General features: G+C 40.2%; 2 protein-coding genes and 1 long non-coding RNA gene across 5 annotated transcripts; 1 reads left to right on the top strand and 2 right to left on the bottom strand.

Annotated features, from left to right (window-relative positions):
- Positions 1 to 77,989: 77,989 nt before the first annotated feature.
- On the top strand, positions 77,990 to 112,768 carry SERPINE3 (serpin family E member 3). Of its 2 annotated transcripts, none has more exons than XM_043578183.1 (9): positions 77,990 to 78,276; positions 79,958 to 80,230; positions 85,180 to 85,413; positions 87,197 to 87,394; positions 88,966 to 89,164; positions 97,466 to 97,566; positions 108,509 to 108,595; positions 109,101 to 109,184; positions 111,620 to 112,768. In XM_043578183.1, exons 2-9 carry the CDS (start codon positions 79,975 to 79,977, stop codon positions 111,661 to 111,663), a joined length of 1,203 nt encoding a protein of 400 aa, XP_043434118.1. In that variant the 5' UTR covers positions 77,990 to 78,276; positions 79,958 to 79,974; the 3' UTR covers positions 111,664 to 112,768. The 2 variants fall into 2 exon arrangements, with proteins under 2 accessions (XP_043434118.1, XP_043434108.1); XM_043578173.1 differs by having other exon boundaries at positions 77,990 to 78,280.
- LOC122481919 lies at positions 96,408 to 108,115 on the bottom strand. Its single transcript, XR_006296956.1, has 4 exons — positions 107,836 to 108,115; positions 107,112 to 107,191; positions 106,421 to 106,515; positions 96,408 to 96,871 (listed from the first exon to the last, which is right to left on the bottom strand). It is a non-coding gene; the product is annotated as an uncharacterized LOC122481919 (long non-coding RNA).
- On the bottom strand, positions 110,008 to 201,542 carry INTS6 (integrator complex subunit 6). 2 transcript variants are annotated; one of them, XM_043578162.1, is made up of 19 exons: positions 201,524 to 201,542; positions 200,369 to 200,454; positions 199,901 to 199,978; positions 198,915 to 199,064; positions 178,973 to 179,062; positions 144,010 to 144,193; positions 138,012 to 138,137; positions 136,454 to 136,608; positions 131,115 to 131,267; positions 130,843 to 130,975; positions 129,617 to 129,711; positions 127,356 to 127,466; positions 126,137 to 126,352; positions 122,356 to 122,482; positions 121,148 to 121,290; positions 120,713 to 120,944; positions 116,296 to 116,667; positions 115,176 to 115,269; positions 110,008 to 113,278 (listed from the first exon to the last, which is right to left on the bottom strand). In XM_043578162.1, exons 2-19 carry the CDS (start codon positions 200,438 to 200,440, stop codon positions 113,185 to 113,187), a joined length of 2,625 nt encoding a protein of 874 aa, XP_043434097.1. In that variant the 5' UTR covers positions 200,441 to 200,454; positions 201,524 to 201,542; the 3' UTR covers positions 110,008 to 113,184. The 2 variants fall into 2 exon arrangements, with proteins under 2 accessions (XP_043434097.1, XP_043434091.1); XM_043578156.1 differs by lacking the exon at positions 201,524 to 201,542 and having other exon boundaries at positions 200,369 to 201,079.
- Between the last annotated feature and the right edge of the window lie 4,864 nt (positions 201,543 to 206,406).

Genomic DNA, 206,406 nt, shown 5'->3' with positions numbered 1-206,406 from the left:
TTCCAATTCTGACCATCACCCACTGTGTGAGCTGAGGGCAAGTTATTTCATTCTCCTGGGCCTCAGTTTCACCATCTGTAAGATACGGACAACAATACCTACCTTGGGGGATAATTAGGAGACTTAAATTGCGTAATTTGCATGAAAGCCCTGCGATGCCTACAACACAGCCATACTGAGTGAAGGCTGAGGTTCTTTCCTCCGACACTGGGGCTGCAGGATGGCACGTGTTCTGACCCCGGGGCTCCAGGCTCCTCACATTCCCTAGTGCAGGGAGCACGGCGAGGGCTGGCTTCCCAGCGCTTTTTACAACACAAGTTCCGCTGTCCCCTCGCCACCGTCTCTCTGGACGATTCCCCCCCACAGGAAAGTGCCTGTCCGTCATCACATCCTCAGCTTCCCGGCTTCTGTCTCTCCTCCATCTCAAGCGGCTGCCGGCAAAGCCAGACCTTGTGCTTGTGCCCACCTGCCGCCGCTGCTGCTCCCAGATCTCCGGCTGAGCTTCCCTTCACCAACCCCCAATGCCTCAAGCCTGTGCAACCCGTTGTGCCTTCCCGCCTCTTCTCTCCTTCGGGCGCTGCGGGCCGTGTGGCACCTGCAACGCTCCCCTCTGTCCTGCCCCTGCACGCACTGGCCCGGCCTCACTGCCCGGACTCCCCAGGGTGGGGGGCTCACCCGTCCACCCCACCTTCATCGCTGCTTGGCCAACTTCCACGCGACTCACAGGCTCCAACCGTCCACACCTGCTCCGACTTGCCAACCGCCCCTCAACTGTCTGGGTTTGCACTGCCCTCAGCAGCGAGCCTGCCTCCCATCCGGCCACGACCAGAACTGCCCACCGTCCCCTCGGCCTCCCTCCTCATCACCTGCCGTGTGTCTGACTCTCATCAGAGAGGACACAACACTAATGGGTAGAACGGATTGACCGCCAGGTCCTCTGCCCTTGGACGTGGTTTAAAGACCAGAAATGCAGCCCAGCTCAACAGAGGAAGCCGATCTGTTGAGCAAGGAGAGTCCTGGTCCTATTTCCACTCCAACAGTTATGTTCCACTTCCTGCAAAATGAGCCTCCTGTGCCCTATACAAGTAAATCACCCCATGCCAGCAGCTCTGAAATTCTCCTTAGCCATAAAGCTCAGTGGCAGTCTGGGTCTATGACCTGAGCTGGCTGTGCGGACCCACAGGGACCCCTTTGCTTCTTTGGTCAGTGTCCGAGCTCACGGCCCTGCCCCGTACTTCCCAGGAGTGATTCCCTGTCCAGCTTCGCCTTTGTGCCTTTGCTGGATCCAGGGAACCGGTGGCAGCTGTGGAGGCAGGCTCAGGATCGTGACCCAACCACATGTGACCAGCTTCCTGCCACATGGACACATCCGGTTCCCAAATCAGTGTGACCCACACCCAACTAGCACCACACTCACATACCAGGCAAGACCAGCTCCTTCCGCCGTATGAGTCCTCAGTTCTGTTCATGGTTTCTTCTCTCTTCAGCATTCACATCCAAAAAACCAGATTTGAATGTCATCACTGAGACATACTGGCCGTGTGACCCGAATCAAAATACTTCATTTCTCGGGGCACTGGGGTGGCTCAGGTGGTTGAGTGTCCAACTCTTGATTTCAGCTCAAGTCATGATCTCAGGGTCGTGGGATCAAGCCCCGCGTCGGGCTCTGGGCTGAGCGTGGGGCCTGCTTAAGAGTCTCTCTCTTCCTCTCCCCTGATCACTCTCTCTAAAAAAATTTTAAAAAGAGACAAAAACAAGCCACCTTCATTTCTCACCTTTGGTTTCTTCATTTATAAAGTGGAGGAAATCAGAGCTGGGCGTAGGGCACTCGCCTCAGGAGCAAACTGAGGCAGCAAGGTTAATAATATTTTAAGAAACGAGGCCTTCTTCATAGGGTCATTCTAAGGAACAAACGAGATCAAGTGGCCAAGTCCGGCACAGCAAGAGGTCGTTTTCACTTTTCAAGTTAGCAAAGGTTCTCAATACTCAATTTATGTTTCTACATGGCTCTTAGCAGTAATTGGTGCAACCTTTTTGGAGAGAAGCGTGGCAATAGATCTCAGTAGCCTTACAAATGCTCATGCCTTGTAACTCAATTTCTAGGCCTCTACCCCTGGATGGATAAAGAAATTATCCAAGACGGAAGTAAAGCCTTATGCATCTGTTGGTCATAGTACAATTTGTAATAGCAAACCACTAGGAAACAACCTGAACACGTGTGTATAGATTGCCCTTGACCATGTAGAACAGTGCAGAGAAACACAGACTGCAAAGGAGTATGTCAAAGCAGAAGAGCTTTTGCTTCCGGATAGTATCATCATGGGGGGTATTTTTTCTGTTTCATTTTCTTTTTTGCACTTGACACATTTTCCATGATAACCATTTATTAATTTTATAATGAATAAATAAGGGTTGTAAAACTAGAGACACCCAGCCACTTTGAGGGTTCTCAATTTGCACATCACGTCTGTCCCCATTCCTGCTTCTTTGCCCTCTCCAGGTTTTACGTGCCTTCTGTTCCTTCCCCCCAACCCTAGCCACACAGGTGTTGTAGACTAGTGATTAGAGCAAGGGTCTTCTAATCCTGGCTCCTTCCTTACTAGCTGTGAAGCCCTGGACAAGTTCTGTAACCTTCCATGACTCCATTTCCTCATCTGTCAAGTGAGGGCGGTCAGATACTTCGCCTCTCAAGAAATTTGTCTACACCATACAGACACCGGCTTCAAGAACGCCTCTGGGGCTGAACGGCAAGGATGACAAGGTTGTCAGTAAGACCACAAGAGACCAGAGACCCTTCCCCAGTTCACCTACCATTAATCCTCCTGGACTCCTGTATGTCCCCATTCGGGGGAGGGCAGCACTCAATTGTAACGACAGTGGAACTTCCCTACGACGCACAGGATGATGGCTCCACGTCCGAATCAGTTTGGTTTACAAAAGTATTTCTGCACCCCTGATGTTGCTGCCTGAGAGCCACGCCCACTATCCAGTGTCTTTATAAACCGTGTTACCACTGCCCTCGTCTACGGCCACAGACTCCCAACTAGTTTCATGGCCCCCACATCTCCCCACTCCTGCCAATTTTTTTGAGAAGTGCTTTGCACACCCTCCTGCCATGGCCCCTTCTTGCCAACCAAGCAAAAGTACCCGCTCCCCAGATACACCCTCAAGGTTCTCACCACCTGGCCCCCGTCACCTTGTACATCCTAGCACTAACTATTCTATGCTCTGGCCAAACAGGCTCTTAACTCTCCACTAAATATACCCTGTGCTTCCCCGCCCGCATGCCAAAGCTCAGCTTATTCCTCCAACTCTCCGCCCATGCAACACCCAAACCCTACCTTCCACCAAGGCCAGTGCGAACAGCGCCTCCCTCAGGAAGTCTGACCGGTTCTTGCTGCCAGAGCACTTTCTGGTGCCATTCTGTGTAAGCACTCGGTCGCCCGTAACTCAGGACAAATCACAGGCAGTCTTGCTGTTGTTTAGGTACAAGGCTGATCTACCCAGGCAAATTATAAACTAGTCCTTGGTCCAAAGCAGTACCTGAATAAGTAAGATTCAAATGAGCACATGAGGGAGGCATTCACGTTTGTCACAGCTCTTCAGCGGCCTCGCTGGTGTGCCATTCAGGATTAATCCCCATTTTCACATTCCCAAGTCGAGGCCCCTGACCCGCCTCAGGCTGTTCACTTCATGGTTATTCAACCCAAATGTCCTGCAGGGGGGGCCGGAGAGGAAGGAATTGTAGGCAAGGAGGAAGACTCACGGGGCCATGCTGAGCAAGTCTGGATGTACACAGAACCTCCGCCATGTTTAACTTTGTTTTCTGTTTTCAATCCCATCTGCCTTTATGCTTCCAGACTGAAAAAGCCTGACTTTTCTGATCTGTTTGTATGGAATTTTCTCTGTTCCTCCCTCCTCACCTCTGTTTAAATTTCAGTTATTATTTCTGGGCCCTTCGTTCTCCCCATTACGTATTTCTGAGTCACTCTATCCACACCCACATTTGGATCCAGACACACCCTGGTTTGGACCAAGAGTAACACAGACTTGTTACTCTGACCTCTAAAATGTTTCTTGTCTTTACAAACATTCGGGGCTAAACGTTGAGGGCACTTGCTCACGGAACCTTTTTCCAGCCTAGAATTTGCCCATATTTCCCTACAGACATCCTATGTGTACATAGCTATTTTTAAACTCTACACCCACAAAACTCTTGGCAAAAACACCAACTGAATGGATTTCAAACCCAGCTGGCTTAAATCCACATGTTTGAAGAACACTGAAATGGCATAAACGCACTTACTTGCTCTCTTTAATGTTCCTCAGGTTAGAATCCCAGCCTTTCAAGGAAGATCTGAGGGCTCAGGTATTTGACCTGTTTCTTAGCCTCAGACTGAAAATCATTTCCATCATCACCTTCCAAGATTTCCCTCAGGGTAGACCAACCCAAGCCCTTGGAGATTTTGTACCCTCCAATGCCACACGTGTAACACAAAACAGCCCGGGGTCCCCTCGGATGGGGCTGTGCATGGAGAATCTCATTCAGAGCCACAGCCGCGCCCTGGAGCTGCGGGTCCCATTTTCACCATGCCCGTGCACTTACCATGCAATTATTCATATACTTTAAAAAATCTAACAGATGGGGCGTCTGGGTAGCTCAGTCGGTTAAGCATCCAACGTCAGCTCAGGTCATAATCTCACAGTTCATGAGTTTGTGCCCCATGTCGGGTTCTGTGCTAACAGCTTGGAGCCTGGAGCCTGCTTCAGATTCTGTGTCTCCCTCTCTCTCTGCCCCTCCCCTGCTCGCTCATTCTCTCTCTCTCTCTCTCTCTCTCTCTCTCTCTCTTCCCCCCACCCACCCAAAAATAAATAAAACAGTAAAAAAAAATCCAACAGCTAGCAGACTCAACACTAGGGTACTAGGAAATGTGGTGCAATAACCCAGCAGTGTGAGGCAAACAATGATGGAGGAGGAGGGAGGCCACCTGTCTGTTTCAAGGGCATTTCTCAGAGCCCTGGCCTCCCTCTTAGTGCACCAGCAGCTTTGAGGCCACCTTCCTCAGATTGGTCAGACCTCAGGAGGGCCAGCGTGTCCCTCTCTACCCTGGGAGAAGAGGCAGCACCAGATCGCCTGGGAACGTGCAGGTAAGAACCTCCCTGCATAAGACACCGCAGGAGCTGGTGAGGCATTCACAGCCCAGTAGAAAAAGAGGAGAAGGTGATGGAATCTGTGTGCTGGGTCACGTCACTGTCCCGTTTCAAGTCCTTCCGTGGCTTCTCATTGCCTTTGGACTAAAATTCCATTTGCCTGTCCCCGAGCCACAGAGGCCTACATGACCTGGTCCCTCATCTCTCTCAACCTCCCTCCCAACCCCCCTCTCTGCCTGCCTCACTCTCTGCTGATGCAACATACTTCTTACAGGTCACCCGACACTCCATACAATCTACACATGCAGTCCCTCCACCCGCGATGCTCTTCTGCCTCTGCTTTGCGCCTCGATTGCCTTATTCTTTTGGACTCCAAGCAAATGCCATCTCTTCTGAAAGGACTTCCTTGATGGACCACTTGTCTGTGTCTTCTTGCCACCTAACTATCTACACACACATGCATCCCCTTCCCTGCATTCCTTTTCTTCTCCAGGCAGCCTCTGGCCTTTCTTCCAGATACAGATCACAATTTTTAAAGTGTCTTCTCCGTATATTGCATTATTTTTTATTTGGCACCCTGACTAAAGTACCCTCCTGACAGCAAGGCCCTCCTCTAACTCACATACCGTTGTCCTTACATTTGACAGGTGCTCAACAAATATTTGTTGAAAGGATGAGTAAATGAATATCCACACAAATGAGGAGCACTTATTAGGTATTGAATGACATTCATCCACATCTCTAGGGTACATGATCTATTGGATTCCTTTGTTTCCATAGATCAAATGTAATCTACTGAAGCACTGACCTGCCATCCCCATGTCCCCATAGGAAATTTATCCTGGCCTTCACTGGGGCTCCCACACCCTCTCCAGGAATCACATAATAATGTGGGCTTACTTGGTGCTGGGAAATCAGGAGAGGGGTTGGGGCTGGGTCCATGGTCGTAGCCATCATGGCCATTGGAGTAGCACTCTGGTCCCAAGTATAACAGGCACTTTGCCCCAAGGAGGCTCAAAGAAGACTTCAGAGATGGTCTTCTCACTGTCCCCAAGCCCTTCTGTTACAGTGTTAGAGACATAAACAAATCCACACTTTTTAGTGGCTCATAGTCTACCAATAGACACAAACCTTTAAACCTTGCCCTACGGTAAAATAATGGCAGTGACCCAAGTAAGAACCATATGTGTTGCCCAGAATGAGGACAAATAACTCTTCCTGGGGAATAAGGAAAGCTTCCTGGGGGAGGTGAATGTTTGAGTTTGGTTGGGGAAGATGAGTGAAAGCCACGATGCCAGAGAAAAGGGATACAGAATGGCTTTGGGGTAATTAGGGAAGGTAGAGAACATGAAGAGAAAACATGCTGGATACAGCTTTTTGAAAAAAGAATCTCTGGTGAAAAAACTGCCCCCACCTCATTGTCCAGAGATATTAGCCAAACCTACTTGATTGTTGACTTGAGGGTCATAGATTGCAAAGGTCTCTGCTTGCTATGGGAAATGAATGGAGAGAGAAATAAGGCATTAATTCAACCTTCCTTGTAGAGTCCTTTTCAAAGAGCAGACTACTAAAGATACCACCAAAGGCACACTGGATCACAGGGAGACCAACGCGATATGCACTCACTTGATAACGGACAAGATTATCTTGGCTATAGATCAAATTTATGATGAGGCTGAGTTGTATTTTTACGCGGTGAATGTATGCTTAAGAGTACATTGGGCCCTTCTGGAAACCTGCCCATTATTGTATAGAGAACTTGAAGCATCATTTTACCAGTTGAAATGACTCTAGCTTTATTGCTGTTACTTTGCTTTTATGAGATACTGTGATCATATCTATCCTTCATTTACCACTAAGCCCTTGGTCAGCAAAGAAACCACCTCACCTCCAGGAAGCCACTGAAAAACTGCATTCCTTGTCAATGATGATAAAACAAACAGCTGACATTTATTGAGAATGCAATGTGCCATGCCTTGTGCTATTTTATACACATGATCTCATTTAATCTTAGACGTATAAAGTTGTAGTTTTCACCATTTTACTCACGAGGAAACAAGCACAGAGTCGATAGGAAATTGTCCTAGATCACATAGCTAGGAAATAATGCATTATTATCATTCATTCATTCATTCATTCTGTTAAATAAATACACTCAGAATTTCTAAATGACATCAAAACATACAAAGTTCTATGTAACTTGAACTTCCCCCCCGGGAATTTGCGGTATAGCAGGTGAAATGAAACAACACAGACAACCTAGGAGGAAGAGTGAGGTGGCTGGCAAGTGATAGGAGCATTCTGTTCTTGTAAAGAAGTGAGGAATCACTCCTGTGAAAGCAAGTAACAACTGTGCTGCGTTGTGAAGAAGGCTGAAATTTTAAGAATAAAATGTGAGAAAGTTTTTCTAGGCAGAAACACTTCTTAAGTTGAGATTTCCCAAAACAGGAGTAATTAAACCAGCAACATCCAGCATAGCATGCATCATTTTCTCATTCTTTTGTTAGCAAAATATCAATGCATTTTATTTACTTGTTCACAAATTTAATTGTAAGCAGAATTCACAGGATGGTTCTTCTCAGACACGACACCTGATGGGGATAGCCCAGGAGGAGCAGCACACAGTTGTCCAGGGCTAAATTCAGGTTTCAGGAGTTATGAGCAGATTCTATTAGAATTCTATCCCTGTGACTTAATTATGGTCATTAACAAGACTAACTAGAGAGAAACCCATCTCCTTTTAAATAGGAAGGCCCTGCTTGCATCAGATGCAAGTGGGGTGTGCCAACTTACAAGTCTGACCCTGCCTTTGGAAGGTCATCAGGAATATCCAGGTATAACACATGAAAGATCTGGTTCTAGGAGAGTCAAATACACAAAATTCCAGGCCCATCCATAGTCGGCACACTGAGGACCACATAGTTGCATTTCAACGGTCTTGGTCACATTTGTGCTTTGACTGGGAGACCAGCTGTTCTCTCTGCAACCACAGAGCCTGGGAAGGGGGAAGAGTCTCTGCCTTCCTTCCACCTTCAACCAAAAACCAAATTCTTCCCACCATTTTGATGCTTGAAGCAGAAGAGAGGAAGACATGGAAATAACTAGGGGGTAAGAGGAGCGAGGACGGAAGAAATGAAAGCAGAGCTCCACACTGAGCTCCTCACTGCTGTGGTTTTGAGGGTCAAGAGACATGGGGAGGCCTTAGCAGGGTACCTGGGTGTTCCTAGGAGGCCCTGACTCAACCCTGTACATCAACACCAGTAAAGCACTCTTCACACTCTTTACTTCAAAGTGGGATGGAGAATTTGCATCTCTACAGTGCCTTTTGGTGGCCATGGAGGGCAGGTATTTTAAAACGCTGATCATTGGGTCACCTGAGTGGCTCGATCCGTTAAGCAACCAACTCTTGATTTCAGCTCAGGCCATGATCTCACGGTTTGTGGGTTCGAGCCCCACATCTGGCTCCACGCTGAAGATGCGGAGCCTGCTTGGGATTCTGTCTCCCTCTCTCTCTACCCCTCCCCTACTCACTCACTCTCTCTCTCTCCCTCTCTCAAAATAAATAAATATAAAAAACATTAAAACACTGATCACAAATTAGCACAATCAGGCATTGAAAAGGCATCATAATGTGTGCACGATCACATAGTTTACAAAAATCAGATCTGTGACATTTTCAATTAGGTCAATAGAGGTCACAAAATTTTCAAAACAAAATTCATTTTCATTTGCTCTCTTTGGAAAGTTATAATGTCTACCTCTGGAATCAGGAGTGGAGTAGAGGTCTGGGAGCATGCAGTTGAGCCCAGGGGTCATCAGAACAAATGAAGCAACGAGATGAGGCATCTGGAACGTGCAGGCAAACGAGTCCCACGGTCCCACACATGGATTTCACTCCTGAATGAGGGCCATTTGCACAAAGCCTGTCACAGAGTTCCCTCGGACCATCAGAGTTCATCCAGCCTTTCCCCAGCTAAGCACAATCAATTTGGGAATGGGAGTATTTGATTTTCCTATCACAAATAGAGGGTCCTCAAAGCAACCATCCTGCCTGTCTGGATTTTTGTCTGCTCATTTAATGACACTGTCTAAAATTCCTGCAGCGGAAACATAGCACTGTAGTTAAGGCCGTTCTGCTGAATTGCAAATGTCTTCCATTGCATTTGGCAGCTTCCTCCCCTACCACATATCTTTAGCAAGGCACCATAAATCAGCATGTTCTAAACGGCTGAACCAGAAATAACCGAAGAGGATGTTTGGACCAAATGGAGAGGGAGACCAGGAGGAAAGATTTAAACACGAAGGAAAAATGCATGATGAAGGAACAAAGAGATATGAATTAAGCAGAAGCTGTTTTTATAATGTGGAATAAAATATCTTTGCAAAAGGCTCGAGGAAGTCATGACTGATACCATTTTTTTTGTTCTTCCCCCTCTGTCCCGTCCAAATTACTACTTTCAGGGTCACTGTAGCATTAGCCTAATCAGAGCCAGTGATAAAACCAACGTCTAGTGTAGAAAGACCTGACCACATTCTAGAGAGACAGTACCTGACCCCATTACTGGCTTCTGGAGAATTCCAAACGCCCTCTGAAACATGACAGGTGGAAAAATATCTATAGGGGACAGAAGGAGGAGCTTTTACTTCCAGCCACTTCTAACCTTTTGCTTTTCATCTTTATGACTGGAAAAAAAAATGTTTTTAAATAATCTAGTAGGTTAAAAGAGAAAATATACGTATGGTTCACTGGAAAAGTTACCCTTTCATTTGCTGAGTATCAACTATGTGCCAGGCACCATGCTAAAAGCTTTATAATCATTCTATTTTTAATCCTCAGAACAACCCAGTGTGATAGCTTTGATTTGATCTATGAGAGAACAGAGATTCGGTGGGATTTCGTAAGCTGTCCAATGGCATACAGCTAGTTAATGGCTGGGTCAAGTTTCAGACCCAGATCTGTCTGATTCCAAAGACCAGGCTCTTAATCACTACACTGTACTTCCTCCCCACTGCTTGGTTTGAAGTCGTTCTCAGCCACAAGCAACAGAATCCAGTCTCTTACTTGAATCTGGAAAGAGATTTCTTAAAGGATGCCAGGCAGAGTCTCTGGAAGAGGCAGAGACCCAGGCTTGACTGCCACACAGCCAGGAATAATGCAGCCAGGAGCGATGCCAAACTGCTCTGTGGCATTCTTCCGGCAGAAACACCGCTGCTGCTCTGACCCGTGACCGGCGCAGATTATGCCCAGGACCGGACATCAGATTCTCCACTAAAACTGCCCCAGAAGAGCCAGAGGCCTCTGCCGCCATGCTTGCCAAGAGATCAGTCTCCCTGTGTCGCCTGCCATTGCTGATTTTCCATTCAGATCTTCTGTGAGTGCTTCTAATTAGGGGACTTTGAATCACGTGTCCACCCGTAGGTAGAAAGGGAGGCTGGGAGATGTATCCTAGGGACATTTTTCTTGGGAAGGTGAGACTCACGATATGGAAACTATGAAAATAAGGAGAGAGTGAGTGAAAAGATTTAGGTCTACTAAAAAGGGCATTTAATAAGCAGTTACTGAGAGCCTACTACGTGCAGAACAGCACACTAGACTCAAGGCTTTCAAGTATGAAGAAACATGGTCTGAGATCTGGTCCCTGGAGGAATGGAATCTGAATGGATAATGTGACCAATCACCCAAGGCAGCCACCCCATGGAAAAGCCAGATAAGCAGAGCTGTGTGCGATTCCTATAAGCTGGGGCTTTAAGATGTAATGGATGAAAAGATCTCTCCAGAGGGTTTTCACTTGAAAGGCACAGATGTCATCCACAAAGAGAGAAGAGAAATGGATAGAGATGCTGGCCCTCTTCTCCATGCTAGCCTCCACGTGTGTGGGGCAGGGAAGAATGACCACACCCCCTCTACAGAGGAGGGGGATCTAGGATCTAAATTTAGCCAGACAATAGAGGGTCCAAGAGTGAAGGAACTTCACTGTAGTATTTAAGGGATCGCTAAGCAGGCCCGTGAGGAGAGAAGGAGGCCACCGATGGAGAGAGAAAGCACAGAGCATGGTGATCATGCAAGCGTGGAAGAGGATAAAGGTCCAAAGCGTCTTGCATTTTGGATAGTGGCCTAAGGATGGCAGGTTGTAAGGCTGTGCCAGGCAGGGTTAGGAATTCCAAACAACAGTACCCACTCTAGCTTGTTTCAATAGCCAGAACTTGTGAATGACATTAGTTTGCTCACCAAACCTCTGGGAGGGCCAACGGGTCAGGTTAGAGGTTATGCAGCCGGGAACCACACCCAGACTCCAACCTGGGACAATTTCAGCAAAGACCCTCTGCTGCTGCCGCTAAGAGACCAACTCACAGCCCCCTCAAAGCTTACAGTTCTTTCCCCAGAGCCAGCCCGCCATTCTTTCCAGGAATAGATCCCACAAGCACGAGCTTGCTCACATGCTCTGATCCAGGAGCAGCTCTCTGTGGGTGCCTTTTCACAAGCCTGTGCCCTCAACTGCCAGGTGGGGGAAGTGAGTTCTGCCTTCTCCCTTTGGGAAGCAGACAAATATCATAAGAATATCGTTCAAGGATGTGGGAGGCCACGTTCGTAACAAATGTCCATGGCAAAGGCACAGTGCGAGCTGGCCTCTTGTATCAGCTCAGGGCACAGTACCGCTGGACTTGGCTTTGCATCTTCTGGCCAGGAGGCAGTATCCCCTACAGCCACAGACGCAAGGGCCCCAGACTCCAAGTGGGGTGCTTCTGGACACCTACGCCTTGAGGAAAACTAAGAATCTGTACGCAGTTACTCATTCTGAAATGTGACTGACAAAGAATGCTTAGATGCTACCTTCCCAGGGATTCTGCTCTCTCACAGAAAACAGTACTTTAAGTAAAAAGGACAATAGGCCAATTGGCTACTTTTTTGGTAGCAGGCAGCCAACGGGACAAATATTTTCGAGTTGGCAAGAAGGGAGGCTGTGGCAAACACTTCCATCAGGCAAAAGGCATTGGATTGTGTATCCAGTATCCATTCTCTCATTGTTTTGCAATTTGGGTGGGTTTGCAGTTTGGGTGGGAGAAGACGGCAATGTACTTTTTAAAAATTGTCACCACTACGGGCGCCTGGGTGGCTCAGCCAGTTGAGCATCTGACCCTGGATTTCGGCTCAGATCGTGATCCCAGGGTTGTGAGGTCAAGTTCTGCGTCAGGCTCTGTGCCAAGCATGGAACTTACTTGGGATTCTCTCTCTCCCTCTCTTTTGTGTGTGTGTGTGTGTGTGTGTGTGTGTGTGTGTGTGTGTCTCTTGTCTCTCTCTGTCCCTCTTCTGCTCACACTCTGTCAAAATAAATATTTTTTAAATGAGCAAAAGACCTGAAAAGACATTTTTCCAAAGAAGATATTCAAATGTCCAACATGTACATGAAAAGGTGTTCCATACCCCTAATCACACCTCATACCTATTAGAAGGACTATTATCAAAAAGATAATAAATAACAAATACTGGCAGGGATACAGAAAAAGGAACCCTTGTGCACTATTGAGGGGAATGTAAATCAGTCCAACCACTATGGAAAACAGTATGGAGGTTCCTCAAAAATCAAAAATGAAACTACCATATAATCCAGCGATTCCACTTCTGGGTATATCCAAAAGAAATGAAACCACTATGCCAAAGAGATATCTGCATCCCCATGTTTATGTAGCCAAGACATGGAAACAACTGAAGTATCCATCAACTGATGAATGAATAAAGAAAAAGTGAATCTATACAAACAGAATACTACTGAGCCATAGAAAAGAAAGTCTGCTCTCTGCCACAGCAGGGATGGACCTCAAGGGCATGATGCTAAGTGAAATGAGTGAGAGAAAGAAATACTGCAGGATTTCACTTACATGTGAAACCTTAAAAACAAAAACAATAGAAACTCATAGAATCAGATGCCAGATTTGTGGTTACCAAGGCAGGAGGATTAGGGGTGGGGGAATTGGATGAAGGTGATCCAAAGGTACAAACTTCCAGTTACAAGATAAATAAGTACTGGGGGGGGAGGGGCGCCTGGGTGGCTCAGTCGGTTGGGTGTCCAACTGCAGCTCAGGTCACGATCTCACGGTTTGTGGGTTCGAGCCCCGCATGGGTCTCTGGGCTGACAGCTCAGAGCCTGGAGCCTGCTTGGGATTCTGTGTCTCCCCCCTCTCTCTGCCCCTTCCCCACTTGCGCTCTCCCTCTCCGTCTCTGTCTCTCTCTGTCTTTCAAAAATAAATGTAAAACAAATTTTTTTAAGATAAGTAAGTACTGGGAATAGAATATACAACATCATGAACATAATTAGTACCGCTGTGTGGCATACCTGAAAGTTGCTAAGGGTGTAAAGTCTCATTACTGGGGAAAAAAAAATTTGTAACCATAGGAGATGGATATTAGCTAAACTAATGGGGTAATCATTTATAACACACATATTAATTATTATGCAGTACACCTTAAACATGCCGGGCTGTTTGTTGATTATGTCTCAATAAACCTGGAAGGGGGCAAAAAGGACAACAATCAATTATAAAATAGTCACTCAGCCTGGGATGGTCATGTGACCCAGTTTGGGCTAATGAGATACAAACAGAAGTCTACTGGATAGGATTTCTGGAGAAGTTACTATTTTATTGATGAAAAGGGATAGACTCAATCGGCCCATTACTTTTTTTTTTAAGTAGATTTTTTTTTTAAGTGTATTTATTTTGAGGCAGAGAGAGTGCACAAGTAGGGGAGGGGCAGACAGAGAGGGAGAGGGAGAGAGAATCCCAAGCAGATTCCACGCTGTCAGCACAGAGCCCCGTGCGAGGCTCAGTCCCACAAACTGTGCGATCATGACCTGAGGCGAAACCAAGAGTCGGACACATAACCAACTGACCCGCCCGATTTTATTTTTAGAGCCATTTTAGGTACACAGCATGTTGAGCACCAAGTCCAGAGTTCCTGTATACCAGCTGCCCTCACACATGAACGCTTGCCCCAGAGTGGTACATTTGTTCCAACTGATGAACCTCATGAAACCATCGTTCGCATCTGAAGTCTAGTTTGCAGTAGGCTCATTCCTCCCAGTGTATATACTCTATGGATTTTGGCAAATGTATGATGACATGTATTCACCACCAGAGCTTCACACAGAAGTTTCACTGCCCTAGAATTCCTGTGTTCTTTCTATTCGTCCTTCTCTCCCCGACATCCCCTAGCAACCACTGACTTCGCTGTCTCCGCAGTTTTGCCTCTTCCAGAATGTCAGGTATCGGAAGCACACAGTACACACAGCCTTCTCAGATTGGCATCTTTCACTTGGCAACGTGGGTTGAAAGTCCCTCCGTGTCTTTTCGCGGCTTCGTAGCTCACTTCTTTTGAGCACTGAACAATATTCCTTCACCTGGATGTACCAATTTGTTTATCCATTCACCTGCTGCAGGGCATACTGGTTGCTTCCAGTGGCAATTATGAATAAAGCTGCCAGAAAAATCTGGGTGCAGGTTTTTGTATGAATAGCAGTTTTTAACTAACTTGGGTAGATAGCGAGAAGCAAAAACCCTGGCTCAGGACCCATCGCTTTTGGACTCCGCTGGTTGCCCTTCTTCCCGTCTGCACCTGGGGAGCAATACCGAGAGGAAGGGAGGTCAGCCTGCCACACTCCAAGTACAGGGGGTCCATACTAAAGAAGGAGCTGGAAGCTAGACGGGACCTAGGCCCACAGTAGCTTTGTCGAGGAGCTACATCAGCCCTGGGCTGTCCACGCCGTACGTTTCGTTGTGTGTAAAGATAGATCCCGTTTGGTTATGCTGCTGTGTCAGCTGAGCTCAGCCCTAACCAGACAGAAGCCTTCCCAGTGTTTCTGAAATCACCTGGAATCGGCAGCTTATGGACAACAGGCTTGGTTCCTAAAATATTGTCAGCCTGGAAACAACTATGTAGTTTCCTTCTCTACCCTACCCGCCCCCCCCACCCCACCCCCCACCGAATTTAAATTCCATCTGAATCTTGAATCTTTTACCTTTGTTTAAAATAGATTTTTCTCCTTCTCAGAGTGAATCTCAAAGAACAGAAGTACATTCGCCAGTGTTAGTGGCAGGGAGAGAGGAGGAAGGCTAGACCCTTTTCCCTCTTCATTAAATACCCAGTTGGGAATGTGAAAACACCATCTGCAATTCAGTACCTGCTGGGCAGAAGATGTGCATTCTGAGCAGAGAATCCATTTGCTTTTATGAGAGAGGTTTTTTCTTCTCCTGTGAAAGTCCTATTATAAAAACAATTAGTCTCGTTAAAGGATTCTGTTCTGCAAAAGAACTAATTCTCTGCACAGCTGCTCATCCTTAGAAATGGCCTAGCCCAAGTACCAGAGGGAGGGTGATCCTGATCCTGCTGTAGAATCCGCTTCTGGAGCCAGAAGCAGCTTAGCCAAGCAGGAGTCTGCCTCGGGCTGGAGGCCAGGCAAGGCCTCTAACCCCTCGGGGCTGCTTTGTGGTCAAGGGGCCACAGCGGCTAAATCTAAGGGGAGAAAAAAGGCTTGAGGCCAACTAGATCATGTTAGGGAACAATTCCTTAAGACCTTGACACTTTACCGTGTTCAGCAGCTCTTGATTTAAATGGGCCCTTTTTAGTATCTACTGTTGTGTTGAGAGGAGATATACAATTTGATTGTGGATCTTCAATTTATGAAATATAGTCATAAGACGGATTATTTTTCGAATGTACCATCATTCGTTACCAAACTCTACTCTTCTATGGGGTAAGGACATTTTAGTCCTATTAACAGCTTTCAATCACTTTCTATTATTAACATAGTTTCATTTTGGTTACTCAGCCCTGTCCATTTTTAAATCACGATTCATATTTGACTTACATTCTTCCCCGCCACCACATGCTACGTTCCTGGGCCCAGGGACTTGGAGTCAGTGATGTGCTGCTGGACGTTAGACACCCTAACACCCATCTCAACTTGGAAGAAAGGGGAGAAGCACTGACCTCTAGCTTTTGCTGTTCTTGTGGTATAAATAGTCCCACCAGGCAGATTTGAAGCTGCCAAGGTGATGTCCCTGAACTTGGAGTTGTGGCAAGCTGAGCAACACTTTGTGCAGTTAACAGAGGGATTTGTGTGGCCTGAATTCCCATCCCCTTTCCTGCGCCTGTTCTCCAGGTATTGGACTAGGAAAGAGGGTAAGAAGGCCAAAAGACAATTCCATCCGTAGCAATTGCATGGTGGTGGAACTGAGGTCACTCTCCACCTTTTATTGGTCATTATCACCGATCTGATTTGTGGTCCCCAAGCTTTGCTGGCAGAGGACACGTCCCCAGGCATCTCCCTCCTACTATTGACAGTGGCGTGACCCTGTGGCCTGGCTGTCCCTAGCTGGTGACTTCACACCATCGGGTGAGCCGCTTCGCCCCACTCCGCAGCCTGGCAAACCTACAGACCCCAGTTTTGTCTGGCCCCCTGGGTCAGAGCACCCGGGCAGGTTATGTCTTCTATGTGGCTGGAATAGGGACCTCAGGGGTAAGAGTGGCTCCCCCTCCAAGCCTCTTCCTTCTGTTCGCATAGACCAGACTTAGTCAGCAAACACCATGGAAAAGCAGATACCCAGGCAGAAGACAAGGGGATACCCTCTCCCATCACCTTCCCCACCTGCTCCAACCACACTCGACACACCCAGAAAAAGTGACCTCTCACTCCCTTCCTCCAACCTTCTTTTATCTTGAGGGTTGTTGGGGGTGGTTCTTAGCAAGCCCAGTGGGGGAGCTGACTTGCCTGATAGTGGGTGGCTTTCAAGACTTAGAACATGAAGTACTTAGTGCTTTTTTCCTTGTGGGTTGTAGCCACAATTTTGGAATAACAAACCATGCAACAGATTATGATTAATGTTACTTGTAACACTCTTATAGCACACAAAAGGCTTTCGTGTGCACTGTCCCATTTGATCCTTACAGTCAGTGGTCTTTAAACTGGGGTACATGTATCACTGGGGTCTCCAAACATTTTCCAAGAGGCACACTGAGCACGGATGGTTTTAAGAGAATCGATTTTCAGCTCTCAACTTTCTCTGCCCTCTTCCCTCTGCTGATTACTGATCTATCAACCTTTGGTGGAGGTCTTAGGAGGGTCTCCTTTCCACCTGCCTTTCTCCTGAATGCCTCGCACCCACCTGGAACTTTGAATCTGATTTTTATTATAGATCACCTGGTGGATTTTAGCACAGACCTCAGAAGGGTCCAAAGAACCACCTGAACTTGCAGTTATAAAATGCCTTCCATTTCCATCAACTTCTTTTAGTGAGCTAAGCTACTCAAAACCAAATTCCACAACATAAAAATCAGAATTCAGTTGAAGCTAAACTCTATCCCATTCCAGAAATAAATAATACTCTTCTGTTATATGTGTTCTAAGAGCATTAAGAAATACATTGCCAATAAAATCAAATTTATTTGTTTTATCTCATTATCAAAATTTGTACTATAGGTTGTTTTGGTAAGTTGTGTTCTGGCCAATAAATCATAACAATTCAAAAGAAATGTTTGCAACCAGCCTTATGTCACAGGAAATAAATTTTTTTACATTTCACCTTACAGTCATATTTTTGCTTCAGGAAAGTACGTGAGGCTCTTGGAGTAAACATTCAACTGCCTGCCCTACAGTCATGGCGGCTCCCCTTATGCATCAGAAATAGAGTTTCTCTTCCAAAATAGATTCTCACTTTCCCAGGCAACTTGCCACTAAGCATTGGCATATGATTCAGTCTGGCCAAAGAGGTCTGAGCAAGTCTGCCAGGGGGTTCTAGGAAAGATTTTCCTCCCTGGTAAAAAAAAAAAAAAAAAAAAAAATTAGAGCCCCTTTCCCTTCTTACATTCAGATAGGTTGGAGAATACGAAGCTTCTCTCATTGCAGCCGTCTTGTAACTAAAAGAAAAAAGGCAAGAGAACAAAAGCAAAGGCAGCCAGAGTCCAGCCATCAGGAAACACCTTCCTTTAGATTCCCTGTTATGAGACAAGACCAAAACCTGATTTTTTTTTAATTTTTAAAAATTCTATTAAATTATTTTTAGTCAGGAATTCTATTTTCAGCCCAAACAAACACTGACGGAGTATGTATCCCATGCTAAGGATTCGGGACTTCAGGTGTCTGGGAGCTGGCACAAGATTTTAAGATTTGAAACAGTAGAGTGGCCTCTCGTTGACAGCCATTTGCAGAAAGGATTGGTCAAAAGAGAGAATGAAGGCAAGGGACCAGTTACAATCACCAGTCATTATAACTTCTACCTTCTAGAGAGCTCTCACTGAAATTCAGTGTATTCCGTCCTAAGAGTGCTCATTGCTATTGAAGAACAGCCCAATCTGCTGTACTCAACAAACACTACCATCCACTGGTGAATGATCTGGGGAAAATGGAATGGGGCTTATAGCAGCTCCACTGCCCTTGGCACATGGCTTACAAGGTCGCTCCTGTCTTTACAGGTGGTGGGAAGGGAAAAGAGAAGCCAGAGTAAACATGTTTAAGTAGAAACTCAGAAGTCGCATACATTATCCCACTCATATCCCACTGACTCACACTCAGTCTCATGGCCACACGTAGCTGCACAGGATGCAGAGAACTGCAGTTTAAGGCTGGAGGCCACCTAGTGGAGAGCAGAGGCTAAAAATCACCTGGCTCCGTTACTAAAGGAAGGCAGCAAAAATGGACGTCAAAGAAACTTTAAGATTATTCACAAGTGTAGCGTAAGGTGTTTCTTGAGATCCAGCATCAGATTTCCTTAAAGTTAGTCAACCTTTTAAGAAGAATAGAGCAGATGACGTAGGCTGTAAGTATGGACAGCCTTACAAGTAAAGAGTTATTTCAATAATTCTCACTTTGTTGAATAATTACTATCATCACTGATCCAGTGACGTGCAGATTGAATTGGCCTCTGAATGTAGAGCAGGGGTCAACAAATAGAAAGAGAGTCTGGGTCAGGGTTGGCACCCAAAATAAGCAGCAGAGGGGGACAAGAAATGTGAGCAGACTCAGCACCTGATGGTACTTTCAATCTCTATTGAACCACGATGACAAAAAAAAGAAACGTCAGAAAAAGATGTACCTTACCACTAAGGGAAATGAAGCTCTGAAAATACACTGGAATTCAGAAACGACGCCCATGGATGTACAATACCCTATGGCAGGCACATCCGTCCACCAGGCATCTGACTCACCACACACTCACTTGTATCTGAAGTGAACGGCCACTTACCTGAGGCTTAAAAATGGAAACAGAGCAAGAGATTTAGGCAGGAAATCCCAAAGGCAGACTAATGACAGCTTGCAAAAGAGCTACTGCTTTAAGCTCTATCCTTCTGGCTGCAAGAAATCATGAGCATATCAAAGGAAAACTCTGAAAGAGTTGATGAGTTGCCTTATATTAGCAAAATAATGCTGTCCTTCCTGGCACAAATCAGTGGTCCTCAGTGAAGCTACAAGACTGCTGGGGTCCAAGTTTGAAGTAAAGAGTCTAATTTAACAGAGGAAGCAATCCTGGTGCTCTTAAGCCCAATTTAATATTTATTTATACCCAAGGGAACAGGAGCACTAAGTAGCTTCCTCTCCTTGAGAGGATATATTTGTAAGAGTGTTTTGTAAATTATAAATCATTCAAATACTATAGAGATGTATGCACACATACCACATACATATTAATGTGTATTAATACTCCCCAGGAGCACTGAGTAGTTTCCTCTATTTGAAGAGTCTCTAGGAGATATTACATATAATGGCTCTTTGTAAATGCTAAAGTCCAACACACGTGTAACAAACTGGGAGTATTCTATTTGACTTTTTTTTTTTCAATCAAGAAAGGCAGTACATCCTACATTGGGCCTCTGCACCGAGACCTGCCTGTCAGAGGCACCGTGCAAGAAAGGGACAGAGAGATATGCACCAGTGAAAGCCAATGTCCACACAGCAAGGACTCTGAGGTCCTGATGAAAACCAGGATCTTTTGCTACTTTGATAAATAAGGCTCTTAAATACAGCCTGAGAAGCTATCATGTGTTCCTTTTTGTGCTATGACAGGCACAAGGAATGGATAATAAGGCTTTCTTTGCCTGTTTAATGAGGTATTAGATTTACCCCCAAATTTAAGTGATTAATTGATTAATAAAGCATTTAGCATCTTGTTGACTCCTGGAGATCAAAGGCAAATTAAACAATCCAAGATATTCACCCTTGACCACAAACTATTATTGTTTCTAAGTCCAGGGGCCCCCTCCCCTCTACCAAAGCTGTGAAATAAAAAAGGAAAAAAGTCCAGGCGACACATGATGAAGCACTTAAAGCACACTGTCACCAGACTGTCTCAGAAGTGACAGAGGTATTGAGATGAAAAAGAAGTATAGGTTCAAAGCATCATCGTAAACAGTCTTTTGCAGAAAAACAATTACAACGAAAATTTCCAAGGAGCAAAAAAGATCAGCCCCAGCCAGCAGTCCATTCATGTCGAGCAATATTAAATGCAGTCTAGTTCAGGTGCAACCAAGATTGCAAACCATCCCTTGGAGTTTGCTATGAAAGCCCTTGGCCCTGAACTGTATCACACTTCACTGTGGCACACTTTATTTGTAAGGCTCCACAAAGGCAGCTCCCATGGGAAGCTCGCTGAAGCCAGCTTGGCCCTTCACGTATGTGACCCCATGTGGCCAAGTCATCAAACAAAGGGTCTGGCTCTTCAGCCCTCCCCCTGGGATCACTTAGACCCTGCCAGGCCCTCAACTTCGATACATTTGAATTTTATCCAAGTCAAATCCGTTCGTACTACAGAGACTCCTAAACCCACTTCCCAGGCCTGATTCGGCCTTTGAGTCCCAAGCCACTGGCAGTTGGCTGGTACCGGCAGTTCCAAGCCACAACAATTCAAACCAGCCAAATGTCACCTCGGCATAACAGATTGGATAATTATTTGACATGTTATTGCATTCTGCCTTTATCTGATATAAAGCAAAGGAAAGTAAGAATCTAAACGTTGGTATGAGTGCCATAGAAATTATCTTCACCGATACTGATGTTGGGCACTTTTTCTCCAGCACTACTGTCTCTGCTCCCCCTAGTCATTAAGGATCCTATCTTCTGTTTCAGGGTCCTGAAAGTACCTTGGGTCATTGGAAAAAGGGGTGGCCACATACAGAAGCCAAAATTGAATCTGATCAAGGCCAGAGCAGGCATCACATCCACTTCACCCCAAATATTGGTGACAAGGACAACCATCACCTCTCCCTCAGCACAGGGGACATGTAGGGCTCCCTCAAAGTCAGTAGAGACTGTACATGTATGGGGATGTGGATTAGATGTGAACTCTTTGTATTTTCTGCCAACTTTGCTATAAATGTAAGATGGTCCAAAGAAATAAAGTTTATTAATTTTTGTTAAAAGTCAGTGGAGGGTCTATAGGCATTGGCTTGGCTCATATGGCTTCCTGGTTTGCACAGTGTACCAGAACTGGGTCATCCCTCAACGCTAGCCACCTTCTCCCCTTTTCATGTAGTTCCCTTAGTTTTGGTCGCCTCCATTCAGAGTCCACAGACCCTCTCTAAATGTATGCCACCGATGGTAGGCAGAAAAATGATCCCCAAAGATGTCCTCATCTCTGGACCTGCTGAGTGTGTTGGGTTACATGCAAAGGGGAATTAAGGTTGCGGCTGGAGTTAAGGTTGGAAACTAAATGAACTTAATACTGGGGTGGGCCCCAGTATTGGGGTATATGGGCCCCAATATAGTCACAATGGGCCTTGAAAGTGGAAGGAAGAGGCAGACGAAGAGAATCAGAGAAAAAGTTGATTGTAGAAGCATGATCAGGGATATGCCATGTTGCTGGCTTTGAAGATGAAGAAGTGGACCCATGAGTCAAAAAATGGAGACAACATGTAGAAGCTGGAAAGAAAACAGATTCTCTCCTGAACCTCCATGGAGGAACACGGCCCTGGCAACACCTTGACTTTAGCCCAGTGGGATCCATTTCAGACTTCTGAATAGTAGAACTATAAGAAAGTAAGATTGAGTTGTTTTAAGCTGCTAAATTTGCGCTTGTTACAGCAGCAATTGGACACTAATACACCAACATTCAATCATTCCTTCGCTCCTTTGCAACCATTTCTTTCCTTTGATAACAATACTTCTGAGCAGTGTTCGTGCTTCTCACCACTGGTTGGGAGAGGCAGGTGGGGCACAGTGAGTAATACATAAAGAGATTCTCTTGGTTCTCTAGTGACACAAAGTAGAGGCCTCATAGTTTTATATACCTGGAAGATTTGCCGTGCCATGACTGGTAAAGGAAGATTCATTTCAAATCAGATGTCTCAATCAAATGCTTATTCACTCTACTACACAGCCAGGCTGTGTATTTCATCACTGCTTATTATTGATATAAAACCTTCATTAAAGAAATAGATGTACACTTCTTTAAGATAACAAAATAACCCCTTCTCCTTCTGCCTCCTCTCCCTCCCTCCCTCCCTCCCTCAGCCCAAAAGTCAGCTTAATTAGGACATAGTAGAAGAATTCTCAGTAAAGGTCAGAAACAAGACAAGATCATCCACTATAACCTCAATTATTTAGCAGTGTTCTGGGGCACCAGCCAATACAATCAACCAGTAGGGGAAAAATGGAGGTATAAAAATTGGAACAGAGGAGATAAAATAACTATTTGCAGATTATAACATTGTTCACATGGAAAAACTGAAAGAACCCAAACTATTATAAACAAAAATTCAGAGGTTCCCCTCCAAGATGGCAATATAGACAGTTCTTGAACTCACCTCCTCCATGAACATACCGAATCTATAACTACACATTGAATAATTCCATCTGAAAGAAATCCAGAAACTAGATGAGTGATTCTTACACATTCAGTGAATTAGAAAACCCCACACTGACCCAAGTAGGAAACATTAAGACACACTCTCACCATAAGCCCCACTCCTGGCACAACATAATCGGGAGTGAACCCACAATTCCCAGTTCTCATTGAGTGAAGGTTTAGGACCCACAGTTAGTCTCTTAGCTTTTAAGATTTCCACTGTAGGGATGGGACCCCAAAACATTTACGTCTGAAAGCCAACACAATTTGTATCCACAAGACCGAAGCAAACAGTTAATAGGCTTGCAAGACTTCACCAAGCTTATCCCACACCCTAGGGCTCAGTGCAGAGCCAGACAGATATGCCTAGCTCTCAGCCTTTCCTGGAAATAAGTCTACTTGCTTACTTTAAAATTTGCTGCCTGAGGGTCAGGCATATATCCAGCGACAGTCTGCAATACTCCCTAGAGATTGGGAAGGCTGGCAGACACCATCTTCCTACTCTCCCCTGTCCAGTTCTACAACACTGGTGTCATCCTGAAGAGAACTTGTAAACACATGTGTGGCCCTTTTGTGGTTGCTGCCCAAGGGGTACACCCATTTATAGTAGGACTCTGGTGGCCACTAAGATCTGAGTTCCAGATCCAACAGAATAGTAGAAAAGAAATACTTTTTAACCTGCTACTCCCCAATGCTCAGTAGAGAGGGAAAAGACAGATATACCCAACCTGCCTTTCCCTAAAAGAGGTCTATTTGCCTACTTTAAAAGTTGCTGCCTGAAGGTCTGGCTTCTAATCATCCTGTATCTAAGTGTGGACAAGAATTTAGAACAACAATCATAAGACTACTAACTGGGCTTGAAAAAAAAGCATAGAAGACACTAGAGAAACCCTTGCTGCAGAGATCAAAGACCTAAAAACTAGTCAGGCTAAAATAAAATTACTAAACTAAGATGCAAAACTAACCAAATATAGTCACAACAAAGATTGAGGCAAGAATAGGTGATATAGCAGATAAAATTATGGAAAATAATGCAGCTGAAAGAAGGAAAGGAAATTATTAGATCATGAGGGGATACTTAGAAAACTTAGTGATTCCATAAAACAAAACAATATCTATATGAGTCCCAGAAGAAGAAAAGTGGGAAAAGGGGGGCATAATGTTTATTTGAACAAATTATAGCTGAGAACTTCCCTAATCTGTGGAAGGAAACAGGCATTCAAGTCCCAGAGGCACAGAGAACTCCCCTCAAAATCAACAAAAACAGGTCAACACCATGACATAACATAGTGAATCTTGCAAAATACAAAGATAGAGAATTCTGAAAGCAGGTAGGGACAAAAGGTCCTTAACTGAGTAGAGTAGACCAATAAGGCTAGCAGCAGGCCTGTCCACTGAAAATTTGGCAAGCCAGAAGGTAGTGGCAGGAAATATTCAATGTGCTAAATGGGAAAAATATGCAGCCAAGAATTCTTTATCCAGCAAAGCTGTCATTCAGAACAGAAGGAGAGATAGTTTCCCAGACAAACAAAAACTAATGGAGTCTGTGACCACTAAACCAGCCCTGCAAGAAATGTTAGGGTCGGGGGTGAGGGTGCTCTTTGAGTAGAGAAAAAAAAAGAAGACCAAAGCAACAAAGAATACCCACGACCAGAGAACATCACCAGAAACACCAACTCTACAGACAACACAATGGCACTAAATTCGTATCTTTCAATAATCACTCTGAATATATATAGACTAAATGCTCCAATCAAAAGACATAGGATATTAGAATGGATAAAAACCTGAGATCCATCTATATGCTGCTTGCAAGAGACTAACTTTAGACCTAAAGATACCTGCAGATTGTAAGTGAAGGGATACAAAACCACTGATCATGCTAATGGAGGTCAAAAGAAACCCAGAATAGCCATACTTATATAAGACAAACTAGATTTTAAAACAAGGCTGCAACAAGGATGAAGAGAGGTATTGTATCATAATTAAGGGATCTATCCATCAAGAAGATCCAACAATTGTAAATATTTATGCCCCCAACTTGCAACACCCAAATATATAAATCAATTAATAAGAAACATAAAGAAATGCATTTATAATAATACCATAATAGCAGGGGACTTTAATACCCCACATACAACAATTGACAGATCATCTAGGCAGAAAATCAACAAGGAAACAATGGCTTTGAAAGACACACTGGACCGGATGGACTTAACAGATATATTCAGAACATTTCATCCTAAAGCAGCAGAATACACATTCTTCCCAAGTGCACATGGAACATTCTCCAGAACGGATCACATACTAGGTCACATATCAGCCCTCAATAGTTACAAAAAGATCGAGATCATACCATGCATATTTTCAGATCACAGCACTATGAAACTTGAAATCGAGCACAAGAAAAAATATGGAAAGCCCTCAAATACATGGCGGTTAAAGAACATTCTACTAAAAAATGAATGGGTGAAATAAGAAATTAAAAAATACATGGAAGCAAATGAAAATGAAAATATGACAGTCCAAATCCTTTGGAATGCAGCAAAGACAGTCCTAAGAGGAAAGTACATTGTAATTCAGGCCTATCTCAAGAAGCCAGAAAGGTCCCAAATTTACAAAGTAACCTTATACCTAAAGGAGATCTCAAAGGAGCAGCAAATAAAGCCTAAAGCCAGCAGAATAAGGGAAATAATAAAGACTGGAACAGAAATAAATGATACAGAAACAACAACAACAAAAAGCAGTACAACAGATCAGTGAAGAAAAAATATACAAAATTAATAAACCCCTAGCCAAACTTATCAAGGACACAAATAGATAAAATCACAAATGAAAGAGGAGAGATCACAACCAACATCACAGAAATACAAGCGATTACAAGAGAACACTATAAAAAATTACATACCAACAAACTGGGCAATCTGGAAGAAATGCGCAAATTTCTAGACACTCACATACTACCCAAAACTCAAACAGCAAGAAATAGAAAATTTGAACAGACCTAAAACCAGCACAGAAATTGAATCAGTTATCAAAAATCTACCAACAAACAAGAGTCCTGGACCAGATGGCTTCCCAAGGGAACTCTACCAGACATTTCAAGAAGAATAAATACCTATTCTTCTCAAACTATTCCAAAAAATAAAATAAATAAAATGGAAATAAAGCGTCCAAACTCCTTCTATGAAGCCAGCGTTACCTTGATTCCAAAACCAGACAAAAACCCACTAAAAGGGAGAATTACAGGCCAATATCCCTGATGAACCTGGATGCAAAAATTCTCAAGATACTAGCAAATCGAATTCAATAGTACATTAAAATAATTATTCACCATGATCAAGTGGGGTTTATTCCTGGGCTGCAGGGCTGGTTCAATATCCACAAATCAATCAACATGATACACCACATTAATAAAAGGATTAAGAACCACACGATCCTGTCAATAGATGCAGAAAAAGCATCTGACAAAATACAGCATCTTTTTTTTTTAATGTTTATTTATTTTTGAGAGAGACAGAGTATGAGCAGGGGAGGGACAGAGAGAGAGGGAGACACAGAATCCAAAGCAGGCTCCAGGCTCTGAGCCGTCAGCACAGAGCCCAACGCAGAGCCCGAACTTACGAACCATGAGATCCTGAGCTGAGCTGAAGTCAGATGCCCAACTGACTGAGCCATCTATGTGCCCCAAAATACAGCATGTTTCTTAATAAAAACCCTCAGAAAGTCAGGATAGAAGGAACATACCTTAACATCATAAAAGCCATATATGAAAGGCCCACAGCTAATATCATCCTCAATGGGGAAAAACTGAGAGCTTTCCCCCCAAGATCAGGAACACAGCAGAGATGTCCACTCTCACCACTGTTTAACATAGTGTTGGAGATCCTAGCCTCAGCAATCAGACAACAAAATGAAATAAAAGGCATCCGAATTGGCAAAGAAGTCAAACTTTCACTTTTCGCAAATGACATGATACTCTACATGGAAAACCTGAAAGACTCCACCAAAAAACTGCCAGAGCTGATCCTAGAATTCAGTAAAGTCACGGGATATAAAAATCAATGTACAGAAATCTGTTGCATTTCTATACACCAATAATGGAGCAACATAAAGAGATATCGGGGAATTAATCCCATTTACAATTTCAGCAAAAACCATAAAATCCCTAGGAATAAACCTAATCAAAGAGGTAAAGGATCTGTATGCTGAAAACTATAGAAAGCTTACGAAAGAAATTGAAGACAACACAAAGAAATGGAAAAACATTCCATGCTCATGGACTGGAAGAACAAATATTGTTAATTTTTTTTTTAACAAATCTACATATTCAATGCAATACCCATCAAAACACCAGCATTCTTCACAGAACAAACAATTCTAAAATTTGTGTGGAACCGCAAAAGACCCCGAATAACCAAAGTAATGTTGAAAAAGAAAACCAAAGCTGGAGGCATTACAATCCCAGACTTTAACCCATATTACAAAGCTGTAATCATCAAGACAGTATGGTATCAGCACAAAAGCAGGCAGATAGATCAATGGAACAGAATAGAGAACCCAGAAGTGGGCTCACAAATATATGGCCAGCTAAACTTCAACAAAGCAGGAAAGAATATCCAATAGAAAAAAAGGCAGTCTCTTTAGCAAATGGTGCTGGGAGAACTGGACAGCAACATAAAGTAGAACCTGGACTGGGGCACCTGGATGGCTCAGTCGGTTAAGTGTCTGCCTTCCGCTTGGGTCATGATCTCACGGTTTGTGAGTTCAAGCCCCGCATCGGGCTCTGTGCTGACAGCTCATAGACTGGAGCCTGTTCGGATTCTATGTCTCCATCTGTCTCTGCCCCTCCCCCGCTTGCTCATGTGTGTTCTGTCTCTCTCTCTCTCTCTCAAAAGTAAACAAATATTAAAAAAAAAAAAAAAAGAATGAACCTGGACCACTTTCTTACACCATACACAACAATAAATTCAAAATGGATGAAAGATCTAAATATAAGACAGGAAACCATCAAAATCCTACAGGAGAAAACAGGAAGCAACCTCTTTAACCTGGGTTGCAGCAACTTCTTACTTGATAGGTCTCTGAAGGCAAGAGAAATAAAAGTAAAAATGAGCTACTGGGACCTCATCAAGGTAAAAAGCTTCCATGGGTTCAAGCCCCAAGTTGGGCTCTGTGCTAAAAGCAGAGCCAGGAGTCTGCTTCAGCTTCTGTGTCCCCGCTCTCTCTGCCTCTCCCCAGCTCGCACTCTCTCTCTCAAAAATAACCAAACATTAAAAAAAAAAAAAAAACATTGTTTAGGATAACAAAACCTCTGCACAGTAAAGAAAATAACAAAACTAAAAGGCAACCAACAGAATGGGAGAAGATATTTGCAAATGATCTATCCAATAAAGGGTTAGTGTCAAAAATCTATAAAGAACTTACCAAACTCAACACCCTAAAAACAAATAATCCAGTGAAGAAATAGGCAAAATACACGAATAGACACTTTTCCAAAGAAGACATCCAGATGGCCAACAGACACATGAAAAGATGATCAACATCACTCATCATCAGGGAAATACAAAACAAAACTACGTTGAGACATCACCTCACACCAGTCAGAGTGGCTAAAACTAACAAGTCAGGGAACAACAGATGCTGGTAAGGATGCAGAGAAAGGGGAATCCTCTTGCACTGCTGGTGGGAATGCAAACTGGTGCAGCCACTCTGGAAAACAGTGTGGAAGTTCCTCAAATAATTAAAAATAGAATTACCTTATGACGGAGCAATGACACTACTAGGAATTTATCCAAAGGATACAGGGGTGCTGATTTAAAGGGGCACAGGCACCCCAATGTTTATAGAAATGCTATCAACAATAGCCAAATTATGGAGAGAGCCCAAGTGTCCATCAACTGATGAATGAATTAAGATGTGCATATATGCAATGGAATGTGTATATTCCAAGAAGATGTGTATATATATATATGCAATGGAATACCACTCAGCGAAGAAAAGGAATGAAATCTTGCCATTTGCAACACCATGGATGGAACTGGAAGGCATTATGGTAAGCAAAACAAGTCAGAGAAAGACATATCACATGATTTCATGCATATGTGGAATTTGAGAAACTTAACAGATGATTATAGGGGAAGGGAAGGAAAAATAAGATAAAAACAAAGAGGGAGGCAAACCCTAAGAGACTTTAAATACAGAGAGCAAACAGAGTTGATGGGGGTGGGGAAAATATGTGATGTTTCTACTCCTGAAGCCAAGACTACACGGTATGTTAACTTGCGAATAAATTTTTAAAAAATTAAGTAAATGTACCCTGGAGGGAAAAAAATAGAACTATCCTACAACCCAGCAATTTCACTACTAGGTATTTATCCAAAGGGTACAAAAATGCTGAGTTGAAGGGACACATGCTCCCCAATATTTATAGCAGCACTATCAATAATATTCCAATTATGGAAAGAGCCCAAATGTTTATCAGCTGATGAATGTATAAAGAAGATATGGTATAGGTCTTTGGGTGGCTCAGTCATTTAACATTTGACTTCAGCTCAGGTCAGGATCTCACAGTTTGGGAGCTCAAGGCCCACTTCTCTCTCCCTTTCCCTCTGCCTCTCCTGGGACTCTCTTTCTCTGCCCCTCTCTCACTTGCACACACTCCCTCTCCCTCCCTCCCTCTGAAAAAAGAGATGTGGGGTGTGTGTGTGTGTGTGTGTGTGTGTGTGCGCGCACACACACACACACACACAATGGAATATTACTTGGTGATCAAAAAGAATGAAATCTTGCCATTTGCAACAATGTGGATGGAACTAGAGTGTATCTTGCTAAGAGAAATGAGTCAGTTGGAGGAAGAAATGATTTGATTTCACCTATATGTGGAATTTAAGAAACAAAACAAATGCACATAGGGGAACGGAAGGAAAAAGAAGATAAAAATGGAGAGGGAGGCAAACCATAGGAGACTCTTAAATTCAGAGAACTGAGGGTTGCTGGAGGGGAGGTGGGGGTGGGGGGAGGCACTAAATGGATGATGGGCATTAAGGAGGGTACTTGTTGGGATGAGCACTGGGTATTATACGTAAGTGATGAATCACTGGGTTCTACTCCTGTAACCAATACTACACAGTGTATTAACTAACTTGAATTTAACTTTTAAAAAGAGAGAGAGAGACAAAAGTCACTATATACTGATAAATCTGTCAAAGCAACAAGAGTGTAACATCCATAAATACTTAACACCCAAAAGAACACCTAAATATATAAAGCAAATAGTAACTGATCAGGAGGGAGAAATAAACAGCTGTGCAATAATAGAGGACTTTCAATACCCCACTTCCAACAATGGATAAATTATCCAGACAAAAAAATTAATGAGGAAACATAGGATTGAAACTCTACTTTAGACCAGATGGACCTCACAGATGTTTACAAAACATTCTATCCAACAGCAGCAAAATATACATTCTTCTCAAGTGCTCATGAAATATTCTCTAGGATAGATCATATGTTAGACCACAAAACAAGTCTCAGTAAATTTAAGACTGAAATCATATCAAGCATCTTTCCCAACCACAATGGTAGAAAACTAGAAATCAATTACTAGAAGATTGAAAAATTCACAGATTAGTGGAGATTAAACAGCATGCTAATGAACAACCCATAAATCAAAGTATTCAAACAGATAATTCTAAAAAAATACCTGGAGACAAGTGAAAACGGAAATACAGCATACCAAAATTATGGGAGACTGCAAAAGCAGTTCTAAGAGGAAAGTTCATAGTAATAAACACAAAACTCAAATAAAAACCTAACTTCACACCTCAAGGAACTAGAAAAACAAGGACAAACTAGCACAAAGTTAGAATGAAAGAAATAATAAAGGCCAGAGAATAAATTAGATACAGACAAAAATAGAAAAAAAAGTCAATGAAACCAGGAGCTTGTTTTATAAAGATTTAAAAAAAATGAAACATCTTTAGCTAGACTTAAAAAAGAGAAGACTCAAACTCAAATTAAAGCGGAAACATTACAATGGATACACAGATAGAAAGGATACAAAGATACCTAAGAGACCAGGAAAAATTATATACCAACAAATTGGACAACCGACAAGAAATGGGTAAATTCCTAGAAATGTGAAACCTACCAAGATTGTACTAGAAAGAAGTAGAAAATGTAAACAGACTGGGTTATTAGTAAAGAGATCATATCAACAAACAAAAGTCCAGGACCATATGGTTCCATTGATGAATTCTTCCAAGCATTTAAAGAAAAAATTTAAACTAATCTTTCTAAAAAACTCTTCTAAAAACAAACAAAAAAACAAAAAAAAAAAAACAGAAGAGGAGAAAATATTCCCAAACTCATTTTAAGAGGCTAGCATTACCCTGATCTCAAAACCAGAGAAGGACACTACAAAAAAGAAAAATTTAGGTTAACATTTCTGATGAGCATTGATGCAAATATCCTCAACAAATATTAGCAAACCAAATAAATACATTAAAAGGATCAGACATCATGATCAAGTGGGATTTACACTAGGAATTCAAATATGACTCAACATCCACAAAATCAATGTTATACATTAATAGATCATATGATTTTTATCTTTCACTTTAATAGACGTAGAAAAGGCATTAGGCAAAATTCAACACTCATGATAAAAAAGGAGAAAAAAACTCTCAACAAACTAAGTATAAGGGAATATACCTCAACACAATAAAGGCCATATATGGCAAGCTCACAGCTAACATAAGCAATGGTAAAAAACTGAAAACTTTTCCTCTAAGATAAGGAATAAGACAAGAATGCCTATTCTTGCCACTTTTATTTAACATAATACTGAAAGTCTTAGCTGGAGCAATCAGGAAAAGAAAAGAAATAAAGGCATCAGAATTGGAAAGAAAGAAAACTGTCACTGTTGCAGATAACATTATTTTATATATAGAAAATCCTAAATACGCTACCAAAACAACTGTTAGAGCTAATCAATGAATTCAGTAAAGTTTCAGGAACAAAATTCACATATAAAAATCAATAGCATTTCTATATACTAACAACAAATTATCTGAAAAAGAAAAAAATGATCTCATTTACAATAAAATCAAAAACAATTAAACATTTAGGAAGAAATTTAACCAAGGAGGTAAAAGATCGCTATATTTAAAAGTACAAAACATTGATGAAATAAACTGAAGACACAAAGAAATGGAAATGTATCCCATGCTCATGGACTGGAAGAATTTTGTTAAAACATCAATACTACCAACAGCCATCTATAGATTTGATGAAATCTCTAATTAGGTATACAATGGCAATTTTTCCAGAAGTAGAAAATCATAAAATTTTCACGGAACCACAAAATACCCCAAATAGCCAAACGATAATCTTGAGAAACAAGAACAAAACTGGAGGCATCACCCTTCTTCATTTTGAAGAAAGTATAAAACAATAGTAATCAAAACAGTAGGATACTGGCAACACACACACACACACACACACACCAATAGAAAAGAGAGAACCCAGAAATTAACCCAAGCATATACAGTCAACTAATATTTGACAAGGAAGCTAAGAATACTCTATGAATGAAGGACAATAAATTGTGCCAGGAAAATTTGGATATCCACACGTAAAAGAATGAAACTAGACTCCTATCTTACACAATTCAAAAAAATGATTCAAATTGGATTAAATTAGATAACTTACATAATAAGACCTAAAGTCATAAAACTCTTTGAAGAAAACAAGGAAAAAAAGCTACTTGACATGTGTGTTGGCTTTGATTTTTTTGGATATGAAAAATAAACTACAAGCAACAGAAGCAAAATAAACAAACTAAAAAGCTCTTCAGAGCTAAAGAAATGATCAACAAAAATAAAAAGACAACCTATGAAATGGAAAAAAAATATTTGCAAGTCACTTATCTGACAAGGGGCTAATATCCAAAATATACAGAAAACTCACAGAATTCAACAGCAAAAAAAAAAAAAAAGACAAAAACAAACTCAAATAATGTTACTTTAAAATGGGGAAAGGACCCAAATAGACGTTAGTCCAAAAATGATATGCGAATGGCCAATGGATACATGAAAAGATGCTCAAGATCGCCAATCATCGTATAAATGTAAATCAAAACCACAATGAGACATCATCTTACACCTGTCAGTAGGGCCATCATCAAAAACACAAACTATAACAAATCCTGGTGTGGATATGGAGTAAAGAGAGTACTTGTGCATCATTAGTGGGATTTCACATTTGTATAGGCACTGTGGAAAACCATAGTGAGTTTCTCAAAAATTTAAAAAAAGGAAACCACCATATGATCCAGCAATCCCATTTCTGAGAATATATTCAAAGGAAATGAAAACACTGTATCAGAGATATCTGTACCCCCATGCTCATGGCAGTATTATTTACAATAGCAAGTCATGGAAACAAACTAAGTGGATGAATAGATAAAGATAGAGAAATACATAGGAAATAGATAAAATAGATAAAGAAGTTGTGGTATATATTAATATATACACACAATGCAGTATTATTCCACAATTTTAACAAAAGGAAATTCTGCCTTTGTGACAACATGGATGAATCCTGAGGGCATTACATTTAGTGAAATAAGCCATACAGAGAAGACAAATGCTGTATGATCTCACTTATATATGGAATCTGAATTGAAAATAAAACAAAACTCATAGATATCAGATTTTTCGTTACCAGAGGCAGAGGGTGTGGGGAGGGGAAAGTGGGTGAAGGTGATCAAAATTTGCAAACTTTCAGCTGTAAGTGCTAGGAATATATATCATATGCAACATGATGGCTTATAGTTAACACCGTCTATGGTGTGTGTATACATATATATATATACGTGAAAGTTAAAAGAGTAGATCATAAGAGCTCTCATGACAATTTCTTTTTCTTCAATTATCGATACAAGATGACAGATGTGAACCAAACTTATTGTGATAATCATTTTATGATATATGTAAATCAAACCGTTATGGTGTATACCTTAAATTTCTGCTGTATGTCAATGATATCTCATTCCAACCAAGGGGAAAACCACAGTGAGATATTACCTTATACCTGTTAGAATAACTATTATCAGAAAGACCACAGATAACAAGTACTATCCAGGATATGGAGAAAAGGGAACACTTGTGCACTATTGGTGGGAATATAAATTGATGTTCCTCCTATGAAAACAATTTGATGCTTCTTCAAAAATAAAAATGGGCTCTGGTTCAACAGAGTGAGGTAGGAAGACCTCAAACTCACTACCTCCAAGAACACACCAAATCTACACTTATTTACAAACCAATTCCTTCTGAAGAACTGAAGGCCGACTGAATAGCTTCTACACACCAAAAGATAGACTACATAGCAGCCAGAGAGTCAGAGGCACAGTAAGGAAGGGAAACTCCACCCCAGTGCTGTGTGTTGAGGGACCATGAACAGGTGCATCTGCCATGGGACACAGAAAAAAAGCCACAGTTTGAAAGAGCAATTAGAATATAAAATATCCGGGGCGCCTGGGTGGCACAGTTGGTTAAGCGTCCGACTTCAGCCAGGTCACGATCTCGCGGTCCGGGAGTTCGAGCCCCGTGTCAGGCTCTGGGCTGATGGCTCAGAGCCTGGAGCCTGTTTCCGATTCTGTGTCTCCCTCTCTCTGTGCCCCTCCCCCGTTCATGCTCTGTCTCTCTCTGTCCCAAAAATAAATAAACGTTGAAAAAAAAATTTTTTTTTAAAAAGAATATAAAATATCCAGCCCTAGAACTCAGCCAAATGGTGGGGGAGCTGTGTGTATTCTCCCCAGATCTGAGGGGCTGGTGAGTGCCACAATTTATGTTCTCTCTCTACCTTGATAGCATGCATAGGAGCAGAGTCTGGGGCCCCTAGTGGCCTACCACCTTAGTAAGCCCCAGGCCCATAGCCCACACCTGTCCCAGCCATCCCACCCAGGTGGCCCCAGTGTAGTGCACACCAGGATACCCCTGATCAGTGCTCACTACAGCTGCAGCCAGCTTGCCAACACAACACAGGCGCAAAGCAGCCTGGAAAACTCCAGGACCACACCGTTTCAGCTCTACAGGACTTTCTATGGCACCTCCAGGGCCGACTGCCCCAGGACCTTCTGGCCAGCATCCACCTTGGCCTCTGTTGCCCTACCAAGGTGCCCCCTGCATGGGGTGCCCTGGGACCTCCCAGACTGCACTCACTCCGGCATCAGCTGTCCAGCCAGGGTGTCCTCTGAGTGGAGAGCCACAGGACATCCCCAACCCACAGCCGCTTCAGCTTCAGCAGCCCTACTAGCCCACCCTCTGCATAGAGCGCCTGAGGTTTCCCTGGCTTGCACCCACTTCAGCTTTAGTTATCCTTCCAGGGTGCCCTCTGTGCAGAGAGCCCTGGGACTAGCCCATCCCACACCCACATCAGCTCCAGCCATCCCACCAGGGCAGCCCAGCATGGAGTGCTCCAAGACCCCCAGCCCACACCAGACATACCTCCAGCTCCCCGGCCAAAGTAACCAGACACACAGTTTACACAGGGGGTGATTATACTCAAGACCGATCCTTCAAGTTTAGGAGAAGTAGTTGTCCTGCCTAATTCATAGGCACAAACACAAAGTCAAATAAAATGAGACAGAAGAATATACTCCAAAGAAAGAAAAAAAAACAAAACCTCAACAAAAGAACTAAATGAAACAGATAAGCAATATGTCTGATAAAGAAATTCAAAGTAATGGTCATAAAGATGCTTACCAGGCTTTAGAGAACAGCAGATGAACTCAATGAGAGTTTCAATAGTGAGAACATATAAAAAGGAACCAAACAGAGCTTAAGATTATAATAACTGAAATGAAAAATACACTAGAGGGAATCATAGTAGATGAGAAGATGCAGAAGAACAGATTAGCAATTTCTAAGATAGGAAAATGAAAAACACCCAATCGGAACAATAAAAATAAAGACTTTAAAAAATTAGGAATTAGGATATGTCAAGGGATCTCTTGAACATCAGGTGAACAAACATTCATGTTATAGGAGGTCTCAAAAGGAGAAGAGATAAAGAGGCAGAAAACTTAGGTGAAGAAATACCTGAAAACATCCCTAACCTAGGAAAATAACCAGACATCTAGGTTCAAGAAACAAAGAGTTCCGGGATGCCTCAGTGGCTGAGTTGGTTAAGCCTCCAACTCTTGGTTTTGGCTCCAGTTTTGATCTCACCTTTGGTGAGATCAAGCCCCATTTTAGGCTCTGTGCTGACAGGACAGATTCTGCTTGGGATTCTCTCTCTGCGCCTCTCTCTCTGTCTCTCTCTCTCTCTCTCTCAAAAATAAAATATAATAAGAAATTTCCAAACAAAATAAACCCAAGGAGGTGCACACTAGAACACTTAATCATTAAAATACCAAGAATTAAAGTTAAGAATTTTAAAAACAGGAAGAGAAGCAGCTAGTTACATACAAAGGAAAACCCATAAGGCTATCAGCTGAGTTCAACAGAAAACTTCCAAGCCAGAAGGGACTGGCATGATATACTCAAAGTGCTGAGAGGAAAAAACCTAGAACCACGAATACCCAGCAAGAGTACCGTTCAGATTTGAAGGAGAGATAGTTTCCCAGATAAACAAAAGGTAAAGAACCACTTAACCGGCCTTACAAAAAATGTTAAAAGGACTCTTAAGTGGAAAAGAAAGGTCCATACTTAGAAGAAAATTATGAAAAGGAAAATTCATGTGAGTAAAAGCAAATATAAAGGTAGTAGAGAAATCACTTAAAAGCTAGTGTGAAAGTTAAAGACCAAAGTAGTAAAATCAATTATATAAAAAAAAAAAATGAGTTAAGGGACTCACAAAATACAAGATATAAAATATGATGACATATACATAAAACCTGGAGTGGGGAGTAAAATGAAATGGTTTCAGAATGTGTTAGAACTTAAGTGACTATCCACATAATATAGACTACTATATACTTGGGATGTTATGTATAAATCTCATAACCACACATACACACAAGCACATCTATTATACATACATATAGCTAGATACATACATACATAAAAATAAAGAGAAAGTCAAGCATAACACTAGAGAAAGTCAATTACACAAGGAAAGAGATCAAGAGGAAAAAAAACAGAAGAACTGTAAAAACAGCCAAAAAAGTTAGCAAAATAGCCATAAGTACATACCCATCAATAATCACTTTAAATGTACGTGGTCTAAATGTTCTAATCAAAAGACACAAGGTGACAGAATGAATTTAAAAAAACAAGACCTAATATTGCCTATGACAAACTCACTTCAGACCTAAAGGCACATAGAGACAAAGTAAAAGAATGGAAAAAGATATTCCATGATTATGGAAGTGGGGGAAAAAGCCAATATTTGTATCAGACAAGATAGAGTTTAAAACAAAGACTGTAATAAGAGACAAAGAAGGGCACTACATAATGATAAAGGGACCAATCCAACAAGGGATATAACAATTGTAAATATCTATGCACCTAAAATGGAAGCATCCAAATACATAATGCAAATATTAACAGACATTTAGGGAGAAATTGATAGTAACAGATGAATAGTAAGGGATTTTAACACCCCACTTACATCAATGAATAGATCATCCAGGCAGAAAATCAGCAACAAAACAGTGTCTTTGAATGACACATTAGATCAGGTGGACTTAACAGATACAAACGAAACATTCCATCCCCAAACAACAGAATACACATTCTTCTCAAGTGCACATGAAACATTCTCCAGGATAGATCGCACATTAGGCTACAAAACAAGTCCCAATAAATTTAAGAAGACTGAAATCATATCAAGCATCTTTTTCAACCACAACAGAATTAAACTGGAAATCAATTACAAGGAAAAAACTGGAAAAAAAACACAAACATGTGGAGGCTAAAGCACATGCTACTCAACAGCCTATAGGTCAACAAAGAAATAAAAGGTAATTTTTTTTAAAATACACAGTGATAAATGAAAATGAAAACACAATGGTACAAAATATTTGGGACACAGCAAAAGCAGTTCCAAGAGGGAAATTAGAGCAATACAGGCCTATCTCGAGGAAAAAAAAAAAAAAAACAATCCAATTTTACACCTAAATCAACTAGAAAAAGAACAAACAAAGCCCAAAGTTAGAAAGAAATAAGATGAGAGCAGAAACAAAATAGAGACTTATATAGAAAAGACTGGGGTGCCTGGTGGCTCAGTCGGTTAGGCGTCCAACTTCAGCTCAGGTCATGATCTCATGGTTGGTGGGTTCCAGCCCCGCATCAGACTCTGTGCTGACAGCTCAGATCCTGGAGCCTACTTCAGATTCTATGTCTCCCTCTCTCTGTCCCTCCACCTCTCTCTCCCTCCCTCCCTCCCTCTCTCTCTCTCTCAAAAATAAATAAACATTAAAAAAAATAGAAAAAATCAAAGTATGCAAGAGCTGGTTCTTTGAAAAGATAAAATTGATAAACCTTTACCATCCTCATAAAAACAGAGAAAAGACTCAAATAAATAATATCAGAAATGAAAGGAGAACAAACACCACAGAAATACAAAGCATATATACTATAAAAAGTTATATGCCAACAAACTGGACAACTCAGAGGAAATGGATACATTCCTAGAGACATAGAACCTTCCAAAACTGAATCAGGAAGAAATAGAAAACCTGAACAGTCCAATAAGTAACAAAATTGAATCTGTAATCAAAAAGCTCAACAAACAAAAATCCAGGACAGATTCTACCAAACATTTAAAGAAAAGTTAATACCTGTCTTCTCAAACTATTCCAAAAAAAAGAAGAGGGAGAAAAGCCTCCAAATATATTCTACAAGGCCAGCATTACCCTGATACCAACACCACACAAAGACTACAAAGAAGAAAACAAAAGGCCAGTATCCTTTGTGAACATAGACACAGACATCCTCAACAAAGTATCAGCGAACTGCATTCAACAATATATTAAAAGGATCATTCACCATGATCAAGTGGGATGTATTCCAGGGATGCAAGGATGGGTCCATATCCACAGCTCAATCGACATGATACACCACATTAACAAAACCAAGGATAAAACTCTTGATCATCTCAACAGATGCAGAAAAGGCATCTGACAAAGAACAACATCCATTAAAGACAAAAACTCTTAACACAGTGGGTTTAGAGAGAATATACCTCAACATAACAAAGGCCATTTATGACAGATCCACAGCTAACATCATCCTCAATGGTGAAGAACTGTAAGCTTTCCCTCAGACATCAGGAACAAGACAAGGATGTCCACTCTCACCACTTTCATTCAACATAGTACTGGAAGTCCTAGCCATAGCAATCAGATGAAAAAAGAAAAAATGTATCCAAGGAGGTAAGGAAGAGTTAAACTGTCTCTATTTATAGATGACTTGATGCTATGCATAGAAAACCCTAAAAACTTCACCAGAACTATTCGAATAAATGAATTCAGTCAATTTTCAGAATACAAAATTAATATACAGAAGTTGGTTGTGTTTCTGTATACTAATAAGAAAATAGCAGAAAGAGAAATGAAGATAAAAATTGTACCAAAAGGGATAAAATATCCAGGAAGAAACTTAACTAAGGAGGTAAAAGACCTTTACTCTGAAAACTATAAAACGTTGATGAAAGAAATTGACGAGGACACAAAACAAATGGATCAGTCTGGGTGGCTCAGTCGGTAAGCGTCCGACTTCGGCTCAGGTCATGATCTCTCAGTCCGTGAGTTCGAGCCCCGCATCGGGCTCTGTGCAGACAGCTCAGAGCCTAGAGCCTGTTTCAGATTCTGTGTCTCCCTCTCTCTCTGCTCCTCCCCCACTCACACTCTGTCTCTCTCTCAAAAATAAATAAACATAAAAAAAAAAAGAATTTCTAAAATGTCCATACTACCCACAGCAATCTATAGATTCAGTGCAATCCCTATCAAAATGACAATAGTGTTTTTCACAGAACTAGAACAAATAATACTAAGATTTGTATGGAATCACAAAACCCTGAATAGCCAAAGCAATCTTAAAGAACAACAAAGCTGGAGCTATCACAATTCCAGAGTTCAAGGTGTGTTACAAAGCTGTGGTAATCAAAACAGCATGGACCGGCACAAAAACAGACACATAGCTCAGTGGAACAGAATAGAGAATCCAGAAATAAACCCATGCTTATAGAGTCAATTAATCTGACATAGCAAACAAGAATATACGATGGGGAAAAGAAGTGTTTTCAACAAATGGTGTTGGGAAAACTAAGCAGCTACGTGCAAAAGAATGAAACCGGACCACATCTTACATCATACACAAAAATTAACTCAAAATGGGTTAAGAATCTAAATGTGAGACCTGAAACTATAAAACTCCTAGAAGAAAATATAGGCAGTAATCTCCTGGACGTGGGCCTCAGCAACATTTTTCCAGATATGTCTCCTCAGGCAAGGGAAACCTAAGCAGAAATAAACTATTAGGACTACACCAGAATAAAAAGCTTTTGCACAGCAAAGGAAATCAACAAAATGAAAAGGCAACCTACCGAACGGGAGAAGATATTTGCAAATGATAGATTCAATAAGGGGTTAATAACCACAATATGTAAAAAGAACTTATACGACTGAACACCAAAACAAAAGCCCCAAATAATCCGTTTAAAAAATATGGGTAGAAGACATGAATAGATCTCTTTCCAAAGAAGACCTACAGATGGCCAACAGACACATGAAAAGGTGTTCAACATCACTAATCATCAGGGAAATGCAAGTCAAAACCATAGGAAATATCACCTTACACCTATCAGAATGTCTAGTATCAAAAAGATAAGAAATGACAAGAATGTTAGCAAGAACGTGGAGGAAAATGAATCCTTACTCACTGTTGGTAGGAATGTAAATTGGTGCAGCCACTGTGGAAAATAGTATTGGACTGCCTCAAAAAATTAAAAATAGAAATACCCTATGATCTAGTACTTGTCCTACTGGATATTTACCCAAAGAAAATAAAAACACTAATTCACAAAGATATATGAACCTCTAGATTTATTGCAGCATTACTTATAATAGCCAAGAAATGAAAGCAACCTGAGTGTTCATCCAAAGATGAATGGATAGGGGCATCTGGGTGGTTCAGTTGGTTGAGCATCCAATTTCAGCTCAAGTCATGTTCTCACAGTTTGTGAGTTCAAGACCCACATCGGGCTCTCTGCTGTCAGTGCAGAGTCCACTTCTGATCCTCTGTCTCCCCCCTCTCTTCCTGCCCCTCACACTCTCTCTCATAAACATTAAAAAAAAGATGAATGGATAAAGGTCTCTCTCTCTCTCTCTCTCTCTCATACAATGAATAAGCCACAGAGATAAAAAGTACAATATAGGGAATATAGTCAATGGTATTATAGTAGCATTGTATGGTGACCGAGGGTAGCTACACCTATGGGGAACACAATGTAGACAGATGTCGAATCACGATGCTATATACCTGAAACTAATATAACACTGTCAACTATACTTCAATTAAAAAAATTAAGAATTGGGGTGCCTGGGTGGCTCAGTCGGTTAAGCATCTGACTTCAGCTCAGGTAGTGATCTCATGGTTTGTGGGTTCGAGCCCAGTCAGTTAAGCCCAACTCTTAATCTCTGCTCAGGTCATGATCTCGCAGTTCATGGAATCGGGCCCTGCTTCAGGCCCTGTGCAGTGCAGAGCCTTCCTGGGCTTCTTTCTTTCTCCTTCTCTATTCCTGTGTATAGGAATTTCTATATATGATGTATATAGAGAAATATTTTTATATAGAAATCAGCAATATTTGTAGAGATAATTAGAAGGTAAAATGGAAGAAAAATCCTATTTCCAATAGCAACAATAAAATATCCCCTAGAAATAAGCTTAACTAAACATATAAGATGTGAAGAAAACTTTAAATCACAGAAAAGACTTGAACAGATGGAAAAACTTAATATGTTCTTGGATAGGAAATCTCTATATCATAAAGATATCATCAGTTCTCCTGGTATTAGTCCATAAATTTTAACATGATTCCAATTAAATAAGCGATAGTATTTTTTAAATGGACAAATTCTAAAGTTCATATGGGAAAATGGACAAATAAGAATAACCAGGAAAATAATGAGGGGGAATCATCTCTATCAGATATTTAAACATGAGGCTACTAAACAGTGTGATCCTAGTACATAAATAACCAGACAGATCAGGACGCTGAACTGAAACTAATCCAAATACATAAAATTATTATATAGCAACAAAAATGAATTTCAAATCAACACGGAAAAGGTAATGGTAAATTAGCTGGGTGGTCATCGGAGGGGGGGGGGTGGGGGGGGAAAGTTGGAGTTATTTATTATACATTACATCAAAACACATTCCAGGTGGCAAAAACATTTAAGTTTAAAAATAAAATAGTATCATAAAAGCAGAAGAAGTCACAGGAGAATTCTTTAGTTAACCTCAGAGCAAGGAAGGCCCAAGTATGGGCGGGGCGGGGGTGGGGGGGAGTCCCAGAGCCAAAAGAAAAAGCAGATATATTCTATTACATAAAATTTAAGATTTTTCAAGCTAAGAATCATCATAACCAAAGGCAAATAACAAGCTACGGGAAGAGCAAGAACTCATCTGCAATTCCTGCCTCAAAGGGCTATTTTCCTTAATACACAAAGAACTAAGCATCAGTAACAAATATCACCAGGGCAAAAGAATACAAAGAAACCTATGAGGAGCCCAAATTACAATGGAATTAATGTTGCTTCTGGCTGACCTTAAAATTGAGGTGGACCAGGGACACCTGGGTGACTCAGTCATAAGCATCTGATTTCCAGTCAGGTCATGATCTCATGGTTCATGAATTCGAGCCCCGCATCCGGCTCTCTGTGAGAGCCCGCTTCAGATCCTGTCTCCTCTCTCTTCCCCTCTCCCATCCTCTGTCTCTTTTTCTCTAAAACTAAATAAACATGAAAAAATTATTTAAAAAAAATTGGGGGTGAACCCAACTAATCAGAAGGATTTTTAAGGTGGAAGGAGGCCGAAGAGAGAGAAAGATGTGACAACAGAAACAGGGTCAAAAGGGTACATTCATATTAAAAAAAAAAAAAAAAAAGCTGAATTCATAATAAAAGAAATGTACACGAAAAACCACATTCCAATACTATTTTTTTAATCTGTCAGATCGATCAAGATCAAAAAATTTTAAGACAAACTTTGCTGGCAAGGATGTGAAGAAAGAGGCATCTCCGTATACAGCAGGCAAGGGGGTACCAGTACTTCTGTGGACGACAGTTTGTGATAGTTAATCAAAGCCACATGTATTGAATGCTACTATGTAGCAATTCTAATTCAAAGAATTTATCCTCTAGGCATTCTTGCATATATGAGAAATCATGTATGCAAGGAAACATTGCTTATAATAGAACAAAAAAAAAAATCACAAATGAACCAAGTGTCCTTTAGTAAGGTAATAGTTAAATGCATTCTGACAGTTTAATATTATGCAGCTGTAATAAAGGAATAAGAAAGACCTTTAGGGATATGGAACAATTTGTGAGTTGTACAGTCTTAAATATAAAAGCATGGAGGGTAGTGCCTATGGTATGCTTGCATTTATTTCTTTAAAAGGGGGGGAAAAGACCATGATATGCATACACCTATCGTAAAAAGTTTAAATAGAAACAAATGTGATTGTGTGTATGTATATATATATATACATATATATATGTATATATATATACACATAATTGTTGGCATGAATAAAACAGAAACACAAGAGACCAGTACTCTCCGGCCTCAGAAAATGTGTGCCTCAGGTTATCTCAGCATGGCAGACCTGGGTGTTGGGGACACAGGAATGAGACCGTATTTTGCATTTATTCTCTTTTTTGCCTCTTTAATTTTGCAACCTTGTACTACCTTTTCTAAAACTCTTTAACTCTTTTCTAAAAGAGTTAAACTGAGGATCCATTTCGTTCGGGTCTAGTGGGATATATTTATGTGTTGTTGTGAAGTCCCTCCCATGTATAATTAAGTCGTGCTGTCACAGTGGTTAAGATAGACTCTCTGGAAGGCCCCGATCAGCCCACAAGGCCAGGGGTCACATCGACATGGTGATGGGTCTTCTTTGGCACCTGACACCACCGACTCTTGTGGGGTAGGGAAGAAACACGGTTTGAAAAGGTCCAAGCTAGGAGCTTGTGTGGAGAAAATCCTTCCAACCCCCAGACATATAAATATAAGCCGGGAATTCAGTTTTCAGATGCTTCACCAAAAGAGAAGTTCTCTCTTATAAGGAATATACTCAATAATATAATTATAAATATACCACATTTTTCTTTCCTATGGCAATTCTATGAAATAGAATTCCTGAGTTCATAACACACAAACCTATAGCAATAACGCAAACACTTTGTACTTCGGGATGTGAGGTCATATGTTTTATACGTCCCGTCAATTAAAATTTCATTTTATAGGTCAACATCAATAAAACTGGGGAAAAAACTTTTTGATGAAGCATACTACAGGAGGTCTAAATTTTTTTTTTTAGTTTATTTTTGAGAGAGAGAGAGAGAGAGAGAGAGAGAGAGAGAGAGAATCCCAAGCAGGCTCTGTATTGTCAGAGCAAAGCCCTAGCAAACCCCCCAACTGTGAGATCATGACCCCAGCTGAAATGAAGAGTCAGACGCTTAACTGAACCAGCCACCCCACGTCCCCCTAAGTTACCTTATTTATAAAAGAGAACACGATTTTGTATATCTTACAAAATCACTGTTACAGGAGGAGGTGGACAAAAGCATACAACCAAAAAATACAGGATAAAGTATTATAGACAAAAATGTAGGATAAAGTATTATAGAGGCACCTCAGGTCCTTTGTTCATTAAAACATTAGGTTATTTTTCTGGATTTTGTGATTGGTGCTATTTGTCAGATATTCACATTTTGTGATTTGCTGATTTCTTTCTTCATTCTAAGTATCCATCTGCTTACCTAATTTTAAGTATTTTCTATCCTTTGTCTAAAAAGGGTTCCCACAAATGATGTAAGCTTCAGGCCCCAGAAAACTTGGACTCACACCTGGAATCCACAGTCAATCTAAAATTTAAATTTGCCAATCTGCCGTGGGAAAGTCAGAAGTATGGAAGAGCTTACCCCCCCCCCCTTTTTTTTTTTTTTACACCAGACTGACATCCAGATCAGCCAAGTAACTTGAATCTGCGAAAACCCTGGAAACAAAGCCCAGGTCATTACATCCCCCATTAGCTCCCTTCTCCGCCTTTGTCTCTTTGGGGCATACAGAACAAAATAGGTTCCCCCTCCCCCCCAAATCTGCATCCGCCTCCTTCTGCAGATCGAGTGCTAGCACTCTCCCAACATGCTTGAGGCCTCTGTGCACTTCTCATTTCATATCTTAAAAGCCGAGAATTAATTAGAAGACTTAATTCTCTCAGTGATAGAACTTCCGCTGAGTGATACACTTTGTGGTCTCATCTGTAGGATCTGACATTAACCCAGCTTCTGCCAGGCAGCCTCGAATTCCCAGGCTGCTGTGCGGCTTTAAATGTTCTCACTGGAGAGGCTTTTTCTACCTACGGGCTATTATTATGCAAAATCTAATCATTCCTAGCAGGACTTGCCACGTTTGTTCTGTTCAGCTACTGAAGGTTTGGTTTTAGCTGTAACCTAAAATCTGTGAGAAACCCTCAACAGTTTTTCCCTGCGCATTTGGGGGGCGGGGGGGGGGGGGAAGGAATTCTCTAAATGGCCGACAATGATGGGGATGCACCATTCAATTCTCCCTTCCAGGGAGCTGCGGCTGCAGGCAACGTAGCTGGCGGTCAGCTGCTTCACCCTCTGGATGCAGAGCGGTTCCCAAGAAGCAAATGCCGGGCCTCCCTCCCCATCGCAGGATCCTCTGTGGGGCACTCACTGCTCTGGGGTTCCCTTGTTGCCTGGCCAAGAACTTCTCAGAGGTGCAGCAAACTCTCAAGGTCTCTCTCCTCCCTTTGTCTTCTGGGGGTCCAGATCAGCATCACAGTCCAAGGAAGGCTCTCTGACCTCCTGCTCGCACGCACTCTCTCTCTGTCTCTCTCCCCACTTTCCCCATGAATCTCCTGCAAATCCAATCTCATATTAGCATCTGCTTCTCAGGGATGGATACACAACACTGGAACGTTTAAATCATGTGAGTAAGGGGGAAAAATGAATGCCATTTTGCTTTTGCAAAGAAAGAAGGAAAATGATATTTATGGGGCCTCTACTGTCAGATGTTGCTAGGTATTTTTAAATACACTGTCTCAATTTATAAAGGTAAGCATCATTATTCTCAGGCCTTAAAAAAAAAATCTAAGTGAAAGTCTGGTTGGTAAAGTGACTGCTGATACCCTCAGTGCTTACAGAGCTGTCAGCTCTACTCAGGTTTCTAGAGAATTCTAGACTTGGAATATAGATATAGTTCACATACAGTTTTCATTAGCCTGGGGTAAAGGATAGTAAATGCCTTATGTCAAAGGTTGAATGGAACGATCAGTATTAACTACAGTGTTCTCCTATCTTTCTATTATCTCTGCCCCTATCAGATATCTGCCAGTTGGCCTTTCCCTTATTGATATGCCCACCACTCTTGCTCTTAGAATTCTTTATCAAAGTTCAGACTGAATCTGAATCCACATGAGGTAGCTTCAATCTTCAGTTCAGGCAGCAGAAGTCCTACCAAATGGTGACCATAGAAGATCATTAATGATTTTTGTAATTGTTAAAACTCCCTAGACTTTTCATTTAAAGAGAATATATAAAAAAAGGTAAAAAAAAAAAAAAAAAAAAAAAAAGAAAAGAAAAGAAAAGAAAAGAAAAAGAAAAGAAAAACTCTGAAAGACGATTAGAAGGAACATACCTCAGCATAATAAAGACCAAATATAACAAGCCCACAGCTGACATCACACTCCGGGATGAAAAGCTGAGAGCTTTTCCTCTAAGATCCAAAACAAGTCAGGAATTCCCACTATCGCCACTTTGATTCAACACAGTACTGGAAGTCCTAGCCAGAGCAATTAAGCAAGAAATAAATAAATAAATAGAAGTCACCACATTTGAAAGGAATAAGTAAAATTGTCACTATTTAGAGATGACATATTATATATAGAAACCTTATTAGAATGAATTCAATAAACATGCAGGATACAAAGTGTGCAAAAATCTGTTGCATTTCTCTACACCAATAATGAACGATCAGAGAGAAATTAAGAAAACAATCTCATTTATAATTGCATCAGAAAGAATGAAGTATCTAGGAATAAACTTAACCAAGGAGGTGAAAGACATATTGAAATCTATAAAACATTAGGGAAAGAAATTGAGGAAGACACGAATAAATGGAAGATACTCTGTGCTCATGGATTAGAAAAATTTTGTTAAAATGTCCATATCACTCAAGCCAATCTACAGATTCAATGCAATTCATCAAAATCCCCATGGCATTTTTAACAGAAATAGAACTCACAATCCTAAAATTTGTATGGAACCATAGAAGACCCTGAATAGCCATAGAAATCTTGAAAGAACAACAAAGCCGATGACCACATGCTCCCTGCTTTCAAATTGTATTACAAAGCTCTAGTGATTAAAACAGTACAGTATTATCATAAAAACACACATATACATCAATGGCACAGAATAGAGAGCCCAGAAATAAACCCACATATATGTGGTCAATTTACAACAGTGGAGCCAAGAATGTTCAATGGGGAAAATATGGTCTCTTTAATAAATTGTGTTGGGAGACAAACAAACCAAGAAACAGACTCTTAACTATAGAGAACAAAATGATGGTTTCCAGAGGGGAGGTGGGTGGGATGGGTGAAACAGGTGATGGGGATTAAAAGTACACTTATGGGGCACCTGGTGGCTCAGTCGGTTAAGCGTCCGACTTCGGCTTGGGTTATCATCTCGCGGTCCGTGAGTTCGAGCCCCGCGTCGGGCTCTGTGCTGACAGCTCAGAGCCTGGAACCTGTTTCAGATTCTGTGTCTCCCTCTCTCTGACCCTCCCCCGTTCATGCTGTGTCTCTCTCTGTCTCAAAACTAAAAATAAAACTTTAAAAAAAAAGTACACTTATGAAGAGCACTGAGTAATGTATAGAATTGTCGAATCATTATACTGTATACCTGAAACTAATATAATACTGTATGGTAACTGGAATTTAAATTTTAAAACTTAACAAAGTAATTGTGCTGGGAAAATTGGATAGCCACACGCAAAAGAATGAAACTAGACCACTATCTTTACCAAACACAAAGATAAACTCAAAATGGACCAAAGACATGAACATAAGACATGCAACCTTAAAACTCCTAGGAGAAAACACAGACAGGACGCCTGGGTGTTTCAGTTGGTTGAGTGCCCAACTCCTGATTTCGGCTCAGGTCATGATCCAAGGATCATGGGACCAAGCCCCACGTCAGGCTCCATGCTAGCATGGATTGTCTCCCTCCCCCCCTCCTCCCTCTGCCCCTCTCTCCCACTTGCATGCATTCTGTAAAATAAAAGAAAAAGAAAAGAAAAGAAAAGAAAAGAAAAGACAGTAAACTTCTTGATATAGGTCTAGGCAATGATTTTTTTTTTAATCTGATGCCAAAGCAAAAGCAACAAAAGCAAAAATAAGCGGGACTATGTCAAACTAAAAAGCTTCTGCCCAGCAAAAGAAACTGATGAAATAAAAGAAGCAACCTACTAAGTGGGAGAAAATATTTGCAAATCATATCTGATAAGGGGCTAATATCCAACATACATAAAGAACTCCTAAAACTCCATCACACACACACACAAATCCAATTAAAATGGGCAGATCTGAAGAGACATTTTTCCAATGAATACATACAGATGGCCAACAGGTACACGAAAAGAGGCTCTGCATCATTAATCAAGGAAATGCACATCAAAACCACAGTGATATCACCTCACACCTGTTAGAATGGTTATTATCAAAAAGGCTAGAAATAACAAGAGTTGATGAGGAAGTGGAGAAAAGGTTGGTAGGAATATAAATCAGTGCAGCCATTATGGAAAACAGTATGGAGGTTCCTCAAAAATTGAAAAATGGAACTACCATATGATCTAGCAATTCCACTCCTAGGTATTTATCTTAAAAACCCCACAAAACTCAAAAATACATATGCAACCCCATGTTTATTGAAGTATTATTCACAGTAGCCAAGATATGGAAACAACCTACGTGTCCACCAATGAATGAATGAATAGATGGATGTGTGTAGTAAGTGTATCCGTGTGTATATGTATCTAAACACACATTCGTGTACACACATGTACACACACATACACACACAATGGAATATTATTCAGCCATAATCTTGCCATTTGTGACATGTATGGACCTCATTATGCTAAGTAAAGCAAGTCAAACAGATAGACAAATACTGTATGATCTCCCTAATATGTGAAATTGAAATCAGTAGCCAAACACATTGATACAGAGAACAGATTGGAGGTTGTCAGAGGCAAGGGGTGGGAGGTAGGAGAAATGGGTAAATTTTTTTTTATACGGGAAGGGGTTAGTTTAAGAATTTTTTTTTAAAGAACATGTAATCAAAATGTTAAAAAAAAATACACCCCAAAAGGCTTGGATAACTGTATAAATTATGATAACACCAATTGCTGGAATCATGATACCTCACTGGCTTAACCCAATAGAAACGGTGTCTGGCTTATACAAAGCCCCACGGCAAGGGTGGCAAGGTGGGTGGAAGGGGCATTGGCCTCACGTAGTCAGTCACTAACCAGGTCAACAGTGGCTCTGCCGTCTTCAATATGTGACATTTCCAAGGTTGCCCTGGGTGTCAACATCCAGGGAATATAGAAGAAGGTGGAGGAGCACTTGTTTCCACATCACCTGTGCTCACATTACAGCCGTTGAGGAGAAGCAGTCAAGGGGCTGCCCCTGAATGCAAGGGAGGCTGGGGATATGTCCCTGGCTGGGCAAAAATGTGACACTATGAGAGGAAAATGGGAACGTTTGGGGGCAAGCTGGCCATCTCTGCCCCAGCAAGCATTGCTACCTAGGGTGACTACCATCTGTTTTCCAGGACTCTCCCAGTGTTAGCATGAAAAGTCCCACGGCCTGGGAAAAACGCTCACTCCCAGACAATCTGGGATAGCTATCACCCTATTAAAAATTGACCAACTGTTTAAAACAATATCCACTTAGAAAATGGGAAAAAAGGCTTTGATGTCCATTCAAGAGTTCTACAGATGCTATGAAAACCTGAGCAGGTGATCAGAAGCAGTTTTTAATTTTTTTTTTCCAGATGGAGAATTCCCTAACAGCAAAAATACAGTATTTTAAGAATTCGTGAAAACGGTGACTAGCAATTAAGAGTCACAATTGCCTGGCATTGTACTAGAAATAAGACATTATAAAAACAATAAAATCTGGAGCACCTGGGGGCTCAGTCGGTTAAGCATCCAACTCTTGGTTTTGGCTCAGGTCCTGATCTCAGTTTCATGGGATCAAGCCCTAGGTCAGGTTCTGTGCTGATGGGCAGAGGCTGCTTGGGATTCTTTCTCTCCCCCTCTCTGTCTGCTCCCTGCCCCCCAACGCATGCCATCTCGGTCTCTCTCAAGATTAATAAATTTTTTTAAGTAATAAAAACAAAATCCAAAACTATTCAAAATGGTCAACATTCTAATAGGGCAGTGCTTAATAACCCATGAAATATTGCTCACTGCCCCTGTGGCAAAATAAAATTGACATCTGAAAGGGAAAAGGGCAAATTCATTTTTGCTAATTCACCATTTTGCCCAATGTGTAATTTTACACAAGTTTCGGCCATTGTTCCCAGGTGTGGGTCTCACACCACATCATGATTCTCTGCAGAGAAGCCCTCTCACACCAGCCCACCACAGGCGTTCCGTGCCTTTGCCCCTCCCCAGCTCCTTTTTGTTCTAGCAGCTCACTAGGTTTTGCTCTAGCCTGCATTACCATTTCCCTCCAGTTCAGATGCAAAGGGTTCTTCCGCTCTACTCACCTCTCCTGTCCTCCATCACCTCTCGATCCACAAGGCAACTCAAAGCAATGGAAGAAATAGAGTCTGAGAAGACCAAGGAAATGATGCTTCATTCATCACCTCCCCAGACAGATCAGAGTTAATCGGTCCCTCCCACACACTTGTGTCATATTTCATTCAGCTGCTCCTGGGAGTGCTTCTCACTGGCCGGGGCCGCTGGGAACCCGCAACTTCTCCTTCGATACCCTGTGACTTCCTCAAGGAATTCCTTAGGAATTTCACACTACATCTTCCTTCTCTTAGGAGCACAAAGAGTGCATCGCGTTGATGTTTAATTTGAAAATACTACACAAAGATTAGACCCGCAAAGTTAGTCTCTTGGTAAGATGGAATTCTCCAGTGAGACTGGAACACAATAGCGTTCCCATTTAAGCAATTTTGAATAGAAATTTCCGTGAGAAATTGGAGCTCTGGAGGGGCTAGACATACAAATCAATAGATTCTGGCTTTCAGCTTTGGCTTCTGAGAACCATCAACGTTTCAATTTTGTCCAGTGCCTTTCAGCTTTCAGAGCACTGTCTCCAGCTAAATTTCCTGGGCATTGAGGTTAGTTTGTTTAGGTCATTGCTGATTTACAGAAAGGGAGTGGGACTGAACCAGCTTTTCACAGCTGTGACTCACAGCTGTGAATCCCCAGGGCGCTGAAATAACAGCACTGCGTGCTAATCCAATCTGCACTTTTCCCAGGGTCTGTCATTACCGCAAAATGAGGGGAACTTGGTGGGTGAAAGGCTCCAAGACGGCTCCAAGGCTGTGGAGTTAGCAGTGATGCAAAAAATCGCATCTAGGGCATAATGAGGGGTTGTGATCCTAGAAGAGGGTAACCACAGGGACCCAGCGGCCATACTAATAGAGCCACTGTATATACTACCAATGTGTCACTTGAGCTGGGGCTCAAATATACACCCAGTGCGCACACACGCGCGCGCACACACACACACACACACTATAGCTACTATATGTACTACATACATGTACTCTAAAGGTGTATACATATGTGTGCGTATATACACACACAACCATGGCCACTATAGGTACCACTACAGCTACTCACTGCTCTACTGCCCTCTGTCCCATGCTCAGCAACCCTACCCCCACCACACTGGCCTCTTTAGGCACCGTGGGTAGGTCATGGGTCACCCACTGCACGGCCTTAGTACATGCCCTTCCCACTTCCGAATCACTCTTCCCCAAACATCCCTAACTCATGCCAATCTTAGGGCCCCAGTTCAAATGTCACTTCCTTGGAGAAGACGGTCCTCTCAAATTGGATCACATCCCCCATCATAAGCTAGTCTTTCAGATTTCACTGTTGATTATGTGTTGGGCTATTGCTTTGAAATAATACGTCCTCCTCAATAAACTGAGTTCCGTGAGGAAATGGACCTTTGCATCTCTGGAGCCTACAATAATAGCTAGCCATAGCAGAGGCTTGATATTGGTTGCATGGATGGATTTGGGTCTGATAAGCCCAGTAAGACACAGCGTAGCTGGAGGAAAAGAGCAGACACCTGCAAGGCAGACTTCCTCCAGGTGCCATGGATGTGCCTTTTGGCCTCGAACAGTTCTCAAACGTGAGCCTGCAATAGAATCACCTGGAGAACTTGTTAAAATGCAGATTGCTGGGTGTCAGCCCTAGAGTTTCAGCTTCAGCAGATCTGGACTGGAAATTTCCATTTCCAACAGGTTTCCAGCTGATGCTGAGGCTCCTGGTCCTGGGACCCCATTTTAAGAACCACTGTTGTAAGACATGGGGCAGTTGGCATACACACAGCCTGCTGGAAGCAGCCCAACCACTCCCATGCGCTTCTGGAAGGTGTTCCTGGAATAACCACCACACCAAGCTCCTGGCAGTCTCACTCTTATTAGATCAGAGGATCTCTGCCTTTAGTGGGCTGCAGAATTATCTGTGGAGATCCCCAAGGCTCAAACCAGAGGTAAAGTTTCCATTGGTTTGTGTGGAAGCCCAACATCTAGAGTTATACCCCTTGCTCAGGTGGTTTTAAAGTACAGCCAGGACTGAGAACCACTGATTGGGACGACGGCTGGTAAATTCCATGAAAAATTGCAATGATTACAAATGTCTAATGTGTAATCACTAAGGTTTTCCCAAGAACTATACTGTGCCCCCTCACTAGCCTAAAGCCTAATACCAGTCAGCATAATTATGGGCAAAACAGAAGCCTCTTACTCAAAAACAAAACAACAGTTAAAGGAAACTGTGCTTGGGGTCAGACTGGAGACCAGAGCAGAGGAGATCATTCATTCCTTCAGTTCTTTACTGGGGGAGGATTATTCCAGGTAATGTATTAGGTGCCTGGGGCAAAATGATGGATGGAACTTACTGTTTCAGGCTAAGTTGCTGGAAAATTCCTAGGGAAGGGCCCAGAAGACAGAGGCTGGGGACTATGAACATCAGAAGGACCTAGAAATGAAGAACAAGACCCCATTTGGTCCTGAGAAGCAGTCAGAACTGAGAGCACCCACCTGGTGTTCTCCAGGGCCTGGGGTATCCACTGTGGTCCCAGTAAAGCGGAGATGCGGAACACGGGTACGGATACATCGGAGGCCTGTATGCAAACCTGAGAAAGCAAAAAATGCTTGATCGAGTGTGCCTCAGTAGGCCAGTCTTGGAAGACTGACATACTGTGTGTCAAGGGTTAGAAGTGAAGTTTTGACTGATTACCATTGGATTGCACCTTGGTGGAGAATCAGCTGTGCCCTGGGATCCCACCTCGACTAGGGAATTCTGCCCATTAGAGGAAGTGCACATATGGGCACGAACATCATGCTAGCAAAATTGGAACCAAAATGTCATTAATGAGTGGGCAAATCCCCATACCTTTGAAAGGCAGGGCCCTCCAGAAGCAGCTGGTTGAAGCATTCAAGGCCAAATTAGAGCTTCCTGCTCCCTTCTCAAGTTCTTCTACAGCTACCTTTGGGCAGCTCTAGACCCTGGACACTCAGAGGTCCGAGAGCTGGCCATAGTCCCCGGAAGCTCGGTAGAACACTGCTGGATGGGAATCTGCTGTCCAAGAAGCACCCCAGGGGATTCTCAAGCTGTTAAAGTTTGAGGAGCCTGATCTCTGCCACTGCTTCTGAAGTTGGCCTCTTCTGAGAATCACCAGAGGAATTGTGTTCACCTCTAGGGAAGTTCAGGCCCCACCCCAGACCACTTAATCCAAAGCTGGCAGGGTGGAGCCAGATATTGGTATTCTAAGCCTGCAGGCCTGTGAGATGAGCTCACTCTGCAGAAAAAGTTAAAACAAAACAAATAAAATAAACCTCTTTTGGGGCCATTTTCCCAGGCCAGTGCTTCACTCCCTGGGCGAGGAGTGCAGGAGGGTCAGCCCTTTCTACCGTCCTAGAAGGCAGGCAGATATCCTTCCCTCTAGGAGATGTAGGTCTTGGCTCTTAAAATCAACTGACGCATTCCTACTCCCACGGAGTGAAGAAAGACAAGACAGAAGCGTTCGATCCCCCACCCTGGCCTTGGAATAGACAAAGTGTCCCCTCCAACCCCTGGCTTCTCTCTGGTAAACGTTGCCCCTTCATTTACTTAGCAAACATTTGTGGAGGAAGAAGAACTCTAGTATTTACTGAACACTTGCCCGGGTCGGGCAGTGTTCTGGGGCTGAGACAGCAAGGAACAAGTAGGTGTGCTCACAGGAAACTTATTCTAGAGCTGAGAAACAGACACAAATACAAACGAATAAATGCACACCATTTCAGAGAAGTGACACAAGACCTAGTGACTGGAGTCATTCGAAGGGGAGGGTTTCTGTGGCTTGGGTGGTCGGTAAGGCCCGTTTTCTGACCATATGACTTTTGAAGAGAAACCTGAATTAGAAGAAACTGGCCATTCTGAGGCAGAGAGTCCCAGGCAGAGGGAGTAGCAAGACACTAACAAGACTCAAAGACACCAGGGTGGAAAGAGCTCGTATCCATGGAGCACAAAGAGGGTAAGGTCGGGGAGAAGGTGGGGGCCAAATCATCCACCTGTGACAGGAAGCCAGGGAAGAATAGACGTGATAGGATTTGCAACTTTTAAAGAACATCCTGGCTGCTGTGCCAAGAGTGAAATGCCAAGGAGCAAGGGAGGAAGTGCCTGCTCCATTGTCCGGTCCAGGGGTAGCAGGCGAGCGGCCAGCACGTGTGCTATCGATAGCACAGGCTGCTGTGTATGCCCAGTGAGGCCTTCATCGGCTGCCTCCATGCAGAGATGTGGGGTGTTGTTCCCGGCTCTGTGCCCACAGCCTGCTTCTCCGGCCCTCCGAGAGCTTTTGCAAGCCACCAACATCCTTGATATAAATTCTATTTCTGCTCGAAGCAGCCCAGAATTGGTTTCTGTTGCTTGCAACCAAGAAACCCAATACAACTCAGTGTATCTTGAGGTCAGTAATAAACAAATCACAAGTTCTTGTGTGTTAAGCACCAGGGATACACTGACCTAACTCAATGTAGGATTTTCGAGAGCAGAAAACCACGGTGACATGATTTCTTAGTAAGGCCAATTACTCCAGTTTGCCAGACAACACTGGTCTGTATTTGTTGACAATAAAAAAATTATTAAGTCCTCTTTTCAGTCTCAAAAGCTGTGATTTGGAAGATAAGAATCCTCTTACTTATTAAGTCCTGGGGCATAACTTGGATTCTAGGCTCCCTCGTCAAAGGTTATTGAGCACACTTGGTCTTAGATCCTGCCCAGGGGAAACAAGCTTCTTTTGCAGGACCAAAGGTCATGGCCACCGCTGGGGAGTCATCCATGATAAGCCCCTTTTTGGTATCCATACCAATGATTTCACTGTTGTGGGCTGAATTGTGTCCTCCAAAATGCACATCCCGAATCCCTAACCTCAGTACTTTTGAACTTGACTGTAGTTGGCCAAGAGGTCTTTGAAGAGGTAATGAAGTTAAAATGAGGTCATTAGGCTACACCCTAATCCCCCCTGACTGGTGTCCTCATTAGAAGACGTGGTTAGACACACGCCAACACATACAGAGGAAAGACCATTTGAAGACACAGGAGGACAGCCATCTGTGAGCCAAGAGAAAGGCCTCAGGAGAAACTAACCAACACCTTGATCTCAGACTTCCGGCCTCCACAACTGCGAGGAAGAATAAAGGTCTGTTGTTTAAACCACCCGGTCTGTAGTGGGTTTGTCGCAGCAGCCCAAACAAACACACTGGTGTCACGCAACGTAGGACAGGAGCCTCTCAAGACCTCTCCCTTGCACAGGACTTCCCATTGCCCTGACCTACGGTTAGCTCCACTCAGCTGAGGGACACTCAGCTGCTCCAATTTGGGCCAGCTAATCTGCCCAGGCAGATAATCCAGACCAGTTAATCTTCAGGACCTGGCAGCCCCTTCTGCACAATGACCAAGTAGGAAGAGTTAGGGGTTAACTGGGCTCCTTTAATCCATGCTGAGTGCCTGTCTCTGTGTGCACAAGGCATGGAAGGTTAAAAAGTATTAAGAACCTTAACCATGAACTTGACTCATGCTGGCTGTTACTGGAAAAGCAGGTTTCCAGGGTTACAGACTTGATGCCCAATCCTGTCTTCAAACATAATACTTGCTTTCATCTCTGGGTCCTGGAGCCAACTCGTGGATATGAAGTTTCTCAAAGAGAAAGGCTTGTCATGAGACTGGTCAGCTGTCTGATATCAAGGTCTTTCATGGGGATCAATCAACAGTATTTATCAGTTACTCCTGGCACTGGGGGAATTTCAAAGAAATATTACTTGTTTCCTTGCCCTCAAAACAGCGACTGTATACTTGGGGCTTATGTGGTTGAAGAACTTCAAAAGTTAAATAAAAATCAAAGAGCCGAGTTACTAAGCAGAGATCAGAACACATTCCTGATTCTGTCCCCAGTTAGCCGCAGGACCGAAGCAAATTCTTCAACCTGAGTCTCAGGGGCCTCCTTTGGCAGATGGGAGCAGGAGTCCCTTCCTCGCAGGGTCCTTGGAGGATGAGTGAGCAGTGTATGTGAAAAGCATCCAACCCAGTACCCAGCACCTAGGAGGTGTTAAGAAGGAGAAAGAAACCAGCGTCGGCCACACTTGCAACAGCAGCGAGCAACAGGTTGCTCACAGGAAGCTAGGGTGACAGGTCTTTGCTCTTACATTTGTCCAGCATTTACTGAGCACCTGGTAGGTGCCAGAACCCAGCTAGATGCTGGGAACACAAGACCAGGTCACAGGATGCTCCCGCTCAGCTGAACGGGCCATCACCAGACACCTGCGGGACAGAATGTGGGAGGGTGAGTTCACCTAGCTCACTGAGGCTATCCAGCATGGCACGTGTCATTTACACACACACACACACACACACACACACACACACACACGGGTTTTATCGAAGTGCTCACCTCATTTTGAAATTCACTATTTTGCCTGTAACGGCACCAAGAGAGCCATGTGGATTTAGATCCATTTTTCAGTTTCTGTAATGAGATGGGTTTTTGCTTTCTCCCTCCTCCTCTACAGAGAATGAAAAGATGAAGGTCTAACAGGGTTCAAAATAGAAAACAGTTATACTTGTGTAGTCTGTTGTTTCCCAAAGTCCTGATGTTGGTTACATGCCAGTGTCCCGAGGTAGGCAGTTTGCTCACACTGTCTGTTGAGGCCTCAGGCAGCTGACCCGGGGAGGAGGAAGGTAGGTCTGAACAAGAGCAGACTGGAGTCTGAGCAGACACCTCCCGCCCCAAGTGGGAGAGAACTGGGCCCCATCTCCACTGTCGTGCTTTGGGCAGCCCCACCTGGACCAGAGAAGTACCTAAAGTCCGATGAGGGGGTGACACTGTACCCTCTATGGTCCGCCTGAGTTCAGGGAGGGCCCCAGGCAGATATGGGGTGCAAGGTCAGCACTCAGACCAGGCAGTGGCAAGATTCAGACATAGCATTGGCTTCAGAGGGGCCTGGGCCAGAAGTTGTAGGCACGGGGGGGGCACATAACAGAAAGAAGCGAGATGCTAAAGGTAACAGTAGCCACCATTAGTCCAGGACTTATTCTGTGCCAACCGCCTTCTGCATAGCATCTTGGGTGAGCCTCAACACAACCTCAAGGGGTAGTTCTTCCTCACCTTTGTTTTGTAGATGAGAAATGAGAGGCTTGGAGAGAGAGAGCAGCAGCCCAAGATCCCAGTCAGCAGGCGGAAACCAGCAAAGGCACCCAGGTTCCTGTCTTCAGCTCTACGTCCCACTGCCCTCAGTAAATGAGGGTTCAGGCTAGCAACACGGCCAAGCTCCCAGTAGCGAGACAAACTCGAGACCACACCCTCTTGGGGAGGGAGAGGAATCTTCCTATTTATTGGCCCGGCCAACACTGGCTTCAGAACCAGGTGGGGCCAGGTCCACAGGTGCCTCACCTCAGTTACTCCAGCTGACGGGGGTTGGGGGAGGCAGGCGTGAAGCGCTAATGGCAAAATCAGGTAAGAAGTGAAAACTCCAGAGCCTACATTGCTTCTATCCCCAACATATAAAACAAACAGATCGATGGCAAACTGAGTTTTCTACTGTCTACCTGGATGTTTTGGCAAACAGATCACAGATGATCTCAGTTTTGCGGGACAGTGTCTGTGAGGGATGCCACCTGGTTTAGAATGCGATTCCAAAAGCAGCTCCCGGCAGGGCTGGGCCCCTCCAAACAGAGGGTGAGGTTCCTGTGTCTTCGATTCCTGCCACCGCCATAACAAAGTACCACAACTGGGTGAATTGGAATCACAGAAATATGTTGTCTCACGGTCATGGAGGCCAGGAGGCTGAGATCAAGCTATAGGCAAGGCGGCTTCCTTCACAGAGCTGGGAGGAGGTATTCGCACCCTGCCTCTCTCTCAGCTCCTGGGGTTTGCCTGCAACCCTCACATTCCGTGGCTGGTGGAAGCATCACCCTGATCTCTGCCTTCATCTCCACATCGTGTTCTCCCCGTGTGTGCCGTCCCTAACCTCTCCCCTTGTAGTAAGGACACCAGTCAGATTAGATTAAGGACCACCATACTGACCTTCTCTTTACTTCACTACTTCTGCCAAGACCCTAGCTCCAGATAAGGTCACGTGCTGAGACACCGGGGTGTAGGACTCCAACATATCTTTTGGGGAGGGACACAGCTCAACCCATGACACCACTTTTTACCAGGACTTTGAGAAGCCAATGCTCCTTGGACTCAGCTGCCCATTAGGTATTTACAAACACCAACAACTGGACCCCACCCCCAGAGATTCTGATTCATGTGGGCTGGCCGGGGGCCCAGGCGTCTACTTTCTACGAGGACAGGTGATTCAAAAGTACGGCCAGGTTAGGGCACTTCTGTCCTGGGAGTAAGACAAAGCAAAGAGCCTGAGACACAAGGGCCCTCCTGTGCCTGGGTGAGCCCCATGGCAGTCTCTCTGGTGGGAGCGGCGTGCCCACTGCTCCCAAGCTAGGGAGTGGCTGAGCAGCCCCAGGGGAGCACTGGATTGAGAGCATCAGCTCTTTGGAACAGTCTTAAATGATGGCCCCCGTGTCTTAGGTTGAGGGAGTCTGGGTTTTCATGCTTCTCAACAACCAAATAAAAAAGGCATAATCAATCTTTCTTTTCGTGAAGACACATTTGCCTCCGCCTACCCTCAGGAGAGTCCTGATGATTTTTAGAGCTCGCGATTGCCCAGCAGGCCAAAGAGTCAAGGGTTTTCAGTGAAACTCAATATGATAGGGAAAACTGAGGCCGACTCCCCTTCCTGCAAAGTAAAACAGGAGACCACAGCCACATCTCCCTCCCAGGAAAGAGAAAAGCAATGAAGTCTAGACTAATGTGACAAGCCCCTTAAACACCTACAGGCCTGATTGTATGCTAGTCAAAATAATTTTGCTCTATTTTTAAACACTGTTGAAATCAAAACTAAATTAATATGGACTCAGATTTGAAGGGGGATAAAAGGCACCCACGTCCATAATGAACTGACAAGCTAATTAATGTATCTGAACAGAGGAAGGAAACCATAGAAACAGATTGGAAATCGTGTGGATTTCATTCATATGAGGGAGAAGGCAATGAAATATTCCCAGGCAAATTAATTAAATTTATAATGCACCCAGAATGTTCCCGTTCCAGCTTCTTGCTGTGTTCTATGGTAGAGGCTTATATTGCCTCCTGACCAATAAGAACTTCTAAAATGCATTCAGAAAATGTGTCTTAGAAGCAGGGCAGGAGAGACAAGCATGCAGCCGGATCTTTGTCACTGGGCCTGAGTACACAAGACCTTCAAATTCTGGTCCTGGCAGGGTCTAGGTCACACTCGCTGAGAGATGGTCACCCTGATGGGGATGAGGCCTACCCAGCCTGCTTCTTTCTCCTGTATGCCTTCTACCCAACCACTGGCTGGGCAGGCTCAGACCAGACTCTGGGGGTAACCAGGCCCCGCTGATGCTGACGCCAGGATGCATGGCCCCTGGCAGAGCAGGTGGTTGGCACAGGCCTCTTAGCCCCTGGTCCATCGTGTCTCAAGGCAGCTGCCAGCCTGGCCCATCCTGAAAGCCAGCCCATGTCCAAGCCAGCCCATGTCCAAGAACTGCAAATTTTAGAAGGGCAGGAATGTAGACATAATTTGGCTAATTCAACTTGCAGACAAAGGTGTCCGAAATTGGCTTTGAAAAGTATATTACTTTTGCTTTGCAAATTCACCTTGGCCAGTGAGTACTAGCTAATGTTATGTTGGTTGTACATAACAAAAACCCACTTTAGGGGGAAAGAAAGGAACATTTTGGAAGGCTAATCCCAGAGAATTCTAAGGAGAGTTGAATAACTAGGGCTCCGAAAGGAGAACCCTGAGGGCTCAGGTGCATAGCTGGAGATTCAGAATCTTCCCTTTGATGTTCCGCCCCATGTGGGGCTCAGCTCCCACCTCCCACCGTTGAGTCTCTCCGTCTTAATCACAGCGAGAGAAAGCAGCAGGCCTGTGTGCGTCAGGTGTGCGCCCTTGGCCGTCACGTGGTCCGAACCCAGCTTCCAGGGTACCGTCCTCATGGAGCTAGCCAGGCCGTGGAGGGGGCTCTGCGATTACCCTGGTAGAGGTCTCCTGGCCGGCAGGGCTTCCGGAAGTCAAAGCAGAGCGCACCGTGTGCGCTTACGCCGGCAGTCACGTGACTTCCCCTCCGCCTGGTATATGCGCGCCCACACCCCCGAACGCCACCCTTCCCGGCAGCTCCTGGGGGAAGGCTGGCGCCCCACGTTCAAGGCAGAACCCATCATTCCTCCTGCTGGCTCCCACGGGGCCTCGCTCCTGCCCCTGCAGCCCCTGGATTAGCCTTCTGGGTGGTCACCTGTAGACTCTCCCGTCCCAAGTCCATCCTCCACACAGCTCTCACCCTATCCAGCTCACATGCAGGTCTGACCAAGGGACTCTGCTGCTCAGATGCTCTGGGGATGGAATGTGCTTTTGCTGGAAGGAAGCAGGACCCCTGTCCAAACAGCACCCAGCCTTATCCAACACCGCATCCCCTCCCGAATCCTGCCTGATGCTCGGCCAGCCCTCGCTGTGCTCCCGCGGCCCCAGGCCCAGCTCTGTCAGTGCACCCACCAGAAGTTGGAAACTTAACGTTCCCGCTGCCTCCTCCACCCTCAGACTCCACGGGACACACCACATCTTGATGTTTCTTTTTCTCTCCAGCACCTAGCCTGGTGCCTTAGTCCCAAATCGATGCTCAAAAGATAATATCTAGGGGTTTATTAATAGGTGAATGAGTGAATTTTGGTTAGCGTGAACTAATTCCCGGTCTCTCTTTTCCACTAGAAGGCTGGGATTCTGAGATAAGAGAATTTTCCTGGTCAGTTTGTTTTCAGCTTACAGATGTGAAGAAGCATGGTGTGCAACCCTGGAGTGCTCAGGACTTGCTAGGAGACAGGACACACTCTGTGACAGTGGTGCAGACGTGGCTGTGTCCTTGAGGATGCGTCTCTGGAGCCCCTGGGCTAAGGCCAGCTAAATGCAACCCACACTCCAGTATTAAAATCTTTCTCTATTCAGCTGGGCATTTCCCTAAAGTCACAGTCCTGGGTCCAGGAGATCGTGACCCCTGCAAGTACCTGGTCACAACTTACCCAGGGAGTGCTTCAATGTCCCCTTCCTCACCGCATATCGGGCAAGACCCAAAACTAGAGAGTCAGGCAACAGGGGCCTTGACCTTTGCCAGCTGGGTGACCTTGGTCAACACTCCATACTGGGTGAGAACTCCCAGGTAATGCTCTCATTGTGCCTTTTACTCTTCCTACCATGATAGTAATTATGTTGCTTTTGATGCTGTGTCCTGACTATGTCCCCTCTGTGCTGTAAATCTCTCTGCAGACAAGGACTGTGTTTCCCTACTGACTCCCAGCGCAAGGCACAGTGCTTAGCATATGGGAGGTGCTCAGTAAATATTTGTTTAATGGAAGAAATACAAAAGGAAGGAAAAAAAGAAAAGAGCATGGGGGGAGGGCAGGGAGAGGAGAGACAGGGACAGAGAGAGAGCAGGTTAGGCAGGAGGAAGGGAGAAAGAGAGGGAATTTCTCTAACCTCAGTTTCCACATCTATAATAACAACGGGCCCATAATTCCTATCTCCTGAGGTTGATGTGATATTTTTAAATAAGTCTTTGCTCCTTTATGTGTCTTCCCATTGCTTTTGAACACAGCACTATTCTCGAACTTAACATGAGCATTTATTTGCACGTCTGCCTCCCCTTAAACCACATTTTTCTCTAGGGCACGGGCCTGTTTTTTCAGTGTGTGATCCTCGCACCAGGCCTGCTGGCATCTGGCACACGGGGGGCATTTCCAACCTGCCCACGCACATCCCAACCCTCTCGGGCACGCAGAGGCCTTGCACGCTTACCAGAAAGGGACCCTGGCAGAGGAGGCAGCCCAGATGTCCACTCCCCTCACCACCCAGTTCCGCAGCCACTTCTGGGCAGCCCCAGCTGCCTCCCTGGACAAGACTGAATGAAGCTCTGCTCGAGCCTATAGCGGGGAGCACGCCGGGAGAAACAGAACGGGAGAGACCAGTGAGGAATCAGAACACTGTTGCTCTTGTGGTAGGAAAAAAAATCCCAGGACTCACGGGCCCACCTGCTAGTTTGCATAAATTTGCATCCCAGACTGAGCTGCTCCTTCCCCTTGAGTGCATTGCCTGGTGCAAGCTCTCCTATTCGGTGGGCTTAGCTGGCCTTACTCTCCTCCAGGCATTTCAGAAGATAGAGTCCTGGCCACCACCTCTGGAACTCAGCTCACTCAGTCCAGACTCCCAGAGCTGTGGACACAGCTGTCCGTATAGGGTGGAGGGGTTACCTGCACTGGGTAGACTCACTTCCCTGGTGATGGCAGGTGTTGCCCTTGTCCAAACTAGTTTACTTCCCCAGCCTTTACAATAATTAACAGCAGGGTCTATTGGCCCCCCAAACCACACAGGCATGGGGAAAAGATCTGGAGGGTTCAGAAATTGAGATCTGTTGTCATTTCCTGCTATGATGTTAATTTTGTGTATCAACTTGACTGGGCCATGGGGTACCCAGATATTTGGTCAGACTTTCTCAGTGTGTCTGTGAAGGTGTGTTGGGGTGAGATTAGCACTTGAATGGACAGACTAAGGCCATTTGCCCTCCCCGGTGGGGGTGGGCCTCATCCAATCAGTTGAAGGCCTGAATAGAAGAAAAAAGCTGAGTGAGAGGGACCTCCTCCTGCCTCACTGCTTGAGGTGGTCTTTCCCGGCCTTGGACTAACACTGAACCATCAGCAGTTTTGGGGTCTCGAGCCTGCCAGCCTTCAGGCTGGAACTTACACTATCAGCTCTCCTTGTACCCAGGCCTTCAGACTCAGACTGCAACCACACATTGGCTCTCCCGGCTCTCTGGCTTGCCAACCGCAGATCTGACGACTTGCCAGCCTCCACAATTGTGTGAGCCAATTTCCTATAATGATTTTATATATATACACACTCACACATCCTATCGGTTCTGTTACTCTGGGAACACTGGCTAATGCACCTGCCTAGGACAACATAGTGTAGATTGTGGGCAACAGACTCAAGCCCTCCATCCCACCTTCCTGCAAAAAGGCCTCCACTTCTGGGACTCCCTGCACCTTCCTGAGTCCCAGTGTGCACATCCCCATGCTTCTCCCCTCCCCCCCACACCTGCTTTCTGGAGAGGGCCTGGTGCTGTCCACTTTTCCTGCCTCTTCTCATTCCATCCTCTGCCACGCTGGCCACCCTGCCAGGAATTCCCTTTTCTGTTCCCCTGGGTCCTGCAGGAGTGATCTTTTGCAGGCCGCCCTTCACTCCCCGGGCAGAGTATGTTTCTCCTGTGGGGACCTTCGGCCTTTCTGGTCTCCCAGCTCCCTGCAAGGGCCAGGCGGTATCACAGTATTTAAATCTGATTCTTCACCTGTCTCTCTGCCCCCAGGCCTACCTGCTTGAGGCCAGGGATTGTGCCTTATTTAACTCGGGATCCCAAGACCCATCCCGGTGTCTCGCACAGAGTAGGACCTCAGAATTCACTTGTTGAATCAATGACTGAACTCCTCATTGACTCATTCATTCAGTCAATCAATGACTCCTCATTGAGTCAATCCATGAACTCCTCATTCAGTCAATCAATGACTGAACTACTGAAGTGAAAACCACAGATAAGACAGTGTATACCCTTTCTACCTGGAACATTTCAATCTTGACTAAAGACATGGCAGTTCAGCAAAAGAAATGAACTCACCTAACTCCTGGGGTTTGCGTAATGAAGTCTTAGAAAATAATGGCAAAAAAAAAAAAAAAAAAAGAATAAACTGAAAAGTGCAGATTCTCTAAGCATGAGGTACATGGGTGTTGTGGCTGGAACTGTGTACCCCAAAAAGATATGTTGAAATCCTAACCCCAGTACCTGTGAATGTGACCTTGTTTGGAAATAGGGTCTTGGCAGATGTATTCAAATTAAAATGAGCTTATACTCAACTAGGGTGAGCCCTAAATCCAATATGACTGGCGTCTTTACAAGAAGACCATGTGACAACAGAGGCAGAAAGCTCAGAGATGTGTCTATAAGCAAAGGAATGCCAGAGATTACCACCAACCACCAGAATCGAGGAGAGACATTTGGAGCAGATTCTCCCTCAGAGCCTTTAGAAGGAATCAAACCTGCTAACTGCTTGATTTCCAACTTCCAGCCTCCAGAACTGTGAGACAATCAATTTCTGTTATTCTAAGCCCCTGAATGTGTGGTGTTTTGTTAACACCAGCCCTAGGAAACGAATACAGTGTGGGTGGTGGTTTTTTGAGTGTGTACATGGAGGGAGGGTAGGTTGATGATTTTTCCACATCTCAAAACAATAGCTATTATTAGTTTTAGTGTTAGTATTACAAACGAAGCCTTATAACCACCTTCTGTGTGTTAAGCACTAGATGTACATGACCTCGTATAATCCTTCATTTATTCTTCCTACCCATCTCGGAGGTAGGCAATATTATCTCCATTCTATAGACTGAGGAAACTAAGGCTTTAACAAGGTGAGTAATTTGCTCAAGATTGGAGTTGGGCACTTTTTTGAGTCCACCATCCCTAACCCACACCCCCTCTCCCAATTTTCCAAAACATCCACGCCGTTGTTGACTGCCGTCCCCAGCAGCCAGCCCTGGAAGGCATCCTGTGGGACTGTCTGTGTTTTGGCCGGAATGACGTGGAAGAAAGCCACAGAGGTCGCTGGCCACCACTGGCCACATTACTAGGGACCCGAGCCTGTGGTGGAGTTCATTTAGCGCTGAAAGAAGCTGACTTCTAGAATTCGCCCCCTTTGGACAAAAGTACCTGACACCACACAACTCAACAAATGGCAGTGCCTGACAAATGAGCAAATCTACATTATTTATCATTTGTGTGTTCAGGTGCCTCTAACTGGCTGCCCGGGAAACAGCAATCTACCAACCGTGTCAGAGACATCTCTTTCCTTTTGCCTGCCGATAAGCCCCTCCAGACCGAGACCCCTCTTGAAGAGAAGAAATCCCAGCAGACTGGTGGCAAAAGCAGGTTTCAACGGGCCGCACTCTTCTTGGGAGTTAGAAGGGCTTAACGGGCCAGGAAGCTAGTCCATTTAGGTTTACTTCTGGGCACGGATGGCTCCTAGAAGTGCCCTGGGGCCAATAACCTCTCTCTGTCTCCAACTCTGAGCTACAAAATGGGAACCATAGCTCACATCTGACTTCTAGGCATCGTAAAGATTAATGAGATACAGGCAAGGCTCTTACTCCATGCCTGGAACATGGTAAGAGCTAAAAATGGGGACTGCTTTTCTGCCCTGACCCTTTTCCTGTTTTGATGGCCTGAGCCTGGCTGACCTCCGAGGAGATGGCGTGACGGCCACTAGCCACCCCACCTCAACTGCCGCTAGAGTCAGCGGCCAGCGTGCAGACCTGGGCGCAGGCCTCGCACATACACACACCTTTCCCGAGCCCTTCTTCCTGACCTGACCAGCATCGGCATTCCAGAGGAAGGGAGGAACATTGAAGTAACCAACTAACAATATCACTGGGTCAGTGGAATCACAGGTATTTTTTGTTTTCTTTACGTTGTCCTATTTTATTAAAACATTTCTGCCATGACCAAGAGGGGCATTTCCCTGACAAGATGCTTATAATGATTAAATGAGATAATGCTTGTAAAAGGCTCAGCACAGCAACTGTCGATAAAAGTTGGCTCTCCTAAAAAAAAAATCTAACTAAAAGCAATAATATACCTGTATAGGATTTCATGATTTGCAGACTACTTTCATTTACTTTATTTCGTTTACACACTCACAACTCACTTGAGGTGGGTTTATTACTCCTGCCTTACAGATTAGGAAACTGAGGCTCAACGACATTAGAAAGACTAGACCCCAGTGACTTAGTGAGCAGCAGCGTGGCAGAACCAGCATTAAGCTGTGGGACCTATGACAGTTATTCTGCTCATGGCCTCAGTATGAGGGGCCATAGGGCAAAACTCTGCTCACAGGGTCGTGGCTCCTGTCCCTTTGGTGGCACTGTGGCTCACAGATAGCTTCCTGTGTCTTTCAGAGAAAGAAGTCCAGCATTGTCTGGCCCCTTATTTCTGACTCTGGGCTCCCTGTTCATACCTGAGTCTATAAACCAGACATCAGCACCTCCCACCCCCGACCCCAACAAGCCAACAAGCCCCTCCCCCTCTACAGAATCAGGACAAGCCACAGGCCTGACAGATACAGGAGGGAGACTGGTTTGCCCCACGTGATGGGCAGAATGCAGAGCCCTTCGGCTGGTGTGGGACGAGAGCTTCCCTTCCTGGCTGTGTGGGCCAGCCCCCTGAGCCTGGGATAAGGAGCCAGGAGATCCCACGTTACCACGGATCCACCTAAAAAAACCAAAGGCAAAGTTTTTGAAGGATTTTTTTTCTTATTTGTGTAATGGCTAACACACCTGTTCTTCTTATCACATAAGAAACAGGTTTTTGAGTAAAAGGTAAGGCTTATGTAGTATTTTGAATTCCCTGGCAGTGGGGGGTGTGGGTGGACAAGATGTCTGTTAAAAGAATCATTCTCCCAGGGTGACTGGGTGACTCAGTCGGCTGAGCATCAGACTTCGGCTCAGGTCATGATCTCACGGTTCCTGAGTTCGAGCTCTGCGTCAGGCTCTATAATGACAGCTCAGAGCCTGGAGCCCGCCTTGGATTCTGTGTGTGTCTCTTTCTCTTTGCCCCTCTCTCGCTCAAGCTCTGTCTCTCTCTCTCTCTCTCTCTCTCTCTCTCAAAAATAAATAAAACATTAAAAAATTTTTTCAAAAAAGAATCATTCTCCCATTCATTCATTCATTCATTCAACAAATATGTATGGAGCACCTTCCATGTGCCAGATGCTGTTGTTGGAATCGGGAATATAGTTGTCCATGAAAAAGAACTTCCCACATTCCCACAGAGTACAGTGTCCAGAAAGCCCAAACCCAAACTATTAGTACCCAATACGATCAGATCACCATTACTCTCCTAAGTATTCTTGGTAACAGTTTGTTCAATGACATGTTCTCGAACCAAAGTAGCACGACGCTGTTTCCAGAATGAAAAACCGGCTGTACCGGAAAATGCAACTGCAGCGAAATACGTATTGAGGCGAACAATGGGTGGTGAGGGTAACCCACTGTCCAGTCCAGGATACGTGAAATGAATTTTCGTGAAGGATGTCTCATCCTCTATTTTAACAGGTATAAACAAAAACCTGTTCGCTGCGCTTACAACTGATAAACAAGCTTTTCCACCAAAAACATTCCTTTGCTGGTAAACATGTTTTTCTCCAAAGGAGTTAGAGTTATAAACATCCTTCCTCCATTACCAATAAGCCTACGGCTACCGCCTTCCAAGGAGATAAACATCTGCTGTACCCCCAAGTCATAAACATGCTTTGGGTAGTACAGAAAAATTATGGAATATATTGGTAAGTTGAGTCAATTTGCAAAGCATGTACACAGCCAATGATGTCATGGCTTATGCAGTTTGGGGTACGACCAACATGGCCGATGTAACTGTGAACCAATAGACCGTGAGGCGAGCTCAGTGTGCCCAGCCTCCCCATTTGGCATATAGTCCCCGATGCCAAGCCATGCGAGTGCTGACAACTCCCTAAATCTCCTTGGCATGATCTGAGACGGTGGACTACAGGGGACCATAAGGGACTCCTGCCTCAGGGGAAGACGAAGACCAAAATCTCTGCCAGCTGAGACCGCTGGATGTGCTGGCTGAGACTGAGTGGCGGCCAAAGCAGGAAGTAAGATGGGCCAGCCCAGGACATGCCTTCCACCCCCACCTCTCTGGTTGGCTGCAGGGGCCCCTGAGCTTATGGAAGGAAAGAAATGCCTGAGCCCTGTTTAGGCTAATTGATGTTCGTACGTGAGGCCTCCGAGTCCTTGACGGTCTGAACCTAGGTTCTTGTTTTCACTTGAGGTGTATCACCAGTCCCATTATTATATACATTGTCAAACCCAACAAAGAGGTTCTAGGGAGACTGCCACGTACGGAATTCCCCACTTCTCCATGAACAACCCAGTTTAAGCGTGATTGGACTGAGGATATTCTCAGAGACAATGCACCGGGCCTTTAAGGGGCTACGTTTTCCCCAAGACGTGTAACCTCGTGATAGACCTGACTTGCCCCCTGAAGCCCCCACCCCTCGCACCCCCAGCTAAGGGGCCAGCAGGACTGACAGGTCCTCATCCTCCAAAAGACCGGCCCCCCGGCCTCCCGCAGAGGCTTCCCCAGGGTCTGCCTTGTGTCTGCCACCAAGCACCCCCAGCCCCCAGCCCACAGCCCACAGCCCGACACGATGACCATGAAGGCACTGCTGCGTCACTTGCTGGGCTCAGAGCATTGGCTGAATCTGTGCTTTTCTGTCATCGCTCTTCCTAAAACATTGTGTCTCTGGCTTGTGCATCCAGAGACGTTCCAGAATGGTACCAGCATTTGAGGTCTCTCTGCTCTGCCCCCTCTCTGGCACTCGCAGGCTCTCGCGTCCTCCACCCCTCTGCCAACCGAACCACATCGCTGTTACCGCCATGGGCGCCCTTGTGCTGGAACCAGAAATGATAATGCTGTAAACTCTCACTCCCACACCCCCCACCTCCTCTCACCTCCTGCTCTCCCGAAGGGGCGAATTTCCCGGATGTGCGTGCTGGGAATTCCGCCTCCGCTTTTAAGACACCCCCTCACGTTGCCTCTTCAGGGCCTCCACCCCATCTCAGCGGCAAAGCTTCGAGAAGGAGGTCGGCCTCCCTGGTACGCACAGTGGGGGCCTCTCTGAGCCAGGCCCCCCCAGTGTAGGACACAAACCCCACACACCACCGTGCCAAGGGCGGCTTTTGATGGTAGAGCTCTCACAGAAGGCTTCAAAGCTGAAGCACTGAGTGGTTGAGTGCTTGCTCTCTTCACCCCTCACCCTACCTCTTCTCCCTTCTCCCTCCACTGCCCCCCCCCAAAACGGTGATAATTTGCTTTACTGGGCCATTTGAACATAAAATAATCATTGTGTTGATGTATCCGTGTGGCATCCTGCTCCCTGCCTCTTCCCTGGAGTCCTCAGGGTCTGCTCAGGGACCCCACAGCCCTGTGCCCCAGCCCCAACCCCTCCTTCAGGCAGAATTTGTCTAAAGCCACAGCTTCAAGACTTGCCACATTCCCCGCCTCCCTCCCCCACCCCCGCCTGGCCATTCTCACCCCAACTCACACACCCCTGCACAGCTTCTCAAGTGGCTCGTGATTTTTGCTCAGATCATGGCCCCAGTGTGAGCAGCAGCGGACATTTCTGATATGGTTGGCTCAGGCCACATGGATAACGCGCAGGTAAAGAAGAGATCACAGCGGCACAGCCTCCACAGGAATCCCGGCCACGGCAGTGGCCTGCCACAGCCCGGTGTCGTTGTCTGGGAGCTCCCTCTCCAGACCTCAGGGTTCAGGGCCACCTAAGTGTGTCTGCAATCTGTCAGTGTCTCCTCGGCGTAGAGTAATCGTACTGAAGCAGCTTGGCCACACGCCTGTCCGGCCATGTCATCCAGTGGCCAGCAGAGTCCTGAGCTTGGTGGGTAGGTTGACAGGAGGTCACTGGGGTTTTCAGAGCCAACCCAAGTCTCCTTTTGTGACCCTTCAGGGGTGACAAGTACATTTCTTCCCATAGTCTACCATGGACTGAATGTTTATCCCCCTCACATTCATATACTGAAGCCTAGATTCCCACTCTGATGGCATTTGGAGGCCTTTGGGAGGTAATGAGGTCACAAGAGGGGAGCCTCACCCGACACCGGATCTGGTGGTGCCTTGATCTTGAACTTCCTAGGCTCCAGAACTGTGGGAAATAAATGTCTGTAGTTTAAGCCACTCAGGCTATGGTATTCTGTCATAGCAGCCCATGCTAAGCTGTGGACCAGCTATGATAAATTAGAAGTAGGTCCATCAAGTCCTATTCTCTTTTTTTAATTTATTTAGATAGAGAGAGAGAGAGAGCAAGTAGGGGAAGAGCAGAAAGAGAGGGAGAAAGAGAATCCCAAGCAGGCTCTGCACTGTCAGAGTGGAGCCTGACATGGGGCTCGATCTCACAACCATGAGATAATGGCCTGGACCAAAACCAAGAATCAGATGCTTAGCCAACTGAGCCACCCAGGCGCCCTCATCAAGTCCTATTCTGAGAAGCATTGTAGGTCAAGGGCAAGTGCATGGAAGGCTGTTGTAATAAGTCAGTGATGCCCATGGCTCCGTGGGGGAAACAGGTGAGGCATATGCCCTGGACTTACAGCTTCTGGGTTGATTTTTCCTACTGACTCCACCTACCAATTCCTGAATAGTCATGTTGGCTCAGTGGGGAACAGCCTCACCTGTCTAGTTATCATAGCCTGAGTGCGAGAGAGGAAAACATGGACTGATCCCAACTCTATTTTTTTTTTCCTATTTTCTAATTCCATCTATACAAGAAATTGCCGAGATTCTAATTATACAAAAATGTATGAGAAAGTAACACTGAAAGCAAGATATAAAGAACCAGAACATCCAAACACAGTTTGATGCATTTTTTTATATTTTTGACCTGAGCTACTCCCTGCTTAATTTGCTCTGTTTTTAGGATTTTTCTCCAAACTAAGTAATAATTGCATTTAGCTTATCCCAAAGCCTTATTTGTAACTGGTTTTTGAAACAGAATTGCTATTCACACTGGTTCTGGTACCAGACTGAACTACAGAGCTGTTGGGCTGGGCATTAGAGCTCCTCAGTATGAACAAACCCACAACAGGCCCTGAGAATATGGCCCCAGCATTGGTAATGTTCCCAAACCCCTCCCATCCCTTTGTCTTATCACTTAGTCTCTTACTTCTAGTACACAGCACATGGCTTCTCAGACCATATCTACACTTTAAACTTCTTATAACCACAAACGTCACCCTTTCCAATCAGAACCAAAGCATGGCAATAAAACCAAACCTCACTGTGAATCCCCCTATCGTGTGCCCAATACTGCCTCTAATTCAGGGACATCCATCCTCTATTACAACCTTAGAGACCATGTCAACCATGCACTGATCACATCATCTACTTCTTTTTGACCCTTGAACACATTTACCATTTTCCATTCTACAGATTTCTCATAGAGACAAAGAATTAAGAGTTGAAAAGACAAGCCACAAACTGGGAGAAAATATTTGAAAAAACGTATCTGATTTAAGGACTTGTGCCCAAGATATACAAAGAATCCTTAACACTAATAAGAAAATAAACAGACACACTGACAGTGCCAAATACTGGCAAAGATGTGAAGCAACCAGAACTCTCATTCACTGCTGGTGAGAATCCGTAATGGTACAGCCACTTTGGAAGAGTTTGGTGGTTTCTTACGAAACGAAACATATTCTTACCACACAGTCCAGCATTCATGCTCCCAAGCATTTACTTAGTTGAGCTGAAACTTATGTCCACACAAACACCCACATACAAATGTTTGTAGCAACTTTCACACAACTGCCAAAAATTGGGAGCAATCAAGACATAAGGGACTGGATATGTAAACTGTGGTACATCCATACAGTGGGATATTATTCATCAATGAAAAGAAAAGAGTTATGAAGCCTCAAAAAGACATGGAGAAGTCTTTTTTTTTAATATAACGTGTTGTCAGGTTAGCTAACACACAGTGTATACAGTGTGCTCTTGGTTTTGGGGGTAGATTCCCGTGATTCATCGCTTACGTACAACACCCAGTGCTCATCCCAAGTGCCCTCCTCAATGCCCACCACCCATTTTCCCCTCTCCCCCACTCCCCATTCACCCTCAATTTGTTCTCTGTATTTAAGAGTCTCTTATGGTTTGCCTCCCTCCCTCTCTGTTTGTAATTTTTTCCCCTTCCCCTTCCCCTCCCCCACAGTCTTCTGTTAAGTTTCTCAAGTTCCACATATGAGTGAAAACATATGATATCTGTTTTTCTCTGACTGAGTTATTTCACTCAGCATAATACCGTCCAGTTCCATCCACGTTGCTACAAATGGCAGGATTTCATTCTTTCTCATTGCCAAGTAGTATTCCATCGTATATATAAACCACAGTTTCTTTATCCATTCATCAGTTGATGGACATTTGGGCTCTTTCCATGATCTGGCTATTGTTGAAAGCACTGCTATAAACATTGGGGTACAAGTGCCCCTATGAATCAGCACTCTTGTATCCCTTGGGTAAATTCCTAGTAGTGCTATTGCTGGGTCGCAAGGTAGTTCTATTTTTAATTTTTTGAGGAACCTCCACACTGTTTTCCAGAGTGGCCGCACCATTTTGCATTCCCACCAACAGTGCAAGAGGGTTCCCATTTCCCCACATCCTGGCCAACATCTATTGTTTCCTGAGTTGTTAATTTTGGGCACAGTGGCCCCGTGTGCTGGGTGCCCTCGTGTTGCTCCCTGGTATCTCAATGTAGTTTTGATTTGTATTTCCCTGATGAGTGATGTTGAGCATCTTTTCATATGCTGTTGGCCATCTGGATGTCTTCTTTGGAAAAGTGTCTATTCATGTCTTCTGCCCATTTCTTGACTGGATAATTTGTTTTTCAGTTGTTGAGTTTGGTATTCTTTATAGATACTAACCTTAAGTATCTTTTGGATACTAACCCTTAATCCAATAAGGACATGGGGGAATCTTAAATGCATATTGCTAAGTGAAAAAAGTCAGTCTGAAAGGGCATGTACTATATGATTCCACCTCCATGACATTCTGGAAAAGGCAAAACAATAGAGACGGTAAAAAGATCAGTGGCTGTTAGGGGTTGGAGGTGGGAGATGGGAAGGAACAAGTAGGCAGAGCGCAGAGGACTCCCAGGGCAATGAAACTGTTCTGGGGGCGCCTGGCTGGCTCAGTCGGTAAAGCATGCAACTCTTGATCTCGGGATTGTGAACTGGAGCCCCACACTAGGCGTAGAGTTTACTTAAAGAAAGAAAGAAAGAAGAAAGAAAGAAAAAGAAACTATTCTGCATGTTACTACATTGATGGACACACAACATAATACATTTGATAAAATCATAGAACTACACAACACTAAGAGGAACCTTGAAGTAAATCATGGACTTTAGTTAATAACAGTGTATCAGTTGTAACAAATGTATCACACCTATGCAGCAAATTAGTAAGTAGAGAACTGGGGCAGGGGGCAGAAGACAGGAGGGTGGTGTGGAGTGAGAGAAATTGTTTGATGAAGGGCTTGATGGGAACCCTGTACTTTCCACTCAATTTTTCTGGAAACCTAAACTTTCTTTTAAAAATAGTCTTTTGGGATCCCTGAGTGGTTCCTTCAGTTAAGGGTTGGACTCTTGATTTCAGTTCAGGTCATGATCTCTTGATCATGGGATCGAGCCCCATGCCCAGCCTCTGTGCTAACAGCACAGAGCCTGCTTGGGATTCTCTCTCCCTCTCTCTCTCTGCCCTTTCCCCACATCTGCACAAGTGAACACACAGGTTCCCTCTCTCTCATGAGCACATTCCTGAAAGGAAACAAAATAACAAAAGGGAAACCTTGCATGCACCAGTGTGATGATAGGGCATGAAATAAAACCCTCCACTTCCGAGGTCACAACACTGAATGACTTACTTCTTACAGGTTAGATAGAAATGAGCTCAGAATTTACATCCATTGTTCCTTGTTAAAGTTTCCAACCTTTATCCTACAAACCATCCAAAAAGATTCTTTGCCATCGATTCACATCCTGGTCAATTACATGGTGATTCTCAAAGCCCCTTTCTGTGCCAGCATGAATGTGACCTCAGTGGTCCTTTCTTTAGATGAGACTAGAGTTGGGTGCATTATCCAAAGAACCTGATTTTTTTTTTTTTTTTGCGTATCAGGGACCATGCAGGGGGCTTTACAGAAGCTGTCTCATTTAATGTGCAGAGTGAGAGGTGGGTATTATGATGCCATTTTGCAGAATCAATAACTAAAGCTCAGAGGAATTCAGTTATGTGCTGAAGGTATATAGTTAGTACGGAAGCAATTCCTTTTTTTTTTTTTAAGTAGGCTCCACACCCAGTGCAGTGCTTGAACTTACAACCTCGAGGTCAAGAGTCACAGGCTATACCCACTGAGCCAGCCAGGCACCCCAGGAAGCACTGACTTGCAGCCAGGCCTTTGTGCTGTCCACACCACGCCGTACTGAAAGGCGTTAGAAGCTGAGAAGGTGCAGTGGTTCATTTTGAGTCCGTGCACTGGGTACCTGTGAAGAACTGGAAGGCTGGGTGTCAGGCATCACCTGTGACAGAGGGAAACCCACTCTGTCTCTTTCCTGGAGGGACAGGCGGGGCCACCTGCCCTGTTTCCCTGGAAGGACTTGCTGGTTTTGTCCCCATCTGTGGCCCCGTGTGCTGGGTTCCCTCGTGTCGCTCCCTGGCTTACTCTAGCAGTGCCCGGGACTCCTCTGTTGTGCCCCCACAACAATTTGGTCACAGTGCCCTCTTTCCACGGCAAACTTCTCAAGGGCAGAGAAAAAATGGGGACTGTCCCTGTACAACCCCAGACAAGCAGCCCACACCACAAAGAGGAGATGTCCCTCTACTAATTACGTACTAACAGAACTCAAATGCGCCGCTTCTCTCCATCATGTAGTCGGTAGACCTCTGGGTTCGAAGGCAATTTGTTTATACCGGTAAGAAGTCAGGCTGGGAAAAATTAAAAATGATAATTAAAGGCACTGCACGTCACAGCAGTCTCTCTACATGTGATTCACCATAGCATTCCTGGTGAATGTGGGAGGACTGCACACACGTGATGAGCCAACAGTCTGGGCTGGGCACTAAACGTCCTCGAACCCCACAGCCAAGGGGGATTTCAAGCATCCCGGGGTGCCAGACAGACACCAAGACGGTGGCAAAGAGCGTGAGCCTTGGAGTCAAGTGTTCCTGCTTCAAACCCAGCTTGGCCTCTAACTGTGGGATCTTAGGCAACCACCTTAAGCTCTTTCAGCCTTACTGTTGTTATCTGCCAAATGGGGCTAACAATACATTCCTCGTAGGATCGCTGTGAGGACTCAGTGTAACTGTAAATGCAAAGTATATAACAGAGTATCTGGAATGCGATCTCAACAGTGTCGGCTATTTTTGTTGTTATAATAGTGTATAGATATCTCCAAGGACGGAGGCCTCCTTAGCAGTAACACCAACGTCCCTACAAGGTAGAAACGAGCGTGATTACCACAGAAATGGGCAGGAAACACAGTGGCTTACCCAGGGTCGCGGCTGAGTACACAAAAGAAAAATCGGTTGAAGTTCATCTTTCGTTCGTGTTGAAATGTTTAACCCATACAGGAAATACTTCTTGTGTGCTGAATTACCCTAGCATTTTTCCTTGAGAGCGTTTTTATTTTTATGATTTTTGTTTTTTTAATGTTTAGTTTTGAGAGAGAGAGAGAGAGAGAAGAGGAGAGGCAGAGAGAGAGGCAGAAAACAGAATCTGAAGCAGGCTCCGGGCTCTGAGCTGTCAGCACAGAGCCTGATGCGGGGCTTGAACCCACAGACCGCAAGATCATGACCTGAGCTGAAGTTGAATGCTCAACCGACTAAGCCAACAGGCCCCTCTTGAAAGCGTTTTTAAAAAGCAATTTAGAATAATATATTCTTAGACTTAGGAGGGCAATGTTGATAGAAGTCATGTAGCCCGACCTTTTTCCAATTTGGGAAATCTTTTTATAAGCATCCCCCTAACCCCACCATTGGCAAAGAGTGAATCAGCTTATGCTCAGATAACAGCCCTGGGGAACTCACAGCGTTGGGAGACAGCCCTTGTTAAGTTACCACCATTGTCCTTATGATCAGCTTTCTTCTGAACACTGTCAGCGTCGACATCAAAAGCCTGCACTCAGTGGGACAAGCCTCTGGGTCTCGTGAGAGCTGAGCCCAGGTTGCTGGTTCTGTTCTTTATCCACAGGACCTAGCACAGGGCCTTGGAACCTAGCAGGCAAGCGAGAGGTTATTTGTTGGATGGATGGGTGGATGGATGGGTGGATGGATGGATGGATGGAAGAAAGGAAGGAATGCCCTCTCTGGGTGCTATAGAATGAGATATATATACTTATTCCATTATCGTGCTATGGCTTAGAATCCAAAACATGCAACAATGCACTTTATCTAAATTCAGGATCTGGGGAGATGTGAAGTAAAACAATTATAGAACTGTAACTATTCTAAAACCGAAAAACTATCCCAGGCCCCAGGGTCAGAAACAAACCCTGCTTTAAAGCAAATTGCCCACTGATAATGGCGGTATGAGTAGCAGTCAGACCAAAAAAAAAAAAAAAATTTAACAAGCCTCATTCCATTTCAAACATTAACACTAACACATGCCTAAGAGATAATTACTAAGAATTGCATTCATTTCGAAATGTCACTTTCTTTGCTTTAACTTGTAACAACCTATAGCCTATCCTCTATTTTGAACTTAATACAATGCCTAAGACCTTAATAGAAATGTATGGAATTCTGAATTGGTCACAAGGACAGACTTTTGACAGAATCTGCTTATACTTGCTGCAAACGTGCACTTGCTCATGGACAACATAGTCTCTTTCTCAAATTAAGTCGTCGGATTTATTAAGTATTGCATGTAAGAAGAACAAGACTGTTAACAGTGCCCGTATTACGCATTTATTAACAATAAATAAGACAAGTTTCAATTTTATGAGGCCATATCTTGCATCGTTTCTTTTCTCTTCTGCAGAATTTCATTTGCTACACGTGTCCAGTGCCCAATGACTGATTTATTGTTTTCTCCACAGGAGGAGGGGAGAAGCATTAGGTACCTGGCACCCAGCAAACCCCGGGACCGCAGAGTTATCAGTGGAATTCCTCAAAGTGACAAAGGGCTAGATGAGGGGTTCCTTGCTGGTACAACCAGGTCACAAGCCTAAGAAGGCTTGACGGGTGTGGCTGGCTCCCTCCCCAGGGCCTGCTCTGTTTCCGATCTGGGCTTTGCTGGCCGGGGCAGTGCTTCTCCTGGCTCTCTGCAGGACCTCAGGCTCCAGGAATTTGGACCGAGTGGTAGAGACATCGCCGGCAGAGACGGCAGTTGCCAGCTTCCTCCCTGCGCTGTCTTGTGATTCAAAGCAGACTCTGCTCCACTTTTTAAAAAGGGGAGCACGTTAATGCTGGAGACCCACAAGAACAGGATCAAGCAAGGAGACACAACAGTCTGATGCAAGAGTCCGTGAGTAAGCATGGTGAACCATGGCGGGCAGGGATGTGGTCATGGGGAGCCCAGGAGCACAAGGGGTTGACTGCAGAGTGTCCTTGTGGGAGGTTATAGGAGCTGCAAGAACACTGGCACTGGGTCATTTCACAAATGACCCTGGGCTGGGACCTGCCACCTCCCAACACATACACAGAAAGACACCCCACACACACACATCCCACCCCTATGGTACTAAGCCATCCAAACACTATATGTGGGCTTGGCTGCAGGAAAAGTTAGTGAAGACAGGATGTTTTTCCACGTTGAACCTTTATCTGAAGTAAACACCATTGAGCCCAATGGCCTTATTTGCAAACGTATAGGAAGTGACTCCGGACGAGGCTTCTGTTGCACCAATCCTGTCTGATACCAAAGTTAGACAACTTAGCAAAACCTGTTGCAGGCTGTACATATGGCATAGTCATTGAAAACACCTTGAACTTTCTCTTCTTTGCATTAATTTCCAGCTAATGCTCTGCTCCTTGGAGAGGTGCCTTTCCTTGGTAGGAGTGATATTGGTATAACTCCGCTCTCCATGAAAGTGCTCTTATTTTATGAGAATAGTTCACATCACAAGCATGTGATATTATAGGTATAATTACCTCGTGTATCAATATCTTCATGTGCATTTCTAGCCTTAGTGTTTTATATACCACTCATGGAAGACCAGGGCTTGAGTCATGTGCTTTCCCCACGTGTTTTCTTTTCCTTTTCTTTTTTTTTTAATATAGTGAATCAACAACTCCATCACAAGTGCACTCCTTAATCCCCATCTCCGATTTAACCCATGCCCCCACCCATCTCCCCTCTGGTAACCCTCAGTTCTCTATAGTTAAGATGCTGTTTCTTGGTTTGCCTCTCTCTCTCTCTCTCTCTCTGTTTTCCTTTGTTTGTTTGTTTGTTTCATAAATTCCACAAAGGAGTGAAATCATATCGTATTTGTCTTTCTCTGGCTTATTTCACATAGCATAATACTTTCTAGCTCCATCCACGTCACTGCAAATGGCAAGATTGCATTCTTTTTGATGGCTGAATCACATTCCATTGTGTGGTATTTATGTGTACGTGTGTGTGTGTTTGTATCTGCCACATCTTCTTTATCCATTCATCAATTGATGGACACTTGCCCAGGTGTTTTCTTCAATGGTTCCCTGAGTGCCCTAAACCTCGTCCTCTCTGTATTTGAAAGACAGTGACAGCCACCTTGGAAAACTGTTGTCATGATTGAGAAAACACAAAGTCCTTTGTAGCATACTGTATATTTTTTTATTTTTGTTGATGATCATTATACATAATAGATATGGCACAGCTACAAGCTGGCTAAATGCCACGAAATATGAGTCAAGTGTACTTCTTACATGTCTTCTCCAACTCAATGGTTTGCTTCTGACCAGACCAGGACCTTGCCCAAGGTCATATATTTAGTAAGTGACGACAAAGCCTCAGCTCACAGTGTAGCCTCCCGGCCCCTATTTCTAATGCGGACACAACAGGATGCAGTAGAGGAGCGGGGGCGGGTGGGCCGGGGCGGGTAGGCAGGGAGGAAGGTGATACTGCGGGCACACCTCCCTCGGCCATGGCCAGTCCTGAACACAGACCAGTTCTCTGCGGGGTGGGACTTTCTGCCTCACCCTGGTCTCTTCCGTCTACACTGCAGGAAGATTCCCTGCCTCCATGCAGCCGGCCCTGTTCACGCTCTTCCTGCTTCACACCTGGCTCCGTGGAGGACAGGGCGACCTCCGTGAGGACCTGACCTTGCTGAAGACCGAGCTTGCGCTTCGCCTCTACCAGGGTGCAGCGGCCCCTAGAAATGAAACCAACGTTGTCATTTCTCCTGCTGGCGTGTCCCTTGCTCTGGAAATCCTGCAGTTTGGAGCCCAAGGGAACACCGGCCGGCAGCTGGCCGAGGCCCTGGGTTACACCGTCCATGGTAAGAGGGATGCTCGTGCCCCTGTTTGCTCTACTGCTCCCACTCAGGCTGCCTCAGGAGGTGGGATGTTCCCGAATCCAGTGGCTGGTGCTGGATGACCACCAGTGGAGAAGGGTGACCGCCTGGCAAGAATGCAGCAGACGGCATTCGGACTTCGCACTGTAGTCCCCATGATGATCTTTGAGTTTCTCTTCTAAACTTAGGTTCCATGCCAATTTTTCTTATATATTTTTTAATGTTTTTATTTATTTTTGAGAGAGAGACAGACAGAGCGCAAGTGGGGGGAGGGGCAGAGAGAGGGAGACATAGAATCCGAAGCAGGCTCCAGGCTCTGAGCCCAACACAGGGCTCAAACTCATGGAGCGTAAGATCATGATCTGAACCACGGTTGGACGTTTAACCGACTGAGCCATCCAGGGGCCCCTCCATGGCAGTTTTTCCAATTTCATGTCACAAGCCCTTCTGCAGTGCCTACCAGGTGCCAGGAAATGTCCGAAGCACCTTCCAAGTAGTAATTTAATTGTTATGACAACAAAATTGCCATTATGTCTTCTGATGCTCAGAGAAACCACATACAATTGCTAGCCCTGGATATGTGATGGAATTATATCATCATCCCTATTTTATTTTTTTAAGTTTATTTATTTTGACAGAGAGACATAGAGAGCAAGCAGGGGAGGGGCAGAGAGAGAGGGAGAGAGAATCTCAAGCAGGCTCCACACTGTCAGCGAGGAGCCCGACACGGGACTCAAACCCACAAACTGTGAAATCATGACCTGAGCTGAAACCAAGAGTCAGACGCTTAACCAACTGAACCACCCAGGCTCTCCCATCCCTATTTTATAGATGAGCCAATAGGCACAGAGAGTTTACACGACTTGCCCAAGGTCACATAGCTAGTAAGTTGCAGATTTGGGACTCAAGCTCAGGTTGAGGTCAGCCAGGTTGAGGTCAACCTAGCTTGCACTCAGGGCCTCCGGCTCAAAACCTGGCCTCGGAACCAACCTACCAACTCCATGCGAACACACATACACACATCGCTTTTCCTTCTCTATCTTAGAATAAGATACCAATAAAAAAGGATGGGCATTAGCCTTGTATAAATCAATATGTTTTAGGAAATCCAAGAACGAATACCAACACAGTGCTGGTGAGAGCTTCCTTTGAGCTAGAAGCTCGGGGTGGCAGGTAAAGGTTAATGCTGAAGACGCCAGGTCACAAGGCACCAATCATGTGTCCAGTTCCCCACGCCCCATCCACATCCTGTCCCCTGCCCAAACAACTCTCGTGACCCTGCTGGCCGGCTTGATTTTTCTCAGCAAGAATATCACAGAAATGCATATATCCCTGGTCTTCTTCAGCCACATGAGATCGGCTGCAGTGCTGATTCAAGAACTCAGTTCTTGAATGATGCGGTTCAAGAACTCAGCATCCAGACAGATAAGGAAAGCTCTGCACGCGAGCAGGTCAGTGTCACAGGAAAGATGCACACAGAAAGACACCCTCGTGCAGTGCAGCAAGTGTATTTATGTGACATAAATTAGCACAGGGCAGGGAATGATTTATTCCACTGGCTGAACAGAAAGACGCCCGGAAGACATGCCATCTGAGCCGGGTCATGAAGAATAGGCGTGTGAAAGAGAGACAGGCGTTTCTGCCTTAAAAGAGAGACTCACAAAAGTCACAGCTGGGGGGAAAGTGAGAAATGCAAGTGTGGCTATCCTCCAGAGAAAGGGAACTGATTCCAGTTGATTCTTTGTTGTCAGGTATAGTCAGGGTCCCTGGCTAACCGAATATGATGATTAACAGGGTTTCCATAGACCCCATTCGAGAATTACCAAATGTGAGGAATGCTTAGCAGTCAAACTCTGTGGAACATGATCCCACCATTTTGCTTACTCATAAACTGCTTTGTTATCTTATAGAACCGTGGCTCAATATTATGAACAGGGATGTGCAACTTCCAGAGCTCCAGTTAAGAGAGTACCCCCGTAGTCTGGTTTGACCCAACATAGCTCAGAGAATCATGTGCACTGTTTAAAACAACCCAGCAGTGCCCGCTACCTGCCTAGGTCCAGCCTTCCTTTCAAAAGTCAATACAGACCAGTAAAATGTATTAAAAGCAGGATCCAAAGCAACGCCAGGGTCTTGAGGCCTCTTTCCAGTTTAATCAACAGGAAGACCTATCCACATCTGCAGTGGGACACATCAGCACTGTCTTGTTCTCCCTGTGTTTCCAGCCAATACGTGACAACCAGGAGCTTTGCTAGGGTTCCCACCTGCGGGTCAGACAGGCACAGCATGAGACTCAGAACAGACCCCAGGGGTATCTACAAGGATCATCTTTGCTTTCACCGCACAAGACACAATTTCCTGATGTTCCAACTTCTAAGGAGTTCTGGTGCTTTCCTAGGTAAATTGATGAGAACACTTTAAGCTTTCTAGCTTTCTATTAAGCATAAGAATAATGCTAGGAACAGAGGCCTCAGAAATGAAGGTAGCCTGGTTCTTGGGAAAGAGTTCTGTTTGATGATAATATGAATTTCACTTTTACGGTTATTATGGCATTTGATCCTCACAGAAACCACATACATTAATTAATAACCCCAATTTTACAAATGAGACAAGAGGCTAACAGTTTGGCAAGACTCTGCAGGTGGAAGAGGCAGGAGTCAGGTCCCAGATTCTCTGACCCCAAATCTCATGTTCTTTCCAAAATTCCTTCATCCTACTCTAAGTCACTGAGCAGAAGCATAAAGGTATAAGGACATTGTCTTTTCTATTTTTCATCAGAGATATCCTCATTGTTCCCACAGCTCAACCAAATCCTCTGATATCATCCTCAACTTAGGCCTCTTGTAATTCTCAGGCAAGTAAAACATTAGCATCGCTGTTTGTAGTTTGAGAATTTTATATTCATGAACTTTACAAAGTCAGATTCAGTGTCACGTTCAGGAAGCTCAGTTCAACACATTGATTCAAAAGGAAGGCGCTCTCCACACTGGGCTCACAAATGAGTTAGAAGGCTCAGCCGCAGCAAGAGAAATTCATGAGAAAACATCATGTCTTCTTCTAGCACTTTCCTCCCACTCTGTGCGCATCCCAGGGACCTTCTCCTCAACCTTCCACACAGCCCTCATCACAGTGCTGATGGAGTGCAGCACCCAAGGGTTTTCTTCTTTCTGCTTCCTTTCTTCCCAGACCCTTGTAAGATCTACCTGACCAGCCCTCCAGCAAGAAAGACGCTCTCTGGCGGGCAGGGAGAGGAATTAAGCCAGCGGTGACAGGTTCCTCTTTCCAAGGCTGCTGGGGAGGAACAGTCTGTAGCCTGTCATCCCTCAAAGAACAGCTGGTCCCCTGGCCCAGATTGGGTGAGAGGGCAGAAGGGAGGTCACGCTACACTATGGACCGGTGAAACGTCTCACTTCGTTCCTGCAAGATGGTCAACATTTTACAGGGACATGATTCTATAAATACATATGACCTTCCTCAGTAGAGGAAAACCTGACAAGAAGTATTATTTTCATCCATTTCTTTGCTCATTAAAATAAAAGCAAAGGAGTCAGGCTGCAAATCATGAGATATACAACCCGAGTCTGTTTTTTACAGTCATGGATTCTAACAAGCAGCTTTGGTGGTGAAAGTTTTCTGGGCAAGTGAAATCTGTCCACAGCTGTGGGCTGCAGCCCGGTGGTTGGGCACCCCGGCCAGGGTGTATTGGGGGCATCTGTGCCCCTTCAGAGAAGTTTTGCCAGGCAACTTGGGGCTCTGCTGCTGTCCCCTGAGCAGGCCTCTGAGACATGAAGGGTGTTGGAGTGGATGGGCCCCAAGCCAGGTCAGAGATCCATTCCAACAGGTGCCCTGGGCGAGGGACAGGGCAGTGCAGGAAGAAGGGACAAAGTGTGGGGGTAGATTTGTGGATAACCACAGAGCAGTGCTTAAGAGGAAGGAGAGGCAAGGAGGAGCAGGGAAGGGCCATGTTCCAGAGGCAGCCTGCACAGGAAGGGGACCTGACTGCTGGAAATGCCCAGCTTCCATGTGTCAGGAGAGAGAAGCTTGGGATGCTCAGCTGTGCCCTGACTCACCAGTGGGCGAGAGGACCTGCTCCAGCTCCAGATTTCCTCCTAGGGGAGAATAAAAGCCACAGATTGTAAATACTATCTTGAAAAAGAAATTCACTATTGATTATGGAGAGAAGGAAGATATCTCCTGTGTAAGTAGTAAATATAAGTCCAGCCAACCCCCGCCCCAAGAAGGTGGAAACTATTGACTCTCTCAGATGCTTATTATTTCCTCAACATTCTTCTAGGTTCTTGGTGACATTAATAGCACAAGCTGTCTGCTGGGTCTTAGGGAGCAGGGGGATGGGAGGCGCTCTTACCTTTCCTCTGTGTTCCTCGAATCGATAGCATAGTTCTGAAAGAGGCCACATCTGAATGTCCCTCAGGCTTATGACATGCAGTTGTGGGAACGGATCTAAGGCCCTGAACAAGATACAGTGACAATTGGTCTGTCATTGTTATTTATGACATTCCCCATAAATCGATTGACTTCTTAAATATTTGAAGCCCCCTCACCCTGCACACCAGACCCGCAGTTTTGCCAGCTGTCTGTGTTCTAGTGTCCTCAACATGTCTGTCTCAAGAAGTTAAGAAGGAATGGCCTCTGGGATATTGGTGGTATTTTTCTATTTGACTTCATCACAGCCTGATTTCTTTCTGATCTTGCATGGCTTCCCCCCACCTCTCAGCTCTTAATCTATGATTCAGGATAATTCCTGAGCAATTGAGTTCTGATTTATCCAAATTGGCTGTAACTGGTAGATGAGCCTTGTGAAACAAGAGTGGTACCTGCCGGGGCCCCATTTCAGTGCATTGTGCAAAGAGAGACAGGGCAAACTCCTTACTTACGCTCACCGCTGTCAATTTACCCCAACACCTTTTTCACAGACCAGAGGGTGAAACAGTTCTTACACACTGTTTACGCCACCCTGCCCAACTCCGGACGAGGCACCAAAATGGAGCTGGCCTGCACTCTTTTCGTGCAAGCAGGAACGCCCCTCTCCCCCTGCTTTGTGGAACAGATCTCCCAGTGGGCCAACAGCAGCCTGGAGCCAGCCAACCTCAGGGAACCCAACAGCACCAGCATCGGGGTCAACGAATGGGCCTCCAGGCAGATGGCAGGTAAAAGAAACCATCCAGTTTAGTGAGGCTGATTTCAGAGCGCTATAAACACAGATACCAAGCATTGCTGGTCAGAAGCCACATGGGTGGAGACTCAGGCCACCCTCGATTGCAACAGAAGTCTGTCCTCTTGGGAGACCCTACCCTTAAGTGGGGTGCTCTATGAAGCAAGCAAAGCTGACCTTTGGCCCCCTCTGCCCATCCCCCACCCACCCACACAGCAGGGGGCTCTTCAGAGCCTCTCACCTCCAGGGGAGCCCTGCAGGTTTTGTTCTGTGCACCTGTTCCCCTCAGGGGAATCCCCCCCACCGAGCTCTGCTGTCACCTACAATTAACACCCTGCGATAGCAAAATGCAGTGGGAGCCAGAAAACTTCTTGGAATTTAGCTTCAGGAAATGATTCAAGGGAAGAAAAAGTTATATATAATAAGATGCTTAGCCCAGGGTTAGGGTTACCGAAGAAAAAGACTTAGAAATAACCCCCCAGCCATTAGGAATGATCCCATTAATTACAGCTCCCGCATATCATGTAGTTGTAATTATTAAAGGTGGTGAAAATCTATTACACTCACTGGGGTTCCATTTATTGACTTATAGCGCTTTTCCTAAGTGCTCTGTGTTCATTATGTCTGTTCACCCTCACAGTTGTCCTGGGAGATAGGTGCTGTTACTAGTGACGGGTTCACAGATAGAGGAACTGAGGCACGGAGAGCTATGCCTGCTGCCCGGGGCCCAGGATCCCTTAGAGCCAGGATCCTAAGTCAGCCGGTCTGCCTCTGGCATCCCTGAACATTACAAAGGCTACACAGAAACAGGGAGAATGTTCAAGACCCAGTGTTGTTTAAAACACAGAATAGAAGGTGATGTGTACTTTATGACTGAACTGAGAACAACACGTGGGTGGCCAAGGAGCACAGAGCTGCAGCGCAAATACGAAGATGTTCATTGATAGCTCAGTTGTCTCCAGTGTTTCATAATGTCTTCCCAGTTTACTTAAAAAGTGTTTAATTCCCTGTCTCAGCTCATTGTGCTGCTGGGGTAGGGGCGTGGGGAGAGGGGGCGGTTAGGCAAAGCCACACAGTTAGCTGCCGTCAACCCTCTGGGGTGAGTGTCCTTCACAGAAGAGGGGCAGCCAGGAAGAGCCTGAAGCTCTGGGGCCAGGCCGCTTGGGTTCAAACCCAAGGTTTCTGTCTTGAGCAGCCGGGCGGATGGTGGCTTTGCCACTCACAAGTGTGTGACCTGGAAGTGACCACACTTCTCCAAGCCTCGGTGCCCCCATCTGTAAAATTAGGAATAACAACAGAACTGGTCAGAGGAGTCAGTGAGGGTTTGTTCAAGCATTTAGAACAGAGCCTGGCACAATGTGTGTTTTTATTAATAACGGGCTGGGGCAGTAGTCAGCCTGCCCTCTTCTCTCTGGTAATGCGTGGAATCTCAAGAGCATGCCCTGGATGTTGCTGTCTAAGCAAAGGCTCTGTCAGGGATGAGGCCCAGCAGCTGGGGTAGCGGGATTTGCGGGAAGGATGGGAGGGACACAGCGCAGTGGCCCCCACCACAGCGCCCTGTGCCTCCCAGGAGTCCACCTGAGCAGTGCGTGTCTAACAGCCCTAGGAAATAGCCACTTCAGACAACCTGCTCGGAAAAGGATAAAAGCACAGTCTTCAACAACAGCTAGTTATAGACACCACGGTTCTGCAGGTGCAAACCCAACCTCGGGGATGCCCCAGCACCCTCCAGGGCCGGTGCACGGGTCTCAGCCGCACAATGGCTCTCCTGCTTGCAGGTGACAACCCGGGCGGCCCGACATGGGAGCACGGTGGCGGTGCATTTCCCCAGCTGGCACTTGTGAGCACCATGTCCTTTCAGAGCACTTGGCGGCAGAGATTCTCCTCCAGGGACACTCAGCTCCTGCCTTTCACCTGTGCCCCGGGCCTCGTCCTCCAAGTCCCCATGATGTACCAAATGGCCGAGGTCAACTACGGTGAGCTCCTTCCCACCTGTGGGCCCTCTTAAGTGACGGGAACAAGGGAACAACGTGGGCGGAGAGAGGGGGGCCACGTCTGCTCTAGAAGGACCCGCGGAGTGTCTCAGCCTTCCCTCTGCAGTGAGATGTGTGTGCAGTAAGGAGAGCCCCAGGGGCCCGAGGACCCAGAGAGGAGGGTGAGGAAGCAGAGGGGGAAGAGAAATCCAATCTCACGCTTGACATTTCCCTCTGCACCTAGTAAGAGGTGTTAGTGTAAAACCAAAACTGTTTGAATGGAACCACCCCACCCTCGGCAGGCAACCGCATAAAATGAATGGCCACTTGGTGCTAAGAAAGGGCAAAAGATGGAGAGTTCAGTTTAGATGGCTCTCGAGAGGGCGCCCACGCGGGGTTGACATTGTCCTTCTGCCTTGCGTGGATGGTTGCTCATCCCGGCCCCTTGAGGGTGCAGGTGCCCTGAGTGCGGGCCAGCGAGCACCAGGGGAGAGGGGGCCCAGCCCCGAAGGCTGGCTCCAGGTGTGGACACCGCCATGGGGCCCCCACAAGGCAAGGGGAGAAGGGACCCAGCCACCTGTCCCCACACACCTCTCTCACAGCCCTTGTTTGCAGGCTCAGCCTTTCCAGCTGTGGGATTAATTCTGTTCTTATGCAGGGAAAAGTCGCTGAGACTTAAAACAGTGTTTCGGGAACTCTGGCACTTAGAAAACTCACTACCTTCCTGCTTCAATTTCATGCAGGACACGTTGTGAGTGCTTTTATTCGTTTGTTTATCCTGCCAGTAACTATTAACTGAGGTCAAGTAAGGGGAGCATAGAGGAAGGTCAATTGGATATGTAAATATATATTTATGACTATTATAGTTCTTGTGCCTAATGTTTTCCCGTCGCTACTATGACTCATGCTGGTTGATCTGTCAGCTGCGTAACACTTCCCAATTTTATATGATATCTGGGTTCAGAGCTTTTGTTGAAAGAAAGATCTGGCTCAAAGAGCCTGGGTCCCCACATGGTCACAAAAGGCCAGGATTGGAATGGCTTCCCCTTTAAGACAGTAGATGGCTCTCCCACGTGCCATCATCCCCACTGTGTCCAGCCGATGCAAGCCCTGTGAAGGTATCATTAGAAATTCTAGGTCCTGGGGCGCCTGGGTGGCTCAGTCCGTTAAGCGGCCGACTTCGGCTCAGGTCATGATCTCGCAGTCCGTGAGTTCGAGCCCCGCGTCAGGCTCTGTGCTGACAGCTCAGAGCCCGGAGCCTGTTTCAGATTCTGTGTCTCCCTCTCTCTCTGCCCCTCCCCCGTTCATGCTCTGTCTCTCTCTGTCTCAAAAAGAAATAAACGTTAAAAAAAAAAAAAAAAGTTAAAAAAAAAAAAGAAATTCTAGGTCCTAAGATCAGAAAAGGTGACTAACAGTCTTTGGCCTCAAACTGCTTCCTGAAGGTGAGGTCGACAGCTTGTTAATAAAACGTACGGTTCCCAGTTCTGTGAGCTGGCCCTTCCCAGGGTCTGGCACTGTTTAGTTCCCTGTCTCCTGGGACAGAACTAATAATGCCGCATCCACTGAACCCCCAGGCCAGTTCCAGGACCCTGCAGGCCATCAGGTGGGGGTGCTGGAGCTGCCTTACCTGGGAAACACAGTGAGTCTGCTCTTGGTTCTGCCACGTGACAAAGACACCCCGCTGAGCCACGTTGAGCCACACCTCACAGCCAGCATCATCCACATCTGGACCTCCAGCCTCAGGCGAGCCAGAATGGACGTGTTCCTGCCCAGGTAAGTGGCTGTGTCATCCTTCTGGGGTGCTCTGCAACCTAATCCTGTTGGCCAGGCCTGGGTCAGAGAACCCAGGTGGTTGGACTCTGGGGTCTGTCCTTAACCACTGGGCCAACTTGTCTAATGTGCCCTGAGAGGTTAAGCCAAGGGGGAGTTACCCTAGAGTGTGGGTCCAGGTCAGAGTCTCTGCGGACTAGTTCATGATGCAGATGGAACAGAGTTAATTTCCTGGGTCTTCTCAAGAGAAGATATTCTGTGTTCACTGGGCCAGACTGCAGGCTCCAGGCCTCATGCCACAACCAGCTCTCTGAACAGGGAAAGAAAAGCCATGAAGTTACCTTGGAGGAATGTGCCCCAAATCTTATCACATCCTAAGAGTATACAACTGTCATTTTTCCAAAACCAAAGAGGCAAGGTAGTTTATGTAATTGAGCAAATAACCAAGATAATTCTGACTGGAAGACAAATTAAAGCATAAAAATTCAAGACTTTTAGTCTCTATGCTGAAGGTTCTCATTCTTTGTAAATAGAGGTGAGCCATTCTTTGAGAAAATCCAATAGGTGCAAATGCAAATTGTCAAAAAGTTAAATGATGGTTCTAGATTTTGCTTTTCCAAAGCAAAACCTACTTGCAAAACTCATTACTTTACAAAGAATTCCTTTTTGAACTTCTTTAAGTGACAAGCTTCTCTGGCACATTTGAAACCAGAGTAAACCTGTAATTAATTTGTAGACCAGCATTAAGTGAGGAATGTTATCCCAGGGCTCAGTATGTGGATTCTTCATGCTCCTTCCTGCTGGCTGCCACCACCTGCTCTGTTGACCAGGCCCTCAGCAGCACTGAGCCAGAGGCCTTGGCAGAGCTCTTTTGAGCAGTTAAAAATAAGTCCAGACACTGAAATAAAAACACACAAGGAGAGACCCAGTGAGTTAAGGGCCAAGGTCTAGAGTGGGATCTGGCATAACCAGAAGGTGAACGTAACTCTATGATAAAGTTTATGTCTCTCCAAACCAAATGCTTGGACCTCAAATGAAGGCACAAAGACAAGAAATTTCAACAGATCTCTCTGGCACGGAAAAGAAGCAACCTTCATCTTTCTGTCATATTTGAGAGAAGCTCAGCAAAGGAAGAGAAGCTTTCAATGTTAAAAGTAGAGAGACAGTGCGACCTGGTGCAGGAAATTTGTCGGAATCTTTTCAGAATTAGGAGACAGATGGCTGGCCTCATCCTGGAGCAGCTGCTGTAAGGAAGAGTCCCCAGGAAAGTGCCCAGCTCGTTTGCAAGTCCTCCGCTGTCTCTGATGCCACCTGTAGAGCTCGCAGCGTTGAGGAATGATGCTGAAAGACCCTGAAGATGGGGACGGGATGGGAAGGCAAAGATCATAGTAACACAGCATCAGTTAACACTTGTTAAAAAAATGTTTGGTTACCATAATTTATCTCCCTAATGCTATCAAAGCCTGACATCCAAGAAGGATAGAAGGTATTAGGAAAATGAGGCTGTTTCACAAAGCCAAACTCGCCAAGCAAAGAAACCAGCTTCAAAATCCTTTAAGGAATAAATAGAGAAAGAATTTCAATTATCTTAGGTCTAAATCTGGGTACAAAACTTTGGACCGTGGTCGACCAGGTCAACTTTTGGGCAAGAATTTACCTCTAGTTCTGCAAATCATTCATACCTCATTTAATGTGATCTGCTTTATAGTTACCCTGCATTTTTCATTTAGCAAAAGCAAACACTTTTGCACACTGTGGGTAGCGGTGCAAATATCGTGTGGCGGTGAGGTGAGCCTTAGGATTAAGCTTCACCAACGGTGTATCCATAGATTCTGGATGAATTATGATATCTAGCTTCTGAGGTAATATTTTATTTATGAAGAAGTGAAATAAAATGTATGGGGACAATTAGTCTTCATTAAGGACCTTAGCATACCAAAAGAATAATCAAGAAAGCCAACAATGAGTGTTAACAAGGGTCATTTATATCCATAATAATGTAATGCCTCACAAGAAAGATTAATAATGTCAAATATATATTTGTTTAATGAATAAAACACTTGGTTATTAGATCAACATAGTAGGATGCTAAGCATGAGCATTTTTTTCTCATAATAGAAGTGATGTATTTTTTATTGAAGTATAACTAATCTATAGTGTTATATTAGTTTCGGGTGTACAGTATAACAAATCAGCAATTCTCTACATTTACTCAGTGCTCATTGTAAGTGTACTTTTAATCCCCTTTATCTATTTCACCCATCCCCCCCCCCCACTTCCCCTCTGGCAACTGCCAGCGTGTTCTCTGTATTTCAGAGTCTGGTTTTTGTGCGTGTCTCTTTTTCTCCTTGTTTGTTTGTTTATCAGTATTTTAAAAATCCATCAGATCTCATACATTCAGAAGTTTTGGGCTTCCTTTCCAAGAGCTACTGATCATCGTCATGTGTGGATTGTGCTTTTCTATGGGTATTTTCTTTTTTTTTTTTTTTTTTTAATGAAGGTACAATTCACATAACCATAAAATTCTTTTAAAGTGTACAGTTCAGAGGTTTTTAGTATATTGGCAAAGTTGTGCAACCATCACGACTATCAAATTCCAGAACATTTTCATCACCTCAAAAAGAAACTCCATACCCATTACCAGTCACTCCACATTCCTTCTCCTCACTACTCCTAGGCAACCGCTAATCTACTTTCTCTCAGTGGATTTGTCTATACTACTCTACCTTTCACATAAATGAAATCATGCCACATGTAGCCCTTCTGTATCTAGCTGTTCTCACTTAGCACGATGTCATCAAGGTCCGTCCTTATCAGAGTATGTATCAATACTTCATTCTTTTTTATGGCTGAATAATTTTCCATTGTATGAATATACTACATTCTACTTATCCATTAATCAGTTTATAGACATTTAAGAGCCTGGAAACTTTTTGCTTGTTTTCACTTTTTGGGTCCTATAAAACTTTCATGTGCACACTTTTTTATGATATATATTTTCAATGATCTTGGTTATATACCTAGGAATGAAAATCCTGGGTCATGTGTTAACGCTACACTTTACATTTTGAGGACCTACCAGACAGTTTTCCAAGGGGCTGCACCATTTTACATTCCCACCAGCAATCCAAGAGGTTCCAGTTTCTCCATACCCTTGTCAACACTTGTTATTGTCCATCTTTTTTCGTAAGTCCCCATTCATGGTTAATGGTACAGACTTTCAGTTTGATGTGATGAAAAAGTTCCAGAGTGGTGGAAAGATAACAGTGGTGGTTGGACAGCAATGTGGATATTCTTAAGGCCATTGAATTATGCACTTAAAATGGTTATGTTGTGTATATTTTACTACAATCTTGTTTTGAATTGTGGAGGGAAGGAAGGTGGGGAGAAGACAAAGACTGTCTTCCCAAATTTGGGTTAAAAAGTAGGGTTGTTATAAAGCTTACATTTAGGAAGTATATAGTTATTCTTAGTTACATTACCTGGGAAGACATCGCCTCCTCTGCCCTCCAGCAACGCCATCCTCTGTGTTTTGGCTTCTCGGTCAGGCTGGAGGCAAGATGGATGCAACCTGTCTGACCCCACAACAGTAGCAACAACTACAGGAGAAGAAAACCCCCATCTTTTTTATTGTAGCCATCCTAGTTGGTGTGAGGTGGTTTCTCATTGTGACTTCCATTTGCATTTCTCTAATGACCGATGACATCAAGCATATTGTCATGTGCTTGTTGAACATTTACATATCTCTTTTGAAGAAATATCTATTTGAATCTTTTCTCCATTTTTAAATAGGTTGTCTTTTTATTGTTGAGTTGTCATGGTGCTTTATATATTCTGGTTATTAGTCCTTTATCAGATATATAATTTGCAAATATTTTCTCCCATTTCATGGGTCGTCTTTTTACTTTATTGAGGATGTCCTTTGTTTTTTTTTCAATATATGAAGTTTATTGTCAAATTGGTTTCCATACAACACCCAGTACTTATCCCAAAAGGTGCCCTCCTCAAGACCTATCACCCACCCTCCCCTCCCTCCCACCCCCCATCAACCCTCAGTTTGTTCTCAGTTTTTAAGAGTCTCTTATGCTTTGGCTCTCTTCCACTCTAACCATTGAGGATGTCCTTTGAAGTACAAAAGCTTTTAACTTTAATGAAGTTCAGTTAATTTATTTTTTCTTTTGTTTCTTATGCTTCTTTTAATGTCGTATCTAAGAAACCATTGTTTAACCAAGATCACAAAGATCTATGTCTGTGTTTTTTTCTAGCAATTTTATAGTCTTAGCTCTTATATTTAGGTCTCTGACTCATTTTGAATTAATTTTTGTATGTATAATGAGGCAGAGGTCCAATTTCTTTCTTTGCATGTGGTTATCCAGTTGTCCCAGCATGATTTTTTTTCTTCCAAGATTTTATTTAAATTCAAGTTAGTTAACGTGTAGTGTAGTATTGGTTTCAGGAGGAGAATTTAGTGATTCATCACTTACATATAATACCCAATGTTCATCCCAACAAGTGCTCTCCTTATTGTGTATCACCCCATTTAGCCCATCCCCCCACCCACCTCCCCTCCAGGAACCCTGACTTTGTTCTCTAAGAGTCTCTTATAGTTTGTCTCTCTCTCTGTTTTTATCTTATTTTTCCTTCCCTTCCCCTAATGTCATGTTTTGTTTTTTAAATTCCACATATGAGTGAAATCATATGGTATTTGCCTTTCTTTGACTGACTTATTTCACTTAGTGTAATACACTCTAGTTCCACCCCCATCATTGCAAATGGCAAGATTTCATTCTTTTTGATGGCTGAGTAATATTCCAGTGTGTGTGTGTATGTGTGTGTGTGTGTGTGTGTGTGTGTATGGGTATAAACCATAATATTCTTTATCCATTCATCAGTTGATGGACATTTGGGCTCTCTCCATAGTTTGGCTGTTGTTGATAATGCTGCTATAAACATCAGGGGGCATATACCCCTTTGAATCTGTATTATTGTATCCTTTGGGTAAATACCTAGAAGGGCAATTGCTGTGTCCCAGCACCATTTATTGAAACGACTATTTGTTTTTCCATTGAATTCTCTTGGTACCTTTCTTGAAATTCATTGACCATAAATGAATGGGTTTATTTTTAGACTTTCAATTCTATTCTATAGGCATAAATGTCTACAATTTACTCAGTATTATTCAGTCTCGATTACTATAATGTTTAGAAATCAGGATATGTTAGTGCTTCAACTTTGTTCTTCTTTTTTCAAGAATTATTTGGCTATTCTGGGTTCCATACATTTTCATAGGAATTTTAGGATCAGGTTATCAGTTTTGGCCAAAAAGGCAGCTGAACTTTTGATGATTATTATATTTACTCTGTAGATCAGTTTGGGAATATTGCTTTCTAACAATATTAGCTGTTGCAATCTGTACACGGGATGTTTTTCACTTTATTGATGTTTTCTTCAGTTTCTTTCAATTATGTTTTTTAGCTTTTAGTTTTCAGTATACAAGTTTTGCATTTCTTTTGTTAGAACCCTAAGTATTTTATTCCTTTTGATGCTGTTATCAATGGGATTTTATTTTCAGACTGTTCATTGCTAATATAAAAAAAGCCATTGACTTTTTGTACCTTGATCTCACATCCTGTCACCTTGGCAAAATCATTTATTAGTTCTAGTAGTTTTTCCTCTGTGTGTATATATTCCTTAAGATTTTCTATATACAAGACCAAGTCATCTGTGAATAGAGATAGGTTTACTTCTTCCTTTCTAATCTGGACGCATTTTATTTCTTTTTCTGGCATAATTGCCCTGCACACCTATCATTACGATGTTAAATAAAAGTGGTGAACATCCTGGTCTGATTCCTGATCTTAGGAGGAAAGCATTCAGTCTTTTACCATTACCATTCAGTATGATGCAAGCTGTGGGTTTTCTGTGGAGACCCTTTTTAAGGTTGAAAAAGTTCTCTTATATCCCAAGTTTACTGAGTGATTTTTGTTTTCATGACAGAGGGTTGGCTTTTTTTACACGCTTTTCTGCATTTATTGAGATGATCATGTGACCTTTGTCCTTTATTCTGTTAATACGGTGTTTGACATTGATTTTCATATGTTAAACCCACCTTGCATTCCTGGGATAAATCTCACTTGGTCATGATGGGATTTATATATTGCTGGATTCAATTTGCTAGTATTTGTTGAGGATTTTGCATCTTTATTCATAAGGGATATTTGTCTAGTTTTCTTTTCTCATGATATCATTGTCTGGTTTTGGTAAAGGGCAATTTTTCCACTCAAGATATTTTTGAAACATTTCTTCTGGGCTGGCCTTCATAGCCATATAAAAAAAAAATTGGGTGCCTGGGTGACTCATTTGGTTGGGCGTCTGACTCTTGATTTTGGCTCAGGTCGTGATCTCACGGTTCATGAGTTCAAGCCCCATGTTGGGCTCTGAGCTGACAGCACGGATAATGCTTGGGATTCTCTCTCTCCCTGTCTCTCTGCCCCTCCGACTTGCGCAGTCTCTCTCTCTCTGTCTCTCTTCAAAATAAATAAATAAACTTAAAAAAAATTACTCTCGCCTTTTAGGGTCATACCTCACTATTACCTTTAGTTACTAAAAATGATATTACCTAGTTTTATCAACTACCATAATCACCATATTTGGCTTCCAATATCCCTTAGCTTTTTCTTAATATTCCTGAGAAACACTAAAACCACAATGGTAGCATTGAAGTGTATGAGCTGTACTGGGCATTGTTCTAAGCACTTTATAAGAATTATTTCGCTTAATTTTCACAAAGCTAAGAACTAAGCACTACTATTATGCTCATTTCACAAATGAGGAAACTGAGGCAAAGAGAGGTAAAGTAACTTACCCCAGGTCACTCAGCTAGTAAGAGGCTGAGCTGGGATTCAAACCCTGGCAATGAACTCCCAAGTTCATGCTCTTAACCACTGTGTTTCAGTATTAAGAGTTTTCAAAAAGAATGTGTTTTAAGCATTTATGAAAATTTCAGAAGAGGTAATGCAAAATTGTTTTGAGAATGTCAGCATAGTTGGAGAAAGCATATGTATCTTTTTGGGAAACCGTTCTAAAGATCCAAAACATATATTTATGGGAAAATCTGATACTTCTGTTTAAAATATTGGGCACATTGTCTTGTATGGCAATGAAAACCTTTGATAGTAAATGGTCTTTTCCAGTATTTTTACTCTTGTACAAGTTCTGGAGAGTTTATACAAAAAGACCGTCTAAATGCCATTTCAAACTTTTTTATTTTCAAAGAAAAATAATGTGAGCAATCCTTTTAAAGCCTCCTTGAACAGTAAAATTGCAAATGCCTGGCCCTTGGAGAAATATTACAAAGTTGGTGTGTTGATTCTTCCTGCTCTCAGGACTTATTAGGAAAACCAAAACTTTAACTTGCATTCCTTCCCTCCTGTGCATCAAAGACACACACTGCACGCAGAAAACAGAAAAATATGTCTTATCAAATATAAATATGTTAATTGAGACACTCTATTAGTTGTTGATTAGTCAACAACTTCTTTTCTGCACCTACTATGTGAGATGCCTCAGGAGACAGGAGGTAGCAAAGTGTAGATGTCAAGGGCACGGGCTTTGCACTCAAACAGCCTTGCTTTGAGTTGAGCTCCACCACGTACTCTTTATGTCATCTCGGGCAAGTGTCTTAATCTCTTTAGGCGTCAGTTTTTTCACCTGTAAAATGAGGATAATAATAACATAATTATGTGAAGATGAAATTAGATAATCCACATAAAGCACATAGGTAATCCACATAAAAAAACTAGTGCCTAGCACATGGTGAGCACCCATTAAATATTAGTTACTATTAGGAAATTAAAAAAAAACTGGGATAGCGTCTCAAGTCATTTACAATATCATAGATAACAGTAATAGGAAGCAGAATGTTCTATACATCCAAAGAGCAGAACAGAAAAAGTGTTAATGGGGCTTTAAAGACCAAATGCCACAAAACAGCTGGAGAGGGGAGGAGGGGATCACAATTGCATTGGACTTGGAGGAAAGAGTATTAACTCAAAGGCAATCAAAGGACATGGAAAAGACCTGGAAAGAACAGCAGAAGCAAAGATACAGAGGTGGGAGAGAGCCCTGTGTGGTCAGACTAGTCAGTGCGTAGGGTTTATGAGAAGGAGCTATGAAATACAAAGCTAGAAATGAGGCTGGAGATCCCTGACTTCCAAGTTAGGGAGTTTGGCAGTCGTGGTGTGTATGAAAATATTTTGAATGAGATTTTTAAATGAAAGTTGATGGTTTGCTTTTGTTTTTTAGATTCAGGATCCAAAATCATTTCAATTTAAAAAGCATTTTAAATTCTTGGGGAGTCACCGATCTTTTTGATCCACTCAAAGCTAACTTGAAAGGAATTTCAGGTAACACTTCTTCTTTCAAGCTTTTTGGCATTGTGCTTGGGGGCAGCTTTGTCATACTTTGATTAAGGGATTTTCATCTACAGAGGTTTCAATGGTACAGTCAGAGTTAACATTTTTAAAAGGATAAAGAAAGAGCTTTGCTTTATATAAAAATATGTTGCTTCAGGTAACAGTCAAATTTGAGTTGGACTTTGTGGGGGAGGAGTGTTTCTTGAAACCTTTAAGCACCGTTTTGGGAGACAACCTTCAGGGCGAGGCCAATGGCCATAGAACACAATACAACTCACCCTCCCTCTGCCTATCATGACTAGGAACCTGCCAGAGACAGTGGTTCAACAACAGAGGTCTTCATTCTGACCTCCCACTGTCATGCCAGCCTCACAGTCGCCCTTTGTTCCTACCTCCTCCCTCTCCCTCCCTCCTTGTATCACCTCTGGCTTCTAATAAGCTAACCTTGAAACTTTCCCTCAACCACCCAACTTCCTTTCTTCAAGTTACTCACGTACCTGTAACCTTGCCCTAAAATGTTCTCCTTCCCAAAGTCCATATTAAATTTATTTGCCCCTAGTGGACATGCTACTACTAATCAATAGGAACTGTATTTGCTTATGATCTGACAGGGAACTTACATCATATATTTAAAAAGAATGGAATGCCAAAACCTTATGTTCCAGAATCCTCTCAGAGACCATTAGATAAACTATTTCTAACTCCAAAGGCTCAGGTTTGTTTCTGCTCTGGATACTAATATCCATCGGCATCTTCATGGACCTTGATGCTTTCTGTGCCCAAAGAGCTTCAGAATCTCCACTTTATTTTTTTTTTTATTATTTTTGTTTAGAATCTCCACTTAAAATGCTAGAACCTCATAACACAGAGTTTTCTAAAGCATTACTCAAAATCTTTTTTAAGCAATCACACACACACACACACACACACAGGAATTTGGTCCACAAAAGCAGTCTTGGCTTGTGCTTTAGATGTGACCAGACAGACTAAATGGCAGTTACTTATCAAATAAAGCACAGGAGGAAGGATCTATTCTAGAGTGTTTAAAACCCACCAGCTGTGTACTCATTACCTAGACATGCAAAGAGATAATCAAAGCACTAGTCAAGTTTGGGCACAGTGCCCCCAACAATGCTTGGCACACTGTGGATATCCAATAAATATTGTTGACTTGGTTGAATGACTCAACCAGAAAATTTCCATGGTGACGCAGGCATAATCTGACACTGTAGGGAATAGAAGAACAGTAGAGTGAAAGGATCAGAGGTCAAGGAAAGAGGAAGGGATTAAGAACTTCAGTATGTTCTATCTGTAATAATGTACAAAATGCAATCACAGTGTCTTCTTGTGACTCCAGACCTCAGCTAGGGCATTCCTGTTGTTGATGATGATACTATTCTTCTTTTGATCATTCTAGTTCAAAACTCTGGGGCCATTTTTACCTTTTCTTCTACAACACTACATTCAGTTAATCACTATGACATTGATTGTTCCTTCATAGCTCTTAATCTCTCTGCCTTTATGTCCTGGAAGTACATCTCAAAGTGCCATTAATCCTGTGTCCTCAAACAGGACTGAGCTTGACCCACATCATGCAGCTCCCCTACTGGTAAAGATTTTCAAGGCCCATAAGCTCTCCTGACAAGATGTAACAAGCAACCTACTTTAGAAAGAACATTTTTTTTTGGTACCTTTTTTATAATGCAATTAAGGTCTATGTATATTTGTTCAAATCAGCAGAAATATAGGCTCATTGATTTAAGTTGTTAACTACTTATCAAGCAGTTAGCATGTGCCAAGTATGAAGCTTGAATTCAAATATCTTACGTGATAAAACACATCAGCCTTATCTTCTCCCATAAAGTTTTGTTCCTCTAATAAGATGTATCACCAAATAATGACCCATCCCTGTTTTTATAAAGTTTTAATGAAACATAGCCACTCCCATTTTTTTACAGATCATCTATGGTTGTATTCCTGCTACACTGCAGAATTAGGCAGTTGCAACAGACGCTATATGGCCTGCAGTTGCTAAAGTATTTAGTATCTTGACCTTTACGGATAAAGTTTACCAACTAAAGTATTGCTTTCCAATGCCCTTCTTTAAACATAATCAAGAGACTAGTCACTTCTATGCTTAAGTGGGCTGTTGACTTAATTATAGAGACATGGTGACTGACTCTGTCTAACAAATAGTTTCATCATTCCTAAAATGAGGTCGCTACCACCCATCTCATATCTTACTTATGGAAATAAAATTCCTCAACATATCGCAAACTATCAGCAGACAGCATGCCAGAAAATAAGTCATCAGAAAATGCTGGTCTCCCTTCTTACAATTAACGAGAAGTTACCAAGTAGTTTTGTACTATTGACAGAAGCTCAAACTACAGGACATTTGGCCTTTCCTCTCCATTTGGTTCCAATGCCCAGAATCACTTTACTCAAGTTCTCCTTCCACATTTAAAAGTCACTACTCACCTATCTCTTCCTTCATGGCATCAAATCCTTTTTTGCTGCCTGAAAAAAACTTGTTCAATATCATCTTAAGGCCCAACTGAGCCTAGGCTATCATTTTTCTCCCCAGGCACCCTTGATACTACATGTTATAAAGCTTTTAAGAGTGATTCCAGTTTCACTTACACTAAAGATATCAGCTAGAGATTTACTTCTTGAGTAATCAGAAGGATCAGCAGGCTTTGATACAAACCCATGCTTCCTAATCCAAGAAATACTTCTTTTGCACAAACTTAAACCTTTGAAGAAACTATCTTATTCTTGACTTTTACAAAGGAGTAATTAGGTTCTGAACTCTGTTCGGTAAGAACTACAAGCTCCAAGTTACTACAACTTAAATGAGCAAAGCACACATAGTTGTTTGGTTGCATACTGAAGTTAACTTATGCCACACCAGATGACTGATCAGCACTACACTAGGTCGGCAAGATTGTCAGCTAGATCATTCCCAACTTCAGTTCCCCTCCCAAGTAGGCCACCTAACAACTATCCATAGACAAGTCACCACTGTGAAAATCCCAGCTCCCAGATGTGAAGCTGAAGCACCCCTCTGAACCACAGAGACTGAGAAGGACCACATTAGAAAGGTAAGAGGAGCAGCTACACTCGGACTGCATCACCCTTCCTCCAGGCTGACACGGCAGTGCACCAAGAGGGCCCTTCCAGGCCTACTACAGTTTCTCCAGTGAGAAAAGGGAGCCAAGGTGGACACCCAACTCTTCCAGGACACTTTCTAGAAGGTCTATTCAGATCTTGCCTCCTGGAGATAACTAATAATCAGATAGAGATGGGGCGGGAGGGCAAGCCTTACCTGAACCAGCCTTCAAACCTTGGCAGACCATGTTCCTGCCTGTAGCAGTACCCAAGCAAAGACCTCAGCTAAAAGCAATTCCCACTTACAAAGCCAGCCTGGTTACCCCATCTGGCTAGAGAGCTTGGTTGGCAGTTCTGCCTGATTCTACAGTCAGTGGACTATACTACCTAATCAATGGACCGTACTACCACTCTACCTTGAAGAAAAGTGAATTCACAGCCCTGCCCGACACCTAAGCATAATCTCAAGTCCCATCCATTGAGGAAGCCTGACCAGAGAACTCAGATAGCTGAGAAGCCCATCCTACAGCTGTGCTTGGGCAGAGATCCTGGCCAGCAGCCCTGCCCAACTGTTGAGCATATCCCCTACCCCCAAGTAAACAAAGAGCCTGAAGAAATGACCTTGGGAAGCCTTGCAGCCCAGCCCACAGTGTTACCAAGTCACAGAGCCCAGTCTGCATCCCCACCCATCTTCAGGGCACAGCTGGCAGCCCCACCTGAACATGGAGTCCAGCCGGCAGCACCATCCATTTGGGAATCACAGTGTGAGACTCCACCTGACCAGGAAGGATCGTGGAGCCCATCCCATAACTACCCAGTCATGGTGTCCAACCAGTGGCACTACTCTGTCAGGGAACACAGCCTACAACCCCATTTGACCAGAGTTGATTGCAGGGCTAGTGGCTTAACCTGACAGTGGGTCATAGCCAGAAGCCCCACCAAAACAGGGAGCCCACCCAGCAGACCCACTTGAATACAGAACCCAACCAGCAGTCCCACCCAACCACAGAACCCAGCCAGCAGCACCCCCTGCAACCTCAGAGCACATGGAAAGGCTTTGCCCAAATAGAGATCCTGATAGCAAGCCCCACCTACCCACAAATGCTATCAGCTAATTGGTAAAAGTCTTTACTTGCCAAAGCAAACCTGTAAAGCCTGGAAAAGGAGACTACTTACTTAAATGCACAGATACCAATACAAAGAAGCAAGGATCATGAAAAATCAGAAAAATATGACATCATCAAAAGAAATGAATAAAGCTCCAATAACTACCCTAAAGAAATGGAGATGTATGAACTGTCTGGCAAAGAATTCAGATAATCCTCCTAAAACAGTTCAGCAGACTACAAGAACACACAGACAACTAAACAATATTTGGAAAACAATGCATGAACAAAATTAAAAGTTCAAGAAAGAAATAGAAACCATCAAACAAAACAAAACAAAAAAACTAAACAGAGATCCTAAAGCTGAAGAGTACAATGACTGCACCAAAGAATTCAAAAAGAGCTTCAACAACAGACTCAGCCAAGCAGAGGAAAGAATCAATGAACTAGAAGATAAGTCATTTGAAATTATCTAGTCAGAAGAGCAAAAAAAAAAAAAAAAAAAGAATGAAAGACTGAAGAAAGCCTATAGGAATTGGGGACTCCACAGAAAAAAACATATACTCATAATGAGAATTCCAAAAAATGAGGGGTAAAAAAGAGAAACTACTTAAAGCAATAATGGCTGAAAGCTTTCCAAACATGGGGAGATGAAAGGGGGTTCCAGATTCATAATGCCCAAGGAATCCCAATAGGTTGAACCCAAAAAAGGCTACACCAAGACACATTATAATTAAATTGTTGAAAGTCAAAGAACTTTAAAAGCCGCCAGAGAGAAGAAACAAGTTACATACAAGAGAACCCACATAAGATGACCAATGGATTTCTCAACAGAAACTACAGGCCAGGATATAGTGGAATGACATATACAAAATTTTGGAGGGGGAAAAAAAAAAACCAACCCTGTCAACCAAGAATAATATACCTGGCAAAGTTTTCCTTCATAAGTGAAGCAAAGATAAAAGTTTTCCAAACCAACAAAAACTAAGGGAGTTTATCACCACTCGACCTGCCTTACAAGATATGCTAAAGGACATTCTTCAAGTTGAAATAAAAGGATGCTAATTAATGTTGTAAAAATGTATGAATATATAAAAATTATTGGTAATGGTAAATATATAGTCAAAATTAGATTCTCTAATATTGTAATAGTGGCACATAATTACAATAAATCAACGAATTCAGTAAAGTTGCAGGATACAAAATGAACATACAAATATCAGTTGTGTTTCTTTATACTAACAATGAAGTACCTGAAAAAGAAATAAAGAAAACAATTCCATTTCATTGATAGTTGCATCAGAAACATTAAAATACTTAGGAATAAATTTAACCAAGGGAGGTGAACTATCTCTACATTGAAAACCACAGCACATTGATGAAAGAAATTGAAAAATATACAAATAAATGGAAAAATATCCTGTGTTCATGGATCAGAAAAATTAATATTGTTAAAGGGTCTATTCTACCCAAATAAATCCTCAGATTCAATGCACTCCCTACCAAAATGCCAATGCCAATAACATTTTCCACAGAAATAGAAAAAACAACTCTAAAATTCATATGGAACCAAAAAAATCCCCAAATATCCAAAGCAATCCTGAGAAAAAAACAAAGCTAAAGGGATCACATTTCCTGAGTTCAAACTGTATTATGAATATATAGTAATCAAAACAGTAAGGTACTGGCATAAAAACAGACACATAGGGAAATGGGACAGAATCAACACCCCAGAACTAAATCTATGTATATACAGTCAACTAATATTTGACAAGGAAGCCAAGATTACTCAATGGGGAAAAGATAGTCTTTTCAATAAATGGTGCTGGGAAAACTGGATATTCAGATGCAAAAGAATAAAACTGGACCCCTATTTTATAACATTCACAAAAATTAACTCAAAATGGATTAGAGACTTAAATGTCTGAAACCATAAAACTCCTAGAAGAAAACATAGGAGAAAAGTTCCTTGAAATTGGTCTTGGCAATGATTTTTTGGATCTGACACCAAAAGTATAAGCAACAAAAGCTATAAACAAGTGGGACTACATCCAACTAAAAGCATCTTCATAGCAAAAGAAAAACAACTAACAAAATGAAAAGGCAACCTACAGAATGGGAGAAAATATTTATAAACCACATATCTAAAAGATTAATATCTAAAATATATAGGGAACTCACACAACTTAATTGCAAATAATAATAATCTGATTTTTAAATGGGACAGAGTATCTGAATGAACGTTTTTCCCAATAAGATTATTCAAATGGCCCACAAGCACATGGAAATATGGTGAATATCACTAATCATCAGGGAAATGCAAATCAAAACTACAGTGAGATATCACCTCATACCTGTTAGAATGGCTATTATCAAAAAGACAAAAAATAAATACTGGCAAGGATATAGAAAAAGGAACCCTTGTGCACTATTGAGAGGAATGTAAATCAGTCCAACCACGATGGAAAGCACTATGGAGGTTCCTCAAAAAATAAAAATAGAACTACCACATGATCCAGCAGTTCTACTTCTGAGTATGTATTCAAAGGAAATTAAATCACTGTCAAAGAGATAACTGCACCCTCGTGTTCACAGCAGCATTATTTGCAATAGCCAAGATACAGAAAAAATACCTAAGTGTCCATCAATGGATGAATGGATAAAGAAGCTGTGGTATATATATTTTGATGGAATAGTATTTAGCCATAAAAAAGAAGGAAATCCTGCTATTGGCAACAACATAGAAAAACCTTGAGGGCATTATGCTAAGTGAAAAAAATCATACAGAAAGACAAACACTATATAATCTCACTTACATGTGGAACCTAAACCAAAATCAAACCTCATAGAAATACAGAGTAGATTGATGGTTGCGAGAGGCAAGGAGCGGGGGAGTTGGGGAGTTGAGTGAAGGTGGTCAAAGGGTATGAACTCCCAGTTATAAGTTCTAGGGATGTAATGTACAGCATGGTGACTATAGTCAACAATACTGTACTGTCTATTTGAAAGTTGCAAAGACAATAGATCTTACAATTTAATACACGCAAAAAAAATTGTAACTATGTGAGGCAACGAATGTGTTAACTAATCTTATTGTGGTAATCATTTTGCAGTATATACATATATCAAATCATCACATTGTGCACCTTAAACTTACATGTTATATCAGTTATAATCCAATAAAGCTAGGGTGGCAAGAGAAGTGGACAAGAGGAGAATAGAGAAAGCAACAAACCACATCCTGGCTTCAGGGGCAATTTCAGATTCTTTTTAGTAATCTCTCTCTATATCCTGGGCTCGGTGCTATTCCATATTTTACATTCCATATTTTACGGACACATTCCATATTTTACAACTAAGCAATAAAAAGAGGAGAAAGATAAACTAGAAGGAAATTCTGGTAATAACTTTTTTAAAGCCACTAAATTTGTCAATAGTAAGTAATAATAATTGGAAAGGCAAATAACACAGCAAATGATGTTTATCCTACATTATGAGAAGCTGAGGATCAAATGTTGGGATATTGGTTTACATTTTCCGAGTCTTGTGTTTACACAATGTCATTATGAAGAAGACTCTTAAGCCTTTTGAGACTGATCAACCACACACAAAGAATGATGGTCTCTACGAACAAAGGGGAAAGAGGTCTCTACGAACAAAGAATGATGGTCTCTACGAACACTGAAACAGTCGTTTGGGTGAAACTTGCCGAAGACCTATTCTGTACTGTACCCCTATGATTTTATAGATACCAACCAACATTTCCTTACAGGTGAAATCAGATTAAAGAATATTAAGGCAGCTGTTTTATGGAGAAATGAAACAAATGTACAACATGAGGAGTGCCTATTATTCACTCATCCAACGTTTACTGAACACATAGATGTAACAAGCATTATTATGTTAGGTGAAGTAAAAAAGGTTTAAAACTGATAAAATAGCTTTTGCCTTCTAGAAGCTAATAATCTAAAAAGAAAGTTTGACATAAACACTTGACAATACTATGGAAGAGTGGAGAGTATGCCAGGAGGAAGGGTAGGAAGAATCTTACTACTTTGCTTTGGATAATGAAATGTAATATAGGAGCAAATGGTTTATAGGGGGCTACACTTTCCCAGAATGCTAATCTGGTCAATTTAGAGACAGGGGATGGTGTGGGTCTTTCTATGGTTAAACACTACATATTGCAGTCTTCCTGCAGAGATTCACTACAAACAATAGCAAATAATCAGCTCTAAGAAGTCCACTAGTGAAAACAAAAGCACAAAACTATTCAACCTGCATTTCCCATCTTAATTCATCATGGAACCCTTTTTATAGAATAGCACCTATAAACAACCTGGGAACAAATTTGGGGAAAACAGGTTGTATGACCCTCAATGGCACAAGGCAACTGCCAACAATGCCAACAGGAAAAGATGAGCCTAAAGTAGGAAGATTCCTCCGTGCTTGGATTCTTCTAGGTTGACTTCATTAGTTGCATAACATTTCAGTAGCTACTTGACAAAAGCAAGCAAACAGGGATCTGTAATACAAGATCACACAAGAAGAAAAACGCAAACCTACAGATGACTCCTGAATTCTTATTTTGATCACAAATGTTGGTCTTCTGAAATGTTAAGTGTTACCAGAGATATAATTTAAGAGAGGTGTGGATGCTGGGGCAAGACAGGCCACGGCTCTTGGCTGTACCAACATGTGACTGTCAATTATCGGGCCACTCCTGTAGTGTGATGGAGAAAAGCTCTTTAAATGAAGCTCCTTGACTCCAGTATCCAGAAATTGTAATAGCCAAGTCTATCTAACCAAAGCCTCACTCATACCAATTGGTCCCATTTTTCACACTGTGTCAAGGTGCCTGGTCTCTAACACAACCACATTTACTACATTTTAGCTGATACAGAGTTTCATAGTGAACTTCTGCTAACTTCATTAACACTTATTTTAAATGTTCAGACACCATACCATAGTCATGAAATCACAGATTAGTAAAACCTCATGACCATCAAAGAATCATTTTTTTTCATCCACAGAATTCTAACTCTGGCACTGCATTTGTTCGTTCAACGAATGAGAAAGACAATTAATTAGAGATAAATTTACTTTCTAAAAGATCCTACAGATCCTAGAGAACCAACTTGGTCTCTAAATAAATCTAAATAAATCAGATTCTTTACTGGTTTTAGGACAAATGATACCAGATCAATGTTTCCATTGATTTTTCCCTTCCTCTGGCCCTTGTCTGGTCCCCTTCAATGATGCTGGAAAATAACTGTTTCTTACAACAAATACAGCCAACTCACAATTTCCTGGGTATACCTTATTTAGAAGATGGATGAACCTGCTGCATATCCTATACTCGGCTGGTTTTATGCTCTCACGACATTCATTTGCTTCTCCTTGTATGTGCATGAAAAATGCAAAACAATTTAATTAGTCTAAGATGAAACACAGCTCTCTCTAAATACAACATGTATATTGAAATGACTATTTTAAGGCTCATGCCACAGACCCCTTTCCAGTGGCATGCGAGAGGTGACTAGAATACACTTTTTGAAAGGTGGCATTGTTTGTGTGGAGGGGTGGGGTAGAAATGGGTGCTGCACGGTCAGAAAACCTGCAAATGCCCAGTTTCTACTTCTATCAAGTGCATGACTTCAGGTCACTTAACAGCTCATTCTCAAATGAAAGGGTTGGTATAACTGACTTCTGAAGTTTCTTCTAGTTCTAAAGGTTCTTACTTTCCTTCAATATTATGTCGTCAAGTACCATTTCACTGTGGAGAGCTGTTTAAAAATGATTAATGGTTAAATTACAAAAACCTGTCAGTTCCTCCAACTTAATCACTCCTATTCCTATTTGCTAAGCTTACATCTTTGAAGTTGATAGCACACAACTATTATAGTTCTGACCTCTCATTATCTTTCCAGATGCTAGCCCATGCAAGTTAATTGCCTAACTGATATACCTCAGTATATAGAATGCAGCTTGAGACACATTTTTAATACACTGAGTTATGCCTTTTAAGGCCCATAGTACAAACCTGTAACTGTCATTTAAAAGTGGCTCTGAAAATGCAGTCCAAGAAAGCATTCAAGGGAAACCACCTCAGAAGCTGGCTGAAAAAGGATTCTTGGACTCCAGAATCTGCATTTTGACACATCCTCTGGTGAAAATACTGGCTGAGGATTTCAATATTAACTACAAGTTACTCAGGAAAATTAACATCGAAAAAACAGGGCCCAGCTCTAAATATTAATTTGGGAGGTGTTATTTATTAAACTCACCAAATCGGAGTTTTGAAAGTTACATAAAAAATCGCAGCTTCAGGGGCGCCTGGGTGGCGCAGTCGGTTGAGCGTCCGACTTCAGCCAGGTCACGATCTCGCGGTCCGGGAGTTCGAGCCCCGCGTCAGGCTCTGGGCTGATGGCTCAGAGCCTGGAGCCTGTTTCCGATTCTGTGTCTCCCTCTCTCTCTGCCCCTCCCCCGTTCATGCTCTGTCTCTCTCTGTCCCAAAAATAAATAAACGTTGAAAAAAAAAAATTAAAAAAAAAAAAAATCGCAGCTTCAGAATTTTCCAAACAAATCTCTCCCTAGCTATAGTAAGCAGCATGAGACTGTCATTAAGTGCGTTCTTTAAAAGTACACTCAAATCCTTAAGCCAAATGCATTAAAAATGGAAATAAGCAATTCACACTTTTATTTCTTGGGATTAGGCCAAGATGGCTTTTATGTTTCTGAAGCGATCCACAAAGCCAAGATTGAGGTTTCCGAGGAAGGCAGCAAGGCGTCTACAGCCACCGGTATGTTCATCAAGGGGTCAGCAGTGCTCAAGTCATACCTCTTGCCCTTCTATGCCTTTGTTAGGTTTATCCAGTTCAATCTCCACATTTCTAAACTTTCCCACTCAAAACCCCAAGTCCAGATGTGGTATATGTGGTATAGCATTTTTTAAAAAGGAAGGTTAACACAAAGAGTTTGAAAAATGGCGAGAGAAGAGAAATCCAGTTTGAAAAGGATTTGTACCATCATCCCCATAAACAAGGGATGAAGTCATTCTGAAAATTACCTTCAGTAAGGAATTCATTCCATGGAACATTTTGAAAATGGGACACAGGGTTGCTAAGTGGCATCTTTTCTCTTTAATTTTCCCATTTGTACCCCATCACAACACTACACAAATACATTAGGATGTTCTGATTTCTTCAGAAATCAAGGGATATAACTGACTTCGGCTCCAACTTTAATAGTGACTTCCCTCAAATGAATAAAAAAATGTAATAGTCTCCTATTCTTTCCCTCCTGCAGCTCTGTTGTTACTGAAAAGGTCTCGGATTCCTTTTTTTAAAGCAGATCGGCCATTCTTCTTTTTCCTGAGAGAACCCAACACAGGTATGACAGTATTTCTGGACACCATTCAGATATATTAAATATTTATCAGCATCTCTCTAGCAACAAGCGCCCATTTGTCCACTGCAGCCTAAAACAAGCATTCCTTCTAGCTAGTTTCTATGGTGCTTCAGAAGCTTCCCAGTTTCTTGTCGTGTATCCTGAGAAAGGGGAACATTTCTTAACTACAAAGGAAACTAATACCCTCCGTGTGGTTTTTGGCTTTTCGGCTCATTTTTTTTGTTGATGTGGATTTTTAAAAATTCAGGTTTCTACTGCTGGGGAAGACTCAGAAAGATCATGAAAGTAATGTAAGTGATTCATCTGGACTCCCCCCCCCCCCCCCCCCACCCGGCCCCCATTGTTGCCTCACTTTCTCATCACTGTAGGACAAAAGATATAGCTCCTTCAGGGCACTCGTGTGTCCAAGGAGTCTTTCGACTCAGCAACCCCAGTATTCTAGTGAATGCACCTAGATTTCTATAGTTTTTCTGTTGGTCTTTCTCAAGCTGGCCGAAATTACACCAAAATCAAGTGTTTGCCCAAGTACTTCTTAGTTCCACTATACAACCTCATCTTAAGCCAGAAATGGTATGGACCAGGCAAAGCCTCAGCACATCAGAGGGACAAGCGGAGCTCCTCTCATTTCGGCGATGAAAAAGGATTCTAAGTATTCCTCTCTGTGTTTCCCCCTTTCCCCCTCCCCATTATTTATCAGCCTAGGAAGGAAAAGAGATTCTCAGTAAAGAGTTGTTGGCAAGTCGAAACAATGTGTTAAAAAGAAATAGGATGGAACAAGACTAACAAAATCAAGCAAAAGTGGATCTACTTTAACTAAACATCAGGCATTATTTTTATTTATGGAGAGAAAAAAAGTCAAAAGTTAGAATAATGAAAATTACGCATAAGTTTTACACAAATTGTTAAGGAAATACTGTCAACATCATTTTATCTGAGAATCATTTGCATACTGCTGTAACTTGTGCTGGAAATCAAAGGAACACTTTTGTGACAAAAAGGATGAAGATAATCATTCACTAGGAAATAATCTATTGGGGGATTATTTGGGGAGAAAAAGTCCATCAACAGAATATATCCTCCTAGGATTTCACCATGATCATTCCATCCCCATGTTTATTAGATGAAATTGTCACTTATCACTCAGAACAGGCAACAGAGAGCCCTCTCTTAGAAAGGATACATGTCCAAAAAATGAAAGATGAAAAAAGTGACAGGCTCTACTCCCTCAAGAAACAGAGACAGGACTAAATGCAAATAGGAAGGTCATTGTCAAAAGCTGATAGCCAATAAAAGTTGATGACAGTTAAAGAGACCGATATCTCTTTTGGAATTCAGCTGCGTAACAATGACGTAAAACCTCTGCACTAGTAAAGGACACACCACTGTTTCGATGATACGAGTTTTCAGAACTGCCTCAGTAAACACATGAACATAAAAGGCTAATCCAAAACCAGTTCCATAATCCGCCGCACATCTGAATAGTCTTTGTGAATTTATTTACCTCTTTCTGGGAGGTACTTGCCCACACCACACACGGCACAGTGACTACTCTCCTGGTGAGAGGGGTGTCGAAGAGATAGAAATCAGTCTCAGCCTTCAGTACACCAAATGGACACAGCTTACTGATAAGGGCAAATAATGAATCCATTGACAAATGGGACACATATGGGAACGTTAAGAAAAACGATCTTAATCTCAAGATTAAACTGTTAGAGAATATCATTTGTCTAGCCTAAAGTCACCCAGTGACCTAGAGGGCCAAAAAAGACAGGATATTCCCCTTAAATTCAACCCCCCGTTGCTTACAAGAATTCTATAGTATTTCACTAATTTAACTAATATGCCCAGTTTCTTAAAATGTAAAAAACCTTCGAGATGGGATATCAAGCTTGAGTTTTGATTAGTTTGAAACCTTATGACTAGGTTTTGGATGAGGCTATCGAGTATGGTGACAGAGAGATTAAGGACAGAAAGAGGAGACTGAACAAACTGCTCTTCCCAGATTCATCCCCAGAATGTAATCAAGGTGAAGGGTTTAAAGATGATCACCTCCGGAGCAATCTATAAAATGGAAATAAGAACTTCCTGATAAGGAAAGCTGCTAAACATCGGAATAGACTGAATCCCCTTCCTAAATATTCTTGTTAAGTATGAACTTTTATCCGAATGACTTGCAATCCCTTCTATTAATCTCAGAATCTAAATATACATAATTCAAGACAATTAAATCCAGACAATATATTCTGGATTTTGTGTAGCTCCTGAATTTAGCAGTGACTGCAGGTAATTACCTTGACAATTCCATCTATGAAATGATATCCTGCTTTAAAGGTATTTTGTAGAGGTAAAAAAGGTTTAAAGAATTGCATATGAAAATACTATGTAACGTTACATTAAATGCTTCTTTTTCTTGACAGGATTTGTCTTCAGTATTGGGAGCGTTTCAAATCCCCTAGACTAAATTAAGAGATCTCAAGCATGTTCTCCACTGTCAACTATGCTTTTCTTCATAAAAAGTTACAATTGCATTCTGCTATACCCCTGAAATTTTAAAAATGTTCCGCGAAAGTGTAAAAAGATAAGGGTATGTGATTTTCAAATATTATGAAACTAAAATTCCATCAATTTTACTATAATTTTATAAATTTATTTTGCCCTCTGTTAATCTAAATGTATTTTAACCTTCTTTTCTATTGGTTACCCCAAAAGCACTACAAGGCACAGCAGTGATCTATGAAAGGTGAGTGAGGAGTCTGGTCACAGGGTCAACGTCCTCAGTGAAGTCATCTGAGGTCGCGTTGGACTGAGAGTGGACAATGAATAGTGTTGGTTTTTCCTTATCCTGGGTATTTCAGGGGGAATACAAAATGAGCAAAGTCATCTTAAATGTTTCCTTTCCATTTAGCTTCTAAACAAAATGAAGAGTTTAAGTGTAAGAACAGCAGAGGAAAACAAAGAGATCCCCTTTGAACTCCCAATTTGTTGTGGGACTTCTGTAAGCATGGCATCAAGCTGCTAAAGGCTGGCCATTTCAGACTATGTGGTGTGCCCCAAACTTACACCTCCCTAACTGGCAGCTTCAACTTAGTGCCACCCATAATCCTAGTGAGAACGGAAAAAGACGTTGAAGGGGAGTAAGGAAACCAATAATGTCAAAGATGTCTGCGTTTAAAACAGCTTTTAAAGTGTCTGCCTATTTGCCACAGATCCCATCTTTTCTATTATCTAGGCAGAAATGGGAGTATGTTGGTGTAGCCAACAAAATCTAAGAACATAGAGTAAAAAGACAATGCAGATTATGTAACAGATAATTACAGTTAGCTTTAACAAATATGAACTTCAAGTGGTGTATGTCCAATGCTTAAAAAGCAAGGCCTTTAAAATTCCATTATCCTTAAGATGGTTTTAAATGATTACTTTAAATGTGATTATTTCCTAAACCACACAAGAGTAAAATAGAGCATTTATTGATGGAATAACAAAAGTGCTTTTCTTAAATATTCTTCAAAATACATTTGTACAACTTACAATAATATATCCAAAATAACTGTATATACAAAACATTACCTAGTTTTAATGTATGTGCTTTTTTCCCCAAAAATTACAAAGTAACTTTTTATTATTTTTTTTTTTGGCAAAGTTCAACCTTAACAGAGGTGACAATTTTAAAGGTTGGTTTAAGAAAATAGAACCTGAGGGAAATTGACACGCAAGAGTCAATGACAAGCAAGAGATTTGGAGGAATATTTTTAGTTTGTTAAATAAAAATGTGTTTTAGAGTGATATTTTTCACATTACAAAAATAAACCAAAATGAAGAAAAGGTCACTGTAAAATGATGGAAAAAGGATCTGTAGACTTGCTCTTAGTATTTCAAATAGCCAACAATGCATGTCAAAAAATGAATTCAAGATCACAACAGTCTTGTATTTACTTTGTATTTGGAGAAGATAGTGAAATAAGTGGCCACATTCTGTTTTCTTTTAATTGCTATTAATATGGTTGATCTGATTGGCTCGTCGATGAATTTCATCCAAGAAGTTCTCCAGTTGTTCTATTAGCATTCGCTTTTTAAACCTGTATAAAAAAATAAGTGATAGCACTCTCAATTTCTTTTTAATGGATGTAGATCAGTATAATGCTTTTTTTAAAGACAGAAACTGCCTTGGGAAGATTTTTCAAAGTAAAATGAAAATGAAAAACAACAACTTTATGATATATAAAATCCACTGGAAGATAATAAGCAAATTATTTTATCAGTGCAGAATTGCAGTTTGTTCCTAAAACAAATAATCCAGGCCCAGGTACAGTGGAAGTCAGATATTTGTTCCACAACCAAAAAGAAAAAAAACCCTAACATTTACAAGGGTTACAAATATTCCAACAAAATTTGGACTCCTAAAGCAATGATTCCAATAGCTTCTTATGCTCTTTAATTTTTTTTTTTTAATGCTTATTTTTGAGAGAGAGAGAGAGAGAGAGAGAGAAAGAGAGAGAGAGAGAGAGAGAGAACGAACAAGCTGGGGAGGGGCAGAGACAGAGGGAGAGACACAGAATCCGAAGCAGGTTCCAGGCTCTGTCAGCACAGAGCCCAACGCAGGGCTCGAACTCACGAACTGTGAGATGAGGACCTGAGCTGAAGTCGGACGCTTAACTGACTGAGCCACCCAAGTGCCCGTACTTCCTATGCTCTTTAAAAGTTGTACGTTGAAAGAATGTGAACAAAGTATGAATATAATCCCCACAAAAGGGAAGAAGAAATGACAGTTGGATAGTAACGTTTAAAAACCCTGGTGTTCTACTATTACAGTTTGAAAGCTAACAAATCAAGGATAATTAGACATCTGCAGTATGGGATAATATAGCAAACATTGAAAGTTCAAGTGGCATTTAAAATTTTCTTCACTAATATAGTAGACTAAAATTGCATTCGTCTACATAAGTTATTAATACTGCTGATGCTTTTTAGAATATCCAAAAACACTGTCCAATCTATATCTACTTCCTCTCTACTTGTATATTAATATGAATAGCCACCATAATATTACACAACTCTCTAAAAGCTGTTAGAAGTAGAGAGTGCAGGCCACCAGGAATATAGCTAAATCCATGATGAAGTTTGAGCTGACAGAATGTTACATAAAGAATAAATACTCAAAATAAGTAACATGAAAAGTTACTGCCTTATTTTGAACCCTCAAAGTGGTGTATGCTCTAGCTACTCCAAAAAAAACCCAAACAAACAAAAAAAACCAAGTAACCGCTCTATCTAAAAATGCCTTTAAGAATAGCATGGAAGAAACTGGGGGACTTTTAAAGGCTGTGTATATTTGAAAGGTCAGAGGAGATAACCCTAAGTTTTCTTATAATACTAAAGAAGGTCTTCAAGGAAAAATGTTTTGTGTACTCACTACTCATACAACTATGCTTTCCAGTTAATTGCACTTCATAGTTACCATTTATAATCTTGATCCACATTCCTTGTATTAAAGTACATAATCCTGGGCTACTGAAGCAATCAGAATAAGGCCCATTTGTCCAACTCTGCTCCCCTTAATTACATGTTTTCCCACGTACAAATGAACAGCATTCAAATATTGTCTTCCAAGGTTATTTCTAATCACTGATTAATATCAACTGTAGTCCAAATATATAAAGGAGAAAAGCTGAAGGCTATAAAATATAAAGACCCCAAAAAGGCACAGAGTAGGATCAATGAGAATTATGCAAGTATCTATAATCTACAGGGAGAAAAGGTCCATAATTGGTGAAGAATTTGTGTGTGGCTATTTTTTAAGTGAATTTCTTTCAATAAACTAAAACAGAGGAGGAGGAGGACACACATGGCTGTGTCATATGCATGCATAACACAACAAGTACAGATACTGTTATAACAGTCACAACTGTTACAACACTGACTGTAAACTGGGGACTCATTTCATAATCATTTCATAATGTACAACAGATTATTTACCTTGATGCTTCTTTAATGACATTTTGCAAAAATATTAGTCTTGTTTGTAAACTGCCTTGCACATGCTTCAGTAAAGTGAAGATTCTTTCATATTCTTAAAACAACAGAAGCAAAGAAAACAATTAGTGGCTTTTCTATGCACTCTTATTCAATATTTTTCTACTGCAGTTTACGGTATCAAGATATGCTAAACCAAACCAAAATATTCTACCACTCATTAATACACATATTTCATCATATATCAATCAAGATAAAATAACTTGGTAAACACAGAAGTTTTGGTAAAAGTTCCCATTAAGATATCAAACATAAAGCTTAGAAAGTACGTGACTAGCTTTTGGTACTGGCCACTGAAAAAGCAGCAGCAAGTAGCCTTTATAAAATTGCATACTTATAATTTAAATTCTCAACTCCAGTTAACAAGATGGGGAGGGGCATATGGAGACAGAAAAAATGGTTAAGAGTGCTAGTTCAGTTTCAAGTTTTCACCTAAAATTCTGCCAAGGACTATAAACTCCTAAATGGCAAGGGCTGTCTTACCCACTTTTGAACCACCCATGGGTGTTCCATTAAAGCACATGGTCCGTCAATCTGTCAACATCTTTGAATGGATGTCATAATACTGAAACTTTATGCCAAAGTTCTTTTATATTCATTTCATAGATTGCTTTTCTAAGTTTAGGGTTTTGGCCTAAACACATCCCTGCTCACCATCATAGTTTAACCCTTAAACACAGTGGTAGACACTATGTCAGGAACTCTACAGAGATGAAACTATTTAATATTCGCTACACTTTTGGGGGTTTGCTGCTACATTAAATTCCAGTTGCTGTTTAGAAGAATACTCAAGACTACGGGTTCCTGTCATAGTAGGAACTATGTGTAATTTGTCTGTGTGTTCTTCAAGCTCTGCTCTCAGTCCCTCCTGCTTACCATATCTATACCATACTACTTTGGATATAACAGACATTTAGTGTTTGTAGGCTGAATAAAGATCAAATCTTACATAGCTCAAATATTGTTCAAAACTGATCTAGAATCAGGTATATGCTTCTAAATTTTTTTTTTTTTTGAGCCCACACAGATATCAAATATGGGGTTTGCCTCTAATTATACATACTTCTTCCTGGCTTTCGGATCTCTTTCATTATTTGTGCTTTTAGTTCAGTGTTGACCTCTTCATGGCTTCTGCAATGCATCAATTTCTTTCCTTTGTTGAGTGAAGATGCTGGTATATTCTCTTCAGGACATTGTTCTTTATCTCTTGGCTCCTCGTGATTTTCTAAATATCCACCAACAGTGAGGTCATTAGTTCCTAAATGGTCATGACCAAGCGCCTCTGTATGATTGGTTGGTCGTTCCAGTAAACTGGCTGGAGAAGAAGTTGAAAATTCAGTATCCATAGCATTTGGTGTAATATCTGATGAAAGTTGGTCTGCAACATGATTTTCAACCACATCATCTACTGTCGAATCATTAGTGGCTTCCGAAACTAAAAACAAAGATAAGAAGAAAAAATTGACATGAGCCAACTTCAAAGCACACAGTAAGAAAAAAGCTACAAATAATATTACAGCAAATCACAACTAATCTCCTTGATGGATGCAAATTAACAAATAATATGATATGGTTCTTAAGATTTGCCAAAGAGATGGTGGGTTTCAATGTGAAACATTTACAGTATTTACAAAATCTGTAAAATTTTTGCCCTTAGGAAAAAAAATAAAAGCCAATTTCACACAACTTTTAGTTCTCTGCTTTAATCTATGGCAATTTTATTGAACAAGCAAATTTCTAATGCTTTAGGGGAACATATATGACCAAGATTATCAGGGTTACCCTTTCCTTAGAGAGTCCTAACTCATTCCAACTTACCTCTGCCTTATACAGTCTACTATCATTTAGAGGCAAAAGTAAACACAGGGAGTCCAAAGTGTTCAATATTCTGCTGGGAACCCACTGTCAGACAGGTCACTTTACAGTACACTCTTTTCTTATAACCACTCATCCAGTCTTTAGTTGAGCAACGCAGAACAGTGCCCACAGCCTGGTGCCCACTGCAGTTCATCAGATTACTGGACTTAAAAAAGCTTGCAAACACTTGCCCCCCACAGAAAGCAGCTGAATTGTAAGTTCCCTGACTGCTCACCAAACCTCCAGGACACCCGCTGAAGTCATCTCTACTTCCCTCATTTATCGTCCAAAGGTAAACTCATGCCCACAAAAAGCCCTCAAACTTCTGACTCCCTCCTAAATCCCCGTCCATGATTTGCAAATTTTCCTAAATATTCTCTGTAACGACTCCTGCTTTAACTGAAACGCAGCTCTCTGACAAAGAAACTGCTCTTCTTTTCAGACTTGGAGTTAGAAACTGCTTTCTCTCAAACACTCTCCATGGACTTAAAATAAGGAGGTACAGTCACCGATTCCTTCACCTTCCAGTGCCACTTCAAGTTACTTTCTCCCTGCACTCGTATAACACTCTTGCTCTGATAAATGGGAGGGAGAAAGTAGAGGCCACTACACTCATCCTCTCTCTCCTATCACTGTCTTTACTGATCTCTAAGGCACACCTCTCTGGTCATACCTGGCTCGCAGTCTTCCTCCCACCCTGATGTCCCTTGGGCATTATCCTAGATCATTACTACGCACAATGTGGTCTAATACAAGCAGTGTTAGCACCATCAGAAAGCTGGCTAGAAATGTTCACCTTGAGCCCTGCCCTAAACAATGAATTCAGAATCTGCAGTTTAACTAGATCCTGGTGATGCAATGACACATTAAAGTTTAAGAATTACTGTTGTATGGGACTTCAGTGTCTAAGCAGATCACCTGCCAAGAACATGGCCTCAATTCTTTAATGTCTCACCTTGTTTGGCTCTCAAATCAAACACAAATTCACGGGCAGAGGAGCATAACCCTTATCTTTGCAGGACTCCTGCTGTTGGCTCTGTAACTCAGCCAGACTCTTACTTCAGCATCTCTTCCACTTTCCCCCTCCCAATGAGCAGATCCTACCTTCTAGATTCCTCTTTCTTGTCTATCCAACTTACATCCCATATGCATTACTTTTTACCAATGTCCTAAATTCTCTCATTCTATTGTCCTCCCTGCCAGGCAAAACCCCAAATCTGCTGACTCTATCTGCTTGCTCTAGATGTGCATTTGGAATGATGAGCACTAGTGGAGAAACAGGACCCAGCAATCTTATTACAACATTTCCTCCCTCTCCCACAAAAGATCATTCTAACCTTCTCCGCTCTCTTAACATCTCGGACTTTCCCAATCCCTGCCTCCCACTCAGGAGCATATATCACCTCTCACTTCACAGAGGAAAGGAAAGCAGAGCTGTGAAACAGGAACTTCCTCTACTTGCCACTGTTCAACTTGTGCCCATACCCTTTCTGCTTCACTGGAAGTAGCATTCTTTCTTCTGGGCTCTGGACCACTCCTGTCTGCCTTCCCAGTGATTTTGTGGGAGCAAAACTGCTCTTGCTAAGGGAGCCAAAGACCAATAGAACTTTTCTAATCCTTTTGACTGACCTGTTTAAGAAGCATTTGAAACCACCAACCACTCAATTCTCTTTCCCTTTAGCTCTCACGACACCAAATTCTTCTCATCTCCTATTTCTTGGATTCTTCTTTCTCAATCTTTCCTGAAACTCATTTCTCTCCTTAACTTTAGCACCTTCAAAGTTCTGTTCTAGGCTTTTTCTTCTCATTGTTTTCTTTGGTGTGATTTAATTCACTTCAATTGGGGCTAAGACTGCCTCCTGCACCTCCCTCTTTATCCCAGTCTCTTCTTTAGTTCTAAACTAAAATATCCATCTTCTACCTTAGGATCTCCATGTGGCTAACTTAATAGGCACTTCTAAAATCACTCATCATCTGCTCTTCTACTCCACCCCGTTACCCTCACCTACCAAGCATCTCTCAACTCCTCCCTTGCCCTGACTCCAACATCCAGCCAGTCATCATCAAGTCTTTACTGATGTGTCCAAGTATTTCTCAAATACATGTTCTTCTCACAACTCCACTAGCAGGTCATTAGCTCTTCCCTGGGTTCCTTAACTGCTTTCTGTGCATCTAATAATTATTTAATGACATCAAATATCCTATCAGTGTTCACAATCTCTAATTACTTTATATATTTTCTGTGGAGGGAAGTTTGATTTTGTTTGATTCAGGGTTCAAATCAGGCCTGCACACTGTCATTGGTTTATAGGTCGTTTAACTACCTTTTAATCTATAAAATCCTTCTGTACTTCTCTTTTTTTCTATGCATTTTTTCTGGATATACACATATCCCATATTCTTTGTCTTACAGTGTCCCACCATCTGGATTATGCTAATTGTCTCCCTATTTTGTCATTTAATATGTTTTCCTATCCTTGTATTTCCTATAAATTGGTAGTTAGATCTAGAGGCTTGATCAGGTTAAGGTTCGATTTCTTTCTTTTTTGTTTTTTGGCAAGAGTATTTCAGAAGTGATACTGTATAAACCCTTCAGGAGTTATATAATATTTGGTTCTCTCCAGTTATAAGCCACAAATGATCACTACCTATAATTAATGATTCCATTAATTTACTAAGAGTTCCCCTGCATCCATTCTTGTTCTTCCCTAACAGTACTCTGCACAGGACAGTCAGCCTGGTCTTTATAAAATGCTAACCAGATGAGGTCACTAGCTTCTCAAACCTTTCAAAGATTCTCATTGTCCTTAAAGTCTGGAGTCTTTACAATGGCCTCCAAGGCCCTCCGTGATCTGGCCTCAACCTATCTTTCATCTCTCATCTTGCCTCACCCCCAACACCTTTGCTATACTAGAGTTCTTTCAGCCCCTTAACTGCTTCTCTTTACTGTATACGTTTGCACAGACTCTTCTTATACTACTACTATACACATAGTATGCAGCAGACTGCTTAGCAAGACTCCTGAATGCACAGCTTTAGTGAAACAACTCCCATTCATCCTTCCAATGTTGGCTTAAACGTAACTTCCTCAATAAAGTGCCTTGACCCCACAGACTAAAATCCTCTTGCCACATGCTTCCAAAACATACCTGACTTCCCTTCTGAACATTCACCACACTTCTAATGAAATGTTCAATGACTGTCTTTCCTCATTCTATCTAAATGGGGGCAGAGATCACTATTGTCTCGTTCACTGCGATACCTCAATGCCTAGCACTGTTTACCATAGCATATGTATTTAATAATTAGTTGTTGAAGTTACCTGGAATTGAAAACCACCTTTCTATGGGTATTGAGAACATCCCTATAACTGTTATTTTGAAATACTTAAGGCTTATAAATGATATTTAGATCATGACAGCTATAATAGAGCATAATAAATACATGAAATGTCCAAATGTTCACTAAAAGGACTATGATTACATGCTAATTTAGAATAAACAATTATCTTCTCTAGACACTCTTAGACTTTATCAATTTTTTCTATACTTTATTACAAAAATATCTTCCCCACACAAAAAACAAACAGCAGCAAATAATGTTTATTTTTAAAAAACTCTTACTTTTATGAAGAGGAAGGGGTTTAATAAGATCTGGCTGTGCTTGAGTCATAGGTACAGGTGGTCCTTTTCCTCCAATATGATTGTTCACAACTGGATTCTGTTGTCTGCCTCTCAGCAGTGGAGACATACAGCGACGTCTTTTAGGGATCCCTTGCATATTTGGTTCTCCAGGTCGTTTATGTTTATTTTGAGGTCCAGCCACAAATTCATCTGCTTCATCTATCATCATACCCTGTAACAAAAGAGAATATAATTTCCCTAGATTTACATATAGTTTTTAAATGGCACAACTAATTCCAGTTCCCATTAAAGCAACTAGATTATAACTATGTTAACATTTATTAGTCTACCAACAAAACAGCTTCAGCTTACTTTAGTGAAATTAGAACTGTTAAATCCACAAATAAATTATACAATGGAACGTTTCAAGCTTACCTTTTTATCTAGCTTAAATGGGTTGCCAAATGTATGCAACCTTCGAGGCTGATCAGGATCAAGTTCTCTTAGTGGAGAAGGTACTTGCTTGAGGTATTCCTGGTAATTCCCCATTTGTGCTATAGGAACACTGTGCACTTGATCTTTTCAAACAGAACAGAGCAATAACAAAAGTTAACCTCACTGAAATGATACTCTGTTTAATTACCAAATAATACCTTCTTATATTTGAATGCTATCTGGGGTTATCCTAGGCAGTCTTCCCTTCCCATATATGCAAAATTGGTTTGTCGTCATAAATATTGTGACATAAATGAAGTCTTTGAGATTTTTAAAATAAAATTTAAAAGAACTGATTTTACCTTCTAAATAAAACAAAAATATTGCAGTTAATTTGAGTGTATAGAATAAGCAAATATGTGTTAACATTACCATGAAAAGGAATGTCTCTTCTATTATATTCCAAATAAGCAGAATTTAATTATAGCAGAATTTATAGAAAAGACATATCACATATAGATAACCCTTTTTATATAAAGCTATGGTGGGAGGGGTCCCCAGATGGCTTAGTTGGTTAAGCGTCCGACTCTTGATTTCGGCGCAGGTCATGATCTCACAGTCGTGAGATGGAGCCCCGTGTCGGACTCCGCGCTGAATGTGGAGCTTGCCTGGGATTCTCTCCCCACCCATTCCCCTCCCCAAAGTACGCTTACACTCTCTCGGTCTCAAAATAAATAAATAAACATTTAAACAAATACGTAAATAAAGGTATAGCTGGAATGCTTACGTCAGAGATGGCAAAGAGTTAAATTCTCATCTGACTTGATCTGTGGTCAGTGCCATGGGTATAACTGAAGGAACAGGACATGTATTCACCATCCAAGTTAAACCACCAGATGCTAGTATTGTGTATCACAAGAAAATGATTGTGCATGTGTGGACCTGTGTGTGTGAATGCATGAACAAAGCCAAAAAAGATACTAAGCTGCTAACAAAGGGTGTCACCTCTGGGGAATAAAATTTGGGGGAAACACTGATGGTAGAAAGAAATTCTGAGAATGAGTGACGACTCACTTTTTACTTCATTTGTTTGAATTTACAAAGAAAATGAGATACTACAATGCTTTAAAAGCTACACTACTATACTATGTTTTTTCAGTATAAAGAAATTCACAAAAGAAACACCATTATTGAAACTATGATCCAACCTTCATCCTGTCCTTTAAGAAATCTGCGGGTGCTCTTCAAAAGATTAGATCTCATTCTTGTTAAGTGATCCAAAAGATTCCGCCTTGGTATGTCATACGCGTTCCTAAATGTCTGTGGCTTCAAATCCTATTGAAAAACATTCAAAGGCAAATTTATTTTCAAATATAGAATTATAAGAGACTAAAATCTCTAGCCTGCAGTAAAGGTTTGGAAATAAGATATACAAGTCTAATTAGCTTTAAAAATAGAATAAAGAATTATGATGCAATCTTAATATACTGTTTTGGGAACCAGAGGATAAAAATTGGTAGTGAACTTACCAAATAACTCAAATTCACATCTCTTCAAGATTTTATTATATATTCTGCCTAAGGAAAGTAAGTATCTTATAAAACAAATTTCCAAATTTTGAAGACTTTGAAAATTTAAAGAAAAAGAGCTTTGATTTACATACCATAAAATCACCCATTTTAGGTATACAGTTTGATGAGTGTCAGTAAATTTACAATTGTGAAACCATCACCACAATCTGGTTTAACAATACTTCCATCATCCCACAAAAGTTCTTTGTGCCCATTGTAGTCCATCCCTTTTCCTATCCCCAGGCAACCACCGACCTGCTTTCTGTCTCCCTACATTCCATTTTATAAATGGAATTTTGCTATATCAAATCTTTTCTATCTAGCTTTTTTTCACTAAGGATGATATTTTGAGATTCAGTCACATTGTTCATGTATCACTAGTCTGTTCTTTTTTACTCCAGACTAGTATTCCATTCTATGGATATAGCATATCTTTATCCACTTTCCATTTGATGAACAGTTTTCTTTACAGTTTTTGGCTATTATGAATAATGCTACTATGAACATTTGCATATAAAGCCTTTATATGGACCTACATCTTCATTGCTCTCATGTAGATACCTACAAGAAGAACTGCTAATTATATAACAAGTACAGCCAGTGTAGTGGATGGGAAGTGGGATCTCATTGTAGTTTTATTTTGCATTTCCCTAATGACCATTAAGGTACAGCATCTTTTTACATCATGTTCAATCTGTATATCTTATTTGGTGGAATATCTGCTCAGATATTTTGCCAATTTTTAATTAGATATTTGTCTTTTTATATTGAGTTGTAGGAGTTCTTCATGTATTTTGATACATATTCTTTATTCTGTACATACTTTTCTCCCAGGCTGTAATTTGCCTGTTCATTTTACCAAGTTTCTTTTATAGACAAAAGTTTAAATTGTTTTTTGATTTTTTTATTATTATTTTTTGTAAATAAAGTTTTATTGGAACCCAGTCACACCCATTCATTTACATATGGTCTATGGCTGATTTTTTTTAATATGAAATTTATTGTCAAACTGGTTTCCATACAACACCCAGTGCTCATCCCAACAGGTGCCATCCTCAATGCCCATCACCCACTTTCCCCTCCCTTCCACCCCCCCATCAACCCTCAGTTTATTCTCAGTTTTTAAGAGTCTCTTATGGTTTGCCTTCCTCCCTAATTTTTTTTTCCCTTCTCCTCCCCCATGGTATCCTGTTAAGTTTCTCAGGATCCACATAAGAGTGAAAACATGGTATGTCTTTCTCTGTATGACTTATTTCACTTAGCATCACACTCTCCAGTTCCATCCACGTTGCTACATAGGGCCGTATTTCATTCTTTCTCACTGCCAAGTAGTATTCCATTGTATATATAAACCACAGTTTCTTTATCCACTCATCAGTTGATGGACATTTAGGCTCTTTCCATAATTTGGCTATTGTTGCAAGTGCTGCTATAAACACTGGGATACAAGTGCCCCTATGCATCAGCACTCCTGTATCCCTTGGGCAAATTCCTAGCAGTGCTATTGCTGGATCATAGGGTAGATCTATTTTTAATTTTTTGAAGAACCTCCACACTGTTTTCCAGAGTAGCTGCACCAGTTTGCATTCCTACCAACAGTGCAAGAAGGTTCCCGTTTCTCCACATTCTCTCCAGCATCTAGTCTCCTGATTTGTTCATTTCAGCCACTCTGACTGGCGTGAGGTGATATCTCAAGTGTAAAAGTTTAAATTTTAATGAAGTTCAATTTATCAACTTTTTTATGTATGTACCTTTTGTGTTATATTTTAGAAATCATCAATGACCCCTGAACCCAATGTCATGAACACTTTCTCCTGTTTTCTTCCAGAAGTTTATAGTTTTAGTTTTTACATTTAAGACCATGAGCACTGGTAATGTAAGGGTCAAGTTTATTATTTTGAATATGGGTATCCAATTGATCCAGCACTATTTCTTTTTTTTGTTCATTTTGTTTTTACTTTATTTTATTCAGACTCATGTTAGTTAACATATAGTGTAGTATTGGTTTGACGAGAATTCAGTGATTCATCACTTACATGTAACACCAAGTGCTCGTCTCAACAAGTGCGCTCCTTAATGCCCATCACTCATTTAGTGCGTCCACCCACCCACCTCCCCTCCAGCAACCCTCAGTTTATTCTCTGTATTTAAGAGTCTCTTGTGGTTTGCCCTCTCTGTTTTTATCTTATTTGCCTTCCCTTCCCCTATGTTCATCTGTTTTGCTTCTTAAATTCCCCATGAGCCCAGCACTATGTCTGAAGAGATTGTCTTCTTACCCACTGAGTTATTCTGGCACCTCTGTTAGAAATTAACGGACTATACGTGTGAGGGCCTACTTCTAGACTCTCTTCTGTCCTACTGCTCTATATGTTTATCCTTATGTCAACAACAGAACATGTTGATGATCATTACAACTTTACAGTAAGCTTCAAAATAGATAGTGTAAGTCTTCTAACTTTATTATTTTTTTCCAAATTTTTTTACCTATTCTAGGACCTTTAACTTTCCATATACATTTTAGATTGGCATGTCTGTTTCTACAAAAAAAGGCTACTGAGATGAAGAATTTTTTTTAAAGTAGGCCCCACGCCCAGCATGGAGCCCAGTGTGGGGCTTCAACTCATGACCTTGAGATCAAGACCTGAGCAGAGATCAAGAGTTGGGCACTTCACTGACTACTGAGCCACCCAGGCATCCCTGGGATGAGGATGTTTATAATAATGAATATTCATAAAGTATTTTAAAATCATGCTATGCACCCAAGGTCATCAGTTTAAGTACCAAACTACAGTGAACTCTCCCACTAGCTATGTAACTTTAGGCAATCTTTAAGCCTCTGTATTCTTTCCTTCTTTTTTTTAAGTAATCTTTACATCCAACATGGGGCTCAAACTCATGACCAAGACAAGAGTCAAATGCTCTACCGTCTGAGCCAGCTAGATGCCCCATCTGTTTTCTCATCTATAAAATAAATGGGGACACCTGGGTGGCTCAGTCAGTTGAGCATCCAGTTCTTAATTTCAACTCAGGTCACGATTCTAAGGTGGTGGGATTGAGCCCTGCATCCAACTCTGTGCTGAGTATGAAGCCTACTTAAGATGTGTCTCTCTGTCTCTCTCTCTCTCTGCCTCTCTCCCCTGTTCTCTCTCTCTAAAATTTAAAAAAAAAATTTTTTTTACAGAATTTAACAAATAAGTGAATGGGTTGGCTTACTGATCTATTCATCAATTTGGCATGTATAATTTTTTAATTCTAAAATTCACTCATTCAATGATAGTATTAATGATCATTAGTCTACAAAGGTATAGAAGTATTCCTAAAGTTTGGACAAACTAAATATCAGCTAATAGAAAATTTGATTTATTCAACAATACAACAGAATATATCCAGAGCAGTATTAAATTCATAGAACTATTACCTTATTGAGCAAAGCAACCTGGAACCCAGTGTATTCTTTCATATTAAGGTCTAGCAGTCTGTGAGGAACATCCTCTGAAATTCCCTGGAGCAACTGTTGAAAATCTTTCCTATAAGCCATTGATAAACCATGTGATCGGCTTCGGACTTTAATTCCAGTTTCCTGTACTACTTTTTTGCCTACAGATCCGATGACGCGATCAGATTCTATTTTGGCCTAAAGTAAAAATAAAAAGAGTTGGTCTCAACATAATCTAAATTAATAAATTAAACACTAATAGTTTTGGTCTTCTATAAATTAAATACATATTTATATTTTAAAAGTATGTAAGAAGTTAAAACCTCAAGTAGCACAGCTTATGTCAAGTTCTTGGTAAACTAAATATAGCTTAAATAATAATGCCTTACAATTTTAAATCACTATAATAACCTTCTGGAGCAGGGCAAACAAAAACAATTTCAATTTTATTTTATTTACTAATAGCCACTACACTTAAATCATGAAATGTTTAAGTGCATCCTAAATGAAAATATGTATTTCTGAATCAGAGGTGATATAAAACTAGGGAAAAAAAATCTCATCAATATTTACTTAAAGACACTATTATTAGCACATAATTAAATCTTCACAGGTATAACAAAAAGTGATGTAGTTTTTCACTGACAACAAGCAGCAATATTTTGACTCTTTCCAACCTACATCTCAATTAGCAGTTAAAGTAGCGATGGCAAAAGTACCGGAAAAATAATGTATTCTATACAGTAGTAGTATCTTGGCAGTCTAACTGCATACTGCTTGACTACCAAAGAATCTATTACTGTGATATGCCCCAAATGACAAAATCAGCGTCTTCAACAAATATTTCAAAAGAAAGTCCCATTTTGAAAGAAAAAAACTACAGGTTTTAAAATATAAAGCAAAAGAAACTGATTTTTAAGAAAAGCAACTTTCTAACATACATTTCTCAAAAGAAAACATAACGAATGTTCACAGAATTTCTAGGACACTAATGAGGCCACTTTCATAAACTAGGAATTATTATTTGAAATTAACATTCCAAAACAGCATACCACGTACTTGAGACTGAATTATGTTAATATATATGTGGTTTTAAAACATGTAATGTATTCATATAACGTCATTCCATCAGAACCAGGAGAACTGACATTTGCATTGAAAACCATTCAAAATACTTAATGGTTCTATTTCTTAACATTACCTGTTGACTCAATTTTTTGAGGTATGAAATGACACTGTAACTAAGTCCATATTCCATACTGTCTGCTATTAGGTTAGGTGCTCCCATCATTCTAACAGCTTTCTTCAAAGGCTATAGGAAAAAAGAAAATATCACTCAATCCTAAACTTGTCAAAAACTTATGGCTACATGTATTGTCAGTTTTGAAGATTTTCCAAGAAAGACTTTCTTTTCTTCAATAAGAGAGTAACATGATCATATTTGTATTTCAGTGAAATGTTTGCCTTAAAAAGGACTAGAGGCTATATTTTACCAACACACAGGCAAGAAAGGGTAAAGTCCTGGACTCCTTAGTATCATTGGAGATACTAAGTTTGGAAGAAATGGGGAAGATACAGATCACAGAGGTAAATTTGATAGAAATTAAGTAGTAAGTGAAAAGAAGTCAAGAAAAATGGAAGATTTCTACTTTGGGTAACTGAGTGGGTTGTGACTCAACCATTCACTAGCTTTGTGACCCTGGACCAAGTTATAGATCACCTCTCTGTGTCTGAAGTTTTTCTTTTGTATAACAATAATAGAATCTACTTCATAGGGTTGCCATGGGATTAAATGAACTATACACATAAAGCACATATAAAAGCATCTGGTACACAGGAGGCATTCAGTAAGTGCTAATCATTACTACTGTTACTATTAGCTGAACTGAAAAATCAAAACAAGCTCAGAGGGAAAAATAAGAAGGAAAAGCCAGTTTAATATTTGCTATGCATAGTGTAATACTTTTCAATTGTAAGGAGAGCCCAGTCGAAACCACTTGTGCAACGAAAAAAATCACCAGTATATTTGAGCGGGATACAGTCAAAACAGGATGACAGCCATTCACTGACACCAGAAAGTGTATATGCACTGGTGTCAAACTGGAATCAAATCCAGCTCTGACATCTCAAATCCATGTAGCTTTGCCTGAATTCCCCAGGTTGCTAGGAAAACGAAAGTAAGTCAACAGACCTAACAGTTCATATTCAGTGCGTCTTTCTTTTTACTCTCTTACATGGCAGGCGCTATGTGCTAGACACACAAGTTATCTCTTACAACTCTAAAATATGATTTTCAAAGCTCAAGACACTAATGCTCTTAGTAGAGACCATTTAGAAGGATTATAGTCAAATGCTATACTATTCCTCCATTTTTAAAAGTAAAAGTAATGTTTAAAAGTGCTTTTAGCATTGGTCTTTTTAGTAAGAGGTTACTTTTTCAAAAAGTAAATAATATATTTAATAATATATACATTACGGTCTTATCTACTGTGATACACTAGGTTGTTAAGTACAGGTGGCCACTGAGCAACATCAGGGTTAGGAGTGCCAACTCCCACACAATAAAAAATCCGCAGATAACTTTGACTCCCCAAAAAGTTAACTAATAGCCTGCTACTGACCAGAAGCCTTACTAATAACATAATCAATTCACACAAATTTTCTGTGCAATATGTATTATAGACTGTATTCTTACAGTAACTCTGAGGTTTATCTTGATTTTTTTTAAATATATTTTCAGGCTATACGATTCATCTGAGAGTTTTTCAAATTGCCACATATCTAAAAAAATTTTTCCATTATATTTATTGAAAATAATCCACATATAAGTGGACCTATCCTCTTCAAACCTGTGTTGTTCAAGGGTCAACTGTAATCACAATCTCGTGGTTCTAAAAATAGGAGTCTATAAGAATATATACTTATCTACCTAAAAACATGTTTTTAGAGATTTAGGGAATAATGCAACAAAACTATTCTGCACCCTTAAGGAATAATAATTATAAAACTGCAATTTAACAAGGCAGTACAACAATTGGAGCTATTCTAAAAGCCAGGCTGCCTGGGAGTAAATTCCAGTCTCCCACACAAGTAGCCTTGGACAAATTACTTAATCTTTTAATACCTTAGTTTCCTCATCTATGAAATAGGAATGATGATCTCTACCTTGAAGGATTACCATATAAACTAAATGAGGCAAAATACTTAGCATAATATCAGGCCTAAGGTAAGCATTATATACATGTTCTCATCGTCATCATCATTGCCATCATCATTATTCCACAAATCACTGAAACCTTTCTTTCCCATTACATCTTTATCGGTCATTTGTACACTCAATTTTCATGACATTTATATATTCTATATATTCTATATATTCTATAACAGCAGTAAATACAAGTAAACTATAAGCATAATGTAAAATTTTGTAACAAGTTCTATTTTTAACAATCACATTCTTACCCCAAGATAGTAGGGAGGCATTGTCTTCAAATAACTTTCAAATGACTGTCTCCACTTCAATGTTGGTTTTGCTTTATGTACTTTAAACAAGTCATCTATAAATGAATGTGAACAAACTATCATCATTTTTTTCAGACACGAAAATCAAGTCAAGCACGTTTCATTTTTAAACACTGCTTTCTTATTTGTAAGAGAGTAACATATCAGACATCAATTTTTAACAAAATTAATAGTGGCAAAATTTTGGTTCTGCCATTGAGCAGTAATACCATTTTAAAAACAAAAAGATGCTAATCATGATCTAATATTTCATGAAATAAAGGTAGACTCAGATAAGACACAAGAAAATCTGTACACTATCTAGACCTCAACATAAAACAGATTTGAGGACAGAAACAAAGTATACACAATGTTTTCAATAAAATATACCTACTAATATTTTGACTATAAATTTTTTTTTTGACGATAATATTTAAATCTGAAGTGGTTCCATGCATAGAAGTCTTCTCCAACAGTACTGCTCAAAAATTATAGCCAGAGGGTCCCCAGAAACTAACTTTAGGCTTTTATTATATCACTGGAACACATTCATTCATTTAAAAAATATGTGCCTGGATGGCTCAGTCGGTTGAGAGTCCGACTCTTCATTTTGGCTCAGGTCATGATCCCAAGGTCCTGGGATCAAGTCCCACGTCAGGTTCTGTGCTGAGTATGGAGCCTACTTAAGATTCTCTTCCTTTCTCTCTGTCCCCCTCTGTCACTCTCCCCCACTCACATGCACACTCTCTCTCTCTAAAAAAAATAAATACACAAGCATGTGCCAAATGAAAATTATAGATAAATTCTTAGAAAGAAAATACATTCAGATCTATAAATATATGCTTCTACAAAAATCCTTATTTACCAAATACAAAGCCTCTATTACCAATTCTCACTATGTAAGAAAGCTAACTTGTAGAAAACTTGGAATGCTTAAAAATTTAAAACACAGTATCTTCAATAGTTTGTAGAATCAAAGGTGTTTTGACACCGACTTTTAATTTACCACAAACATATACAGGTTGCTATAAAACAACCTTAGATAGGTTCGATATTTCAGAGTATTAACAACAGTTCTGTTAATTTCCACAAAACATGAGAACTTACAAAGACATGTTCCCAATCTTTGTTTTTAGGAAAATCAGTATGTATGCTGAGCCACTGAGAATGGGACACGAGTGACTTACCTAGAAGGGGCAAGAGGACGGGGTAATTGTAAGGCATCACAAATAAGTTGACACAGTTCAGTGCTGTACTGGCTTTCAAGTAACCAAAGGGATGACCGAGCTCACTGTATTTTGCACTATTGCTCACATATACCTGTTAAAAGGGAGTGGTTGAAACTTCACATTTAATAACCTTTACAGAATGTTATTGAAACCATTGATTCAATTTAACTTTAACTTAAAAAAAAAAAATCCAACTTCAATTTTTAGGTCACTGTAGTTGCTCAGCTCACCTGCCAACATGTTTGAGGAGATTTCCTTTCCAGGATAAACTGAGTCAGTGGCGAAGGTTCCAACTCATATTTGTCAAAAGGCAATTTGTCAATAACCATCGGTTCACAGTCTGTACAGGAAAACTTCACTACAGGATGAGATGTACGAGGTGGCTAGAGAGGAAAGTCTTATTATTACTATTTACACAAAATACCAGAACAAACTCATTTTCCATATCCCTCACTATCAAAATTTACTCAAGTCCTCAATTTTGCTGGTTAGTTTAATTTACTACTGACTATACTATTAAAGCTGAAAGAAAATACTTTAAAATGTAATGCTTAAATTTTATATAATACAAGAAAAAGACAAACCATTTATATATAGGATAAAAATCTTTTTAGGTGGTAAAATCAAATTTGTCAGAAGTGCAAAATTTTGGAATAAGTGAGTACTCATAAATTGTCACATCTAGGAAACAACTGAAGTACAGAAACCTTACTAAGTTCTCAACTGTAGCAATTTAATTTCTTGTATGGAGTGGTAGCTTCCAAACTGATAATAGACCTTGTGGTCAGTAAAAATTGCTGAATATATATGAGGACTTATACACATTTACTTATAAATTATCTGTAAATTAGCGTATAAGTATGTAATAAGATATATACCAAAATAATATTAAAATTAGGAGAAAAATATACATAAAAAGAAGTTCTAATGTTTTCCTTCCCTATTCCAGTAGACCATCTGGTTACCTCTGTGGTATATACACACTACTTTGGAGAACCTGATCTAAAAGTACAAAAAACCAAAATACCTTAAAGGAAAAAAAAAAGACATGTTAGAATCCCTGCCTGCCAAATAGTCTCCTTCCTGAAAATCTCACCAATTGAAGGAAATGTAAGCTTTGAAGAAATAACCTGAAATTTCACAGTATGAAAGACTCTTATTACTCCATTACTACCCACGCCCTGGTGGCTCCCAATCCACCGTGTTGGGACCGGATCTCTCTCACCTCTCTTATGTTCCAACTGCCTACTAGACAGAAGTCCCTCAAATACATTCTTATGCAATTCGTTACTTCTCCCCTAAGCTACAAAACCTGTTCTAAAAACCTAGGGGTTGGTTATCCTTAACATCTCTTTATCCTCCATATTTAACTATCACAAAGGCCTAGATAAAATCCCGCAAATTCTAAACCACCAGGCAGAACACATCAACTTGGCAGGTGCTCAGTATTTAGTTACTGCCCTCTGTCAGTACTAAATTCTCACTCTCTAGAAATTTATCTTTTATTTCTTAGTATTCTAATTTATGCCATCATCAGACTAGACTAGACTAGACTAGTACAACTACTTATTTTTAATGGCCCTAATTAGCTCCCTCCAATCAATCCCATAGCCACAAAATATAAATATGATCATGTCATTTCCCTATCTGCAGTTATTTGGTAAAAGTAGCAAGCTAATCACCTAAAAATAGGACCCAGACTCTTTTCTCTAAACATCAGATACAAAGAGCCTTGATGATCCGGTCCCCATCTGACTTCAACCACTGCACACCGTGTACACCCCACGCTCCAGCCATGCCAAACGACTTGCAAGTTACGCAAGTAGATCATCATCTTTTCACACTCCTGCTTTCATGTCATCCCTGGCAGCTTTATTATTTTCTTCCTTGCATACTGGCAAACAAACTAAGTCTTGAAGTCTGAACTGGCAAGTAAAATGTCTCAGAGATTTTCTCCCTGACACCCTTTCTTGTCCTACACCCCCAGGACATACCAGGCATTTAGGCATCACCTCCTCTCGGCTCTGCTCCATGCCTCTAGCACAGTTAGAGCACTGTAGTGTACTGTGTTTACAGTTACGAGTCTGACCTTCCTATGGAATGGTAAGATGCCGTCGTTTTAGAAGGTAAGCACCATCGTTTTACTCATACTGTGCTCCTGTATCTTGCATGTAACTGACACATATCTTACTGAATCAGTCCATGAAACTCACTTATCTTTTTGGATTAAAATATTGAGATCCAAGAGCAACAATGTGTGTTGGCGAGAGAGGGTGTCTTCCAGAACGTGACAAAGAAAATTTTGCATTTATTACTTCATTTAATCCCCAAAACAATCCCATGAGATAGGAGCTATTATCTCCATTTAACAGACAGGAAATTGAGGCTTAGAGAAGATAACAGACCAAACTCACAGCTAATAACTCGTGGAACCATGATTTCAATTCAGAACCAGGGGTGGCTGGGTGGCTCGGTCAGTTAAGTGACAGACCCTTGATTTTGGCTCTGGTTGTGATCTCACCGTTTGTGAGTTCCAGTCCTACTCTGGGCTGCAGTGACAGTGCAGAGTCTGCCTGGGATTCTCTCCCTCTCTCTCAAAATAAATAAATGAACATTAAAAAATATCTACTTAGAGGCACCTGGGTAGCTCAGTCAGACTCTTGGTTTCGGCTCATGTCATGCATGATCTCACAGTTTGTGGGTTTGAGCCTCGAATTAGCCTCTGTGCTGACAATGCGGAGCCTGCTTGGGACTCTCTCCCTCTCTCTCCTTCTCTTTCTGCCCTCTCCTGCCCCCACTGCCTCTCTCTCAAAATAAATAAATGAACCTTAAAAAAAGGTAGGTATCTTTCAAAACATAAAAATAAAAAAATGAAAAAAATCTATTTAAACAAAACAAAAAATAAAAATTCAGAACCAGTTGCTAAAACTCACATTTAATTTCAGTATCATTGCATCTTATTTGAATACTATTATTTATAAAAATTTCATTTCCCCACTAATATATCCTTCAGTACTAAATCTTGCCAGTGCTTTCCAATATTGTCTCTTTATGATTCTCTCTTCCATCATCTTAATTCAAACTCTCAACATTTCTTACGTGAATCATAGCAATAGCCCTCTAGATAACCTGCTTTCTTTCCAACTCATCTCCTAATATTGCTGCATATGACAACCACCAGATTAAATTTCCTACAGCATCACTCTGTTAAAAACATCTTCACTTATTCTGTGAACCCCAATGAGAAAAGCTCAAATTCCTTAACCATGCATTTAAAGTCGTGAGTACTTTGGTTTATTTAATAGTATTCTCAATGTCCCACATACATGGTATGACCCACCTATACTCTGCTATTTCTCATTCCTCTAAATGGACCTTGTTCTTTTTTACTTCCATACTTTTTCTCATATTGTTTCCTCCCCAACTGAAATCCTACCCACACCTAGAAATCCTCTAACAATTTGCAATAGGCCATTAGAGCAGTATTAATAGATTATACTTGTGACACTGGTTTTGGATTTCCTTCTATTAGGACTTAACAAGTACTACACATATACACAATAGAATGAATAACCAACAAGGCAATATTTGACACAAACACAGTATCTGTTCTATGAAAGTTGAATGGACACCCAAAGGGAAAGTAAAATGACAAAAGAAATTAAGAGTTTATCTATAAAGGCCAGATTTTAAAACTATGATGATTCAATCAGAACAAGGAAAGGAATAAAGAAGATACTTCACTAAAATTTATAAAGCCTTAATTTCATGTATTACTTCATTAAATCCCTACTAAATAAAGGAAATATCACTTTGTAGACCTGTATAGAGTAAAAGTAAAAAGTACCCTGAAGAGTTGATATAGGTTTAAAGTATAAAGGTTTCAACTTGTGCACTCTTGGTGGTAATGCAAACTGGTACAGCCACTGTAGAAAACAGTACGGAGGTTCCTCCGAAAGTGAAAACTAGAACTACCCTACAATCCAGCAATTGCACTACTAGGTATTTACCCTAAGGACACAAAAATACGGATTCGAAGGGAGACATGCACCCCAGTGCAACATCATTATCAACAACAGCCAAAATATGGAAGCAGCCCAAGTGTCCATCGATAGATGAATGGATAAAGAAGATGTGGTATATAAATACAATGGAATATTATTCAGCCATAAAAATAATGAAATCTTGCCATTTGCAACAACATGAATGGAATTAGAGAATATTATGCTAAGCAAAATAAATCAGAGGGAGACAAAATACCGTATGATTTCACTCATGTGTAACTTAAGAAACAAAACACAGAAGCAAAAGGAAAAAAATAAGAGAGACAAATCAAGAAGCACTCTCAATTACTGATGGTTACAAGGGGAGGTCAGCAGGGGATGGGTGAAATAGGTGATGGAGATTAAACAGAGCACTGTGATGAGCACAGGGTGATGTATGGAGGTGCCGACTCACCATATTGCACACCTGAAACTAATATCACACTGTATGTTAACTAGAATTAAAATAAAAATAATGAAGTATAAAGGTTTCAGAAAGGGTTCAGTTTAATTCATATAGGATAACTGCATGAAACATTGTTCAAACTGCTTCATGATCTTTGAAATACAGTTCCTATCTTCTAAGGGTAATAGCAAAGAACTACTGTCATGTTCTCCCACACAGTATCCTATAAACCTTCAGATACCAGAAAAAAATGTTGATCTGAAAAAACAGTGTATTAACAACACCGAATAGATATTAATTTACATAAGGTTATCCTATCACTATAAGAACCATATAGTGAATACTGATAATTCACAATGATCATTCAAGAAGCCCCACTGTTTCTAAAAATAATTCATGTAAACAAGACTAGAAAGTCATTTCTACCTTAAACTTCTGAATGAGAACACTGAACATAACCTAAAACCATGAAAGTCTACATGAATTTCTAAGGCTACGTCCTAAAAGATTACAAACAAGCAACTGGAACTATTTTCTAAACTTTCATTTAAATTCTAAATTGTGTCCTAGAGACAAACCCTCACATTATATTATATTTAGAGATCAAAGAGAAACTCTTGTTCCATCTATGATTTTGCATCCAGATGCCAATCATAAAAACATAAGCATAGTATTAGATTCTAAAGAAAACAGACACCTTTTTTTCCTACTACTTCATAACAATACAGTGTACTAAATCAAGTAACAGCTTACCATAGCACTTTGAACATTGTCTAATTCCAATAAATTAGCCACACCTTTGATAGCAGTTCTTAAAACTAGTATGAAAAGCAGTTAAGCGGCACCTGGGTGGCTCAGTGGGTTAAGCATCTGACTACAGCTCAGGTCATGATCTCACAGTTCAGGAGTTCGAGCCCCACATCTGGTTCTGCACTGACAGCACGGAGCCTGCTTGCGATTCTCAGTCTCCTTCTCTCTCTGCCTGCCACACCCCTCCCCCCTCCCCCCCGCCACACATGTGTTCTCTCTCTCTCTCAAAATGAAAAATCTTAAAAAAAAAAAAAAAAAAAGAGCAGTTAAATGGTTACTATTACAAAGTCACAGTCTCTCAGGTACTTACTAGTGTTGGAGAATTCTGATCTGGCCAAAAAGATTCTGGAACGGGCCAATGACCTATAGGAACCCCAGTTTTAGGATTTGGTCTCACATATATGAGTTTGTGACAGCTATGCCAGGGCTGTGATCCAAAAGGCCTTGATATATCTGGCTGCCCATCTGTAGCAAAGAAATGAAGACAAAGAAAGCATATGTCAATAAGGAAAAAAGCAAAAAAGTTAAATTATATCCACTGTTACGTTGCTTAATGAAAATGTCTGAGTTTTCTCATTTTTCTTGAATGGTTCTACTATCATGACTACTTAACATTTATATTAAAATCATGAGAGAGTAAATTCTGCAAATTCCAACTATGAGTTCAACATTTGAAAGGAGGTCCCACAGTATCCTTTGCTTGCCGAGTCAGAATATGTAAAACCTCCTTTATGGTAAATACTTGTTTAATGAATGATAGGTTTTCCCTACCAGATGATAAGGGCAAACACCCAATCTCTTCATCATCATTCTTAGCTTAGTAAATGCTACGTAAATACTGCTAAATGAATATTTCTTTCAAATCATTTTAACTAAAGCCCATTTAACTAAAAAAATTTAATATGCAAATCCAGATACAAAGCACCTACCTTTAATCTAAACTTATTCTAGCAAAATAGCAACTGTCTTCAACAGTTCAATAAACATTTACTTGGTGCCTAACTCTAAGCCAAATATTAAAATAACTCAAAAATACATTCCATGTCTAAGAATTCAATTAAAGAAAAAGCTTGTTTATTTAAACCAGAGACAGTGACATAATTTCTATAATCTTACCATCTTCTGCTCCTTCCCTATAATCCTCCTCTGAGAGTACCCATTTTTTTTTTATCTTTATGACTTTTCTCTTCTCCCAGTTACCCACTGTAGTGGACAACCTCTGCCAGGTGTCATTAATGACTTTCTAATTCTTGTTCTAAACAATGCCATACTACATACAGGGTCCCAGATATAAGCTGTCCCTTGGTTCTAGTGTAACCCCTTATGCCCTCTAGCTAATAGAAATAGTTCATGATAACAGAATATTAAAATAAAGTCAGGTGGGGCTTAACTAGAGTTAATAGAGTCCAGCTTAATGGCAAAGGCTAGTTTCTCATTTTTGTAACCACACAAACCATTTATTTGTTTCTGACCAGTTTGATCCTTACAAAATGCAGCTAAGGAAATAAACACCTAGGATTGAACACTCTTGTGAATTATGGGACACAGGAGAAGCATATATGCTGGGGAGAATCAAAGTGGCACACTTTTTCCTAAAAACGAAATATAAGGTGGCTAATCTGCAAATGGTTAATAAGGTTTTCGACTCCTATAAAAATTTCAGGCTATCAACAATCAATATAAAAAAGTGATGCTACTGAACCACTAGCAGTTCACCTTGACTTTCCTGTTTAATTTTCCCTCTTTACCTAGCCATTTTGTCATCTCAACAATTTGACCTTGTCCATCTTAAAGCCAAATCATGGTAATTTTTCAGTTCTAGTTCAATGATGAAATTTAGAATGTCTATAAGAAAAGTATAATAATACCTTCTACGGGGGAAGGATCTGGTCCTGCTTTTTCAAAGTTTATTACCACCCCACTTTGCACTTTCTGTACCAAGGACTCCAGACATTGATTAAGCATTCTTGGAGAACATACAGAGTATGAACGGCCTGAGATAAAAAGAATAAAGTTAGTTGCAGAAATTTCTACCTTCAGCAAGACAGAACCATAGTGAGGTTTCTGATACTATTAACAAAAGTTCAATGGTAAAGTTTGACTTTATTTCATGATCTTATGGAAAAATGAAGAAAACTAGTTATTTTTAATCAACCAACAATTCCATTTTATGAGAGTATGTAAACTTTTTCTTCTAAATATAGGTATACAGAAAATAGAAATTTGGTCTGAACAAACAACAATGAAAAAAATCGCATTATATACTTATATATGTAGTATATATGCATATTATATAAGATATAACTTAAAATGCATTTATAAAATTATCTCCCAACTGTTACCAATTTATCTTTCATACACATACACAACATCTAATAACTAACCTTCAAAATCTTACTCCTGCTCAACAAAAATATTATCACTAAGATTAATGCTAAGCACATGGCAGATAATCAATAATTATTTAATTGGTCTGATGGAAATTACTGCATATTTTAAACATTTGCACTTTAACAAATAGATGGTAGCATGGGCTTTTCTGAATTTCATCTGGTTTGCGTAGTTGGGAATTAACCTATCTTCAATGAATTTCCCTTTTGTATATTTTAACCTATAGGATTTTTAGTACAAAGCATTTAAAATGCTAGTGGTTAAGACAAAATACTAGTGAAAAGATCTCTTAAACAGGGATTTTCAATAAATATATCTAGAGCTGTGTTATCCCATACTGTAATCATCAGCCACATATGGCTACTGAGAACTTGAAATATGACTAGTCCAAATTTAGATGTATACTAACCATAAAATATACACCTGATTCTGTAAAGTTAATAGGAAAAATGTAAACTATTTCAATAATTTTTAAATATCATTTTCATGTTGAAATATTTTTATTTATTGACTTAGAAGATATTAAAATTAATTTCACCTTTTAAGTGACCACTATAATATTTATGATTACATATGTAACTTGTATCATATTTCTCTCATAGGTGTTGATCCAAACCAATGCTGAAAACCTTCAAACATCTTACAATGTTATCTGCAATAAGCTCACTATGAAAACAGTCCTACTCTTTTTTCTGATTCCATCAATTATTTCCAAATACAGTTATATGATTATATTTGACCTATCAAATTACTCATATCAGTTTATACTTAACATGTGATTTGCGAAAGGCTACTCAGAAAAGAAAACATTAGGCAGTAGTAGGATTCAAATCCTCAGAGTCAGCTCTACTTAGAAAAACAAGTATCATATAACAAACAACTTACCTGTATGCAATAATAATAGTCGTAATCATAAAAATACCTACCAATTACTGAGTGTCTACATGCCCGGCACTATTCTACTTACTTTATCATATTAATTTATTTAATCCTAACCACAACTGTATGGGTTACTTTCTTCGTTTTATAAGTGAGAAAACTAAAGCACAGAGAGGTTAATTTATCCAAATTAATAACAGCAGTACAGCCAAGAGTCAAACCCTTACAGGTTATTAGAAACTTTAATCTGGGTATACTCTTTTCCCTGGAAATCATGATGTTAATTTGAAATTAGTATTTTAAAAAGAATGCCTAAATGGAACCACACTTATTTGAAAGAATTGGCAGATTAAAATATTTTTGAGTCAAACATATATAAAGCAATATATAGAAAGGCTGATCATCTTAATACACAAAGTATTTAGAAGATTATACAAAGGCTGAATATCTTATTTCATTAAATTTAAGCATATTCCTAAGAAGTCATAAAAAAAACCAAAAGTTTCCAAAGTGTAATTGTAGCAACTCTCTCTGCTCTTCTAAACTGTGTCATCATCGGTTGATTAGAAAAATATGAGTAAATGAGTTATAATCTTAGTATAAAATAGAATTACAAAGATACTTTATTAAAATTAAAGAAAAAGCTAATAAACTTAAGTTTCCTGGCAAGTAATAAAAATCCATTAATTCCTTTGAAAGTTAAAGAGGAAATAGGAAATTTTGGCATCTTTACAAAGTAAGCCTATATCCTATATAATATTTCTTTTATTCTCTAGATCAAAACTCATCTCTTGTACTGTACAACCCTTTGTATTGAAGCAATAAGTTTCTAGGATCACTGCTTATGTTTGTGAGACAGACAAGCAAACACCTCACAGTCAAGAAGCTGGCTCACTTATTGTTATGTAGAGTCCACAAAAACATCAAACTAAATAAAGTGAGTCTAAAGGCAAAAGTGAAAAAAAAATATTCTCCCACAGAAGCCTACTATACCAGCATTTTAGTCAAATGGAAAAGAGATAAAAAAGAATATTTCCAGTAAGTTGAGCAACAGTCCTTGTAGAGGCTAAGAAAGTTAAACTGATTTACTCTACAATCTTACACAATTTTTGTAAAATGCTTCTACCATCATCTCCATTGAGCATTTTTTGACTTGATAGCCCTGTACCTCCTCCAAACCTGCTTCTCCCTGGTGTGCCATCTCAGTCCATGTCATAGCCATTTACCTCCAATATTCAGGTCATCCTTGATTCATTCTTCCCTCACTGCCTTCATCCTTAGTTCCCCTTTGCATCAGACCACCTCTCACCACCCACAAACCCAGCACTTTAGACCAAAGTACTGTCATCTCTTAACCAGCCTCTCTGTTTCTATTCTTGCCACTTTACACTATATTCTCATCCAACAGCTGAAGTGATCTTTCAGATAAAGAAATCAGATGTCACCTCCTATATAAAAAGCCCCCAGTGCTTCTCGTCATATTTGGAAATAAACAATATTTATTATAGCCTAAAAGGTTATTCGATATTTGTCCTTTGCCTACTGCCCTAAACCCACCTGTTTACTCTCTACTTCACATCAGCGTTCCTGCCGCTCACCAAAATACAAAGTGTGTTCCTTCCCTTACTACATCTCTCTGTATGGTTTACTCCATTATTCAGATCTTCGCTTGAATGTTAAGTAGACTTACTGTGAGGGATCATTTTACGATATATAAAATATCAAATCATTATGCTATATACCTGAAACTAATTGGCTGTAGGTCAGTTCTACCTCAATAAAGATTCAGTGAACATGCTGTAACAATAATTTTAGAGAGATTAGTATTTTTAAGACACAACTAAGATTGATTTAATCCCTATTAAAACAAGCAGCTTTACCTTTAAGGTTAGAGATATACAAATGTAATTTATAAAATAAATGTTGTTGGGGCACCTGGGTGGCTCAGTTGGTTGGGCAACTGACTTCAGCTCAGGTCATGATCTCACAGGTCGTGAGTTGGAGCCCCGTGTCGGGCTCTGCGCTGACAGCTCGGAGCCTGGAGCCTGCTTCGGATTCTGTGTCTCCCCCTCTCTCTGCCCCTCCCCTGCTCATGCTCCGTGTCTCTCTGTCTCTCAATAATAAATAAACGTTAAAAAAAAAAATCTCTTTAAAAAAATAAATAAATGTTTTTATTTCTTTAAACAAGTATAATAATCTCCGAGGATAACTAATATATTAAATTGATTCAAACTAGGAGGGGTAAGCGTATCTTTTAGGTTTATGGCTTAAAAAAAAAAAGTCACCTCCTCAAAAGACCTTCTAAGAACACTCATTCTCTGCCTCAAGTTATTCTCTACACCCTTACCCTACATTTTCTTCATAGTAAGTAGCACTCTCCAATAGTGTTTATTAATTTTATGATTTTTTCTATCACACAGTCCAAAAAAGTAACCTTTGCTTATTATTGTTCCTGCTGTATTTCCAGCACCAAGAACAGTTATATAGAGTGGATACTCATTCATTAGCTGATAATAAAAGAAAATTGCTTACAATGACAATTATATAATTTTTTTTAAGTACACATAGAAAACATAACAAAATACTAATGATTTTGGCAACACAGGCACATTTCTTTCCAACTTTTCCTTAGTAAACAAGAATTATTCTATGAAGGCAAAACAAATGAACATACACTACTCTTACCATTAAGTTTAAAAATGCACAGGAATTGTTAGTAGTGATTATATATCCGGATAGTGCAATACTAGTGGGTTTAACTTTTCTGTTCTTTCTACTTTTCTAGTGCTTTATCCTCAAAACTTTCGTTAGTAAAATTTTCGTTTTAAAATAATAAAAAAGGAATACATATTATTCAGATCTATGAAAAGGTGAGTGGCATTTGAGCAGCTTCTCATTATTGCTATAGCAAGAGCATGAAAAGAGGCAAATAAACCACTACATCAGGAGACATTCAGGATATGTATTTGGGGAAGCTTTTCCTGACCAAGGTTTCTGGGTCATTGAAAGATATTACCAAGGGTGACTTCATCTGGAGATGTTCCTTTCAAAGAATAAGCAGAATAGCTTTAGTACATTACTGCCAAAGGCAAGGATATTAACCACTACATGATCTCTCAGGTTCACTGCAGACCCTCTCTGCTTATACCACTCACTTCATTTCACACTCTGAATATTCTTGATTCTAGAAGACCAAAGTTACAGTACATATAGTCCCATAACTTTATCCTAATTCTGAGTAAATAATATATAGTAAAAAATTTTCCAATGCAAAAGTGTTAATTACGCTTCAAGGACTTCAATCTGTTAATTAAAAACTAGAACTAAAAAAAAAATTATATTATCTATCTACCTATCTATGTATAGAGATAGATAGATAGATAGATAGATAGATAGATAGATAGATAGATGTATCAGGATTTTAGCAAGTAAGTCAGTTCAAGGCTAAAAACTAAACTTTTCTGAATACAAATGTGAATCTACCCATAGAACAATTGGGGCTGTCACTGAAAAATATTATTCATGCACAAGGAATTGTTAGCAGTGAATTTTCACATTTCGATAGACAGGTTTTCCCTTTAAGATGTATGTATATAACTTTTTTTTTAATATAAATTAAACTGAAAGAATTATAAGAGTTCACCAGAAAGTACTTCTATAAATAAGAACATTTAATAATGTGAAAACAACTTCCTAATTATCTACTTTACATATCCTTGTAGGGTACCTATTTTGTCTGTGAATTTTGCAGATTTCCAAACTCCCCACAGAATTGAAGAAAGGTACCTAAAATGTTAATTAAATCTCATATTTTCCTTTAAACTGATACAGCTGGCTATGACTGTGTCTGGAGACTAATAATGTCACAGGCCTCTGACACAGGTGAAATAGTGGTATGCCAGACCTGGACATTTTAGTATCAAATTCCTTAGGTGAGAACTAAAATGCTCCATGAAAGCAAGAATACCGTTGCCTGTCATACTCACTACTGAAGTCTGAAAGCATAAGATAGTGTTTCATACACAGTAGACACTCAATACCTATCGGTATGAATTTAACCCACCTGCTGACCAATTCCACATTACAGAAGTTCTGAGTCTGTTACATATTTTCTTTCAAGAGTATCATTACTGTTCACTTAACACAGGGACCAGATGGGTAAGACCTTGCTACCTGGTCCTCTAACCTGCTATCCAGCTTTCTCTTTGCCTCTAGGGAAAACAGCACTTAACCAGGCATTGATCATTATATGGTTGATGAGATGATTCTCAAAATTCTGCATTTTTCACAGAAAATAATTCTGCCACACTTGTAAATACTGGTAATCTTTATAGAGAAGAAAAAAAGTTTAACAACTTCAAATACCAGCACTTTCTATATGGGTAGAGAAAAAGACCACTCATTTCAGATCCAATAGTATTAAACCCCATTCAAATCAGATCGCAGACATTCATCAATGGATTTTTAAAACCATGTAGGTCTACTAATTCCTACCATTAGCGTGTTGAACGACAACATGGAGTTTTTGAAATGTGCATTTTAAAACATTCAAACTCTGCCTTAACTCACTGGATTACTGCCAGGAGAAAAACTTACCGCCTGTCACTTCACACATTGGTGTGATCGCAGAGTCATCTAAAGGCACACCTGTCAACTGTTCTGATTCTACTGACATGGTGCCAGGCAACCGCAACACTAGTGCAAAGAGTCTCTGATCCCAACGAAAAGGTTCCTTGGTCAATTCACTTCCAGGCAAAGGAGAATTAAGAGGTAAATGAAGCTGAAAATAAGGGGGGAAAAAGGTAAGATTTCCACATGATGTTTTTCTCAAAAGGCCACATTAATTACACGTATATTAAAACTATGTATCACGAGTCTCCTATCACTCAAAAAACAAGCTCAAGAACAAAAGCTTATACAGATACAGCTAAAATAAGCACATGAGACATAGTTACTTCATTCTCCTAAGTTTTTACTCTAAAGACCTCGATTGAAAAAAATCTGTTACTGTAATGCTTTCCAGATTTCCATTCAACTGACCACCAAGTGCTGGACTGCTTCCAAATAAATCATTTCATTTAATCATTAAAACAAGCCTATCACAAATATCTTATTATTCCTGTTTTCTAGATTAAAACAATGTCTTGCAGAGAGTAAGTGATTTGGCCACCTGGGTCCAAGTCACTGCTTTTTCTATTACACCACAGCAGCCTCAAACATCTCCAGTTAATAATTTTAATTATGCTCTATTTGTGACAAAACATACATTCCACAAAGCACCTGCATAAAAGTAAATTTTGTCACTCTAATTACATGTTAAATGTATTAAAGATAATGATTCTTCCCACATCTGAGTAAAGGTAGAGGGTTTTTATTTCTCCATGTGTTTTTTAATAGATGTGTTTTCCCAACCCCATCAGACCTGCTAAAATAGAATCTAGGATTCTTCAGAATCTTCAAAAGCTTTGAAGTAATTCTAATGGGCACCTCTGCACCAAAAGAGTAATAGAGTACCAAGACAATCCACACATTAATCTTAGAGTAACTAAATGGGGACGACCAGACAGAATATGTATCAAGAAGTGACCCAATAGCAAGTGCGTAACACTGAAAGGAAAGAAAAGGGGAAAGGGAAAACTAGGCTGAACCTAATCAAGCCTTTTATTCTAAATACCAGTTTACAGGGACTACTGGGGAGAGGGGATCAAGTTAAATACCACCCCAAGAAGCAAGAAGTCAAAGCCAGCAAGTGGGACAACCTACAGGGCAGAGGAGGACCTGATTTCTCCAATAAATCAATGGCCCGAAAACATAAAGAGTGGGGAGTGGGGAGAGCTGGTGGAATATTATAGATAAAATGAAGCAATCAAAAGCAAAGATTTTCGAGACAATTGGGGAAATTTGGAATAATATTACTGGAATTATTAATTTTTTTTTAATTTTTTTTTCAACGTTTATTTATTTTTGGGACAGAGAGAGACAGAGCATGAACGGGGGAGGGTCAGAGAGAGAGGGAGACACAGAATCGGAAACAGGCTCCAGGCTCTGAGCCATCAGCCCAGAGCCTGACGCGGGGCTCGAACTCATGGACCGTGAGATCGTGACCTGGCTGAAGTCGGACGCTTAACCGACTGCGCCACCCAGGCGCCCCTGGAATTATTAATTTTTTAAGTGTGAAAATGACATGGTGCTTAGGGAAAAAAAAAAATCTTTATTACTTATATAATTTATAGAAAAATAAAGCCTGGGATCAGCATACTCAGGATTTATTTAGAGTTTTCTCTAAAATACAGAAAACACTTAATTTTTTAATTTTTTCTTAATGTTTTATTTTTGACAGAGAGACAGTACGAGCAGGGGAGGGGCAGAGAGAGAGGGAGACACAAAATCCAAAGAAGGCTCTGGGCTCTGACCCATCAGCACAGAAACTGAGCGGGACTCAAACTCCCAAACCACGAGATCATGACCTGAGCCAAAGTTGGACATTTAACCGACTGAGCCACCCAGGGGCCCCCAGAAAACACTTTAAATCAACACCTCTAAATTAACTGCCAAAGTTTATACTGCTTTGGTCATACAGCAAACTTAATTGTATTGTTTACAGCCTTTCTATTTCTTAACAAAGAAGATTTCTAATCTTGATAAATTGGGAATTTAAGTCATTCTACACTGACTTAAGACTCAAGTTTCTTCATGAGTTACATTAAACCATTAAAAAAAAAAAAACCAGATTCTATTCTAGGAAGAGAATTCCTAGTGAAGCCCTGCTAAACTGGCATCTCTCTCCGAAAGGTTCATGCCAAGAGAATATGCTGCAGGATCAAAATCAGCCAAGGTTTTGTGACCATGGCCAGGAGTCATGAGCTTTTCCTCTGGCACTGATCCTACTTAAAGCAGAAGTCAGTGGCAGTAAGGAATGTTGAAGAAATCTGGGCCAGGATGTTCTGTGATGAAGGTTCCCTAACCTCAAAGGCTCCGTGACTCTCGGAAAACAGTTCAGGAACTCCAAGCCCTTGCTAATATTACCACACTGCCAAGAAGACAAAGAGGAAAAGCCTATTTCTATCAGCTCCTTTACTCCAGACCAGTTACCTCTGTACCTGGGAAGCACAACGATTTGGTGCTTGGTCATTTTCTCTCTAAGATCACAAAAACATCAAAGCACAAGTGGCACTGGAGGAAGAGGGTTTTGAACTGTTAACAGAATTACTCTGGATGTCATGAATACATGGAATTGTCTCAAGAATCCAGTGTATAACAGCACTACACAGACCTCATATGTAAGCAGCAGACAGCACACTGACAGACCACAAACTATATACACATACACACGAAACTCATCAGGTAATAATCTCTCTCCCTCTCTTCCTGCCCCTCCACACACACACACACACACACACACACACACACACACAAATCAGATAATGATAAGCATCTACAAGGGAGACAATACACAATGAAATAACTGGCCTTTGTAGAATGCCAGATCTGGAATTTATTTCAAATACATAAATCAAACAACTAAGAATGGTCATAACCATATTTTATACATAGTTATATTAATTTTATAAACTTGTCAAATTTTTATTCATTTTTCTATTTATCATTTCCCCTTCCCCATATCACAACTACCCTTTCTCATCAACAAAGAAGAGGGATAAAAAAGCCCCTATAGCTGAAATGTGCTAGTAAAACTGGAAGGAGCGATGGCAGGCAAACAGAGACAGGACAAAGGGCCTGAAGGAAAAATATTCTTAGGAAGGTTGAATTACTCCAAAGCTAAAGTCTACAGCTGAAATTCTAGCAATGTGTTAAAATCACAAATGGAGGTCTCTCTCAATATATGGACTTTGAGAATCAAGGCAAATTGCACATAAATCAAGAAAAATGTTAAAATTAACCATAAAAAATGTACAAAATTATGAACAGGTTATTTCCCAACAGTGAAAAATGGGGGGGGGGGGGGAACCCTGAGAAAATCCATATGGCCACATAATACAAATTACAATACTGAGGAGATACCATTTCACACCCATCATATTAGCAAAATTTTAAAGGTTGACAAAAGTGATGACAAGTATATATAGCAATGGGAACTTTCCATCACTCCTACATACAATCATTTTGGAAAATAATTTGATAATATCTGGTAAGCTAAAGTTGAGCGTACACTAGGACCCACTAATGCCACTTCTAGTTATACGTCTTAGAGAAACTCTCATATATTTTTATAAGAAGCCATGTAAAAGAATACTGTCTACAACATTATTTGAAACAGGAAAACAGGAAACAACCTAGAAGTCCAGTAAAGGAATCAATAAATAAACTGTGGTCTGTTTATAAACCAGAGTTGAAATGAATAAATGAGACCTCTAAGATCCAATATGAATAGATCTCAAAACAGTATTTTTTAATATAAAATACATACAATTCATGCATGCATACATAAAATAACATAAATCATGTATGGACAGCTTGATATATTTTCACAAGTTGAATGTCCTTGTGTAATTAGCATTTATATCAAGAAACAGAACCTTACTAATTTATGCCCCCTCCAGTCATTATCCCTCTCCAATTGATCAGTTTTTCTTGATTTTGAACTTTATATAAATGGAATTATAGAATATGGTCTCTCTGGTTTATAGCTCCTTCCATTCAATATTATGGGGGTGAGATTCATACTGCTGCATATAAGTGTAGATCATTCATTCCCACTGCCATATAGTGTGTGAGTCCGAGAGAGAGACAGAAGGAAAGAGGGATAGAGAGAGAATATGTACTGGAATTTATCTACTTTTTTGTTGATAAGCACTTAGGGTGTTTCTAGTTTGGGTATATTATAAACAGTACAACTATGAAATTAAAGCATGTATTTATGGGGGCGCCTGGGTGGCTCAGTCGGTTAAGCGTCCGACTTCAGCTCAGGTCACGATCTCACAGTCCGTGAGTTCGAGCCCCGCGTCGGGCTCTGGGCTGATGGCTCGGAGCCTGGAGCCTGCTTCCGATTCTGTGTCTCCCTCTCTCTCTCTGACCCTCCCCGGTTCATGCTCTGTCTCTCTCTCTCAAAAATAAATAAATGTTAAAAAAAAAAAATTAAAAAAAAAAAAAGCATGTATTTATGAAAAACATTAAGTATGCATTTCTGTTGGTATATACCTAGGAGCAAAGGTGCTCTTTTGTGAAGTGCCTGTTAATGTCTTCTGTCTACTTTTTAAAAATTGAGTTACCTGCCTTTTCTTATTGATTTGAAAAATTATTAATATATTCTGAATGAGTCCTTTGTTAGATATACATATTGTAAAAATCTTCTCCCACTTTGTGACCTCTTTTACTATTCTAGTGGTAGCTTTTTATAAATTTATTATAAGATCTTATTTTTATTAAGTTATATCTTAATATCTTATTTTTCTTCCATAGTTAGCACTTGTTGTGCCCTCAAAGATCATGAAAATGTTCTTCTATTTCCTAAAAGCTTTATTATTTTACCACTTACATTGAAACCTGAAACACACCTGGAATTGAGTTTGTTATATAAGGTAGAAATGAAGGTGGATTTTTTTTTTTCTCAAATGGATATCCAAATGACATGCTACTGAAAAGAACATCTTTTCTCTGCTGTTCCAAAATATCATCTTGTTCTTACATTGGGTGACACTACAAGTGTGAGTCTATTTGTGAATCAAAACAGTATCAGATGAAAAGAAAGCAAGATGCAAAATGGCATACATAGAAAAGCATTTGTATGCACTGTTAAACAAGTACTTCGCCTTTTTTACATATGTTTAACATGTGCATGTAGCAAAAGAAATAAAAATGAACTAAAAAGCTACAGACAAAATTCATGATGGGGTGGGGATGAGGAAGAGGGAAGAAAGTTAACACTGAGTACAATGTTCTTTCATTCACTAAATTTTTAAAATTTTTTTAAGATTTTATTTTGAGAGAGAACACATCATTATTGAATCATAATCAATAATAATTATTGAAACCATAATCTACATTTTTAAAAATCAAGTGTTGACATTATCAACAATAGCCAAACTATGGAAAGAGCCCAAGTGTCGTCGAGTGATGAATGGATAAGGAAGATGTGTTATATCTATACAATGGAATATTACTCAGCCATCAAAAAGAATGAAATCTTGCCATTTGCAATGACGTGGATGGAGCCAGAGTGTATGATGGTAAACAATATTAATCAGTCAGAAAAAGTCAAATACCATATGATTTCACTCATATGTGGAGTTTAAGAAACATAACAGATGAACATAGAAGAGGGGTGAGAGAGAGAAACAAACCATAAGAAGCTCACAATGATAGAAAACAAACAGGGTTGATAGAGGGGGTGGTTGGGGGATGGGTGAGATAAGTATTAAGGAGGCCACTTGTAATGAGCACTGGGTGTTGTAAGTGATGAATCACTGAATTCTCCTGAAACCAATATTGCACCGTATGCTAACTAACTAGAATTTAAATTAAAAATTGAATAAGTAGCCCCATTATCACAGAATAGGAAAAAAATAAAAATCAAGTGTTGAAATATCCATATTTTAAAAACTAATTTATTAAATGGAAAAAAAAACTTTAATTATGAAAATAAGTACTTTTAGAAAAAAATTTTGAACCATCCATTTAAAAATCTAGTGATTTTAAGCCACTAATCAGTATATCCTATAAACAATTTATATTGTTTTTATAAAGCGTCCTATGCTTTTCCCCTAGTTACTCTTTTATCCAATGGAGAGAGACAGCAATATACTCTCTCCCTTTTGCTGTTCTCTCCCAATTCTCAAATACATGAGAATAACAATAAAAATACACAATAATTAATAGCTAGCATATTGAGCACTTACTATGTGCCAAACACCATTCTATGGGCTTTTCATATAATATTTATAACAAAACAACACGGTAGGTACTATTACTATCCCTGCTGTAGAGATAAGTTGTAATATAAAATTCCATGTCAAGAGAAATCAGCTTGGAGAATACATACTCAAATAGTCCCTGCTGTATAATCAAGTTGAGAGCATCTAAGGACTGCAAGTTTTAAGAATTGGATAAATCATGCTCAATTTAACAATACAATAATTTTTCCATAATCATGGTACTGGTCTTTATTAGGGTCTTCATAAAATTATACTTGGCAAATTTCAGTCTAATGGACTAACAAAGAAAATTATTGTTTATACTAACAAAGTTTTATTTTTACTTGTATACAATTGAGGTTTTCTATATTATTTTAAATGATTCATTTCACTGATACCACCATTACAGACATTTTTGTAATTATCTTGGTAGCTGACAGAAAAGAAAACAGAACTCCAACTTAAATTTAGGAAGACTGCTCTATTTTCCCTCTTTCCTTTGGAGATCTATCTTCCTGCCTTGCCTGCCTTTTCACCTCTGAATCTTTCCTGAACTTCTTATTTAAAAAGAACAAAATTTATTTCTCCATAGATATAAAAAGTCAAGGGCAGGGACACCTGGGTGGCTCAGTCGGCTAGGCATCCAATTCTTGACTTCAGCTCAGGTCATGATCTCACAGTTCGTGAGTTCAAGTCCCATGTCGGGCTCTGTGCTGACTGTGAGGAGCCTGCTTGAGGTTCCCTCTCTCTCCACCCCTTCCCCTCAAATAAGTAAACTCACCAAAAAAAAAAAGTTAAAAAAATAAAAGTAAAAGGCAGATTAGGTAGGTGATAGTTCATTAGTCCTGCTCAAACTTCGTTATAAAAGTACAATTTTTCCTTTATTCAATTGTTTTGTGTTTGATCACAGTTCAGACCCTAATTATTTGTGACTGTGCTAAGAATGGACTAAGGCTTAACTTCGCACTGAGCACCTACTAAAGCATGGCACTGTGTCAAGATTTAATAAGAACTATACCAAAGCCAAATAATATTTGAGACATTTTAGCTGGCTCACCTTAAGAAAAACTACTATAAAACCTCAGATAACCAGAATTCTTACACATTACTACTTAATTCTTTAAACGTGCAGAATGTAAAAAATAAAAGTTAACAAACAGTAAAAGAAGATAAAACATTTATTGTTAAAACATCTTTAATTCAGGAATCAAGCAGATCTTCCCGGCACACAGCCTAACTGGCTCCTGGATGAGGACCACACCAGAGCCGATGACGAGAGCCAAGACTGACGAATCTGTACCAACACTTAGGTGGTTTCCCCTTGCACTTACTTGGATATTCTGCCGCCTGGTCCTGTTACTGAAGTAATTCAAATAACATGTCCTTTAATAATACTTCCCACCTTATGTTTTAATAACCTATTTACCAATCTCACCAGTTTGAGAGAGGGCAGGGTCAGGGATCTTATTCTTTTCTGTGTCCCCCACCCCCCATCATAGTACTTGTCCAATGAAATCAATGAGGTCCTACAGCCTAAGGAAAAGCACAAGAATAAGGGGGGCAGAGTGAGGGCAGCAATGAGAACCCGAGCACCTCCGAGTCCTGCCAATAGGAAGACCTGTACTCCCCCCACCGCAACGCACTTATGGATGGAGATGAAGACACACAACACAGACTCTATGGTAATGTTTGTGGTGGGTCACAGAGCCAAGGAGTCTCACCTCCAAGGCTGGAAAGATGATTCTCTTGCCATGTATGTACTTAATCTCTATGACCCTTGTATGTGCTCACACAGAGAGGACACAAAGACATGAGCTGCAAAACCTGTGTGGCACCTACAGCAGGGGATGGAGAAACAACCATTCCATATGTTGAAGACATAATAAGTACTCCACCTAACTTAGTGTACAATACTCATAATGAGAATTTACATATGGACATACTTCACTGAGGCCTACACAGAATATAACCACCAAATTCTTGCCTTATTCAGAAATACAAAGACCATAACCATGTATCATTTCTTGCAAAATTTTTTGATCTCACGCTCCTAGAGTAAAGTACAAGGGAGAGAAACTGCAGATTTTAAGAAAGCCTTTAAGAAGGAGTAAGGTTTTAATATGGGGGAGACAGGAACAACATTCAGGGAAAGTGAGCACGTGGGGGAAGAAACCAGAAGCATTCAGGAAATTAGAGCCGATTTGGGGTCAAGTTTAGAGGAAATATAAAGGAATGAAAAGAACTTTTTCTTCAACTGCTAGTCATTCCCTAGTCTCTTCAGTCCACTAAAACAATTCTCACACTAAGTCACCCATGATCTTTTTCTTTTTTTTTGGTCATTGTGGTAAACGACAAGTGTGGAAAGCGTGCCAGTCCTAAGTCTTAACAGGCCTCACAGTTTCACTATCACCCTCTCGGGAGCCAGCCACCACATGAAGAAGCTTGAACTAGACCACTGACTAATGAGACATCACGTGGAGATAGAAGCCACAGGGACAAGCAGCAAAGTGCCCAGGCAACAGCGAGAACCAAGGCCCCAGACTTCGGAAAACACCATCTTCAGTGTTCCAGCTCCAGTTACGCACCCAGCTGAATGAAGTCAACCCACAGAATCTTGAGAATAATAAACTGTTGTTTCAAGCCTCTAAAATGTATGATGATTTGTTACACAGAAACAGATAATGGTGCCATTAAATCTAGTGGAGAGTTTTCACATTTAGCTTCCCCCCCCACCAGCATTCAAAAAACTATTTACAACTCTTTAGAAAGACACTCTTCCTTTCCCTTTCACGCTAGAATATTCTCCTGGTTTTCCTCCTCTGGCTGTTCTTCCATCTTCCTCCCTCACCCACAACCCAGACTAAACCTCCAATACCATTAAATGCAACAGATCCTCAAGGCTTAGTTTTAAGCCTTGGCCAATTTATACTCTAAACCCTCAACCCACCTACCCACAGCTTCGTTTACTATCTATACTCTGATAATATTAAACGTTTTCAGATGCCCAGCCTAGATCTTTCTTCTGAGCACCAAATATTCTTCTGTCTACTTAACCACCTTCCCCTTGAATGGGTCAAAGGTACCTTAAACTCAACATGTTCAAAACTGAACTCGTGATTTTCCTCCACCCAAAATGATACTCTTTCAACATTTCCTAGCTCAATGAATGCTACCATAATCTCTCCAATATTGCAAGGAGTCAATTCCCTCTTCCTTACATCTTCAAATGTACTACGTGTAAGCAAATTTGGTTGATTTAACCTTCTAACTACCTCTGAAAATGACTGCTTCTTTCTATCTCTTCCACTGTCACCAAGTTCCTCGGCCAAGCTATTGGCAGAACTGATGCAACAAAGCCTAAGTGGTCTTCCAACATCCATTTGTCTTCCTCTCCTCCATCGAGTACCTCCAAATAAAACCCTTGGATGGCCTCCTATTGCTTTTATACTGTAATAACATTATTTGCCATTGCTTCAAAGCCCCTTATGTGGTCAAGCCCAAGCTTCTTTTCCATTTTATACAATGATCCCTTTCCTTTAACGCTCTAAGTCACATTAGTCTTTTCTAGCCTTGTTCTCAAAACATATTCCCTTTGGGAAAAGAGTCTTTGTACAGTCCCCCCACCTGATATGATCACCTTTCCCACTTTTTGCGTAGTAAATCTTACTCACCTCTTCAGATCTTAACTTTCCATGACCTCCTTGACTAGAACTAGTGTGCCCTTATTGTAAGCTCTTATGGCACATTTTTCTCTTTTTTGCAGGATATATTCTTGCAATTTTACTTTTATCTGTGCGATATTTTTATTAATGTTTGTCTTCTCAACTAGACCAATGGGGGGTCGGGGGGGAGGGCAGAGCTCCTGCTTGTTTTTTACTCATCATGTGATCCTCAGAACCTAGCACAGTGTCTGGTTCATAGAAGAAACTCAGTAAATATGGCTGAATGAATAAATGATGTACGGATAAGTAAGGCGACTGGCTAAACTGTGAAGGGTCCTAATCTAGTAGACGATAGAAAGCAATAAAACATTTTGAACAATAGAATAATGCACTCAAGTGGTGTGCTTTAGAATAATTACTGCCATGGTATGACAGATTGAAAAAAATAAAAAATTAGGAAGCTAATGTAATAGTTTAAGAAAAGCACCAGGGTGACTGATGGCAAAAGGAATAGGAACGAGAGGAAGAAACAATTTAATGAAAGCAAAAAAAAAGCAAGAGACTGATATAAAAAACAATTATAGATGAAAAAATATACAATATGTTATGTCCTAAGGCCATGACACTTTCTCTACCTCTGCTATTAAAGTGATGATTTAACATGCTCAAAATGACCAGAGTACTTAGTATATAAAGCATAATTTTGTCAAACTACAAAACTAAATTTCAAATACACACACAACCAGAAAAGAATATTTTTCTTAAAAGATGTACAATAACATAAAACTACTCAAAACTGTTAAATACTGTCTCAAATTATAAAGAATTCAACATTAAAACTATAATCAATTATAAAGTATTAGGTCAGAAGTTTAATTTAAAAGCATGTTGGTAAAGAAACCTTAAAAAATAGTAAAAGCTTTCTGAATCATTATGAGGGTCATTATTTTCTAGGTAACTGAGAACACCTAATACTTCAAGTATGAAAAGTTTTCAAAAAACTTTCTACACTAAGTTATGTATATCCTTATCTTCTGGAAACAGACTGTACCCCCTAAAAATAATAAACTTTTCAAGAAGCAGAAAAAAAAAAATTTAAAGACATCTTGTTCATACCAAATACTGCCCCAAGTCACACAGGAAGTTAACAGCCTGACAATTCATCACTTGCTAAACTCTGTACCAGATTTTCAATTAAATCTCCTGCTTAAATCATCTCATTCAGTCCTCCAACACACCTATTACTTATAACTTACGATTCTAAGGCCTACCATCAATTTAACATATTTCTTTGGTTCCGCAAAAGTTAACATTAAATGTGTATAAAAATTTCCCCCAACAACAGCACACAATTATCTATACAGCTCCATGACCCTTTCTTCTTCCAATACCACTAAGTTTGAGTTTCAGGATCATATAGTTTGAGTCTGTGTCTTCTCCATACTGGGTCTAGAGGTTCTTCTGAATCCCTTTTGGCTTTTAGAAATTAAGCAGAACATCAGTCATTTTTTATAGCCTGTTTAGCACCTTCAGTTTAACCTTTAGTTTAACCTTTAGTTGAAGAGTATAATTCAAAGACTACCAGTGTTTCATCTGCATTTCCATTTGATTATTATCTCCATTTCAATTATAAGTTACGAGATGATACAATGCCTCTCTTTAAAAAGTTGACTTTGGCCAAATGTTTGAATTCTCAGTAACAGTTCTTCATAATCAGGGAAAGTTTTACTTTCAGAAGTCTGCAATTCTAACTGCCTTTCTTTGCCTCACCTATTTATTGCATGCCTATTCCATGTATCATGTTTTTTCTCACTTCAGTGTTAATTCACCATACGGCAATAAGTTCTCTAAAAATTTTTAAGCAAGAATTAGGAAGCCAAATTTCTGTTAAACTTCTGTGAAACTTCTCATTAAAAATACATAACAATCCGATGTAATATATAAACTGTGTTTGGATTCTGATTCAAATAACTGTCAACATTTGTGAGACAATTAGGGAAACTGGGATATAGACTAGATATTAGACTCTATTATTGATTGGACCCCTTATAATTTTTGGTAAGCTATAAATTAATTAAAAGTAATTTAACTTAATTATTTAAAACTTCAAATTTAAGGGCCCCTGGATGGCTCAGTGGGTAGAGCCATGTGACTCTTGATCTTAGGGCCGGGAGTTCAAGCCCCACATTGGGCTAGAGTTTACTTAAAAAAAAAAAAAGATTAAATTTAAATTTAACAAAATGTCAATATATATTTAAGTTTCATTTGGAGTATGGAACATTGCTGATGTATACAGACAGATACATTTTGCTGTCCTTAGATGTTAAAAGAGACATACAGAAGTTTTTATGAATGAAATGATAGTGTTTGGAATTTGCTTTAAATATTCCCACCAAAAATGTGTATGGGGGGCGGGTAGGAGCAGAACAGATAAAAACAAGACCAACAAAATGTGTGTAACAATTGAAGCTGGGTAAGGGTTCTTGATGTTTATTATTTTATTTTCCTTATTTGTATATATGTTTGAAAGCTCCACAGTAAAAGTTTTTAAAAAACTGGACATATGTGAATAAACACAATTAAAAATGCAAGTAATTGGAGCACCTGGGTGGCTCAGTCAGTTAAGCATTTGACTTCAGCTCAGGTCATGATCTCACGGTTTGTGAGTTTGAGCCCCACATCGGGCTCTCTGCAGTCAATGTGAACCTGCTTTGGATCCTCTGTCTGCCTCTCTCTCTCTGCCCCTCCTCTGCGTACTCTCTCTCTCTCTCTCTCAAAAATAAATAAACATTTAAAAATTTAATTTTTTAATGCAAATTAAGACTTTATGAAAAGAAAATGAGAATGGGAAGGAAATCTTACCTTCCTTTAGTAGCCCTTCTGTAAATATATTAGCCAAATGTTCATGTTAAACTGAAACATTTTAACTCTTTTAAGTAGAATATAAAAAATTCACCTAGGTGCTGACAGCTCAGAGCCTGGAGCCTGCTTCAGATTCTGTACCTCCTTCTCTCTCTGCCCCTCCCCCACTCATACTCTCTCTCAAAAATAAACATTAAAAAAAATTTTTTTTAATTTCACATGACATGAGGTGCTAGCAAAGCAAATAAGCAAACAGTTCAGCCTGAATGAGACCTCAATGACCCACACCTATGCCTAAAACATGCACTGACGTAGGCATGACCAGATACGAGTCCATCACTTGTTACCTCCCTGCTGAAAAATCCAACACATTTCTCCTGATTTCAGAAAAGCTGAAGAGGGTAGGGAATGGGTAGACAATGTTTCTTAGAATCAAAGAAATATGGAATTATCATTTGGAGGTGGGAGGAGGGTAAGGAAACCCTGATACAAAGAGATAGATACATGTGTCCAAGTTACTGCAGGTTTAGGAAAAAACAAGATTTAAACCCACCATCTCCCATTTTGCTATATCTTTGTTATTTATTGGATTCCCATCTAATGTTTACACTGTGCCATATACTGTCACCTTACTAAAATCTGTTTTTCTGTCTGACTTTATAGCAAATAATTCAGAATGCTGCTTTCTGGGTTCCTGTGTTTGCTTACTTACATCACAACTTTTGTGTATCAGCTTTCTAATCTTTACAATATGTAACAAGGTTACACTCAGACACATATATACATACACATAAACAATGTTGGTTTACAGCAAAAATTAATAACTCACGGGGCCCCTGGGTGGCTCAGTCTTGGGCATCTTCGGCTCAGCTCATGATCTCATGGTTTGTGAGTTCCAGCCCCGCATCGGGGCTGACAGCTCAGCCTGGAGCCTGCTTCGGGTTCTGTGTCTCATTCTCTCTCTGCCCCTCCCCCACTTGTGCTCTGTCTCTGTCTCTCAAAAATAAATAAATGTAAAGAAAAAAAAATTTTTTTAGGGGCACCCGGGTGGCTCAGTCGGTTAAGCGTTCAACTTCGGCTCAGGTCATGATCTCATGGCTCATGAGTTCGAGCCCCGCGTCAGGCTCTGTGCTGGCAGTTCAGAGCTTGGAGCCTGCTTCAGATTCTGTGTCCTTCTCTGTCTGCCCCTCTCCCAACTTGTGTTCTGTCCCTCTCTCTCTCTCTCTCAAAAATATATAAACATTAAAAAATTTTAAAAATATATTTTTTTAATAATTCACTATAAAATTTAAAGTCATATGATGATCTGAACATATGCAATAAAAACAGACAAAATTCAATACCCATTCATGATTAAAAAATAATAACTCAGCAAACTGGGAACAAAAGAGAACTTCCACAATCTGATAAAAGGAACATACCAAAACCTACAGTTAACATCACACATGGTAAAACGTTTCACTCCCCACCCCATCTCCCAAGATAAGGAACAAGGCAAAGATGTCCATCCTCACTGCTTCTACCAGTACATTTAGGCAAGAAAAGGAAATAAAAAGCAATCAGATATGGAAAAAGTAGAAGTAAAACTGTCCATATTCACAAACAACATGATTCTGTATGCTAAAAAATCTAGAAAAAGCTACTACATGGTATGTGAATTTAGGAAAGTCAGAGATTACAAGGTCAAAATACAAAAATCAACTGCATTTCTATGTGCTAGCAACAATCAGAAATTGAAAGCAAAAAGACCAATTAACAATAGCATCAAAATATATAAAAATTACATATATGTAAACTACATATATGAAAAGTACAAACACTGCCAAGAAAAATTAGCCTTAAAAATTCTGAGAGATATACCATCTCCATGGATTAGAATAACTAATAATGTAAGGTGTCGACTTTTTCCAAAGTAACTTTACAGATTCAGTGTAATTCCAATCAAAACTACAGCAGGTGGGGCAGCTGGCTGGCTCAGTCAGTAGTCAAGCATGGGACTCTTGATTTGGGGGTCATTAAGTTAAAGCCCTCCGGTGGGCATACAGCTTACTTAAAAAACAACTGTGGTAGGCTTTCTTGTAAAAATTATCAAGCTACTTCTAAAATGATATGGAAATTCAAAACACCTGGAATACACAGAACAATTTTGGGGGAAAAAAAAAAGCTGGAGACTTTAACTGACCTGTAGACTTATAAAACCAATAGACTAGACAGTGTTGTACTGGCAAGAAACAGACACAAAAATCAAAATAGAATAGAAAGCTCAGAAACAGACACAAGTGGCCAACTGATTTTCGACAAAGATGCCACAACAATGCAGTGGGGAAAGGATTATCCTTTTAATGAATGGTACTGACACAATTAGCTAATGATGTGTCAAAAAATGAAATCTCAATACTTTCCTCCCATGAGACATAAAAATTCTAAATGAATCATGACTCTGAAAGTAAGAGCTTACACCATAGAACTCCTTGAAGAAAATATAGGGAAAAATCTTAGTAACACTGGGCTAGACAAAAATTTCTGTAACAGGATACAGAAAGCACAAACTATGAAAGAAAAAATTAATTTAAAACATTTGCTCTTCAAAAGACACTGTAAAAGGCAAGACATAGATTAACAGGAAATATTTGAAAAACATGTATCCAATAGAGGACATGTATCGAGAATATGTAAAAGATTCTTAAAATTCAGTACTAACAACACAATCCAATAAAAAATGAGCAGAGGTTATGAACACTCACTTCACCAAAGAAGATACACAGATGACATAAATATACGAGAAGATGTTCAACACCATTAGTCCTGAGGGAATGCAAACTAAAACGAAAATGAAATTCCACTACACACCCGCTATGTTGTCTAAAATTTAAAAGACTGAAAAAATTCAAGTGTTGGAAGGATGGAGAGCAACTAGAACTCCCGTATATTCCTGGCAGGAATGCAAAAGTAGTACAGCCACCCCAGTGAACAGTTTGGCAGTTTCTTATAAAGTTCCATATACACTTAGCATATCACCCACCAGCTATACTCCTATGTATATGCCTAAGAGAAGTGAAAACTTATGTCCACAGAACGACCTATATGCCAAGTACGCAGTGGCTTTATTCATAACGATCAAAATAAATGGGAAAACCTAAATGTTCTATCTAGTGACTGAATGAGCAAACTGCAGTATAGCTAGACACTGGACTATTACCCGGCGATAAAAAGGAACAAACCACTGACACAGGAAGCTGTGTGGATGCATCTCAACAGCATTATGCTAAGTGAAAGAAAGCAAGACCCAACAGACTATGTATACTCATGCGTCCACTTATGTGACATTCTAGAAAAGGTAAAACTAGATAGATAGATGGAGATAGACAGATAGACAGTCAGATACAGTGACAGAAAGCAGATCAGTTGTTTCCAGGAAATGACGACAGAAATTAACTGCAAATGGGCATGGCACAACAAAATGTTTTTGGAGTTATAAGACATATTTTACATCATAACTGTTGTTGACACAATGTTTATTTACTTCTGTCAAAACTCACGTTTTATACTTGAAAGTACTATACTTATACTGCATATAAATTATGGCTAAACAAAAAGGACAATAAAAACAACAACAAAGTAAACATAAACCAATACAGAGTACCATATCCAGTGGCACAAAAAAAAAAAAAAAAAAAAAATGGGCAAGTGGCAAAAATCTGCAGAGAATTAAAAGTTCCTGATTCCAAAGAAATTGGATCAATTAGTAGTAGTTCCCAAGCTATGGCAGAGCTGAGAATAAGGCAACACTTATGAAGTAACTGCAGAAAAATAATATACATATATAATCAAATGCTAAATTTTGCGGTATTTATAAGTGCTGTAAAAATCATTCATGGTATGAATATCAACTGAGTAGCTACTCTATGCCAGGCACTGGGGTTACTGTGGTAAACAAAAGGAACACACATTACCTGTAACTAGAGATTATGCTAAAGGCTATGAGGAAAAAAGGGCTTTTGTTTTTTTAAAGGTCAAAACAAAATCTTAGGCTCCAGTCTTAACTAATGGAGATCACACCCACTGGTTAGTCTCTTGTCTTGATAAGTTTCTAAATATTTCTATATCCCCCTAAGACCCTGTCTTTCCTGACAGCATCAGCGTCGCCTTCCCGGTCTTCTCTGGCCTCTACGAGAATTAGAAGCTCTCCTTTTTGTACTGTAATAGAAAATAATAAAAACAGTAACATTTCTTAAGCTCTTATTATCTCATTTAATTATTACAACAACCATGAGACATAGTTATTATTGTCCCCATCTTAAAAGCTGAGGAAACTAAAGCTTCAAACAAGAGAGAATTAGGTTACATCTTTAATGTAGGATTCCAGGTCTGGAGCAAAAATGCACAAGATAAACCTAGAACAAACTGTCATACTAGAAAGTAGTTTCCAAAACTTTTAAAATAAAATTAATTTCTTTAACATACATCTTATTTCAGAAACTGCTAACTGCTTCTTAAGATCTAATCTCTCTTCCTTCTAATCAAAACCCCCAAATTTTAGCTAGATACATAGCCACCCAAGCAGAGATTACATGCTTTGTTCTGCCTAAGTATGGTCAAGTTCTGGTTGATGGACTTTGCTTGGAGCTGCTACATACAAGTTTTACGTCACGTTCACATTAGGTGGCTGCCTGCCCTCCGTATTCTTTACTCCTTCCCACAGGGTGAAATTCATTTGTAGCACTGAACTAGGTAGAGTACATTGTTAAACCAGTTACCAACTCTACATATAAAAGCAAAGACAAAACAAAAAAGGAGAAGGAACCTAGGACTTAGACACAGTTTGGAGCAAAACCACCCTACCTCCCACACCACTAACCACTTCTGTCTTTGATGTGAGAGAAAAGTTTTCCATCTTTTTAAAGCCACTGTTACTTTTGTCCAATTACAGGAGCTGAACCAATACCCTAAAAAATAAGCTTGCCAGAAGATTTCCAGAATTCTTGAAGGTTCAACTAGATGCCTGTCAGTTTGTCTGCTTGTTGCAGAACATGCAGAGAGGCACAAAATGTGTATTAAAGGCAGAGAAGCACACGTTCTAAACCAAATTAACGATAAATGCCTTTGCGATTTAATAAATAGAAAGCTGGCACCTCCAGGATCAAGTCCCACTCTAATGCCAATTACTCAGATTTGCTCAGATAATATGGATGAAGAAAAGCTTCAAATAAAATGTTAACATTTTGGTGAATCTGAGTATTTCTTAAATTTCGTTCCGCAAATATAACACAGCCTTAGTTCTTCCTCAGAACAAATAGTAACAACAACAACAAACCCACATAACTAGGATTAGGCCCTTAAGTTTCATTTCAGTTTCCTCCTTCCCAGTAAATGTAGGAATAGTTCTAAGACTCAAAACTTAGTCCTTCAACTTCCTTTTTCTCCCTAAGGTTTTACCCTTCAACAGTTATAACCCTCAATTATTTTTCTGATTATTTCCATGAACAGTTGAACAGCCAAAGATACCAAAACTGAAATTATCTGGTTGAGAAAAAGGTATATGCAAGAAATCTACTATCCCAGGATTTGCTGCTTAGGATTAAAGAACCAATGCACTCTGTTACAGCATCTTTAGATTTCTTCCCAGTATGAGAGTTTTATTAACGAGGAAAGGTTTACTAAATGCCACTGAATTATGCAAATTTCATCTCAATAAAACAATATACAAACTTTAGCACAAGCCAAGCCCTTTACCAATCCAGTTAAGGAAAACTCCAAGAAAGAACAAAGATGGAAGGACAGAAAAGATAAATAAGAATAATGAGGATAACAGTAATGGATAAATTCAGAAGTCAGAAGAGAGACACAGATGGGAAAAATATATATCAAAGAAATAAGTTAAAAGATAGGAGTTTCCAAACTGAAAGACGTGTGATAGGCCACCACAAAATCTAGTGGCAATAGAAGCTTACAAGTAACAGAATGAATATAAACTGGGGTAAGAGTGATAAGAATTCAGGAACAGAAGTACAGAGAAAAAAATGTGACTAAATGCCTAAAAGCTTTATAGAAGGTAGCATTTGCCCAGTGTCTCAACAAATACTGAGTACATTTTGGGAAGAGAGAGGTAGGAAGAGATAGGAAGCACCCCAGAATCATGGAACAGGCACCGGTAAATAAAGTGTGATGGACTCAACGAATAACATTTTGGTGTTGGTGAAGCACTCAGATGCAATGTAAACCAAATAAAGCATGGGGAAAGTTGGGATCAAATCATAAAGGGCCTTTTATACCTGGTAAAGGGAGTACAGATATCCCAAGGTAGGAAACAAAAGGAAAAGGGAGAATGCCCAAGTGCTTAGCATCAAAACTCAATGAGAAAGATAAAGGTGGCTGGGGGCAGCAACATGGGAGAAAGGGGACAATAGGTACAAACTTCCAATTATAAAATAAAGAAGTCAGAGAGCTGTCATATACAGCATGGTAACTACTGTTAATACTGTATTGCATATTTGATAGTTGCTAAGAGAGTTGATCTTGAAAGCTCTCAACACAAGAAAAAAATTTTTCTGTGTAGTAATTAATGTTAACTAGACTTATTGGAGTGATCATTTCATAATATATACAAAATATCAAATCATTATGTTGTATATCCAAAACTAATGTTTATGTCAATTATATCTCAATAAAATACACACCCTCCCTGAGAGCAGCAGTGCTCTAACAGTTTATACTGTAACACCATTTGCATGCTTAAAAATTAATGAGGACCCTAAAGAACTTTTGTTTATGTGGGTTATGTCTATAAACTGACACCATCTCAAAAATTAAAAGTAAGAAAGTTAAAAGATAATGGCTAGAAAAACACATCTTGGTAATCTGTTTAGAGATGGAAATCTGTATATACTGATGGATGAAGCTGTGGGAATAAATGAAATTGCCTGAAATGAACAGGTCAAATGTAAAGGCAAAAAAAAAAAAAAAATCTAAGTAACAAGGGGACAGATAGGCATAAAGCAAGATCAATGATTAAATGGAACCAAAAGCCAAATAAAAGCCAGGAAAATATAAACCCAGAAGCCACTTTTAAGAAAGAGTGTTCAATAATGCAGGCAAAACTTCATGGAAGAGAAAACTCAAAAACCTATGAATGAATTTGGAAAATGAGAAAGCATTATTGACCTTACTAAGAATGGAAGAAGTCAGAATATAACAGATTAAAGAATAAAAAAGAAGGTAGCAAAGTCAAGGGGATATCAGAAATAATTCCTAAATTTGCTACAAAAGGAAACAAGATTTAAGAAAATCATTAGAAAGGGAAATAGGGTACATGAGGGTAAAGACACAAGTTTTTCCCTTTGTTTTGTTTCATGTTTTTAGAATGGCTGACCCAGGGAGGCAGAATTATACAACCATCACCACTACATAATTTCAGAACACAACCATCACCCAAAAGAGAAACCCCATGCGCATTAGCACCAACTCTTACCCTCAACCCCAGCAACCCTTATATATTTCTGTTTCAATGGAATTGCCTAGTCTGAGGATTTCATAGGAATGGAATCATGTAGTAACTAGGCTTTTGTATCTGGCTTCTTTTACTTAGCATGTTTTCAAGGTTTGGCCATGTTGTAGTATGTCAGAATTTCATTCCCTTTTAAGGCTAAACAGCATTCCATTGTATGTATATACCACACTTTGTTCATCTGTTCATCAGTTAATGAACACTGCATTGTTTCTACTTTTTAGCTATTATAAATGATACTGAGACATTTTATGTGGACTTACTTTCATTTCTCTTGGGTACATACCAAGAAATGGAGTTTGGGGGTAATAGGTAACTCTAGGTTCAACTTCTTGAGGAACTGCCAACTAATTTTCCATAGGTAGCAGCTGCATCATTTTACATTCTCACCAGTAATGTATGAGGGTTCTAGCTTCTCTACATTCTTACCAATATTTGTTACTATACATTTTTTTATTATAACCATAATTGGCATAAAGTGGTATTCCATTATGGTTTTGATTTGCATTTCCCCAATGACTCATCATGCTAAACATCGTTTTCATGCACTTATTGGCAATTTGTATGTCTTTAGAGAAATATCATTTCAAATCCATTGCCTATTTCTCAATTGGGCTGTCTTTATTTTTGTGTTATAGCAGTTCTTTTTATATGCTGGATACTAGGCCCTTATGAAGATACATGATTTGCAAATATTTTCTCCTGTTATACGGTCTTTTCTTGATAATATCCTTTGAAGCACAAATGTTTTTAATTTTGATGAAGTTAAACTTTTCTACCTTTTTCTTTGAATGTGCTTCTACTGTCATATCTAAAAAACTGCTGCCTAATCCAAAGTCATGAGGAGTTAGCCTATATGTTTTCTTCTAAGAGTTTCAGCTGTCACATTTACACTGCCCACGTATTTTGATTTCATTTTTGTATATGGTGTCAGGCAGGGGTCCAACTTCACTCTCTTGCATAAGGATATCTATCTAGTTGTCCAGTACCACTTGTTGAAAAGATTCTTCTTTCCCCATTAAACTCTTGGCTTCCCTGTTGAAAATCAATTGACCACAAATGTATGGGTTTTATTTCTGAACTCTCAATTTATCCATTGATTTAGACGTCTATCCTTATACAGTACTGTACTGCTTTTTGTTTTCTTTTTAAATCCCACACTAGAGTGTAAGGAGCAATAAACCTGAAGTAAAAAGAAAAAACCCAACAGACTAGTCCTAGCTATGCCTCTCAATTGAGAATCAGCTCTACTAACATTCATTTTCCTCACTGTCACAGAATTGGGAATTGAGATGTGAAATTACCTTGAAACAATGAAAAGTAACAAAATTAAGTCTTACACATTATTTTCTTAATGATTACATTCAATATAAATTATTTTAGCGGCCAGGAATAAAAGAAGGTAACATAGTAAGAATCTGTTTCTAAGAAACAGTGCCTAGCACATAGTAAGCCCTCAATAAATTATTTTAATTAACCATTTTCCAATTGCTTTGCATTCTTTTCATTCGTTTTCAATGACTATTAAAATTATGAAAAACAACTGACAAATTAAAATCACCATACTTCAGGTTCTTCCTTTAGCAATTATTTCCTCGAAAAAAAAATCAAGTACATTTCCCTTAGGCTATTTTTGCTTTTTATTTATTTTTTAATGTTTGTTTATTTTTGAGAGAGAGAGTCAGGGCGCATGTGGGAGGAGGGGCAGAGAGAAAGGAAAACACAGAATCCGAAGCAGGCTCCAGGCTCCAAGCTGTCAGGACAGAGCCCGATGCGAGGCTCAAACCCACAAGCAGTGAGATCATGACCTGAGCTGAAGTCGGACGCTTAACCGACTGAGCCACCCAGGCGCCCCCTATTTCTAGCTTTTTATGTTACTATCCAATACAAGCATTTAAGACAGTTCTCCTCATATGATATTCAATAAGGAAAGGAAAATTAAGAAATTATTAGTCAAAAGGAATTCTATAAAATTTAGTTAATAATCTGAATCATTTAGTTGGTAGTTTCCACATAGTTACTTACAATGCATGTCCTTTAAGTTAAAAAAAATTTTCTTTTTTTTAATCTAGTAAATTTAAGAACAGTATCTGTTCAGAGGAAAAGAGCACTTATTACTTGGCAATCAATGATATGAAAATAATTCTTTCACAAAGTTTTACTCCAACAAATTTCAATGGTGAGGTCTAATATTTTAACAACTTTATTGAAAAATAATTACCCACCATAAAATTCACCCATTTTAAAAGTGTCCAATTACTTTTAGTAAATTTGCATAGTGTGCCATCACTACTATCCAGTTTTAGAACATTTCCAGACCTCAGAAAGATCCTTCATCCCCATTTGCAGTCAGTCCCCAGCCCACCCCAGGCAACCACTAATCTACTTTATAGACGATCCATAAAAATGGAATCATACAATCTGTGGTCTTTTGCATCTAGCATAATGTTTTGGAAGTTTGTCCATGTTATATAGCATGTCAGTACTCCATTTCTTTTTATTGCTCAATATTATTCCAAGTTCCTTTATTTTATTTCTGGCATAAAACGACCCACAGACCATTTTGTCTTTTATAAGGAGGTTTAAAAAAAAAAAAAAAAGGTGCCAACATTACCTACAACTTGTTTATTCTACACTACTGCTACTATCTTTCTAAAATCCAAATCTGATCACTTTCCCCTGTACCAAAATCTCTTCAATGGTTATTACCATCAACCTCTAAGACAGTCTACATTCCTTGGCAGGGCATACACAAATGGGCCATGCCATCTGTCCACGCTCATTTCCTGCTGCTTCTTTCCTGAACATTCTGTCAACTATCAGTGCTGAGGTGTATAAGGTTCTCTTCCTCTCTTTATGCCTTATGCTCATCTACTTCCTTTTATGCTTTTACACTCATCTGCTTCACAAACTTGAATTAATCTTTCAAAGTCCAACCTCAGACATCATTTCCCAGCGCCACCCTCACTTTCTCAGCAGCTTGTGCTGTAATCATTTCACTTCTTACACCATGACCTGTTGACCTCTCTGTCACCAAACTCATACTCCTAGCACCCAACCTTTTGTCTGAATATCACTGGTTTCAAGAAGTATTTGTTCAACTAAACAATACATTCTGACCACTAGTATTTTTTGCTCACCTCATTAAGCAAGATCAACTACACTCTAAAACTCATGGTGAAAAGGACCTGAAAGTAGTATAACACAATTCAGTGGTCTACAAAACAAGACAGACTCCAGAGGTCAGCAAACTATGGCTCACCAGCCAAATTCAGCCCATGTTTGTTTTGGCAAATAAAATTTTATTGACTACAGCCACACTCACTGGTTTAACACATTGTCTATGGCTGTTTCTGCCCTACAGCAACAGAACTGAGTAGTTTTAACAGATCATATGGGCTGAAAAGCCTACAATGTTTACTACCTGGCCCTTTAAGTTTGCAAACTCCTGGTATACATTATGATGTGAGGGAAGAAAATATCAGAATTTCCTTTGTATAAGTTTTTTCATCTCATCTTTAAAAATTTCTATTTTTGTAGATATTTTCTAATATTAATATAAGGTGTGTGTATATATATGTGTATAATTTATACGTTTATAATATCTAAACATAAAAATGTACAAACATTGGGGGTAGTGCATGCCCATATTATTTTTTCATTTTTACTAATACAGGCAACTCAACAACAACAACAAAATAAATAAATCGATAAAAACCCTATTGAGTCTTAGGACAAATTTTTAGAGTTTACTTGAAAATCTGGCAACCAAGAAGTTATTATATGACAACTGGGTTTTGTAAGTGCTTCAAAGCACAGAGAAAGAAGTCTAGAACAAAACTTTTTCCAAAACAAAATGCTCAATGCATCTCTAAAAGATCTTTTTATTGAGTCTAAAAATGTTATTCACATAATGCAACAGTCCTAATATTCTTCAAGTTGAATGCAATAGAATATGAACTACATAAACTACTTCAAAGGTAGTTAATTTTTCTTAATTATAACAGACAAATCAAATGCAAATTTGTCCATCAGAATCCTGAAGCCCAACTGCCTGATACACATGATCAATACATGATATACAAATTAACACATGATAAATATATAAACTCAGAGATTACCTCACTAGCTAATTTTTTTAATCCATCTGTACTTATCTGATTTTATAACCAAAATGTTCCTTAGCTATGATAGTAGGCTACTTACATTGAAGACAACAGATACTAACCTAAGGTTCTGAAGGGCCCAGGAAATCTCAAACTCCTCCCCTTACAGATCTTAAGGTTAAGAGGTTATTTGTTTCTAACAACTCAAAAGTTGGGGTCTGATCATCATCACCAACACATGTATAAACTAAAGTTAATTTACCAGTTGAACCTGGATTTGTCAAGTTAGGGTTGTCATTCTATGTTGAATCATATTCTCCAACCAATAGTCACAGCCCCCAGAGAGAACTACACTCTACTCTGCTCACCTTTAAGGCTTTTTCTGAGGCCTTCCGAGATGACTAGCATCAGACTTTTGAGGAAGGCTAGCCATTAGACAAGGCTTTTCCCCACGATCTGACTGCTTGAAGTGACATCCAGGATCAGGTCGATCCTGTATCCAGGAATCATGACCCTCCCTGAGGCACCAGTCATCATGAGACAGTCAGTGCACTTTGGCACTTCTTGAAAACCACTGGGCTGCTCCTTTAGCTGAAAGGAAAAAAAACATCAAAACCACAACAAACAAAACAAAGGGGGAAAAATCAGTAATTCAACCTGAAAAGACAGAGCGTGGGGAAAAATAAACCAAACAGCCTTGTCTAGATCAAAATGCAGCCTTGCCTTGATGTAAAGACCATAGTTCCAGTCACTGCATAGTTTATTCCTAATACACAAATCTAAAAAATTTTATATCTATTTTATTACGTCTGAAAAGAACAATTGAAAATGGAGGTTTATATAAAATAACTATTTATGAAACACAGCTAAATAAGTATAATGAAGGTATTTATAAACAACTAACAGCCTATGGCTTACGGGATTGTGCCTCACCAGTATTGAGACCAATACTCAACTTTTTCATGCTCTCAAACTGTAATCTGACTTAGAGAGGCATAAAATACATCTAACAGGCTCACTTTCACGGAGTTTAATTGGCAGAAAACTACCAGTGCAGTTAAAGCCAATCTACAACTATTCTTAAATCACATAATGATAAACAGAAAAGAAACTGGGTTTGCATCCTCTTCAGTGGACTTCACACTAGTACAAGGTGTCCTCACACACACAATGCTGTTCTCCCAGCATTCTCAAGTTCAATGTTCACACTTACTTGAAATAAGCAATTTTAAATGTTCATATCACTATGACTTAAATTTAAAAACTTAAGGACCTGATAAATAAGTAATAAAATGACTTAAGATTTACTTATTTAATCTGCTTCAAAATACAAACTCTATCAAAATTTAGAGATAAATTCTGCTTATTTCTTTGTTTTTAAATACAAAATACTTTTCTTAGGACATAATGTTAAAAGGCAAGAAAAAGTCTTTGAACTATTGTTTTAAAAGTTGGCTTGTAACTCCTTTAAAATATTGGTACCCTTAAGATATTTTACCAAACAATTATTTTATATTCCTTTCTACTATATATCCAATATCCCCATTTCAGTTAACACTAACAACATCCACACAGATCTCAAGTTGGAAACTCTGAAATACAACTAGGCAGTCTGTATTTTTTTTTTTTTACTTGTTTGAGAATATGGTTAAAGCTACAGACCTCTGTCCCCCAGAAAAATGTGGATAATTGCACAAATGGACAATGTCTAGTATGTTTTCAGGCAATTCACAGAACCCTCTAAAGCCCAAGCATGGACCCTGGTTCAGAATCCCTTTCAAAGGCTGATTTTTTTTCTCCTACTTTACCATCTCTGAAGACCTGCCTAGTTAGCATACCCATCAAATCTCTCACATTTCTGCCCTTCTATCCAGCACTGGCTTAGTTTTAGCACACCCCATGTTTCTCCTGGATTATTTCATGTCGTTTGTTAATTCTTCCCAGTTTACCATCCTTCAACCTATCTTCTTTCACCCCTGCAGGCAGAGTAAGCTTACTAAAATGCAAATCTGATCATGAGACTCCATTGCTGCTCAACACCTCCAATACTTCCTCTACAAATGTTAACAGAATGATGTCTAGTCTCCTTAGGGGGTTCTTCTGGCCTCTACCTACATTTCAAGGAACCAGTTCTCTTGCCTATGCTTTCTATACTCCACTCATATAATTTCAAGTCTCTCCATATACTGTTTTCATGCCTTCATACTTTCACACACTATTCCCTCCTCTTGAAATATCATGGCTCAATTCCTTACTCATCTCTCATAACCTAGTTCCCCTGTTTATGCTCTCTCAAAAGCTTTTATTTCTGCCATGAGATTTATCTCAGTGTGTTACAAATGTTTATTTCCTTGCCTATCTTCAAATATGTCTTCTGGAGGCAAGAGCCTTGCTTAATTTCATCTTTGTGTCCCCAATACCTAGAAAATAGTAGTACTAAATATAAATGTATGGTGTGCCACTATTCTTGTACACAAGCAAAGTTACTATACCACACCCACACCCACACACACACAATTACTGATGAACTAATCTAAAATATACTTTAAGAATTGAAAATCAGAACAATTCATTAGAGAAGGGTATTTTAGCAGGAACTCTCTAGAAAGCAAAAATTAAGTGTAACTATCACCAATTCTTTATAAATTGCCCTCATCTAAGTGTGTGTGTGTGTGTGTGTGTGTGTGTGTGTGTGTGTATGGATGGATATATATATATATCCATCCATATTAAAATAAATATATATTTACATATATATATATATATATTAATAATGCTAGCTATGAATATCCAAACCAGGAATTAAAGCACAATAAGGATAACAGAATACTATGCAGTCCTTTGAATAAAAACTCCTTAAGCCAGTGATAGCAAGCACATGACAGATAATATGAATTAATTACTCCTTTTTTCTTATCCTCTCCTTTCCTACCTCATCTCATATTCGGGGTCTAAAAGCCCTCTTCAAACTCGGCATACCACAAATGCAGTAATTATAGACTGACTGTGGTCAGCACACATGTTAGTATTTCAGGGCTATCCAATAATCAATTCTAAATCATATCAAACACAGTAAAAAATATTCACAGAAGACCTAGTCCATATTCCCAGGAAGCCCATTCCCAAGTTTAACAATTCCAAAGGTCAACAATTAATTTTTATCTTAAAATATTTTGCTAGCATTGTAAGTCAAAAATGGTGAAGGTGTTTTGTTAAAGTTGTTCACTTTCAAATGTGTTTTTTATAGTTTAAAATACATATTTGTAATTATATTGTATTCTAAAACTATGGTTTTCAAATATGTGTATCAGAATCAACTGGGACATTTTCAAAAATACAGATTCCCAGGTTCCTGTCACGATCAACTAAACTAAAATTTTCAGAATTAGAGCTGAGCCATAAATATTTTATAAAATACCCTAGGTGATTTTGATGCAGCCATTTGAAAACTAACGTTCTAAACATTATAGTAGTCTATATATGGAAGAGCTGCAATCAGAGGGTAATAGAAACATCTCTAAGTAAATTTTTCCTTACATGTATGGCATCTCTGATTACTTATTGGTTCTGACAGGCTAATAAAATGCAGGGTGAAACTGCCTCACCTGCTGAATAAAAATTATTTTGATATATCTTACACAGAATTCTAGATAATAGATTACTTATTATAGCCATACAGCTTCATTAAAGAGTGATAAGCCAGTATTTAAAAAAAATTATTCTATTGAAATGTTTGGCTAGGGGCAATCCATCCTTAAAGGGTTTTTCTTTCCACGTGCCCTTGAAAAAAGATATATTCAATAAGAGTACTGTAAATGTGTTGCTGAAATTCACTATAGGTTATCGAATTGAAACATTTCATCAACTTCTATTATAAATTTGTATTATAATTTACATATTTTCAATAAACATATATTTTGTTTATATATGTATATAAATGTATATATAATATTTTTATATATTATATACACATATACATATTACCATTTACATATTTTCAGTTTTCAATTACAGATGTATATACATTTCTATAGCACACTAGGAATAATAAATCCAGGAGTTGAGAGAATAGGGCCAAAAATATGGGTATAAAAAGAAAATACAAATGATCTGTATCCAACAAATTCTTATTAAATGTCCTTAGAAAGTTGAATTGATAGAGACTAACATATACAGTAATGTTATACATATGTTTAGAACATTTAAATCACAAACTACTAAGACACAAATTACTGAGTCCCTAGAAATCAGTAAGAGGCATCACTGCTAAGGGATGAATGAAAACTCAAAAAAATGCATTTACACACAGATCCTTTGGGTACATTCTATGATACTACAATGACATTCCTCAAGATTTCTTAGAGGTTTTTTTAAAAAGAAAAAAGAACGAAAAAGTTGCTCCAAAATTCTAAGTGTACTGGGGAAAAAAACAACTATTTTAAATATGTATTAAAAGTCTTGACTGATATAATTAAAATAGTTTTGACACGGGGCACCTGGGTGGCTCAGTCCGTTAAGCATCCAACTTCAGCTCAGGTCATGATCTCACGGTTCGTGAGTTTGAGCCCCGCATTAGGCTCTGTGTTGACAGCTCAGTGCCTGGAGCCTGCTTCAGATTCTGTGTCTCCCTCTCTCTTTGCATCTACCCCACTCACACTCTCTCTCTCTCAAAAATAAATAAACATTAAAAAATTTTTTTAAATAGTTTTTAACACATTTTTAGGGACTTTACTAAAATAAAAACATTTATGGCAGGAGAGATGAGATTTCAGAATTACTTCAGGTACAAGAAAAAACTCAAAAAATTCTGGATTGTCTTGATCAGTACAGATCACAAAGAGTTAAATAAACCATAATTATAGATCCTAAAGATTATCCTTATAAAAGGTAAAACCATTTACATTACAAAGAATGATCCAGAAAAATCACTAACACTAATCCACCTCTCAAAGGCTGAGGGGACTTCTGCATCAGCTTTTGAGAACTGACAAGTTGAAAGATAAGACCCTACCTAATCTGTAGCCACTTCAACACAGAGCTGAGATTACTCAGACATTCTCTTTCTACAGAAGCCCTTTCTGAACATTTGCCAGGAAGTTATAAAAGTAGTTGTCCTAGTTTGTCTTAAAAAGCTGGTGGGGCGCCTGGGTGGCGCAGTCGGTTGAGCGTCCGACTTCAGCCAGGTCACGATCTCACGGTCCGTGAGTTCGAGCCCAGCGTCAGGTTCTGGGCTGATGGCTCGGAGCCTGGAGCCTGTTTCCGATTCTGTGTCTCCCTCTCTCTCTGCCCCTCCCCCGTTCATGCTCTGTCTCTCTCTGTCCCACAAACAAACAAACAAACAAATAAATAAATAAATAAAAAGCTGGGAAAGTCATAAGAAGGCAAAACTTTTTTTTTTAATGTTTATTTATTTTTGAAAGAGAGAGAGAGAGAGAGAGAGAGAGAGAGAGACAGAGCATGAGCGGGGGAGGGGCAGAGAGAGAGGGAGACACATAAATAAATAAATAAATAAATAAATAAATAAATAAATAGCTGGGAAAGTCATAAGAAGGCAAAACTTTTTTTTTTTAATGTTTATTTATTTTTGAAAGAGAGAGAGAGAGAGAGAGAGAGAGAGACAGAGCATGAGCGGGGGAGGGGCAGAGAGAGAGGGAGACACAGAATCCGAAGCAGGCTCCAGGCTCTGATGAGCTGTCAGCACAGAGCCCAATGCGGGGCTCAAACTCACGAACTGTGAGATCACAACCTGAGCCGAAGTTGGACGCTTAACCAACTGGGCCACCCAGTAGCCCCAAGAAGGCAAAACTTTTAATGTCAAAAGCCAACATTTTATTTTTTACTGCAAGTATCTTCTCTAAAACGTTAGCCTCCAGGGCAATCACAACATTGATAAAGAGATGCAGAAACATTCTTCGGCATATAGAAATCTCAATATTTGAAAGATAATACTACTATTAGCACTTTCAAGGAAGAGAAAAATAACTACTACACTACCCTGGAATGTCATTCATCGCCAAGAAGGTACTGGCAGGATTTCTTCTGACTACTTTATTGAGCAATATAGTTAGCCATGTGTTCCTGGAATCATAGTAAGAATAGTTTTCCATTGCAAAACAGTGCTAGGGAGGATCTTTGCAGGAAATTAAAAACAGAACGAAATTTTTTCAATAATTCTGATTTTGTGATTCTACCAAAACACCTGATACATCAGTACTAAACATAATGAATGAAACTAATGGCCAGTACTGTGGCCATTAGTATGTACACTTATCAACATCAAAGAATACTACTACGAGGCTAAGCAATACAGTTTTCTTGAGTATCAGAATTCAAAATCCTATCTAACTCACTCCTCAAAAGTGAAAATATTGTGAACCGATTTTATCAAATAGCTACACTTAAAAAGAAAAAAAAAAGAGGCAAAAAATACACACATACTCGTCCAACACAACAGTCACTAAGTCTAGAGAGTTATTCAGAAGTACTACACTAGAAACACACTCATGACACATCAGACAATAACCTGGACTTTCATTAAATGAAGCCAAAAGACAATTAAAGTCATGAAATAAGGTAAAACGATCACATACAGCTCAAGATTTTTGTCTGCAATACAAAACCATTAGTCTCCTAACTCCTAACACACTGCTAAGTGATGAACTATCACAGAGGAAATGGTATCCCTATATGATTTTGACAAATAAGTTATAAGAAATTGGGTCATTCTGTCCTCAACAAACTTAGCCAGGTCAAGAGACAATATGACACCAAGTTTTTCTATTAACTATTTTCTAGGCTCAAAACAACTTTATACCAGGCTTCTTTATAATAATTTCAGATACAAGCTAAGAGTCACATCCTAATACTAAATCATCCACAAGACCCTTGAATTCAATGAAAATTTAAATGATGATAAAAATTCACAGTACACAGGGTTTAACACATACACAAAACAGGTCATATTAACACTCCCCTCCCTCTTTAGTGCTCCCACTTAGTATATATCTCTATTTAATAAAACTATTTAATGAGTAATCTCCCCCCATAAGACTGTAAACTTAAGAACCAAAGATCTACCCTGTTCATCTTTTGTATCCTCATTGCCTAGAAATGAATGCCCTGGTCATAAGAGTCATTCAATGAGCACTGAGTGAACAAGAACATAATGTCTACATCACAATTGTATAGAAAGGTGAAGTAGACAAACAGGAAATCAGGTAAACAGAAGATAAATTTTAGGACAAAACAAAAAAACAAATCAAATATAGAGGCAGGATTAACAGAAAAAAAGCACTGGTCTGGAGGGGCTGGGATGTCTTTGGAATTTATACATCAATTCTAATCCAGATTTTGGCAATAAAAAATGTTATAACCTTGAGCAAATCACTTTGTCTCCCTGGATCTCAATATCCTCATTTGTAAAATAAAAAGACTACACGAGCTCTAAGTCGTCTTATACGCCATAAGGATGATTTCAAAGCAGCAGAAACACGTATTCCTGAAAAATAACATCAACAGATCAAATATAATACCCCATGTGAGATAGTATAACTCTTTTGAGCAGAGGATATCAGTCAGGTGGGACGCACAACTCCATAAATAGTAACAGGTCACATTAATAGCAGCCACAGGCAATCAAAAATTATATATACACAAGCGTAGAAATCACTGATATATTCACTCATTCAATAAATCTAAAAAAGAATCAAGTTTTGCCAAAAGCAAAGGTTCAGAGATCTGAAGAGGAAGAGACAAAAGACAAAATTCTGTTTCTCATTGTCTAATAGAAATTATGACAACATAGATCACATGTAGCACGCATGTGCACACGTGCATGCGCGCTCACAGACAGACACACACACACACACACACACACACACACAAGCAAACAAAAAGCATCTTTATACTTTTTATTAATTGAAAGACTCCTTAAAATGAAACACATAATTTAATTACTTGGGCTAGAACAGACCAACATTTCCCAATATTTTAGCAAAAATTACGTTTCAACTATACGCACATCTGGGGTACATTCTCTCTGCCCCACAAGAGGAGTCTTGTTGAGACATTAAGAACCAAATGTTCAAAGGATCAAAAACATTCCTAACCTTGAAAACCAAAACAACTCACAGACCTATGTTCCAAATACATTAGCAAAATAAACCTTTGCCTTAAAACAAATGAATCTTCTGCCTCTGATAAATAATAGTAATTTTCATCTTGAGGACTACCAAACTCATACCATAGTATCTATAATCAATATTTTTTAATATCAACTCTGTTCACAGTACTAGGCTAACTATCATAGAAGCTACAAGAGAACTAAAATGGAAGATGCTTGCCCACAAGAAAATCTTCCCAATCTTACTTGCCAGGTAGTTTTAGATTACTTTAAGCACACAGTCCCATTTCTCCAATATCCCTCCCAAAAACCTGGGAAGAAAGATGAGCAATTCTAATATCCATTTATACTTCAAAATATGTTTAAAAGTTAAAGGAGGTCCTACAAAACAAATATTATAAACATGACGAATCCAGTTATATAGGAACAAAATATATTGTACCCCAAAGGACATTTCTACAAAGGCAGCAAGACAGAGCATCCTGAATGAATAATCTTACATGTAGGAATATTTTACAAAAAATAGAAATATTTTGTCAGCCATCACAACTATAAATCAAAATCATTAAGGAAGGAAACAAACAAACCACCAGAAGACTTAATTGATATAAAATAAAGTTGAAGAAATTACTATGGGTTCTAATAATACCTCCGATTTGATTATTGATACCTAAATCTTCCTCTCAAATTTTTCAAAAGGAGAGTAAAGTGGGAAAAATCAACTTCAAAGTTTCAAATTTAAAGTTAAGCAACATTTCTACTCCTTGTTCATATATATAATTAATATCCATCTGGGTCCTGATAGTGGCAGGACATAATTGGCTATGCATGTCAACCTAGTTCAATAAAGTCCAAAAACCCACTAGGTTCAGCTATGTAGCATTCCAATGCTACTAATTATGTATAGACTATAAATTATTTCATATGAATTTTAATCTGCCTAAAATTTTCAGTTCTATCTCTATGAATTATATCCTAAATTCCCTTTAACATTAACTGCTCAAACAAAACAATTCTGGTTCTCTTCCACACAACTCAAGATCAGGCAAAGACAACTCTACTGGTTCCATTGTTTCATGATAGAACAATACTACGCTCATTGCTTTAGAGCCCAGCAAGCACTTTGACCTATATTATTTCATTTCAGTCTTCCAACAAAACTATGATGTAAGGCAAGAACTGCCAACTTATTTCATGGACAAGGAAAGCGTATTGGAGAAGTTAGGTAACTGGTACAAAGTTCACTGCTAGAAAGTAACCGAACAAAGACCAGAACGCACGCATCCTGACTCCGTGTCCAAGTGACATTCCACAACATCACACGAATGAAAGTATTTCTAAAAATTACTAAACTTAAAAACTATACTCTTCCTACTTAATTAAACCCTTTGTAAATACAAGAATTAAGATTCTAAAGCAAATGCAAACAGTAAAAAAAAAAAAAAGTAGTCTAAAACACCTCCCATATATATCAATATATTCTGAAAAACAAATACAGTTGCTCCTTGAACACAAATTTGAACTGCAACATCCACTTGTATACAGATTTTTCTCAATAAACACAGTACAGCACTATAAATGTATTTTGTCTTCCTTATGATTTTCCTAATAACATTTCTTTTCTCTAGCTTACTTTATTATTAAGAATACAGTATATAATGCATATAACATATAAAATATGGATTAATCGACTGTTTATGCTATTGGTAAAGCTTCCCATGAACAGCAGACTATGAATAGTTAAGTTTTGGGGCAGTCAAAAGCTATACACGAATTTTTAACCACAAGGGAGTCGACAATCCGAACCCCCACACAGTTCAAGGGTCAACTATATCAAATACTACAGTAAAAACAGCTTAAAGTTAAAATAAGTCTATTGTAGCCACTCTATCATACCACACGCAACCAATTCTGCATAAAGAATGCTAGCAGAGAATAGGTGAGGCTAGCTTTAAGTCATGACTTGAATAAAAGTGTCTAAAAACCTTCAGTTTTCCTAGTCTTAAACTCCTCTTGGCTTTGCTCTAGTCTAGTCTAGAAGTCTCCACAGTAGAGTGCACATGACAATCCACTGAGATATGGAAGAAATTATTAGCGTGCTGTGCCTATTTTTTTCAACCTGAAAATAAGATTTCATTTTCACTAAATTTACTGTATGAACTGACACTGTCACCCTCACATAAACTCAAAAATACATGTGGAGTTGGAGAATGGAGGGAGGCTCAAAGTTTTTCACAGAAATTCCTATTCAAGAAAATCTGGAGATCACTGCTATGAACAGAGAAGGTAGGTTAAGTCCTAGGAGACAAGTGACTCTAGACCACATCAAATAATCAAACCTATTTAAGGTGTTCAGTACCCTACAGTACATATACAAATAATAATTTTTCAACTGCAATTGCATAATCTATGCTGATAGGAATATAACTTACCTCATCCTGGACTCCACTGGTAGTAGTCAGCTTGCTCCCATCAGTAATTGTAATAATTATTGCTGGCTCCAAAAAAAAAGGGTTTCGTCCCTAAAGTCAAAAACACATTAATTACATTAAGGTCTAGACATCAGCTTAACTTTTCTGAGTAAAGAGCCAATTCTTAGAACACTGTATAAATCCACTTTTCTTGTTATTAAGTTTCATATACTGTATATATATACCTTTTGTACATTAAAAAAAGGTTCAGAAAGAAACATGCACTAAACAGAAGTTAACCTTAAAGAAATGGGATTAGGTAGAGGAAAAGTTAGACTTTTCACTTCTTTCTACATTTTTCTATCATTTTAATTTTTTACAGTGAGCATTTATACTTAAATAACTAAAAGTACTTAATTTTTAAAAAGGAACTCTATAGCTCAATTCTAATAATCTTATTTAGATATTCAAAATTAAAAGACAGTATTTTTCTGAAAAACTTGTTAAAGAGAAAGGCAACATAGTACATGAAGATAACAATGCAATGTAATTTATGCCTGTAAGCAAAACATCTAACCAAGTGACTGGATATATGCATGGAAGAGCTCTAAAATCTGGTTCCATGGGAACACAAGGGCTACTCTAAGGTTAGTGAAATTTAATGATAGCCCAATATGAAAAATTAAGAAGGATGGTTACTTAAATTGCTCGGCAAGAGAAGGTACAAAAACAACAGTGACAGAGGCAATGGAAGACAAGTGACACAAAACTCTCAAATGCTCCATATATAAAGTGAAAGAACTTCGGTAACTTCCACTCAAATCTCTGGCCAAGTTACTCAGTATGATGATCAATTTTAAGGGACACATTCTATGAGGGAATCAGATAAACATAAACTTATCTTTTACATATAAATGGCTCTCATTTAAGATATTAAGGCACATTTAAGACAAAATTATGACCAAAGGCTAGAATTTCAAGACAGTAAACCTTGTGTTTGAAAATTATCAAATTCTCTGCCATTAACACATTCAAGAAAGGATGGAATGAAGTTTTGCTGGATATGATGCAGAACAGCATATGACAAATTTTAATGTGTATATGAATCACTTTGATCTTGATAAAATGCATGTTCTAATTCAGTAGGTCTGGTTCAGTAGGTTTCACATTTTGTTTTCTAATGTTTGTTTATATTTGAGAGACAGAGAGTGAGCAGGGGAGGGGCAGAGAGAGACAAGAATCTGAAGCAGAATCTGTTCTGTCAGCACAGAGCCCAACACAGGGCTCCAACACTCGAACCGAGATATCATGATCCGAGCCGAAGTCAGACGCTTAACCGGCACCAGGCACCCCTAAGGTTCCACATTTCTAACAAGACTGCAATGTAGGAGATGCTAATGTCCACAAACCATATTTGGAATAGCAAGGATGTAGAAGGGTTATATGCATGTAACATTCTATAGTTCAATAAACTTCCCTTACGCTTATATAGCTCTCAGTCACTAGCATATTACAGCACATACTCTATTTGTTAAATGTATTTACAAACACTTCACATACACTGTGATTTTAACTGATCTTCATAAAGTGGGAAGGGGAGATTTGGCAGTTTAAATTTCTTGATCAAGTCATACAACTTGCAGGTGGTATATACATTTTTCAAACAGGTGTCCAGGAAATAATGATTCCAAATGGGGAAAGCAACCTCTGGTCAAATTAAAATATGTTGGCTATAACTTTTAGAGGATTTCGAGTGCATAGAAGCATCCAAATGTTACAGAAGACTTGCAGGGGATTAAAAAAACAAACAAACATGAATTTACCTTCCCTTCCTTCTCCACAACATTCATGGTAAGTGGAATACATTTGGAGAAACATTACACTATACTACCTGTCACACCATTCACCCCCAACATAAATAATAAATTCTAATAATGTAAGTCTTCTGATAGATCTATAAACAGGCCATGTTCATTGTCACTGCTGAACTTCACCTGGTTCCCTCTCGTAGAATGTCTTCCCTTTTCCCTGCCCACAACCCACTCAATTCCGAATTTTTCTTTAAGGCCCAGTTTAAGTCCTCTTCTTCCATGAAGCCTTCCCTGATTAGCCTGCCCTTAAATAATTTATCGTTCTCCCTCTCCAAATTCTAATAGTGGCAGTTTTCAAACTTAATAAAAATATAGATACATAGAATTTTTCTTCAAATAAAACTGGATTTGGAGTGGTGTCATGGAGTACATTTTGTCTCTTTTTTTTAAGTACACTCCATGCCCAATGTGGAGACTAACACAGGGTTTGAACTCACAACCCTGAGATTAAGGCCTGAGCTGAGATCAAGAGTCAAATGCTTAACCAACTGAGCCACCCAGGCGTCCCCATGGAGTACATTTTGAATACTACTTCCCTGCATTTAACCTCTCTCCTTCTCAAATTATTTTTAATTTAAATATACAACACCTTGCACAACAATGTGAATATACTTAACACTACTAAATTCCACACTTAAAAACGGTTAAGATGGTAAATTGTTATGTGTATTTACCATAGTTTTTTAAAAAAATACACCGTCTTGTATTGTTCATCATTGCTTCCTGATTCTGAGTAAACTGAAGTCAAGGGGCATGTCATTATTTCTTCCTCAGCACTGAGCACAAAATATTTAAGCACTGGGCACTTAAAATACTCATTGATTCACTGACTGAGGTTTAATACAAACCTGCCCAAGTTCATGGAACCACTGAGAATTTTTCAAACTTCAGCAAGCTTTGAAAGAAGATATAGATACTTTACCTATATCTCAATATAAATGAGTGCTTCCCTAGCTTAACACATAACAACTCGTGAATTTGCTAGGATACAAGGGTACACTGCCTCTGTCCTGTGTCAGTCTAGCCATCCACTCTCCATTTACTCATGTTTGTCACTCAAATGTTTACTCAGTGGCTGCCATACGACAAGCATCGTGTCAGGTGCCTGATAATCCAATCTCACCAATAATAAATGTACCTATGTACATAGAACTCTCTTCTCCTGGTCTCTACAAATACCACGATAGATCAAAAATTGGCAAAGGGAGATAAAGAAGGCCAAGATATCCTGATAGCTTCAGAATTATTTTATCTTGCTTCTACCCTTAACCTACAACTACGTGGACCAAATAATTGGAACAGTGCTTCTGTAGCACCTCTACACCTAACTCAAATTTTCTTCTATATTTTCTGAATGAAAGTCTGACATCAATTTTTATTCCTGTATAAGCACACTGTGAATTATCCTTCAGAGGCCAGTCGGTTACATTTGTAATTAAAGAACAATGATCTATGACGTAATGAACTTTATGAATGGTGATATGCATCCAAAAACCAGTACATACTTTGAGGACCATCATATCTAAAAATCAAGTTAAAATGTATTATAATTCAGCAAAGCCTTTGAGTTAAAATGTAAGCTAAATTAAAACATCAAAATATAAGTGACTCTTTCCTTGATAACCAACTTTTAGTTGAAACTTTACTGGAGTCATATACATAGTACTCTCCACAGCGACTATACCTGAAATTACTAATAATCAGGTACTTGATAATAATAAAAGTCACATGATCTCATTTAACCCTAAAAACATGGTACAGTAAAATATTCACAAGATTAAATAATATAATCCAAAGTTACCCAGCTGGTAACTAGCAAAGCCAGAACCTTATTCCAGTTCTAAATATCATGGTCTTTCCACAGCATCTAAAAGTCCTGTTGGTAGCAACTAAATCCTCTTGCATACAGTTCTACACGAACCTAGACTGTGCCATGTTCACAGAATAATGAATAGCGTTACAATCAGTTTGGTTTTATTTAATATATTCTATCTACAGCAAAATTAACTACAGTGGAGCTATTCCTTTACTTGGTTTCCTGTTGTTTTGTGATTTCTCACCCACAAAAAAAAAAAATTTTTTTTTTTTAGAGAGAGAGAGACACCAAGAGACCATGAGCCGGGGATAGGAGCAGAGGGTAATTAAGAGAGAAAAGAGAGAATCACAAGTAGTCTCCACACTTAGCACAGAGCCTGATCCCACAACCCTGGGATCATGACCTGAGCCAAAACCAAGAGTCAGACACTCAACCGACTGAGCCACCCTGGTAGCCCTAAATTTTCTATATATAAATCAACATACCTCTCCCCAACAAAAACACACTGCAACAAAATACAATGTAAACAAAATGGAATGTTTACTTTTGAAAACGAACATCAACCAACTTTCAGAGAGCATAGGTACAAACCCAAGGTAAAACAATATTAAGATCTTTAATGACTTTAAATTTTGGAAAATTGAGATAAAGATCAAAGGTAGAAAAAAGTAAAGAAAAATATGACCACCCTCATTTCACCTATTTATTTAACCCTAACATGGCTAATTATTTAATTATTTAATAAGTTATTTAATAAAATAATTTAATAAAATAATTATTTAATTATTTAACCCTAACATGGCTAAGATCCCTTCAAGAATCACACTAAAAAAGACAATAGGATTAGTCATGATAAAAATTAGAATAATAATGACTTACTGCACATATATACAAGAGGACAGTTTTTATTTCTTGAGGAACAAATTATCCCTACCTCTATATAGAAATATAAATGTTAGAATAAATTTATTTAAGCATAAATTTCTAAATCACCTGCAACAAATGATCAGATGATGTTGCTCCAAGACAGATTTTTTCTATACAGTTTACACTGCTCCTCCCCCGCCTGTGCAAGTGCATTTATGCTTGGCAGAAGCACAGGAAATAACTGGCATCTTTCTCACACATTTTTACCCAGTAAATTAAAGCACATTTCTGGTTGTCTACCAGTATCATGAGACAATTTTCATGTGTTACATAAAATAATTTAACATTTCAAAGGTCAAAAGTTGTGACTTCTAATGTCATTAACTATCTGTTGCCAAGCCAATGCAGTTCAGTAATTCCCAAATCTTTACATTTTTATTCCTTGTATGTTTATGAAGTCACTCAATTTGGGGACAGTCCATATTAAAATAGACCACAAAATTCACCTTGGTCATAAAGTTATAAATAGCTTTTACCTTAGTTACAAGATCTCCAAAAAAATAGTAATATTAGGTTCTGCTACATCAAAGGCAACCAGTAGAGGGACTAAAAGTTTACTTTTGCCATTAGCAGAATTAAAATCAGATGGTTCTCTCAGAGCTGTACTTCTTGGTGCAAAGAAATCTAAATATGTCCCTAAAGGATAGAGTGCAAGGTATAATATTCTACCTATTTACTAATGGAAATCTTCTCATTTAGAAAATTTATTAAAAAAAAAAAACAACCGATTTTACTACTGGTCAAAAACCTCAGGTAAAAATTCCGCTAAAGATAACATAAAACGCAAATGTTAAGTTCTTGCAATAATTTAATATTACCATGGGGTTAGCCAAAACAATGAAATTAAGGCATAAAATCTCAATAAGAAAATTTAAAGAATTAAATTAAGTAATCTTGGAGCACCTGGGTGGCTCAGTCAAAGTGTCCAACTTCGGCTCGGGTCATGAGCTCACAGTTGGTGGGTTCAAGCCCCGCATCGGGCTCTGTGCTGAATGCTTGCTCAGAGCCCGGAGCCTACTTCAGATTCTGTGTCTCCTCTCTCTGCCCCTCCTCCACTCACACTCTGTCTCACTCTGTCCCTCAGAAATAAATAAATGAAAAAAATAATAATAAAGTAATCTTACCCACTAGAACCCATTTCATTTTTGCAAAAAAAAAGTTTTTGAAAATTTTAAAACATTTTCCAAAAAAATTTTTTTGAAAATATAAAAGGCTAAATTTCCCTCAAATACAAACTAACCCGGTTCTCAGAATCAGAATTTTTAATTTTACCCAATAAATTTAAAATGTAGTGGGGGGGGGGCTGGAAGAGATACAGGAATTTTACTGTACCCTTAAATAAGTCTTAACTATTATCTTCCAAAGCAAAAGCAGGGCACCCCTGAGTATTCAGTAAAACTTTCATTGGCTATCTCTGCTATGGTACCAAAGGACTCATTTTCTCCCCGTGCACCATGATGCTCCATGTTATCAGTCCTTGGAACAACCTCATAAGGACAGCCATGGCAAAGCTACTTTCCCATGGATTAAAGGGGCTACTGAAGAGAAAATGTGCACCAAATGTCAGCCCACCAGCTCTCCTGTGATGGCATTTTCAGCTACTTATACCTACTATTGTCTAGTTATTTTGCCATATGCCCAGAAAGGTACAGTCAAAAGAAATCAACCAAAGAGATGTTAAGATGTATAATGTCTTACGCATATAGGCTAAAAGCATATTCCCTAACAAGAAAATCAGAAACTTCCAGAAACAGACTGTGCTTTTTCAACCTAAAACTTCCTTTTCAAGTTAAGTAATAGCAACAACAGCAACTATGTTAAAAGGAGGAAAGAATCGCCGTGAGAAGTACTGCATTAGTAATGGTTCTCATGCATATGCCACTGGACAAGTACTCAGTAGGACAGCTACTAAAAATTTTTTAACGGTTAAGTTGCTAAACTAGATGTTTAGGTCCCCTATTTACATCTCTGTAAAATCTACATAAATAAGTACATAAAGCTGGCATTATCAATCCTATTTTCCTCTACTACCATATCTAAAAAAGAGGTAACAATATATGTTCCTCTAAAATATGACCAACTACTTCATTCTCATTTAGAAATGCTGACACTCCCTTCATAATCTGTCAAAATTCAGATTCTATCGAGAAAATATAAAACACAGAAATATTAATATTATTGTTCTGTGTTAGATATAGATGTCATCTACTTCATAATATTCATCTCCTTTAAACTTATTTCTAAAAGAAAAATATCTTAGGATGCAATTCACTTCCAAAGACTTGTCATAATACTGATAATAAACACAATTACAACTACATAGAAATGAGAAAAGCAACTTTTAATACATACTTTGCAAATACAAGTCAACTAGTATATATAACATTTAGTTCAGTATTGCTCAACTTCAGGCAACTGCATACCACAACCAGAATTTTGTCAATATCTGCTTATTACCTGTACTAATATTTATGTACTCAATATTTCCCTTGAAGTCAGTTATTTTATTTTTGCCTCAAACTATATCAATAAGATCTATGAAATCACAGTTTTGATGTGCTAATTATATCTTCTATTCAATAATTCACTGTCGTTAATACAGTTTTGCTTCTTTTAAAGGGTGGGAGGTTCGTTATATTACAGGAATGAATCACAACTGGTTAATTAAACATTCCAAACAAAATATATTAATTACTTAAGTCAATAAAGGCCTGACAGCCTTATATTTAAATCAATATTCCAAGGCCAGAATTACAAGTTTTATGTTTGTTTTAGAATTTAAGATTATTACTTTTATAGTTATGATCTCAAGTGGTATGGCAAAAATGAGTCTTTTGATAAAAAAAAAAAAAACTCTACAATATTCACCTTAGGAAATTAGTGCTTATAAAAAAAATAGCACCTCTGAATATATAGAAAAGACCTCTGAAAGGGGAGCCTGGGTGGCTCAGTTGGTTGAGTGTCCCACTCTTGATTTCAGCTCAGGTCATGATCCCAGGGTCATGGAATAGAGCCCCACATCAGGTTCCACGCTGACCATGGAGCCTGCTTAAGATTCTCTCCCTCTCCCTCTCTTTCTCTCTCTCTCTTCCCCCCACCCCTGCACTTCCCCCACTCTCTCTAAAAATAATAAATTTTTTAAAAGATTAAAAAAAATAAAATAAAAGATCTCTGAAAGATACATTACAAACTGATTAACCATGGCTGCCCCTGAACAATGGAAGTGAGCAACTGTGTAACTTTCTATAATGCTTGAACTTTTTAACCATGTGCATTTATTACACATTCAAAACAAGTAGTCAAAATTAAAATGTGCTTAGTATCTAAAAATAAACCTTTAAAAATCTGCTAGTGTATGAAAACCTAGCATCTTAGAATAAATTAAGGTCTATAACTACAGAAAAACATCAAAATTAAACAATTAAAATTCCACATTAAAATATATATTCTTTTAGTTTCAAGTAATTCCATTATACAGTTGTGTACAAATATAGTTCCTTTACCTAACCATACAATTCCTTATGTTAAAAATATTAGCATCATTAAAAACAGATGAAATAAGACTTAAGAAAAAGCCAGGGGAATCCCATATATTTATTTTAATATAACGACCAAGAGAAATATCCTATAATTTGATTCAATTAATAAACCACACAGTAATCATGTAAGAAATACTATAGGAGCGCCTAGGTGGCTCAGTCGGTGATCTCACAGTTCATGGATTGAGCCCCAGGTCGGCTCTGCACTGACAGCAGAGCCTGCTTGGAATTCTCTCTCTGCCTCTCCCCCATCATGCTCTCTTTTTCTCAAAAATAAACAAACATGGGGGAAAAAAAGAAATACTGTAAGAACTGAAGAACAGTTTGACTTTAGGACAAAAATGTTAAGGAAACTCCATAACATACAGGGCTAAGAAATACTGCATCAAAAACCAGTAATATAAATTCAATAGGTCTAAAATATTAAATATTTAATAACTTCACAGAATTTGAGTTTTACATTTGAACTGGAATCTAAAATTTAAACAAGATTATTCTACAAATAAATAACTGGTTTTGGTAATATTTAAACAGTAATAGCAGTAAAAAAAAAAAAAATTGGGGAGTACCTGTGTGGTTCAGTAGGTTAAGTGTCCAACTCTTGACATTGGGTCAGGTCATGATCTCACAGTCATGATCAAGCCCTGCGTCAGGCTCTGTGCTGAGCATGGATGAGCTCATGTGCTGCTTGGGATTCCCTCTCCCTCCCTCTCTCTGACCCTCACCCTGCTTGTTCTCATTCTCAAAATAAATAAACTTAAAAAAAAATACTAACATTCTAGATTTAAAAAAACCTAATATGCTCATTATATTAAATGGACTAGGTAATATTAATTTGGGAAAAAATTCCAGCAAAGAATGTAATAGTAAACATGTTGCAAACATGGCAGAAAAAGAAAAAAAAAGCCAGGATGAAAACCTATCTTCAAAGACAGAAGAAGTTATATATAGCAATAATGCTGAAAATTAATTTGACATCAATAAATCACACAGACCTACCTATACTATCCAGACCAATCATCTCCTTGAGGTGTTGATTACCACCAAATGTATAGATATTACCTTTGCAAAAGTCTGGTTAAATCATGTCTTTAACTATTAAGAGCTATTTTTTCCTAAACATCCACACATATGTTCACAAAAAAATCATTCACACACACATCAGCTCTCCTACACAGAAGATGGAATTCAACCACAGCATTCTATGTAAGTATCTTCATGACTACAACTGAAAATGAGAAGGAACTGCCTAATAAATGTTTCATGTCAGTAAAGTTAGCAATAAAGCATTAAATTTAATAAAGCAAAAAAAAACTCATGATAAGCACTTGGAAAAATTGACAGTCTATTTTTTCCCATGTGCTATAGCTGAAGGCCAACTGAAAATAATTTAATTGGATAAATCATAATTCGAGATTAGTTTTAAGGGGCTCTGCTTTGTAAAAAAAAAAAAAACATGAATTTTCACTTTTTAGGAAAGAATTGATGGTAACCCAATTTCAGAAGTTTTAGAAGGAACTATTAAAATTTCTCCAAATCCATTACAAAAGGTATTTGTACTCTGTACTCCCTAGGCTCTGACTCAAACATTTACTGATGCTTAGTACTAAGTCCCTTCCCAAGTGTTTATAGATTTAAAATTTTCAAAATAGGTGACATGTTTAGGAAATGAGAAACTAACCACATAATACTTGGGCCTTTTGCCAAGAAAAGTATATAAGCCCTTCTAACTATACATACAAATCCACAAAGGTTTTACCTTAGAAATGAACCTCATGAAAAAACAGAGGTCATATGAATGACTGGATAGTTGTCACACGTTTTTGATAGTTGCTCTAAGCTCATTAAAATGGAAGCTCTAAGAATGACTCTTTTTTTTTTTATTACATTAAGAGTTCATTCAATATAATGTTGTTTGAGATTAGACATTGTCCCTTCTGGATTAACAATAAAATTTACATATAAAGACCTTTTAAATTTTTTTTTAATATTTATTCATTTTTTGAGAGAGAGGGAGAGAGAAAGAGCACATGTGCACGTTAGTGGGCAAAGGGGAGAGAGAGGAGACAAGAGAATCTGAGGCAGGCTCCAGACTCTGAGCTGTCAGCACAAAGCCCAACATGGGGCTCGAACCCACGAACCCACAAGATCATGACCTGAGTTGACACTTAATCAAGTCTGACACTTAATCAAGTGAGCCACCAGGCACTCCAACATATAAAGACTTTTTACTCTATTATCTGATTTAGGCCCAATTTTCTGAATGCAATTTCTTGGTTTTTCTAACTTACTGCTTTGAGAAATGGATTGACAACTAAAACTGTACAACAAAAATTCAAAATTTTACATTAGCTTTTACCTGCCAAAGTACATAAATGACCAGGAATTACCACAACTCAGGCATTATCAGAGGCCACAAAGACATCATTTTGCTTACTCTCAATAATCCAAAAGGACTGAATGCTGTCATCATCTTGTAGATGGAGCCTTTGTAACATCACTTACTGAGGTTTGCAGCCTAACCTTTCACAGAACACAGAATCATCTTCAATTCCGGGGATTAAAAATAATCTATTGTTGGGGCACCTGGGTGGCTCAATCGGTGAAGCATGCGACCTCAGCTCAGGTCATGATCTCGAGGTCAGGGAGTTCAAGCCCTGCGTTGGGCTCTGTGCTGACAGCTCAAAGCCTGGAGCCTGCTTTGGATTCTGTCTCCCTCTCTGTCTGCCCCTCCCCAGCTCACACTCTGTTCTCTCTCTCAAAAATGAATACACATTAAAAAAATAAAAAACAACCAAAAAAAAAAAAAAAACTATTGTTTTTAATCCTTTCAGAATAATTGTTGGTATGCTTCCAGTGTTCAAACTCCAAAATAACCAGAAGACTTTGTTGATGTTTCCTAATATCTAACGAGGTTTCCTTTAACATGCCAGCATCAATACTGCCATTGAGGAGTTTCAAAGTACATTACTAATAGCTAATGCTACAATTACTTTTTCTCACATACTCAGAACTGTTTTCATCACTGTAACAGTTTGTCAGACAATATAATCCTTCTGAGGACCTTTACCACGAGTCCCTCAGCTTATCTAGGCAAAAGCAAAAAATGGAAAATGTTAAAATGCCATATCCTTTTAAGGAACAGATTAAAAAAGCAAGAGTGCATAGGAACAAGAATAAATCTTGATAAGACATCACTAGCCTGATATAAATTTGTCCTTTGGTTACAAATAATCCTCTTAATTGTAAGATTCTTATGTTAAAATATTTTCTTATGTGCAACTATACCTCACTATACCAATCATCCGATTTTAGATCACATATGCTCTAAAAAAGAACTATTACCATATAGAAAAAAATCCTTCCTAGGCTTATCCTATTTTTCCCACATAAATCTACATTACAAATAATAAAAGGGATCATAACATTTCACATTTGACCTTTCTTCTGTACAAGAACATCCTCCCTCCACCCCATCCCAACCAACACCAACTCGTATTCTAAAATATACTATTTACGAAGCCCTAGAAATGGACTCAGATCTAAGTTTCCTCAAAAAATTAAAACCTTCTTTCTCTGAAAATCGAAAAACATGTTTGCTTTATTAAATTAAACATGTTATCAAACTGTTTTTGAACAAGAAATAGAGATTTTGGAGAAAAAACTTTCAACACCAAGGGGAAAATATTTTTGGAGCTTCAATTTAAAGCCAAAACCATTGTTTGCTCCTTATGGCACAAAATTTTACATTAGCTGGAAATACTGGCTAGCTAATTCTAGCATCTTACGATGTTTATGATGGATAGATGTTGGGTTATGGAACTTCTGTCAAAGGTTTCGGATTACAAAGCTTTGCCCGGTTAAGTGTTTAACATAACATTGGGCACGACAGTTAATCATCGTCATCTGAGTTCCTACCATGTGCCAAACAGGCACTTTGCTAAATGATTAATATTTCTAGTTCTTACAAAAATTCCCAAGAATTATGTTATTTTCACCATTTTGTGGATAAGTGATTTGAAGTTCAGTGAGGCTAAGGGGACTTGTCAATACAGCCTAAGCTAGTAAGTGGCAGAGCCAGGCACGACCAGTTCTAATGAAGCGGTTCTTTCTGTACCACACTGCTTATACTGAAAAAAGCTGTATAACATACCATGTGCCCACAATTCCAGTCTTTAAAATGCAAATAAAAGGAAATTCATAAAAATGAGAGTAAGTGTTACAATAAATTACATTCCATACCAGTTAATCTTCACCACAATCCTGCAGCATAGATCCTTTCACCTCATTTTCCTAATGAGGAAACTGAGGCTGAGAGGTTACATGACTGGCCTGGAACTCACGGATGGAGTGGGAACAGATAGAACCAATCAGAGTTTTCTAAATCTTAAAAGACGATGCTAAGAGGTTTTCAAAATTATCTTATATCTGGGCGCCTAGGTGGCTTGGTAGGCTAAGCATCCAACTCTTGATTTTGGCTCACTCAGGTCGTGATCTCACAGTTTGGGAATCTGAGCCCCACAAAGAGCTCCATAGCGAATCCACACTGACAGTGAAGAGCCTGCTTGGGATTCTCTCTCATATTCTCTCTCTTTCTCTCTCTCTCTCTCTCTCACTCCCTCTCCCTCTCTGCCCCCTCCCCAGTGTGAGCAGGGAAGAGGCAGATAGAGACAGAAACAGAATCTGAAGCAGGCTCCAGGTTCTGAGCTGTCAGCACAGAGCCCGACACGGGACTCAAACCCATGAATCGCAAGATCATGACCAGAAAGTAGGACGCTTAATCAACTGAGCCACCCCAGGGCCCCCAACGTTCATATTAACTTTTTTCCAAGGGAGTGGGGAGGAACTCCAACTGCATATAACAGTATTTTCATAGTGTTACAAGAAAGGCTAAATGTAACAAACTGGCAAAATGAATTGCCTGGTTTCACCAGAGGAAACGAAAGAAAGCATATTCCAGTAGAGAACCACAGACATACCCCTAAAAAGGGACTTATATCTATTGGTTACACTTGTAAATAAAATTTGTTCTTTAATAACATACAAGTTGCTAATAAAAAAATCTGTATAACTGTTCCATAACCAATTTTAATCTTTTAAAATATTTCATAAGTGTAAAGAAATCAGCCTTCTAAACTTTTCTGGGCTTTACTTTCTTCATGTATAGAATGAGGAAGATGGAGTAAACTTTTAACAGGACTTGCAATTCTAAAGTCCCATAAAACAAAAGTCATAATGATACATAAAGTCCAATGAAAATTTCTGTCAGGAGATACAAAAGTTCAATCTTGTTCTCAAGAACGTATATAAAAATTCACTAAGCTTCACACTTAAGATTTGTGTATTTAAGTTGTACCTCAATAAAAAAGTTGGGGGAAAAAGAATCTGCTTCTTCTGACAAACTAAAACAGAAACAAAAAACTTTAGTATTTTGTCTATGGTCTGGGACCATGTTTAAATTAAGAAACTTAATAACACTGCTAAATAAAAATTAAGTTTACATAAGGGCAATACTTTTTTTTAAATGAAAGAACACAGGGCTAGTAACATATGGGCACTGCTGAAGCAAATGAAAAAAGACCACCAAGATGATTTTACATATACGTTAGAAACTTGAGTGAAGGGTTATATTGGCTAAGGGTTATTTTAAATATTTAAAGAAATTTCAAGTTATAAAATGTTGCACAATCTCTTTGTAGAAACCTATGACATGAACGTGTCTAAACAGTTCTTTCCTTACTCCTGACCACAAATGACCTTAAATCAACTTAAAATACTTGAAAAGTAGAATTCTTTCATTCAAATATTACATTTGTTCCCAGCCTTTTAATTTTCAGTTGTACATAATTTAATATGTAATTATTGACATTCCCTTGCATGAAGGGAAAATAAAATTCTCTTTGAAGTAAAACCTATTATTTTTTGCTTTTTATACTTATAATTTCTTACACAGTAAGAATTACACAGTAATTTCTAATTAAGAATGCAGTAATGTCCTTTGGATATCCTTTTTCATTTTCTTTTGAAAGATCATGACAAAGCAATTTTTTGATCCTTCAGAAAACAGATTTAGAGCATAAATTATGAAGAAAAGTGACAGTAAGTGTTTTCAAAGAAAATAAAATCTAGGTCTTAAAATTTTTCATTTAAGTTACCACCTTTAAAACTAATACTCAATAGGAAATAAATCAAACACACTTCATGCTACTTTAAGCTCAAACCTTCTTATTAAAATATCCCTTGATATACTCAACAGAGGTGTTCCTCAAAGGTTCCTTGCAAAACAAACTTGTGTAAATCTCATCTTAAACGCACTAGGGGGAGCTCCCATTTGAGAGAATCCTACAACATGTGCTTTTGTTCTACGTAAAGGTCCCTTCTTCTCTAACTTGTATTCCTACAAAAAAGAATGACTTTCTGACTTATCTGAACCTTACAAACCATCCCTATGCTTCGTCATATTTATCAACTGCCATTATGACAACTCGGCCAAGTGATAGTATTTACTTTCCACACTGCTTTCTCAGGAAGCAATACAAAGCCCAAGGGAAAAAAAAAATACCTATTTAATAGGCTGTTAGATTTCAAAGCATGTAATAAAATTCTGCTTTAAAAATCACCACATTTTTATAATCAAAATTTCAAATTTAAGGTCAAAAAATAACAGAAAACTAGAGGTAAACAAACTAACCTATTGAGGGAAAAAAGAAAGCTTTGTGTCTCCTCGGCACTTGACAAGTTTGAAAGTACATTTTTAATATACCATCCCATTTAAACCTCTAATCATTTCTATAATAACAGTACAATGGCTTCATTATTAGTAACCTGGAATATGAAGAAGCAGAGGCACAGGGTGGTAAAGCATGTTACACAGTAATTCAGTATCAAGGTCAGGACTGGGATTCCAATTTTCACATTCCTGGCCATTGTGCTTCTTTTATCCAGTTAAAAAAGATGGAGAGAAAAAACTTTTAAGCAAACTTGACTGTAGAGTCCCCTATCCATCAGTAAGAATTATGAGCCAATAAAAATTATTGAAGATAAGTCTAAGAGGTTTATAAGAAGTTCAAGGACTGGCCAAAGCCTTTCGATGGGGGAAAGGAGAGTCTCTTCAAACAAATGGTGCTAGGAACACCAGATGTCCACAGGCAGAAGAATGAAGTTGGACCCTTACCATACACCATATACAAAAATTAAGTCAAAATGGATTAAAAACTTGAATGCAAGACCTAAAACTAAAACTCCTAAAAGAAAATATAGGGGGAAAGCTTCAGAGACATTGGGTTTGGCAATGATTTCTTGGAGAGGATACCAAAAGCATAGGCAACAAAAGAAAAATTAAACTGGACTCCATCAATAATTAAAACTTCTGTCATCAAAGGACACAATCAAGAGTGAAAAGGGAACCCATGAAATGGGAGAAAAACTTGCAAATCACATATCTGGTAAGGGGTTAATATCCAAAATATTTAAAGAACTCCCACAACTCAACGACAACAACAAAAACCAAGTAACTTAATTAAAAAATGAGCAAAGAACTTAAACAGATGTTTCTCCGAAACCAATATACAAATGACCAACCAGCATATGAACAGATGCTCAATATAAATAATTGGGCAAATGCAAATAAACCAGTAAGATATCACTTATATCTATTATGATGGCCCAAATCAGAAAAACAGAAAATAGTGTTGACAAGCATGTGGAGAAATTGCAATTCTTGTGCCCTGTTAGTGGGAATATAAAACAATTGCAACCACTATGCAAAATAGAGGAGTTTTTCAAAAATTTAATAAAATTACAGGATCCAGCAATTCCACTTCAGGGTGTATATTCAAAAGAATTGAAAGCAGGATCTCAGAGAGACATTTGCACACCTTGTTCATAGCAGCATTATTCAAAATAGCCAAGAGGTGGAAACCCAAAAGTCCATCATGGATGAATGGACATGCAAAACGTGGTATATACATACAATGAAAAATTATTCAGTCCTAAGAAGGAGTATAAAATCTTGAAATAAGCTACCACAGCGATGAATGGTGAAGACATTATGCTAAGTGAAATAAGCCAGTCACAAAATGACTAACACTGTATGATTCCATTTATATAAGGCATCTCTAGAGTATTCAAATAGAGATAGAAATTAGAATTGTGGTTGTCAGGGACTGGAGGGAGGAAAAAATAAGTTATGTTCAACTGGTATAAAGTTTCAGTTATGAAAGATTGAAAAAGTTCTGGAGACTGGTTGCAAAACAGTGTGAATATACTTAATACTACCAAATTGTACAGCAGGCATCTGGCTGGCTCAGCAGGAAGACCAGGGGACTCTTGATTTCTGGGTTGAGTTCAAGCCCCACACGGTTATAGAGATTACTTAAATAAATGAACAAGCAAACAAACAACGGTTAAGATGGTAAATTTGGTATTATGTGGGTTTTCTTTTTTTTTTTTTTTTACCACAATTTAAAAAATTAGGAAAAAAAGTTCATGGACTTAAAAATTTTACAAAATACCATTCACCACTCTTTCCAGTTCATACTCAGCACAGAAGCACGTTCCAGTACAAAAATCTACTTTCTTTTGAAAAAAATGTCGACAGGTCAATAAATATAAAACTACTGGTAATATATTTCTTGACAGCCTAAGGGAAACAAAAAACCCAAATGGGAATCAAGTTTTCATTACTTCACCTACATTACAAGAAAAGCCTGTATTTTGTACTACCTTAGTACTAAATAGATACTGCCTGGGTAAAAGGAAAAAAGTAGTATTAGAACTCCACCTGAATTTGCTAAGTTCACAAATATTTATGCTGAAGAATAAACTGGTTAAAATTCTCTCCCTAAGATTCATTCAATTTGATCTTGTCTAAAAAGTTACTATTTTTCAAATGAGGTAAAATTTGGCATTGAAAATCCTTTAAAAAATTAAACACATATTGTATCTGCTTTTAGGCACTGCTCAAGGATTCTCTTCATCAGATTTTCGGTGGTTCTCAAAAGATCAGCATTATTTGAAACTCTGGTGAATACATGTAAAAAACACATGTGTCACATTTAGCTGCAATGATAAGCAATTTAAGTGTTGCTATAATATCCAAGGAAAAGACTAGAAAGAAGCTATACTTTGTTCCATGATTGCAGAAATATCAGCAAATGGTACAGATTTTCAAAATTAAATATTTATACGGACTTCTATACGCAAGGAAGTTTTTACTGGGATATCCAAAGTGCTTGAAGAAAACAATCACCAAGATGCGTTTTTTTTCTCAGCTACTTTAACCTTACTTACACCCTACAAATTCTGTTAGTATCCTAATTACTAACATCTCAAAGACAATTTATTTGTAGGTATACTTACTAACTTAACACAAGCAATACAGACATTGAAAATACCCTTGGGATTAGTTATGGAAAATCACATATGTACATGTATGTGGGGAGGGAGTAGCTATGGGGGTATCTAATATACATACATATACATCCACATTTAGGTATTTAAAAAAGTCATTCAGAAATGTACATAACTGTTTTTAGATGCTCTCTAAAAATATGCTCTGTCCCTTTCATCTAGCTCACGTTGTCTCATTTCCTTTCACGTACTAAAATTATATACAAGTATTTAGTACTGTGGGTCCTACAGACCCTTGTAGAGTATGAAAGGGGAAGTATTTATGTAAAAACACTGAGGTTACAGAATAAAACTATTCCACAGAAAACAGGCAAACACAAAGTACTCTTAACAAAGAAAATACATGAACTATATTTAGTGTTAAGTATTTGAGACATCCAAAATTCTTGATAATCTATCCTTTAACAGAAAATGTGTAATATTTAAATCAGCGAAATAAAGACTTATGGTGAGAAATCTCTCTGGGAAGATGTTTTCTTCTAAGTAAGTGCTTTACTCATTTTCATTTGAAAATTATGGCTTCCTCAATTATTTTAATGCTAGTGTCACTTTTATGTGCCAATTCAGGACATAAGCACTAGTACTACTCCATGCATCCTTGCTTACTCATCAAAATAACTGAGAAGCATTATCCCTCCCCCTTCTCGAATTAATAAATCCGAACATGCAAAAACATCCCAATCTCCAGGCTCTTCTCTTGGTCAAAGTGGTAACAGCCCAGCAGGACCACCTTCAACCTCAAACATCGTACGCTTTACAGATAAGAACTTAAGCATTCTCTGGTGGAAGATGGCAACTGGGAAAAGGAAAATACAAGCTTAAATTGCAAATGTCCTCAGCCTCTCCACGACAATCAGCTTCTCTAAAGAAGCACCCTAAGAAATATTTTTAATAGGTGGCAGGAGGTAAATGTGTGTAAATGCCTTATGAAATATGATGCAGAGAAATAGGAAATAGTTCTTCCATACATTGACACCCGGACAACCAAATTAAGAGTAACCAAATAATGGCAAGTTTCAAATTTGTCTTTGAACTCAAAGAAGCTTGGATCAAAACCTTCACCAGTAGGCCTGTATATCACTACATATAACAAAGAAATAGAAAAGGGTAAGAAATCTATTTTACAGATTCTTGGCAGAAAAAGTTCATGACAAACCTACCTAAAATTACAAATGTTGCAAAATAAAACAGGAGAGAAAAACTTAAAAGATTTATGTGGTAAGAAAATAAGCATTTACTGAATTAAACAGTGGAAGTGCAATTCAGTAGAACTAGAACAAAATGACTCTGAATCATGTATACTTAAATGCTATAGGATTATATTCAGCTCTTTCCAAAAATGTTTAGGTGCCCAATAGGTACCACTAAGCAAAGCACAAACATTTCTAAAACAAGGGAATAATTCTGTTTCTTCCTATATAAAGCAACCAAAAGTTATAATCACTGGAAATTTTCCTGAAATTTGTCAAACTCATGAAAATTGTGGCTCATGGACCTTGAGAAAAGAACAAAATGTATTCCTAAATGTATCATTTGTGGCAATAATGTTTCTGGACTACAACTTAAAAATTGAACTTGGAACTAATATTCCTTTGTTATGTGTAACATTACACATTCACCAGTATCTTTAATTTTCCTGGCCAGCAATCTCAAAAATAACAACGGACTACTTTGCCTTATTTCATAGTGAACCATCATATGGGGGCTGGCGGGGGGGGGGGGGGGGGGGGGGGGCAGAGATAAAGAAAATTCAAAAAGCCTCTTTTCCAAGTATGGAGTTCAAAAATAATAACAGCCTCTGGACCCATGATTTAATTCAGAAGCGAATTCAGAATTCTTCCTGCATAGATGCTTACTGTGGATGCTTCAACAGCTGAAAAATGTTAATGTACTCAGTTACTGCACGCCAATGAAAATCTTACCTTTCAGAATAACTATAAAATATGGTTAAATTAAACCCCGACAAAAACAAAAATTCCTCTGATGTTTTTACTAACAAAAAAATGAAAACCACTAGTCAACTAGTGTCCAGAAGTCACTGCAGGAGTTGCACAATTGTCTGTGGGTAGATTATCACAGAGACTGAGCGTGGTGAGGCAGAAAGTTTTCCCCTTTTATAACCTGAGTGAACTTCAAGGGATTAAAACCAAATTCGTGTCAATGCTACAGCACAAAAATTCAGACTCTAATTCTGAATACAAATACATTTTAAGAAAAAAAAAAATGAGGGCTTTAAAGCCAGTAAAATATGGTCAGTTTCACTTTTGTATTATGTGCATATCGTACTTTAATCTGAAATGCTTCATACTTGTATTTCATGTTATATAGGTTTTGGACTTGACAGTGTTTCTCCACAAAAAGAAAAATCAACTGTTTTTCCACCTTAATATTCAACCTACCTGCCCATAGTTGTCTATGCCAGTTACTAATCTATTTAAATTTAATAAATCAAAAGCTGTCCTTAGGGATTGGCCAAGAGTCGTAAGTCCTTCAGCCTGAAGGTTTTTCAGTTCATTCATAAACGTTGCATGGTTTTCTTTCCATCCGGCCTGTAAAGAAAATGTAAGAATTTTTTTTTTCATCCTTTAAAGCCATGTACACACGGGCGGCCGTTACAATATGCCGTTCGCCAAGGAGCTGCTTTGCTTCACTTTACAGTATGGTTAGATTAACGTGTTAATACCGTATCACTGCCAAGGAAACTCTCTTCAAAGGTGGCCAAGGATAAACCTGCTGGCTCTACAGCTTTTGGTGGCTAACAGCCTTAATACTTTGTAACTTCCCTGGGAAATTTACTCCCGAACCTACTACCCAAGATTTGGGCATGCAAAAGGTACTGGTGGAAAGCAGAAGTGGGCAGGACTTCTGAAGTTAACCTGCAGCTGTCCCACTGGCCCGCGGCCCTGTGAGGAAGAATCCGAACACCAAGCTCCGCAGCCCCCCACCCGGCTCGCTCGCCAACCAGGGCGAGCGCGGCCGAGCCCCGGGCCGAGTCCCCTTTAATGCAAACCCGGGCTCGGCGCGGCCGGGCCCGGCTGTCACTGGGGCTAACTTGAATAAATATCCCCCACAGTTCATTGCTGCCGCTCACGCCGCGGAGGGGAAATGTCGGCCATGTTGATCGCAGCGCCGCCGCCGCCGCCGCCGCCGCCGCCGCCACCACCGCCGGGCCGGGCTGGGGAGGGGACGGCGGTGGCCCAGCGACTCCGCGCCGCGCCAGGACGCTCCGGAGCGGGGGAGGGGGTGGAAGCCCGCAGGGGAAAAGACCTCAGCGCCTGGAGCACAGCGGGTGGGGGAGGGGAGCATAATGAAGGGTGAATGGGGGGGCGGGGAGGGCGAGCGAGGAAGGAACAGGGAAGGGAAGGGGGAGGGCGAGGGCTGTTACCTTGATAGCATAGGGCGGCTCTTCGAAAGTGACCAGCATATACCTGTCTCCTCTGCTGGCAGGGTCCCGGGCACGGAGCTGCGGGAGAGCGGGTGGGGGACAGGAGAAGGAACAGGGCGGGCGAGAGGGAAGCACAGAAGCGAGGTTACGATGCGAAGGGGCGCCGAGCGGCCCCGCCGCCCCCCCCCCCACAGTACCGCACACGCAGCGGCCACCCCTCCACACCGCCCCCCACACACAGATCGGCCCCCACACACCGCCTGGAGCCCGGGCCTGGGCCGAGCCCGGCTCGCAGCGCCCGCCCGCCCGCCCGCCCGCGCGGTGGGGGAGGGGGTCCCCGAGCCCGGCAGCTCCCGCAGTCAGGTCCCCGACACCTCCGCCTCGCCGCCCCCGGCCACCCTCCCCCCCACCCCTGCCGCCCGTGGGTCGCCGGGCCCGGGTCGCCGCCCGGGCTCGGTCAGTCGGTACCTTCATGAAGGTCTCTACCGCGCCTTTGGCCGTGTCCAGGTAGGTGGTGCCCAGATGGCTGCGCTGGTTCATAGAGGCAGACGTGTCTATCAGGAACAGTAAGATGGGCATAGTGCTGGCCGGGGACACCGGGGCCCGAGGTGGAGAAAGAGGAGATGGTAGAGGTGGAGGCGCCGGTGGCGGCGGCGGCGACCGCCGCTACGCGGGGCGGGGGAGCGCGGCCCCCGGGAGGAAAACACCGTCTGGGTCTTTCCTCCGGCTGCGGGGAGTTTCTCCCCCGATAGTTGAGAGGAAACTCCCCAGACCCAGTCCTCCCCGTCGTACCCCCGCCTCCGCCTCCTCCTGCCTGCCTGCCCGCTGGGGCGGGCGCCCGGCCGTCTGTCTGTCGGTCGGTCCGTCCGTCCCCCCCGCCTCGGGGGTCCCGTCCCCGCTCCCGGCCCCTGTGTGTGTCCCAGCGGGAGACGGGCCTGGCTCCCCACCCCACCCCCGGTGCAGGGAGTGGGGACCTGGGAGCTGGCGAAGAGGGGAGTGGGCTGAGGGGAGATTGGCCCTGGGGCTGTTGGGAGAAGTTTCAGGGACTCCCTCCGCACCCCGGCGGTGTCACCACTTTCTCAGCCCCTCTCGCTACTGAAGCGCTTTTCTCTCTCACACTCCGGTTTTAACTCGGGCAGGGTCTGCAGAGGCTCCGCCCCTTGACACGTCCTCGAGCCACGTGACGCACCGCCCCGTTATCCTATTGGCTAATCCCAAGCTTCTCATTAGCATATTCAAACAGCTCAGGGGCGGGGGAAGCTTGTAGGCCGGCTCCGGGAACAGTTATTGAGCACGCGCGGAGGCGGGGCATCGGGTGCGCGCGAGAGCGAGCGCAAGGGACGAGCAGGCGGGCCAGCAGACGCGGAGGCGGGCTCCGGGAAGGGGCGGGGACCGACCGCGGAAAGACCGTGGCGTGGGGGAGGGGGCCGCGGCGGCGCGCGCGGGGCGGCCGCGGATGTGAGTCTGCGCGTCAGTGCCGCTGGCCTCTCCTTGGCTGTTGGAGGTGATAGGGGTCGGAGGAAGGGAAATGGAGGCTGGCCTCACCTCCCCTTGCGAGGTCGCAGTATCAAACCCCTTCCCCCGGGGGCGAGTGAGGAGGGGATGAGTAAAGTAATCAAATACCCGCTTAGAAGGGGGCCGGCCCGCGCGGTCTTCCCTGCGAGGAGAGCTCCGGGCCTGCGGTCGCCGGAGGAGGTTCCTTGGGCCTGGGAGGGCCGGCCCCTGCGCGGGCGGGCCCGGGGCGGGGGAGGGGAAGTGAGAGGTTGTTTATGACCTGGGACTAATCTCCGCCAGTCCCACCGCTCCCGGCGGGGAGTGGGGATGAGAGGCCAGCTTCGCCCGCAGTCTCGCTCGGCCTTGGGGAGCGACCTAGGGTGAGGGCTGGACCCGGAGCACACCAGGAGCTCTCGGTGGAGGACCCAACAAAAAGAGGACTAACCTTCTGTTTTCCTAACTCAGCCCTTTAAAGGACATGGGGAAAGACTCAAATATCGATAAACAGTTTGTTGCGCTTTTTATTCTCGGGGGGGAAAAACGATTCTACCAAATAACCTCTGTCAAGCCGAGTTTTCTTAGGACCAAAGAACGTCAATTTCAGAGTTAAAAGGGACCTTAGAAAACCGTAGACCAAGAACTCGTTTTTAAATGGAAAAACTGATTTCAGCTTGCCTAGGTGACAGTGGGTTCCTCATAATCCTGCCAGTGCTCTTCCCTTTCACTGCATGCTGTGTCTAAGACTGGTTCCGAATAATGTATGCGGGAAGTCGTTCTTGGTTAAACGAAACCCCTATTCACCCTGCCCGAAGTAATGAATCCTTTCCTAAATGTCCGAGGAACACTGTTCACTCAAATATACTAGTTGAAAAACTGAAGACCGTGCCTGTGTGTAAGAGACACACAACCCTTATAAAGACTGTGTAGATGTCTTTAGGGCCTCTCCTGCTAGCCTTGCATTTCGACTTTATTTTTTATCCTGAAATTCTTATTTGCCTGCTGATCATTTAATGAAATTGTTCCTATCAGTCTCAACACAAAAGAGACTGGTTTTGTAGCACTTTTTAAAAATCTTGAGTTTCATAACTTGGACTTTTTCCTAATACTTAGGACAACCTCTGAACTTCTTACGAATTTATAGTAGGGCTGTTTCAGTCATACGCTGTTCTGTGAGTATGTACGACAGAAGAGAGATTTTTAAGAGATTTGGACTACAAAATAAGATGGAATACAGGTCTTACATCCAATATTTGCTGAGGACCAGTGGAGTTTTAAAATGATTAAAATGTGGACCCTGCCTTCAAAGAGCTTGTGGTTTTTTTTAGAAAAATACTACATACATATTATTAGCTACTACAAGGCAGAGAGTGATTAGATGCTAAATAATTCAGAAAAGAGAAAAATGTATTACCCTTGGGTGATGAACATTTTCCAGGGCCAGTATATTTAGGATGTTCCTTAAAAGCCACATTTCTCTGAGATCCTAGATCTGGAGATAAAAAATCAAGAGTTCTTTGAGACTTTAAAATGTGTGTTTTCATTTTACTGACAATATACAAATTGTTACACCAGTTGTAAAGACAACATTTTTCTTTCAAAGTGATAATTTGCAAATGAAAGATTTTCATAGAATTGACCTTCTGTTTACTGTACCAGTGCTTTTCAAGCTGGTCCATGGACTCCTGCCTATCCTAATATGTATTCTCTAGAATGACAGGAATTTCCTTTGCATTACTCAGGTTTGAGAAACACTGCTTCAAAGAATTGGTAGGATTTGAATATGTGGGTAAAGCAAGAGGCAGCTGCTGATGAAAAAGTCCTTTTCGACATTGAAAATGTAGCGAAGAAAGGAAGCTAACAGCAGTGCCAGGGGCTTCCTGGGGAACAGTGTAGTTCAGCTGAGCTGGAGCACTAGGTATGTGAAGAATAGTATTAAGATCCAGAAAGGTAGGTCAGATCTAGACAGTAGAGGGCCTTTATTCCAGACTAAGGATTTTTTTTCCCCATATAAATTACAGTTCTTAGTTGGGGTACTAAGTACAAAGCAGTGTTTGAAGGAAATCAAACTCGACTACTGAAGTACATGAGTATGCATTAATAATGACTTTCCCTGTTCTAGTTATTTGAAATCATTTCCTATGGAGACATCATGGCTCTTTCTTCCCTGACTCAGTGGAGTTGGCAGATTGTCATAAATGGAGATGTATGGTAGAGACAGTGTTAGATGCAAAGATCAGGCCAAGTCCAAAGAGCCAACCTAGAGCATAGAACCAGAACCTGTGCTTATGATGGCTTCTGAGATCAAAGACCAGGTTTCCAGTTCAGAAGCCCAGAAGTGCTGGAAGGCAAGGCCAGAGGCAGAACAAGAAAGAAATCAGGACATATATAGGCAGCAAATCAAGAGGCAATCAGAAACCAGGAAGCATTGACGAGTGGTCCCTAGACAGAATTGTGAAATAGGCCAAGTTTATTCTTAGTGACTCTGGTTGACAATTAAGCTATTGGTTGATGATGGCTTAAAGCAGTGGTTTGGGGCCAGGAAATGCACATCAGCATTGCCCACAGAGTTAAAAATGCACCAAATCCCCATACCCAGAGGCAAGTGATTCAGTAGAATTGGGATGGGCCCTGGTCATCTCATTTTTTATAAAGCTCTTTAGGTGAATCTTATAAATACTGATTAAGAACTATATGCTTAAAGTATAAAAATTATGTATATGTCTACATCTAGTAGTACACACTAAATAACTTTAAAAATTCACATACCCTTAGAGTTATTATTACGTTTCTTAAAAGAAGTTCTTAAATAAATCTGCAAAGTAAAGGGGGAAAAAAACTAAATGTGACACTAGTATAGGTAACCGTGGATTCGTATCATATGCTTATTTAAATTGCAGGAATTCAACCATGTTTGACAAAAAATAAAAAGAGAAAACTAAATAGTACCAGAGCTTTCCAATCTCTGTGATTCTAGAACAATTCTGGTTTTATGCAGGCTTATTTATCTAAAACATGGCCCCTAAATGTAAGCCAACTATTTCATCAGACTCAAGTGAAAAAACGGTGAGCTCTTGCAATGCTAGAGGGAGAGAGAATGAGTTGGGAGTATGTGCGCTAAATCCTGTGCTGTTGCAGTCTCGGGGATTAGGGAAGGTTTCTCTGGGAGGACATTGGTCAGAAGAGGTATGTGGGAGAAAATTTGCTCTTTGTTGTTGTTTTTTAAAGGAATGCTGCCTAATGCTAGGGCTCCAATTTAAAAGGGAATGAATAAATTATATGAAAGCCTCTGAAGGAGTGGCGACTCTGGCTTCAACAATAGCCTAAATTGTCGAAATAGGGCTATTTTAACAATTAAGAACTGATGAATTAGATTCATTTGTAGGAGCCAACCAGCACCCTGCTAAATTATTTTAAACCAATTAAGCAGGATAACACAGTTTAAAAATAATTATGTGCCAAGGACTTGGCTTACGGTATCTGGATGTGCCATCTGAACAGAGTAATCAGATGAACCCAATGTTCCTCATATGTAACCTAACAAAGTTTGTTTTGGCTGTCTTACCATTTTCTCAGCTCTCTGCTTTACTCTTTGAGATCACAGTAGTCAATGATGTTGACAGGTTGAGAACATTAAAAAAAAAAAAGAAAAGAACACACACACACGCAAAACCAAGAAGTAATAAGCATAAAAATTGAGATGTGAAACTAGACAGCAGAATGTATTTGGATATTACATATATAAAGAGATTTAATTTTGGTCATCCTAATCAATCCTCAAGGGAAAAAATGCTACTAAGGGACTACTTCTGAAGAGGAAATTAAACCTTTCCAACAAGCAGTATTTCACAGTAACAGTTGATGGCTCAGAGGATTCAAGATCAGTCCTGGAAATAGACACCACCAAATTGAGAATTAGAATCACAGTGGAGCAGTTTCTCCAGCTAAAGAGCATGACCATTGCTGTAATTCTTTCAATTAATGTTAATTGCATCCCTACTATGTGACAGGCACTATGGTAGGTCATAGAGTTTGTAATCTAATGGAAAGACAGAAGACAGACCAGCATAATGAGACTGCACTATTATAAGTCAGCAAACACCAAGCATGATAACAAGACCTGTCTTAAGAGGATTGGTTTGAAAATGCAAGGTTACATACCATATTTCACCAATTCTGAGACACCACGGGTTCTAAGAAATGCCATTATTTTTGGAACACTGAAAGAAAAAAGGTGCTAATTAAACTATGACACAATGGTTTTTTTTTATCAATTAGAATTTTTCCACAATATATTGAATTCTACCAACCAGGAGCTTTAACGATGGAACATGTTATAAAAGAATACTCCGCTATTGTCTTCAGTATTTTCTTCCAAACCATAGGCTTTTATTCTACAAGTTTTGATGCTCATGTTTCTTGATCCAACTAGAAGATGTCAGTGAAAAAGTTTTCAGACCACAATCAGGATTTATATCCTCTCTCTAAATGGTTGGTTGACTGAAACGTCTAGGGTTTGCAATTGCCTAGGCCTGCCACCAGGAATAACCATGAATTTTGCACATGTACAGCTACATCACAACTGCCTTCTGGTGACAGCATTGTAAGATGCCATTATTGCAAGTTGGCTTCCAATTTTAGAGATGTTAAAGTAGAAAGAAATGTACATTTTAGAATCGGGAAGATACCATTTAGTGCTGGTAGCTCTTAAAATAAGCATCGTTAGAATACACAAAGAGCTCTGTGAGCACTGGGGATAGAGCAGCTGATCTCACAAAGGAAGTGATATGCACTCAGATAGAAATCATATGGGAATGGGACATGTGTGTGGACGTGTGGTGGAATTGAGGCCAGACCTGAAAGAAAGGGGAGACAGAGCTGAGCCCATCTCTAGGGGAAGCCAGAGTTTATCCATTTACTTTACTGAAGTTGAGGAAAACATTTGTGGTTTGAAATGCTAATACGTATTAACCCTCTGAGAGGGTTTCATGTCCAACTAGGAACTTTTGAATTTT

This window comes from Prionailurus bengalensis, chromosome A1, assembly GCF_016509475.1.
Source record: "Prionailurus bengalensis isolate Pbe53 chromosome A1, Fcat_Pben_1.1_paternal_pri, whole genome shotgun sequence".
Lineage (NCBI taxonomy): Eukaryota > Metazoa > Chordata > Mammalia > Carnivora > Felidae > Prionailurus > Prionailurus bengalensis.
Note: the sequence above shows the minus strand (reverse complement) of the source record. Positions and strands in the feature narration are given on the sequence as shown.

What these genes read in the sequence shown, in the direction of transcription:
- SERPINE3 (XM_043578173.1), top strand. An exon ending in AATGGCCGAGGTCAACTACG is followed by an intron (nt 87,395 to 88,965) that starts GTGAGCTCCTTC and finishes CTGAACCCCCAG; the next exon opens with GCCAGTTCCAGGACCCTGCA. An exon ending in ATGGACGTGTTCCTGCCCAG is followed by an intron (nt 89,165 to 97,465) that starts GTAAGTGGCTGT and finishes TTTGTTTTTTAG; the next exon opens with ATTCAGGATCCAAAATCATT.
- INTS6 (XM_043578156.1), bottom strand. Translation starts at nt 200,479, where the DNA reads ATGCCCATCTTACTGTTCCTGATAGACACGTCTGCCTCTATGAACCAG. An exon ending in GCATAGACAACTATGGGCAG is followed by an intron (nt 179,063 to 198,914) that starts GTAGGTTGAATA and finishes TTTTGACTTTAG; the next exon opens with GGACGAAACCCTTTTTTTTT. An exon ending in GATCCGAAAGCCAGGAAGAA is followed by an intron (nt 115,270 to 116,295) that starts GTATGTATAATT and finishes TGTTGTTTTAAG; the next exon opens with AATATGAAAGAATCTTCACT.